The sequence below is a fragment of the Narcine bancroftii genome, chromosome 4 (assembly GCF_036971445.1).
Source record: "Narcine bancroftii isolate sNarBan1 chromosome 4, sNarBan1.hap1, whole genome shotgun sequence".
In the NCBI taxonomy this organism is placed as follows: domain Eukaryota; kingdom Metazoa; phylum Chordata; class Chondrichthyes; order Torpediniformes; family Narcinidae; genus Narcine; species Narcine bancroftii.
Genome location: NC_091472.1, coordinates 30,564,821 through 30,853,178, shown reverse-complemented (window position 1 = coordinate 30,853,178; position 288,358 = coordinate 30,564,821). Strand labels below are relative to the sequence as shown.

At 41.0% G+C, this 288,358-nt stretch overlaps 3 protein-coding genes across 8 annotated transcripts; 1 reads left to right on the top strand and 2 right to left on the bottom strand.

Moving 5' to 3' along the window:
- Positions 1–80,164: 80,164 nt before the first annotated feature.
- On the bottom strand, positions 80,165–82,116 carry LOC138760428 (ankyrin repeat domain-containing protein 9). Its single transcript, XM_069931011.1, has one exon. The coding sequence runs from the start codon at positions 81,399–81,401 to the stop codon at positions 80,493–80,495; it is 909 nt and encodes a 302-aa protein (XP_069787112.1). The 5' UTR covers positions 81,402–82,116; the 3' UTR covers positions 80,165–80,492.
- A 25,019-nt stretch (positions 82,117–107,135) lies between these two features.
- LOC138760424 (WD repeat-containing protein 64-like) lies at positions 107,136–226,254 on the bottom strand. 6 transcript variants are annotated; one of them, XM_069931005.1, is made up of 28 exons: positions 226,236–226,254; positions 216,854–216,984; positions 215,537–215,630; positions 213,097–213,203; positions 201,674–201,703; positions 200,513–200,623; positions 197,317–197,531; positions 187,720–187,860; positions 185,541–185,620; positions 181,930–182,069; positions 180,007–180,130; positions 178,192–178,340; positions 172,450–172,573; positions 168,316–168,485; positions 162,012–162,143; positions 160,703–160,830; positions 152,661–152,798; positions 142,597–142,672; positions 135,351–135,390; positions 133,939–134,063; positions 129,441–129,543; positions 129,072–129,133; positions 123,707–123,819; positions 116,462–116,644; positions 113,994–114,096; positions 112,308–112,388; positions 109,530–109,652; positions 107,136–107,566 (listed from the first exon to the last, which is right to left on the bottom strand). In XM_069931005.1, exons 2-28 carry the CDS (start codon positions 216,977–216,979, stop codon positions 107,480–107,482), a joined length of 3,105 nt encoding a protein of 1,034 aa, XP_069787106.1. In that variant the 5' UTR covers positions 216,980–216,984; positions 226,236–226,254; the 3' UTR covers positions 107,136–107,479. The 6 variants fall into 6 exon arrangements, with proteins under 6 accessions (XP_069787106.1, XP_069787103.1, XP_069787105.1 ...); XM_069931002.1 differs by lacking the exon at positions 226,236–226,254 and adding an exon at positions 223,299–223,638; XM_069931004.1 differs by lacking the exons at positions 112,308–112,388; positions 226,236–226,254 and adding an exon at positions 223,299–223,638.
- Positions 226,255–249,574: 23,320 nt separating this feature from the next.
- Positions 249,575–278,658, top strand: opn3 (opsin 3). Its single transcript, XM_069931010.1, is given in 9 exon segments — positions 249,575–250,043; positions 250,046–250,105; positions 250,107–250,257; positions 274,187–274,506; positions 276,702–276,878; positions 276,881–276,967; positions 278,043–278,180; positions 278,182–278,265; positions 278,267–278,658. Coding segments are annotated over 9 exon segments (1,182 nt in total). The 5' UTR covers positions 249,575–249,944; the 3' UTR covers positions 278,333–278,658.
- Positions 278,659–288,358: the final 9,700 nt, after the last annotated feature.

Here is a 288,358-nt window from a genome sequence, read left to right as displayed (position 1 = left end):
TGGCTTTTCGTTGGGGTATTCTGGCCACCTGAAAGCGGCTAAAGATATCCAGTTCTTCTGCCTAGGTTATTTCTCTGGCCAACCTATTTAGTTTGCATAGGTTCTTAACAGAAAGCTATACTGAGATCAAGAAGATCAAGGGCCTCATCCCATAGCTGCCTGCGGATATAGGAAGCAGAAGAACCCTCCCCTCCATTCTGCTGTATGTGAAATGCCTTTCTTGCAGTCTTTCATTCAAGCCTACCCCACTCCTTCCCTTTGAATTTTAGTCTCCATATGGTTGGCCCAGGTCTTTGAAAGAAATCATGAAAAAGGGTAGAAATTGGAGAAGGCAACGATCTTGTGAAATTTACACTTTGTGGATTGTACTCCCATCTAGTGGACTGAGCACAAGATCAACTGAACACCAGAAAGAAATGGAGAAACACAAAACCTGCAGATGCTGAAAATGAAATTGAAGGATTGGATTATGGCTTTTTACATTTGGCAGGAAGGAGATACACAACATATCTGATGACGATGAAATGCTCCACGTAATCTTACAGCACTCCATCTTTTCCATGAATAAATGAAGAAAAAATATTTGATATGTTAAAAATATTGCTCCTTTCCAAAATTATTATTATTTTGAAAAAATTTTAAATTGTTCATCAATAATTGAGAGGAAGGGTTAGTCAGTGGAGAAAATAAAGATATAGTGACCTTTGAGGGGAACGCCTACTAATGAAGGTTTAGAGGAGAAAAGTCCTTTGGTGAACTGACCAGAAAAGAGGTAAGAGAAAACATCAAACTCAGAACAAGAATTCAAGTGTGTGATCCATTCAAAAAAATGAGCGGATTTAATAGTTAATTGTCGAATCCCAGTTTTCTCGGTTACGCTCATTGACAAAAGTAAATTTAGTTTCTTTCTTGCTGTTTTGTTCCAGCTTCTTTCCCACTTGCTACAGTTTGCAAGCTTTCATATTTTTGTCACTCATCCTTTGGGCATAGTGTAATGGTTACTGCAACACTGCCGCAACACCAGCAACCCAGGTTTGAATCTGTCACTGAAAAGAGATTGTACATTCTACCAGTGACCTGCGTGGGTTTCCTCCGGATGCTCCAGTTTCCTCTCACCCTCTAAAAATGTAAAGGGATTGTAGGTTCATCATGTGTTTGGAGGGCTGGAAGGGCCCCGCTACTTCACTGTATATCTAAATTCACAAAATAGCACCCCCCCCCCCCCCACTCAGGTGTTCCTGCTCCTTTTCACACCAAAATATGTGTGAACTGGTATGTTAATTGGCTGCTGCAAATTGCCCCTTGTATGTAGGTTAGTCGGAACAATTGGATTTAAAAAATCATGGATGTGTAAACGTTTACTGGAAGGTTGGTGTAGTCTTTTTTTTTCCTGAAGAAAACTGAGGTCCTCCATCAGCCAGCTCCCCACCATGATTACCAGCCCCCCCACATCTCCATCGGGCACACAAAACTCAAAACGGTCAACCAGTTTACCTATCTCGGCTGCACCATTTCATCAGATGCAAGGATTGACAATGAGATAGACAACAGACTCGCCAAGGCAAATAGCGCCTTTGGAAGACTACACAAAAGAGTCTGGAAAAACAACCAACTGAAAAACCTCACAAAGATAAGCGTATACAGAGCCGTTGTCATACCCACACTCCTGTTCGGCTCCGAATCATGGGTCCTCTACCGGCACCACCTACGGCTCCTAGAACGCTTCCACCAGCGTTGTCTCCGCTCCATCCTCAACATCCATTGGAGCGCTTACATCCCTAACGTCGAAGTACTCGAGATGGCAGAGGTCGACAGCATCGAGTCCACGCTGCTGAAGATCCAGCTGCGCTGGATGGGTCACGTTTCCAGAATGGAGGACCATCGCCTTCCCAAGATCGTGTTATATGGCGAGCTCTCCACTGGCCACCGTGACAGAGGTGCACCAAAGAAAAGGTACAAGGACTGCCTAAAGAAATCTCTTGGTGCCTGCCACATTGACCACCGCCAGTGGGCTGATATCGCCTCAAACCGTGCATCTTGGCGCCTCACAGTTTGGCGGGCAGCAACCTCCTTTGAAGAAGACCGCAGAGCCCACCTCACTGACAAAAGGCAGAGGAGGAAAAACCCAACACCCAACCCCAACCCACCAATTTTCCCCTGCAACCGCTGCAATCGTGTCTGCCTGTCCCGCATCGGACTTGTCAGCCACAAACGAGCCTGCAGCTGACGTGGACTTTTTACCCCCTCCATAAATCTTCGTCCGCGAAGCCAAGCCAAAGGTGTAGTCTTTATGACTCCATTTCAGTGCTCATCCTCTGCTTATACTAATCCTTTGCAGCTCGAGGGTACAAATCAATACTAGACACAGTTAAAGTGAAAGTTTTGCGCAGGGAAGACACCTCAGGTGGTGAAAGTCACTAGAGACACAAGAGACTGCAGATGCTGGATAATAGAACAAAAAATATAACCCAGTGGAGAAACTCGGGAGGTCAAACAGTATCAATGGGAGAGAAAGAATTGTGGATGTTTAGCATCAGAACCCTTCATCGAGTCAGAGAGTCTTGGGGGAAGATTGTCTGTATCATGATGCCAGGGTGGGAGGGATTAGATATGGACCAGCCATAGATTGTGAACCAGGGAGGGATGAAGGATGATGGAAAGGGTGAGGGGTGGAGTTGGGATACTAGGGCAGTTCATTGGTAGGTGCCAGACAGAGGCAGATAAAAATGAAGGGGATCAGGTGGAGGAAGACAAGTCATATATAACCATATAACAATTACAATACGGAAACAGGCCATATCGGCCCTTCTAGTCTGCACTGATTTTAGTGATCTCCACTAGAATCACCTCCCTGGTCCCTGCCTTAACTCTCCAATCCCCTCACATCCATGTACTCATCCAACCTCCTCTTAAATGATAAAATTGACCCTGCTGCCACCACCTCTTCCAGAAGGTCATTCCACTCAGCCACCACTCTCTGAGTGAAGAAGCTTCCTCCTAGGTTACTTCTAAAGTTTTTTCCCCTAACCCTTAACTTATGACTCCTCGTTCCAATCTCTCCTACCCTCAAGGGGAAGAGCCTATTCACAGGATGATGCTGAAACCAATTGGAGGGTGATAAATGGAGACAAAGGCCACCCAGTACTGGAATCTGATAAGTAAAGAAGGTCTTAATAGAAATTATTAGGGAAGAAATTAAAGACAGATGGGACCAGATGGAACATGTCTCTGATAATCAAGCATTTTAAAATAGATTTAATTAATTGGCATTCATTAAATTTTGCCCTAAACAATTAGCTTTCACTTACCCTTTTAATTAAGATTGGGAATTCCATTGAAGTGGAAGGGGTTGCAATCCTTATGCTACCTGAAACTGACACGAAGCTGATGTGCTTTGCACAGGGTACATCTGGCACCCAGCTTAGGGATAATTGAAAATCTGTGGCTTTACTTGCTGAGCTTTTGTTGTGAGCAAATAGAAACTGAAGAACCTCCCCACATAGTTGGTCTCAAACGTTCAAGCACGGGGATTAGATGAACGACAAGGAGAAGTTCATCAGCAGTTCTCTCCATCGTCCGCCATCTGATGCCTGCCTTCTGTAGTGGTCTGCAGGTCTCTGCACACCTTGTGGGCAAAAGGCACATTTCCTCTTTTCTGTGAGAAGAACATCCGACCTTGCTGGTGTTAGCAATCGCTATGACGCGGAATTCGCTGCCCTGCTGAATGGTAGAAGCAGTGTCACTTGTATCTTGACCAGATGTCTTGCATTGTGGGTGAAGCTGAATATCATCAATGGCTGTGATGCTTCACTACCCGATGAGCCGAACACCTATTTTGCTCTCTTTGAAAAGGAGATTTCAATGGTACCCATGAGTATCTGTGCAGAAGCTGACAATCTTGTGATATCTGTCTCTGAAGCCAACATCAGAACATTTTTCAAGAGGATGAATCCTTGCAAGGATAAACCTGGTGTACCTGGTAGGATACTGAAAATCTGTGGAAACCAAATAGCTGGAGTGTTCACAGGCATCTTCAATCTCATAGTTCCGCAGTTGGAGGTTCCCACCAGCTTCAAAAGGGCATTATTCATTGCAGTGCCCAAAAAGAGCTGCGTGAGCTGCCTCGACGACAATTGCCAGTGTGATGAAATGGTTTGAGAAATTGGTCATGGCTAGAATTAACTCATACCTTAGTAAAGATCTGGACTCACTGCAATTTGCCTATGGTCACTATTGCAGATGCAATCTCACTGGCTCTCTGCTCAGCACTGGATCACCTAGACAACAGAAACATGTACATCAGGCTGCTTTTCATTGATTACAGCTCATCTTTCAACACCATCAATCCCTTCATTACTCGTCAGCAAGCTCCAAAACCTGGGCCTCTGCACCCCCATCTCAACTTCCTTATCAGTACAAATCGGTAACATCATGTCCTCCTCACTGATAAACACAGGTGCAGCTCAGGGATGCGTGCTTAGCCCACTACTCTACTGTCTCTACATCCATGACTGTGTGGTCAGGCACAATTCCAGTGCCATCTAAAACTTTGTTGATGACACCAGGGTCGTCGGCAGAATCACTGTCGACAATAAGTAATGGATAAGCTAGTTGAGTGGTATCACAACAACAACCTTGCACTCAACATTTTCAAAATTAAGGAACTAATTGTGAACTTCAGGAAGGGGAACACAAAGAAGTCATATATTGAGGGGTTAGCAGAGGAAAGGATAAAGAATTTCAAATTGTTGGGTGTCAACATCCCTGAAGATCTATCCTGGGGCCTCTACATCAATGCAATCATGAAGAACACTTGCCAGGGGCTGTATCTTGTAACGAGTTGAAAGAGATTTGGTATGTCACCAAAGACTCTTGCTAATTTTTACAGGTGTACCGCGGAGAGCGTTCTGACTGGCTGCGTCATTGTCTGGTATGAAGGTACCAATGCATAGGACAGGAAGGGGCTCCAATGAGTTATGAATGGCCACACCATCATGGACATCAGTCTTCATTCCGTTAAGGACATCTACAAGAGGCAGTGTCTCAAGAAGGCAGCTTCGATCATCAAGGACCCCTAACACCCAGGCCATGCCCTCTTCTCACTGCTACTATCAAGAAGGAGGTACATGAACCTGAAGATGAATGCCCAGTGGCACAGAAAGAGCTTCTGCTCCTCTGCCATCAGATTTCTGAACAGATAATGAACCCCATTGGCTCAACCTCTGTTTTTCTCTTTCTTTGGCTCTATTATATCTATTTTTTTAATAATGTAATTAGTAGGAATTTTGGCCCCTGTGATGCTACCACCAAATAATGAATTTCATGACATGTTCATGACAATAAATTCTTATTCTGTTTCTAATTCCGATTTGATGAATGGTCTCCATTAATCCATGGCTCCATAACCTATCTCTCCAGCTCGCCATATGTTGGGTTTCTGCCAGGATCCAACAGCATAAGCTTTGTCTCATTATCCAGGTGCCTGCCTACATTTTGCTCACGCGTTGACATCAGCGTCAGGGATCTCCCAGCGGCCAACCATTTAAATTCTGCACCCCACTCCCACACCGACATGCCTGTCGATCGCCTCATGCACTGCCAAGCTAGGGCCACCCATACATTGGAGGAACAACAACTCATCTGGGCATTCTCCAACTGGATGGCATTAACATCAGCTTCTCTGGTTGTTGGTTGATCTTTCTCTTCTCTCTCTCTCTCTCCCTATTCCTCTGCCTCCTTTCCTCCAGCTCTCCACCACTCTTCCCTCTCCTTTCACAGAGCCATCTCCTCTCCCACTGCCTACTGTTGTGCCCTTCATCCCTTATCCACCAATTACCACATGCCTATGGGATTGTGGTCCTCCCACTGCCCCCTCCACCACCCTCACCATTTTATTCACCTCCCTGCCTACATTTTGCTCAGAGAAGTCTGCAGACACTGTGATTGTAGTAAAAATACACAGTATATGCTGGAGAAACTAAGCCAGCCTCATAGAAGGAATAGAAGATTTGTTGAAGAAGGGCTTAGGCCCTAAATGTTGGTAATCTATCTTTACCTCCCCCATCGAATGTGTGTTTTTACTACATTTTGCTAATGCTCAGGCTCAAAATGTTGGTTATGTATTTTTATCTTTGAGGTACAATGTATGCTGTTTGACCTGTCTTCTCCTACATTATGTTTTTATATTAAACTTCCTTCACCATTTCTTCCAATATCAGTGTATTGTAGCAGCCCACGCACAGAGACACTGACCAGCCTGCAAAATGTCCAACGAATATGGCGACCGTGCAGACCTGGGGGTGGCACCGGCCATCGTCCCACAGCTGGAAGATGAAGAACTCTGGTGGGAATGTCAGCCAACCCGAGGTCGATGCTCCGATGATGCGGGCCCCTGACATCAGCACCAGGGACCCATATGAGCAGAGGTGCCAGTGCAATAAAGCAGTCTTTGCCTTTGACTCCGCATGTGTGTGTCTTCCTTCATTCTCGTCATAGCGCGTATGCTACTTTGGTTACCCCATTGGACTAAAAAGATGATGTTACTGCCAGTTAGACCTGAAGATGATGGATCAAGCGGAGCCAGCAACCATCCATGTGGACTCCCTCAGGCTCTTGACGTTCTGGGTGTTGCAACCACATGTGTGGTTTGAGCAGGTCAAGCCTAAGTTCCAGCCATGACACCTTCTACTTCTACATTCTGAGCATCCTCGATCAGGACACAGTGGCAAGGGATATAGATTTCCTACAGCAGCCTCCGGAGTAAGGCAAATACACGACCCTCAGTGAGCTACTAACCTGCACTTTCGGGCTTTTCCGGTGTGGGCGCGTTGCCTGATTGCTACTAATGGATGACTGGGAGACAGGACCCCCTGTCTGCCCAAATGAGCGAGATTCTCACATTAACTGAGGACCACAAGCCTTGCCTGGTCTTCATGCAGATCTTTTTGGAGCTGCTGCCTGAAGATATATGGCTCTTGCTCGCAGACGAGCACTTCAGCATCACTCAGAGTTTGCTGTCCGGGCGGTAATGCTCTGGAGAGTGAAGAAGGACACCAGCACCATTGTAGACCAGATCAGCAAGCTCCACAAACAGCCCCTGGTGAGATTAAGGCCAGCATAGAGGCCAGTGAATCTCCCAGGAGAGCTATGCTACTATCACCAGTGATAGGGTGCAGAGGGCCGTCAATGCCGCCCACCCTGTGGGTTTTCGGGAAATGCCCTGACCAACAGTTGTTGATGGCTGTGATGATTGGCCCATGAGATGACCTCCTCCATGCCTTGGACTCACTGTCAGGCAGGCACCTCCTGGTTGACACAGGCTCCGAGACAAGCATCCTATCCCCCGCAGACCTCGACACCCGCTGTGGCAAACAGGGCCCAGCGCTGAGGGCAGCCTTCAGTTCCTGCGTTCGAATTTTCAGGACCTGCACCATCCCCCCTCATTTCAGCAACAATCTTCACCCTTGCGGCAGTGGCACAAAGGCTCCTGGACGCTGACTTCCTTCGGGCCCACTGCTTGTTATTCAACCTCAAGCGACAGTGCTTGGTGCGTGCCAGAACCTTTCAGACTCTGCCTATAGGGGAGGTCAAGCTACCCGACCCCGACCTGAACTCTATAATACTCATGGACAATGATGGAGATGCCACAGTTCTTCATGGCCAAGCCAAAGCACAGGGTAAGGTACCACATACTGACTGAAGGCCCCCCACTCCATGCCAGAGTGTGCTGACTCCTTCCCAAGAAACTCAGCCTGGTGAAGGAGGAGTTCAAAAAGATGGAGGAGCTTGGCACTGTGCGATGCTCCGACAGTCCCTGGGCCTCTCCCCTCCACATGGTGCCCAAATCAGCAGGGGGTTGGAGAACATGCAGGGACTACCGCCATCTCAACGCGGCCACAACACCCAGCAGATATCTAGGGGTACCACCAAATCCTCGTTCACCCCCAGGACATCCCCAAGACTGTGAATTTCTCTGCATGCCCTTCAGTCTAAAGAATGTGGCACAAACTATCCAGGAGTTGATGGGCGCTGTGGGCCAGGACCTCCCATTTGCGTTCATCTATTTGGCTGCAAAGACCACGCCACCTACCTGAGACAACCGTGTACCCGGCTGAGTGAATTCAGGCTGACCATCAACCCCACTATGTGCCAGTTCAATCTGGACACCATCGACTCCCTGGGGTACAGGATTAACAGGCACCGAACCATACCCCTCCCCGAGAAGGTTGAAGCGGATGGCACTTCACTAAGTCACACATGGTGAAAGGACTGCAGGAATTCACCAGTATGATAAACTTGTACCACAGGTTCACACCAGCAGCACGCATCATGTGCCCTCTCTTTACGCTGATGACCAGCAAAGCAAAAGATGAGGAATCCTCCAGGGCATTCCAGAATGCCAAAAACATGCTGGCCAAGCCAGACCGGAGGCACCTACCACTCTAACTGTCGATGCCTCCAGCACGGTGGTCGGGGATGTGCTAGAATAACTCATTAAGGGCCAATGGCGTCCCCTGGCCTTTTTCAGCAGGCGCCTCCACCCCCTCAGAACTCAAGTGCTTTCGACTGGCAGCTGTTAGTACTGTACCTGACAGGAAGACATTTCCGTTACTTTTTGGAAGGCCGGCAATTCATAGTGTTCAGTGACCACAAGCCACTGAATTTTGCTTTCCAATAAGGTCTTGGATCTATGGTAGGTCCGACAGCAGAGACACTTGTCCTACGTGTCTGAATTTATGATGGACATTCAACATATCGTGAGGAAATGCAACATAGTGGATGACATTCTGTCACAGCCCATGATCATCAATTTCACGCCCTGTTCCAAGAGGTCAATTACATGGCCCACGCAGATCACAGCAACAAGGCCCTGAGATCTCCACTTACCAGACAGCCATCTCTGGTCCCAGAGTGGAAGACATCCCGGTTGGTAACCTGACAATGCCATGTGACGTTTCTACAGACAGCCCCCACCCCATCATCCTGGCCACATTGAGACGCCAGGTTTTCGAGGCTACCCACAACCTGGAGCACCCTGCAATCTGCACCATGGTCAAAATGGTGGCCAACAGATTTGACTGGCATGGCCTTGGTAAACAGGTCAGCCAATGGACCAAGTTTCCCGTGGGGTGAGCTACCTCTTGACCATGGTGGACCACTCCTCGAGATGTCCGGAGGCAGTCCTGCTGACTGATACCACCACAGAAACCTGCGCCAGGCCCTCATTGATACTTAGGTCTCCTGATTTGGGGTCCCAGAGCACCTCACTTTGGACAGGGGGGTGCACTTCACCTCCAGGCTCTGGGTGGAGCTGGCTAACTTTCTGGGGGTGCAGCTCCACCACACCACAGCATATCATCTGCAGGCCAACAGGTTGGTGGAGCTTCCACTGGCACCTCAAGGCAGCCTTGATGGCCCAGCTCAAGGATCCCAACCGGGTGGACGAACTTCCTTGGGTCCTGCTGGGAATCTGCACTGCACTGAAGGAGGACTTCAATACCTCAGTGGCGGAGATGGTCTACGGTACATCCTTGATCATCCGTGTGGAGTTTATGGCCACTGTTAAATGCCTGGTAGACATTGTAGTGACCCTCGAGAACCTGCGGCAGAAACTGGGCTCCTTGGTCACACATCAACCCTCACCACACATCCTGCCCAAGCATAGCGTCCTGAAGACTTGCCAGTATGTGTTCGTGAGGAGGGGCACATACAGACCACCATCACAATGACCTTATGAGGGCCCCTACAAGGTCATTGGAGACAATGGTTCCACTTTTGTCCTTGACATCGGTGGTAAAGAGGAAACCTTTACTATCAACTGCCTGAAACCGGCATATATGGACGGTAATGAGCAGAGGCAGGCCACTGAAGGCTACGGACAATTGCCCGGTCGCCAGTTCTGCGGGGGGGGGGGGTTCGTGTAGTGACCCACGCATGGAGATGTGAACTAGGTAACCTCCATACAGCAGGTACACAGCCAATCCATGGTTGGCGCTCTGATGACACGGGCCCCTGATGCCCATATAAGCAGAGCTGCCAGTGCAATAAAGCAGTCTTCAATTTTGACTCCTCATGTGCGCGTCTTCCTTCCACACTTGTCGTGGCACGTCCACTACAGTATCATACCTGAATTTACTGCATTTGGCACAGTCACTAATCTCTGTCCCTCTATGTCACTCTGTCCCTCTATGTCGCCCTGTCCTTGGCTAATTACTCCATCCATGTTTCCACATTTCCACTGGGGAATGAGATTGATCCAGTGGAACAACCTACACAAATCAAATGTTAACGCTAACGATCCAGTAATTTTCCAGCAGTAAAGTTTATCAAACAAGAGGCTGTAACCTGAAGCAAACAACTATCTGCTGGAGGATCTCAGTGGTTCAAGCAGTGGGGAAAAAAAAAGAAACAATAACGATACTTTGTCTCCCACTCAATCCCTTGAGTTCCTCCAGATTGTGTTTTGAGTTTATATATTTCTCATGTATATTAAAATTGCTGAATGAATGGACAGCAAGGAAGGCTTTCAAAGCTCACAGTCAGATCTGGGCCAGCTGGAAAAATAGGCTGAAAAATGGTGAATGGAATTTAATGCATACAAGTGTGAGGTATTGCCTTCTAAAAGGACGAACCAAGATAAGATATACACTGTAAACGGTAGCCACTGAGGAGTGGAGTAGAACAGAGGGATCTGGGAATACAGATAATATCCTGAAAATGGTGTTATAGGTAGATAGGGTTGTAAAGAGAGCTTTTGGGATATTGGCCTTCATAAAGTATTGAGAATAGGAGTTGGAATGTTAAGGTAAATTTGTGTAAGACATTGGTGAGGACAAATTTGGAGCATGACATTCAGATTTGGTAGAAAGAGTGCAAAGAAGAATTATTAAGATGTTGCCCAGACTCAACGTGGCCACAATTGCAGGGAATTCCATTTCCTGGAACATAGAAGAATGAGGGGAGATTTGATAGAAGTATACAAAATTATGAGAGTGGAGATAAAGTAAATGCAAGTTGGCTTTTTTTCCACAGAAGGTAGGTGAGATACAAACCAGATGACATGGGTTAAAGGTGAAATGGGAAAAGTTCAGGGGGAACATTTGGAGGAAATCTTCACTTAGAGAGTGGTGAAAAGGTAGAACGAACTGTCAGCTGAAGTGGTGAATGTGCGCTCAATATTCACATTTAAGAAACAGTTGGATAGGTACACTACATAGATGGGAGGGGTTTGAGAACTATGAACTGGGTGCAGGTCAGTGGGACTGGACAGAATAATAGTTTGGCATAGACAGAAGGTCTGAAGGGCCTGTTTTCTGTCCTGTAATGTTTTATGATTCTTTGGAACCAGGATATTATGCTGTGTGTGACGCATCACAGAATGAAAGGTTCATTGGGAAGCAGGGCAATCACTTCTGCTAACGCTGCTGCTGTCATGACCTTACGGTGGAGGAGCATTCTTTACCTTCCATTAGCTCACAGGCTGCTCTCTCTCTCTCACCAAAACTCAGCAAGTGAAACCATGGAATTCCAATCATCCCTTATATTGGGTCAGATCCTGTTTTATCTTGCATCTCCTGGCATTTGCCTATGCTAGATGACCGTGATCACACAAAAGCTTGGCAAAAACACCCTGCAGCCTTGCTTTGTGACTCTTGCACAACATGGAGCAAGCAGTGACTCAACTGAAAGTGACGGGTACCAAGTCCCCACGCTTCGATCAGACTGATGGCCTTCTCACAGCTGGCTCACTCATGGCTTCTATTGTTGTTCCCTCATCCCTAAGGATCAAAAATGCATCAAAACAGTTGAAAAACTTGTCTATACATTTTAAAATATAGGAACAATTAAATGGTAATAGATTTTAATTTGTATAAATTAATGAAAGCACTAGTCTAGTATTAACATTAAAATAATGGGTGTGTGTGTGTGTGTGTGTGTGTGTGTGTGTGTGTGTGTGTGTGTGTGTGTGTGTGTGTGTGTGTGTGTGTGTGTGTGTGTGTGTGTGTGTGTGTGTGTGTGTGTGTGTGTGTGTGTGTGTGTGTGTGTGCAAGTAAGCTTGTGTGTTGCATGAGTATGTTTGTATGTGAGGTGACTGTATTCATCCTCTGCGGCATCCACAAAGAAGAGTCTTCAGCCTTACCACCTAACAGCAACACTAACTAGCTTATTATTTGATATATAAACCAACCTCTCCATTCCATAATTCCAGAAGAGTACACAAAGTATTGAGTCCAATTCTGCAATGTGTTTGTTTGTTTGAAGTAACCTCCTGCGTTAATGATAACTAACCACAGAACAGTAAAGTGGCTTTCGTTATTGTTGAGCTTTGATAAACTGATGAATGTTGGCACAGCAACCCAAATGCAACGAGATGCACGATGGGAGAGAGAGATCAAGGCACAACTGTGACAGATCAGCCAAAGCAATCCTTGGGAAACATTAGCCTTGGACATTTCAATTGACAGAACAATGAGCAGTTCTGTCAGCTTTCTCAGCCTGATTAGCCAGCAATAATTTTCTTGTCACTTTGTCTTATTTAAGCTCTATCCTGTTCTCACATGAACAGACCCATACTTCCAGGTAATTAACTTGCAGTGAAGCCAAACTTTGTAAATTGTCCTGTACTCATACTCCTGCTTAATGTGAGATATTATTGGTAAAATTCTTGGACCATTCCTTTATTCAAGCAAAACAAACTTTTATCTTCAAGCAGAAGTAAAACTGAAGATCCAGAAGGGAAACCAATATCCTGGCAGACAGGTTTACTGGAACTGTTGGGGTTTAAAAAAGTTTGGCAGGGGGATGGGAACTAGAATGTGAGAGCTGAGTAAAGAGCAGATGGCGGAAAGGTTGATGTGATGTGTAGTGAGTTTGAGAGGGGCCATAAGTGTCATCATTTGGAGGGTTTGAAATGTGTTTATTTCAATGCAAGAAATATTAATAATAAGGGATATGAACTCAGAGCATAGATCAATGCTTTGAATTAAGACATTCTGGCCACTTCAGAGACTTAGCTGGCACAAGGACAGGATTGCAACACAGGTACGGGGTTTCAGATATTTTAAAAGGGATAGGATGGGAGGTACAAAAGGGAGGGATAGCATTACTAAGAAGGAATGCTATCACAGCTGCAGAAAGGGAGGACAATGTGGAGGGACTGTCTACTGTGTCAGTGTGGGTGGGAGTTGGAAAGAGGTAGGGAGTGATGACAATATTGGGAGTAGTCAAAAGATCCTAAAATAGACCTTGGGACACCAGGAAACTGATAAGAAAATTTTGGAAAAGATGTGAAATAACAGGGTTGTTGTTATGGGAGATTTCAACTTCCAAAATATTAACTGGCACCTCCTTAGAGGAAGAGGGGTAGATGGGGCAGAGTTTGTCGGGTGTGAACAAGTGGGATTCCTGACACAGATTGCGGACAAGCCCGACTTGAGGAGAGGTCATACTGGATGTAGTCCAGGGTAATGAAATGGTCAGGTGACAGACATCTTTGTGGGAGAGCATTTCGATAATAGAGACCAAAGCTCCCTAATCTTTACCATAGTTATGGGAAAGGATAGGAGTAGACAAAATGGTAAAATGTTTAATAGGAGAAAGGCTCATTTTAATGGGATAAGGCAGGACTGTGGAGCATAAATCGGGAAAAGCATAGAAACAACATGAAGGATGTTTGGGGACCACTTGGGCAGGGTTCTGGATAGGTTTGTCCCACTGAGACAGTGAAAAGATGTTAGGATAAGGGGGCCATGGTTGACAAAGGAGATGACAAAAAAAGATGCAAGGATCGACAACGAGATAGACAACAGACTCGCCAAGGCAAATAGAGCCTTTGGAAGACTACACAAAAGAGTCTGGAAAATCAACCAGCTGAAAAACCTCACAAAGATTAGCGTATACAGAGCCATTGTCATACCCACACTCCTGTTTGGCTCCGAATCATGGGTCCTCTACCGGCATCACCTACGGCTCCTAGAATGCTTCCACCAGCGTTGTCTCTGCTCCATCCTCAACATTCATTGGAGCCACTTCATCCCTAACATCGAAGTGCTCGAGATGGCAGAGGCCGACAGCATCGAATCCACGCTGCTGAAGATCCAACTGCACTGGGTAAGTCATGTCTCCAGAATGGAGGACCATCGCCTTCCCAAGATCGTGTTATATGGCGAGCTCTCCACTGGCCACCGTGACAGAAGGGCACAAAAGAAAAGGTACAAGGACTGCCTAAAGAAATCTCTTGGTGCCTGCCACATTGACCACCGCCAGTGGGCTGATATTGCCTCAAACCGTGCATCTTGGCACCTCACAGTTCGGCGGGCAGGAACCTCCTTTAAAGAAGACCGCAGAGCCCACAAAAGACAAAGGAGGAAAAACCCAACACCTAACCCCAACCAACCAATATTCCCTTGCAACTGCTGCAACCGTGTCTGCCTGTCCTGCATCGGACTTGTCAGCTACAAACGAGCCTGCAGCTGATGTGGACATTACCCTTCCATAAATCTTCGTCCGCGAAGCCAAGCCAAAGAAGAAAAGAAGAGTTAGCAATATAACCGTACAAGAATTACAGAACAAAAACAAGCCATTTTGGCCCTTCTAGTCTGCACTGAACTAAGTATTCTTCTCTAGTCCCATCTACCTACACCCTGCCCATAATCCTCCATTCCCCTCTCATCCATATACCCATCTAATTTTTCCTTAAATGACAAAATTGATACCCACAGTGGAAAAAGCCTATCTATATTTTCTCTGTCTATTCCCCTCATAATTTTAAAAACATCTATCAAATCTCCCCTCTTCTTCTATTCTCCAGGGAATAAAATCATAATCTGTTTAACCTCACCTTGTAACTTAGTTCCAGAAGTCCAATTAACATCCTAGTAAATCTTCTCTGCACTCTTTCTATCTTATTGCTGTCTTTCCTATGGTTAGGTGCCCATAACTGCACACAATACTCCAAATTTGGCCTCATCAATGTTTTATACAGCTTTAACATAACATCCCAACTCCTAAGCCCAATATTTTGATTTATGGAGGGCAGTATTCCAAAAGCTCTCTCGACAACCCTATCCACCTATGGCACCAGTTTCAGGTAATTATGCATTTGTATTCCCAGATCCCTCTGTTCTCTCACACTCCTCAATGCCCTACCTTTTACCATGCATGTCCTTTCTTGGTTTGTCCTTCAAAAAAGCGACACCTCACACTTGCTGCATTAAATTCCATCTGCCATTTTCAGCCCATTTTTCCAGCTGGTCCAGATCCCTCTACAAGCTTTGAAAGCCTTCTTCACTGTCCACAACACCTCCAATCTTAGTGTCATCTGCAAACTTGCTGGTCCAATTTACCACATTGTCATCTAGATCATTGTTACAAATGACAAACAACAATGGTCCCAACAACGATCCCTGAAGCACACCATGAGTCACAGGCCTCCAATCTGAGAAGCAATCATCCATCACTACTCTCTGGCTTCTTTCCTCCAGCCATTGTCAAATCCAGTTCACTACTTCACCATGTAATGTCTGAACCTTCCTGACTAACCTCTCATGTGGGACCTTCTCAAAGGCCTCACTAAAATCCATTCAGACAATATCCACAGCCTTTCCCTCATCAATTTTCCTGGTAATCTCAAAAAAATCGATGATTGGTTAATCACAACCTACCACACACAAAGACATGTTGATTATCCCATATCAGTGTCTGGCTATCTAAATAGCTGTATGTCCAATCTCTTAGAAGACCTTCAAATAATTTACCTACTGCTGATGTCAAGCTCACCAGCTATAATTTCACGAGTTACTTTTGGAGACTTTTTTATACAACGCAACAATGTGAGCTACCCTCCAATCTTCCAGCACTACACCCATGGCTTAGTAAATTTTAAACCCTTGTACAAAACACTATGTATTTATTTGTATTTGTTCCATCTTGTATTCATATGTGTGAGTTCTTAGAAAACACATGGATGAAGGAAAAGGTTCTTTACTTTAAAGATGTTGTAAACAGTCACCATGAATTTTCCAAGCTTCCATTACAGATCTCTCTTACAGCAGTCTCCAAATCTGTGTCAGCCAAGTATAATCAAACAGAAACTATGATCTTTAAGACATTGCTAGTTGCCTTGCAAACATGATCTACATCACCTTTGTTGACCTCACCAAAGCCTTCGACACCGTGAGCAGGAAAGGGCTTTGGCAAATACTAGAGCGCATCGGATGTCCCCCAAAGTTCCTCAACATGATTATCCAACTGCACGAAAACCAACAAGGTCGGGTCAGATACAGTAATGAGCTCTCTGAACCCTTCTCCATTAACAATGGCGTGAAGCAAGGCTGTGTTCTCTCACCAACCCTCTTTTCAATCTTCTTCAGCATGATGCTGAACCAAGCCATGAAAGACCCCAACAATGAAGACGCTGTTTACATCCGGTACCGCACGGATGGCAGTCTCTTCAATCTGAGGCGCCTGCAAGCTCACACCAAGACACAAGAGAAACTTGTCCGTGAACTACTCTTTGCAGACGATGCCACTTTAGTTGCCCATTCAGAGCCAGCTCTTCAGCGCTTGACGTCCTGCTTTGCGGAAACTGCCAAAGTGTTTGGCATGGAAGTCAGCCTGAAAAAAACTGAGGTCCTCCATCAGCCAGCTCCCCACCATGACTACCAGCCCCCCCCACATCTCCATCGGGCACACAAAACTCAAAACGGTCAACCAGTTTACCTATCTCGGCTGCACCATATCATCAGATGCAAGGATCGACAATGAGATAGACAACAGACTCGCCAAGGCAAATAGCGCCTTTGGAAGACTACACAAAAGAGTCTGGAAAAACAACCAACTGAAAAACCTCACAAAGATAAGCGTATACAGAGCCGTTGTCATACCCACACTCCTGTTCGGCTCCGAATCATGGGTCCTCTACCGGCATCACCTACGGCTCCTAGAACGCTTCCACCAGCGTTGTCTCCGCTCCATCCTCAACATCCATTGGAGCGCTTTCATCCCTAACGTCGAAGTACTCGAGATGGCAGAGGTCGACAGCATCGAGTCCACGCTGCTGAAGATCCAGCTGCGCTGGGTGGGTCACGTCTCCAGAATGGAGGACCATCGCCTTCCCAAGATCGTGTTATATGGCGAGCTCTCCACTGGCCACCGTGACAGAGGTGCACCAAAGAAAAGGTACAAGGACTGCCTAAAGAAATCTCTTGGTGCCTGTCACATTGACAACCGCCAGTGGGCTGATGTCGCCTCAAACCGTGCATCTTGGCGCCTCACAGTTTGGCAGGCAGCAACCTCCTTTGAAGAAGACCGCAGAGCCCACCTCACTGACAAAAGGCAAAGGAGGAAAAACCCAACACCCAACCCCAGCCAACCATTTTTCCCCTGCAGCCGCTGCAACCGTGTCTGCCTGTCCCGCATCGGACTTGTCAGCCACAAACGGGCCTGCAGCTGACGTGGACTTTTACCCCCTCCATAAATCTTCGTCCGCGAAGCCAAGGCAAAGAGTTGCCTTGCAAACATGATCACTATCATTACATCTCCCTTTCTTAAAACAAAAATAGTTTACTTTTAACTAACATGTTTTCTTTGTATAACTCTGCTATTTTAAGTTTAATACAAGGAACTTACATTTTCATTATTATCAACATTGTTAACATTTTTTGAACTAGTTTTGGGTGTTCACATTTATATAAACTAAAACTTGAAGAATGAATTAGATAGTACTATTTCATTCTATAAAAGGAGTCTTTAAATTTGTTCTGAGTCTCTTATAACCATATAACAGTTTATGGCATGGGAACAGGCCATCTTGGCCCTACAAGTCCACGTTAATTCACTCAAACAACTCCGCTAGCTCCCCCCACCTGTTCTCCACCCATAACCTCTTATCCATGTATATATCCAGCCTCCTCTTAAATGAAAGAATTGACTCTGCCTCAACTACTTCCTTTGGAAGATTATTCCATTCAGCCACCACTCTCTGAGTGAAGAATCATCCTCTAATGTTTCTCCTAAAAATTACCCTCAACTTGTGTCCTCTTGTTTCAACCTCACTTGCTCTCAGGGAAAAGCAAATACTTAAATCTAGTCTATTCCCTTCATAATTTTAAATACCTCTATCAAATCCCCTCTGAACCATCTACATTCCAAAGAATAAAGTCCTAATCTCTTCAATCTTTCTCTGTACTCTAGGTATTTTAAGCCAGGCAACATCCTTGTAAACCTTCTCTCCACCCTCTCCACCTTATCTATATCCTTCCTATAATTTGGAGACAAGAACTGAACACAATACTCCAAACCTGGCCTCACCAATGCCTTAAACAGTCACAGCATCACTTCCCAGCTCCTATACTCTATGCTATGATTTATGAAGGCAAGCATACCAAATGCCTTCCTAACCACCATGTCATCATGGGAATTCACCTTCAAGGAACGCTGCACCATAACTCCAAGATCTCTTTGTACTTTGCATTCCCCATTGTCCTCCCCTTTACTACATATGTCCTATTTTGATTATTTTTACCAAAATGAAGCACCTCACACTTCTCTACATTAAATTTCATCTGCCATCTTTCAGCCCAACTCTCCAAACAAACCAAATCCCTCTGTAATTCCTGAAAACATACCTCACTATCCACCTCTCCCCCTATTTTCATATTGTCTGCATATTTACTTACCCAGTTAACCACTCCATCATCCAAATTATTAATATAAATTATGAACAACAGGGGACCGAACACCAATCCTTGAGGTACTCCACTCATCACAGGCTCCCATCCTGACAGACAGTTGTCCACCATGACCCTCTGCTGTCTCTCCTCCAGCCACCTTTGAACCCATCTTACTATTTTTCTATTAATCCCTAGTGACTGAACCTTCCTTAGTAACCTTTCATGTGGAACCTTATCAAAAGCTTTGCTAAAATCCAGATAGACTGCATTAACTGCCCTACCTTCATCCACCTTTCTTGTCATTACTTTGAAAAACTCAACAAGGTTCATCAAACATGACTTCCCCTTCACAAACCCATGCTGGGTGCTCCTGATCAATCCCTACTTATCCAGATATTTATACACACCATCTCTAAGAATACCCTCTATAACTTTCCCTACCACCGAAGTCAAGCTTACAGGCCTATAATTACTTGGCCGACACCTCTTGCCTTTTTTAAACAACAGAACTACATAAGCAAACCTCCATTCCCATGGCATCACACCCTTCGCCAGTGTTCTTTTAAAAATCACTTAGAAGGACTAGCGTGCCTTGATGATCTCCTGATTGATTGTCCTTGAATCTGAGTTGTTGCCTCAGACGATGTCTTCTCAGATATACATTCAGGTTGTTCAACAGTATCCATTTTTCCATCTACTGTGGCTGGTCCCATTTGAAAATCTCAACTATTTCTTCGCTGAACAGCACCTTCATCTGTCTGAATGATGTATTATCTTGGTTGGACTTCACTAAAGACAGTTCCCTTCTGAGTCAATAAGTTTGTTTTGCCTTTTAGTCTTACTTAGTCACCAGTGTAGAATTACAGTAGGATTTTCTATTCCTCCGCCAAAGTAATACTTCTGTTTTTCTTTGAACTTCCTCACTTTCTCCCCTCTTTTGATTTTAAGAGGTTCTCCTGAATGGGTAGGTTTGATCATAAGGAGTTGTGCTGGCATCATGCGGTATACTAGCATGCTCTGGTAGAGGTCTGTTCCACTGTCTTTTTCCTTGTTCATCATTCTTTTCACTGCCTGTTCCGATTTTTCCACTAGACCATTAGTCTGTGGAAAATGAGGACATGATGTGGTGTGTAGAAAGTCCCACTCTTTGGCAAAATGTCAGAACTGAGAATTGCAAAACTGGGGTCCATTGTCTGTGAAGACCTCGCTTGCCACACCATGTCTTGAGAATATGGCTTTCATACCTGTTATTACAGCATCTGCAGTGGTGATGTTCAGTCTACACACCTCTGGATATAGGGAGTAATAGTCTGTAACTACAAGATAGTCCTTCCCTTGACATTCGAATAGGTCAGCGCCTACCTTCTGGTAAGGTCTGTATGGTGCTGTGTTTGGGTTTAGTGGTTCTACAGGATTGCTTGCTTGATATTGCTTGCATATTGTACAGTTTGACACTTCATTTGTAATATCATTGTTGATTCTTGGCCAGTACATCACATCTCATGCTCTTTTCTTACACTTTTCGATTCTGAGATGTCCTCCATGGATCCTTTTTAGCATCTCTTTTCTCAGACTCTTTAAGATAAGGATTTTACTTCCTTTGTAGATGATGCCTTCAATCTCTGATAGCTCTGTCCTACAGTTCCAGTACTTGGCAACGTCATGTGAGCAGTCCTGCTTCATGTTGGACCACCCATCCAAGATGGTTTTTCTCAGTTGTCTCAGTGTTTCATATTTGTTTGTCTCTCACTTTATGAGCTCCATTTTTGCATCTGATATAGGCAGTGTACTTGTGATCATGTCCTAAAAGGCGTTCACGTCTTCAACCATTTTGGTGTTTGCAGGCTCTCTGGTGTCAACAGCTCTAGACAACATGTCTGCTGTGTACATTAGCTTACCTGGAGTGTATGCCACATTCAATGTATAGCATTGCAACCTAATCATCATTCTTTGTATTCTAAGTTGACATTCATTTAATAGCTTATGGTCAATCTCTACACTGATTGCTTGTCCTGACACAAACTGATGAAATCTTTCACAGGTCTATGTGATGCTGGGCAGCTCCTTTTCAATTTGAGACTATCGCATCTCCACCTCTGTCATTGAGTGTGATGCATACGCAATGGGTTGACAGTCATCATATTTTTGCAGAAGAACTGCACCAAGCCCACTATGTGATGCATCTGATGATATCTTGATGGGTCTTGCTGGGTCAGAAAACCTCAGAACTGGGTCCTCTGTGAGCAGTTTCTTTAGTTCGCTCCATGACTTTTCATGGTTATGATTCCACTCCCATTCAATGTTATTTTCTGTTCATCTTCTCAATGGAGCCATCGTTTCTGAGAGGTTGGATATGAATTTACCCATATAGTTGACCATTTGTTTTTTGTATTATAGCCTTGGCATGTTCCCAATGGCAGACCTCTTTCTGGGATCTGGTCTGATGCCCTCACTGCCAATAATATCTCCTAGAAATTTTAGTTCTTTCACCCCGAGCTGGCATTTCTCTCTATTCAGCTTCAAGTTTGCTTTCCAAATTGCTTCCAGCACTTTCCTGTCTCTCATCATGCTCCATTCTCATGGTTCCCCAGACTATGATGTCATCCATTGAGGTATCAACTCCATCCAGGTGCTCATAGAGCATATGGATAGTTTTGTGATACCCTTCAGGAGCTGAGGCAATTCTGAATGGTCACCTTAGGAATCTGTATATGCCAAATGAACCATTGAACGTGCACAGACTTGAACTTGCTTCATCCAATTTCAACTGCCAAATTCCTGATGATGCATCTAACTTGCTGAAAAACTTTGCATTTGCAAACTGTGACATAATATCTTCATGCTTCAGATGCTTAAAGTGGTCTCTCTTTATTGCTCTGTTTAGATCTTGGATCCAGGCAAATTCTAAGCTTTCCATTCTTTTTATCCACAATGAAGAGTGAACTCACCCACTCCGTTGGCTCATCTATCTTCTGAATCATTTCAGGTTTTCCATCCTGTCCAACTCTGCTTTTAGTTGCCTTTGAGTGCCAATGGAACTTTTCTGCATGAATATGTTATCGGTGTCCACTCTGATCGAGTGTTCTCCTGGAAGGCAGCCTAGATCATGAAATAGTAATTGTACTCTTTCCACAGCGAGGACTCTTTTTACCAGGTTCAGTTCCTCACAGTCTGTTAAACCTATTATGGACTGTACATCCTTTGGTACCATGATAAATGCTAGCATGTGCTCTTTGTCCTTGTGTTTCACTTTGACCATGCATTCTCCTTGCACTGGTATATTGGTACCTGAATATCCTGTCACCTTCACTTTTATTCCATACATCTTTGGTCTGGGTCTAATTTTTTTTTAATCAGTCTTGGATATTACATTAATGTGTGCTCCAGTATCCAATTTAATTGAAATGTATATGTCATTCACTTTTAATATCAACATCCAGTCTCTTTTTTATTTCTTGTTTTCAGTCACAACATGTACATAGGATTCCTCTACCTCCCTTTCATCTACTGCATGAACCTTGCTTTGTTGCATTTGGTTCCTACAGTAACGAGCATAATGGTTGTTTTTGTTGCACATATTGCATGTTTTACTATATGCCGGACACTTTTCTGGTGGGTGTTGTGTACCGCATCGACGACATGGCTTTCAACTGTCCCTTTCCTTCTTGTTCACTGGCCACGCCTCTCTTTCAACTTTAATGCTCTTTTTGTTTACGTTCATTCTTACTCACTGCTTCCACTTTGCAGCTAGTTTCACTGAACAGCTCTTTTGCCTGCATTTTTACAGTTCCTTAGCCCTATCTGGCTATTATTTGGAATACCACACAAAAGTCTGTATTTTATCAGCAAGTCGATCAGTCCACAAATTTCACATGTTTTGCTTCTGTTTCTCAATTCAGTCCCATACTGATCAATACTTTCTTCTGTTTTCTGTACATGTGAAAAAAAGGTGCCCCTCAAAAGTCATGTTACATTATTTTTTCCAAATTTAATTTTGTCCCCTTCAACTGCAAATATGGTTATTATACACCTCCAGGGCTTCATCACCCATGACATAAAAGAAAACTTTTCCCATCTGCTCCAACTGCCACTAAATACCATCAAAAATGTTTTTTTCAATCTACTCCAATTTTCAGCCACTTTATCTGTCACTGGTGGGTGTAATCGTTCTATTTTTCACTTTGTTAGCTTCTCTTCCCTGATCAGTTGCTGACTTTAGATTTTTCCTTTTAAAGTATTTCCTTTTAATTTCATTCAGTCCACTTATGACACATTGTTCAAACTCCATTTTCAGGCTCATTTTTTTGGAAAAGTTTATTTAAAATGTTGAAAAATACAAATATAGAATACAAGATAAAAGACAAGCTGTCCTCTATAACCCCCCACTTCTCACCCCACCATCCCACCCCTAACTACCTTCCCCTCCCCTTAGAGCTTAAATTACATTAAAAAAATTATATAAAATACAATATCATAGTGAGTTGAATTACAATATACCAATTCCCCACACAAAACAAGAATTAAAAAAATTACTGAACATCTAAATTCATATATTCCAAATACAGAGTCCACATTTTCTCAAAATAAGAGTAATTATTTTGTAAATTATATGTAATTTTCTCTAAATCTAAACTTGATTGAATTTCATTATGCCATCTTTATATATTTAACTCCACATCATGTTTCCAAGTTACTGCTATACATTTCCTCGCTACTGCCAAACTTAATCGAATAAATGCAATTTGAGATTTATATAACCTAATAAACACAACCATGGATCCACATACAATTCTATTTCAAATAAATCTTTCAAAAATTTAATTATCTTTTCCTAAAAGGATTTAACTTTCACACAATCCCACACTGAAAGAACAAATGCACCTATCTGATCACCGCATCGAAAACACATATCTGAATCACTAAAACCATATCTCTTTAATTTTTCAGGGGTTAAATATAACTGATGTAAAAAATTATAATTAACTAAACTATAGCATACATTAACTAATTTTGTAACACTCTCCAAGCATAAATCTTACCATTCTTCCTCAGAAATAGAAGTGGATAACTCCTGCTCCCATTTATCTCTTATTCTCAATACACCTACCTTCTTCATTTTTGCCTGCAACAACAAATACATTTCTGAAACAAACCTTTTCTTTCCCTTATCCGTAAGTAACATCTCAAACTTCGATTGACTTGGCAATATTATTTCTCGACCATAAAACTTTCTTTAAAAAATCACGTACTTGATAATAAGCAAACAACGTATTCTATGATATACCAAACTTCTCTCTAAGTCTATCAAACAAAAGAAATGAACTGGCTTCAAAACAGTTTTCTACTAATACCAAACCCTTAGAATCCCAATCTTTCAAATAAGGGTTTGGCATAGAAAAATAAATTAATTGATTCTGATATAACGAGGTTTCCATGTCAATTTCTCCATCAATACTCAAGATAATTTACCTTTCCACAAAAAAAAGAACAAATCTCTTTATTTAATTCCTTTAAAAATTTCCCCGGTATAGGACAAGGAATTGATTGAAATAAATACTGAATACGAAGATATACATTCATTTTAATACAATTTTCCTGACCAATCAATGTTAAAGGTAAATCTTTTCATCTATTTAAATCAGACTTAATCTTATTTAACAATGGCAAATAATTTAAACCATATAAATTTTGATATTCCTTATCTACAATTACACCTAAATACTTAATCTTATCTGACCACTTAAATTTAGTAAGTTGCATACAATCTGAATAATCCCCTTCAGATATAAGTAATATCTCACTCTTATCCCAATTCACCTTATAACCCGACATCAATCCATAAAATTTTAATAAATCTTGTAAAGGTTCTGAAGAATTCTTAGGTTGAGACAGATATATCAGCACATGAACGCGGTAAGATGGTGTAGGGTGTAGATGTGTAGTTCATCTCTCCCCAGCTGAACAATCAATACCCAAAATTTAAAGAGAGTTCAATTTTTAAAATTATTTTATATAAGGTTTTAAGGAGTTTGGAAAGCTACAATGAGAGGTAATAAAGCTCAAACTTCAAAAAAAAAGCACTGTTTAAAAGAGCAGAAAGTGCAAAAAATACACAGAAGTCGATTTTGGAGCAGCCGAAGATCCAGAGGAAGATAATGGTGACCCCAGTGCCTAGCTTGTGTCCTGCGATGGCGCTGCTACATCCAGCTTGACGATGGAGATGGTGAGTCATGCTCCCGACGCAGATCGCGAGCTTGGGGACGCAGGACCTCATGGAGGCAAGAGCCCTGCTTATGAACGCGGTCATCAGCACATCGGACAGGTTGCTGATGTGCCAAGCCTGACTGTCAAGGCAAAGGGCCTTTGCTATGGACCCCTTGCTGAACTGGGCATACACGAGAAGTTGCTCATGCTCGCGACTCCTGATCAAGCTCAGGCTGCCGGGTCGACTCTTTCCCGGTGGCCTGATCGTGGCAGGCCTACATGGGAGGGAATGTTGACCCAGAGTAGAGGGTCCTGGGCTGAAGATCTGGTCCAGGAGCTAGAAGAAGAGGAAGAATAAGAATTAATGGTGAACCCAATGAGGAAATGGAAGCAATCTAAAGAGCAGACAAAATTCTTCAAGGTAGGCCTCAAAAATTAAAAAAAGGTCTCTAGAATTAAATCTCCTACCCTGCAGACATTCCAAACAGTGCAAGTGGAAGAAGAAACTACTTCATCTGTTTCTGAAGAGGTTATACAGTGCATGAATAATATGGCTGTTCAGGTTACTCAGTGTTTTAAAGAAAGCATGCTTCAATTTACTGAATTGAGAGTAGAGGTGGCATCAATTAAGCAGGATGTGGTTAAATGTTTGAGAGCAGTAGATGTAGTTCAGGATGAATTTAAAGATATTAAACGGGAATTTCATGACTGTGCGGATACTGTGAATCGGTATACTACTGAGTGAATGGATTATTTGGAACACGGTCTATGGATTGGAATGTTCAGAAGCATGAATTTTTGAAGGAGATTGATTCACTGGAAAATCAAAGTAGACATAACGTTAAAATAGTAGGTTTGCCCGAAGATTTTGAAGGTACTGATCCAGTGAAATTTTTTTCGGCTATGGATACCAGAGGTGTTGGGAAAGGATGCTTTTCCAGAGGGATTGGAACTGGATAGAGCGCATAGAGCAATACAAAGAAAATCTTTCCCTGACCAGCCACTGCGAGTAGTCCTTATTCGTTGTTTAAGGTACCAAGATCGGGAGGTAATTTTGCGGCTTGCTGTCCAGAAGGCTCGGCACATTCAGGGCCCTAATGATGATTCAAGGTAATAGGGTTTTCTTTTATGCAGATTTAAGTCAAGATGTGATACGACGATGGAAAGAGTTTAACCCAGTTAAGACTGTGTTATGGAGGAAGGGTTACTGGTTTGCCTTTAGATATCCCGCTGTTCTGAAGGTGTTTGATGATGAGACTTTGTCTTTCGCTAATTCTTTGCTGAATAATCCACGTAGTTCTGAGTTGCAGACACAAGCGAAATTGCAAAGCTCTCCAAAGCAGAACAGGAATGGAAATGGCAGGAAGAATGTTTGATCCGGAGGTGTTCAGGGCAACCGGTTGGAGCCATGGGTGTTGTAGATTGAATTACCAATGTTATTTAGGGGATTTTTGAGATATGTGAATGTCCGTTGGTGGGGTGGGGAGGGGGTGTGGATTACGTTGCATCTTCTGAAGTCATCTGGCACTAGTGGTTTAGACCACACTCAGTCTATGGAGGGGGGTACCACTTAGGTGATTTTTTATCTTTTCTTTTTCTTTTTTTTAAATTCCTTTTATATAAAAAAAGGGTTTAAAGGGGGGAGGTTTTTTTAAAGTTTTGTGTTAGAGAGGGAGGGGTTTTTTGGAGCTTAAATTTGGGTGTGGGTCAGTTGTGTTGGGCTTTGTTTGTTAATATACAATTGAATTTTGCAACATTTAATGTTTAATAAATTTAATAAATCATCCAATAAAGAAGAAACGTGTGTTGACTACATTAAGAAGATGAAGGTGGACATTGCTTTTTTGCAGGAGACACATTTGACAGAAAAGGAACATTTGAAATTGAAGCGAGAATGGGTTGGACATTTTCTTTTAATTCTAAACCCAGGTGAGTGGCAATTTTGATACATAAAAAGGTGCCTTTTGTTTTAGAATCTTTTTCTGAGAATGATGGAAAGGTTTTGAAAGTTAATTGTAAATTGTTTTCAGAAGCTTGGACTTTATTGAATTTGTATGCACCAAACGAAGACGATATACAATTTGTTACAGATGCTTTTTTTGCATTTGTATCAATCAAATGAGAATTTAATGATAGGAGGGGATTTTAATTGTTGTTTGGATCCACTGTTGGATAAATCTCCAAAAATTGTTAAGAAAACTAAGATGGCAAAAAGGGTAATTAAATTGATGGAAGATTTGAATTTAGTTGAAATATGGCGACGAATTCATCTGACTGAGAAAGATTATTCTTTTTATTCTACTCGTCATGAGTCTTTTTCCAGAATAGATCTTTTTTTGGTGTCAGATTTGATAGTGTGGAGTATAAGAGTAGAATTTTGTCAGACCCCCCATTCTTTGTTGTTGATCTCTTGCGAGGTTGCTGAGAAGGTGGAAACTTCTTGCTGTTGGAGATTTAACGAGATGTTGTTAAAAAGACATGAATTTATCCTGTATTTGAGAAATCAGATTAATTTTTTCTTAGAGGTGAATGAGGGGTCAGTACACAGTATATTTACATTGTGGGACACTTTGAAACCATATTTGTGAGGTCAAATTATTAGTTTAAACATAAACATAACAAAACATAACAATCACAGCAAGGAAACAGGCCATTAGGCCCTTCTAGTCCGCACCGAACCAAACACCCCTTTCTAATCCCACCTCCCTGCACAATGCCCATAACCCTCCATCTTCCTCTCATCCATATACCTGTCCAACCTTTTCTTAAATAATACAATTGACTCCGCCGCCACTATTTCTCCCGGAAGATCATTCCACACAGCTACCACTCTCTGAGTAAAGAAGTTCCCCCTCATGTTACCTCTAAACCTCTGCCCCTTAATTCTTAACTCATGTCCTCTTGTTTTAAACCTTCCTCCTCTTAACGGAAATAGTCTATCCACATCCATTCTGTCTATCCCTTTCATAATCTTAAACACTTCTATCAAATCCCCTCTCAACCTTCTACGCTCCAAAGAATAAAGACCCAATCTGTCCAATCTCTCCCCATACTCCAGATGCTTAAACCCAGGCAACATTCTGGTAAACCTTCTCTGCACTCTCTCCACTCTGTTTATATCCTTCCTATAATTAGGCGACCAGAACTGCACACAGGACTCCAAATTAGGCCGCACCAACGTCTTATACAATCTCAACATCACCTCCCAACTCCTATATTCCATGCAATGATTGATAAAGGCCAGCATACTAAAAGCCTTCTTTACCACCCTATTCACGTGAGTTTCTACCTTCAGGGAACGATGTACCGTCACTCCTAAATCTTTCTGCTCTTCTGTATTCCTCAATGCTCTCCCATTTACCACATATGTCCTATTCTGATTCTTCTTACCAAAATGAAGCACCTCACACTTATCAGCATTAAATTCCATCTGCCATTTTTCAGCCCACTTTTCTAAGCAGCCCAAATCCCTCTGCAATCCTTGAAAACCTTCTTCATTATCCACTAATCCACCTATCTTAGTATCGTCTGCATATTTACTAATCCAATTCACCACCCCATCATCTAGATCATTAATGTATATAACGAACAACAATGGGCCCAATACAGATCCTTGAGGCACACCACTGCTCACCGGCCTCCAACCTGACAGACAATTATCCACTACCACTCTCTGGCCTCTCCCTTTCAGCCAATGTTCAATCCATTTGACTATCTCAAAATTTATACCTAAAGACTGCACCTTCCTAACTAACCTTCCATGTGGTACCTTATCGAAGGCCTTACTGAAGTCCATATAGACAACATCCACTGCGCTACCCTCATCCACATTCCTAGTCACCTCTTCAAAAAATTCAATCAGATTGGTCAAACATGACCTTCCTCCCACAAATCAATGTTGAGTGCTCCTGATCAGACCCTGTCTATCCAGATGTTTATAAGTACTATCTCTAAGAATTTTCTCCATTAATTTACCTACCACAGACATCAAACTTACAGGCCGATAGTTGCCAGGCTTCCTCCTTGAACCCTTTTTAAATAACGGAACCACATGCGCAATGCGCCAATCCTGCGGCACTATCCCCATATCTAATGACATTTGAAAAATTACCGCCAGAACCTCTGCTATTTCCTCCTTCACTTCTCTCAATGTCCTGGGGAAGATCCCGTCTGGTCCCGGAGACTTATCCACCTTTATATTCTTCAAAAGCCTTAAAACTACACCTTTTGTAATCTCTATATTCCCCATATTTACCCAATTTGCTTTTTTTATCCCACATCTCCCAATATCCTTCTCCTTAGTGAATACCGAAGTAAAGAAACTGTTCAATATCTCCCCCATTTCTCTAGGTTCCACACACAGTTTTCCACTCTGATTTTCTAAGGGACCAATTTTGTCTCTAGCTTTCCTCTTACCATTAACATATTTGTAGAACTCTTTTGGATTAGTTTTCACCCTGCTTGCCATAGTTTTCTCGTACCTTCTTTTAGCTTTCCTAATTCCTCTCTTAAGATTCCTCTTACATTCAATGTATCTTTCAAACATCTCCTTAACTCCATGCTTCTTATATCTAATGTACGCCTCCCTTTTTCTTCGAACCAAGTTTCCAATATTCCTTGAAAACCACGGCTCTCTCAAACCTTTTGCCCCTCCTTTTCTAACAGGAACATAAATCTTTTGCACTCTCAAAATCTGATCTTTAAAAGACTTCCATCTCTCTACTACATCCTGCCCATAAAACAAATTGTCCCAATGCACACCCTGCAAGTCCTTTCGCATCTCCTCAAATCTAGCTTTTCCCCAATCAAAAACCTCAATCCTTGGCCCTGATTTCTCTCTTTCCATAATGACATTGAAGCTGATGGCATTATGATCACTGGACCCGAAGTGCTCGCCAACACTAACCTCCGTCACTTGACCCATCCCATTTGCCAACAGTAGATCTAACACTGCTCCTTCTCTGGTCGGCACCTCTACATATTGTTGTAAAAAACTATCTTGCACACATTTCACAAACTCTAACCCATCCATTCCTTTCACAGAATGTGTTTCCAATCTATATGTGGAAAATTAAAATCTCCCATAATTACAACCCTGTGCTTATCACAAATATCTACTATCTCCCTACAGATTTGCTCCTCTAGGTCTCGGTCCCCTCCGGGTGGTCTATAATACACCCCTACAAGTGTAACCTCTCCTTTCCTACTCCTCAGTTCCACCCAAATAGCCTCCGTGGATGTGCCCTCTAATCTATCCTTCCTAGGCAGGTAAAGTGAAGAAGCAATATAAAGCAGAGCTTTTGGAATTAGAAAAAGAAATTGCAACTTTGGAGGAAAAGTTTCAGGAAAATGCAACAGAAGAGAATAAGATGCAGTTATCTAATTTGAAACTTCGTTACAATAGAAAACAAACTTATAATTATAAGAGATTGATTTTGAGATCAAAACAGTGTTATTATGAGTTAGGAGAAAGGGCACATAAGGTATTGGCATGGCAGCTGAAGACCGAACAAGTTTCTAGAACAATTAATGCAATACAAGGAAATTCAGGTATTACTTATAAACTACAAGAGACTAATGAGGAATGTCATGCCTTTTATCGGGACTTGTATGCATCTGAAGGGACTATAGATATCGAACAAATTTATTCATTTCTGTCCAAGTTAAATTTACGTTTACTGGATGAGAATGATATAAAATTATTGGATAATCCATTTACAGATTTTGAACTTAAAGAGGCATTACAATCTATGTCAAGTTGAAAATCACCTGGGGAGGATGGGTTCACGACAGAGTTTTATAAAGTATTTCATGATTTATTGTTTCCAGTGTATATGGATGTACTTAAACAGGCTACATATACAGGTTTATTCCCTGAGTCATTTTCAAGAGCATTGATCACAGTTATACCTATAAACGACAGAGATCCATTAAAGGTTGTGTCATATAGACCTATATCTTTATTGAATGTGGATTATAAAATTGTAGCAAAAGTTTTAGCAAATAGATTGGCAAATATTCTACCAAAATTGGTACATATAGATCAGGCAGGATTAAGAATAGATATTCGTCAGATAATATTACTAAATTGATTACAATAATCAATGCATCAAGACAACAACCCAACCAGCCATTGGTACTTGCGCTAGATGCTGAAAAGGCCTTTGATCATGTTGAGTGGAAATTTTTATTTGAAGTGCTGGAGAGATTTAAATTTGGTCCACTCTTTATTGGTTGGGTTAAGGCATTATATACTAATCCTTCTGCACGGGTGGTGACAAATGGTTAGGTTTTGCAGGTATTTAATTTGTTTAGATCAATTATTGTCACCAGCCATATTTGCATTGGTTATAGAACCTTTAGCTCAGGCAATTAGACAAAATGCAAATATTAAGGGAATTATGATAGGGCAATGGGAGTATAAAATTAATTTATTTGCTGATGATGTGCCACATGTGTGAGTTCTTCGTTGGAGGAAAAGATTCTTACTTTAAAGTTGTTGTAAACAGCCCATGAGGTTTCCAAGCCTCCATTACAGACCTCACCTATGGCAGTCTCTCTGTCTTTATGAGCCTCCTGCTGACAGCCAAGTATAATCAAACAGGAACTATGATCCTGAAGTCCTTGCTAGTGGCCATGCAAACATGATCACTACCATCACAATCCCCACTTAACCCTCCCTCAGCTGCTGAATCAGTGCACCCCCATATTAAACAATACTCAGAGGCAGATCATGGGAACCATATTGGCTCTGCAGCAGATAGTGAATAAATTAATATGAAATGATAAATGTCCCCTTCACTGATTTTATCTCGGGCAGATATACGATCTTTGATAGAACTGGTTCAATGTTTCAAAGGTTCCTTTTATTGATATATAATAATACATTAAAATGTAATATTCATGAGCATGCCTGGTGTCCCTAACAATAGGAGAAAGAGTGAAAAGAGAGAGTATCTTTAGAGTCACTGAGTGTCTTTGGATTTGCCTTCAGTGCTTCTGCAGCCACTGCAGCTACACAGAGTCCAGTTCAAATCATCATCACCTCGAACTCCAGATCCAAATCTCCAATATGATCAGGAAGCCTTCAGTGCCTGAGACCCTTCAGCAACCTCTTGAATCCTGGTTCCCATGATTAAGTCTCCAGCAACTCATATGAATCTTTCGGCCGCCACTCACCAACAGTCCGCAGCCTGCGTGGGTCCTGCAGCTATGGAGCCTCTCGCTGGTCTGCTACCATGGTCACCATCCTATGGGGTCATCTCCTATGCACCTCTTTCTCAACAGGAGGTGTTCTCCCAGCTTCTGGTACCCTGAGCCGGTCCACTGCTCCCACAGCATCTGCAACTCCTTGAGGTATGCTGCCCAGTACAGGCACTGCCATTGAACACAGACCTCTGTGATTGCAGAATTGAGGTAAGACTCATCACTATGCAGCTCTTCCTGAGATTGTTGCAGTCGCGTATTTGTCCAAGAGGTAGAGTAGAGTCGATCAGTGCTGATGACATTATCTGCACATGCGTGGGGTCTCGGAGGAAGAAGGAGTTGTTTGTGAAGAAAATAATAAAATGTCAATGCCATTTTTTTATGTACTGAAAAATGGTTGAGTGTGTTATTTTCATGGTTCTCTGACAGTCACTACAAGTCCTGCCTTCACACTGCAGACTCCCTCTATTTTATTGTGTGGTATTGCAATGATACTAAACGGAATAAATTGAGTACAGATTTAACAGCAGTTGAATATGAGGCTCTGCAGATACTGGAACATGGAGCAAAATTAAATGGCTGGAGGAGCTTAATGTTTCAGGTCAAGATTCTGAGTGTTAAGGGAAGATAGCCAGTGTAGAGAAGTCGGAGGGGATGGGTGAGATCAACTCTGGTGATAATAGCTTGATGTGGGGGAATGATGGACGATGGAGCCAGGTGGGGAAGGGAGAGCAGAGGACTGATGGGACAGAGGCTTGTGTGTTATGAAACGTAATGGGGAGTATGGATGGCAGGTGATAGGTGTAATGAAATAAGACTGGGGGTGTGGGAAAAAAAGGCAGATGAAACTTGGTGGGGGAGGGTGGAGCGGTTGATTAGTGATAGGTAGAACCAGATAAAAAAGGGATCATGAGCAAATGGAATCTTGTTGGGGAGAGGGAGGGGGATAGGAAATACACTGGAGCCACAGGTAGTGAGGAGGAAATAAGGAGAGAAACTTGGATAATGGGCAAAGAATTGGCAAATGAAATATCATGTTGGAAAGTGTATGGTCATGCGCTTTGGTAGAAGGAGTAAGGAGGTAGATTATTAATTGAATGGGGAGAAAATTCAAAATACAGAGGCACAAAGTGACTTGGGAGTCCTTGTGCAGGATTCCCTAAAGATTAATATCCAGATTGAGTCGGTGGTGAAGAAGATTAATGCATTCATATTGGGAGGAATAGGATACTAAAGCAGATATGTGATGTTGAAACTGTACAAGGCACACGTGAGGCCTCACTTGGAATATGGGGTACAGTTTTTGGTTCCTTATATAAGGAAGGATGTGTTGGCATTGGAGATGGTTCATAGAAGATTCACAGAATGATTCCTGGAATGAAGGGATTAGCATAGGAAGAACATTTGACAGCTCTTGGACTGTAATTCTTGGAGTCCCAAGATGAGAGAGGACATCATAGAAGCATTTTGAACATTGAAAAGTCTGAACAGAGTAGATGGCAAAGTTATTTCCCATGGTAGGTGAGTCCAGGACAAGGGCATAACTTCAGAGATCCAGAGGAATTTCTTTAGCCTGAGAGCGATGAACCTCTGGAATTTTGCTCCCATGGGTGGCTGAGAAGGTGAGGTCATTGTGTGTATTTAAGGCAGGGATAGGTAGGTATTTGAATAGTCAGGGTATCAAAGGTTATGGGGAGAAGATAGGGCAGTGGGGCTGAATTGGAGAATGGATGAACTCATAATGAAACTAGCAGTGCACTACTTCAGCTCCCATCTTAGATTTTCAGATTCAGATTTGATTTATTGCCAGAGTACATGCATGTCATCACATACATCCCTGAGATTCATTTTCCTGTGGGCAAGGCAGATTTACCACTTATTGGTAGTGGAGAGAAAAAAAGTACTCAATGCACACAAGTAAACAAATAAAGAAATGTTAACAACTAACTGGGCAATATAGAGAGGGGTTAAAAAAAACTATCAATAAAGTGGAAAAGCAAGAGTCCTTAAATGAGCCTCTGATCGAGTTTATTGTTGAAGAGTTTGATGGTGGAGGAGTGGCAGCTGTTCCTAGTGGGGCGAGTCTTGTGGCGCCCGTACCCCTTCTCTGATGGCAGCAGCAAGAACAGAGTGTGTGCTGGGTGGCATGGATCCTTGATGATTGCCGCTGCTCTCCGACGGCAATGTTCTCGATGGCGGGGAAGGTTTTGCCTGTGATGTCCTGAGCTGTGTCCACTTCCTTTTGCAGGGCTTTATGCTTGAGGGTATCGGTGTTCCCATCCTAGATCATGATGCAGCCAGTTAGCACACTTTCCACCACACATCTGAAGACATTTGCCAGGGTTTCCAATATCATACCAAATCGCCACAAGCTCCTGAGAAATTAGAGGCTCTGACATGCTTTCTTCATGACGCCATTATTCCAGGAAAGATCCTCAGAAATTAGTGACTCTCAAGAACTTAAATTTGCTCACCCTGTCCACCTTTGATCCTCAAATGATCATTAGATCATACATACCTGGTTTTCCCTTCCTGGTCCACAATCAGCTCCTTGGTTCTGGTAACATGGAGTGCAAGGTTATTATTGGTGCACCATTCAGTGAAGTTTTCAATCTCCCTCTTGTATACTGATTTATCACCCCTTATGGTCTTATGGTGTTATAAACCAAGGGAGAAGAAACCCAGGTGGATAGGGATGTGGGTGATGGGCAATGGATCCAGCTGGAGGAGTGGGAAGGGGGACGTGAAAGTATTGTGGGTGATGAGCAATGGATCCAAGTGAAGGATGGTGATTAATATAGGTTAACCAAGTAGGGAAGGGGGAGAGGGTGAAATTATGTCACTGCAGAAGTTCCTCAGGAGAGGGTCTTTCCTTCACCTGCTTCTCATTCTAAGTTTAGAAGAGGGGATTTTCACTGATATGTGAATCATTTACGAACTTCTCTGCGCTTTACTCCCCCCCAAGTCTGCATGAACATGCATCTCCCGTTCACTGCTCATGCCAGCAGGAAGGCCAGTTTGCATGTACATGGGATATTATGATGAACTGCTATTTCAGGATTGGCCTCAGGAAATGTTTCTCAGTAAGTGATCAGTGTGAGGGACAGAAAATCAGATGGGAAAAAAAAACACATCAACCTCTTTCAGGAGGAGTAGATCCCACAGGGGCAAGAGGTTGTGGACTTGAGGATTTTCCCATCTGTTTTTTTCTTCTTCTTTTTCTGCATTGGAAGAATGTATTTGTGGTTATAAGTATAATCACATAGAAAAATTCTCTGGAGGAAAGACGATTGAAAGGAGAAGTCACGCTGGCAAGCATTTTTTCTTTGATAGCTACAAAATGTTATCTTTCAGTTTCATCACCATCCTCATTCATCACCCTTTGGCCTAGAGTGGTGAGAAGACCTGTGGTGAAAGCCTGAAGAGGCTTTTCAATTTGCAGGATTTGAACAAGTTCTGTCTCATTAATTACTCATTAGATGCCCAGAAATGTGCGCCATAATTTTTCTCTTTTATACTCTTGCTCTGAAAGATATTTTTTTATTTGAGAGGTCTTATAATGGGAGAACATGGAGTGGGCAGGAATTCTGTCTCCATGGCAGCATGGCTCTGCCACCATCGGGGTTGGCGTTGGTATCAGGTACCGATCGTGCCATGGTCGGAGACGGAGTGGCAACAGGTGCGTGGTTAGATGCGGGATCAGTGTTTGTGCCATCTACTGAGTGTAACCAGGGAGATACACCAAGAGAGCAATGGGGGAGACAATCTATTCAGGGGAGAAACACAGAGAGTGCCATGTGGGAGGCTGTCTAACTAGGGGAGACACACAGAAAGTGCAGTGGAGGAGTCCTTCTAAACAGGGGAGGGATAATGAGCATGCTGTGGGGGAGACTGAGTCTATCCAGTGGTGACCCCGAGAGTGCTATGGGGGAAAATGAGAGTATCAAGGGGGCGGATCACACCAACAGAGCTGTAAGAAAGTAGCACCAGTTACGTAGTGTATCGGAGTGGGCTGTGCAAGCTACTGCAAATTAAGAATATAATGATAATCGAAATGGGTAGCAGGCCGGCAGGATAACATTTCTGGAATGTCAATTGAATGACAGCTATCCCAAATTCCCAGCACCGGCTCGGCGTCTTGGGGAGGGCATTCACAGTCCATGCCCCCCACCCACCTGCAGCACTACAGTCATTAGGGGGCTGCAGACCACACCAAGTGATGCCATCAGATGGGGTGTCACCAAAATGAATCATGTGGTTTTTCCTCCTCGCGCTATAAGCACACACATTTGTCTGAAACACTGCAGGGAGGGGGAAGTGTGGCGGTGCAGTGGACGGAGGAGATTCATGGCAGGTATGGCACCCACTCCCCCCACCCAAATCTGCTGAATGAGTTCTCAAACGGATGTTTGTACCTCCCCCACCCCCACTGTGGTAGCCCTAATGCTCCCCGATTAGATCTCTTCTGACGCCAGCTCTGTCCCAGCAGGATGCGGATTCTACTTTTGATTTAGATTTTTGATTTGATTTGCCTGTATTGATCAATTTAAACATTACCCTTGTTAAGATTAATGGAACTTTTCTCATAGATCCAAAATCCTTAAATGTGTTGTGGCCCCCATTGAGAATGGCAGCTGTAAATGCAGGTTGGTGGTGTGCGATGTTCAGCACAGTTATGTTCTGTGATCTTTTTATATGACTTAGATGAGGAAGTGTAAGGGTGGTATAATAAGTTTTCACATGAAGTGAAGACGAGGTGTGTTGTGGATAGACAGAATGCAAAGTTTGCCAAAGTGGCAGGTGGAGTTCAATCCAGAGTAATGTGGTGTTATAGGAAGATAAGAATCTTAGAAGATTGAGCCTCAAGGTGAAGTATGAGGTTAATGGAAGAATTCTTAGTAGTGTAGAGGAACAGAGTGATTTTTAGAGTCCAAGTCTATGGATCCTTCAAAGTTGCCACACATGTTGATAGGGTGGTCAAAAAAGGTGTTTAATGTGCTGTCCTTTGTTAGTCTGACATTGTTTTCAAGAACCATGAGGTAATGTTGCAGTGATGTAAAACTCTGGTTAGAGAGTTATGTTCAGTTCTGGTTATCTCATCATTGGAAGGATGTGGAAACTTTAGAGAGAGTGCAGAGAAGACTTACCAGGATGCTGCCTGGATAGAGAATATACCTTATAAGGAAAGACTGTATGAGCTAGGGCTGTTCTTCTTCGAGCTGGTGGATGAGAGATGACTTTATGGAGGTGTAGAAGATTATGAAGAGCATAGATAGGGTGTACAGCTACCATCTGTTTCTGAGGGTTGCAATGGTCAATGCCAGAGAGCATCTGTCTAAGGTGAGTGGAAGAAGGTTTATTGGAGATGTCAGAGGCAGGTTTTGTTTACACAGAGAGTTGAATGCCTTGTTGGGTGTGGTGGTTGAGGCTCTCCAAGAGGAATATTTAAAAAGGCCATGAGATAGGCACATGGATATAAGAAAAATCAGGGTTATGAAGGAGGGAATAATTAGATTGTTTATGAAATTGGCTTGTAAAGGTTGGTGCAACAATTTAGACTGAAGGGCCTGTACTGTGCTATGTCCATGTTCAAACAATGTGTGTGTGTGTGTGTGTGTGTGTGTGTGTGTGTGTGTGTGTGTGTGTGTGTGTGTGTGTGTGTGTGTGTGTGTGTGTGTGTGTGTGTGTGTAGAAGCAGCATGTAGGAGACATAAGGCTAACTTACAGCATCAAGGTTTTAAAGAATAAGAGACCAGAGAACTCTATCCATTAAACATTGTTACAAGCCTTGATCTCTGAATGCATGCAATTCCTGCCACACTTGGCTCATTTGATGTTGCCACAAATGAGTTTTGAGCCTCTAATACTCTATCCATAAAGACACTTTACAGATTTCTTACAATAAGCCCATTTCTTGCATTTATAAGCTGTTAACTCTTGAAGAAGAAAAGGAAATGAAAGTCTGATTAAATCTAAGCTGATAGTTCAACAAAGGATAAAGAAAATCCACTAAATGTCTGGAATGGCTTTATGTAGCCGATTTAACACGGGGAATATTTAGTGTGTATGGTGAGTGGGTCACGTTGAAGAGATGGAAGCAAAGAGGGGAAGTGATTTAAAAAATAGCAAGACATAATGAGTTTATTCAGCAAAATTAACTGAGTAGAATTAATCAATTTGCTATGTTGTCTAAATCATTGTGTTGGAGGCACTGGAGATCACGAAAGCTAGAATCTGGGGCAAAAATTGTTGGAGGAACTCTGAGTCAGGCAGTATTGGGGAAGAGGTGGGAGAATACTATAAAATATTATATAGTATATAAAATATACTATAAAATATCTTTTGGGTCAAAACACAAATTCTCTACTCCCTCCCCTTGCCCTCGCCGATGCTTCGCAACTCGCCAGGTTTCCTGCAGTAAATTGCTTTTTCCGTATTGCTGTGTTACTCGAATCAGAGGATGAAAGAGTGATAAATTCAAACTTATTTTTAAATTCATTTCTGAAATGCAGTAATCACTGGCAAGGTTAACATTTGTTGCCCTTTCCTAATTCCAAACACAGTTAGCTCAGAGTTGATGCTCATATACCTGCCTTTTTGACAGTGAGGTACTGCAGGGCTCCATGCTGGGGCCACAGTTGTTTACAATACATATCAATGACTTAGATGTGGGAATAGATACCAATATCTCAAAATATGCAGATGTCACAGTTGGCTGTGTTGAGGACACTAGAAGGGTGCAGTATGATTTGGACAACTTAGGCGAGTAGGCCAAGACGTGGCAGATGCAATATAATGTGGATAAATGCGAGGTTATCCACTTTGGAGGTAAGAACAGGAAAGAATGGTATCCGGTTTGAAAAAGGGGAGATGCAGAAAGACTTGGGTGTTGCTGTGCATCAGTCATCAGTGAGGAAGGCGAATGCTATGTTGGCATTCATAGCAGGAGGATTTGAGTACAGGAATACAGAGATCCTGCTGCATCTGTACAGGGCCTTGGTGAGACCACATCTGGAGTACTGCGTGCAGTTTTGGCCTCCTTATCTGAGGAAGGACATCCTCGCCATGGAGGGGGTCCAGAGAAAATTCACTAGAATGATACCAAGGATGGAAAGACTTGGATATAAAGAAAGGTTGGATAGACTAGGCTTGTATTCTTTGGAATTTAGAAGATTGAAGGAGGATCTTATAGAAATATATAAAATCCTTAAGGGATTAGACAGACTAGGTAGGTTGTTTCCAATGCTGGGAAAAACCAGAACCAGGGGTTACAGTCTAAGGATAAGGGGAAAGTTTTTTAGGACTGAGATGAGGAAAAATTTCTTCTCTCAGACGGTGGTAGATCTGTGAAATTCTTTGCCACAGGAAATAGTTGAGGCTGGTTTCTTGTCAATATTTAAGAGTAGGTTAGATTTGGCCCTTGTGGCTAAGGGGATCAAGGGGTATGGGGAGAAGGCAGGAACCGGGTACTGACCAGCCATAATCATATTGAATGATGGTGTAGGCTTCAAGTGCCAAATGGCCGACTCCTGCACCTATTTTTCTATGTTTCTAATTCTAACAACCAGTAGATGAGGAGAAAATGTCTCTGCTAAATAGGGGCAGGTGCTGAAATAACAGCAAACTCAGAAAATCCTTTGAACTCACAGTTAAATTTAAATTTAGATAAACAATATGGTAACAGGCCATTTAACCTATAACTTCCATATGTTTTGAAGGGTCAGAGGAAACCTGAGCACCCAGAAGAAATTCATGCAGATACGGGGTGAACGTACAAACTCCTTACAGACAATATCAGATTTGAACCCAGATTATTGGCGCTGCAATAGTGTTATTCTAATTGCTACACTAATCATGCCGCCCTTCAGCCGAGAAAGCTGATCATCACAGCTGGTGCAAGGAATTTTTACATCAAGGATTACAATGCAAGTAGCCAAGAAAGTCTATTTGTATGTTTTAAGGTTCATAAACAAGCATTTAAATGTAAGATTTTACCCTCATGTGTTTGCAATTTTTGATGAAAATCACTGGCAGTCACAATTGTCTTTTAAAATATTTGCTTGTAGCCCCATTAGAAAAATCCAGTCTCTCATTTCTCCAGATACTTTAAATAATGAAGGGATCAAAGTGTCTTTATCTAACATTCAAATACACTATCCTTGCTTTCTCACATTATTACAAAGTATCTTGACTTGATGCTTTCCCTTCCAAGTGAAGCAACATTTCACTTGTGAATCTGCAGGAGTCATCTACTGCATCTGGTGCTCCCGTCGTGGTCTCCTTTAAATTGAAGAGACTGGGAGATTGCTTCGTTGAGCACCTCTGCTCTGTCTACTGCAATAGCAGGGATTTTCATGTGGCCACCTATTTCAGTTCCCTGCCCCATTCCCTTGTGGACATGGCTGTCCATGGTTTCATGTATTGCCAGACTGAGGCTAGCCACAAATTGGAGGAACAACAGCTCATATTCCATCTGGGCATCCTCCGAATGGATGGCATTAACTTTGACCCCTATGGTTTTCATTAGCCCGCCCCCATCTGTCCCTTTGTCTCCTTTCCTCTATTGTCTCTTTCTCTTCCCTTTTCCTTCTGTTTCCTTTCCTCTAACACTGCTTCCACAGAGCCCCAAATAACACTCCCTCCCGCAGATAATTCTCACTTTTCTGTCCTGCTATCCATATACAATTAACACCTTTTGATTGTTTATCTGTACTCCTCCCCCTGTCCTTCCTTTTAATTCAGGAACCTGCCTGCTTCTTACTCATGCCTTGAAGGGCTCAGGCCTGAAACATCGGTAATATACCTTTACCTGTTTTTTACGCTGTGAGACTTGTTGAGTTCCTCCAGTATTTCTGTGTTTTTACTACAATCACAGTGTTGGTAGACTTTCATGTTTGGCTTTCATTTCTTCCACTAGGGTCCAGTAGATAACTTTCCCTTTCTTTCCAAACTCACTGTTGCCATTCTTTTTTTTTAAATTTAGACATTGAGCACATTAACAGGCTCTACTTCCCCACAAGCCCATACACCCCGCCCCACCCCCCCCCACCCCGTAGTGTTTGGAAGAGTATCAGGTTCGATGGGTTCTCAGAGAGACAAGTGTTACAATCACATGGGAGACAAACAGGGGAAGACGTCAAACAATACTTAATTGCTCTACTACTAAGTAACTGTATAGACATTCACATCAGACCCAGGTTGGACTCCGATGCCAGTGGCCACACGGTATGAGACAAAACTATAACGGTGCAAGTAGGCGCGTCGGTCACAAGGGACTCTGATACCAGGGGCTGCATACCCTAACAGACTCACATATACACACTTCATAGACAGGGACTTTCAAACACACTTCTGATTCCCTGTACCAACAGTGCTGTGGCTCTCTGCAAGCACTGATCTATTGCAGTACTAAACCTTACCTGCAAGACCTCCATCAACGTCCACAGTAGCAACTTGGCATGGGGTAGTGTCCAGGGCTTGGACCATGAGACAGTGAAAATAAAATGTGATATGCATCGATGTTCTGAGGTAGACATCTGTCCGATGATGACACTGAGTCATTTCAATGAGCCAAAGTGTGCGATCGGAGTTCAAACTTGATTGGCAGGTGATGCAACTTTTAAATAGTTTTCAGACAGGGAGTTGCACGATCCTCCGCAATCCATAATGTTCCAGACAGAGAAGCCACATGTTCCTCCACAATCCACATATAGCACCCCTAAATAAACCAATTAACCCATGGATGTTTTTGGAGGGTGAGAGCATCTGGAAGAAACCCACTCAGTCATGAGGAAAATGTACAAACTACTTGTAGACAGAACTGGATTCGAACTGGGGTCACTGGCGCTGGAATAGTGTTGCCCTCACCACAATGCTAACCCTTTCACCTATTTTATTTAAGCTTCTCTGATGGGATATTCCACCTGATATACAGAATGCTAAATGTCACAAACATCCTGAAACAAACAAGCACCTCTCTGATACCTTGACAAAGGGCTCAGACTCCAATATTATGGAGGACACCTGGTGTAGCCCAGACCGTAGGATTGCTATAATCAACATTATAGAACAGCATTAAGAAGAAAGAACGTACCGGTGAGCTCAGAAATTGCAAAAGGAAGATCTCCATTGCTGATGACAGAAGAATTCTCATCCTAATGAAGACAAATCCCCAATCCAATGTCTGACAGATCAGAAATGCTCTTCCAGGTGTGGATGTGTCAACGACTGTCCGTTCTGTCCGCACAAAACTTCATGAACAAAAATACAGAGGCCAGACTGCAAGATGTTTAGTTTGGCACAGAAAGGACAGCGAGATTACAGTTTGGCAAGAAGTATTTAAAAGAACCTGCAGAATTCTGGGAAAAAAATGATCATGTCGACAGATGAGATCCAGATTAACCTGTATCAGAGTGATGGGAAGATCAAAGTGTGGAGTTGTTAAGGTCGTGTCCAAGATCTAAAGCATTCCACCTTTGCTATATACAGTTCTTTTTCTTTGGCTTGGCTTCGCGGACGAAGATTTATGGAGGGGGTAAATGTCCATGTCAGCTGCAGGCTCGTTTGTGGCTGACAAGTCCGATGCGGGACAGGCAGACACAGTTGCAGCGGTTGCAGGGGAAAATTGGTTGGTTGGGGTTGGGTGTTGGGTTTTTCCTCTTTTGTCTTTTGTCAGTGAGGTGGGCTCTGCGGTCTTCTCGGAATCTGGGCATTGCTGTATGACCAACATTTATTGCCCTTGGGAAGGTGATCGTGAAACAACTTCTTGATCTGCTGCAGTCTTTCTAGTGGAGGTGAGCAGTACTGTTGGATAGGCACTTCTAGGCCTCGGAACCAGTGATGATGAATGACTGACAGTCGATTTCCATGTCAGCTTGATAATGATAAGGAGTTTATAAATGAATTATAAATTATAAATAATGCAATGTACATGTGCACCAAAATAGTATATGACTTAGGAGGATAAAGGAATCTGAGGGTTGTATGCAATGCCATGTATGTACTCTGACAATAAATATGAGATCGGACGATGAAACCTGACCCATAGTTTACTCGTGCATCTGCTGTCCTTCTAGTTCTTAGTCATAATGATCACATGTTGTGGGGATGCTGCTGGGACAAATAATGTCAGGATATTTTGTGGATTGTGAGCTCTGCAGCCATTATAACCATTATAACTGTTTACAGCGTGGAAACAGGCCACATCGGCCCTTCATTTGAACAACTCCACTAGCTCACCCTCCCACTCTCTGCCCATAATCCTCCAACCCCCTCACCTCCATGTACACATCCAACCTTCTCTTAAATGACAGAAGGGACCTTGCCGCAACTATCTCTTTTGGAAGATCATTCCATTCTGCCACCACTCGCTGAGTGAAAAAGCATCCTCTAATATTTCTCCTAAAGTTTTGCCCCATTACCCTTAACTCATGGCCTCTTGTTCCAACCTCCCCTTCCCTCAGGGGAAAGAGTCTATTTATGTCTAGTCTATCTTTTCCTTACATAATTTTAAATACCTCTATCAAGTCCCCTCTCAGTCATCTACATTCCAATGAATAAAGTCCCAGTCTCCTTAACCTCTCCCTGTAATCCAGATGCTGTAAGCCAGGCAACATCCTTGTAAACCTTCTCTGCACCCTCTCCACCTTATCTTTATCCTTTCTATAATTAGGAGACCAGAACTGAGCAAAGTACTCCAAACCAGGCCTCACCAATGCCTTAAACAGCTCCAGCATCACCTCCCAGCTCCTATACTCTATACTATGATTTATGAAGGCCAGCATACCATATGTCTTCTTAACCACCCTGTTTACATGGGAATCCGCCTTCAGTGAACTCTGTACCATAACCCTCCAGCCCTCTCTGCTCCTCTGCATGCCTCAATGCCCTCCCCTTAACTGCAAATGTCCTATTCTGGTTATTTTTACTGAAATGCAGCACCTCGCACTTGTCTATGTTGAATTCCATCTCCCATTTTTCAGCCCACTCTTCCAAACAAACCAAATCCTTATGTAATCCAAGTAAACCTACCTCACTATCTACCATTGCCCCTATTTTTGTATCATATGCATATTTGCTTACCCAGTTAACCACACCCTCCTCTAAATCATTAATATAAATGATGAACCACAAGGGACCCAGCATCGATCCCTTAGGCACCCCGCTTGTCATTGGCTTCCAACCTGACAGACTGTTGTCCATCATGACTCTCTGCTGTCTATCTTCCAGCCACCTCTGTACCCATGTCATAATCTCTCTACTAATTCCTAGTGACTGAAACTTCCTTATTAACCTTTCACGTGGAACCTTATCAAAAGCCTTACTAAAATCTAAATAGATCACATCCACCGCTCTACCTTCATCCACCTTTTTTGTCACTTCCTCAAAAAACTCAACAAAGTTCGTCAAACATGCTGAAGGAAATGAGAGTTCAAGTTGGTTAATGAGGTAGCAATCAATCGGTTGAGTTTACGCTTCTTAAGAGTTGTTGGGACTGGGGTCAGGAGCCAAATAGCCCTGGTGAAATCCAAAATGAGGCTGGGTGAAAAAAATGACACGAGTCTGCAGATGCTGGGATTTAGAGCAAAAGAAACAATCTTCTGGAGATCTTATTGGGTCAAGCAGCATCATCAGGTCAAGATTCTGTTGAGCCTGCTGACTTCCCATTATTGAGCAGGTGAGTGATGTGAACAATGGCTTCAACCAGAGTGGACAGATTGGGCAGTCAGATTGGAATTGTCCTGAATTGTTTGTTAATGGGATGTATCTGGGCAGTATTCAATATGGTCAGAGCTGTAAATGCACTGGAACATCTTTTCCAGAGGCACAGTCTGTTCGGGAGCATTAGTCATCATCATTTCTGCTGGGATCTGCCTTTACTGGTTTCCATGACTCTGTGGGTTTTTGACATCAAATGAGTGAGTCAAATGGCGGAGATCCTAGGACGCATTGTCTCTCACGTGCTGGGCCCTTGCTACTGTTGAGGAAAGTTTTGATGTATTCTCTATCAGGAAACTGCCTAATTGTTCACCCCTTATCTACATATCCCATTCAGAGCCAGCTCTTCAGCGCTTGACATCCTGTTTTGCGGAAACTGCCAAAATGTTTGGCCTGGAAGTCAGCCTGAAGAAAACTGAGGTCCTCCATCAGCCAGCTCCCCACCATGACTACCAGCCCACCCCCCCCCCACATCTCCATCGGGCACACAAAACTCAAAACGGTCAACTAGTTTACCTATCTCGGCTGCACCATTTCATCAGATGCAAGGATCGACAACGAGATAGACAACAGACTCGCCAAGGCAAATAGCGCCTTTTGGAAGACTACACAAAAGAGTTTGGAAAAACAACCAACTGAAAAAGCTCACAAAGATTAGCATATACAGAGCCGTTGTCATACCCACACTCCTGTTCGGCTCCGAATCATGGGTCCTCTACCGGCATCACCTACGGCTCCTAGAACGCTTCCACCAGCGTTGTCTCCGCTCCATCCTCAAAATTCATTGGAGCGACTTCATCCCTAACATCGAAGTTCTCGAGATGGCAGAGGCCAACAGCATCGAATCCACGCTGATGAAGATCCAACTGCGCTGGGTAGGTCACGTCTCTAGAATGGAGGACCATTGCCTTCGCAAGATCGTGTTATATGGCGAGCTCTTCACTGACCACCATGACAGAGGTGCACCAAAGAAGAGGTACAAGGACTGCCTAAAGAAATCTCTTGGTGCCTGCCACATTGACCACCTCCAGTTGGCTGATATCGCCTCAAACCGTGCATCTTGGCGCCTCACTGTTCGGCGGGCAGCAACCTCCTTTGAAGAAGACTGCAGAGCCCACCTCACTGACAAAAGACAAAGGAGGAAAAACCCAACACCCAAGCCCAACCAACCAATTTTCTCTTGCAACCGCTGCAACCGTGTCTGCCTGTTCTGCATCGGACTTGTCAGCCACAAACGAGCCTGCAGCTGACGTGGACATTACCCCTCCATAATCTTCATCCGCGAAGCCAAGCCAAAGAATCTACAGATAGTTGGGGAAGACTTTGATCTTCAACCTGATCTGCTCCTTGAGAGAGTAATTAACATTGTTCATTGTGGTGAAAGACACAAAAGTGCAGGAGGTACTCAGTAGATCATGCTGTGTCCATAGGATACAAATATTTCTGGCCTCAGCCATTCTCCAAGGTATGTCCAGAAAGCAGACAGGTGTCTGAATAAAAGGGGGGGGGGGCTAAGAGAGGAGAGGAGAGAAGAAGAGGCAGAACGAGGAGCAAGGAGCTAACAGGCAAAAGGTTGAAGGTGAATATGGGTGGGAGGACACAAGAAAAAAAACTGAGGTGATAGCTCTCTGAATAGAAAAGGAAGGAGACAGAATGACAGAAAGAGAAAAAGAGAGGGGGGTGGGGATGTTGGATGAGGGAGCAAGTGTGAGGGAGAGGGAGTGTGAGGGAGAGGGAGTGTGAGGGAGAGGGAGTGTGAGGGAGAGGGAGGGAGGAGGGGCCTAAAGGAAAGTGGATAAGTTGAGCTATTTAGTTGGAGAGACGATCAGGCATTATTCCTTCAATTTGTGGGTGGCTTCAGTTTGGCAGTGCAATAGGCCATAGATAGATATGTTGGCAGGGGAATGGGATGCAAAATTGAAATAGTTGGCCTTGATTTTACAGTAGGCAGAGTGAAGTTGCTCAACAAAATGATCTCCCAGTCTATGGATTCAGTAGATGACCACTGCTGCTCCACAACTGAAACGTTGCTTCTCTTGGAGGGACTGTTTGGAGCCTCAAATTGTAATGAGGAAGGAGGTGTGGTTGCAAGTGTAGCACTTCTTCTGGTCACAGAGGAAGGTACCCAGGGGGCAATTATGGTGAAGGGATAAGTGGGTGATGGATTCACAGAGGGAGTGATCCTTGCAGAAAGAAGAGAGGGGAAGATGTCTGGTGATGGGATAGCTTTGTAGGCAATGGAAATTTTGGAGGATGATATGTTGGATGCAGAGGCTGGTGGGTTGGTAGATGAGGACAAGGGAATTCTGTCCTTCTTGCAACTATGGACTAAGGGAGCCAGGGCAGATGTGTGGGAAATAGAGGGGATGGTGGTAAGGGCTGAGTTGATGTTCATTGATCATTGCTCTTTTCACCTACCACTATCAGGAAGGAGGTCCAAGAGTCTCAATAGTAGGACTGCTAGGCTAGGAAGCAGCTTCTTATTAAGCAGCATGGTTAGTGTAGCAGTTGGCGCTACACCGTTACAGCACTAACATCTGGGATTTGAATCTGATGCTGTCTGTTAGGAGTTTGTACATTCTCCTCGAGTTTGCTTGGGTTTTCTCAAGATGCTCCGGTTTCCTACCACCCTTCAAAACGTACGGGGCTGTAGGCTATTTGGGTGCAATTGGGCTGCACGTGTTCATGAGCCGAAAGGGCCTGTTATTGTTCTGTATGTCTAAACAAAATGATGAATGTTATGCAACTGAGTAAATTATTCCAAAATGTTTATATGCATTTATTTTAGATTAGAATATATGTTCATGTATATTTGTGATTATTCTGTGCTGTGTATTATGTGTGCACTGTGATCTAGAGAAACACTGTTTTGTCTCATTGCCTTCACAGTCAGATGAGAATAAACTTGAGCTTGAACTTTTCATTGTGTCACATTCATGTGGTCCTGCATTGCAGTATTCTCACGCTGCCACCTCATTGACGAGGGGTGTCTGGTGCCTGATCCCAGTGCACCCTTCTGCACTCTTCACTAAACCAGGGTGAATTCTCTTGTAAAACGAGGGAGATGCTGGGCTGCAAGGTTATGGATGGTGGTGGCGCACATTCCTGCTGCTGCTGGAGATGTACGCAGTCTCCATCGGACTGACTGGATCAGTTTTGAGTCCCATTGGTTTAAGCAGGCTCCTAACGCCAGCCGTTCAGCCTGACCACTCTGTGCAGTTTGAAATTGCAGAGTTGGCAGTGTCCATGTTCAGTAGCCCACTCCTTAAAGGTTGGAGGCTCCGGGGTTGCAGCCGACTGGCACAGGACATCAGAGTGGGAGAACAACCACGCCACATCCCCAACATTGAGAAGGATAAGCCTGCGATGACAATGAATTTGCTGCCATATATGTTACATTGTACAATTTACACATAGACGTACAGCACGGTAACAGACCCTTTTGGCCCACGAGCTCATGCTGCCCAATTACATCCCCCCCCCCCCACCCCCACCCCCCAATATGTTTTTGAACAGTAGGAGGAAACCAGAGCACGAGGAGGAAACTCACACAGACACGGGGAGAATGTACAAACTTTTACAAGCAGCGTTGAATTGGAACCTGGGCTGTTGGTGCTTCTGCCAACTGAGCTGCTCCTGTTCAATGGATATTTGCACAGAAATTCTTACTTGCTACAGCTGAACGGATACTTTGTAAATAAAATAAAACAACTCCAATGGTAGACATTAAATGAAATTAAAAAGAAATAATAAATACAAAATATAGATTGTAGCGGGCCTAGCAGCCGTGTAGCGCAGTACGGTGAACCGCCGTGGGGGCGGCTCGCCAAACAGAAGGACGGCTCAGGTCGTTGCTCACTCACCTGGGCAAGAAACCACATGCATGCACCGCTGTGAGCCTAGTAGCAATACGATGGACCGTTGTGCCTTATTCTAGAGGGCACAGGGCTCCCATCATGTTTACTTTAAACATGCCAGCCCCTGCAGATTGGTGGCAGGCATGTGGTAACGTCACCCCCGGTCTCGTGGAGCCTGGACTGGGAGGGATACAAAAGGAGGAAGCAAACTTGAACAAACATTCTTTGCTGACTAAACCTGTGTATGTGTATTCATTTGGTAGCTCTACAGGGGTAGTCGTTACAATTGGTGACCCCGACTACAAGACTCAGCTGAAGCTTGAATCTACAGTTGTCTTTGACGCAATGACAACAGCAAAAGCAGCGGATGCTGCCACAGCTACAGTTAACATGGTAGGAGTTCAAAAGCCTCCTTTTTTGGACCCACCAACCTCGGGTATGGCTTAATCAGGCTGAAACCAAGTTTTGTCGTCGTGGCATGACAGCTGAGGGCACAAAGTTTTGGCACGTCGTCGGGGCGTTGGACGTTGCTACAGCTGCTAAAGTGAGTGAATTTATTGCACACGTCCCCCCCCACCCTCGACAGACAACCAATACACCAGTTTCCACCAGTTCCTCCTGGACAAACTGCAATTGACCAGGCACGAGCGTGGCATGCAGCTTTTGAATATGGAAGGGCTGGGTGACAGGAATCCAGCCGTTCTCATGAATGAGATGCTCATATTAGCAGACAGTCATTCTCATTGCTTGCTTTTTGAGACTTTATTCCTGTCAAAGCTCCCGGGTCGTGTCTCTGTACCAACAGCAAATATGGATTTCCGCCATCCCCATGATGTGGCCCAGGAGGCTGACAGACTCTACCATACATCAATGTAAGTGTCCACCCACATACAGCCCATATTCTTGGCCGATACATCTCCCATGCCCTGCGTGCCACCTGTTTCTGTGATTCAAACAAAAATGGAGGAACATACCAATGGGCGCTGAGAATGGTGTTTTTACCAGCACCGGTGGGGAAAAATGTCCGTAGATGTATGACCCCATATAGCTACAAAAAAGGTGTCGGGAAATGACAGAGCTAGTTATCAGTAGTGGCTTTGGTTGCTGGCACAAGTACTGGCCTCCTCTATCTTCAAGATGACATTTGTAAATGCAAGTTTCTCATAGACACAGGCGCTGAGCTCAACATGCTCCCGCCAGCATACTTTGAGAGGACACATAAACAACAGGAGTTTGATTTTCAAGCTGCAAATGGGATTTCTATTCCTAGCTTTGGCACGCGACGCGTCATGATTAAGATAAGGGAGGCGATGTTCCATTGGGATTGTATTTTGGCTTCTGTCACGCAGCCCATTTTTGGTGCAGATTTCTTATGATCCAATGACCTTCTAGTCGACGTTAAGTGCAGGAAGTTAAACCAATGCCACCACTTTCCAAACATACTTGTTGATAAGCAGCAAAGGGCCCGTTTCCCAGCTCAGGGTGCACACACTGTGCAAAAACACCTATGCTGCCCTACTCATTGAATGTTTTGGTGTGCTCTCTTCATTTCAATTCCTCCGCAATGGCCCATGTGTGTCCCATTTTATCGACACCTCAGGCCCACCGATTAATGCCAGGGCTCATCATCTCCTGCCAGATAAACTTCAGCATGTGAAGGCAGAGTTTATTGCCATGGAGGAATTGAGTATCATTCAGCATTACAACAGTCTTTGGGCATCACCATTACACATGGTATCCACTGGTGGATGGAGACCCTGTGGTATTTACTGCAGGCTCAATAATATAACTAGGCCTGAAAAATGCCCCATTCCTCACATACAAGATTTCGCTGCCCATCTGCTTAATTGCTGTTTTTCCCAAAGTCAGTCCCATCAAATCCAAGTCCATGCAGATGACATTCCCAAAATGGCAATTATTACTTCTTTCGGACTGTTTCAATTCCTTAGGATGCCTTTTGGATTGAAGAATTCCACTCATATATTCCAGCATTTTATGTACGCTTTGGGCAGGGATTTTAGAGTTCACTTATATCTATTTAGATAACATCCTCATCGCCAGTCCGAATGAACAAGATCATCACCTGCACTTACATTGCCTATTCCAACAGCTGGATGAATTGGAACTTACCATCAACCTTAGCAAATGCTACTTTGGCAGGTCAACCATTGATTTCCTGGGGCATAAGATCACACCAGAAGGTGTCTTTCCCTTACCCACCAAAGCGGACTCAATACGTGCCTTTCCCAAGCCTACCATGGTTAAGGGACTGAGACATTCTTGGGCATGGTGACTTTCTATCACTGCTTCATTCTGGCAGCCGCTGATGTTCTTTGATCACTATTTCAGCTCCTCACCACAAAGCACAAGGAAGTTACTTGAACCACAGCGACAGAGTTTGAGTTCACAACTGCCACAGACACTCTGGCCAATGGAGCAATGCTCACACATCCTAATCCCACTGCTGTCTTGGCACTCACCACTGATGCCTCAGATGTAGCAGAGGATGCAGTTCTTGAACTGTCTGTCAATGGGCCATTGCCAACCCCTGGCTTTCTTCGGCCACCACCTATGGCCATTGGAAATGAAATACATCACATTTGATTAAGAGCTGTTGGTGTTGTACCTAGCCAGGCCATGCGACACATCAGATATGTTTTGGGGGTCTGCCATTTCACTGCTTTCATGGATCATTTTGCCTTCGGAAAAATATCAGACCCATGGTCAGCCAGGCAGCAACGTCACTTGTCATACATTTCTGAATTCACAAAGGATGTGCGTCATGTATCAGGGGAAAACAATTTGATTGCTGACATACTATCCAGACCAATAATGCATGATATCCAGGGTGGCATTGATATCTCTGACCTGGTCAGAGTACTGCCATTACAAACCTGGATATACAACAGGTGGCACCACAACTAGGCAGGCCAACTCTGCTTTGTGATATTTCTTTGTGCTACCCCAGGCCAGTGGTTTCAGTGTCTTGAAGACGACGTCTTCTTGACGAAGTTCACAACTTGTCTCATCCCTCCATCAGATCAACCATCAAGTTCACGATAACTAAGTATGTATATCATGGATTTAAGAAAGACATTGTGCAGTGGGCCCAGATGTGTACTCCCTGCCAGACTTCATAAATTCAGTGGCATACCAAGATGCCTCTCCAACCTGTCCCGGCAGTACGCCAGCGTTTTGATCATGTGCTCATAGACCTGGTCAGACCATTGCCAGTGTCTCAGAACATGAAGTACATCTTGATGGTCATAGAATGATTCACACGCTAGCCAGAGGCCATCCCATTGCCATCCAGCGACACTGAGACATGCGCCAGAACGTTCATTGCCAATTGGATCTTGAGATTTGGAGTTCCCACACCCGTCACTTCAGACTGTAGAGCACAATTCCCCTCTGCATTATGGACTGCCCTTGTGGCACACAACTGCATCACACTGCAGCGAGCCACCCGCAGCCCAATGGTCTTGTGGAATGTTTCCATCGGCAACTTAAGACCACACTCAAAGCCTGACTCACTAGGCCCAATTGGATAGATAAGTTTCCATAGGTTCTGCTGGCTTGCACACCACCTTGAAGGAAGACGTGCCAGCATCATCTGCGGAGATGGTTTATGGTTCAGTTCTCTCAGTTGCAGGTGATGTTCCCTTCTCATTCAACTCCTGCTTCTCTGACCTGCACCTGCTTCAGCAGCTTTGACACAGCACTGCAGTAAGGAAACCCACTCCTAACAACTGCCATGGAACCCTCAAGCAGCAGGTGCCTCCAACTCTCCTCGAAACAGACTTTGTGTTTGTGTGCAGACAGGCTTTAGGAACACCATTGCAATGGCCGTATGATGGCCCTTTCTACGAGGTTAAGAGGGACAGGGGTTGTGTATTTTTTAGACATTGGGGAGCATTTGCAACTGTTTAGTGTGGATAGATTCAAACCAGCACATGTTGACCCTACTTTCCCTTTTCACTGCCCCCAGCCCAGGAGATGAGGGTGTCCGCCCAAGGTGCATGCGGCCAGTTCATCTTTTTTTAGCAACTATTCTGGGGGGGGTAGCGTAGTGGGCTGAGTGACTGTGTAGAAGGCCGAGCGGCCACATACCGTGGTGTTACGAACCATTGCCAGGCGGCTCACCAAGCAGACGCGTAGAGCCATGGGTCGGGTCGTTGCTCACTCACCTGGGCAAGAAACCGCATGCATGCAGCACTGTAAGCTGAGTAGCGGCACACTGGATCATTGCGCCTCTCTCTAGAGGGCATGAGGCTCCCATCATGTTTATTTTAAATACACCAGCCCCCGCAAATTAGTGGCAGGCACGTGGTGATGTCACTTCTGGTCTCGAGGATCCCGGACTGGGAGGGATACAAAAGGAGGAAGCAAACTCAAATTAACAATCTTTGCTGACTTTGCTATGTATGCGTATTCATTTGGTAGCTCTACCAGAGTAGTCGTTACAAGATCAAAAATATTCATAGTCACCATATTGCGTGAGTAAAATTGGAATTACTGAAGTGCAGACAGGGCTTTTTATGTTCTCGGAGTATTTTATGATTTGTGTGGTGAGGCAAGGTTCAATATTTCTGAGCCTAGAGGCACTGATCTTCAGGCTTCTATCTTGAGGCAGAACCTCATATAACATTTGGGACAAAGACACTATTTTCCTTCCCTTTATTTGCCCGTGTCCACAGTATTAAATTTGTAATCAAACAATTCACGAGCTTGAAGTGCATATTCCAGATTTTATTCAAAATTATTTGTATACATTTTGGTTTGAACATGCAGAAATTACAGCATTTTTTAAACATAATCCCCTCATTTTGGGGCACCACAAATATTTGGAACAGAGCAAGGGATTGTATATTAAAGTAGTCATGTTTAGTACTTTGTTGCCTATCCCTTGCATGTAATAACTGCTTGAAGTCTGTGACTCAAAGAAATCACCAGGTGCTGAGATCTTCTCTGGTGTATCCTGCAGTATCTTAAGCTCCTGCTTATTTCAGGGACTTGTCCCTTTAAGTTTTCTTTTCAGCATATGGACGGCATGCTCAATTGGATTTAGATCAGGTGATCGACTTGGCCATTCAAGAATTTTCCAGTTTTCTTTTTAAAATAATTTTTATTGAGTTTAACATATAAATCCAATATACAAAGTCATTTAATAATAGCAAACAACCAATCATATCATATACAAATTGCATATCAACCATATAGTGTAAATCAGAAATCTATCCATATTTGTTTATTTGACTTGTTTCTTTAAGAATATCAAATTCTATAAAGAAGGTAATTAACAGTTTATCCCTTTCTCATAATATATCCCAGTATAGTTCAGGATAGAAAATAGATAAGACAAAATTAAACAATCCCTTTATATAAACAAAGAATAGCTTCTATCTTAATTAATATGATTCATGATAAACCCTATTTAAACAATATTTAACTAAATATTGTTTAGTTAAAAGAAAGAAAAGATAAAAAGAAAACAAAAAACCCTCTGACTTATCTAACTTATTCCTTTAACCAAGGTTAACTTGTAAAATTGTAAAGAAATGGATCGAATAGTGATCTTCAGACATCAGACAGAGAGTATCCAGAGCATCCAGACTTCTAAAATCTTCCAATTATTATAGTAATCTATAGCCCCTTCCACACTTGCAAGTGGTCCCAGGAATTAACGGCCAATTGGCCTTCAAAGTGTCTAGTGCGAAAGCAAAATAAACTCAATGCTGGCATCAGGTGACGTCATCTCACACCAGGAATTGCCAGCCTCGACCCCATCTACAGATGCAATCAGGCAAGTGTGAAATGGGTAACTGCATTGTGGGGTTTGAACTGACCCAAATCTTTGCATGAGTGCAGGAGCATGAAGGAAGAAAAGATTAAAATGAAAGTTTAAATTTTGCCATGCGAAAGTTGCAGTGGGAGAGAGAGAGAGAGAGAGATGAAATAAATAGCAATAAATAGCAATTGTGGACAATTTATAAACAGCGTTGGAGAGTTGGCAGTGCTTGAGCGCACAATTTATAAAAAACATGGGAAAGTTGGTATCTTTTTCCCCACGGTCTGTATAAATTTTGCGCTATAGCGCTACCATCTTTCTCACTGTTTAAAATTGTCCGCGATTGCTATTTATTGCTAGTACTTTCCCACGATCCCTTATAAAGATTTATATAGATCAGTACAACAACAACAGGAGCTGAAAGGCTCACACTGTGCTGTATATAAAGCTTAATTATGTTATAATTAGGTAAGAATAATTTTGTTCAAATATCTGATCATAATATATCAATCAGGATTTAGGGCAGGTCCACCACTACTCGATGTGTCATGACGTCACCTAACCCCGAGGATGGCTCTTTGCAAGTGTAAAAGCATGCAGTGTCCCAGATAGGAGTGGTCAAGTGTGTAAGGCGAAGCCCCCGTCATTATCACGGGAAATTGAACGGCCAATTTTTGTGGGATGCAAGTGTAAAAAGGGCTTATGATTGGGCCCCACATCTTGTCAAAATGAAACTTCCTATCTTTAATTTTGTATCTAATTTTCTCGAAGCTTAAACAGGACATAGCGTCATGTAACCACTGGGCATGAGTAGGTGAGAAGTCATCCTATCATTTCATTAAAATTGCTCGTATAGCTATCAACAACATAAAAGCTAGAATTTTCTCTTGGGATGGTCAAAAATATATCCTCATTTCAATTAAAAAAAAACAAACAAAACAATGAGAGGGCATGGTTCTAATTTGATAAAGTCTGAAAAATGTGTTTCCAAATTTTTTATAATTCTTAACTGCTTTGGATTCAGTTGATTCGTTTATGCAAGGAGAACAACTTTTCATAAATAAAGCTCATCTTCAAAAGACTAAATGGAATGGGGGTCTATCATTTCCAAATCTTAGATTTTAATTTTGTGTGGCTAACATGCATCATCTACTTTTATTGATAAATTTTTATAAACTAGTGAACTGCCTTTCTTGGGTAGAAATTGAATTGAATTTCTTGAAAAATTCATTTATGTGGGCAATTTTAGGTTCCTCTTAACCCCTTTCCTTTTCTAAATTGGTACATAATCCATTAATGAGAAATAGGCTGAGAATATGGACACAATTTAGGAAATCTTTTAGCTGTAATGGTTTCTCCTTTGCCAGTCCCATTACAGATAACCATCTTTTTCAATCTTCTTTGTTAGACGGAGGTTTTAAAGAATGGTTTAGATTAAGTATCAAAAGTTCTTTTTTATTCAAAAGAATTTTGCTTCTTTTGAACAATTGAAAGCCAAATTTAAACTTCCTAAATGGCATTTTTTAAGCCATTTACAAGTTAGGAATTTATCCAATCTAAGCTTTCTGATTTTCCTCAAATTTCAGAAAAAATATTTCTGGTTTACTTTTTGATTTGCAGTTCTCCCAGTGTGGATTTATTTAGAATAATTTATTCGATTTAAGAGCAGCCACAATGACTGAGATTAAGAATGATTGGGAACGCAATTTGAACATATCATTTTTGGAACAAGATTGGTTTTTCACTCTTAACTTAATGAAGGAATCCTCATTTTATCCACGACATTGTTTGTTACAATTTAAGGTGGTCATAGGATACACGTCTTAAGTCAAATTATCTTGCTTTTACAAGGATGTTGATACACTATCCAATAAGTGTAAAATCTTTGAAGCCTCATTGATTCATATGTTTTTGAAGTGCCCTGATAAAGAAAATGTTTGGAATAAATTTTTCAGTTTTTAGCTTTGAAAAACCCCTTTGTTGCTTGAGCAGTTTGTCTTGCTGTCAGATGAAGCGCCATCCAATGAGTTTGGAGGCATTTGCTCAAACTTAAGCAGATAAGAGGTCTCTATACTCCAACACTTTTACTTGTTATCACTCTGATACAGATTGATCTTGGTCTCATCTGTTCACAAGACCTATTCCCAGAATTCTGCAGGCACTTTTAAACACTTATTGGCAAACTCTGATCTGGCCATCCTGTTTTTGTGCCAACCTAATGGTTTGCACCTTGCACTGTAGCCTCTGCTTTTGTGTTAATGACGTCTTCTGTGGACAATATTCATTAGGCCTTTTCATACAAAGAAAAAGCCCGACTGTAAAGGTAGAAGTTCCCTGCCCTTACATCGGGAAACTTACCGTCTTGAATGCCCCGTAGCTGGCTCCAAAGCACTGACTGCAATCCCTCTTGGGGAAGAATAACCAGTGGAGTGCTGTGATCCACCACCCTACATGAATGTACAGCTGCTACAAATAGCTGGTTAGGGACAGGCTGATGATGCTGTCAGCCTGCGACCAATCTCCCCACTCACCCTTCTCCCACCGTGATCCCTTCAAGACAGGAGCGGTGGGTGGGAGCCATCAGGCAGCAGGGGCCAGTAGGAGCTATCAGCTGGCAGGGCTAACGAGAGCCATCAGGTAGTGGGAGTTGTCAGGCAGCAGCAGCCATCAGGCACTGGGGGCTGGTGGGAACTGTCAGGCAGTGAGGCCAGCGGGACCCATCAGGCAACAGGGGCCATCAGGCAGTGGGAGCTGTCAGGCAGTGGTGGCTGGTGGAGGCCATCGGGGGCGGCTGGTGACAGCCTCACTGGGCCACCTCAGCTCGGGGCCACCTTTTTCCCCTCACCTTTGGGGCCACCCTCTGGGGCTCAAAATGCAGCAGGGCAATGGCCACCTTCCCTACCCATAATCCCCCCACACAGCTGGAACTACTCGGAGTCGGAGTTGGGGATTTGTCTTCATTATGATGAGAATTCTTCAGTCATCAACGGTGGAGATCTTCCTGGGGCCTACCAGTCCCACTTCGATTACTGAGATCACTAGTATACTCCTTCTTTTTAACGATGCTCTAAATGGTTGATTTTAGTAATCCTAAGGGTTGGCCGATGTCTCTCTCTGTTTTTTTTGTGTTGTTTTTCAGTCTTAGAATGGCTTCTTTGACTTTCATTAGCGCAGCTCTGGTCCTCACGTTGAAAAATGGCAACTACACACTCCAAAGGTGAACACGAAAAGCTTCATGTACTCCAGATGAATGCCCCCCCAAACCCCCCCCCCCCACCGCCCGCATAGCCATGGCCAAGGTGAGGAGAGCAGAAAAGGCCTGTGGGCAAGTGCAAGTATCTCGCACATGAGGGCAAATGGGGCCCTGTCCCCCAAATGATGCAAGTGCAGCAAACTTGCGTGCACTCGTGCTGTGATAGCCTGAAAGTGCAGGTTAGTAGCTCTTTGAGGGCACCACATTTTCCTTGCTCCGGAGGCTTCCGTAGGAAATCAACAACCCTTGCTGTCGTGTCCAGGACAAGTGAGCTCATTATGTAGTAGAAGGGGGAGTCGGCGTCTGCGGCAATCTGTCGAAGGTGGAACTGGGCCTCGGACTGTTCAAATCACACGTGTGGCTGCGACGCCCAGAAGGTTGACAGCTTTAGCAAGACTGTGTGGAGTGCTGCTTGGTCCGTCATATTTGGGTCCAACTACCGTTGCCCACTATTTCCTACCATGCTGGAGGTCAAGCAGGATGATGTCCACTGGTCTCTGTGTGGCCCTTGTGATCACCGCATTCACCAGCCATTTTGTGAGCCGGGTCGTGACTCGGTTTGTGGGCCGCTACAATATAATCATTACTAGCACTTAAAGAACCATAATTGTTGTATATTATTATTAGCATTAAACTCTTCTAGTAATCGCTACATCACCTTTCTTGACCTCACCAAAGCCTTCGACACCGTGAGCAGGAAAGGGCTTTGGCAAATACTAGAGCGCATCGGATGCCCCCCAAAGTTCCTCAACATGGTTATCCAACTGCACGAAAACCAACAAGGTCGGGTCAGATACAGCAATGAGCTCTCTGAACGCTTCTCCATTAAAAATGGCGTGAAGCAAGGCTGTGTTCTCGCACCAACCCTCTTTTCAATCTTCTTCAGCATGATGCTGAACCAAGCCATGAAAGACCTCAACAATGAAGACGCTGTTTACATCCGGTACCGCATGGATGGCAGTCTCTTCAATCTGAGGCGCCTGCAAGCTCACACCAAGACACAAGAGAAACTTGTCCGTGAACTATTCTTTGCAGACGATGCCACTTTAGTTGCCCATTCAGAGCCAGCTCTTCAGCGCTTGACGTCCTGTTTTGCGGAAACTGCCAAAATGTTTGGCCTGGAAGTCAGCCTGAAAAAAACTGAGGTCCTCCATCAGCCAGCTCCCCACCTTGACTACCAGCCCCCCCACATCTCCATCGGGCACACAAAACTCAAAACGGTCAACCAGTTTACCTATCTCGGCTGCACCATTTCATCAGATGCAAGGATCGACAACGAGATAGACAACAGACTCGCCAAGGCAAATAGCGCCTTTGGAAGACTACACAAAAGAGTCTGGAAAAACAACCAACTGAAAAACCTCACAAAGATAAGCGTATACAGAGCCACTGTCATACCCACACTCCTGTTCGGCTCCGAATCATGGGTCCTCTACCGGCATCACCTACGGCTCCTAGAACGCTTCCACCAGCGTTGTCTCCGCTCCATCCTCAATATTCATTGGAGCGCCTTCATCCCTAACATCGAAGTACTCGAGATGGCAGAGGCCGACAGCATCGAGTCCACGCTGCTGAAGATCCAGCTGCGCTGGGTGGGTCACGTCTCCAGAATGGAGGACCATCGCCTTCCCAAGATCGTGTTATATGGTGAGCTCGCCACTGGCCACCGTGACAGAGGTGCACCAAAGAAGAGGTACAAGGACTGCCTAAAGAAATCTCTTGGTGCCTGCCACATTGACCAACGCCAGTGGGCTGATATTGCCTCAAACAGTGCATCTTGGCGCCTCACAGTTTGGCGGGCAGCAACCTCCTTTGAAGAAGACCGCAGAGCCCACCTCACTGACAAAAGGCAAAGGAGGAAAAACCCAACACCCAACCCCAACCAACCAATTTTCCCCTGCAACCGCTGCAACCGTGTCTGCCTGTCCCGCATCGACTTGTCAGCCATAAACGAGCCTGCAGCTGACGTGGACATTTACCCCCTCCATAAATCTTCGTCTGCGAAGCCAAGCCAAAGAATCTTTTAAAGAATTTTTTGTGTATTAATTTTGCCTAATATGGGGACTGGGTGGTTTTTGCCATTTTATGCATAGAACCATAGAACATTACAGCACAGAAACAGGACATCTTTGGCTTTTCTAGTCTGGCTGAACAATTTTTTTTTGCCTAGTCCCACAGACCTTCACCCCTTTCATAGCCCTCCTTACCTCTCCCATCCATGTACCTGACTAAATTCTTCTTAAATGTTAAAATTGAGCCCACATTCACCACTTCAGCCGGAAGCTTTTTCATATCCCCACCACTCTCTGTGTGAAGAAATTCCCCCAAATGTTTCACTTTCACTCTTAACCCATGTCCTCTGGTTTGTATCTCACCTGCCCTCAGTGGAAAAAAAACCCATCTACATTTACTGTCTATCCCTTCATAATTTTAAATACATCTATCAAATCTCCCCCTTCCTCTACACTCCAGAGAATAAAGTTCCAACCTGTTTAACATTTCCCTGTAACTCAGTTCCTGAATTCCAGGCAATGTCCTAGTAAATCTTCTCTCCACTCTTTCTATCTTAGTATTATCATTTTATTTTAGACACTTACTTTTTAAGAACACTGTGTATTTCTCTTAATTGATCTGCTGCATTGTTCTGCTCATGTCTAGTTGGCTGGGTGCAGGCATTGTACTATCATTTGTTCTGAATGAGTCTGTGCGGTTAATCACAGATGTTAGAGCTAAACAGGGTTTACAATTATCTTTTCAATTTGGAGTGGCCATAGCTGTTCAGTGTGCGTCAATTCCTGTTCTTCAACTGTGCACTTGAGACAATAAAGTAAGTGAAACTGGTAGGGAATATTGATTTCTTGAAATAAAAAGCTGCATATTTTCCCATTTGTCTTCATAGGAAAGTAAATAACAATAAAACCTGATAATAAGGAGATAACGAGGATTTTGTGGTGTCCAAATGTTTTTAATAAATAATGTAAAGCTATAAATGTAGAGATGAATATGTGAAAAAATGTTAGGAGTTTCTGTGTCCATGTACTTATTCTTCTTTTTCAATAGGTTTATTAACATTGAAATTTCACCTCTAAATCTACAAAGAACAATATTAAATGTTAAAAACATTCATTACACTTAAATCATACTATTTCATCCAAGGTACCCCACATTTTCATCAAACAGATTATATTGTATTGATATTTTATTATAATAAAAGAAAATCTAAACCCACTACCAAGAAATAAGCTGTTTGGCCAAAAAAGAGAGAATTCTTATCAGATTGATAAATTACTTCCTTAGTCAACATTTCTCCCTTCATAACAAATGAAAGATTATAAACATAATTCAAAAATGGTCCCCACAGTGTTTGAAAATTTATATTCAAATCAGAAATTGAGCATCTAATCTTCTCTAAATTTAAACATGACATGATAAAAGTTGAAGTGATGTACTTTTTAATTTACAACCTTTCTATAATGGTTCAATATCTAACATTTATGATACATTGTAGGGAATAAGAGAAGCTCATTTAGATAAAATTTAAAAAAACAGACTGGGAACAGAACCTACAGCTTTTAATTTCTGAAGAAACTTGGAATGTAATTTTTAAATTGTTCTTTATGTGCCTGGCACACTCTCCTACAATCCAAAGTCAAACTATCTTGTTTTTATGTGGATGTATCTCTGCATACAACAATGGAGGTGCTTGAATAATTCATATGTTCTGGACATGTCAGTCTTAAGAAATATAAGAACAAAGTATTTCAAACTTTCTCTGCACTTTTTAAAGTTAATTTTAATCTTAATCCCTTAACTGCTTTATTTGCTAATTGTTGGAGAAAATGAAATAACTTTAATGGCATCTGAGCAGCATGTAATACCTTTTATTTCTTTTATGACTAGGCAGGCAGATGGAGGGATATTACCCCGTCTAATTATCCTCGATGGCAATTTTTACTCTTCTGCTGTGCCTGTCTAGTGAACCTGTGGTCAACATCTCATCCTTAAGTAGTGTGGACACAAAATCTCCATTCCTGGCTGCCTTGATGACTTTTTGAATGCCCTTTTAAAGCTCATTCTTAAAATAATTTCAAAGGGTTAATATGATTTAAATTAAAATATTTACTTAGCATATGTAATTGATATAAATTAATTTAAATTATTAATACAAAATAAAATAAACAACTTCCCTGCGCATCCTCTTTCTATCCAGATCAGTGGCTTCTTTCAAATGAACTGAAGCCACATTGAAAATAGCCACATTAAACATAGCCACATTTACACTGTTACAAGATCAAACCAGCAACCACAAAGAAGGCATATCACACAGGGGTAAAGATGAACTTCATTAACCAAAAAATTCACCTTTAAACTTTAATTCAAAATCCCCCCTTTTATACCAATGCCCACTCGTTACTATGCAAATCTCTATAACAGTGTAAAACTAATACAATTCCCAGCCTAAATATAACATACATAATCAAAGTCTAAGCTACACTTCCAACCAGCCCACAGAAAAACTTAGACACAAAACTTCAATCTGAACCGAAGCAAAGATCATAAACAAAATTCAGTTTGTTTGGTAAACTCAAGCCAAAAGATCTTTGAGAGAGAGAGAGAGAGAGAGAGCACAAAATTCGAAGTTGTCTTCTTGTGTTGCTTGGAGAGAGAGGAACAATGGCTTGGTCTGGATCCTTCTGGCTGCCTTTGGAATGTTCATCCCTTTTTAAAATCCCAACATTCTAAACTCTCCTTCAGACCATGGCTCATGCTCTGGGCCTTCTTTCACTCCACAGCACCACCCAGTGGTGGTTTATCATCCAACTCCAGAATTTTTTTTTAATTTTCTGCACATGCTCAGTCTGTCTCCCACTCTCTCAGCAATCCACCTTCACCTTGGCTCTCTAAGGCAAACTGTCACTTGTTAACATAAAACCACACAACACATAGGCCAATACACAACACAAAACTCTGTAGCACCTCCCCTGCTAAAATAAATTGGTCCACAAGAACAAATTTTTAACAATTAATGGAATTATTATATAAATAAAATAAAATAAACACTCAATTTTTTACAGTAAGTATGTGATTAGATTCATATCTACCCAGATTAACATCTTGACAAACAATCTGCTATTACATTATTTGTCCCCTTTATGTGTGTAATAATTAAATCATACTCTTGTAACAGTAAGCTCCAATTCAATAACCATCTGTTCTTATTTTTCATTTTAGATATAAAAACTAATGAATTATGATCAGTATATATTATTAACAGTTTTTGAGCAGTACAAATATACACATTAAAATGTTGCAATGCTAAAACAACCACTAATAACTCCTTCTCAATGGTTGAGTAATTTCATTGATGGTTGTTAAACATTTTTGAGAAGTACGAAATAGGATGTTCTATTCCATCACCATCCTTCTTCTGTTACAGTACAGCACCAACCGCTTCATCACTGGCTTCCACGGCTAAAGAGAATGGTTTTTCAAAGTTAGGGGACACAAGTAGAGGCTGATGGCATAAAATGGCCTTTAACTTCAGAAATGTTTCCTGGCATCCATCTGACCAGATAAATTTTTCATTCTTTCCAAGTAGTTTTATAAATGGGAGTGCAATTTCTGCAAAGTTTTTACAAAATTTACGTTAGTAGCCAATCATACCTAGAAATCAGGGATAAGGAATGCAATGATAGCCAATACTTTTGCTCCAACCAGTGCCACCTGTCCCTGTCCTACCACATAACCCAGATAAATTACAGTGGCATGTCCAAACTCACTCTAGTGCAAATTCACTATGAGGTGTGCTTCCACCAGTCTCTGAAATAACTGCTCTAATTCAAGCATGTGTTCTTCCCATGTATCCATACTAATTACTGAATCATCGTAATAGGCTCCTGTGTGCTCTAAACCTTGAATTACTGCATTAATCATTCTCTGAAATGTACCAGGTGCATTTTTCATCAGGAAAGGCATAACGTTATACTCATACAATCCCAATGCAGAAATCTCCCTGCCTTTCTGGGTCAAAGGAACACACCAGTATCCTTTCAAGAGATCAATCTTTGTAAGAAATTTAGCCTTTCCCCACCTTATCTATACAATCATTTATTCTGGGAATAGGGAATACATCAGTCTTTGTCACCATGTTTACCTTTCGATAATCTGTACAAAACCTAATTGAGTCATCTGGCTTAGGCACCAGAACACAGGGTGAACTCCAATTTGAACCTGATTTTCAGTTGATGTCACTTTTGAGCATATAATCCACCTCTTGATCCAACAATCTGCTCTTTTCCTGATTAGCTCAGTAAGGATGCTGCTTAATAGGCTTAGCATCATTGATCCCACATCATGACAAGCCACAGTAGTTCTTCTTGGAACATCTGGGAATTTTTACTAATTTCATAAGTAATGTCTTCATTTCTTCGCTTTCTGATTTAATCAAATGCATTAACTTGGTGTCTAAGTTTTGCAAAACTATAGATTTTTCCAGCCTGGGGCTTCTCACTTTCTGTCCTCCATGACCTTTCATGAAACTTATCTCCTCCTTACCTTCCTCTATAACTAGCACCTTGGTTGGAATCCTAGTCTCCTCCTCAGTCATTTTCTCAAAGTAAGGTTTAAGCATGTTCACGTGACTGACCTGTGTCTCTCTTTGATAATCAGGCATCTCAATGATATAGATGACCTGGTTAATTTTTGATTTCACCTTATATGGACCTGAAAACTAAGCTCTCAAAGTGTTTGACTGCATTGGAAACAAAACCAATACTTTGTCACTCGGTTTAATGTCCCTAATGTTTGCTTTTTGATCATACCGAATTTTCATTTTTCCCTGATCAGTTTTTAAATTTTTCCTTGCCATCACGCAAGCCTGATGTAATCTGTTTTTAAATTTGAAAACATAATCCAACAGATTTGATAGTATATCATTATGTATCCTCTGTTCCTTCAACAATAGTAATGGACCCCTGACTTCATGACCAAACACCAGCTCAAATGGACTAGAGACTTCTGAGTTGCCTTTCTAACAGCAAACAATAACAAATGGATTCCTTCATCCTTATCCTTATTATTTTCCATGCAATAAGCCCTCATCATATTTTTCACAGTTAAATGGAACCTTTCCAAGGCCCCTTGACTTTCAGGATGATGAGCAGTCGACACAATTTGATGGGCTCCCAATTCATACATCACCTGTTGAAATATTCCAGACATAAAATTACTCCCTTGGTCCGACTGAATTTCCCTTGGTAGACCAAACAGTGTGAAATATTTTAACATAGCCTTCACAATTGTCTTCGCTTTAATGTTTCTCAGTGGAATAGCCTCTAGAAACCTTGAAGCCGTGCACATGAGTATTAACAAATATTCATTTCCCACTTTGGTTTTTGGCAATGGGCCAACACAATCCACTATCACTTTTGAGAAGGGCTCCCTGAAAGCAAGGATGGGTTGTAAAGGTGCCACTGGTGGTCCTTGATTAGGCTTGCCCACCAGTTGACAAGTGTGACAGGTTCTACAAAAGTTCACAACATCCTTTCTTAATTTCGGCCAATAAAACTGTTTCCTTATCTTTTCTACCATCTTCTTCACTCCAAGATGACCTCCCAAAGGTGTACTATGAGCCAATTTTAATATTTAATTCCTGCAAGTTTTAGGAATTACAACTTGCCTTCTTACCGCCCAGTTTGCACTGGCAGGTGTCACTTGTGGTCTCCAATTTCTCATCAATATTCCATCTTGAACAAAATAACCTCCTGGCACAGTTTCAATTTCCTGGTTAGACAGAATCTTATCTCTTATCTCAGCAAGATCAGGGTCATGCTTTTGTCTAGCTATTAATTCTTCTCTTGACGACGGCAAAGCTGGATCCTTAGATTTGTCCTCAATGCTTGCCTCCACTACAGGATCATCACAGACTTTCTCTACCTCTACCTTTTTTCTAGATATGGCTCTAGTAATGGCACACGCAGGATAGATTTCTTTTTCATAAACCAATGGCTTACTTGTGAATTTACCGCAGGTATGACTTTACCCTCTGCTAAATCATTTCCTAACAAATGAGAAACTCCATCCACTGGCAGATTTGATCTTATCCCTATCATAACCGGGCCATTAACTGTCTGATTTCATCACTATTCTATGCAAAGGTATAGGCGTTGCTTCACCACCAACGCCTTTAATTAAATTCACATCTCCAGTATCGATCTCCTCACCAAAATTCAAAACGTTGCTTAATACAAGTGATTGGGCTACTCCAGTGTTCTGCAGGTTTTTAACTGGCACTTGATTGGATCCTTCTTTAACCGAAATGAAACCTTCAGTCATGAATGGTTTAAAAATATCCCTAACTTTCTCACTCTGAACACAGGCAGTTGGTACCACTCCTTTCTCTTTCTTCCTTTTCAGTACAGGACAATTTGTTATTATGTGCCCTGGCTTCTTACAATAGTGGCAAATAACACTCAAAAAGTTTTCCTTCACCCATTTCTCTTCCTCTCTTCCTTTAACCTCACTTCTAGATTTTCTTTCTACTCTACTTGGATTATCAGCAGTATTTCTATGAAAGGTTTTCCCTGGTGTCCACTTAGACTTGTGGGTTAAAGCATATTCCTCTGCGAATTTAGCCAATTCTTGCCAAGTTTTTTTATATTTTTTTCTGCCAAGTACACTTAGGAACACAATTTTTAATCTTTTCAATCAGAATGATTTCCCTCAATAAATCAAAGTTATTTTCTACTTTCATTGTGGCATAAAACTGATCAAAACACACAACCTTCCTATAAGCAAAATTGGGTTCCTGCTTTTCTTAAATTCCTGAACTTTTGTCTATAAGCCTCTGGGACTAGTTCATAAGATCAGAGTATAGCTTGCTTTACAAATTCATAATCAGCTGCTTGTTGTACAGGTTTCCCTTTAAGAACACTTTGTAGCAGGAGTGACCACTGGTCTGGTGGCCATTTTAAATTTACAGCTACTTTCTCAAAATGCTGAAAATACTGGTCTATTTCAGCTTCCTCAAATGGAGGAACTAACCTCACATTTCTACTGACCAGGAATCTCTCCTCCTGACCAGCATGTGGGTTTTGGGCTTTTCCCTCTTCTTGCGTTAAGTTCAGCTTTAATTTAGCTAGTTCTAGCTCATGCTTCCATTCTTTCTCTCTCTCTCCTCTATTTCTGCCTGCCTTACTGCTTCCCGTTTGGGTTTCCTTTCTGCCTCTCTTTTTTCCTCTAACTCTAGTTTTCTCAAAGCCAACTTTACTTCCTCTGAAGTTTTCTCCTTTGGAAACTGTTCTAATGCAGCTTCTTCAAATACCCCCTTTCCTACAGAGTGTTTAACAATCTTTTGAGTAATTTCCTTTTATTTTATCCCAGTTCTTTCTGTAAGAAGTTTTAACTTGCCAACTATAACCATCAGTTCTGACTTTTTAGCCATTTTTAAATTAACCACTGAAGGGTTCGCGATGAACTGGTCAATATTCATAGTTGCTGGTTTTTCTGCTGGTGATTTATACACTCACCGTTTATTTTTAATTTCAAGCTGGAGGTTGAGTCAAACTCAGACGATTGATAACTAAGCATAAGTCAATCGTCCCTACAGCTTCAAAATTGGTTTGATCCTGGATGAATCTCCCAAATTATGTTACAAGATCAAACCAGCCACCACAAATAAGGCATATCACACAGGGGTAAAGATGAACAATTACTTTATTAACAAAAAAATTCACTTTCAAACTTTAATTCAAAATCCCCCCCTCCCTTTTATAACAATGGCCACTGGTTTCTATGCAAATTTCTATAACAGTGTAAAAACTAATAAATTCCCCAGCCTAAATATAACATATGTAATTAAAGTCTAAGTTATATTTCCAACCAGCCCACAGAAAAACTTAGACACAAAACAAACACAAAACACACAAGACTCACAAAACTTCGATCTCAACCGAAGCAAAGATCATAAACAAAATTCAGTTTGTTTGGTAAATTGAAGCCAAAAGATCTTTGAGAGAGAGCACAAAATTCGAAGTTGTCTTCTTGTGTTGCTTGCAGAGAGAGGAACCATTGGCTTGATCCGGATCCTTCTGGCTGTCTTCAGAATGTTCATCCTTTTTGAAATCCCAACATTATAAACTGTCCTCCTGACCATGACTCATACTCTGGGTCTTCTTCCACTCCACAGCACCATCCAGTCATGAAGTTTTTAGATCATTTTCTGCACATGCTCAGTCCGTCTCCCACTCTCTCAGCAGTCCATCTTCACCTTGGCTCTCTAAGGCAAACTGTCACTTTTTAACATAAAACCACACAGCACATAGGCCAATACACAACACAGCCACATTAAATCTATAGAACAACAGAGTACAGTACAGGCCCTCCAGTCCATGATGTTGTGCTGACCTATATAAACCAAATCCATGATCTATCCTGCACAGTCCATAACCCCCTATTGTTTCCACATCCGTGTGCTTACATAAGAGTCTTTTAAATATCCCTATCATACCAGCCTCAACCATTGCTTTCAACAGTGCATTCCAGATAGCCACCACTCTGTGTGTAAAAAATCCTACCTCTGACACTCCGCTAAACGTTTCTCAACTCACCTTAAACAGAGGTCTTCAGGAATTGGAAAGATATTCTCTTGTATAAAACTGAAGAACCACATGTAATGTTATGGAAACAATTACTTTCAGTAATATACTTGCCTTATGGAACCATTAATCAATGATTATTTACTATATATTCATTATTCAGTTAATTCTGTTATTATACAGATAATTCAATTATTCACTTTTACCATTGAACAATTTTAATCAAAGCAAGGTCAAAAGATAAGGATGGTAAGACATGATGAACCATGTGGCAAGGATACAGGATAGGGAGGATGAGTAAATGTTAATGGTGGTGGAAAATCATATAAGATGTGGTTTGAAGCATGATTAGATTTTAAAAAAAGAGAAATAATGGTGGCAAACCAAAGACTGGTATGATTGACTGAACAAGTAAGGTCAGAATTTAACATAAAAAGAGGACACATGCTGTGTCCAGTGGGTTTTGATCAGTGACTTGCTCTCTGACTGCCTCAGCCTTTACTTGCTAATAAAGGTTTAACTTTTCTGAAGAATTCTCTGCGTTGCCTGACTCGGTTTTGGACATCAAAAAAGCCACGACAGTGTCTGTCTTCCCCTTCAACTTTGCTCTGCCTCCAGGCTTGGGACTGAGTTCAATCCAAGAATAAAAGGTTGGGTGCTCCTGCTGTTCACAGAGATTCTAGAAGCCATTAAGTCCAATCTATTATTGTCTAGGTCATTATAGAAGCTATGATGCATTTATGCATTTTCATAAATTTGAGGAAATTGATAAATATAATACAGAAATTTTATAACAGAAACACCAGGCAGAAAAGAGATTAGAAAATGTTTTATTATTATACCAGGAATGCTGCTGAGAAGTTCCCAGATGTCTATTAAGGAAAGATTTCACAGAGACGACTTCCCATTACTTGTTGCAAACAAATAATAACCTCATATCAAAACTGTGATCGGCATCTCAGCACAGACTGGCATGAGGTGCTTATCCTGACTTTCTAATAGTGTGGCCTTGACCCTCGATGTATCCTGGGTCCAACTAATTTCCTGCTCTGAGTTCTCAATCTCACTGCTCACATCTGGACCTCTTCAATATGTTATCCCGTGAGAAAGACTATATGTACCCTCAACCTTAGGTGAAAGCCCCTTCCTCACTCCCTCGCTCATCCCTTCAAGTTCAAGTTTATTATCATCTGACTTCACAAGTACAACGCAATGAAACATGCAGAGCCACAACCAGACATAACAGCCATGCAGACAAACAACATTTTCTCAGGACAAATATATATATATATATATATCTGTCAATAAATAAATATTGTTCAGAAAATATTGAAGTGTCAGATGGCTAGTGTGAACAGTTCTTTTGGTTGTTCAGCATTCTCACTGTTCCTCAGCCTGCCAGTTCTGGCTCTGATACTCCTGCAGCTCTTTCCCAAGGGGAGAACTGAAAGATGCTGTGTGCAGGGTGGGAGGGGTCCTCCACGATTTTGTGCCCTCTCTTCAGATGACAATCCTGTTTGATCATGTCAATGGGAGGGAGGGAGATCCCAGTGATCCTCTCTGCCACTCTGATGGTCCTGTGGATTGACCTCCAATCCAATTTTCTCCTGCAACTCTATCACACTGTGATGTAGAGCCCCTGTAGAAGGTTGACAAGATGATGGCTGGCAGCCTCGCATCAGTCTTCTCAGGAAGTGAAGGTGTGTGGCGACTTCCTGACAAGTGAGGAAATGTTGTGTATCCTCAATAGTTTACTTGTTAAATGGTCTCCGAGAAACGTAGGGCTCCCCTCTCATCATTACACTGGACATTTTTTTTCAAAAGGTTTGAATTTACATCTTAAATTTAAATTTTTACATTTTAAATTTAGACGTATTGCACAGGAACAGTCTCTTTCATCCACAAGTCATGCTGCCCAATTTACGCCCAATTAACCCACACCTCTGCAGTGTCATATCTACATAATATAGGCCTATGGCAAGCACTGAAATTGCAACCCCACCACCCCCCACCCCCATTAAAAAAGCGCACATAAAGTTGGCAGTTGGCAGTTTTCATGCACAATTGGGCTTGTTTTGAAAATTGGCTGCATGTTTATTGGGGATTTTCTCAGACGTCATGAATTCCTGTTCCCTATATCAGCATTGTTCCTAACAGTCGAGTTCATTGTAACTGGGTTAGAAGTGGGTCAGGCGAAAGGTTTTTAACTGTGCAAAGCAGTCTCTCTCGCTCTCTTCCTCCCTCCCACCCCATCCTCTTTTTAAAGCCTCTGCACCTGTCACGTGATTAGACTCATTTGCTTTGTTTGAGAAACCAACGTGTTGAATATGTAGTATTTTGATGTGCAGGCACTCTAGCGCCAGGCACAGGAGCGTGCGGTCTGGAGCACTGCAAACAGGGCAGTGACTGAATGTTGCCCCTCTCGCACTCAAGGCCGGGCTGAACCAGCCAAGGAGGATAACCTGTATCTGAACCTTGCTCATCCTACAGTAACTCTGCCTGGCTTCAGTGGTGAACAGAACATGCACATGGGGAGTTTGGGTGAATTCTCACTGCTGCAATTCCCTGCTTCAATGAAATCTCCAACTCTCCCTTTGTTTTGTAGGAGTCCAATGCAGGCCATGGATAACACAAGGGGTCTCCCGGTGACGATAAACAATGGCCAAGTCAGTCGTGGGTTTTTTTTCCCCCCACTCCACACACATAATCTCTCCCCTTGCACTTTGCAGAATTCAAACATAAACCTTGCTGCTACTTGAGAGCAAAATAAAGTCTTGCGTTTGTTCACAGGATCACCAGTGCCCCCTCTGAGGTCTGGTACACCTAATGGTAGAGCCAGCCCTGGGTGCAGTACTGACAGAGATCACCAGAGCACTGCTCCAGCACCTCACCAGGCCACTCTGGGCCACTTCAGGGCCACTCTGGCATCTCAGTCAATGCAGGATTAATGGGTAAAATGGCTGGATTCCTTACCCATAATCCTCATGCAGATGGAACTGCTCTGCATTTCCCTGGCGCTGGCACTGACAAAAGTGGGCCGATGAGATGCCGGCCTGGAGTGGCCCAGTGAGGTGCCAGAGCGGCCCTTCGGAGCACTCAAGTAAGCCCTGGCAGCACTGCACCCCAGGATGGAAATTTATTGTTGGGCTAGGAACTCAATTATTGGTTGGGTGAGGTAAAGACAGTGGCATCCCCTTGTAAGTGGCACCCAGGGCACATGCCATAGCTGCCATATCCTAGATATGCCTATGCACCCCTGATACATTTTGAATGGTGGGAGGAAACCGGAGCCCCTGGCGGGGGCTCACGCAGACACAGGGAGAACGTTCAATCTCTTTACAGACAGCGTGGGATTCGAACCCCTGTCACGATCACTGGCAGCTGTAAAGGCGTTGTGCTAACCGCTATGCCAAACATGTCATTCCTGAAAAAAAAATTAGGATTATGGTAGACAACTCCAAGCTGAACACAAAGATAATTTCAGATTTTCTGTATCATTTCAGAAGTTGGAGAAACATTAACTTTTATTGAATTTAGCAGGTTTTTAATCGCATAATGATACAGACACATCGCATTAGTTCAACTGACCTAAAAATGTTTTGCCGCTGATTTCCATTTGTACTCCACATCTGATGCCTCTTGGGTAAGTGATCAACAATGGCCAGCATAGATGAATTCCAGTTGCCCTGATACCACCTTTGCATGTTCGCGATGTCCTGGTGAAAACTTTCACCATGTTTACCACTGACTGCACAGAGATCAGCAGGGAAGAAGTCCAAGTGTGAATGCAGAAAATTAATTTTCAGTGATGTGCTGCATTTCATGGTTTTGTACCCTTGAGGTAGACTTAAAATTAGACAGGAAATCACAAAAATAAGTTACAACAAAAAACACGTATGTGATTGGAAAATGCCAAGGTGATTTTTATGACCAGCATCCCAAAATCCATAAAATACACCCAAATGCATTCAGCAAGCAAATTCTTCTTTGCCCAGTGTTATTTGGGGGTCCAAACTATCTTATAGTGAAGTAATACTTCACTTGTGAATCTGTAGGAGTTTAGTTACTGCTCCAAATGTGTCTTCCTCAACATCAAGAAGATTGGACGCAATTTGAATGATCACTCCATTGGGTGCCTTTGCTCTGTCCACTGCAATAGTAAGGACCTCCTCATGCATCAACCACTTCAATTCCACACCTCACTACCATACTGATATTCCTGACCATGACTTCATATTTAATGTGAAGCCACTCTTAAATTGGAGGAACTGCACCTTATATTTTGGCTGGCTCCAACTAGACAGCATCAATATCAATCTCTAATTTCTGTTACTCCCTCTCCCCCGTCACTCTGCCGCCTTTCTTCCACTTATTTTCTTCCCTTCCCTGATAAAAAAGCTGCTCTTTCTTGTCCTTCTGCCCCCTTGCCTATTACCTCTTAGCTTTTCTGTTCTTCACTCTCCCACCTGTATCCACCTATTAGACCTGCTGAGTTTCTCCAGCATTTGTGTGTGTTTTTTTTCTATTAGCCTATGTTCCCCCCCCTTCACCTCTCCCTTTTCTTCTCCCTTCCTCCCCTCAGGCATCATGGGAACTGCTGAGATGCACTGATATTTTTTGTTCTGCAAATTGAACCCGTCATGTTTGGCAATAAAGTTTGTGCCATGAGGTGAAAATACTTGAAGTTAATTGTATCTGTTATTCAGGAGTCTGGATAAAGGTTCCTGACCTGAAACATTGATTTGTAGTGGCCCGTTGTGGCGGCAATCAAACTGGAATTCTGAGTGACGAGCGCAACCAAAGGCCAGCAGCCCATGCAGTGGCATTGGTCCCAACAAGCGAACTGGGGTGGGGGGGGGGGGGTGAACAGCAACAGCAAGGACAGCTTAAAGACCCCAAAATGGCACTGTCCTTGCTGCGCAGCCAACAGTCAGGGATAGCATGCGGGGAAGAAGGGCATTGTTATGTAGGAAAATACCTGCACGTGGGAAACCACTTTTGTTTTGCATGTTGTGACATCAGCCAAGGGGGGGCCAAGGCAGGAACAGTGCATGTATAAAAGTCGGGCCTAAGACCTAATAAAACTCAGAGCTTAACCTGACTACACTACATATGTGTGTCTTCTTTTGAGTACCATGCAGCTACAATTGGTGATCCCAATGATCTAGACGGCATCTAAACCCAGTGAGGAGTGAACAGGCAGCAGTCAACATGGTTGCTCCAAGCTGTCAACCTTCTGTAGAAATCGACCACATGTGAGGATTTTTTGAACAGGCTGAGGCACAGTTCCAGATCTGACAGATCACATCAGAATCCACCCAGTACTACGACATGGTGAGTTCCCTGGACCAGGACACAGCAGGCCGGGTGGCCAACTTCATTCAGGAGCCCCCATCAGAAGGTGCGTACATCACTTTCAAGGACTTGCTGATTGAGACCTTTGGGCTCTCACAGTGTGAGAGAGGGACACTTCTGCTCCACTTGTATGGGCTAGGGACAGGCACCCGTCAGCCTTCATGAATGAGATGTTGGCCCTCTTGGGCAAACACAAGCTCTGCATCATGTTCTAGCAGGCATTCCTGGAGTAACTGCCCGAGGACATCCAACTGCTCATGGCTGACGTGGATTTCAGCTACCCCCAGAAAGTTGCAGAATGAGCGGACGTTCTCTGAACAAAGAAGATCGAGTGATCGGGGCTGTGGCGCTCATCATTAAACCCCACATCTAGACCCATGGAGAGCTGCCGAGCAAACAGCAGCACCCCAGAGGAAGTGATCCAGATGACCAGTGGTGTTTCTACAACCAGAGATGGGTGCCAGAGCCTGTCAGTGCAGGCTGCCATGCACATTTCAGGAAACCGCCAGGGCCAGCCATCGCTAATGGCCACAATGGCTGGCCACCAAGACAGATTCCTGTATGTTTGGGTCCGCCAGTCCAGACAACACTGAGGTCAGTGTCCTGTCACAACACCAGGAACAGGCAGTCGGGCCACACGCAGAGGGCTGCCAACAACTGCATGATTCGGACCTACGGTACCCACAAGGTCCAACTGCATTTGGAAGGCAGCCTCTTCTTGTGGGTGTTCACGCTGGCCGCGGTGGAACAGCCATTCCTCCGGGCAGGCTTCCTGCATGCCCACAGCGTGCTAGTGGAGCTCAAGGGGAAGAGATTTCAAGACTTCATGCCAAGACTTTTCAAACCTTCCCCCTCAAAGATGCCAGGCTCCCAACACTCCACCTGGACTCAGTACAGAGATCGGACAATGAGTAGACCAGGGTCCTGGCTGAGTTCCCTGCAATGTTCACCCCTCAATTCAGTGATGCCCTGACATGGAGTACAGCACCACATCCTGATCCAGCACCCACCGCTCCACACAAGGACAAGACGACTTCCTCCGGAGAAGCTCCAGCTGGAGAAGGAGGAATTCAGGAAGTTGGAGGAGCTTGGCATCATGTGGCAATTGGACAGCCCATGAGCTTCTCTCCTGCACATGGTACCCAAAGCAACTGGGGGCAAGAGACCATGCGGCAACTATCACCAGCTCAACGAGGCCACCACACCGTATCGGTACTCCATGCTGCACATCCAGGACTTCACGGCTAACCTGCATGGGGCAATGATCTTCTCCAATGTGGACCTCGTGCGGGGATATCATAAGATCCCGGTATACCCCGATGATATCACCAAGACTGCCATCATTATCCCGTTCAGCCTCTTCAAGTTCCTCCAAATGCCATTTGGTCTAAAGAATGCTGCACAGACCTTCCAGCAACTTATGGATGCAATGGTCTGAGACCTGGATGACATCCTGATGGTGAGCAATAACCAACAGGAACATATGGGGCACCTCCGTAACTTCTACACCCAACTGAGCAAGTTCAGCCTGATGATCAACCCAGCCAAATGCCAGTTTGGATTGGAGGCCATCAACTTCCTTGGCCACAGGATAACTAGGGAAGGAGCCACACCACTATCAAGTAAAGTGGAGGCCATCCAGAAGTTCTCCAGACCCAACATGACCAAGGGACTACAGGAGTTCATGGGGATGATCAATTTCTATCACAGGTTCATCCCTTCAGCTGCCCAGATTGCTTCAGGAATGGTGATTGGTGAAGTTTTGTAGCAGCAGATCAAAGGAAGTTGGTGACTGTTGGCTTTCTTCAGCAAACATCGGCAGCCTCCAGAACTGAAGTACAATGCTTTCGACAGAGAGCTTCTGGTGCTGTACTAGCCATCTGCCACTTCAGGTACTTCTTAGAGGGAAGGTCCTTCATGGCTTTCACAGATCACAAACCCCTGATTTTCACCTTGGTTAAGATGTCGGACCCCGATCGGTTCACCAGCAATGGCACCTGTCTTGCATCTCGGAGTACACCACAGCTGCCAGGCATGTCTCTGGCAAGGACAATCTGATGGCCAACGCACTATCCAGGCAAAGTATCCACACGCTTTCAAGGGGAGTGGACTTTGTGGCACTGGTGGAGGCACAGCAGAAAGGTGAGGAGATGCCCCAATACAGGACTGCCACATCAGGACTGCAGCTCCAGGACATCCCAGTCAGCACAGGTACCTCCACCCTTCTGTGTGACGTGGCCACTGGTCAGGTCAGACCCATCGCCCCAGAGGCTTGGAGATGACAAGTTTTCGACTCCATCAACAGACTGGCTCACCCATTCATCAGGACCATGGTCAGCGAATGGGTGAAGGCGTGCTGACAATGCCAAACAACCAAGGTACAGCAGCACACCAAGACCCCACCTCAGCACTTCAAGTCCGCAGAATGAAAGTTTGACCACATCCACATGGACAAAGAAGGACCTTTACCGGTATCCAGGGTTTCCGGTATCTGTTCATGATGGTCGACCGCTGCATCAGGTGGCCAGAAGCAGTCCCGCTGGCAGACATGTCTATAACCTCGTGTGCCAGGGCCCTCATCTTGTCCTTAGTGGCATGGTTCGGATTGTCATCCCACATCACATCTGACATAGGGGCCCAGTTCACCTCCAGTCTGTGGTCTGACCTCACCAGCCTATTGGGTGCCCAGCTGCATCACACAACAGCCAACCACCCACGGTCCAATGGGTTGGTAGAATGCTTCCACAGGCAGCTCAAAACAGTGCTTATGACCATAGATCCAAGGACCCAACTGGATTGTCGAGCTACCGTGGGCACTGTTGGGCATCTGCATGGCACCCAAGGAGGACCTCAGCACTTCTTCAGCTGATGTCATCTTCGGAGTTCCACTGGTGGTCCCAGGAGAATTTGTACCATCCCCAGGCAGACAGCAGGATGATTCTGCAGTGTTCCTCAGCAGGCTAAGGGAAGGTGTCGGCAACCTGGCCCTGATTCTACCTTCCAGGCATAGACATGCGAGGACCAACATACCCAAAGACCTGCAGGTCTGTGAGTATATTTTTATTCGCGGGAGTCCACATTGTCCACCACTTCAGAGGCCATATGAGGGTGCATTCAGGGTTATCCGCAACAAAGGTGGAGGTCAGAGGCAAGATAGAGGTCTTCACCACAGGCTGAAGCCAGCACACCTGGACCTGGCACGCCCTGTCAAGACACCAGCACCATGCAGAAGAGCCAGGCCATCAAAGGCTGCAGAGACTTTGCCTCCAGGCACTAAGGACACTAACAAGGACAATACCGCTGGTTCTGGGGGGTTTCATGTGGTGGCCCGCCACTGCAGCAATTGAGCTGGCACCCCGGGTGGTGAGCGCAATCAAAGGTCAGCAGGCCTTGCAGTGGCACTGGCTCCTACAAGCGAATTGGCAAATGAAAGGCAAGGGCAGCTTAAAGACCAGCGACCCCAAAATGGTGCTGGCCTTGCTGTGCAGCCAACAGACAGGGATAGTGTGTGGGGAAGAAGGGCACTGCTATGCAGTAAAGTACCTGCACGCGGGAAACCCACTTTTGTCATGCATGTCATGACGTCAGCCAAGGGGGGCCATGGCAGGAACAGTGCAAGTATAAAAGTTGGGCCTGAGCCCTAGTAAAACTCAGAGCTTAGCCTGACGACACTCGGAGTGTGTGTCTTCTTTCGGGTACTGCCCAGTGACAGATTGAGCATTTCTCTCCATGGTTAATGCCTGATCCATTAAGTCCCTCCAGCTATTCTGCCAACTTTTCAAAAGACTAATTGTGTGTTTGTAACTTATGAAATTCTGTGTGTAGATTTTTTCTGAGTACATCTGTTTTAGTGTTTAGGATTCTTAATAATTCAAAACAAGTTAGCCCTTATATAATGACCAGATAACGCATCTTCTGAAATTGTGCCCACAGGAATATCATGCAAATGCATCAACTGATCCACTAGTAGGTTTTCAATGACAGCTGTGATCACAGTTTAAATTTGGGTAATATTCCTTACCTGAAATCACCAAGGTGGAAATGACTTTACTCATCAACGTGTAAGATCAGAAGACAATCTTCTCTCTTTGTTTTTCTTTTATAGAGGAATGATAAATAGATTTCTGTCATCATTTCATTTCCAATCATTTCAAGTAATTGTGTAAGTTGTGCCGAGTGTGAGAATGACATGATGGTGAAAGGCCCTTGGAGAAAAAGTGAAAATGAAGACTTTTGTTTAAATAGCATTTGACTTGTTTTTGGGATGTGTTTAAGGTGCTTTACAATAAATGAGCCCTTTGGCTGTAGAATCACTATAGTAAACGCAGTAATTAATGTATACAGAGCAAAACTCTATATAGCTATGTGAAAATGACAAATTATCTGTTCCAGTGATGTTGATGAACAAACATTGATAAATAACTGTTGACAAAGACATAGGGGAAATCACACTGCTGCTCCTATTCAGGTGAGTGCTCTGGGATTTTTCACATCTACCTGAGAATGTGGTCATAACCTGCTTTTATATTGCACTTGCGAGACAGCAACCTTTCATTGATCTCTCTTTGTCCAACATAAATGTGTCAGGCTAGACTTTTCTGCCCAAATCTTTGCAGGAATTAAACACACAACTTTCTACCACAAAGACAACAGCTGACCATGGTTGATATTTTGGTAACCATGAAATGGAAGCTAAATTGGATTGAAGCAGTAAAGTTTTGTTAATAACAATAGCGGAAATAAAGGAAAATTATGATGTAACCAGAAACAAATGCTACATAATGTTACCCTTTTAGAAATGTGGCATTGGAGCTGACAGTACCCTCCACAAGTTTCAGTCAAAGTGATTAAAACATGTTGAAAGTTGTCTTAAGATTGCAGTATTCACGCTACCCATGATATCACGGAGAGAGGCCATTCGCTATTGGTCAATGATTCACTGAACAAATAAATAAAGTTTAAAAAAAATGATTCACTGAAAAAAAAACCTGACCATTAATAGAATTAGCATCATGTTATGTGATAGCAATGAAGACTATGTCAGAATAACAGTGTACGGATATCAAGAAATTATACATAGACCCCTGTGCCTTACATATATATTATTTACTGCATACTAGCTACAGAATATGCTGAACAATTTATCATGATTACACAGTCACTGACTGACTGTTTAAAGGACACGAGGAAAGAGTGCAAAGCCTGCGATTATACAATTCAGAAAGGAAGAATATTAAATATTTGCAAAGGAATGTATGGAGTGACCTTTACTATTACTGTATACTCTCAAAGCACTGCAACCTGAGCTATCTGAACACGTCTGCTCCAACCTTGAACCCAAGTTACGATGCAGATAATTGTGATTTAATCACGTCAGGTCCATTATGCATACTGATGGAGTTGACTCAGTGAATATCAGTAATTCATCCCAAATGCACAAGATGTCACCTCACTGATGAGTTCCGTGCTTCCCTCTGAACTCTAAATTACTAACACAGACCTTTGACTGGATTTTGCAGTATTTATTACCTTTTTTCATGAAAATTCATTCCGCACACATGCATGGTAGTAATAGAAAAGATTCCTACTCATGCTTCCATCGTTACTTTAATTCAACTCCAGAGATTTTCCTGCAGTTTCTTCTGTGAAGATTGCTGACTTCCCTCAGATCTTGCTCCCACTTCAGAGGTTTTCCACGTTCGTGGAGAATTCTTCTATCTCTACCTCCTGTGCAACACCCCTTCTTATATGAAGATTTACAATGTAAACATTGCCATCATTTTGTGATCAAGGAGATAAAATGATCAAAATGGTCCATATTAAAAAAAAACTCACGCTGGTTATCTCTTCCTCTAAATGCACAAGAAGATTATTACACAATCACAGGGTTTAAAAATGTATGTCTATCTCTTTAAAACAAATCAGAAATGCAATTTTCCATCTGTAGATTGAAAATGAACTAATAGACAAGATTAAAAGTTTTATAAAATAAAAACATCCCTTTATTAAATGCACCATAATTATTAAGGTTCCTTAATAATGGATGTTGCACAATTATTAAAAGTTTCTTTGTCCATAAATAGATGAACTTTGGCACATACCATTCCTTAAATATATAAATATAATTGATCACAGCTTTCAGTAAACATGCAACTCATTAATCATTTGTCAAGTATAAATACTCCTCCTAGAATTTCAATATCATTTGTTGACATTTGATTCTGAATTTTGCCTTTAAGAGTTTCCTGCTCTCTCGGGCAAACTCGTCCTCTCTCTCTACGTGTCCGAGGGGTGCAGGTGACTTCAACATTTGAAATATTGTTTAAAATACGAAAGAATACCAATCAGTGTTATTTTTAAAATGCATTAGTATATTACGCATCGCTCAGCGCCGGAATTAAACCCTGGGTATGATTACAGTATTACCTTTCGCAAAGTCTACTCAACTGGCGGCCGAGGCGATTGCAGTCACACAATACGGATTGGTAACCAGAATCCGCTGGCTCCATAGACAGCAATCAACAGCAGGCGTATTTATTTCTCTATGCACGCTATCAATAATTGAATCGTGATTTCCTTCTCATTCTAAGCTCCTGACGTTTTGGTCACTGAAGTGGCCGAGTATTGTAAGGTTTGCAAGTTTGTTCCACATTCTCTACACAGTCCAGATTTTTAAAAAGTCACGTTTGCTAAGCAAATCTATCAGTTCAGGTTGCAAAGTTTAATCTATCCGACCAGCACTTTAAAACAAGCTCTAAAAATGCAGACCATGCATGTTTTTTTTTAAATAAGACGACAATTTTGTATTTGATACAACGCATTCCTGCAACAACAACGGGTTCGTGTTCACAGAAGTCCCTTTGAGCCTAAATTGGGGGTCTGGGAGGGGCAGACAGAGCGCAGGGTCAATCTTCCCGGAGGCAGGGGTTTTAAGGACTGTGGTATGGGCAGCTCCTGGATGCTGGCTGGGAAATTGGATCGTGGGAGGCATTTCAAGATGCCTTGCATAGAAATGAGGAAGAGAGTGGCCGGTGTTTTCCCGCAGAGGTAGTTATATTTTTCTTCGCCCAGAAGCCCATTCCATTCCGCCGGGTTGTCCTTCAAGACCCTCTTCATCTTGAACTGCAGTTGCGAGGCGAAGAGCAGCAGGTGATCAATGCACCGCGTTTTGGACTCCACGTTGATCGTGGACATCTGCAGTTGCCCCAGGATCAGGTCCAGCGGGGTCAGCCCGTCGCTGTCGGCGATCTTCGGCGAGGCGCCGTTCCCCAGCAGCAGCAAGACGGTGTCTGCTCTCAGGAGCTCGCAGGCCAAGTGAAGCGGCGTTTTCCCGTCCTCGACGTGAAGGCAGCCCTTCCTGTTGATGTAGGACTTGAAACCGGGCACTTGGTGGGCGATCTTGAGGATCAGGGCCAGGATGTCATTGCGGTCGTACCTGACTGCCAGGGCGAGATGGGGCGCGGAGGACGGGCAGCAACAGAACCGCTCGCCGGGCACGTCCAGCGCCTCGTCCGCGTATCGGGACAGCAAGTATCGGGCGTAGGGAAGGTGGTTATGAACCACGGCGTACAGGAGGGCTTCCGAGGGCGAGTACGTGCGGAGGCTGCTGTTCTCTTCCCAGTAAAACGATTCCATTGTCCTCATGTCCTCCAGCATCCACACGGGCTTGCGGTCCCTGACCGCCTGGTAGAACATATATGACAGAAAGGTACATTGCCTTGGGTCGACCTGGCTGCAAGGTGGGCTGTTGCACATCCTCCAGGGAACCAGGCCGCCTGAAGGGACCCACGTCCGACCAACTCCGGATTCTCCCTTATTTGTTTTCTTGTTTTAATTGGAACCGAACGAACAGGCGGGGGTGAGACCAGGCCACCAGTGCATCTTCCTGCCAACGTCTGCGGTCGCCTCCTCGCTGCGAGCTCTGCAGGGCAGCCTCCCGGGGAGGGGGTTCAGGATTCCCTCCTCCGCTCCCTTGCAGGGCAGCCTCCCGGGGAGGGGGGTTCAGGATTCCCTCCTCCGCTCCCTTGCAGGGCAGCCTCCCGGGGAGGGGGGTTCAGGATTCCCTCCTCCGCTCCCTTGCAGGGCAGCCTCCCGGGGAGGGGGGTTCAGGAATCCCTCCTCCGCTCCCTTGCAGGGCAGCCTCCCGGGGAGGCGGGTTCAGGATTCCGTCCTCCGCTCCCTTGTGCTGTCTTCAGCGAGACGACGCATGGGAGCAGGCTGTCGTGACGGGCATCGAGCGGCCGTACTGCCGAATGCTCTCCTTTCTGCACCCGCTCACCGCCTCTGCGACCTCCCGTCACTTTCACCAGCGCAGCCCGGGGCGGCGAGGCTGGGCGAGCGGGACGAATGGGAGGGCGCGGAGCAAGAGCGAAGTGACGCCTTGAAGCAGCATCACGCAGAAAGCCAGAGGAGCAAAGGAGGGTGAAGCTAAAAGGGAGAATTATTAGTGGGAAATGGTCCGTGAAGTTAACGTAAGGAGAGAGTGATGCAACAAAAGGGTATGACACAGCTGGGCAGATGCCCGCGGGAAATGAGTTGGTGCCAGCTGGATGCACAAAGCATCTCCCTGCAGTGGAAATTCCGCATCCTTCGCACTGCCATTCAGTGCCGGAACGCCGGCGTTTACACTAAAAAAAACATCACCCCCTTCTTTCCGCCAACTGGAAGGGAAATTTCAAACCAAGCCTGAAGCTGACATTAATTTTCGCATGTCAACTGCCTCCTGCACTCTTCAGAGTCACTAAAGCTGCGTTTGATCAGTCGATAAACAGTTGCAGGTCATTAGTAATTTTAAATAATGTCATTAATAGAATCACATCAGGATCGAGGTTCACCAATGTAACTAATGTGTGCAACCACAGAGATTGGATTGCCTACAACACAGATAGATAAAATCACGAAAGAAAATGATAGACTAGACATAAACAGACTCTTTCCCCTAAGGGCAGGAGAGGTTGGAACAAGAGGCCTTGAGTTAAGGGTAGTGGGGGGGGGGGTAGTGGGGGTCGAGACTTTAAGAGAAATGTTAGAGGTGGCTTTTTCACTCAGCGAGTGGTGGTGGCGGAATGGAATGACCTTCCGAAGAAGATAGTTGCGGCAGGGTCCCTTCCTTCATTGAAGAGGAGGTTGGATGTGCACATGGAGAGGAGGGGGTTGGAGTGGTCTTGGCGGAGAGTGGGAGGTTGGAGCTTATGCAGCTGTTCTAGTGAACTGGTGCGGAATGGAAAGGCCGACGTGGCCTGTTTCCACTCCGTAAATGGTTATATGGTTATAAACATCGATGCTGTCTGACCTGTTGTGTTCGGTCTCTTTGCTCTGACCGCTAACCAGTTCATTCCCTCTGCTCCACCACTACCCAGTTCATTCTCTCTGCTCCACCCACTACCCAGTTTATATCTCTGCTGTGCCCACAACTCAGTTCATTCTTTCTGATATATCCACTACCCAGTTCATTCCCTCTGCTCCACCCATGATCCAGTTCATTCCCTCTGCTCCAGCTAGTAACCAGTTCATTCCCTCTCCTCCACACTCGACCCAGTTCATTCACACTGCTCCACCCACAAAACCAGTTCATTCCCTCTGCTCCACCCACTACCCAGTTCATTCCCTCTGCTCCATCCACTACCCAGTTCATACCCTCTGCTGTGCCCAATACCCAGTTCATTCCCTCTGCACCACCCACTACCCAGTTTATTCCCTCCAGCCACTACCCAGTTCATCCCTCTGCTCCACCCTCAACCCAGTTCATTCCCTCTTCTCCACCCACTAACCAGTTTATTCCCTCTGCTGCAACCACTACACAATTCATTCCCTCTGCTCCACCCACGACCCAGTTCATTCCCTTTGCTGTACCCACTACCTAGTTCATACCCTCTGCTGTGCCCAATAGCCAGTTCATTCCTTCTGCACCACCCATTATCCAGTTTATTCCCTCTGCTTTAGCCACTACCGAGTTCATCCCTCTGCTCCACCCTCTACTCAGTTCATTCCCTCTGCTGTACTCAAGACCCAGTTTATTCCCTCTGCTCCACCCACTACCCAGTTCATTCCCTCTGCTGTGCCCACTACCCAGTTCATTCCCTCTGCTGTGCCCACTACCCAGTTCATTCTCTCTGCTCCACCCACTACCCAGTTCATTGCTTCTGCTCCATCCACTTCCCAGTTCATTCCCTCTGCTCCACCCACTATCCAGTTCATTCCCTTTGCTCCACCAACTACCTTCCCCACCTCCTTTGTTATTGAAATTAACCTATTTCTTTTTCTGAGTTCTACTAATCTGCTTCTCTTCCCACAGATCCTCCCTCACATGTTGACTTTTCCCATCGTTATCTGTCATTCACTTTTTTTTTGATTTTGTAATGCAGATAAATTGGAACTTGGTCACTAACTTTAGCAAGTGAATCAGTGGCACCCGATTGAAAGACTACAAAGCTATTCTGGGAGTTTGTGAAATCCCAGTAGAAAATAGTTTGTTATTTTTACCCACATTCATTCAATAAAATGCTTCCTGTGGGTTATGCAGCTGCTACATCTCTAATGTTGGCATTAGTGTGAAATCCTTAAATCGTCTGTGGCCTTCAACAGCAAAAAAAGGCTGCCATGAAATGAAGGAAAGCTGAAGAAGGAGAACACATGGTCCACAGGATGTTCCATACCCAGCTACCCAGTGTTCTAGCCTGATGGCACCCATGCTGCTTCTTGTCTTAATTTTAAGTTTTGCATCATGCAGAAATCTGGAGGAAAAACAGTGATAAACCTACAGGCACCATCAACTTAGATCTTCCAGCCAGGGGGATTAAGTTTACCACATTTTCAAAATTATTATGAGACAGCCCAACTTAAATTTATTAGTTCACTGATGGATTTTGTACAGCCTCCTAGTTGGGCTAAAATTGAGATGGCAAGTATATCTGAATTTGAAATACATCAATTTTTGTTTAGGTGGAATATGAATTTGTTACAGCAATATAATGTGACTATACTAAAACATTTAATGAAGTTATGGATAAAGAAAAATAAAATGATAGGTTATAGGGGTAAATTATTGGCTTTGACTCCGTTGTATAATAATCAACTTATTTCTTTTTCAATATATAATCAGAGTTTATTGCATTGGAGATTTAGAGGTGTGGAAAATTTGGGAGATTGTTTTAAAGAGGGTAAGTTTTTATCTTTTAATCAGATGAGGGAAGATTTTGATATTGATAAGAATTCTTTATTTCTTTATTATCAAATTCGATCTTTGGTAAAACGTATGTTTGGTAGAGATATGATTTTGCCTAAAATGACTAAATTTGAGACTTTTCTTGTGAAGGTACCAGAGAAGGGTTATATTTCATTTATGTATCAAATATTACAGGATGGTATGGATAAAAATGGTTGAGATAGATCTAAGATTAAATGGGAAGCAGATATTGGTTTTATTTTTTCCGAGGATGATTGGTTAGATATCTGTTATGATAGTGTAACTAGATTGATAAATGCACGTTATGCAATGATTAATTACAATTTTTGACATCAATTATATTTGACACCTGAAAAATTAAGAAAATATGGTTTTCATGAATCAGATTTGTGTTTTAGATGTGGTGATACGTTTGGAACATTTTTTCATGCTGTTTGGTCATGTATACATATACAATCTTTTTGGAAGAAAATTCAATCGATTTTAGAATACCTGTATAAGATTAAAATAGTTTTAGATCCATCAGTATTTTTATTGGGTAGTTTGCAACCTCTGAAAGGCTTGGGATTAGATAAATTCCAGCTTGCTTTTCTATATTTAGCTTTATCCGTAGCGAAAAAATATATTGCTAGTACGTGGCATAATGAGATGAAATATTGTTTAATAATGGAAAAAATTAAGTATGTATGGCATGATAATTATAATTTTTTTATTAATAAGTGGCTGTTATACTTGGAATATTTACATTTCAATTTATATTGATTAGATTTTAATATGTATATTTAACTTATTTTAAATATTTTTTTCTTTTTTCTTTTTTTATGGCTCTCCTTAGGAGAGTTGGCTGAAGGGGGGGAATCTTTTCTTTTTTTTTATATATATATAAAAAATGTTCATGTTTAATTGCTGTATATGTCATATATTATTTGTTTTTTGAATGAATAAATAAAGTTTAAAAAAAAACTTAGATCTTCCAGCCAAAGGGGTGGCACGGTTGGCGTAACAGTTAGTGCAATGCGTTTACAGTGTCTGCAATCAGGACTGGACCAGGATTCGAATCCCACGCTGTCTGTAAGGAGATTTTACTTTCTCCCCACGTCTGTGTGGGTTTTCTCCAGGGGCTCTGGTTTCCTCCCACACTTCTAAAAGATACCGGGGTGTTTGCTAATGAGCTACAAAATTGGGTGTCCTGGACTCGTAGGGCCAATTTGGCCTGTTAGAGCTCAGTATGTCTAAACTTTTTTTAAAAATTAAAAACTGCTACAAGGCTTGCTCATTGTCACAAATTGTTCCAATTTCCAATGGTTACAGGTGTGCAGTTTAGATTTGTGAATCTTTTATATACCAGATCTTAGAACAATTACAAACTCAATGCAAAAGGAACCACAGTGATAATACAGCATTTAGAATTGACTCAGTGGAATCATAACTGCTTTAACCTGCCCAAACATGCCAACTTAGATTTCAGTCAATAATCAATAGATGAAAGACCACATTATTCTTGATGCTATCCCTCATTCTATAGAGCATAACATCAGCTGTGTTCATTTTCTTCCAATTTCATCGACTGTAGGATTCTACCTGTTAGAAGTCATGTTCAAATATTTCAGTATTTGATAACACTCCACTAAAGGGCCTTGCTCAAATAAAGGCAGCAATTTGGAAGTGGAAGTCTTGGACAAGTGAGGGAATGTCAACAACTATGTCCCTGATACTTGACAGACACGTAAATGACTCATCAATTAAAGCATCAAAGAGGAGGCTGTTATTTGACCAGTATCTCCAGGCCCTGGTAGTTATCATATTGATTTACATGGAGAATTCAACTATTCACAATATATATAAATGAACTGGATGTAATAAAGTTTGCAAATGTGATAAAGTTGTGTTGAAGCTTGAGATATGAAAAAGATGCAGAGGCTCCAGTGCGACTGGGATCATTTGAGGAACTATAGAACCATAGAACGCTACAGCAGAGAAAACAAGCCTCTCTAGTCTGTGCCGACTATCATCTCCCTAGTCCCACTGACCTGCTCGCATTCCATAACCCTCCAGGCCTTTCTCATTCGTGTACCTATCCAATGGCTTGGTTCAGCATCATGCTGAAGAAGATTGAAAAGAGGGTTGGTGCGAGAACACAGCCTTGCTTCACGCCATTGTTAATGGAGAAGGGTTCAGAGAGCTCATTGCTGTATCTGACCCGACCTTGTTGGTTTTCGTGCAGTTGGATAATCATGTTGAACTTTGGGGGACATCCGATGCGCTCTAGTATTTGCCAAAGCCCTTTCCTGCTCACGGTGTCGAAGGCTTTGGTGAGGTCAACAAAGGTGATGTAGAGTCCTTTGTTTTGTTCTCTACACTTTTCTTGGAGCTGTCTGAGGGCAAAGACCATGTCAGTGGTTCCTCTGTTAGCGCGAAAGCCGCACTGTGATTCTGGGAGAATATTCTCAGCGACACTAGGTATGTTTACATCCGGTACCGCACGGATGGCAGTCTCTTCAATCTGAGGCGCCTGCAAGCTCACACCAAGACACAAGAGAAACTTGTCCGTGAACTACTCTTTGCAGATGATGCCGCTTTAGTTGCCCATTCAGAGCCAGCTCTTCAGCGCTTGACGTCCTGCTTTGCGGAAACTGCCAAAATGTTTGGCCTGGAAGTCAGCCTGAAGAAAACTGAGGTCCTCCATCAGCCAGCTCCCCACCATGACTACCAGCCCCCCCACATCTCCATCGGGCACACAAAACTCAAAACGGTCAACCAGTTTACCTATCTCGGCTGCACCATTTCATCAGATGCAAGGATCGACAATGAGATAGACAACAGACTCGCCAAGGCAAATAGCGCCTTTGGAAGACTACACAAAAGAGTCTGGAAAAACAACCAACTGAAAAACCTCACAAAGATAAGCGTATACAGAGCCGTTGTCATACCCACACTCCTGTTCGGCTCCGAATCATGGGTCCTCTACCGGCACCACCTACGGCTCCTAGAACGCTTCCACCAGCGTTGTCTCCGCTCCATCCTCAACATCCATTGGAGCGCTCACACCCCTAACGTCGAGGTACTCGAGATGGCAGAGGTCGACAGCATCGAGTCCACGCTGCTGAAGATCCAGCTGCGCTGGATGGGTCACGTCTCCAGAATGGAGGACCATCGCCTTCCCAAGATCGTATTATATGGCGAGCTCTCCACTGGCCACCGTGACAGAGGTGCACCAAAGAAAAGGTACAAGGACTGCCTAAAGAAATCTCTTGGTGCCTGCCACATTGACCACCGCCAGTGGGCTGATAACGCCTCAAACCGTGCATCTTGGCGCCTCACAGTTTGGCGGGCAGCAGCCTCCTTTGAAGAAGACCGCAGAGCCCACCTCACTGACAAAAGGCAAAGGAGGAAAAACCCAACACCCAACCCCAACCAACCAATTTTCCCTTGCAACCGCTGCAATCGTGTCTGCCTGTCCCGCATCGGACTGGTCAGCCACAAACGAGCCTGCAGCTGACGTGGACTTTTTTACCCCCTCCATAAATCTTCGTCCGCGAAGCCAAGCCAAAGAAAAAAAAAAAAAAAAGACCTATCCAATTTATTCTTAAAACACGCGATCAAGCCCACATTGACCACATCAAATGGCAGCTCATTCCACCTTCCCATTGCTCTCTGAGTGAAGAACTTTCCCCTAATGATTTCCCCCTTCAGATTAAAACTATGACCTCTCACATTTATCTCCCCCAATCTAAATGGAAAAAAGCCTATTCGCACACACTCTGTCTAGACCTCTCATAATCTTGTAAACCTCGATCAAATTTTCCCTCATTCTTCTTCACTTCAAGGAATAAATTCCTAACCTGTTTAATTTTTCCCTGTAACTCAACTCCTTAAGACCCAGCCACATCCTAGAAAATATTCTTTGCTCCCTTTCAATCTTATTGATATCCTTCCTGTTGTTAGGCACCCAGAACTGCACTCAATATTCCAAATTTGGCCTCCCCAATGTCTTAAACAACTTCAGCATAACATCCCAACTCCTGTACTAAATACTTTGATTTATGAAGGTGAAGATACCAAAAGTTTTTTTTACAACCCTGTCCACTGTGATGCCACCTTCAGGGAATAATGTATCTGTATTCCCTGGACTCTCTGCTCCTCTGCACTCCTCAGTGCCCTACCATTTACTGTGTATCTCCTTTTTTTGAATACTTTATTTAAAATTTTAAAAATACAATACAAATAAATGAACAAGCCCCCTTCCCCCCCACATCCCCTTCCTTGCTACCCACCCTCCTCCCATCCCAAATAAACCCCAAAGAAAGGAGAAAGAAACAGGAGATTTAAACCATCAAAAACACAAAAAGGACCGCCATGAATCAAAGCAAAAACACCACACTGTGCTCAAGGGAATTCAACATTTTAAACCCATATTATCCGAATAAGAGCTCCACACTTATGTAAAAAAAGATTATTATTACGTAAATTAGATGTTATTTTTTTCCAATGGGAAACATGATTCCAGATGCTATCTTTGCACACCCAAATCAATCTCATTTTTCCAAGTTATGGCTATACATTTTCTTGCCACACCCATTGCCAATCTTAAAAATGCAACTTACTTAGTCAAAATCAACATTTTAACATTACCTAATAGAAATAATGCTGGGTCCATTGATAATTGAATCTTTAAAACTTTCTCTATAAATTCCTTAAGTCATATCCAAAAAGAGTTAATCTTATCACATAACCAAGTCGAATGTAAAAAGGAACCTACTTCTTTAGTACATCTAAAAAAAATCTGAAGAAATTAAATTATATCTCTTTAATTACTGAGGAGTTATATACAATTGATGTATGAAATTATAATGCACTAATTTATATCGAAGATTAATAATCTTAGTCATTCTATCTTTACATATGGATCTCCAATCATCTTGGTCAATTAATATTCCTAAATCATTCTCCCATTTTAATCTTGATATATGAATATCTAATATAAGCTTCTTTGTAATAATTTATACATTTCGGAAATAAACTTTTTTGTACCACCTTCCAGTAGCAAAATTTCAAATTTAGTTTGTCTTGGTAATCTTAAAGAAGGCCCAAAATTATCGAACAATAAAGCCTTATCTTGATAATAACAAAAAACATATTATTTGGAATTTCATATTTTTCTTTCATTCTTTGGAAAGAAATAAAATATCCAGCTTCATAACAATCTCAAACAGTTTTAATTCCTTTCTGATCGCATATTTTCAAAAACTGATTATTAAGAGTAGTTTATTCTGATATAAATATGTTTTAAATGAAAATTTTCCCTGTGTACCTTTTCTCATTATTTATCTTATTTCATAATTCGATTAAATGCCTCAAGACAGGTGGATTATTATTAACAACTAACAACTTATTACTCCATTTATCAATAAATTGCATCATATTCTTCTCACCAATACTGGATAATTCAATATTGGCCTATACTAACAAGCTATCCAAATCAAACATTATACTAATAAACCTCAATTGTGCTGCATTATACCTGTAATAAATTTGAAGATTTGTGAGTTGCAGACCTCCCAATTCATATTTCCAAGTTAATTTACTGTGCATCTCCTATTTTGGTTTGGCCTTCCAAAATGCATAATTTCACACTTGTGTACATTAAAATCCATGTTATTTTTTGGCCCATCTCTTAGCTGATCCAGATCCCTCTGCAAGCTTTGAAAACCTTCCTCACAGTCCACGACACCTCCTGTCTTTGTGTCATCAGCAAACTTGCTGATCCACTTCACCACATTATCATCCAGATCAATGAAATACACAACAAACAACAATGGTCCCAACACGGATCCCTGAGGCACACCACTGGACACAGGCCTCCAGTCTGAGAAGCAACCATCCACTACCACCCTCTATTTTCTACTACAAGCTAATTTTGAATCCTGTTTACAACTTCTCCTTGAATACCTAGTGTCATAACCTTCTGAACTAACATCCCATGCAGGACCTTTTCAAAGGCTTCACTAAAGTCCATGTAGAAAACATCCTTTCCTTCATCTACCTTCTTGGTAATCTCCTCAAAAAATTCTACAAGATTCGTTAAACAAGACCTACCATGCACAAAGCCATGCTGACTACCCTGAATCAGCCCATGGGTGTCCAAATACCTATATATCCTGTCTCCCAGAACTCCTTCTAACAATTTACCCACTAACAATGTCAGGCTCACTGGCCTATAATTACCTGGTTTATTTTTGGAGCCCTTTTTAGACAATGGGACAAATGCGCTACCATGCAATCCTCTGGTAGCTCACCTGTGGCTAAGGACATTTTGAATGTATCAGCCAGGACCCCAAAAATTTCTACACTTGTCTCCCTCAAGGTCTGAGGGAATATTATATCCAGCCCAATGATTTATCTACCTTTCTTCGCTGAAATGCAGCAAGCACCTCCTCCTCCTTAATCTCCATCTGCTCCATGATTTTTCTGTTTGGTTCCTTTCGTTCCTTCTACACTATGCCAGTTTCCAAAGTAAATACCGATGCAAAAAACTATGTACGATCTCCCCGATTACTAGAGGCACACATGTCAAACTCTAGGGCACACATGTCAAACTCAGGCCCATGGGCCAAATTTGGCCCGTGATATAATTATATTTGGCCCGCAAGATATATCAAATATGTATTAGAGCTGGCCCGCTGGCTGCCGCGCCAGTATAGCACATGCACATACAAATCCCAGAATGCTTTGCAAATGCATTGGCGCCGGCCCGTCAGCCCGCTAATCACCCCCACCTCCTCTGTTTACTTTCATTAGCACCTGCGACCTGTCGCCTAATGTAGAGCTCGTCGAAAGAACTAAAGACGTGTTGATCCAAACCAAGGCTTTTATTAGCAAAAGACAGGAGCTCTTCACAGGTGGACGACCAGTCCGGAATGATCCAACCTGGCTAGGGATACAACCCTTTAAGGCCCAGACAGTAGGCATGGCTAAGCTCTCAGCCAATCGCTGTAAGCACAGTCATTACACTCTAGATACTGTAACTATATACATTGGCGATAGGCCTGTACTATCACACCTAACTCACATGTAATAAACCCCTTACGAAAAATGGCCAAATGAAAGACAGAAAACAGGACCTTTCAAGACAGGTGGGAGGCAAACTCTGACCCCAGAGTTTGATGAACTTGCATCTAAGAAGAGATGCCAAGTATCTGGTTTAGACCCAGGTGCATCAGAGGAAATCACAGTGTAGCAAGCTAAACTTGGATTAATATTTTCTTTGGTTAACTTTGGACTGTTCATAGTTAAAAGATTGGATTTTCATTGAAGCAAATTGTTCTTTTTTGACTTGTTGGCTTGTGAAAAAAAAACATTTAGAAGGAGCTTAAAGGCTATAGAGAAATATTATTTATTGAATATTTTATTTCTCATTTGTTAATGCTTCTTCTGGAAAGAGTTTAACCAAAACTATTATTAAACATTTATTTTAATGAGAAAAAGTTTAACATTACATATGTTGAAAGAAGAGAAAATATGCAGATGTTATTGAAAAATTTCAATAAATATTTAGTTTGGCCCTCGACTTAATCCAAGTTTTGAAATTTGGCCCTCTGTGAATTTGAGTTTGACACCCCTGCTCTAGGGGGACCAATTTTATCCCTTACTATCCTTTTATCCTTAATATACTTGTAGAAACCCTTTGGGTTACCTTCATATTATTTGCCAGAGCCACCTCATGTCTTCTTTTTTCCTTCCTGATTTCTTTCTTGAGGACTTTCTTACATTTTTGTGCTCTTCAAGTTCCTCAGAAACTCCTTGTTGCCTATACTTGCTATACACCTCTCTCTTCTTCGTAGCCAGATCGCCAATATCCATTGAAAACCAGGATTTGCTATGCCTGGTAATTTTGCATTTAATCCTAACAGGAACATGCAAACCCTGCACTCTCACGATTTTGCCCTTGAAGGCCATCCACTTACCCAACACAACTTTGCCATAAAACAACATATCCCAATCCACTCTTCCTAGATCCTTTCTCATTTCCGCAAAATTTGCCTTCCTCCAATTTAGAATCCCAACATGAGGACCAGACTTAATCTGTTCCGTAAATAACTTGAAGCTAATGACATTATGGTCACTGGACCCAAAATGTTCACCTACACATACGTCTGTCACCTGACCCATCTTGCAGTGGGAGTAGTGAACTGCATTGTCAGTGCAATAAAATGTGCATAAATGTGAGGTGATCCACTTTGCTGGCCACGACAGAATCATGTGTTATTATGAGAGATGCAGGAAGTCCTGGATGTCCTTGGGTGTCAGTTATTGTATGCAAATATGTGCAGGGACCAGACAGTTAAAATGGTATGTGGGCTTCACGGTAGAAGTTTAAAATGTAAGTTTGTTTGTCACAGTACAAAGTGTGGTGATTTCTTCTGCAAACAGAATGGCAAGTTATCTCTAACATTCATAAAGCCATGTAGGGCAGTGAGAGTGTGGAATGAGCTGCCAATGGAAGTGGTGGATGTGGACTTGCTTTCCACATTTAAGAGAAATTTTGGTAGGTACACTGATGGGATAGGTATGGAGGTCTATGGTCTGGGCGCAGGTTGATGGGACTAGATTTCCCATGGACTAGATCAGCCGAGGACCTGTTTTCATTCTGTAGTGTTCTATGGGACAGGCAAATGGAAGCAGCTTAGGTGGAAATCTTGGTTGGCATGCATGAGTTGGGCTAAAGACCTGTTACAATGCCGTAACTTTGAATTCATTTAGTTCTCAAGGCTAAAAGGGATTGAGAGGTAGGGAAAGAAAACAGGAACATGTATTGAATGGCAGGAAAGAGTCCAAAGGCTGTCTCTTGCTCCAATTTCCTGTTTCCTTGATCACACAAAGAAAAAAATCAGCCAAGCCCTCCCACTGTCCATCCACCACATCCTCAATCTAAAACCCTGGAGAAAACATAAGTTGAACACATTTCTCTAAAGGTACTGCTGAGGAATCATGGGAGGTCCAGGGGAAATTATAGGCACTATCTCTCAAGGTTAAGTACAATGGCTTAAAAGATGCTCAAATGGATAAGAAATGTGAAGTTGTGGAAGAAAAAAATAAATGAAAGGAATTTGAAATTCAAAATGTTAAAGAGCAGATGAAAAATATTCAAGCTGAAGCAGCTGCAACAAAAGATCAACTAACTCAAAAAATTGACATTTTGGCAAATTTTAGTAGAAGAAATAATATAAAAGTTGTTGGACTTAAAGAAGGCGACGAGAAAAGTGAGAGAAAAGAATTTGGAACTGGCGGCGAAGCAAGCGAAAGAAAGGCAAACACCATTAATTTACAATGGAAATAAGATCTTCTTTTACCCTGATATAAGTTTTGATTTGTTGAAAAAAATGAAAAGAATTCAATGCTGTTAAAAGGTTACACTCTTGTCCTTAGGTTGTATTGAAAGTCTTTGTTCCAGAAAGGAAAAATAGATTTTTTACGGAACCCAACGACGCAAAAGTGTTTGCAGATTCATTGCCTGCGAAAGAGAGGCAAGAAGTGAGTGATGTTTGAGAGATAGTACAGAATGATTAGAGCTGATAATATAGAGAGGGAATGAGCAAATATTAAAAAAAGATTTTTTTGAGAGTGAGAATATTAGGGAGGGAAGTTTTAACCTGAAAGATCTATAAATAAGTGAACATTTATAAATGGTAAAGACTGTATAGATCTAAGACAGCAAGGGACAGTATAGAAATTTGAGAGAGCTAGATGGGAGCGAAGGACTAACTTCTACGGAATCATGAGTGCTGGTCTGGTTTTGACCACAACTCATATAGATCAGGGTTTTAAGGACATATCATTAATAAGGTATGCTTTGGGTGGGGGGGGGGGGGTTCTGTCTTGTTCTTGTTTTCTTTCTTTTCCTTTTCTCAAAACAGCTAAATACATCAAAAATATTATGAAATATAATATTAGTGTTTTAAAAATGAGAAAGATAGGATGGATGGTTAGTAGATTTAGTACAGTGATCCCAATGGCTGGAAAATTGAATTTTATTAGTATTAATATTAATGGGAAAAATAATTAAATAATATGAAATAATTATTAGTATATATGAAAAAGGCAAAAATAGATATTGCCTTTTTACAAGAAACACATTTGACAGAAAAAGAACATGGAAAATTAAAAAGAGATTGGGTGGGAACTGTAATAGCATCTTCATTTAATTCAAAAGCAGAAATATTGATAAATAAAAATTTACCAGTGAAAATATTAGACATAATTGTAGATGTGGCAGGAAGATATGATATGGTAAATTGTCAGATTTATTTGTTGGTATGGTCCTGTGAGAAAGTGGAATGATTTGAGTTTATTGTTAGGGCAAATTATGAAGATAAAGTTATAAAAAGATCCAAGAATATTTTACTGTGGAATATATTTGAAAAAGATATAAAACTGAAATTGGATGAATATCAAGAAATTTTTTTAAATATAGCAGTAGTGACTGCAAAGAAATGTATAGCAGTAACGTGGGAAACTTAGAGTGTGGTACAATTAGACAGATGGCATATTGAAATGCATAATTGTATACCTTTAAAAAATTACATATAGTTTAAGGAATCTAATTTAAAATTTGGGAACCATAAATGGATTTTATGAATAAAATTCCATCCACATATAACCATATAACCATATAACCACTTACAGGACAGAACAGGCCAGTTCGGCCCTACTAGTCCATGCTGTAACAAATTCCCACCCTCCTAGTCCCACTGACCAGCACCCGGTCCATACCCCTCCAGTCCTCTCCTCTCCATGTAACTATCCACTCTATCCTTAAATGTAACCAATGATCCTGCCTCAACCACGTCTTACGGCAGCTCATTCCACATCTCTACCACCCTTTGCGTAAAGAAATTTCCCCTCATGTTCCCCTTATAATTTTCCTCCTTCAATCTTAAACCATGCCCTCTAGTTTGAATCTCCCCCACTCCCCCACGTGTACTCTGTCTGTCCCTTTTAAAATCTTAAACACCTCTATCAAGTCCCCCCTCAATCTTCTACACTCCAGAGAAAAAAGCCCCAGTCTGCACAACCTTTCCCTGTAACTCAAACCTTGAAATCCTGTCAACATTCTCGTGAACCTTCTCTGCACTCTCTCTATTTTGTTTACATCTTCCACCTTACCCACACCTCTCAATTAGAAATTCTAAAAAATAATCAATGAATATTATACATGTTAATAATATAAGTTGAAGTAGGTGCTCTTTCTTCCTTGTCTTTTTTTTCTTTCTTTTGGGGGAGAAGGCGGGTTGGGGAGAAAAATACAATTTTTATATAATTTTGTATAACTTATATTTACTGTATTATTGAATTTATATTTTGTATTGATACAAATATTAAATAAAATTTTCAAAAAGAAGAAACCCAGAATCCAGTTTCAGAGTCCCATTTAGAATAGTCAATCCACCAGCCTCCGATGTAAGATTGCTTGGAACAACAAGCTGAACAACTTCATGTATAAGGCATCATTCTCTTGGCGGATTGGAACGGAGTGGAGGGTCAAAGCTATAGCATAATGTGTGGACCGGTTTGGGCAGTAGGTTAACAGGAATGAGTCCAACATTACTAGAAGGTACACTTCGATATGTTCTAACACCAGTGTTCAAAGCACTTCATGGTGATAGACTACTGGGTGGTAGTCATTTGAATTTTCAAATATTCATGCAATGTTGGTCAATTAGGTGTTCCATTAATATGAATCAAACAATTACTCTATACACTGCATCTTGTTGTAATTATCCAGTTGAAAGTTATTTACAATCATGTAATTTTGAAACATCATTTAGGACATTAATAAGCTCCAAGCAGGAGACAACTGCAGCAATCACTTAGTAATTAGGATTGCACTGTTTGATGGTGTGGAATCAATGTTTGTTTAACATGCTCAATCATGTCAACTGGGAATTCAGTTAATAATTAATACATGAAAGACATTGTCCCTCATCATGTAATGTGTGACAGCAGTTATGCCCATGAGCAGTGACTGACTTGAGCATAAATAAGAAGAATCCAGCTTATTGGCCTTTAAAATGTTGAAAAATATTGGTTGCTACCTGGTATAATAATTGCTGCCTGCAGAACAGGATTATTAAAAAAAAAATAATTGACAAGGTAAACAAGAGAGATTGCAGATGCTACAAAACTTGGTAAATGCACAAATTCCTCTTGGGGTACAGTGGGTCAGGTTGCATCCATGGGAAGCCAAAGGTTCTCAAAGTTTGGGGCCAAAACCATTCATCAGGAATTTGATGCGTGGTTAAATTGACATTCTATTGTGGTTCATCTTTATGCTCCATCAAAGGTGATTGGAGCAATGAGTTACTAATATAACACCAAAGGCAATAGATATGATGATCTGTTGGATCATTGGTAAAAATTCTGATTAGGGAAGTAGAGTAACATCATTTTTATTTAATGTTCACTTTCACGCTTGGTCGTTCCTCCTTTTGAGATCCTACAACCATAATCTCATCAATGAAGCCACCTGAAAGAGGAAGTGGGATGAAAGAGGAAGACTGGAAATATTTACAGTGGTGAAACAGAGCTTCTTTGTATTGGATGATTCAACTCAAAGCAACCAAACTGAGGCATTCAACATTTCATTCACAGAGGGCTTTGGGAAGGTGGATGGGGAAGATTTTTTATTTTGTTGGAACTGCTGGTCCCTCTATTTAAATACTAAGGGTTGTCAAGTTAATACAGAATTATTCTGATTCTGATACCTTCTCCCAGAGAGACTTCAGATTTTAGATTTACTGTCAGAGTACATACATAACAGATTTTCAGATTCGGATTTCAGATTTGTTGTCAGGGTACATACATGTCATCACTAAGATTCCTTTACCCGTGGGCACAGCAGAATTATCACTTTTTGGTAGGGCAAAAAAACTGTACCCAATGTATACAGGTAAACAAATATAAACAACTAACTGTGCAATCCAGAGAGAAATAAACAAATAAAAAAGTGCAAATGAATCCTTGAATGAAGTCACTGATTGAGTTTGTCACTGAGGAGTCTGATGGTGAAAGGGTAGCAGCTTTTCTTGATCCTGGTGGTATGAGTCTTGTAGCACCTATACCTCTTTCCTGAAGGTAGCATTGAGAACACAGCATAAGCTGGATGGTGTGGATGATTGCTGCTGCTCTCTGATAGCAACGTTCCCCGTAGACGTTCTCAAAGGGTTTGCCTTTGATGCAGGGGTTTATCCTCGGGGGTATTAGTGTCCCCATACCAGACCATGATGCAGTCAGTCAGCACACTTTCCACCACACCTCTGTAGAAATTTGCCAGAGTTTCTGATGTCATACCAAACCTCTGCAAACTCTTGAGAAAGTAGAGGCACTGACGTAGTTTCTTCATGATGCCATTAATCTGTTGGCTCAGGAAAGATCTTTCAAATTAGTGAATCCCAAGAATTAAAATTCGCTTATCCTCCCCAACGATCACTGGATCATACATGTCTGGTTTTCTCTTCCTGAAGTCAACAATCAGCTTCTTGGTGACAGTGAGTGTGAGGTTATTGTTGATTATTGCTGACACATTGCCTCTTTTATACAACCCACTGGTTCATCAGCAAATTAGTAGATGGTGTTCTTGTTATACTGAGCCACATGATACTGAGTTATAGGTATAAAGCAAGTAGAGCAGGGGGCTAAGAATGCAGCCCTGTAGTGCTCCAGTACTGATTAAGATTGTGGAGGTATAGACGTGAGGACATCCATGATCCAATTGCACAGTGGAGTGTTGAGTCCCAAGTCTTGGAGTTTGATGATCAGTTTTGAGGGGATAATGGTGTCAAATGCTGAAATGCAGTTGATAAAGTGCATCCTGATGTATACAACTTTGCTATACAGGTCTTCCAGGGCATTCTGTAGAGCCAGTGAGATGGCACCTGCTGTAGATCTGTTGTTACGATAGGTGAACTGGAATGGATCCATGTCACTGCTCAGACAGGAGCTGATATGCTTCTGCATCAGTCTTTCAAAACACCTCATTATTGTTCATGTGAGTGCTACTGGTTGATGGTCATTTAGGCAGGTTACCACACTCTTCTTGGGCTCTGGTATGATTGACGCCTGTTTGAAACAGGTGGGTACCATGCCCTGCAGGTTGAGATATTGAAGATATCTGTGAATATGTTGGGAAGTTGGTCAGCACAGATTTTTAATACTTGGCCAGGTATTCCGTCTGGACCAGATGTTTTCCTCAGATTCACTCTCCTGTAGCCACGTCACCCTCGGATACGGACAGAAAAGGATCATTAAGGGACATGGGGTTGCGCAGTGGTGGTTCTTCCTTGTTATTGTGGTCAAATCAGGCATATAGTTCATCAGGGAGTGAAGTTTTGCCACCTTCTACTGAATTCAATTGTGTTTTGCAGCAGGCAATGTCATTTAGACCCTGCCACAAATGTTGGCTATCCCTCGTGGTTTCCATTTCCGACTGGAAACTCCCGATAGTTTTCTGCAGGTCATACCTGCTCCTTCTGTTGTGATCAGGATCTCTGACTCACTGTAAATGCCTGTGATCTTGCTCTCAGTAAGTTCTGGGTGTCATTGTTCATCCAGGGCTTCAGGTTGAGGAAACCCCTGAATGATATGGTGAGGATATATTTGTCCACAGCTGTACTGATAAAATCTGTGATAAAAAAACGTTCCATTGATTATTGTTATTCGAGTGAGAAATTGGAACTTTCCTCCAGAAGAGATATCTGAAGAAGATTATTTGAAGACAAACAGGAAGTTAAAGATGCTGGAATCTTAAGCCAAAAAAAAAAGAGAAGCTGAAAGGAAACAATGTCTCAGTCCGGGACGGAAGGAACAGACCCAATATATTTTTTCTAGGAATGGATCTCTATGGCCCAGGGTAAAGAAGAGATTGGAGAATGGAGATATGGTTGAATTAGAAAAAGCCCACAAACCTCTTGTCCCCATCTTGGTCTGGATCAAAGACCTCACTCTGTCTTGGTTAAGCTCTTGCGATACCAGTACGGGGGTAGGATTTTAAGAATTGCGGCTATGAGTGCCAAGGCAAAAGGAGGTCTGTTGGAGGTAGAGGAGGAAAAATATTTTTTTACCTCAATATAAGTGCAGCATTGCTTAAACACAGATGCGAATTTGACACGTTAAGAAGAAAAGGGTACCAAATTGTTTTGCATTTTCCAGCAACTCTCGAGGTTATTTTCCCAGGTGGAGAAAGAAAATTTATGACAGACATCATAAAGTGACAGAATATGTTAATAGTTTACTGGAGATCAGAGAGAAAAGCAATAATACTTAATATGCTGAATGGACTGTAAATAATTTTATTTTTTCTTCTGGCAATGTATTCACTTATATTGTAATTGTTTTTTTCTCTAATTTTTATCATTGTATATTTATTAATGGCACATTGAGAAATACTCTGGGGGGGCTTCAGGATGATGGGGATGTGGATGTCACTGTATCACGTGTGGATGTCGGCAATCAGCATAGTCCAGTGGATGGGGGGGGTGTTATTTTCCACTATTTTAACCCTAGTAATATAATGGGGGTGGGGGGGTTGGAGGAATTTACTACTCTTTGTATCTTTAATCTTTTTTCCATTTCTTTTCTTTCTATGTTGGTTTTATACGAAGTTAGCCACCCTGCTTCCATGAGCAGGTATTGATGGATCTTCAAGAGGGTGGGCAGGGGGGTAATACATTTGGTAATGACTTTTGGGGTAATAAGTAATATGTATGTTAGATTTATTGTTAATGGTTTAAATGGCCCGGTGAAAAGAAAAAGAGTACTGGCATACATTAAAAAAATGGGGGTTCACCTGGTCTTCCTTCAGGAAATCCATTTAACAGGAAAAAAATGTCAGAATTAAAGAGGGGATGGCCAGGCCATAGCCTTTTCATTTGATTAAAAAGCAAGAGGAGAAGCAATTCTGATAGGAAAGCATGTTCCAGTTAGAGTTCAGGATGTAGTTGCGGATACTTCAGGTAGGTATATAACATTAAACTGTCAAATATATTCAGAGTCCTGGAGTCTCATGAATGTATATGCACCAAATACAGAGGATGAAAAATTTACACACAATATATTTTTGAAATTGGCAGATGCATTTTAATTGGTGGCAATTTTAATTTCTGTCTAGATCCAGTTCGAGATAAGTCAGTAAGTAAAGTAACAAAGATAAAGGCAGCCAAGGCTACTTTGATATTAATGAGAGAGATGATTTTAATGGAGAAGACATCGAAGGGAAAGAGATTAATCTTTTTATTCAAGGCAACATTATTCCTACTCTAGAATAGATTTTCTTTTGATATGATCATGGAAGTTGAATATATGGCAAGACTCTTGTCAGACCACTCACCCTTGATATTAACAAGTGCAATGCCAAACAAACCAAAGATGGTGTATAGATGGTGGTTTAATTCATTGTTATTTAAAAAATTGAGTTTTGTAATTTTATTAGAAGAGAATTGCAATATACTGTGAGACCAATTGAATATCTAAAAGCATACTTGAGAGGACAGATAATTGGTTATACATTAAAGATCAAGAAAGAGTATATGAGAAAGGTGGAGGAATTGGAACCGGAGGTTAATTTATTGGAAAAGGATCTTCAAAAATCTGTCTCTGAGGAAAAATATAGGATATCTATTAATAAAAACCTCCAGTACAATACTTTACAAGCATAGAGAATTGAAAAAAAATGACAACAAAACAAAAGTACCATGAGCTAGGGGATATAGCCCATATATCCTCTCCTGGCATTTGAAAACAGCACAGGTGTTGAGAATGATCAATGTGGTTAAAATGGAAACAGGTAGGATTTCTTATAAGCTACAGGAAGGTTTTTAAGCAATTTTATGTTAAAAATTATATAAATCAGAGTCACAAGGAGACATTAATAAAATAGAAGGTTTCCTGTCAAAATTAGAGCTCCAAAATTTAAATTTTAAGGAACACAGGGGACTTAATGCTTCCTTTATTGAAGTAGAAATAGGGGAAGTTCTAGGTTCATTACAAGTTAACAAATGCATTTCCTCCTGAATTTTATAAAGAGTTTAAGGATCTCTTGATACCCCTCTTTATGGAGGTGATAAAACATGTGGTTGAGACACATACCCTCCCAAAATCTTTTTCAATGCCAACAATTATGGTGATACCTAAAAAGGACAGCCATCCATTGAAACCATAATCTTATAGGCCTATTTCATTAGTCAATGCAGACTATAAGATAATCGCTAAAGCCTTGACAAAGAGATTGGCAATGTTTTTGCTGAAATTAACAAACATGGATTAAACAGGTTTTGTGCAAAAGAGAAGTCTGCGGACAATGTAAGCAGACTTCTCTGTATAATACAATTTGCACAATCAAGAGGTGATCTAAGTGCATCTGGATACCAAAAAGGCTCTTGAAAGACTGGAATGGGACTTTTTGTTTAAAGTGCTGGAAAAATTTGGGCTAGGGCAAACTTTTATAAATTAGATCAGGGCATTATATTAAAATCCCAAAGCTAGGGTTGTAACTAATGAAAAAAATTCCTCAGCATTCCCATGAACAAGATCTAGTATGCACTGATGTCATTATCTCTGGCTCTCTTTATTTTGTCCATAGAACCATTGGCTGAAGATCTTCACCGAGATCCAGACATTAAAAGTTTCAGGGTAAACCAGGAAGAACTTAAGATTAGACTATTTGCAGATGATGTGTTGACATATCTGATAGACCCAGCAATTTCATTGGTAGCACTGCATTCTAAACTGGAAGATTACGGGAAGATCTCAGGATATAAGATAAAATGAGGATTATAGTCAATATCAAAGAAATTATCAATTTTAGTGGATGCAAAATGGATTAAAATATCTAGGGATTAGAATAGATGATAATTTATAGAATTTATATGTATAAAAATGAATATGATGTCAATATTTTACTTTTTTCAAACTTTGCCTATATCATTGCCTCAAAAGTTTTTTTCAAGATTTAAATAAATATGTCAGAAAGTTTCTTTGGAAAGGTAAAAGGTGGCTAGACTCTCCATTGCAAAACTAACATTGGATTATGCTCTGGGAGGATTACGGCTCCCAGACTTTAAAAAAATATATTATTGGGGATCCCAGATGAAGTTTATCACCTCTGTCTCTTTGAGGAAAGGAAATAAACCTTCCTGGGCAAAAATTGAATTGCATAAGATAGGGGAGAGGATAGTGGTGGATTTTATATATAAATGGGATATTAAATTGATAAGTAAAAGATGCACCCCCTATTAAACCATGTAATTACTGTTTGACATAAAATAAATTAAGGTGGGGTTATCTCCCAAAGCAGCCCTGGCTCAAAATAGGTTAATACCATCAATAATGGATAATAAGATCCTGGATGCCTCTCAGAAAGGGATCAGGTGTATTGAGGATTGCTATGAGTAGGAGCAGATTATGTCATTTGACCAGTTAAAAATTAAATATGGTTTGCTAAATAATTATTTTCTCTGGTATCTTCAATTCTCTCTTCTCTTTGGCTTGGCTTCGCGGACAAAGATTTATGGAGGGGTAATGTCCACGTCAGCTGCAGGCTCGTTTGTGGCTGACAAGTCCGATGCGGGACAGGCAGACACGGTTGCAGTGGTTGCAAGGGAAAATTGGTTGGTTGGGGTTGGGTGTTGGGTTTTTCCTCCTTTGCCTTTTGACAGTGAGGTGGGCTCTGCGGTCTTCTTCAAAGGAGGTTGCTGCCCGCCGAACTGTGAGGTGCCAAGATGCACGGTTTGAGGCGATATCAGCCCACTGGCGGTGGTCAATGTGACAGGCACCAAGAGCTTTCTTTAGGCAGTCCTTGTACCTCTTCTTTGGTGCACCTCTGTCACGATGGCCAGTGGAGAGCTCGCCATATAACACGATATTGGGAAGGCGATGGTCCTCCATTCTGGAGACGTGACCTACCCAGTGCAGTTTGATCTTCATCAACGTGGATTCGATGCTGTCGGCCTCTGCCATCTCGAGTACTTCGATGTGGAGATGAAGTCGCTCCAATGAATGTTGAGGATGGAGCACCATCAAGAGACAACGCTGACATAAGGCTGGTGGAAGCGTTCTAGGAGCCGTAGGTGATGCCGGTAAAGGACCCATGATTCGGAGCCGAACAAGAGTGTGGATATGACAATGGCTCTGTATACGCTAATCTTTGTGAGGTTTTTCAGTTGGTTGTTTTTCCAGACTCTTTTGTGTAGTCTTCCAAAGGCGCTATTTGCCTTGGCGAGTCTGTTGTCTATCTCGTTGTCGATCCTTGCATCCGATGAAATGGTGCAGCCAAGATAGGTAAACTGGTTGACTGTTTTGAGTTTTGTGTGCCTGATGGAGATGTGGGGAGATCTTAGTTAAGGGACAAATTAAGTTCACTAAATGTCCTTACCAAAATGCAGTGTCAATGGAGACTCTAATTCAAAAGTGGAACATAAAGAAATGTATTTCTCGACATTCAGCAATGTTGAGAAAGCATGACAAATACAATAAATGTAAGATATAGACTGGTGCAACATAATTTTTTTGCATCAGCTATATCAACGGTTCTCAACCTTTTTCTTTCCACTCACATTCCCTATGCCATTGGTGCTCTGTGATTAGTAAGGGATTGCTTAATGTGGTAGGTGAGTGGGAAGGGAAGGTTGAGAATCACTGCTCTAGACTCAATTTTTATTGAAATATTTTGCTTGAGAAAAATTATAATTGGCCCAATTCCTTTGGAGTTATGAAACCATGCACATAACGTGTCAATTAGGGACGATTAAAACGGTGCTTTTCAAACATTTTCTTTCCATTCACATACCACCTTAAGAAATCCCTGACTAATCACAGATGACCTATGGTGTAGGGATACTTAAAGTGACATGTGAGTGAAAAGATAAAGGTTGAGAACCATTGAGCTATATCTTACGCTGCAAAAATTAAATAAATTTAAATCAGAAATATCAGATCAATGTTTAAGATACAGTTCAGAGATAGGAACCTTTCTACATTCAACCTGGTCTTGTCCCAAACTGAGACCCTCCTGCATATATTTAGTAAATTTCTTAGAACAAATTGCAGGAATTCAATTTCCACAAAAATCAGAATTGTTTTTACTGGGAAATATTGCGGATATAAGACCTACAATGAGACTGTCCAAATTCCAAATGGAATTCATGAAGATCGTATTAGCAGTGGCCAGGAAATATATAGCAGTTATCTGGAAGTCTGATTCCTATCAAGGAATGACATGCTGGAATGCAGAAATGCATAGTCGTGTTTCCCTTGAGAAAATCACATAATCTGAGGAAAAAAACTATGAACATATTTTTAAAAATCTGGCAAACATATTTGCAATATATAAATGCAAATTTTTAGCTATACCTCACTCACTTCCAAACCCTTTGTCCACCCTTCTCTCTCACAGATTGGGGTCTAAAGGTTAAAACTTTAGTTAATTTTGTGCCTGTCTCTATTGTTTGCAGTGTTACCATAGATGTAATATGTCATAATATCCACCCAGACTAATGACTTGCTCATTATTCAACAACATGTGAAGGAAGAACATGTGAAAATTTTCTTTGAATTTTGTCTCTTTAAATTGTTTTTCTATACCATTTTGTATCTCTTTAAAATATTTTTAATATATGTTTTATTTCTCTATCATATAGTAAATGCTTTGTTATTCATCATTATGAAAGTCTTAATGTGATGCTATGCAAAATGTTTATCTGTTTTATCAACAAAGCTATATAGAGTAACGGCCACAGAGATTAATTTATTGGATTAAAGAGAGAGATCGAAATTTGTAATATCATAGCTCACACTTTTGGAAGATGATACTTTGAAATTAGGATATATTAGAATTAGGAAAATGTCATCTATACAGTGAAACCTAAATTTATTTAGCATGTGGGGGAGGTGGTGAACTCCTGACAAAACTTTTTTCCTTTTTTTCTTCTATTCTTCTTTTCTTCTCTTCTTACTGTCTTATTTCCCTTTTCTCTTTTTCTAATGTAGCTTTCCCTTTTTTCTGTTCTTTTATTTTGGGAGGGTGGGGGAAAGGGGATGTATAATTGTAGTCAAACATGTAATATGTGATTAATTGACTAAAATGAATCTTTGATGGTTACTATATAATTTTATTTTGTTTATCATGTTTGACTTTAGAAACTATAAAATACTCAAAAAAGTGAGAGTGGTCAACTTTGTATGGAGGCAAAAGAGATGAGGGAGATGTTGGGGTGGGATGAGTCTTTTACTAAGTTGGCTGCTTCTGTGAGGCAGTTGCAGGCATAGATGGAGGTCCATGGAGAGACAAGAGGTTTGTGTAATGATCTGAGCTGCATTCACAACCCTTTGCAGTTTTGTGTGGTTTGGAGCAGAGCAGTTTTTAGGGAACATTTCATATCCACACTCCGTCTGTTCTTCTGTGGCAACCTCATGTTATGGCTCATCATTCTTTCTGTTTCTTGAGAGGCACGTGTGGTAGTTTGCTTGTAAAAGATGATACTGCTCTGTACTTAATAAGGTTACAGGAACAGTGACTTTCGTTCCTTTATGTGGCAAAGGATATTTTTCTTTCTTAGCAAATCTACATTTTGTCAGGACCACGGATAATTGTGTTGGAAAAGCAAGGCTTTCATTTACCTGGTTGTGGCGATAAAATGGTCAACAATTAAAAAAATCTGAAATAGAGCCAGAAAATGATTGGAGTGCTCAGCAAGTAGGTAGGAATTCAGTTAATGTTTCAGGTTCAAACCCCTTCATCTTTCCACAAATGCTGCCAAAGACATTGAGTTTTACCCCAACATTTTATGTTTTTTTTAAAGATGTGAATTCTGTAGCTTTTTAAAAAAAAACTTCTGAAAATGTTTCCAATTCAATTCCTAAGCGCCCAGTGTGACTTTTTCTGCCTCATTTGGGCCACTTTCCCCCAGGACAATCCAGATAATGCTACGCAATTTGCATGAAGGTGTCATACCTGGTTATAGTTGGAAAAATACAACTGCTCTATCAATTATCCACGTTTATCTGCTCAGTATGTACCCCTCAGGACATGCATACAAGCTTTGTGACAGAAGCATTTTTAAAATTGGCTCATCAACATCGGCTTCAATGGCCAATATCTAATTCTACCTTCAGTCACGTGGTTTCAACACATCATTGTGAATGAGTAAAGAATGTCTCTCACAAGAGACGATTGCTATTCCATCTTGGTTAGAAGGCAATTAAATATGTCATCATTTAGTAAAGTGATTTAGTAAATACTCCCAACTAATTTCTAATGGTGTTGTTAAGCCTTTATTTTTTTTTCCCCAAAGAGAGCATTGTTACCAGTTACACAAAACTGTTGATTCACATAACAGTATCAGGTGTTAAAATGGCAAACTTTTTCATAATTTTCTCCATTTTTTTTTCTTAATACTATCCTTGGAGGTGTTCATTTATAATTGCCATTTATGAACAGAAGTAATCTAATGCAGTTGTTAGTTCAATTGAACTAGAAGCTTCCAAATAATTGAACGATGTAGTCCTTTAGTCTGACAAAAAGTACCAGTTTTCTTTATTAAAGATCCAAAGACCACTTTGTTAGGTATGGTCGTTCCTGTAGCTACCACAGCTCTCCTGATCAAAGCATAGTGTAGGGAGGGGGGGCAGTGGTAGCATTGAAAATGTTGCAAGTCTGAATAGACTGAAGAGTAGAACCCTTAGCATCCTGCAATGCAACAAATTGGAGTTTAGATAGAAACTTTCAAATTCATGCTTCAAATGTATTTTTATAAACATTCCAAAATACATATTATTCAAGAAACCATGAGAAATGAGAGCAGGAACAAACCGTTTCACCCTAGGAATCTTTAGAAGATTTTGGCAAAATAGAAATGCTTGACCTGTTTTAGAGATTGGGATAAAAGCAAGAGGGAAAGAAAGGATCTTAACTCAGCAAAATAAGAATTGGAATCCGTGTGGGTGGGGAAGTGAGTTATTTATAGCACCACATCTCCAAGTAACAATGATAAAGTAGACTACAAACTAAGAAATTAGAGGTGAACATAATAACAGTAATTATAGGCATGTTAATCTAAAGTACATATTGACTGGGCAAATCAAATTATCTGTAATAGTTTGTGAGATAAATTCATGCTTTGTATTAGATGCATTTGTTGAAACACAATTGAGGGAACAGGTTATATCCAGTTCAATGTAATGAGAAAGAGTTGCTGGTAGTTGAGGAGGAATTTGGGGAACAGTTGTCATAACATATGATTATAGTAGATTGGGAAAATGTTTGTAACCATCAATGGCTGACAATTAACATATTTAAATATTATTTATCAGTAATATATTACAATTCATTGAAAAAAACCCAAAATATTAGTCCAGCTGTGGTTGCTACTCAACAGATTTTACATGGCTCTGGGCATTATTGGGCACCTAACCTCAACTGCCCTCAGCAGCTCAGGCACAGCAATGTTCATACTCTCGACCTCCCATGCACTTTCCCAACCAATGGGTAAACCAGATCTGATCTATCAGGAATTTTGAATATTTGCTTGTCAGACCATTGGAGTTGTGTTGTATGTATTTGGGGGTGAATGGTAGGAAGGCAGGATAATGCCGGAGGCCCACTGTCGACCATCAAATAAGTAGAACCAATCAATGTTTATTTTAAATGTATGGAAATTTGACTAATCTATTGATTTGTAACCATGCTTTCAAATGCTTGTTTATTCATTCTTAGCATTCATGGTTGTCATTTACATTATAAATTATTTTCAAAATGCTTTAATTTTGATGGATTTTTACATGCCAAAGACATTTATGAAGCATGAAATTTGTTGACAGCATTGACAAATCAGCCACAATTTGCCTTTAGTTAATGGGTGATTGGAGCATTCCAGGTACAGGGTTGTGACCTGAAGATTAGTCATTGATGAGATCCTATTGCCCAACTCCAAGATGCAGAGGTAAGCAAGATCAACCTCGTGTGTCCTGTTGAGTGAATTCAGACTGGGGGCCGGGGGGGGGGGGTGAGGGGTAGAAGTAGGCCTATGGGTGACAGGTGAGCTTCAGCACAATCTGGCCCAATATGTGTCCTGTCTGCTCTAGTGCTGGCAAGCCTATTAAATATATGACTACCTGTGTCCATGCATTAGGCCCTCAATCGAGATCTCCAAAACAGATGACCTTTTCAAATTCTGAATGCAGAACCCTCTAATGCATAACCAGCTTGCATTACTTTTTGCAATATGACTGCAGTTGAAAAGTACTCAATTGATGGCTGAGCACTGATGTACGTCTGTCCAGAGGCACTTTGTTGACTTCATTTAATTTATTTACAGCTTATGCTTCACATTTAGAATTGAGCTGAAAGCTAAATTATGTGGCATCAACACTAAAAGTGGAATTTTAAACATTATTTCTCAAGATTCTTTTTATTAGTGTTTCTCACATAGGAGAGAAAATATCCAAAACTGGATATTCTTGAACTGGCTATCAGGTTACATTTTCCACTTCAAAGATCTGGTCTCAAACATTCATACAAACAAGCTGGTTTCATGGAGGCTGGTGAAAAGTGTAAAAGATACACTTTTTAAAAATAATAAACAAAATAATTGATATGCCTTTTTATGTGTTAATGATTACTTTATTCTTGAATGTTATTCTAACGGACTTACTTTTTTAATGTTTGAAATGGTGGCTTTCTTTTCTCCTGAAAAAATATTATGGAGGGAGTCACGATCACCTTCTGCTGAAAACGATGTGTCCTTAAATGGGTTTATTTGGAATAAAGGATCAATCTGTTGGAAATAGAAGACATTCAAGAATTAAACAAATTGTAATTTATTGTCTTTACAAATTGTATGGGCTGGATTTCAATATTTGTCTTTGGAAATGGTCCATCTTTTCTACACTTGTGTTCGTCCATAAAATCAGGAGCTCTAAGTCAAAAAATAATCACTTAAAAAAAAAAAATAGCCCTGAAAAATAGAAACATTTTGCTTGATAAAAATTTGTCTTGTTTGCAAATGGGAACATTACTACTTTCATATTCCCCTCCAATCCTCTTTGGAAATACACTACCTTTCCTTGATCAAGGTTGGGCTGAAATCGTTCTCTTTATGAATCAAGACATAATGGAAGTGCTTTCAAGAGAAGGCCATAAAGGGAGGGGTTAGATTAGTCAAAGGATTTGTTTTTGTTTTCATTTCATCTTTTCTTTTTAGATTAATTAGTTAAACATGGTTTGAATATGGTTATCATAGATCATATCATCAATTAAGATAGAATTTACCCTTTGTTTATATAAAGGGATTGTTTAATTTTGTCTTATCTATTTTCTATACAGAACTCTATTGGAATATATTACGAGAAAGGGATAAACTGTTAAATGCCACATTTATAGAATTTGGTGTCTTGAAGAAGCAAGTCAAATAAACAATTATGGGTAGGGTTTTATTTTACATTATATGTTTAATATGCAAAATGTTTGTTATTATTAGATGACTTTGTATGTATGATTTATATATTAAACTCAATAAAAATATTTAAAAAAAGACAAAAAGCAGTTCAAAATAACAATTCACAACCAGTTCGCAAGCAAAATTACAGATGGACAATATATGCTTGGCTCGCCACTGCCATCCATATCCTGAACAACAAGTAAATAAAGAGTGTGTTTAAAATTTTTATATTTAGACATACAGTATGGTAACAGGCCCTTTCGGCCCACGAGCCTGTGCTATCCAATTGACCTACACCCCTGGTACATGTTTGAATGGTGGGAGGAAATGAGAGGAAACCCACTCAGACATGGAGAGAATGTTAACTTGTTAAACAGTGCCAGATTTGAACCCTGGTCACTGGTGCAGTGATAACCACTACACAAACCATGACACCCCTACATTAAACATGCTTCCCCATGTTTTTGAAAACAAGTTAAAAATTATAATAACCCAAGTGGAACTTACATCTATATATAATTGGGAAATTAGCATCCAGCAACACATAACTCAAGTAAACTTGATGACTCTGTTTTATTAACCAATAAAAGTCTAACTGATAACTTAGGTAAATGCAGCAGTTAACACAATGGTATTACATCACCAGCTCTCTTGGTTAGAATCTGGCACTATCTGTAAGGAGATTGCATGGGTTTCCGCCGGGTGCTCTGGTTTCCTTACTCATCCTAAAGATGTAGGGGGTTAGTAGTTAATTGGTCATGTGGGTGTATTTGGGCAGCGTGGGTCCATGGATGAGAAGGGGCTATTACCATGCAGTATCTCTAAATTAAAAAAAAATGTTGATTGAAGAATCACTATCCAGCTAATACCCTCTGCCAACTGATCTCCCAGCATTGGAATCTGATAGGCCATTGATGCTCTGTGTTCACAAAAGGCAGTTGCTGCATTAGATACATCCCCAATTCTCTCAAAAGAAAATTGATGTGAAAGTGGCAAAATTTGGAATCTCCATCCTTCCCCACGGGTTACATTTGGGCAACTCTTCCCCAGCTGCACAAATCAAACAAGCCATGAAAATAAGGAGACATTCACAGCATCAAAACTAACCCAACAGTTGGTCAGAAAGACATAGGCAACAGGGCAACAATACAGTGCTGCAATCAACTCAACAAGAAATAATCCTAGTGCTCAGTTCTCAAATTAATAATTTTTCCAGATACTTAAATATTTATTCATGTTCTTCCTTAAAAGCTGCACAAATGTAACAGCTAAATAATGGATCAGATCTTGGTGACCAGGTTCACTGATTGCCCACACTTGTCTAATCCAGTTTGGCTGGCCCAAAGCACCCACCGAGGACTCTTCACTCTCTGAATGTGGTAGACCAAACTCAGATGATACAGTGAGAAACCCCAAGCATAATGGACCCTTAACCAGCTGTAAAACTGATGTCTTAATGAATCATTTTTTTAAAATATCCAATCTTCTGAAACATTTAAAATCTACCCAAACTGAAGAAAATGATTCTGAAGTAAAACACTTAAAACATTTAAAATTATAAAAACAGTTAAAACCAATTATTTTTGTTTTAAAAGCTATAAACACCTAAAATATTAAAAGGCTGAAATAACCTGAAAAAAATCCCTCATGTGCTTTAGAACTGCCATCTCCATTTAAATCAATGAGGTCTTGAATCGTGCACCAGGTCTGACCCCATGCAGATGCAAGAGGCAGCTCTCCCAACACATTCCTGAGAAGATTGCAGGATTCTGTGTCCAGAATTCCCCAGTTACTGTTCTAGAGTGATGCAACATCACCTGGAAATGTTTAAAGCATTTCATTGTGGGTAAAATCAAATTTCCAAAGGTGAAGATATGGAGAAAAGTATTGGATTTATGCCAAAATATATACCACTCACATTTCATTTATTTGATTTCATTTCACAATTCATCAAGCACTTTATTTTCTCTGTAATTATTAGTATTATCTAACCTTGTAGACAGGAAGAGCACAAAACACGGCCCCCATTGCCCTTGTGCCTGATATGGAACTTTCCACTGGCTTTAATTTTAACTGTTAGGAATTAAGCAGTAAAGAATCATTCATTACAATCTCATTTGTTGCTATTTACTAAGCTTAAAAAAATGCACAGGTGGATGGAAAGTGAATGGTGAATAAAAACAATGAGGATCAAAGGAACTGAAGTGATTTTCCAGAGCTCGTGATCGCTGTTGAAGGACTAATCATAATCTGAATATTTAAAGCTTTCTAAAGCATTAAATAAATCTCAAGCACCAAATTACTTGCTAGTAAAGATTCATTTTGATTGTTAATTTTATATTTCACCATTAGCCTTAATGGCTACATCCTTCCAAAACCGTAACTGGTAGTTTAACAACTGTGGAAAGAGGATGGAAAATGAGCAGATCTTTATATATAGTCTTGAAATTCTATTTTTAATCAATCTAGATATCTGTTGTACTCCGTATTCAAAAAAAGATTTAATACGGAGTTGAGAGACACTTGTTTCCCAAAGAGAAGGAGCTGCTAGAGAAAACGTAACCTTTAGAATGATATGGGCCAAATACAGGGAAATGGGACTTGCTCAAGTCCTCATGTCTGTAGAAAGACAGTTTCCATGTGTAAAACTCCATGACTATGCCATACATCAGGGTTGTATGTGAGGTCAAGTGCACTCAGACAATAAATCTGAACTTTGTACTTTACATTTTAGTAATAAATTATTATTTTTAACAATGTAGATCTTTAAAATGGAAAAGCTTTGTATTCTGCAAGATTACTGAGTTTGTACATTGTGTGGATTACCTGTGTGGATTTCCTCCAGGTGACCATGTTTCCTATCTACAAAAAGGTTCAGGGTTTGTAGATTCATTGGATTTTGTTTTAGGGGGGGACATGGGCTTGTGGGCCAGAAGGGTCTCTTACCATGCTGTATCTCTAAAAATATAATTGTTATAAAAGAGAAATGCAAAATAGAGAGTGTCCTAGTTTAGATTCAGTCTACAATTAGTAGTTTTATCCAAATGCAGCTTTTGAGTGCATACTTAGAAATTGTAATAGCAAAAAAAAAAATCTGAAGATTTTTTAAATACAAGTATTAACAGCGTATAAAACTCACTTCTGGTCAGGTTTTATGATAGTTGAATGTTTCCCAGTGAAACCTCAGCCAACAGAAGATTGGACCAACCATTTAATGGCCCAAATCACAATTGTCATTTCCTCATTGTGTTTTGTGCACATGACATATTTATCTGATGAAATGTGTTTTATTATGGTCAGAAATTGGAACAAAAGGTCATGATTTAAAGTCTGTGCTATTAGTAAACATGGAATATGTTACAGTGGAAATGCTGGGGGGAAAAATCAGCAAGTCAGCCATCATGTAGAAAGAGAAACAGTGAACATTTCAGATCTACAAAGAAGAGTTCCTGGCCTGAAATTTGTAAGGCCTCAATCTCTGCAGATGCTGAGTTTTTACAGCATTTCTGTTTTTGACTCAGATTTCCAGCATCTGCAGGTTGTTGATTTTCAGATCAAAAGTTGTGAAATCTGTGATTTACAAGGACAGTAGTAATACATTGGATTTATTAGCAATAAATTACTCATTTTTGTTGTTTTAATACATTACTGCTAAATTTAAGAATGTTCTATTCCTACCCTTGGTATAGTTACTGCTTTAAAGAACTTCTTGTCTTCATCAAGAACTTTCCATTGTTGCTTTTGCTTCATTAAATAACCTTCCCGATCAAATGGCTTCCACCTAAAACAAAAGTTTTTTTTTAAAGTTCATTAACTATCTAGGTTGAGTTAACCTATTGTGTATGGTGACGCTCAATGGTGGTCATTATAATGGCACTCAAATACATTGTACAACAGAAAGGGAAAAGAGAGCTGGAACTTTAACTGCTTATTGTTGGACAATCAAACAGTAGTAAAACCTTGATGCATGTATAGATGCAGACTGATAAATACACTAGTTGCTATATACCTTGAAACACAGTGTAAATCAGAGTCCAGAAACAAAATTTTGCATTGTGACAGCTGATTCCAATAATAAGAAATTTAACAATATCCATTGAACAGAGGTTCAAAGGTTCCTTTTATTGTCATGTAATAAGATGATTAAGAAGCCTTCAGCACTGGAGGCCATTCAAGAGCCCTTCTCGCCCTCAGCATCCTCTTCAATCCTGGTTCCAATACCGGGTTCCCATCCCAGTCTCCAGCAGCCCTCAGCCTGTGTGGGTCCTTGAACTGCAATTCACTAGCAGCCCAGAGCGTGGGTGAGTCCTTTGACTACAAGTTGCCAAACAGACCGCAGCTCGTGTGGGTCCCAAGACACAGGCCCCAAGGTTACAGAATTTAAAGGAAAACGCTTGGCTCCTTTAACAGGGGAGAGGGATTAAATCTCCTGGGATTATACTCATTCGAATTCAGAAGAATGAAAGGAGATCTTATAGAAACATATAAGATTATGAAAGGGATAGATAAAATAGAGGCAGGAGCATTGTTTTCACTGGTAGGTGAAACTAAAGGACACAGCCTCAAGATTCAGGGGAGTAGATTTAAGACGGAGAGGGGGAAAAACCCTTTTTTCCAGAGAGCAGTGAATCTGTGGAATTCTCTACCCAGGAAGCAGTTGAGGCTACTTAGTTAACCATATTCAAGGTTCACTTAGATAAATTTTTACATAAAAAATGAATTAAGGGATATGGGGAAAAAGCAAATAGGTGGAGTTGAGTCAATGATCAGATCAGCCATGATCTTTTTGAATGGTGGAGCGGGCCGACGGGCCAGATGGCCGACTCCTGCTCCTATTTCTTACTTTCTTATATGTTCTTAAAGCCTGTACAAAGCTGTCAGTATCAGGGCTGGATGGTAGGATGCAGCAGAGGAGCGCTGTGCCTCCATTCCCCACTCTCTCGGATCCGCGTTGCCATTACAGGAGATCTGGCATTACCGTCTTTTTTTTGAGAACGAACCTCCGCTGGTAAGCCACCCATGCTCCACATTCCTCTTGCTATACTATATAGCCCAATGTTGACTTGATATCTGATGTCCTTCTGATCCCAATGCCAAAATTTGCTGCATCAGTGAGGGCCAGGAGCTGAACAAATTCTGCTCGAAACATAGTCACCCAAATGCTTTGACAGATGGCAAAGCATTCCCCTGGATTTTTTTCGAATTACATCATTGTCAAGGACATTTAAATGTTTTTAAAACATTGAAAAGCTATGAAAAATCAATTACATAAAAAATGCTGAAAATAATTTTAAAACTTCCTTAGATGCTGGAAACAAAGTCCAATCAAGATGACAAGCAAACAAGTCTTCTGTGACTCCAAAACCTGGGGAACCATGAGGTGGCAATCATAAGCTGATTACACATTTCTCCATCTGCAGCTCAGTGGATAGCCCCCTTGTACCTGGACCAGAAGCAGTAGATACAAATTCCACTCTCAAAACACTATTTGGATTAGTATTCCAATGTAAAATCAAGGGAGGTTGTGTGATCCAAGATTCTCTATTTCAGATTTAATGTTTCATCCAGCCTCTCAGGCAAACATACAAGATCCTGTCATTGCGCTTTAAAAATAGGCCTGGACATGCTCCACATTGTCAATGTCTACATTTCACATAAAACATAGAAATCTATTGCATAGTACATGCCCCTCAATCTATAATAACTTTTCATTATTCTATAAAAAATTCCATAGGATCATAGAGTTACAAATACACATAGTATGGGAACATGTTCATATTCAATCATTTTCTTGTTAATGCTAGCTGGAATGAAGTTGGTATCTTTATTGACAACTTTATCATGGCATGGTTACTATATAAAGTATCAATGTCCATCAGGGCAGGAGGTCTGCTATTTATAGTTTGGTCCAAATGTGACACAGATTCACAGCAATGAGATCTAATTATAAGTGTTATTTAATGGCTTAGGCATGATGCACATACTCACTAAAAAAAATCAACACTGGTATAGATAACTCAGAAATTGGTTCTAAATAATTATATTATACTGCTGTATTTTCAGTAAAGGTTTCATTTTTATAATGTGCATTCAACATAGGGTTTGGATATTTCAATATATTGCAAATGCTTTATTTATCATCTCACCTTTCCCAATCCAATATCATAGGGTAGTCCAATTGGTCCACTTTGTTGGATTGCTTTGACTTACCCTCCACAGGTACTTCAGTAATGTCACTGGGTAAAACAAACTCACTGGGATTCATTAGAGATAAAACACTGTGTTGTCCAAAGTATCCAATGTAATGACCATTTAATGCATACCAAACCCTAAAATACAATAAAACAATTATCCATTTAACACTTGAGTTTCCAAAACAAAAATCAGTTGTACAAATATCAAGAAACTAAGCTTCAGAAATTCGTGTGACAAGAAAAGAAATAGGATACATGTTTGTGGCTTGTTCTCCCAATATCAATTTTTTTAAAAACCCAACTACGATTTCAAAGAACAAACTCATTTGTGCAGGGAAAGGTGACATGACATCAAATGACATTGTCAGATAGAGAGATAAGGGCCTGGTTGGAAATGTAATAATGGAGGATATAGAGATGAAGAACAAATTATGGAGCAAGGAGGAAAATCCTTCAACGTCTCTACAGGTTCTTCTTTATTCAGTCCAAAACCTTTCCTCACCATTACTGGATCCTTGCTTTGAACGATGCTGGCAATCGACCCAAATACTCTACAGTATCTCTTTCTGAATCCACTGATTCACCAAACATTCGTGACTTATCAAATGGCATCCAAATAGAAAGATGTAGAGAAAAGGATGGAACCTGTCTCTTAGGGTAAAATGAGTAGGGTAAACAAAAGTAGGGATGGTTACATTTCAAGCATGATGGACAAGTGTGCTGGAACTTTCAATAACATGTAAAAATCTGCAACTACAGACCTTGTTTGGAGTATTGGGCTTTCTAACCAATGTAGGTCAATACGCTAGTTAATGTGAAACTGAGTTGTGACTCAATCATTGTTGCTAGTTGAATGCTATTGCAGCAACACAAGTTTACAGAGGCAATTTCTATTATAAACAGGAGAACAGAAATTGATTATGGGAACATGGCTATTAACACATGACAGAATTGTGATATCACAACAGAAGATCTGGGCAAACCAGCATAGGGTTCTGGTATGAGATAATCCATGGGCATGCAACAGTCAGAGAATATAGCTTGTGCTAAATTTTCATAAATGAAAGAAAATGCGCATTGCAAAGGCATTTTAGAGCCAAGTACTCAGCCGTTAGGCTATTTTTTGTTTGAATATTTTATTTAAATTTCCATACATGACTTGATATCTAAATACAGAACATATCCCTCATACATTTCAAATCAGTAATACAGTGTTATATCTCCCCCCAACCTCTCCCAGCCTCCTCCCAAATAATAATAGCCCCGGAACATCCTCCTCCCAAATAATAATAGCCCCAGAACATTAAAAAAAGTATAAAAAGGAAAGATATGAGAAAAATAAAAGAATAAATAAAGACATCAGGTTACTAAAATTAATATTAAATCAAATTTTGCCTTTACAATATTAAACATATATTAATTCTAAGGAGTTGATAAGGTTCTTGAGGTTTAGAGGATCGTTTTCGTAATGTAATACCCTCAATATGTAAACATGGGCACCAAATTTTTAAGAAAATATTGTATTTATTTCTTAAATTTTATGTAATTTTCTCAAGAGGCTTATAACTATGTATTTCAGCATGCCACCTGTATATTCCTAAATGCCAATCAGATTTCCATGTTACTGCGATATATTTTATTGTGACCCCTATTGTAATTTTCACAAATTCCTTTTGAAACCTGTTTAGTTTCAGTTTTGGCCTATCCCAAGTATATTCTTTTTTTTTTTGTTTGGCTTGGCTTCGCGGATGAAGATTTATGGATCAGATGTCTTCTATTAATCACCTTATATTAACTTTAAAGTAGTTTTTAATAGAAAAAAACTTTTCTTAATGTGCACTTTTTAAAATTAATCCCGCTGCAGCTCGTTGGTGACTGACAAGTCCAATGCGGGACAGGCAGGCACGGTTGCAGTGGTTGCAACAAAAACATTGGAACTTGAGGAAATTTACCTTTAGTAACCCATTCTAAAAAATGCTCCCAATTCCATCCAAAAAGATCTCAATTTTGAACAAGTGGAGTGTAAAAAGTACCTATCTCTTGATTACATCTAAAACATTTATCTGATAGATCTTATTTCAACCCGTTTAATTTCTGTGGGGTAAGATACAATTGATGTAGATTGAACCAATCTATATCTAACATTTATTGTGTTTGTCAACAATCTTTTCTCCCCAATACTAACATTTAAATTAATTTCCTACCTTTGTCTAATCTATGAATTCCTTGTTTTTATATTGCATTTTGCAATATTGGATACAAGGCTGAAATAAACTTCTTAATAGATTTATTGCAAATCAAACTTTGTATTTCACTCCTTTTAGGCAATAACATTGTTGGACCCAATTAATCCCGCAAATTATGCCTTTATTTGATCATTACAAAATATTGCATTATTTTGTATCTCATTTATTTTTCAATTGATCAAATTCCATTAAATTTCTCCCTTCAAAACAATCCACTACTCTCCTATAATTCCCTTACTAGACCAAGTATTGAATAGTCGGCTATTCATTATAAAAGGAATGTCTATTTTGAATCAATGGTATTTTAGGTATCTCATAATTCCTCATTCCCATTTCAACATTTATCATATTCCATAAATTAATCAAATGTTTCAATAGTGGAGTATCCCTATCTCAAATTATTAACCTCTTATCCCATTTGTATATGAAATCATCAGACATTGTTTTATCCATCTCTATCTTAATCCACGTTGGTTTCTTTCCCTTCTCAAAAGAGGAAGAGAGAAATCTCATTTGTGCTGCTTTATAATAATTTTTAAAATTTGGAAGTTGTAAATTTCCCAATTCAAATTTCCAAGTTAATTTTTCTAACCAGACTCTCGACATTTTGCCCTTTCAAAGAAACTTTCTTACATATTTATTCAATTCCTGAAAAAAAATTGTGTATAATAAATATAAGATATTGTAACCCAGGAAAAATATTGATCTTTATACAATTAACTCTTCCAAATAAAGTTATTAATATCTCCATCCATTTTCAAAAAATCCTCAATTTAAATTTATTTTTTAAATTAGTATCTATTCTTATCCTTAAATATTTTATTCCATTAACTGGCGTTTTAAATTGAGTATGCCTTTTACACTGTGTATAAGCAGCCACAGTAAGAGACATAATCTAACGCTGTGAGGAACATCACGCACCCTAACAACTCCCGCGGGATTAATTTTAAAAACTGCACATTAAGAAAAGTTTTTTCTATTAAAAACTACTTTAAAGTTAATATAAGGTGATTAATAGAAGACATCTGATCACATTATCTGTTGACTTTATTTAACAAATCCAGTTTGACCATATTAATTAACTTTGGTAAATATTTTGCCAACCTATTTGCTAATAGTTTATAATCTGCATTTAACAATAATATAGGTCTTATAAGAAGATGGCTTTAAAGGATCTCTATCATTTTTTGGAATCACTGTTATTTTTGATGTTTTAAAGGATTCCGGTAGAGTATGTGTTTTATCCACCTGATTTAATACTTCCATAAATGGAGGAATTAATAAATCCTTAAACTCTATAAAATTCAGGTCCTCTCCCAAAGTCATTACTTTGAAAAGAAATCAATGCCTCTCTCACCTCTTAACATGAAAGGAGCAGCCAACTCTCTTTGATCATATAAATTTAATTTTTGTAAATGAATTTGAGATTTAAAAATTTATCTATTTTATTGTCATCTTTTAAAGACTCCAATTGATACAACTTTAAGTAAAATTCTTTAAAATTATCATCCATTTCTTGAGGTTTATAAGAAATTAAATTTGAATCATTCTTAGTTGCAATAATCATTCTCAATGCTTGTTCTGTCATTAATTGCCATGCAAGATCTTTCACCTAATTTACAATATTTCTGTTTAGTTCTCATTATCGCTTTCTCTGTTTTGTATGTCTGTAAAGAATTATATTGAAGCTTTTTGTTCATGAGATCTTCATTTATCCTGACTTACTTGCCTCTGTAAATCAGTTTTCTAAATTTGTTCTCTTTATCTCTAATTGTTCTAATTGATTTCAAAAAAGATTCTTATCCATCTTCTGATAAATTCACAGAAATCTTTCCTTTTAAATGACAGTTAAATCTCCATCTAGAAAATGATTCTTGTCTATCATTATTATTGCCAACAACAAAGGAGAGTGGTCAGATAAAATTATTTGCCTTATACTCTGCTTGCTGTATTCTACCTTGAAGTTGTGTAGATATTAAAATAAATCAATTCTAGAGTAAGAATCATGTCTACTAGAATAAAATGAATAGTCTCTTTCTCTTGGGTGAAATCTTTTACAAGCATCTACCAAATTTAAATCTTTCATCAATAACAATGTACTGTTGACTGCTTTTGTCCTTAGTATAGGTCTTGTTAACCCATCTAAAATTGGATCTAAACAAAAATTAAAATCTTCTCTTATTTGCATATTTTCATTAGCATTTGGCAAATTCAGAAAACTTTCTTGTATAAATTTATCATTATCTACATTTGGTGTCTAATATTCTGAAAAAAAATTGACATTGTATCATGATGTATCTTCCTGCAGAGTCTGATTACATTTTGTATTTTAACCAGAAGTTTTTATCTTGCCTTTGAATTAATGAAGAAGCTGCAACATAACCTACCCAGTCCATTTTTAACTTCTAATGTTCTTTTTTGATTAAATGTGTTTCTTGTAAAAAAGCTATATTGTAGTGGCTACTGCAGTAGATGCTACTAAATAAAGGCACACAAAGTTACTCAACTCAAGATTGGTTTGTTGCAGACATATTCAGACCTTTTATTCCCTGCCTGTTAATTAGCTCATTAGTGAACAGCTGCTGGTCCACAGGACCAGCAGGTTAAAGCTATGAGCCATTGGCCTCTTTAGGCAGGGGTTTCATCTGATTCACTTGCTGCACTTTGGTGCCCAGCACTGCTAGCCCATGACGTGCCAGATAAATCTGTGAACTGATGGTGGCAGTTTGCAATATCGCACTGCGCCCGTTACAATATCTACTTTCATTTTCTTAATGTGGCAATATTATTTTCTTCTTAACCATGCTATTAGCCCAATTAATATTAAAACTTAAAACATTCAATACTTTACTCATTGATATATTATTATTCATCCATATACAAGATCTCCCATTTACCCGTCTCCTCTCAGCTCCTTGATGTTTCAATTCTCTTATGTCCTAAATCAAGGCAATTATCACTAACTAATCCAAATGTAAAAAAAAAGAAAGCAAAAGAAATAAAGAAGCAATGTTCGGTATCCAAAGGACACCCACCCCCCCCCCAAAATTAATGTTGTTACAATAATACACAACATTACCCCCCTGTACAGGTATTTACAAATACTCACATAATTCAGTAGATGTCAGTCCATTTTTCAATAGTTCCCCTGAATATTCATTTCTACTTACATTCATATCTTTTAGACAGATTAACATCATCTTAATAATCTTTTGTGTTTCAAGAAGAATTTCACACTCCTGCTTGCTGCGCTGCTCTTTGGTCAACTACTTGACGAATATTAGGTAAAACAATTGCGTACTCTTGTGCACGTCCAGGGTCTGTAAAAAAAACTTGTCCAGTCCTCCTTGGTCAAAAAACCTTAAGAGTCACAGGATGATGCAAGATGAAGTTGTAATTTTTTTTTCCCCACAGTGTTCTTCACCAGATTAAATTCTTTCCTTCTCTTCAAAATTGATGTCAGGATAAAAGAAAATGTTATTTCCATTATAATCCAATGGTCTTTTTCTTTCCTTGGCTTTCTTTACTGAAAGTTCTGGCATTTTTTTCTCTAACTTGTTAATGAACAAACTTTATTAGTATAGGCTTCAGTTTCTGACTGGTGATGGCCATGGACCCTCTCCATTTCAGTAACTCATTGGAACTATATTATCTCCTTCATCACCTTCTTTAAGACCCATAATTTTAATATTTTCTTCTACTAAAGTTCTCTAATGAATCCGCTTTTTCACACAATTGCTTATTAACAACAAGTGCATCAGCTGAATTTTCAATTTTGACCATTCTTTCTTAAACCATCTCTACATCAAATTCTTAACTCTCCCTCTCTTCCACATCAATTTTTTTTGTAATTTGTTCACTATATCGTAAATTTTCTTAGTTTACTCATCTGATTTTTTTAATGTTCATTCTCACTTGTTTCAACTCTTTAATTATAAGTATGGTTTCTGTACTTAACTTCTGATTATATGTTGACATTTTACCTTTGGTACCTTCTTTAACAGCAGCCTTTTCTACTTCCTCTCACTTCTGTTCTTCTTCCTCTTCGTCGCTGGCTTGAAGTTCTGTCAAATAGTCACCTTCTACAGGCAACAGTTCAAACAAGCTGCCTCCTTTATCGATCTGTTCATATTCACGTGGTTGTGTGCATGCACGAATTCTCACGCATGTGTGGTGACACGTCTTCCTCCCCCTCCTTATCGTCCCTCTGTTGCTGGAGCTGTGATAGTGTTGCAGTTTGTTGCTCTTAGAGCAACAAATCAGGTGGATAAAACACATACTCTACCGGAATCCTTTAAAACATCAAAAATAACAGTGATTCCAAAAAACGATAGAGAGTCATTGGAGCTTTTGCCAGTCGGGTACAAATCTTTACTACAGTAAAGAGATCCATCTGCAAGGTAGGCCTTTCTTCTTGTCCTTGCTGCTTTCTTTGTTGCATTCCCGACGGGCCAGCGACATTTTTATCATTTTTAGGTGCCATTTGTAAAATGCTCTCTGTCTGTTTAGGTACAGTTTCCAAAAATTTTATTTTGGTCTCTTCACCTTTTTTAGAACTTTTTCTCAGGTCAGCCAGATTCTTACGTCCTGGCTTAACCTCATCATATAATTCCCCTTACCCCCTCCCTCATTATGGTGTAGACATTTAGCTCAGACAACTGAGGACAATTTGCTCTCCTCAGTTTAGACTGACTTAACAGTTTAATAATGTGAATTTACATTACACATTTGGAAATAAAACTCATGCATCAGTAAAAATGACCAGTGATTGCTGTATTTTTGTAAAATCTTAAGTGGTTCACTAATGCTCATTTTAGAGCATTATACACCATGAACTTCATCTCACTTCGCTAAATCATTCAAACATCAAATACATCGTGCAAAAGGTAGCATTAATACAAATCATGGTTCATATCAAAAATATCAAAGCCTGATCTTTAATGTTACACACCTGACAGAACAATCGATAGATGCAGAAACAACAACAGATGCTTCCTCCACAAAGAAGATGCTAACTATCTGCAAAATATGAGCTCTCCAGCTAATTACACGATTTATCGGCTCCTGCAAAAAGTTCAGCAAGGATCATTTGACACAATCCCCAAATTCTTGGTAATTGGTACAGAAATTTGAAACAAAAAGAATGAAAAATGGTTAAAACCTTTGCTTTCAGTTCTAAAGTGAAATAGATTCAATATTTTAAATGCACAAAAACACTCCTAACTCATGATCAAAAATCCCACTGATTTGGCTTCTGGCTGACACACGAGTGCTGGAGAAACTCAGCATCCATAGGAAGTAAAAGGCAATTGGCATTTCAAGGTTGAGCCCTTCAGAAATTCCAAAAAACATGCAGATGCCTGAATAAAATGGTGGGGCATGGGGGGAGAATGGGCAAGTAGCCCAGGCTGACAGTATGGATACAGGTGAGAGGGTAGAAAATAAAGAAGCTAAGTGAGGGCAGAGGTCTAAGAAATATATCTCTCTAATAAAAGAAAGAAGGGATTGGTAGAAAAAAAAAGACCAGAGGAGGGAGTGAACAGAAATTAGAGAAATTGATTAGAGACTACCAAAACACAATGCAAAATGTGGTTCCTACATTTACAAGTGACCTCATTTTGGCAGTACAAGGCTATGGACAGACATGTCAGTGTGACAAATGAGTGGAATTCAAGTGGCAGGTCCTTGCTGTTGCAGCAGACAGTGCGAAGGTACTGAACAAAAAAAAAAAATCTCCCTGTCTGTGTCCAGTCTCTTTGATGTTGATGAGGTCACAACGGGAGAACCAGATCCGGTAATTGAGCCCAACAGATCCAAAAGTGGTGTTGCTTCACTTGGAAGTACTGTTTATTGCCCAGAATGAGAGGAGATACAAGTTCAAGAGCAGCACTTGTTGTGGTCACAGGGGTAGGGATCATGGAGGTGATTGGTAGGAAGGCATGAGTAGATGAGGGAGTCGAGGAAGGACCCATCCTTACAGAAAGTGAATGGGGGGGGGGGGAAGAGATGTGTTTTGTGCTTAGATTCTGATCTGATTGTGACAGAAATTGCGGAGGGTAATATGTTGGAGGCAGAGACTGATGTGGGGTGGTAGGTAAGGATGAGGAGAACCTGCACTTGTTATGTCCGGGGAAGGTGGAGGAAGGAGGCAGGGCAAATGTGTGGGAAATAGAGGAGTGCAATAGAAGGCTGAATTAATGGCAGTGAAATGAAGGCCATGTTTTTTGGAGGACATTTCAGGTGTCCTGGAGTGGAAAGCCTCATCCTGGGAGCAGATGTGGCTTACATAGCGGAATTGCAAGAAAGGAATTGAATCCCTACAGGAGAAGGGGTTGTAAGAAGTATAGGCAAAGTAATTGTGAGGGTTAGTGGATAAGAAAAATATCTGTGATTATTTGTCTTCCAAAATGGAGACAGAGAGATCTAGAAAATGGACAGAGTTGCCAGGACACAAGTTCCTACTCACTGAGTTGGCTGGAAATTTTATCATATTGTGTGATACTTTTAAAAAACAATCAATTAAAATGCATTGGGTTTAAGGAATTACATCCAATAGTCTGGGAAATCAACACGTCCAACACCAAAATCCCAAGTGTGTCAAATAATCTGAATTGTACTAATCATATTCTACGTTTACTACCCACATATAATTTTCATTGTTTTTTTTCCAATAGTTGGAGTACTTGGTTTGTAATATTAAATTGCTTTTACAATACGTTGGTTGAGTGGAATGTTTTGTGTTCTCATACATCTGTGCACCAAAAAAAATTGTCCTTGTTGAAATGTATTCTCGCATCACTTGTTTTTCAAGTTAGCATAGCTGTGGATTTTTACATTAATCCAAATTGCATTATTCATTATTTCTCTTTTCATATTGGCATATTTTATTAGATTGGAATATATTCTGCAGAAAAATGTATATCCTGGGTATTCATTTGATGGCACAGTAAATGAATATTATATGAGGCTAGAAGGAATAATTATATCTAATTAACATGGGGCTAAATTCACAAACTGGAAGTACTCAATGAATGAAGCAGCATTCATGGATGTAAAGGGATGGCTGATATTTTTACTGGCAGTTTAGTGGATGTTTCCTTAACTGGAAACATCAATCGTCCATCTCTACTGTGAAGTTCAAGCAACTTACTTGTGTTTCTTTACAAATTCTTTGTGTTTCTGTTAAATTTACTAAAGGTAAATTTAAAGGTACATGTAACATACATGAAATTCTTTAACTTTTAACTTTTGTCTACTGCAAGGCAGACAGAAAACCCCACTTTGTCCACCACCTGCAGCATCTGGTGTTCCTAGGTGGTCTCCCCTCCAAGAACTGACCAGGCCTGAGCCTGCTTAGCTTCCAGGATCAGACAATCCCAGGCATATTCAGGCTATTAGGTGCTGTAGCGAATCTTTGTCGCTTTCTCCCTTTGAATGTTCTCTGTTCACCATGGAGGGTGGAAGTTGAATTCCAGAAATTCTAAATCAGGAATTGGAAGGGAGGAAAACATTCAAGAAAGCCAGAAATCACCAAAGAAATGTTTCTGAGTAAATTCTCTTGGTCCTAATGGATTCATTCTATGGTCTTAAAATAACTGACTAGTGTGAGATTTAGGAATTGCAAGGAGGATTGGGATGGAATGTAGCAGGATATAGAATGGGCAGATATGATTGAATGGGCAAATGATAATAGCAAGTTATTCGTCAAATTCATTGTACAATGTACACATTCACCAAAAATTCTTGCTGTGATCAAACAAGTACTTCAAGGAAAAAAAAAACAATAATACACGTTAAATTAAAAGGAGATTTAAAAAAACCGAAAGAGATAGATAAATATTTGTAGTCGGTAATTTAGGACAGCCTGATTAGCATTGCAATTAGCAGAACGCTATAACAGTGTCAGTGACCGGGTTTGAATCCGGGGCAGCTGTAAGGAGTTTCTATGTTCTCCCTGTGTCTGCGCGGGTTTCCTTCGGGTGCTCCAGTTTCCTCACAGTCTTCAAAAAATACACAGGGATTTAGGTTAATTGGGGTACTTTGGGGGGCATGGGCTCATGGACCAGAAAGGCCTGTAACTTGTGCTTAAATGTCTAAATTTAATTTAAATTAAAATACAATCATATTGCTGGAATTAAAAATGGCCTCACAATAGAGCTGACAGTTATTTTTGCGATGACAGCAGTCTGATTAGGATATCAAGGGGAGATTCAAGAGCTGTATAGCTGTGAGAAAGAAACTGTTCTTGAACCTTAAATGGCTGCCCTTCAGACTTCTGCACAAAGATAACAGTGGGAGAAGGTTGTAACCAGGATGATGGATGTACTTTATGATGTTGCCACCTTCATGAGACAGTACCTCATAAAGGTTGGATTCATTGATGGATCTGGTTATGTTTGCTACCTCCTGTATCCTTCTGCATTCCTGGGTCCTCAAATTACCAAACCAACCTGAGATGCAGCCAGTCTTTCCAGTACACAGTGCACCTTTAGAAATTTATTAAGAGAATTCAACAAGATGCCAAATCTCTTTAGATTTCTTAGAAGTTAGAGGAGTTGGTGTGCCTTCTTCATGGTTACCTCAATGTGCTGGCTCAAGGAGCAGTCTTCTGAAATATGGACCCCTAGAAATGTGAAGTTACTAACGTTTCCCATCTCTGACCCATCAATGCAGATAGGACTATGGTACCTCGGCCTCCCCTTCCTAAAATCGGCAGCCGGTAACACTGATAGCAAGATTGTTGGTCAAGTATCACCGAACCAGATTCTCGATCTGCATTCGATATCTGACTCACTTTTTCCAGTTATTCGGTCGACAACAGTGATATCATCAACAAATTTATAGATTGTGATGGAGCCAAACTTGACTACGCAGTCATGAATGGACAGGGCATAGAATAGGGTGCTAATCATGCAGTCTTGGGGTGCCCCTGTGTTGCCGATCAGCAAGAAGAGGAGATGGTGATGTTGAGGATCCAAACTGAAGTCAGAGGGTCGAATTGTGAAGTGATACATTTTCGTAAGAAGAATGAAGAGGACAGTATAGAGGAAATGTTACTGTTCTAAAAGGGGTGCATGAAGCGGGAGATGAGTGGATGTGTGCACAAATCTTTGAAAGTGTTTAAAAACAGCTGATAAAGCTGATAAAGCACACAAACATTTGGCATGAGGAATAAAAATTGAAAAGCTATGCTGAACATTTGCAAAACATTGGTCTCGCCTGAAATGGAAAATGCTGTCCAATGCTGATTACCCCTCATTATATAAAGCAAACAAGGCATTAAAAAGAATGAATGACAATGTCTCCCGGACTGAGGGACTACCATGACAGGGACAGATTGGTGAGGTTGAGACTTTATCGGAAGAAAGTTGAAGTTCATTCAAAAGAAACCTACAAAATAATGCAAGGTCTGGATTCCCTTTGATGAAGAGATTGAAGACCAAGAATCAGAGGCTTACAACAAAAAGAAAATTAAGAATAATAGAAGAAAAGACTTCTTCTGCAGGATATTGTTACCTTCAACTACAATGTGAGTAGTTTTGGGTCCCATATTTAAGGAAGGATGTGCAGGCATTGGAGAGGCTTCAGAGGAGGTTTATGAGAATGATCCCAGGGATGGGAGGGTTAATGTATGAGAAGCATTTAATGACTCTGGGGCTATATTCACTGTAGTTTAGAAGGATTGGGGGGGGGGGCTGGATCCCATTGAAACAGACCAATTATTGAAAGGGCTGGATAGAGAGAATGCAGAGAAGATATTCCCAGTCATAGGAGAGTTTAGGACCAGAGGGCACAACCTCTGGAAGAAAATAAATTTGTGGAATCTGGTATTCACTGTCACAGATGGCTGTGGAGGCCAAATCATTACATAGATTTAAAGCGGTGGTTAACAGGTTCTTGGTAAGTTAGGGTGTCGGTTATTAGAAGAAGACAGGAAAATGGAGTTGAAAAAAAATACATGAGCCAATATTCAAATGGCAGAGCAGACATGATGGGCTGAATGGCCTAATTATGCTCCTATCTCTTGTGGTTCTATGGTCTAACCTGGAGTGCAGACATGATGGAGGGAAGTTGTATTGGGGCCATGGAGAAAAAAAAAATTGGATGAGTAGCCAGTGAAGAACATTTTGCAAAGGTACAGCATATGGGAAGGGATAGAAGTCGTGAGTTTCTCTGATAGCACATCCAGCATGGAAACCAAGAGTCAAATGGCCTCCTCCTGTGACCAGTGATTCTGTAATCATCATCTAATTTCATTTTCAATAATTATTAAGTTCGGAAATGCGATTTTAGTTGAGTGAAGCAGTGAAACATACCTTATTTTCTGCATATGGATCATTGAAAAATGCTTCAATATCCCATATCATTATGTATCCCCCTGTATGAGAGCATAGATTGGTTAATTTTAAACACGAGTACTTTTTGAAATTCACACCAATATGCTTAATGATTGGCAACGATCATGACAATAGTAAGTGCGTCAGTCTTCTACAGCCAACATTGTGGTTTCTTTTCCTGCTGTTGACTTACTGTGTAACTTTTGCCTTTCATCATACTGCCTGCAATTACTGATTCATCCTGGAGCATTAATATTACAATCATGATCTTATTCGATGCAACCAATTTATTGAACTGAAAAAAGAAGACACCCTTGCTTAAAAGTCTGAAAAGACGGATGAACATACTCTGATTTCCAGCTATGACATGAGGAATTCCATCAGTAACCAAAACTGTTGTAATAGGACTGCAAAGCTGAATGGTGGGCAAGATTTTATGCAACTGTACGCCCTGTAAAAGAATGAGAAAAGACAGTGGTTTGCATTGCAATATACAATGGGAATACAATATCTCTGGAGTGCTCACTGTGTTCTGCTGTATGTGCAGGTCCGGTCAAATCAAGATGCCTTACCTGGATATCCTGGTTTATTTGGAAATGTGGGGGGCCGGCGGGGGGGGGGGGGGTTGGTGGCAGGGCATAGCCAGATCTTCAATGTTATGCAGATCCACCTGAACTTTGCATTCTTTAGAGGGGAGGGATCTGCAGTGTGGATCAAGGTGAGAATATAACTGCTTTCCTGTACAAGTATGTTTGATAAGGCCACAACCCAAAATTTCAACCATCTGATTCACAATAATTAAAGAGAGTTGTTTCGATGTTCAATCGAAATATATTCACTTTAGTTTTTGTTAATAAAAAAGTGCAGTGGATAATCTAACAGGATACATAGGTGAGAACAAGATTTCCCATTTTCCAATAATAAATCTATCGATACACTGCATAGGCTCAGAAAATCAGGATGATTACATAGAGACTTTCTTGGAATGATGTCAAGGCTAAAATAAATGGAAATGTTCTAGGAAGACTACAGATGGTGCTATTGGAAAACAAATCATTTTGTACTCAATAAATCTCATAGCAAGTTAGTTTATTTCTACAAATGATAAAATGCAACCCAGCATCCTAATCACATCAATTTTACTCTCTTGGCTCAGTTTTCCATTTGATAGTAGTAGTTATTGTCTGAAACTTACAAATCACCCCTTTGAAATTGGTGCTGACCTTATTGGCAGTGTTAGAACTGTGATCAGGTTACAGACTCCATTCTGAAGCCATCATTCCCCAATAGGGTCTGAATAACATTGGGGAGATTTCTGATCTATTGAAAAGCATTGCAGCTGTACAAAATGTGGGTGAGCTACCCTTGAAATATTGTGTGCAATTCTGAACACCCCTTTAGGGGAAGGAGGTGGCAGCTTTGGAAAGGGTACAGAAGAGATTTATCAAGATGCCAGGCTCAGAGGGTAGGAGCAAATGAGGAGAGGTTGGACTCATTTGGGTTGCTTTCTCTGGAAAGCTGGAGGCTTGATGGAAGCTTAGAAAATTCTTAGGGTAGTCAGTCAGAACTTTTCTCCCAGGGGAAAAATGGCAATATGGTGGGTGAGTTGAAAGGTGTTGTGCAAGCTATGTTTTTATACAGAGGGTTTTAAGTAAAGTAAAATCCCCGTTAGATGGAATTCAAGCAACTGGCAGCCTGAAACAACCGGTAAAATAAATAGGCAAAAAAATACAAAAGTAAAAAATTGGAACCCCACTGCAACAAGCAACCCGAAAATTCACTTATCTGGCATCTACCAATCCCCATAGGTGCTGGATACCAGGGGTTTTACTGTACCAGGAATGGTCTCTTTGGGTAGTGGTGGGAGCAGATACTGTAAGCAGCGGTTTAGAGATTTCCAGATGAACACATTAATATGCAGGGAATAGAGGGGTGTGTATCATAAGTAAGGAAGTTTTAGTCTGTTCATAGCAGACACATAAGTCAAAGAATTTGTTCCTCTGCTGTACCATTTTTATTTTATTACCCCATACCCTTATACTGAAGGGTATCATTGTGCATTTTGCCTATTAGGGGAGAATGCATTTAATTTATTGATCACACTTCCTTGTTTGATGAGGTTACATGGCCTGGACATCAGCCCACCCAATTTTATACGAGGCAAAGACTCAAACAAGGGTTATAGTTGTTGTTGGCAAATGGTACAATGGAAAATCAAGCAGTTTGGAAATAGTATGATCCAGAAAGCATTGCTTTGGAGATTATAATAGTGAACTGACATTAACAAGATCTGTGCAGTTGCATCTCAATTTTGATTAGGAGGAGGTTGGTCCTCTTTCTTTCTTCTTTGGCTTGGCTTCGCGGACGAAGATTTATGGAGGGGGTAAATGTCCACGTCAGCTACAGGCTCGTTTGTGGCTGACAAGTCCGATGCTGGACAGGCAGACACGGTTGCAGCGGAAAATTGGTGGGTTGGGGTTGGGTGTTGGGTTTTTCCTCCTTTGCCTTTTGTCAGTGAGGTGGGCCTAATGCTTTAACAAGTCAGCGACACCTTTACTATAAACTTATCATTATAAAAATCTCCAAGGCTCAACCTTAAAACTCAGGAAATTACTAAATATAGAAGAGCCAACCTGATGTAATAAACATGAACAGTATCTGGAAACAGTACATAAATCACTCATTTATTTTAATCACTAGATGGTTGTGTTGTAGAATGTCCTTGCTGCCTCCAAAGGCAAGTTTACCAGTTACAGAATGGAAGGCCTGTCACCAGAAAATTTGATACAACTCAAAGTTAAAGGGAAGAAAAATAGTAAAGGTATTTCCTTTCAAGCTCAGATAGCATGAACAGAATCAGAAGCCTATCTGTAGGTCTCGGTGGAAAAGGCTCTAGGAAGGTGGCAGGGTGAAGAAAGGTTTTAAGTCTGCAGAATATGGAGGTGGAGGTGAAAGGGGGACAATTGACAGTGGAGAAGGTGGGAGTCAGCAACCTCAGTTGTGGCATAATCAGATAGGAGGGGTGGTTTGGGGTTGGGAAGTGGTGAGGCTACAATTGTTTGCCAAGATGGGAGTTGATACACAAGAAAGGTTGGAAGTGGGTTAAAAAAAAATTGGCTCTCGAGACAGAGTGGGCTCAAAGGAGACAATCCTATGTATATAAAGGGACCAATCAAAGTCCAGTACCCAGTGTTGGCTTGGAACCCATCAGGCAAAGTTTAGATGGGGGAGAGCCAGTGGATGTGGTGTACCTGGACTTCCAAAAGGCCTTCGATAAAGTCCCGCATAAATGACTGGCTTCCAAAATCAAGGCTCATGGGATTGGGGGCAAAGTATTGATGTGGATTGAAAACTGGCTGGCAGGTAGAAGACAGAGAGTTGGGATAAATGGCTCGTTTTCTGAGTGGCAGGCGGTGACCAGTGGGGTACCACAGGGATCTGTACTGGGACCCCAGCTGTTCACAATTTACATAATGATCTGGATGAGGGGATTGGATGTAATATCTCCAAATTTGCAGATGACACTAAGCTAGGAGGGGTTGTGTGCACGGAAGAGGGGGTCAGGAAGCTCCAATGTGATTTGGATAAATTGAGGGACTGGGCAGATACATGGCAAATGCACTACAATGTGGATAAATGTGAGGTTATCCACTTTGGTAATACAAACCGGAGGGCAGATTACTATTTGAATGGCAATAGATTAAGAGATGGGGAAGTGCAGAGAGACCTAGGGGTACTTGTACATCAGTCTCTGAAGGTGAGCATGCAGGTACAGCAGGCGGTTAAAAAGGCAAATGGTATGTTGGCCTTCATATCAAGAGGGTTTGAGTATAGGAACAAGGATACCTTACTGCAGCTGTACAGGGCCTTGGTGAGACCACACCTGGAGTATTGTATGCAATTTTGGTCACCTTATCTAAGGAAGGATGTTCTTGCAATGGAGGGAGTGCAGAGGAGATTCACCAGGCTGATACCTGGAATGGCAGGAATGACTTATGAGGAAAGATTGCACAAATTGGGATTGTACTCGCTGGAGTTTAGAAGATTGAGAGGGGATCTCATAGAGACCTATAAAATTCTGGCAGGACTGGACAGAATGGATGCAGATGGGATGTTTCCAATGATGGGAAAATCCAAAACCCGGGGCCATGGTTTGAGGATAATAGGCAAACCATTTAGGACCGAGATGAGGAGGAATTTCTTTACCCAGAGGGTGGTGAATCTGTGGAATTCATTGCCACAGAGGACAGTAGAGGCAGGCAGGTTCATTAAATATATTTAGGAGGGAATTAGATCTATTTCTTCAGTATAAGGGTATTAAAGGTTACAGAAAGAAGGGGGGGACGGGGTACTGAACTTTAAGATCAGCCATGATCTCGTTGAATGGCGGAGCAGACTCGAAGGGTCGAATGACCTACTCCTGCTCCTATGAGCATCTTCTATGTTTCTATGTCTCCCAGAGCAGGTTTCAAAGGCATGTGAGCAGTTTACATCTGCACAAGTGACTTACAGATCATGTAGACCACCTCCTCATAAATTAAAATACCAATACTGGCATATTCCTGACATCAGAATAAAGTATAGACTTTGCAATCTATGTGGTAAATATGGGTTGAAGAAGCAGATTTAATTATCATGCAAGTTTGATTGCAAAATACAATGATTTGGAGAAATATGATCCAATATCCTGACACATAACAGTCAGTGCTTCCAATAAACACAGTTCCATTTCAATGGTGTGTGTTTGTAAAATAAATCTTGCATCTAAGTAATGTTTGTTGCCACGCCCACCCCCAGATTTCTAATTCAATAGCTAAAATTATTCCTCAATAGGTTTCTGTCTTACCTCCATATTCCAAAATTGTATAGAACCATCCTGATGAGCAGATAGGAGAATAAGATTCGGTCGTATTGGAGGTAATATTGTCGGTAGAAGTTCATCATTTGAAGCAGGCATTGGTGAGTTGGCCTCTAAGTAAACAAGAAGCAAAAATGTTCATCAGGCAATCAATTTTGGGACACCAAATAAATATCACATGCTGGACCACACATTCACATCTGTACATGTAACAATTGCTTTTTTTTTCAATTTTTTACAACAAAAAATTAAGCCGTTTTGCTCATTTAATTTTCTGCATCTTGTATATTTTTACTTATGCAGTCATGTTTATTGTTCAGCATAGACCTTTTGCAGGGAAATTTTAAAATGTACATTTTCAATTCTCTGCAGAAGGCTAGATAACTAGTCACCAGCATGGCTTGGAGAAGTGAATTCCACTTGGATCAAAGTGGGAAACTCCTTCCACGTGGCCTTTGTGTTGTACCCCTAGCATTTTAAGTATCAGTAAGTATGAGTATTTGTTTATTTTCATTTGCAGAAGTTTAATTTACAGATGTACTGAAATTCTACTTATAGCCACATAGGTGCAGAACATACATCAACAATAGTATAAATTAAATCACCCCAATTACCTATTAAGAGAGGTCAAGAGAGGCCTCTTGGATTCATCCTTATTCCTGGTTCCTATCTATTTGCTAAATGGAACATTGGGAATGTTCATGAAGACTGGTTTTTAGGTCTGACCATGTACTCCAAAGAGTACACAACAAGCCTCAATATCAAAAAACTTACTTGCAAGAGCAAATAAACCACAGCTATTCACAATTTAGAAATCAGATCACAATTTCAAAATTTGTGGTTGACACCTGTTGGAGTTTATAGCTAATACTGAGAAAAACCAAAGCCACATAAATAAGGGGAAATAAGTGAATTTGCAAAATAAGCAAGTTAATATCGATGCAAATAATAATTCAGGGTCTGGTCGCCGGAATAAGGCAGCAAATTAGTTCAAAAACAAGAGTCTAACTAAGGTAGAGGAGACATGATCTGGACAAATATACAACATGAAAAATAGCAAAAAAAAAAGGCTAACAAGGTTATTTAAAGAAACAAACAGGGCTCTGTGGCTCAATTCTGGATATTTTGCATAGAGTACAAATAATCAAACGACATGAACCTCCCTTAGTCTCACAGCCATTCCACTGAAATTAATACAGAGCCATTCATGTGACACAGGTGGTATGAGGAGAGTCCACAACACACTTCTCACTGGATTCCATGCGAGGTTCAACGAAGGAACACAGTTGACAAAATTAGCCGCACTTCCAATTTGCAGAAGCTACACAAAAGTCACAAACCTTGGATCTTCGTGAAATTTTGAAATCATAACAGAACAATTAACTCTCCATAATGCTTACCTGTTTGACTATATTCTGAAGGAGTAACGCTCTCAGCATACTGCATGAAACAAAATAGTTTAGAAGAGAATGTTTAGATTGGACAATTGACACTAAATAACTAACTAATGTGATTGGAGACACATAGATGCTGGAATCTGCAGCTAAGCACCACATCCTAACCCTAATGAGTCAAACTGCATCAGTGGTAGGAAAAGAATGACACTTAAACCCTTCATCAAGACCTTGAGTTGATTATGTTTAGCAACTGTGTTGTTTGCCAAAGGCTGGTTGCTTAGCTAGCTTAACACCTATTGGTAAGTCAATTATCAAGGAAGAAATTTTGTTTAGAAAAGCAGAATAGTATCAAAGCAAGTGAACGTGGGTTTGTGAAAGGAAAATTATTTCCTTGAATCAGTTCTTTGAAAATGTTACAAGCATGCTTTCCTGATTTGCTGATAATACAAAAATAGACGGGAGGAATGCTTGGATGAGGATGTTTGGAATTGACGACAGGATACAGAAAGGTTCAGTAAATTGGTGAAAATTTGGTAAATGAGGTTTAATGTAGGAAAGCATGAGTTTGGAGGAATGAAAAGGCTGATGACTATCTAGGAGAGAGAATGCAAATGAATGGAATGTAAAGGGACCAAAATGTTGCTGTGCATATGTGGTGCGCTGTTAGCCAGAATCAGACACACAAGGTAAAGACTATACAACAGGCTTTAATCCACAAAGACTTCCACAGAGCCAGGCTGGCTGCAGCTGCAGCAACTCTGAGTGAGCTTCGGGAGGCCAGCGCAGGCTTATATCCCGGAGGGTGATTGACACCCGACCAGGTGGAGCTTGATCCCTTCAGGCCAACTGATTGACAGCTGGCCAGGTGTTGTCCTGTCTCCTTAATCTTCTGCAGATACAGAGGTTGCCCCCTGGAGTAGGCCAGTGGTACACACCTTCGTTTAGGGCTCTGCTTTACTGTTCAAGGCTATGACTGTGCTAGGTCCAGTAATATAGCTATTGTACTAAATGTTCAGTTTCTTTTGTATTATATATATGTGTGGAAGGACATGATTCAATGCAACTTACTGTCCCATCCATTCACTGAACTCCTAATATTCAACATTTTACACATCAATTCAATTGTATTGTGGTGAAGTTGCATATTTTAAACAATCAAATTTCCAGCCCAGAATCTGCATGGAATAAGTGAGCACCTCCAGATCTTCCTGTTGATTCGTGCTAGATGAAATGACTGCTATTGTAACCCAATCATTTTGATCAAACTTAATCACCATTTTCTCATTTTATTTTCATAGGATCTGTGAAAGTGGTCTAAAAATCTAAAGTCAAACAACCAAAGACACTTCACATAATAACAAATGAGCAAAGTGACCTTCAAGGTATTTTGAAAGGCTTGTGAATCACCAATGTACAATGAAACACTGATATTGTTACCCCCTTCAGCAGGCTGGTGATGTACCACCACATTCACCCCCTTTTTTAAAATTGTCCCGGGGGTGGGGCAGTAACAAGGAATCATACCCACTATAAACATACACATACAATATTTACAAGTTGAGATGGTCCGGAGGCCGCTGGGGTCTCTGTGACCATGTAGGATTGGCTCCTAGTCACTGGTCGGAGGGGAAGTGGGGGGGGGGGGTGCTGGCACAGGGGTCTGTGTTACAGGTGTGGTGCTGCGCGGAGGGGTGGCCGGGAGGGCCGGGGTCGACGTATGAGGGTCGTATTGGATGGGTGGGGGGGCAGGTTTGTCTCCCAGGGCTGAAGTGGGCCCCTGGTGGTCAAGGAGGTCCTGCATGCCATAGCTGCCTGGGGACGAGAATGTATGCTCGGTCAGCGTCATCCTGGGCTGGATGATGGCGTGGTGTGCTGGTGCCAGGTCCCTGGTTGAGACGGTATCCTCCCTGCCACTGCTGAATTTAATGGCCTTGTGTGTCCGTATGTGCTTACGCAGGAGCACCGGTCCCAGGGACATGAGCCATGCTGGGAGGGTCATTCCAGTCACCGAATTCCTGGGGAATGAGAAAAGACGTTCGTGAAGGGTCTCGTTGGTAGCCGTGCACAGCAGCGACCAAATGGCATGGAGCACCTCGGCCAGGGCATCCTGCCAGTACTCAACGGCCCACCTTTTTGACCTGAGAGCCAGGAGGACTGCCTTCCAGACCACCATGTTATCATGTTCCACTTGTCCATTGCCTCTCAGGTTATAGCTCGTCGTGTGACTGGTCGCGATGCCCCTCGCTGTCAGGTATTGGCGCAGCTCGTCACTCATGAAACTAGAACCCTGGTCGCTGTGGATGAAGGCGGGTTACTCAAACATGGTGAAGATTTGCCCCAGGGCCCTGATGACGGTGGCCGTGAGATGTCCAGGCAAGGGATAGCGAAAGGGAAGCGTGAGTACTCGTCCACTACTGTAAGGAAGTAGACGTTTCGGTTCGTGGAAGGCAGGGGCCCTTTGAAGTCCATGCTGAGATGCTCGAAAGGCCGAGTAGCCTTTACGACATGGGCCTGGGGCGGGCAGAAGAAACGGGGTTTACACTCCGCGCAAACCCGATAGGCCTCGGTCATGTCCCTGATGTCTCTGATGGTGTACGGCAGGTTCAGGACTTAATGAAGTGGTACAACCACTTGCCACCCAGATGGCAGAGGGACTCTTGCAATGCCTGCAGCCTGTCGTCGTGCATAGATGCACAGGTGCAAAAGAGGGCATCAGGGGAGTTGTTAAACTTCACAGGGCGGTACTGGATGTCGTAGCTGTAGGTTGCCAGCTCGACTCTCCAGTGCAGGATCTTGTCGTTCTTGATCTTGTTCTTGTGGGTAGTGTTAAACATGAACGCCATGGCCCGCTGGTCCATGAGGAATGTGAATATCCTGCCGGCCAAGTAGTGGCACCAGTGGTGGACTGCTTCCACAATCACCTGGGCCTCCTTTTCAATGGCGGAATGCCCTAGCTTGGAGCCATGGAGGGTCATGGAGAATAAAGCGATGCAGCGCTCCTCTTTGGTTGAGGCATCACTCTCCATCTGGAAGGAGGAGTACTCATCCACGGCCTGCATCGTGGTGTCCGCAATGTCTTGCCTGATGTGGATGAAGGCTGCCTGTGCCTCGGGTGGGAGGGGAAAAGTTGTAGCTTGGGCCAGTGGGCGGACCTTGTCTGAGGAGCGAGGAATCCACTTGAGTGATAAGAGATAAGGCCAAGGCACCTGTGGATGGCCTTTAGTGTTGGGGGGGGGGGGGGGGAAAGGTAACTCCATTAATGGGAACATCCTTTCTGGATCTGGGCCGACTGGGGGCCACGATGTACCCCAGGATGACAAGGCAGGTGGTGCTAAACACACACTTCTCCTTGTTGTAAGTGAAGTTCAGCTCCCCAGCCGTCTGGAGGAATTTCTCCAGGTTAGCATCATGGTACTGCTGGTCATGGCCACAGATAGTGACATTATCCAGATATGGAAACGTCGCCTTCAACTTGTGCCGGTCTACCATGCGATCCATCTCCTGCTGGAAAATGGAGACCCATTCGAAACATAGGAACATCCATCGAGCCTGCTCTGCCATTCAATATGATCATGGGTGATCTAATTTATGGACTAACTCCTCCTATCTGCCTTCTCCCCATATCCCCTAATTCCTCTATCATGTAAAAATTTATCTAACCGAATTTTAAATATGTTTAATGAGGCAGCCTCAACCACTTCCCTGGATAGAGAATTCCAAACAATCACTACTCTCTGGGAAAAACTATTTTTCCTCATCTCTGTCCTAAATCTACTCCCCCGAATCTTGAGACTGTGTCCTCTCGTTTTAGTTTCCCCGGCCAGTTCAAAAAACCTTCCTACATCTATCCTATCCATACCCTTCATAATCCTATATGTTTCTATAAGATCTCCTCTCATTCTTCTGAACTCGAGCTAATACAATCCTAGACGATTTAATCTTTCATCATAAGTCAACCCCTTCATCCCAGGGATCATCCTAGTAAACCTCCTCTGGACCGTCTCCAAAGTCAGTGTATCCTTCCTCAAATATGGAGACCAGAACTGGACGCAGTACTCCAGGTGCGGTCTCACCAGTACCTTATACAGTTGCAACATTACCTCCCTACTCCTGAATTCAATTCCTCTAGCGATGAAGGCCAACATTCCATTTGCCTTCTTAATAACCTGCTGCACCTGCAACCTAACTTTTTGTGATTCATGCACAAGCACTCCCAAGTCCCTCTGCACAACAGCATGCTGTAGTTTCTCACCCTTTAAATAATATTCAGCTCTTTTATTTTTCTTGCCAAAGTGGATAACCTCACACTTACTAACATTGTATTCCATCTGCCAGACTTTTGCCCACTCATCCAGCTTAACTATATCCCTCTGCAGACTCTCCACATCCTCATTACAATTTGCTCTTCCACTCAATTTGGTGTCATCCGCAAACTTGGCTACACCACATTTTGTCCCCTCCTCCAAGTCATCAATGTAAATGATGAACAGTTGTGGGCCTAACACTGACCCCTGCGGCACCCTGCGAGACCCCAAAGGGAACTCGGTGGAACTTGTACAGGCACCCATCCACCTCAAAGGCGGTGTAGGACTTGTCCTTTGGGTGGATGGGGATTTGGTGATATGCTGACTTCAGGTCAATCGTGGAGAAAACCCAGTAGCGGACTATCTTGTTGACCATGTTGGCGATCCTCGGCAGGGGGTAGGTGTCCAGCTGGATGTACCGGTTAATGGCCTGGCTGTAATCCACGACCATCCTTGGCTTACTTCCCCCTTTGACCAAGGGCTCTCCAAGGGCTGTTACTGGGCTCAATGACACCTTCCACTAGGAGTCGCTGCACCTTCACCTTGATAAAGTCTCTGTCTGTGGCACAATAGTGCCTACTTCTGGCGGCAATTGGCTTGCAGCCTAGCACAAGATGTGGGAAGAGCACAAGTGGAGTGATGCGCAGTGTGGAGAGGCTGCAGGTTGGCCGGGGCTGGTAGGTTGGTGTGCTGTGTAATGTGAGTGGAGGTTGGGGCCTCCCGAAGGCAAGGGTGACACTCTGCAAGTGGAACTGGAAATCTAGGCCCAGGAGAACTGGGGCGCAGAGTTTTGGCATGACCAGGAGCCTGAATCCTGTGTACGTCTCCCCTCCCACAGTAATATCGGCCAAGCAGTGCCCGAGGGTACCAACAGTCTTATCCTTGGCGGCGATGGCGATCGAGCAGGTGGTGGGGTGGACATTTAATCTCAGGGAGTGGGCCATGTTCGGGTGAATGAAGCTCTCGGTGTTGCCACTGTCAAACAGGCACTTTGTTACCTGCCCCTTGACTTGTACGTCCATCATAGAGTGTCCAAGGTCATGAGGGATGTCCCTGGTCAGCGTGGTAGTGGCCAGGACCATCTCAGATTCGGAGTCATCGCTCTTTGTTTGTGTGCAGTGATTTATGGCATCCAGAGGCATGGGGAACATCAGTAGGGCTGCCTGGTCATCGCCCATGTTGACCACATCAACTTAGGTTGTGGGGTGTGGCATGCAGCGGCCGTTGGCACCTGGAGGCATGGGGAGCATCGGTAGGGTGGCCTGGTCACTGCCCGTGTTGACCATGCCATTCTCAACATCGTTGGGGGCCCTCCATGTCAGCCGCTGCCTGGCCCAAGATGGCAGTGGCAGGTGGGGGCCCTCTGCATGGCTGGTCTCCTTCCCCAGCCGTGTTCATTGCATCGGGGGAAGTGACATCATCACAGACAGAGGTAGTGATGTCATTACATCAGCCGGATGTGATGTCATGCCATAAGCTGGAGGTGACATCACTGTAGTTATCGGCGAGCAGCACTGGCAAGGGCAGGGGCTGGTCCAGGTGCTCGGGGCACATGCTGTGTCAGTCGCTGGCTGGGCAGGTTGTTGCACTGTCGAAGTCATGGAAGGTGGAAGTCGTAGCGGGGACAATGGCGCCGCCCGGCATGTGTACATGGATGGGTCCGCGGGGGAGGGGTGTCATAAAGGGCCATTGAGCTGCCGGCTGGTTTTGAGAGGCACACTTTAGCGAAGTGGGCTTTCTTGCCACATCAGGAACAATACTGGTTCCTAGCCAGGTAATTTTGGCGCGATCGTCGGTCTGACCCACACCAGGCCCCACAGTACTTACAGGGGCTGGTGTTTTCTTCCCCAGCTCGGTCTGGGGCTGTAGCTGCAGTGTGAGAGGGCCCTGAGGGAGCCTAGGGGAACCTGAAATCGAAGGCTTCGATGTACAGGGCTGCCGCTTCCAGGGTTTGGACCACCTCCACTGTCACGGTTAGGGCGTAGATATTGTCTTCCAGCAGCTTCTGTCGGATGGCCCTCGAGTGTAGCTATTGGACGAAGGCGTCCTGGATCAGCGTCTCGAACTCCTCTGCACCTACCCCAGGTTCAGCCAGACACGGTCAGCCCAACTCTCGGAGGTGTCCCAGGTAAGACTCAGCCGTCTCCCTGGGCTCTGGAGTTGAGGAGGTACCTTGCACAGACTGCATTCATGGGTGGTTTGTACAAGTTCTCGAGAGTGTCCATTGCGCTCTTGTACATGAAGCAGCCTTTGGTGGCCTGCAAGTTGTGGGGACCCAGCTTTGACCGGAGTAGGACCAACCTCTTCTGATCTGAGTCCAGGATGCTGCCTTTGTATGCCTCGATGATTGCCTCGACCGCGTGCTGCCAGATCTCAAAGTGTATCTGGGCTTCCGGGTGGCATGGGTCAACTTTAAGGCTCCCTGCGCTCAGGAGTTTTCCCATGAAAGCCGTGGGAAAATTTTGTTGATTAAATTGTGGTGCGCTGTTAGCCAGAATCAGACACACACAAGGTAAAGTCTGTACAACAGGCTTTAATCCACAAAGACTTCCACAGAGCCAGGCTGGCTGTAGCTGCAGTAACTCTGAGTGAGCTTCAGGAGGCTGGCGCAGGCTTATATACCAGAGGGTGATTGACACCCGACTGGGTGGGGCTTGATCCCTTCAGGCTGACTGATTGACAGCCGGCCAGGTGTTGTCCAGTCCCCTTACTCTCCTGCAGGTACAGAGGTTGCCCCCTGCAGTAGGCTGGTGGTATACCACCACAGCATGAAACAAAATTGTTAGCAAGCAGGTAGAGCAATGATTAGGAAGGCAAATGATTCATTGGCCTTTATTGCAAGGAAGTTGGAATTTAGAAAATTTAGTAAAATTTCAAAGAACATTGAGAAAGGAAATAATAATCTATGCACAATTACAAAAGCACCATCTTAAATAAAAACCTACCCTAAACATCAAGCTGATTTTTGAAGTGTCATTCAAAGTGATGCTTGAAATCTGTGACTGACTGTCAGTAGTTATCCTGTAGAAAAAAAAAGTAATGGCATGAGGTAAGATAGTCAGCCATGAGAATCCTCTTCAAATTCAACTCTTCATTTTGTTCCCATTGCAAACACAAACATATAATTTCAAAACTTAATTTTGAGATAGTCAAATGGATTCAACAATGGATGAAAGGGAGATATGTATTGGGACCATTGCTGTTTGTCATATACATTAATGAGCTGGATGATGGGCGGTAAATTGGATTAGTAAATATGCAGATGATACTAAAATAGGTGGAATTGTGGTTAATGAAGAAGGTTTTCAAAGATTGCAGAGGAATTTGGACTGCTTAAAGGAGTGGGCTGAAAGGTGGCAGATGGAGTTTAATGCTGAGAAGTGTGTGAAATGCTTCAGTTTGGAAGGAATAATCAAAGCAGGACATATGCAGGGAAGGGGAGGGCATTGAAAAATGCAGTGGAGCAGAAAGATTTAGGAATAACGGTGCATTGTTCCCTGAAGGTAGAATCTCATGTGGATTGGGTAGAGAAGGAGGCTTATAGTATGCCGGCCTTTATAAATCAATGCATAGAAATAGGAGTTGGGAAGTGATGTACAAGGCATTGGTGAGGACAGATTTAGTGCACTGTGTGCATTTCTGATCACCAAATGATAGGAATCATATCAACAAAGAATCTCTTCAGAGTGCCCAGAAGATTTTAAAAAATGTTACCTGGGTTTCACATCTAGATTGCAAAGAAAGATTGAGCAAGTTAGGTCTTTATTCTTTGGAGCATAAAAGGTTGAGGGGATTTGATAGAGGTACTTAAGATTATGAGGGGGGTAGATAGAGTTGGTGTGGATAGGCTTTTTCCATTGAGAGTAGGAGAGTTTGAAACAAAAGGTCATGAGTTAAGAGTTAAGGGGCAAAAGCTTCGAAGTAACATGAAGGGGAACTTCTTTACTCAAGAGTGTGGTGGCTGTGTGGAATGAGTTTTCGGGAGAAGTAGTGGCAGCAGGATTAATTTTGTCATTTAAGGAAAAATTGGATAGGTATATGGATGGGAGGGGAATGGAGGGTTATGGGCAGGGTGCAGGTAGGTGGGACGAGAGAAGAGTACTTATGTTCGGTGCAGACAAGAAGGGCCAAAATGTGCTGTAATTGTTATATGGTTAAATGTTTATATGGATCAAAATGAAGAATATGATACAATAGCAAGATGTCATAATTTTCAGAATTTGAGATGAAACCTCCTTAGGGTAAACAATACAGCTAAGTAGGTCAGTAGAATTTATGGTGAGAAAAGGTTAAAGTTCCATTTTAATTCACCCTCGTGGTGTTGACCTTGATTCCACAATTATGCCTGATTGTAGTTTGACACATATTTTGTTTACAATAGACAATAGACAATAGGAGCTGTAGTAGGCCCTTCGGCCCGTCGAGCCAGCACCGCCATTTTACAGATTATGGCTGATCACTACCATCAGTACCCCTTTCCAGCCTTATCCCCATAACCTTTAACTCCTTTGCCCACTAGAGTCTTATCTAACTCTCTTTTGAACATAATCAGTGAATCTGCCTCTACCACCCTCTGTGGCAGAGCATTCCACAGATTCACACTTCTCAATGATTGGATGTTCTTTTTTTAAACTTTATTTAAAGGTTTTATCACAGGAATAAAAAGAAAAATTACATTTAAAGTAAATATATAAAATAAAATAATATAATTACAATACAACATTAATAACCTAACTTAATTCAATCTTACCCCCCCCTACATATACAAGAACTAAAAATCTATATATATATATATAAAACCCACCCTTCCCCTCCCCTAAAATAAAGAGTGAAGAATTAGTAAGATTAATAATATTATATATTAAAGAAAACAGACACAAAAAGAAAAGAAAAATATAACAAATAAAAATAATAAAAAAAGATTTATGAGACCTAAAATATCACATCTAAGAACATACTTAAATCAAACTTAATTGCATATACTTAACAAATGGAGTCCACTTCAACTTATAAAAAGACATCTTATCTTGGATTGAAAAAGATATCCTTTCCATAATTAAACAAGACTTCATCTCTAAATACCACAATGATTGGATGTTTTGATTTAAAAATCGTTGATAACGTTTAGAAAATAATTTTCCAACTTTTTTCTAAATTATGGCACTCCGAGAACATATGAATCAATGAAGCTTCTAAAATTTTACACTGATCACTTATAGTGGATCAACATCAGAGTACAAGTGAGATCATTTAACTTAGGACATGTATATTCTATGCACCACCTTAAATTGTCTCAAACAATGCCATGCACAAAATGAGGAGCTATTAATCAAAAAATAAGAGTAGTGTCCCAATCTTCATCTGAAAATGATGTATTCAAATCATTTTTCTGAAGATCAAATTAGAACCATGCCCTTTAATTGCTTTATTTGGTTTTTATCAAAAAGAGGGTATATCCTTCAGCCCAAAAGAGGATCTTTGCTTTTACCTCACTGATAACTAGATGAGCAATTCTATTGAAATTGGATGATAATTCTTCACCTACACATATCCAATGGTTACAAGATATGACTTATTTAACTTTGGGAAAAAAATAATATTAAAAAATAAGGTTTGAATTTGAAACGATGTGTGGCCCATTCATGGATTAGTATCATAAATTGAAGATTTAAGATGTTCGGATGCTCCAAGACTCCCTATCTGGTATCTGAAGCTTGTTATTCAATCCATATTTTCATATTTTATGCAAGTTAACCTTGTCTAGAGGGAGAGGTTAGATTAGTAGGTTTTTTTTAAAAAAAAACTTCTTTCTCGTTAGTAAAGATTGTTAGATAAACGGGTTTAAATGTGCGTTATTATAGATCATGTCACAGAATAAAATAAAAATATATTTTTATATGATTGAATTTTAATTGTATCATCTATTTTGGTAAGATCAGTTGTAAAAGTAAAAGCCGTAAAAATGATTTTGAGTTTAATGAAAGATCTGGATTGGATAGATATTTCGTGGAGATTAAATCTGAAGGAAAGGGACTTTTGTTTTTATTCACATAGACATAATTCTTATTCAAGAATAGATTTATTTTTAATATCAGCATAATTTCAAGAAAGAATTATGTTTATAGAGTATAAGGCTCATATTTCATCTGATCGCTCTCCACTTTTGATGACTTGTTTGGACCCTAAGAAAGAAAAATCACTTTATAGATGGAGATTTAATTCTGCATTGTTGCAGAATCGATTTTTGTGATTTTATAAGGAAACACATTCAATATTTTTTTAGAAATAAATTCTAATTCAGTGGACAATTAGTTTATTTTCTGGGATGTTTTGAAGACAATATTTAGAAGGTCAGATAATAAGTTATACAGCAAAAATTAAAGAAAGATTATATGAAAGAGGATGATCAATTGGAAAAGGAAATAGAATGTTTGGAGAAGGATTTACAAAGTTAGATTTTCGATGAGAAAAGGAAGTATCTGATAATAAAAAAATCTCCAATATGATACGATTCAGACTTGTAGAATAGAAAAATTAATTGAGAAAACTAAACAAAGGCATTATGAATGAAAAGAAAGGACTCGTATCATTTTAGCTTGGCAGTTGAAAAATGTACAAACTTCCATAACAATTAACACTAAGAAAAAGAGCTCTAAGAAGATTACTTATAAATGTCAAGAAATTAATGGTTCATTTAAAAAAGATTTTTATTTTAATTTGTATAGATCTCAGTCCACTTGTGAGGTGACTAAAATTGAGATTATTTTGTCTCAAATAAATTTATCTAGTTTGAATTATTGGGATCAAAGTGATCTGGATGCTCCCTTTACAGCAAGAGAAATTAGTGAGGTATCATGTTCATTGCAGAGTGGTAACATATCGGGGAAGGATGGTTTTCCACTGGAATTTTTAAAGAAATTTAAGGACCTTTTAATGGAGGTGTTGAAGCACGCAACAGAATTCCATTCTCTACCAGAATCTTTTTCAAAAGCAATTATTCGTTAGACTAAAAAGATAGAAATCCATTAAAACCTGCATCTTATAGACCTATATCATTATTGAATGCAGATTATAAAATTATTGCAAAAATTTTAGTGAATAGATTTACCAAATTTAATTCATATGGATCAAACAGGGTTTGTTAAAAAGCATCGATCTGCTGATAATGTTGCTAGACTGATTAGTTTAATTCATTTAGCTCAGAAAAGAGGTGACTTAACTGTGGCAGTAGCATGGATGCAGAGAAGGCTTTTGATTGGTTATAATGGAAATTTTTTTGTATAAAGTATTGGCAAAGTTTGGTTTTGGACCAATATTTATTAATTAGGTTAAAACTTTACATAAAAATCTGCCTGTAAGGTGATGAAAAAAATGGCCAAATTTCTACTCCTTTTTAAATAACTACATCAACTAGACAAGGTTGTCCTTTATCACCAGCTTTGTTTATTTTGGCAATAGAACCATTAGCACAATTAATAAAACAAACTTTTAAGATTAAAAGTATAAAGGTTAATCAGGAAGATTATAAAATAAATGTGTTTGCTGCTTATGTTTTGGTTTATTTGACAGACCCTATGAATTCAATTACATATAAGATTGGAAGAATATGGTGAAGTATCTGGGTATAAGATTAATTGAGTAAAAAAGGCCACTCAATTTAGATGGCCAGATACTAGAATTAAATATTTAGGTAATCAAATATTTAGCTATTGAGTTTATAATGATATAAAAAATAAATAAATTGAATTATTTACCACTACTTATTAAAATTAGAGAAGATTTAAATAGGTGGAATAGCTTGCCTATAATTTTAGTAGGTATAGTTAATTGTATTAGGAGGGATATTTTCCCTAGAGTTCAATCTTTTTTCCAGTCAATTCCTATTTCAGTTCTGCAATTCTTTTTAAAGTCTTGAATATGGGTATTAGAAAGTTTTGGTAGGAAATGAAAATGCTGATGTTTTATTTGGAAAAATTGACTTGGAAGTTTGAATTAGGAGGCAGTTCATTTGAGATTTATTAATGCATTGTAGATAGGATTCATGCTTGGGCCAAAATAGAACTTAGTAAAATAGGAGAAATTAATATACAGGATTTTATTTATGTGGAATTCAAAATTATTGGTGGGAAGTAGAGATATACCGTTTTGGAATATCGGAGTGAATTATGGAATAAAATTGATTATGAAATAGGCATGAAAGGTTTAATTTCATGAAAATTGCCTTTATGTCAAAATAGACATTCCATTTTCTATGGATAATCAATTTCTGACGACTTGGATGTGAATGGGTGTTGAGAGAATAGAAGATTGTTTGGAAGCTGGAAGATATATTACTTTTGAATGATGAAGAATAAATTTAATGTGCCAAATAATACTTTTTTTCTGTTATTATCAAGTTAAAGCTTTTCTGACTGATAATACATTACCTACTCAGAGTGAATTGGAATTATTGGATTCATAATACTAGTAAATAAATTTATCTCTGTAATGTATAATTTACTTCAAAAGAAGTAGGGGTACATGAGATTAAGATGGGAAATGGATTTGAATAGGCAAATAGATGAAAAAGATTGGATGCAACTATGTAGAGATAATATGATAAAGATTATTAATGTTAGATATAGTTTGGTTCAATATAATTTTTTTGCATCAATTATACTTAACTCCTCAAAAAAAAATTAAAAATTGAACCCAATACTATCAGATTTATGTTTTAGATGTGGTCAAGAAGTTGGATCATTTCTCCATTCTACTTGGAAGTGTCCCACAGTTAAACACTTCTGGTTTGAAATTAGAAACTTTTCAAAACAAATAACAGGGGTAATGTTTCCGCAGGATCCAATGCTATTTTTGTTGGGTAATAATATGACTATAAAATCAAAATTAAAATTAACTATGTATCTCATTGAATTTGTACGAATTGCTTTAGCAGTTTTTAGGACATGCATAGCTATTACTTGGAAATCATATACAGATTTAGGGATGGAGAGAGGACATGCAGAACTTCATAGCTGTATTCCACTTAGAAAATTACTTATAATTTATGAAATATATATCAGATATTTTGGAAAATATGGACCCGGTAGGCTGGGAGGAAGTAGGTATAACCAGCACTAACAGCTCCCGTCTTCTTGACAGCTAGACACAACAGCTTCCTATCTACAGCCATGAGGCATAGTGACTAAGCAGCACCCATAGCTCTACTGAGAAGCTCTGGCCTACTCAACATTGCTATGTCATGAGGTCATTAGCACTTCAGATGTCATGATGCCACGATAACACTGTAATAAACACTCTTCTCTTCACAGGCTGACAACTTCAAGTGCGGTCTCGTTATTTCAACACGATGGTGTACAAGCACAAACATCTTCTGCCACATTGGTGACCCCGATGGGTCTACCCGGTAGTTAAACCCTCCAATGGACATGCTCAATGGCAACATGCCAATGACCCAGCCATAAATAACGGACACACACAATGGCCAAGCTCAAATTAATTTACTATAGCAATGCACCAATGAGCCAGCAATAAATAACGGATACACTTGACAGAAACTCTGCAAGTCCAAGCTCAAATCACTTGCAACAACAAGCAGCTTGCTTGCAGTAAACCTCCAATGAGCCAGGAACAAATGATGGACTACCTGACCCAGCTGAACCTACATTTGCACTGCTCCATTTGACCATAGCTACAAATGACTACAAATCGATCAGTGTCACATCACAGGAGGCCAGTTACTCTTCCCTTCACAGTCAACCAAACGAACAGCAAGGAGCATCGCAGAAGGTAACTGGACATTTGAAAGACTGTTTTACAACCTACTCACTCACTTCAGTGACTCGGAGTAGGCCAAGCTATTGTTTTGTGTGCCTTGTGAAATGCTCAACAAGTCTGGCCAACAAGTTGCAATGTCAGGAGAATGATTATCAGCAACATTTTAAACTGTCTGCAGACATCAAAAGGCTGCGTGTTTTTGCTTGACACAGCATAGCAATAGCACCTCAGTTTCTCCAGGATGTTACCGCATCCCGCACTCCATTACACTGAAGTGGTCGTTTATCAACAAGTTGCCTGCAGCCGGCAGCACAGACATTTGAAACTTGACTGTTCAAACTTTGAGAGGTTTGCATCTCAGCAGCTGTGTCCGGAGGGAACATTCCCCATGTTTCACCAGCCTCCCTCAAAGACCACTCGACCCAGCAACAAGCAGCAACCCCTCCTTGAGAGAAGAACCCTGTGATGCAGGGACAACGACTTATTCCCTCGAGGCAAAAATCACGCGACCCAGGGGATAACCAGCCACCTCCTGATGGAAGATTCTATGACCCAGGTATTAACCTACGAATTAAAGCATAACAAAACACCGCCTGTTGATGATGTCACTGAGACCTTTTCCTACCGACAAGGCAGATTGTAACAGTCACTCAGTACACCATTGCCTATCGTTGATGCTGCTGTGTTATTTTCTTGCTGACCAGGCAGATAGTACAAGTTTTTTAGTCCCAGTGCAGCACCATTCAGTACAACATTGCCTGTACTTGATGCTACTGAGACTATTTCCTGCCAACCAGGCAGACAGTACAGGTTTCTCAGTCCCAGAGCAGCACTACTCAGTATAACACAGTTTACTGGCCCGGCCACCAGCCAGCAAACTTTAAGCAGCAATGGACAGTCACTCAGCACAGCGCCACATGTCAACTCCTGTATGACACTACAGATATTAAGCAGCAATGGACAGTCGCTCTGCAGAGCGCCACCTACCAGCTCCTGTGTGTCATTGCAGACTTTAGCGGCTCCTTAATTTTCTATAGTTAACTCTTTCCCACCAGACTTTAAGATTAGCATTATAGACTCTCACAATTGCCAACAATCTGCTTAGAGTATGGACTTTCAGTTTTGGTGATGCATCTCAAATGTTTGACGCTGTTCTGGATTTCTCACGTGCCTTAACGTTGATTATCTGTAATCTACTCTGACGTTTTGCAACTGTCTCTGATTACCTTTTGCATACGTTAAGTGTCTCACGTGATTTCTACTGTATTTATTTGTGAGGTCGATAATTGTTCATGGCTTTCAACTTGATTGGGCCCTGTTAGGATGTGCGGTACATATCACTTCCTCCCCCAGCAGCCTTCATACACGATGCTCTGGCACGGCCCCACGAATGGCAAGTCGGTTTTGCTTTCCCTGCTCAGTTTTACGGCAGAATGTCTGCACTAATTCGGAACCGCTGAGCCAGTTGGTCACTTACTGCTGATTCTGGAGGGGGTGGGGGCGAGCTGTGTAGAAGTACGCTTGGAGGGAGTGGGCAGAACCACCGCTAACAGCTCCTGTCTTGTGACAGCTAGACACGACAGCCTCCTATCTACTGGCAACTAGCCACTACAGTGACGAGACATAGTGACTCAGCAGCACCCTGAGAACCCTGGCCTACTCAATGTTGATATGTCATGAGGTCATTAGCACTTCAGATGTCATGATGCCAGGTCACATGTTGTGTGTCTATATCAAGCCTGATAACACTGTAATAAATGCTTCTCTCTTCAATGGCTGACAACTTCAGGTGAGGTCTCGTTATTTCAACATGAGGGCATAGAGCACAAAAATCATCTGCCACAAGCCCATATTTGCAAAATATGGGTATGAAAGTTTAACAGACTCTCTGAAGACCCCATGTCTTGGTAACTTCCAGCATCATTACATGGTTAAAAACTTTATGTTAAACAGTTTATTCTTTTGACATTCTCCAGGTTTTCTTCCTTCTATTTCTGTTCCTTCTTTTTCTTTGTTTTTCGGGGTTTTTTCGGGAGGGAGGGAGGTGTGGGAGAGGGCGGAGAATTTGTATGCCACATGAATAATTTTTGAAGCTTTTTATTGAAAGAATTGCATTTATGGTTGTGGTTTAAAAATTGTTAAACAAAAAATATTCCAAAAAGTACTAATTTCATTGTATTATGAAGAATGGATTAACTGTTAACTCAATATAATTATAGAATTAGATGTTTTGAAGGAGACTAGTAAACAATTATGGGTATATTTCTGATTTACAATTTATCTGCGTCATGCATATGATATGACCTGTTTTATGCTAATAACTACAAGACTACATACATCAGCATGAAACTCAATAAAAACATTTTTTTTTAAATAAGCATACGTACAAAATATTGGATCAAGGTCTGATAAATTGAAATTATGCTGTCTCATATATCATGGTAAAATAAATAAAACAGAGCAGTTACAACTTCCATATTTTTGCACTATTGTTTTCTATGCTCATAGATAATTCAACTAAATGCATATTAAAACTATCATTCGGTTTTACACTACTTTTGGTAACTTGTGAAACCTTTAGCATCAATGGGAGTAGTCGTCCAATAATCCCCTATCTCAAATGGTTCAGTATCTGACACACAGAGTGTTATTTCCCATGTTCATTTTACACTCATCAGGGTTACTTCCCCATGCACCCTTCAAATGTCCAACATTCTTGTTTGCTCACATCTTTTCAAACCCACATCCCTGTTCCTGTATTTCCTATAAACACCCAGGGCACCATGCATTTACTTCCTGAAAACATACCAGCTCCTTTTAACCTGCACGCTTTCCTTTTTTTTTGTGATCCCTTTAAACTTAATAAGATTCAGTTTCTTACTACTGTTCAACATCTTTTATAAAATTACATTTAAAACATGCTGGGGAATTAATAGGAGCAATATCCTGTGGAAAATCTGTCAGTCGAGCACTACCAAAATCTTGAGGGTGTTGAATTATTAGAGTTTTATTGTATAATAATTTTACAGGCAGAATATAATTCCATTCTTATAGTGCATTCTTTTGTAAAATCATATGGTGAGACGAGTCAATTAAATGGCAAAATCAATCTATGTTAAAAAGTCCAATTTATCAGATATACTGGAAATGCCTTTCAGCTTTCTTTAGATCTTTATATTTATGCTATAAGCAGAGAAGAATTCAAAAAGAAATCTCAGATAATTGAATCATTTACCCAAGAGTTTCTGGTTCATTAATTTTTACTCTGAGAGCAATAAATTTGACAACTTGAACCTTGGCTGATTCCACACCCTGTATTAAATCATTCTTGTCACTTCTATCTGAGGTATCCAAAAGCCGATCTTCATTAAATCTGGAATCCAAAACAGACAACTGTTAGTCTGCGTAAGTACGGCTAGCTGATAACCTCTGCTACTAGTTTTAAGTGTCAAATAACCTGAAACTATGGGAATAACCTTTTCATTTTTTTGGCATACTAATAGATACCATAGTCAAGCTGGTGTGGTTCAATCAGACTCAAATAAGTCAAAGCAATGGCCCTTTAAATTTTAAACAGAGTTAAAACAAATAGCACCAGGGTATTTGAATAAAAATTGACATCAAGAGTACAAGGGGAAAGCTTTCTTCCAGTTGAAACACAAGTTCAAGTTAAATATCATCTGAGTGTACATTTACAGTATAACCAGATGAAACAGCGTTACTCTGGATCACAGTGCACCCACATAATATACAACACAGAATAATCATATATGGTATATACATAAAAATATCATATAAAATATATGTGCACAAATATTCCAGAATAATTCATTGTTTCATTTATATAAGACCCAATGGCTCAATTTTAACATTTAAGAAAAATTTGGACAGGTACATGATTGTGTGGTGGTTGGGAGTTGGTGATCGTCCTGACCACTAGAGGGAATCAGAGACAGACTGTCTGACCTTGGGTTAGATGCTCAAAATGGATGTGTCCCATGAGGCTGTGAGTTGATAATAAATTATAATCAAGACAAAAGAACCCTATTTTCTTTATCACAATAGAAGAAACATCACAGATGGGAGGGGCATGGGGGATATGGACTGGATATAGGTCAATGGGACCAGGCAAAATCATATTTCTGCACAGGCAAGAAGGGCTAAGGGCATGTTTCTATTCTGTGGTGAGAATGCAGAACAACCAAAGGAACTGCTCACATTCACAAAATAACATGTATTTATTTATTTATATGAACACTTGTCCAGCATGTGTATTGTTTGTTTACATGTGTGTTATGTCTGGTTGTGTGTCTGCATGTTTTGTACCGAGGAACAGAGAACAGTATTTCACTAAGTTGTACTTGTGCAATCAGATCTCAATAAACTTGACTTGTCATGTTCCGTGATTCTAATTATCTATGGTTACGGGATATTATTCTTCAATCTCATAGTGGTGGGAAGAAGCTATTTCCCATTCTGACAGTCCTCATGCACTTGTACCTCCTTCCTAGTGAAAGTTGATTGATGATACTCTGTGATAGATGGAAAGAGTCCACAATAATTATTTGAATCCTACTTAAGCAACTCTCCCAGTGAATATCAATAGTGATCTTCTCGGCTGTTTTGTTAATCCTCTGTATTGACTTCTAGTTAACATAACATAACAATTACAGCACGGAAACAGGCCATTAGGCCCTTCTAGTCCGCACCGAACCAAACACCCCTTTCTAGTCCCACCTCCCTGCACAATGCCCATAACCCTCCATCTTCTTCTCATCCATATACCTGTCCAACCTTTTCTTAAATAATACAATTGACTCCGCCGCCACTATTTCTCCCGGAAGATCATTCCACACAGCTACCACTCTCTGAGTAAAGAAGTTCCCCCTCATGTTACCTCTAAACCTCTGCCCCTTAATTCTTAACTCATGTCCTCTTGTTTTAAACTTTCCTCCTCTTAACAGAAATAGTCTATCCACATCCATTCTGTCTATCCCTTTCATAATCTTAAATACTTCTATCAAATCCCCTCTCAACCTTCTACGCTCCAAAGAATAAAGACTCAATCTGTCCAATCTCTCCCCATACTCCAGATGCTTAAACCCAGGCAACATTCTGGTAAACCTTCTCTGCACTCTCTCCACTCTGTTTATATCCTTCCTATAGAACACAGAACTCCAAATTAGGCCGCACCAACGTCTTATACAATCTCAACATCACCTCCCAACTCCTATATTCCATGCAATGATTGATAAAGGCCAGCATACTAAAAGCCTTCTTCACCACCCTATTCACGTGAGTTTCTACCTTCAGGGAACGATGTACCGTTACTCCTAAATCTTTCTAGTCTTCTGTATTCCTCAATGCTCTCCCATTTACCACATATGTCCTACTCTGATTCTTCTTACCAAAATGAAGCACCTCACACTTATCAGCATTAAATTCCATCTGCCATTTTTCAGCCCACTTTTCTAAGCAGCCCAAATCCCTCTGCAATCCTTGAAAACCTTCTTCATTATCCACTATTCCACCTATCTTAGTATCGTCTGCATATTTACTAATCCAATTCACCACCCCATCATCTAGATCATTAATGTATATAACGAACAACAATGGGCCCAATACAGATCCTTGAGGCACACCACTGTCACCGGCCTCCAACCTGACAGACAATTATCCACTACCACTCTCTGGCCTCTCCCTTTCAGCCAATGTTCAATCCATTTGACTATCTTAAAATTTATACCTAAAGACTGCACCTTCCTAACTAACCTTCCATGTGGTACCTTATCGAAGGCCTTACTGAAGTCCATATAGACAACATCCACTGCGCTATCCTCATCCACATTCCTAGTCACCTCTTCAAAAAATTCAATCAGATTGGTCAAACATGACCTTCCTCCCACAAATCCATGTTGAGTGCTCCTGATCAGACCCTGTCTATCCAGATGTTTACAAGTACTATCTCTAAGAATTTTCTCCATTAATTTACCTACCACAGACGTCAAACTTACAGGCCGATAGTTGCCAGGCTTCCTCCTTGAACCCTTTTTAAATAACGGAACCACATGCGCAATGCGCCAATCCTCCGGCACTATCCCCATATCTAATGACATTTGAAAAATTACCGCCAGAGCCTCTGCTATTTCCTCCTTCACTTCTCTCAATGTCCTGGGGAAGATCCCGTCTGGTCCCGGAGACTTATCCACCTTTATATTCTTCAAAAGCCTTAAAACTACACCTTTTGTAATCTCTATATTCCCCATATTTACCCAATTTGCTTTTTTTATCCCACATCTCCCAATATCCTTCTCCTTAGTGAATACCGATCTGAAGCTTTGCAGCTACTAAACCGCACAATGATGCAACCAGACAGAACACGCTCCTGTAAAATGTTTTTAAGATCAGAGGCCAGCAACCTTGTCCTCCTCAATCTCCTTGGGAAGTGTAGATGCTGTTGAATCTTCCTGATAATGAGTTGGTGTGAGTCCAGGATAGGTCATGTGTTATACGCTCTCTCCATTGACGTGTAATTGAGAGTGGTTGACCTTTGTCCTCCTGAAATCCACAATCATCTCCTTTGTTTTGTTCACATTGAGATGCAGGTTGTTTTCCTCACAACATTTGACAAGCTTTCCAACCTCCTCTATGTAAGCCAACTCATGAGACCAAAGACCGTTGTAGTATATGCAAACTTGATAATTTTGTTTGAACTATCTGGCAGTGCTGTTATGACAATTATCTCTTCAGCCTGTGATGTTTATGCTGACCTTAATGCCAATTTAAATCTCCCCATTCCATTCCCTGCTAATGTCTTCTAGTAGCAGTGGATGTTTTTCTTTGTACCTGCACAACACAGATTCCTGTTAAGCAGAAGTGTGGGCCAACCTGGGTAATGACCACTTAATATTTTTTCAGACCTTCTTGGCAAATGAGGTGGGTGATTGTCTCACCAACACTCCAGGGCAGTGAGCAGTGGGATTGAGGACCTGAGCAAGAAATGAGAAGCTGGAAAAACTCAGCAGGTCAAGAAGAAAAATGGACAGTCAGGGCTTCGGGTTGGAATCCTTTCCAGATGAATGATCTAATAATCAAGCCCCCTCTTCGCCTGCCAAGTGAGGTCTAAGTGTTTGTTCTATGGCATGAAATAGCAAAAAAAAACTGTGTGGCAGCACCTGCAGAGGCAGTTGATTGCATTTTTACTTTGGAATTTAAAATGAGCTGCACCCTTGTCAAGCGAAGATGCTCACAATTTCATCTGCAAACTAGAGTCGATATGGCACAGAGAAAGCTCTAACATTTCTTGTCGAACTACTTATTCTACCTAGTCCCATCGACCTGCCCTTCATATCCCTCCATCCATGTACCTATCTAATCTTCTGTTAATAGTTGAAATTGAACCCACATCCACAACCGCCACTGGCAGCTTGGTCTGCACTTTCATTGAGTGAGCAAGTTCCCCCTTATGTTTCACCTTTATCCCATGTCTTCTAGTTCTTGTCTCACCCAACTTCAATGGAAAAAGCCTGCTTGCATTTAATGAATCGATACCCCTCATAATTTTGAATACCTTCTTTAAATCTCTCTATATTCTCTGATACTCCAGGAAATAGAGTCCTAATCTATTCACCCCTTCCCTATAACTCATCTTTTCAAGTCCCGGCAACATCCTTGTAAATTCAAAGCCTGCTTGCATTTATTGAATCGATACCCCTCATAAATTTGAATACTTTCTTTAAATCTCTCTATATTCTCTGATACTCCAGGAAATAGAGTCCTAATCTATTCACCCCTTCCCTATAACTCATCTTTTCAAGTCCCGGCAACATCCTTGTAAATTCAAAGCCTGCTTGCATTTATTGAATCGATACCCCTCATAATTTTGAATACTTTCTTTAAATCTCTCTATATTCTCTGATACTCCAGGAAATAGAGTCCTAATCTATTCACCCCTTCCCTATAACTCATCTTTTCAAGTCCCGGCAACATCCTTGTAAATTCAAAGCCTGCTTGCATTTATTGAATCAATACCCCTCGTAAATTTGAATACTTTCTTTAAATCTCTCTATATTCTCTGATACTCCAGGAAATAGAGTCCTAATCTATTCACCCCTTCCCTATAACTCAACTTTTCAAGTCCCGGCAACATCCTTGTAAATTTTCTATGCACTCTTTCAATCTTATTAATCCTTCCTGGAGGTTGGAGTCCAAAACCGCACACAATATTGCAAATTTGACCACGAATCTCTTGACATCCCAACTCCTTTCATCATGAAGGCCAATGTACAAAAAAAGCTCTCTTTACCATCCTATCTACCTGTGACTCCACTTTCAAGGAATTATGTATCCATATTCCCAGATCCTTCTGTTCTGCGGCATTCCGCACTTCCTTACCATTTACTATGTTGATACTAGCTGGTTGCATCACTGCGTAGTGTGGGAGATACTCTGCTGAAGATAAGAAAAAGCTGTGGTGGGTGCTGAATGCAGCTTAGAACATCAGAGAAAACTCCCTCCCCTCTATCAACTGCATCCGTATCTTCCATTGTCAAGGAAAGGCAGCCAACGTATTGATGGACCCATCCCAAGCTCTTTTCTCCCTTGGCCATGGGAAGGCTCAAGAATGTAAAAGAATGTACCAACATGTTTAAAGATAATTTCTTTAAACTTCAGACTCCTGAATAAATCCATCCTCACAAGCTGCTCTTTCTACGATTTATCTTTACAAGGTAACACTGGACTTTCTCCTACTTTGTACATACGTCAGAGTTGACTTGCTAGACTGCTTGAAAAAAAACCCTTCTCAATGTGACAATATTATCAATATATAGCGATACCAACTAGAGAGAGTGCAAGTCTGGATCACCTGTTAGGGAACGAGATAGGACAGGTGACAGAAGTATGTGTCGGGGAACATTTTGGGTCCAGTGAAATTAATGCCATTAGTTTCAAGATAATTAGGGTAAGGATAGTCTGGGCCTCGGGTTGATATTCTAAATTGGAGAAAGGCCTATTTTGAGGAAATGAGAAAAGATCTAGAATGCATGGATTGGGATAAATTGTTTTTGAGCAATGATGTGAGAGGTAAGTGGAGGACCTTCAAAGGTGAAATTTTCTGAGTACAGAGTTTGTATGGTCCTGTCAGGATCAAAGGCAAGGTTAGTAGACATTGGGAACCTTGGTTTTTGAGGGATACTAGGCATCTGGTTCGGAAGAAGAGAGAGGTGTATAGCAGGTATAGGCAACATGGAGGGAATGAAGTACTTGAGGAGTATAAAAAAATACAAGAGAAACCTCAATCAGGAAGACTAAAAGAAGATATGAGGTTGTTTTAGCAGGCATTGTGAAGGAAAATTCTAAGGCTTTCTACAGGGTTATTGAGAGCAAAATGATCGTAAGGAACAAAATTGGTCAGCTTTGTATGGAGACAAGAAATGGGAAAGGTCAATTTTTTTTCATCAGTTTTCAGTCAGGAAAAGGGCACAGAGTCATAGGAAGTAAGGAAAACAAGCAGTGAAAGCATAGAACTTATACAGATTAAAGGGGAGGATGTGATTTCTGTCTTAAAGCAAATAATGGGTGGATAAATCTGCAGGGCCTGAGGCAGGATAGTGCAGAAATTGCAGGGGCTCTGGCAGAAATATTTAAAGTATACTTAGCAATGGGTCTAGTGCCAGAGGATTGGAGGTTAGCTCACTTTGTTCTGTTGTTTAAAAAAGGCTCCAAAAGTAAGCCTGGAAATTACAGAGCCTGACATCATTTACAATAAGTAAATTATTGGAAGGTGTTCTAAGAGATCAGACTTACAATTATTTGGATAGTCATGGACTGATATGGGATAGTCAACATGGCTTTGTGCATGGTGTGTCATGTTTAACCAATCTCATAGAATTTTCAAGTTGGTTACCAGTAAAGTTGATGATGGAAAGGCTGTGGATGTTGTCTACATGGACTTTAGTAAGGCCTTTGACAAGGTCCCGCATGGGAGTTTAGTCAATAAGGTTCAGCTGCTAGGTATTCATGGTTAAGTAGTGGACTGGATTCGTCAATGGCTGGATGGGAAAAGTCAGAGGGTAATGGTAGAGGCCTGTGACTAGTGGTTTGCCATAGGGATCGGTGCTGGGACCATTGTTGTTTTTCATCTATATCAATGATCTGGATGATAATGTGGTAAATTGGATGAGCAAGTTTGCAGATGACTTAAAGATTGGAGGCATTGTGGACATTGAAAAATGTTTTCAAAGCTTGCAGAGGGATCTGGACCAGGTGGAAAAATGGGCTGAAAAGTAGCAGATGGAATTTAAGGCAGACAAGTGTGAGGTGTTGCATTTTGAAAGAACAAACCAAGAAAGGATGAACACATCGAATATTAGGGCACTGAGGAATGCGATAGAACAGAGAGATCTGGGAATACAGATACATAATTCCCTGAAAGTGGTGCTAAGGTGGATAGGGTTGTAAAGACAGCTTTTGGCATATTGGGCTTCATAAATCAAAGTACTAAGTACAAGAATTGAAATGTTATGTTAAAAAGTTGTGTAAGACATTGATGAGGCCAAATTTGAAGTATTGTGTGCAGTTTCGGTCACCTAACTACAGGAAAAATATCAATAAGATAGAAAGAGTGCAGAGAAGATTTAATAGAATATTAATATTACTCAGACTTCAGGTTAAATAGGTTAGGACTTTATTGCCTAGAGTGTGGAAGAATGAGGGGAGATTTGATACAGATATTTAAAATTATGAGGGGGCTAGACAGAGAAATTGTAGACAGGATTTTTCTACTAAGGATGGGTGAGATAGAAACCAGAGGATATGTGTTAAGAGTGAAAGGGGAAAATTTTAGGGAGAACATGAGGGAAACTTCTTGACACAGAGAGTGGTGGGGTGTGGAATGAGCTTCCAGCTGCAGTGGTGAATGCTGGTTCAATTTTAACATTTAAGAGGAATTTGGACAGGTACATGGATGGGAAAAGTATGGAGGGCTATGGACTGGGTGCAAGTCAGTGGGACTAGGCACAGACTAGAAGGACCAAAGAGGCCTGTTTCTGTTCTGTAATGTTCTATGGTTCTATGGTACTCGAATTTAACTTACTATATATTGAGCATGCAGTCTAAAATATTTATGAATGTCTTAGTCGTGCCTTTTCTTTAATCAATACAAAAGTCTACCTCAATAAAACATCACAAAAAAGACCTGAATTTTCTTCAGGGGTACCTCTTAAGAATTTGGCATTGTTTAATACTTAGCAACATAAGAAATATTTATTTGCTTACATTTGCAGGATGTGTGTATTATCAAAATTCCATAATATGATCAAGTTGGACCATCCAATTACTAATAACGTTTCAGTAATGCAGTCCATTATATCAATGCCACTCAATTCTATGTCATCAAGATTGCCCTAAAATAATGCAAAGCACATAATTATAATTTGAAAAACTGATAGCTAGCTCTATTCTGCAGCTTTATCTAACGTGCAGTAACCAGCAACGAATATGCTTCCAGGAACTACATAATAGCAGTGTGGGTGGAAAATAAATTACTTTGCTGGACATTTTTTAAAATTTAAACATCCATCACAGCAACAGGCCAAATTACACGCAATTAACCTACAGCTCGGGTAGGTGGAAGGATGCCAGAGTACCCAGTGGAAACCCATGCAGACACGGGAAAAATGTATAAATTCCTTACGGACAGCACCGGATTCGACCTGGGTTGCTGGCACTATAATAACATTGCACTAACTTTTACGCTAACCGTACCACTCTATAAACACCTTGAAGACTGCACTGGATTCAATCCTAGGTCACTGGTACTGCAATAGCATTGGGCTAACCACTTTGCTGACTCTACTGCCATACAAACTCCTTACAGACAGTGCCTGATTCGAACCTGGGTCGCTGGCACTGTGATAGCTTTGGGCTAACCGCTACGTTAACCATGACCTGGAATTTTACACTGCTAAGGAAACAGATCAAAATATACTGGTGGCCAAACTGGTCTGTAGTTTTAGAGTTTTCCTGCGCCTATTCTAAAGTGACCATTAATAGCTTTACAAATCATCAGAAAGGAATGGTAGGAGCCCTTTTGATTAAACTCGATAGCATTTGCTTTCATCATATATTGAGTTTCTCTGGATCTTGATAAAACAAACCATTGTAGAGTTACTAGGGCGTGTGTGGCCTCCTCAGTGCCCAGCCTGAGATAAAAGGTCGAACTAGCCACTAAAAATGCTTCTAGACTACTCTCATTTCCCTAATGCCGATTTTCACTCTTGCCAGAACCACCACACTGAATCCTGGGCCAAACTTGTGCCCACAACAAAGCAGCTTCAAGCTAATAAAAGAGATTCTCTTGTCCTTCAGTTTCAAGGTGGCAAATCAGATTTGTACCACAGATCAAGGACACACTTCTTTCTACCAGATGGCATGATTTGCATGCTTTTAAAGCCATGTCCACAAGTCAAATTATTAAAAACAGTCTTGGAACATGTTATGATTCTCAGTTCCCATTGAATATTGCTTGAAGGTATCATATATGTGTTTTTAGAATAAACTTTAAATTTTCAATAAATTGGTTTACCTGCTTCACAAGATCAGACTGTCCACTGGTACTTTGAAATCGTTTCATAGGGAATAAACTACTGTTGTAGATTGCATCAGGTACATTTGGAAATGTTCCTAGAACTGAGAGAGAAGATTCATCTGGTCCATCCTTTGGGGGAAAAAAAAAGATCAGAAATTAAATAAATTTAACTTCAGGGCTTTTTTTTAGTATCATTTTGAAGTGAGCAGTGAAGCACAAAAGTCTGCAGACATTGTGAATGAAGTAAAAAGATAGAAATGCTGGAGGAGGTCAGCAGGTCCCGCAGCATCCATAGGAGGTAAAGATACAGAACCAACGTTTTGGGCCTCAGGAACTCAGCAGGTATACTGAAGAAGGGCTCAGGCCCAAAACATTGGTTCTATATCTTTACCTCCTATGGACGCTGCAGGACCTGCTGAGATCCTCCAGCATTTCTGTCTTTTTAATAACATGAGCAGATACACTAATACAAATTAAATCCTTATAGTTAGAAGGAAAATACAAGTTGCATTTACATTCAATGAATTCAGAGATATTGAGATACTGGAATAAACTACATATATCATAAATTACTTGCAAACAATGTATAAAAAGAAAACGATTGCTAAATTAAGATATGCTGATTGCAAAAGACCTTAATGATAAAATGTAATTCTGCAAAAGCTGTCCTCAACAATTTTTAAACATTAACTTTACATAATGTTTGTTGTAAGTAAAATTTTGAGTATGAATTTCAGAAAGGAAATCTGTCTAGCTACAATATCATATCAGAAACATAAGCATGAAATTTTAAATTTGGATGCCCAGCATGAAGCACAAAATGTATTCCCTTTGTCTGAATATTGTTCAAAAATGTCAAAAGTATGAAATAGAAACACAAAATCACAAAATGAAATTGAAATCTTAGCTTTCACTGTGTGACTTGTACTATTTATTCACAGAGTGGATGACAGAGAGTTGGGTTTTACCCACATGAGAGTTCCAAGTGAATAGCTTATTATTTATCTGGAGCGCCTGGTGTGCAGAGCTCACTAAAAATATTCCATCTAGTTTTCTTTCAGCATGTAAAAACAAAACACCTGCAGGCCTCTCAAAAACATCGAGGGCTTAACAGAGCTTAGACAGGCAATGAGCCTTGTGCAATGTGGCTCAGATGTTGCCTTACTACTCTCATGATCCTGCACCCAAACACTCATAATTTCTACCATCCCCAAAAGCCAATGGAAGCTTATTATCCCTGTTATTCTACCCATTCTGGGGTTCTTTATACATGGCACTACACTACATGCTGTGACACATGAGAGTTAATCAACCATGATTAAATTTCAAAACAATGCTTGATACAATATTTACTAAGTTTATGAATGAAAGGACAAGGATCAATAAACATGATTCCTGACTAGTTCTATCTTCACTCACAAGTTTTAAAGAGAAGCCTGATAAATAGACTGAGGTACCCAATTATGGAAATGCAATAGCAACATTGCTGCAATCAATACAAGAGCGAATGAAAAGGCTGAGGCTTTCCAGGAAGATCATTCATTAAGTCGGTCGAATACTAGCTGGTGATTTAATGCACGTCCAGGCAACAAAGAACAGTGTTGTTAAGGATAAATTGTCCCTGTGGAACTACTCAAGATCAGGAAATGTGTCTATGCTTAACAACACAACAATTAGTACCAGCAGTGACCATTTGGCCTTGAGCTTCTGTGCCATTCATAAAAATCATGGCTGATCTTTCCATTCAACCTTATTTTCTTACACGATTCCTGTATCCTGTTCAATTTAATATTCAGGAATGTACTGATTTTTTCTTTTGCGTGATCTCAATGTATAGGTGAAAAGAAAAGACTCTCAAAATTCATAAAATTATCTTCTGATCTCACAAGAAAAAAAAAAATCATAATAAAATTCCTCTTAGTCAACCTAGAATGACACGGCATGAATATAGGCCATTGCCCCGGTATATAACTCAAACAATTGCATCAGGAAAGAAGCATTAATCGTGAGGTCAATGTTCTAGTTTTCTTTTTTGGTCAGCAAAGATCTGAAGAAAAATTAAAAGTACACAGGAGACGCAGATGCTGAACCCAATTTGCTGGAGGGCCTTAGTGGGTTGATCAGCTTGCTGCCTGCATACTGGCTTGGCTCTCTGCGTTCCAAGTTTTGACATAGAATTCTGGCCCAAAATATCGACCACTCTATTTCTCCCACTGATGCTGCTCGACCTGCTCAGTTCCTCCAGCAGATCGTGTTCAGCTGTAAACTGAAGGGAAGTTCATATATTTTTCCTTTCTAATTATAGCATCTATTCAGCAGTTAAGTGTGCCTCTCATAATGAACTTGTCCAGGTTCCAGTAATATGCTACCTCAGTGTTAGAATCTGATGGAAATCCAGAGAATGAGAAGAAGACAATGCACTCATCCCAGATGAAAACCTGAGCTTTGATATTCCTCAGATGTTTGCTGTCCACTGCATCAGAACATTAATGCCTTATTGCACACACCTCCTGAATAAATGGAAAATTAAGATCAAATTGAACTGCAAATGTAGCCTCACACTCCTGTCTGTGAAACCATAGGCATATCTAGGGTATGGCACATGCCCTGGGTGCTACTTGAAGGGCGGCACCACTGTCCTCTCCCGCTCAATATCAAACTCTTGAGTCCCAAGCCCAACAAACCAGGGGTGCAGCACTTTGAGAGCTCATCGGAATGGAGCTCAGGCACCTCATCGGGCTACTCCAGGACTGGTCCTGCACCTCATGAGCCCACTCAGGGAGATGGTGTGGCGGCTCAATGCAGGATCAATGGCTATCTGCGCTATCCGTAATCCCCCACACAGCTGGAACCACTCTACCAGTGCCAGGGAAACAGGAATGCCTGTCATGTGGCGCCGCTGCCACCCCCCCCCCCACCCGGATCAGCGAGACCGAGGTGGTTGGGTGTCGGGAGTTAGATGTTGTAAGCAACAGATGGGCCGAGGTAGGAATCTAGTCCCATTTGTCACCACCACTCCCCCCACCCCACTCCCGGCTGCCTTGGCCTCTCTGATCCTATCATACAGTGCTACTGCCTCTCCATCTCTCCCCTTCTCCTCTGTCTCTCCCCATTCACCTCTCCCTCATTCTCTCTGCCACTCAAGTCAGGAAAGTGCCCCGGCTGTTGGGAGCACATTGCTTTATGTCAAACTTATTTCCTCGGGCCTTGCGAACCCTGCGCTTTGGAATTGTCACAGGACAAAGAGAATCCCCCAACCCCTCTAGAACCGTGCCACCCTCAGGGACAAATATCCTCCACACCACCCAGAAACACCAGCAAAATCAATGTTTCAGAAATTCAGGAAATGTTTCCCCAGACTTTTTGGAAAGTTTCTCCCTCGCTCTCAGATTTCATCCTGGTGGATCTGTTGGGGCAGTTGGAGGGGTATGGAGGGTTTGGGGATGGGGGAGGGGGTCTATCTATGTGCCCAGAGAGTTGGGGTTGAAAAAGTTCCAGGAGTGGATCTTACAGCAAAGGGCAAACAACTAGGAGAAGGTCAATCGTTACACGGTGGTTCGTCTGTTTCGGGACATAGCGTGCACTCTTCCTCCCCCTTCCTGCTCTCCCACCCACCCCCCCATCTCCATCCTCATTACCACTCCCCCTCTCTCTTCACCTTTTCTTTTCCCCCCTCCTTCCCGACACTCTCACCTACTCTCTCCCTCAGGTGCTGGGCAACTGGTGTCTGGCATTAAATGCACGAGGGGTGCATGGTCCACACTCCCTCCTGGAATTAAACCCCATCCCGGATAGAGGATCCCTTTTAAATCAGCAGGGTTGAGGTTCTGTCATCGTTTCATCATGGAGTAATGCCCCAAAAACATACACATCCTTAAAAGTAGCCAAAACCTACAACTCACAAGCATTCGGAATTTCCCTTGGCCTTTCTCCAAAATTAGCTCAATTGTGTGTGGTAACTTTAGCTGTACTTTTTTTTAACAATGGGGAGGGGGGGGGTGTCATTTCAGCGTTTGCCATAGGTGCTATTTTACCTAGATACGCCACTATGTGGAACACATATAAACTGCTTCAGTCTGTGCTCCTTCAACAAGTAGCAAAACCTTCTCAAGTCACAATGCACCTCTTCAGTGATATGGGAAGGTTTAATGGAGTCAAGCTGTTGGTCGCACCAGTGACCCCCATTATTTTTAAGTCTATTCAGTGCTGACTGCAAGCAGGAATCATTTGGAGGCAGCATGAAACTGGTGCGCTGCCTGCACTGGAAACAACAGATTGTGCATCGCAATCTCTGGGACATACTTAAATGTTGCCTCCAAAACCTGATAACCAAAGCTGAACAGAAATGTCAAATCCTATTTGTGACAAAAAGAGCCACAGGAGAGAGATCTTCTAGTTTTGCTACTTGTTGAAGGAGCACAGACTGAAGCAGTTTGTATGTGTTCCACATAGTGGCGTATCTAGATAAAATAGCACCTATGGCAAACGCTGAAACGACACCCCCCCCCCCTCCCCATTGTTAAAAAAAAGTACAGCTAAAGTTACCACACACAATTGAGCTAATTTTGGAGAAAGGCCAAGGGAAATTCCGAATGCTTGTGAGTTGCAGGTTTTGGCTACTTTTAAGGGTGTGTATGTTTTTGGGGCATTACTCCATGATGAAACTATGACAGAACCTCAACCCTGCTGATTTAAAAGGGATCCTCTATCCGGGATGAGGTTTAATTCCAGGAGGGAGTGTGGACCATGCACCCCTCGTGCATTTAATGCCAGACACCAGTTGCCCAGCACCTGAGGGAGAGAGTAGGCAAGAGTGTGGGGAAGGAGGGGGGAAAAGAAAAGGTGAAGAGAGAGGGGGAGTGGTAATGAGAGTGGAGATGGGGGGGTGGGTGGGAGAGCAGGAAGGGGGAGGAAGAGTGCACGCTATGTCCCGGAACAGACGAACCACCAAGTAACAATCGACCAATCAATGTTGGGTGTTGACAGAATTCACAATCCCCTTCTCTGTCAACCCCAGCAACTAGTGAAACTTGGATGCTATCCCAGAGCCCAATCACCACGTAGAGCAGCCAAATATCACTGGCTAAAGATTCAAAATTTAGAGTTGAAATTCCCTCTTGAAAGTGGCTGTTACACCTTCTGCCAGCATTCTTTCTGCCTGAAAAGTATTCTTGCATTGACCATATTTGTTGCCAACTATTTTAAAGATATAATCTTTGCGTACTGACCCTTGTAAATGTGAAAAGCTTCCCCTACTTTCCATCAAAACCCCTCATCATTTTGAGTATCTCAATGACATTTCACCTTTTCACTCTTGTATATAGAATGATTCTAGTTTCCTATATCTTACCAGGATCCAGGAAGCTCGATGACACTGGACAACAAAGATTTTGCTTCCTGAACACTTTTGGGTGCCTTACATGGATTCTGGGCTACTGAACGCAAATATCACCCGATAATTTTCCTTTTCCTATCACGTTCTGATTGTTAAATATAACCCATTTTTGTGGTTTCCTGTCATATTTTAAGTCTACTTCAAGCAGACCAAACCATGAAGAGCAACATGTCATTAAAATTCATGGCACCTGGACTTCATCCCTGCTGATCTTGGGGCCAGCCAATGACGAACATGCTGAGTCTCCAGTTAAGGCAAATTGCTCTATGTGTTGTGAACACATGAATATGCTGAAAGGGTTCACAAGGACATTGTGACCATGGAAAAGGGACAAAAAATTAAAACAGAAGCTTGGCAGGTCAAATAGTGTTCTTTATATAGCAAATATAAAATTACATAACAGACATTTCGGGCTTGAGCCCTTCATCAAGATTTCGGCAGGTGTCCAAATAAAAGGCTAAGGGGAGAGGTGTGGTTGCCAAGGCAGGAGGTAATAGGTGGAGAAGGGAGGGAGAGCACAGCAGCAAGCAAGGGGAAGGAACCGACTATTGTTGGGCACTGACAGGAGAGGCATCAGAGGCTCAGTACAAATGAAAATCAGCGGCAAGACATTTTTAGGTCATTTGAACTAACACCATGTTTCAGCGTCATTATGTGACTAAAGATGCTGAATTCAATAAAAGTTAATTTAGCATTTCTCCAACTTCCTATGTGATGCAGCAAATCTGAAATTATCTTTGTGTCCAGCTTGAACTTGTCTATATAACCCCCTTTTTTTTCTAGAAGCAAACCTTTTGAAAGAAAAATGCGATGTCCCATGAAATTAATGCAGAAATTATGCCACAATGTAGGTGTAATCTCATATCTTCATATCATGTAAATTATTGAGTAGTAAATCATACATACCTGAATCACTTTCATCATGTTGTTCGAACCCACAGCAAGTACTAACCGTGGCTCATCACAGCTTAAAAAGAACAGCTGTGAAATACGTTTATCTTCGCCATTAATTTCTGTAACTGGAGGTAAACTTCTAATTTTCTCTCCGCCATATAACTCCCAAATTATTAACGAGCCTGTGTTTAAAGAAAATTTTAAAAATATTTTTGATGAACTGGAAAATGAATAGCCAGAACAATTGGAGTCAGACACTTCACTTTGTTAGCTCTGCACAAATCCTAAAGATGTTTCTCCATGGTGATACTTTCCCAGTTGTTTGTAAAGAACAAAGTAGCCCCATGACTGAGGGAAAGTGATCTAATACATTTCAGCGTAATCCAGCAGGGTGATAATGTTCAAGGATGGCAGAATCAAACACCATATTCCAAATGTGGATGGGATGACCCAGAGAGGAAAATTGACATCTCCCAAAGAGGAGAATCGACTCAGTCATCAAATGGCCACAATAAATAATTAGTTAAGTCTCCAGTTAAGGGAAATTGCTCAATGTGCGGTGAACACATAAACTTCAGCAAGTGTGTGAGAAGAGAAAGAAACTAAAGAAAGCATATCGTGGGAGGAGGTTTGATCATGGAAAAGGGGAAAGGGAATGCCTGAAGACTTAGATCAAATCAGATCAGATTCTACTTATTGTCATCGAATAAAACAGAAACACAATATTACACCACATTGCCTTTAGTCCTCCAGGCGGCAGACAAGGATTTGCCATTCGCATTGCCCGGCATCTGTTACAGTCAGAGAAAGAGAAGCAAAAGAGAGTCTCTCTCCCCAGAGACACAGATTATCTGTGGATTCTCTTCCAGCACTCCCGCAGCCTCTGAAGCCACACAGTCTCCAGTCCAGTTCAAACCATCAGCATACCGAGCTCAGATCCAAACCTCTGACATGATGATGAGGAAGTCTTCAGCACCCAGGGCCCTCAGGAACTCTTCTTCCTTTCAGCTCCCTGACGAATCTGGTTCCGATACCTGGTTTTTATGGACCAGTCCCTTCATATCAGCCAGTAGCCAGCTGTGAGTCCTTCGACCTCAAGTCTCCAACAGCTTACTGTCTGTGTGTGTCCTTCAGTCACAGTCCGCCACCATGGTCACCGTCCTTCGGACATCGCCTCTGCCGCACCTTCTCAACAGGGGGTATTTTCTCTGTTAAATAAAACGCCGTAATCTTCGTTATGCAGCTCTGGCGTAGCCACCTTTTTTTTTGCAAGGAAACTTAATTTAATCCTGTTGATGCAGAAATCTAGCCCTCAGTGCTCCTTGAGTTTATTTCTGGAATGAGGATTAAGAAGTAAAAAAATATTGCCTTTGTGCTGCATTTTAACTTACAGCAAGGTAAGCATTTTTAAAAAAAATGGTATCTCCATTTGTGGAAAATCCTACAGATACCAATGAGATAAATGATCAGATCTTTTTTATATTTATAAATGCAGGTTGAGAATGCCATATTCAAACTCAAAAATTAAATTGTAGAGCACCTTTGGGATCCTCCCACAAACTTGGCCGGGACTTGATTAAAACCTCATCAGCAAGAAGGACCATCTGACAGAGTGACATGTATTCACTCTGTGGGAGCATCAGTCAGGAGGAATATGGGAGAATCATGAAAATAATTGAAAGCGAGAAAAGAAACAGAGCATCACCTTTCATTTGAAAGCCTATGGGATGCTGGGCTTCATTAATAAAGGGATTGAATTCAGGAGTAGAGAGGTCAGGTTAGAACTCTATAAATCTCCGGTAAGACCACACTTGGAGTGCTGTGTTCAGTTCTGGTCACCTCATTATAGGAAGGATATGGAAGCTCTGGAGAGAGTGCAGAGGAGAATTACCAGGATGTTGGGAAATAAGTCCTACAAGGCAAGTTTAGCAGAGCTGGGACTTTTCATTTGAGAGCATAGAAGTATGAGAGGAGGTCTACAAGCTTATGAGAGGCAGAGATAGGGTGGACAGCCAGCACCTGTTTCCTGGGGCAGGATCAGCAAACATGAGGACACATGTAAAAAGTGAAGGGAAGGAAGTTTAGGGGAGACATCAGGGGTATGTTTTTTTTTTACACAGAGAGTTGTGGGTGCTTGGAATGCCTTGCCAGGGATGGTGCTGGAGGCTGAAACATTGGTGAAATTTAAAAGACTCTTAGACAGACACATGGGTGAAAGGAAAATAGAAGGTTATGGGGTAGGAAAGATCTAGTACGTTTTTTTAGGTAGGAATATATGGGTTGGCACAACTTTGAGGGCTGAAGGGCCTGTACTGTGCTGTATTGTTCTGTTCTATTTCCAGGACAATCCTAGAACCATTAGGAAATGTTTAAGATCATTCCTCTTGTTAGTCAGCTAGATAGGATGATGAAGGCAATTGATTTTGCCTAAATATGTGCACCTATTGACTTGACCAATCAGAGTCCTGCCAAGGAGAATGACAAGATGGGAGAAATTAAAGATTTTGCTGTGGAATATAGATAAAAGTGTTTCTGCTATTAAATGCCCTGCCAAAAATTGGATCTCATTTATTACTAGTGCATTAAGCCATTGTTGCATTTAGCTGTTGTTAAATCAGATTCCCCTTCAAAAAAAACAGTAAAACCGGTCAAAAGCAAGTTGAAACAATGCCAGGATGATCTGCACACGTACACACATAAATAAACATACTACTTCTCTATTCATATTTGCCACCTATCCTACCAGGAGATGAAATAATAACTTCAGAAGTGGTGAGCCCAAATAACAAACTACAAAATATGGCTTAGATCTGCTGTCGTTCTCTGTCATAGATATTAGACATAGACATACATACAGCACGGTAACAGGCCATTCCAGCCCACAAGTCCATGCCACCCAATTAACATCCAATTAACCTACAACTCGGTACATTTCAAACGGTGAGAGGAAACTTGAGCCCTCGGGGAAAACTCATGCAGACACGGGGAGAACAAACTCCTTCCAGACAGTGTGTGATTCGAACCCTGGTCCCAATCACTGGTGCTATAAAGGGTTGAACTGACTGATCTGTCAACTGTGCCACTCTGAAATTATCTAGTAGACAGGAGGTTGAAATTCACCATCACTTCAACCTCCACAGAGCAAGCAGCTGAGTCTAGAATATAACTAAATGTCATCCATTGGATGTTGGGACTCTGTGATAACTTCCTTGGTTTAAAAAAAATGTCTGAGAATGCATTGGTCATCAATCCAGCCCAAGATGGATTTAGTCATCTGGAGGCAATGCAGGATAGACTTGTTTGCTGGCAGTGCCTTTGGCTCTCAACCATTTGCTCCTGACACCAAAACTATCTTCTCATGTTAATTGTGAGACGAACAATAAAGGAGTCTTTCAACAGCATTAACACTGAGGCCTATATTAAATGAACTCAGCAACTGAATACATTTAAAAACAGTCAGTATTGGCACTTCATAGACTTAAGAGGTGTCTAAATAGGATACAGTCAGTCTGGATTGGATCATTCGGGTTTCTGTGGCTCAGTACAGTGTTTATTTTAATAACATAAGAAACAAGAATGTAGCATGATATACGCTTCCAATTCATAATAAGATGTGAGGCTTTGAGTTTCAATTTTCATCAATCTGACCAAAAGTATGCACTACACCAATAACAATATTAAAGCATGCCAATGGAAGTATCTGGTCTAATTTTGTAATTTTATCTGGAAACACTGTTCCCTCTGAGCTGTGTATATGCGCAAATGCGTTTTGCAGAGCACACAAAGGGAATTAATGCACGCAAAAGAGGTCAGTTACCTTAAATCATATACTGACTGAAAACACTTGTATATTAAAACATGCCAATACAGTTTTATTAGGTTGTGCCAAAATTATCTCAAGTTTACATTTGCACAAGCATTCAGTGCGCACATACTTTTGTCACAGGGAAAAAAAAATTGCACAACATAAGATTTTTGTGCACACTAACTACTAAAAAAATTAGAGGGAACCTTGCCTGGAAATAGTTCAAATGAAATAAAATCCATGATGAAATCTATTTTTGATGGTGTAGTGTGTAAAAAGTACTACACAATCAAATTTTTATGATCCCACACATATTCAAAATTAGTCTAAATGTGATTCACCATCAGTTGCTCCCGTGACAAGGTATATTCCACGTTCATCTACCACTGCAGCTGTCACCTGGACCGACTGTCCATGAGGATGTGCAATTTGATAGATCTTTTTCCCATTTTCCAGTTTCCAGACCTGTAAAATGCCCAAAATTGTGTTCTGATTGTTGCAGGAAAACAAAAGATTAACTTAACAAAATCCCAAACATTGAAAATTGCGGCTGCCAACATTAATGTGCATGCAAATATTTCACTTTGTTGTTCTATATTTAAAGAAACAATACAGGGCGGAAATAAAATTTGTGTATCGAACCTCAGCTGACCTCTCCTCCCTGGTTTGTTTTCTTTGTTGAAATTTATTTTGAAAGGTAGGTTATAACATTCTTTGGTTGTTGCTCCATGGCTGGTGATACTGATTTGGTTTTGTTTCGTCTCGCCCACAGTCATGATTAGAAAAAAGTTTATTTTGGGAAACTTTGGCAACATTCAGTGGAAAGCGAGCAGCTGCCCTTTGCTTTCCAGTGGAGTTTTGGTGGATGCTAAAGGGAAATAAAGTTTTAACAAGTGAAGGTTATTAATACAGCTTCGGACCATTCTCAATGGTAAATAAAGATATGGTGAATAAACTTCGGCTTCTCAGCGATGAAGATGAACTCAGGTTCCTGTAATGATGCAGTTCCAATGTTGTCTTACCTTTGTTGCACACAGACTACAGGTACAGTAAAACCCCTGGTATCTAAAACCTATGGAGATTGGTAGATGTCGTGTAAGTGAATTTTCCAGTTCCTTGAGACTGTGTGTTGCATGCTTGGCGAACTAGCAATGAGGCTTGCCAATTTCAAACTTCCTATTTTTTTTCCTCGATTTATTTTTGCCGGTTGCTTGAATTCTGGATGACAGGTATTTTACTGTATTAGGAGCCATATGGGCCCTCAAACCTGTTCTGCTATTTAATGTCCAAGACTGCAACCTTGACTGTATATTCAAGTCTACCCAGTATAACCTTTCACGGCTTTGCTTTCCTAGTCTCCCTATAACTCTAATTCAAAAATATTCAGACTCTACTTCCATTACTTGCTGAGGAACAGATTTCTAAAGACTCTCCATCTTATTAAAGAAAAACAATCTTACTTCATCTCTTCCTTAAATGAGCCCTTATGAACAATAATCCCCCCTTCTTCTAGATTTTTTTTCCTAAATTCACCCTGCTAAAACCCCTCAGAATTTTTGCTATTTCAGTTGAGACCCTTGTGTGAAGATACTTGTCTGTCTTTGGTTATATAGTGCCCCATAGCATTCCTAACCTGTGTGCTCTCAAATGGAAATGTTGCACTTAAATGCATTCCCCAGGGAGGAGTCACCCTCTTCTCCTCACCCCATTGTATCTCATGATTGCCTAGTCAGCCTTGAGGTGCAAATCAGAACTTTCCATACCACTCGTGAAATTCTCGCATTTGAGATCATTGATGTGACCATCAGAATGCAGACTTCTTCCCTTCCTAAACTGATAGCTCCACAGATATATTTAATACATATTTCAAATGGTTGTCATGAGGGAAAGGCCACAGATAAGATGGATATGCCATCTGAAGACTTTAAGTCTGCAAAATGGTGGAGGGTGAAATAAAAGGAAAGCTAGAAAGAGAATCATATGAGCCCAATGTCATCGTCAATATTCTCTGATCCAGTATAGCTCATTTGTCTTGTGGTGGTCGAGCTCATGATTGCCACCACACTCTATTCAAAGCAAGTCAGCTTTGACTTGCAACCCTCTTCTGTGTAAAAGAAAAGGGTTTTTCAGTGCATTACAGTCCACCAGCGTTGTCTCCGCTCCATCCTCAACATCCATTGGAGCGCTTTCATCCCTAACGTCGAAGTACTCGAGATGGCAGAGGTCGACAGCATCGAGTCCACGCTGCTGAAGATCCAGCTGCGCTGGATGGGTCACGTCTCCAGAATGGAGGACCATCGCCTTCCCAAGATCGTGTTATATGGCGAGCTCTCCACTGGCCACCGTGACAGAGGTGCACCAAAGAAAAGGTACAAGGACTGCCTAAAGAAATCTCTTGGTGCCTGCCACATTGACCACCGCCAGTGGGCTGATATCGCCTCAAACCGTGCATCTTGGCGCCTCACCGTTCGGCGGGCAGCAACCTCCTTTGAAGAAGACCGCAGAGCCCACCTCACTGACAAAAGGCAAAGGAGGAAACACCCAACCCCAACCCACCAATTTTCCCCTGCAACCGCTGCAACCGTGTCTGCCTGTCCCGCATCGGACTTGTCAGCCACAAACGAGCCTGCAGCTGACGTGGACTTTTACCCCCTCCATAAATCTTCGTCCGCGAAGCCAAGCCAAAGAGACAAACAGTCCTTGTTGAACAACTGAGTTAATGAAAGTCCGAGATAGAATGTTTGCATGCTGAAGTCATGGCCAAGTGGTTGTAGAGTGAAAGAAAAATCGACATGTTAGTAGATGAAATTTGCTCATGTTGCAACTGAACATTTTTGGCACTGGCCAGTTATTTTTCTGATCACCATCTCCGATGTTTACTGCCCCTTTTCACCTCCTGGTGGATTGCAGGGTTCTTCAGCAGTCCTTACTTGGAATGAGCTTGAATGTTGAACATATACAACGAAAGCACAGTACAAGCCCTTCCAATATATTCCTTTAAAAAAGTACAAACCCTCCCTACCCCGTAACACTCTGCCTTTATTCCATAAATGTGCCTGTCTCAGAGTCTCTTAAATTCCCTTTAATGTTTCATTACCAGCACCACCCCCAGCAATGTATTCCAGGCACCCACAACTCTCTGTATAAAAATAAATTATCTCTGATGTCTCCTCTAAACTTTCTTCCCTTCACTTTGTACATATGTCCTCTGGTGTTTGGTATTGCTGCCCTGGGAAACAAGCACTGGCTATCCACCCTATCTATGCCTTTCATAATCTTGCAGATCTTTATTGTTTCCTCTCATCCTTCTATGCTCCAAAGAAAAAAGTCCCAGCTCAATTAATCTTGCCTCATAAAACTTGCTTTCCAATCCAGGTAACACCCTGGTAAATCTCCCCTGCACCCTCTCCAAAGCTTCCACATCCTTCCTATAATGACACGACCAGAACTGAACACAATACTCCAAGTGTAATCTCAGCAAAGATTTGTAGAGATGCAACATGACCTCTCTACTCCTGAACTTAATTCCCCTATTAATGAAGCCCAGCATTCCGTAGGCACTCTTAACGAGCCTATCAAGGTGGCGACCTTGAGCAATGTATGGATTTGGGCCCCAAGATCCCTCTGTTCATCTACACTCTTAAGTAACCGACCATTAACTCTGTGCTCGGCCTTCTGTTTTGTCTTAGAACCATAGAACCATAGAAAACGACAGCACAGAAGCAGGCCCTTCGAGTCTATGCTGGACTATTATTCTCTCTTGTCTCACTGACCTGCAGCCCAACCATAGCCCTCCATACACCTCCCATCCATGTGTCTCTCCAAATTATTTTTAAATGTTAAAACTGAGCCTGCCTTCACCACTATTGTCCTTCCAAAATCAGCACGTCACACTTAAACAGATTGAACTCCATCTGCCACATTTATGCCCAACCCCACCTCCTGTCTATATCCTCTTATAACCTTCAACAATCTTCAGCTCCATCCACAACTCCTCCAACCTTCGTATCATCCGAAACTTACCGACCCCTCCTTCCGTCTCTTCATCAAGGTCACTTATTAAAATCTCAAAGAGCAGGGGTTCCAGAACAGATCCTTGCAGTAGTTCATTTGTCACTGACCTCCAAGCAGAATACTTTCCTTCCACTACTACTCTCTGCTTTCTATCTGTAAGCCAATTTTTTAATCCACACAGTCAATGTTCCACAGATCCCATGCCTCATGACTTTTTGTATGAGTCTCTCTCATGGTGGGCCGGTGGGGGGAGGGCGGGGGTGGGGGGGGGCTTGTCAAATGCCTTACTAAAATCCATGTAAATCACATCTACTGCCCTACCCTCATCAATTTCTTCTGTTACCTCCTCACGAAACTCAATAAGACTCATGAGGCATGACGTTCCAGTCACAAGGCCACGCTGACTACCCTTGTGTAGACTGGACTTCTCTAAATCCTCATAGATCCTATCCTAAAGAATCCTCTCCAGTAGTTTGCACACCACTGGTGTAAGACTCACCAGTCTATAATTCTCAGGATTCTCCCTATTACTTTTTTTAAAAGGGAGGGGGGAAAGTAGCATTACTGGTCAGGGATAGTATCACAGCTATAGAAAGGAAAAATGCTGCAGAGGGGGTGTGTCTATTGAAATGGTGTGGGTGGAAATCAGAAATGGGAAGGGAGCAATCACTGTACTAGGAGTAGTCTAAAGGCCCCCAAGTATCCTTTGGGACAGAGAGGAGCAGATAAGCAGGTAGGTTTTGGAATGGTGCAGAAAATACAGCGTTGTAATTATGGGTAATTTCTACTTCTCTAATATTGACCTGCATTTCCTGACTGCAAGAGGGATAGATGCAGCTGAATTTGTCAGGTGTGTCCAACAAGGAATTCTGACTTAGTATGTAGACCAGCTGACAAGAGGAGAGGGCATACTGCATCTAATTCTAGGCAATGAACATGGTCAGGTGGTGGACCTGTCAGTGGGGGAGCATTTTGGTGAGAGGGACCACAACTCCCTGAGCTTTAGTGCAGCTATGGATAAGGATAAAAGCAGACAAAAATGGGAAAATGTTTAATTGGGGAAGGGATAATTACGATGGGATGAGGCAGGAACTATCGATTGAAAACAGATGTTCAAGGGTGAAAGTACAGAACTAATATGGAGGAAGTTTAGGGACCATTTGTGTTGGGTTCAGGATAGGTTTGTCCCACTAAGACAGGGAAAAGATGGTAGGAAAAGGGAACTGTGGTTGATGAAAAAGGTGAAGAATCTAGTCAAGAAGAAGAAAGAAGCATGTGTTAGATAAGAAGTAGGACATAAGAAGAATATGGTAGCCAGGAAGGAATTTAGGAAAGGACGTAGGAGAGCTCAAAGGGGACATAGGATTAAGGAGAACCCCAAGGTGTCCTATGTGTATGTGAGCAGAAGGAAGTCAAGAATGAAGGTGGGGCTTTTAAAGGGTAAAAGAGGCAACATGGGCCTGGAGATGGGGTAGCCCGGAAAGGCCCCAAGTGAACACCCTGACTCAGCACTCACCAGAGAAAAGGAGCCTGACCAGGGTGACATCAGAACTGAGCAGGCCCGTATGCTGTACACTGTGGAGTCCAAGGAAGAGGAAATGTTAGACCCTCTCAAAAACATCAAGATCAGATGGAACACACCCCAGGCTTTCATGGGGAATGAGGAAAGAGACAGCCAGAGAGCAGCCATGATCCCAGAGTCCCCACTGGCCACTGAGGCCCATGTCTGTGCAAAGCAGTGCCATCCATTCCAGGCTGCATGATAGATTCCAGCATTGGTTGAATGCAATGCTCTCCTTCCTTCCAAGAGACTTGGCCAAGAATTATCCTCACCTGGATCCTGGAGTTCATCTCCATTTATCATGCACAAATGAGGAAAACATTATATTTGACTCATCTCAATGCTGGTGCCCTTATGCACAAACAAGCAATGCAAGAAAATGATCACATCCTCGTGCTCTACCATATTAACATGACTGATGACTAATATGCACGGATGCATACTTCATTATGAAACTGAGTATTAAATCTTTAATGGTCTACATACTATTTCTCAGTTAATTATTTACCTTAATTATAGATTTACTGCAAATAGAGACAACTTTTCCACTAGTTTTGTTGAAGACCAGAACATTGATGGATTGCTCATGGGATAGGGGAACCTTGAGATTGTCCTGCACGGCAGATGTAAGGGGTACAAGGTCGATTGAAGTGGAGCCTACATTAAAAAATAAATCACACAATGAATATGAATTTCTCTCTCACTATCAGAAGGATTATTTCTATTTTCAAAGATCCCTTCTATTCTGCAGGTATTAGGTTGATTTTAATGGAATCAGATCTCACAGAACTTTCCTCCATTACGTAATCTAATGCAAGCATGTCGAGGTTGTTTATTCCAACACATTTTTGAAATGACATGGCAGGATCACAGGTGAAGGGACAGTCAAAGAATACAGCAAAAGGCAGGAGAGAGGCTGAAAGGGATTTAACATACTGCAGATCCTTAGGAGTATAGAGACTGTAGAATACCAACTGTTGCAGAAAATGAAAAATTATCCAACAAGTCTAAAACAAAACTTGCAAAAGAAAACAACTTAAAATAATTTTATTTTGCCAATAGCTTTTAAGTAACTGTCCTCAAGTGCTTGATGAAAATCGGGACATTGTACAAAATAAATTGTAGATTTTGCATGGACCAAGAAGCATCCTTGTTAGCTTCCTACAATCTAGCAACTTCAGTCCTTTGAAAGATACAAACTTCAAAAGGCATTTACTGTTGCAAGCTTCACAGAAGTTGCGTGCACATTGGAGATTCAATAGACTTTCAAATTACAAATTACATGCACGTTAACAAGTTGATGACTAAAGAAGGTGCAACCAATGCAGTAGGAATCCTGATATGTGCAAGCAAGGCTAACACGCACATGCACACAAGCACACACGCACACACACACACGCACACAAGCACACACGCACGCACATGCACCCCAACTTTAAGAAGGCAAGGGGCAGACACTATTTCACCACCATCTTCATTTGCTTCATTACTCACAATCAGGGCAGCTGATGGTTGAAAAATCACTTCCATTCTGCCAACTGCAACCTTGCCAAGAATTGTGCAATTTGTGCATTTCTTTACCATTTCACCAACTCATAAATTACAATTCTACATCTTTATGTTGCAGTACTGTGAACTTCTGCTTCAAACAGGTCCCAAGTATAAATCATTGTTCTACTATTCCTTTACAGGATTTGTTACATTATACATTTCTACTGCACATATAAAGAGAGATAAGAAGTGTCCAAGATGGATTTTGCAGTCCTTTCCCTTCATTGAACACTGGAACAATCATCTCTGAATGAATAATGAGCATACATATCAAAAGGGTGGACTCACATATGGACTAGATCAGATTTCTTTCCTGTAAACTAAAAACAGGATGTGCTAGAAATACTCCTTAGTCAGGCTTCATCTGCAGCTAGAGAAACAACAGAGTTCACATTTAAGATTGAAGACTCCTCATCAGAATGTTGTTTCTCTCCCCATGGATGAAGCTTGGTGCTCTGAGTATTTCCAGCATTTTCTATTTGTATTTTAGATATCAGGCATTTGTAGCATTTTTGATTTTCTTTAATGGATTTTAATGCACCAGTTGCTTGATCATAACAATCCAATAGCCAAAATCAATATAATATCAGATTTTGTGTTCAATTACAATGTATTTGGGAGAATTTAAATGTCCATCTGAAGTGGTAGTGGGATTGATTTTTCTGGATCATTAAATCCAGCCTTCTTCACCATCATTCCAGGACGTCACCACTCTGCTATTACACTTCTAATTGAAAAGCTGCGATTGATTTTTCACAGCTTGCTCACCTACCAACAATTAATCTCTTATTTTTATTGTCAAACACCATTGTGTTGAAGTGGCGATCTACTTTATGTTCACCCAAGATGAAAATCTGCAGGATTGCAATTGTCTGAATATCCCAGACTCTGAACATCTTTCAAGAGAGAAAAAAAAATAAGACGAAAATCAACATCAGTCATATTTCTAATTTCTTTGTGGTTAGACTCCTTTCTCCAATACACAAGTGCAAACTAAAATAAATAGCACCTGGGAAAATAAATAGGCCCTGGGAAAATAATTCTAATCTATGAAAACTAACTTCAAATGTCATTAGAAGAGCAAGAAAGACCACAATCGAGGCAATATTAGCCTGATGCCTTGCTAATCGATAACTGTTCAAACTGAGTTTAAAACCTGTGAGGATTGGAGTATTATTGTTGCTTGATTTTGTTTTTTTTCCCTTCAGAACAAGGTCTTCAGCTTCTTCATCTAAAAACAAATGCAACCATAGATTATTGTTAAATACAAAAATGTTGAAAATGACCATCTTTCACCTCTCCACCAAGGACACTGCTATAATTGGAGAATACAGAACTCTAGGAGATTGTGTTCACAATTCTAAAGCTACATGGAGATACATCCTTGCAAATATTGAGGTTTCCCATTTGAAGTTCTGACTTAAAATTCTAACACTGAATTTCATGACTTGTCATGACAATAAGATGCTGATTCAGATTCTGAAATTAAACTTACAAATTCAAACCACGGTATGTAACTCTTCAATAAATTAAACTGCTTTTCTATTTGGTCAGTGGTGTATTTTCACTGCACTGTTGGAAGGAACATTTTGACAAGAAAACATATTGGAAGAATCCCACAAAAAAGACTGATTTCATGAGATATGAAGTGGTTCAAGCCATAAACCATCCAGTGTTAGCAATTCGAACCTACATTATGTGGTGATATGTAATTACACCACTAGGTCACCAGAGGTCATCCTGGTGACCTTGTCTATAAAGGAGTCCAGAGCTACATTCTAGTCTTCTTGGTTTGTCTTGTAGAGAGACAAGACCTCTTAGTGTACATATTAGTTTATTAAAGCTGTCTTATACTTGCACTGCTGGTTTGGTTATTGTCAGTACACATTATTTGAGGCGGGGGGGCGGGGTGAAACAAGAAAACTTGCAGACACCGTGATTGTAGTGTATATACAAAAGTGCTGGAAAAACTCAGCAGTGTCCATAGGAGGCAAAGATATGACCAATGTTTCAGGCCTCAGCCTTTCATCAAGTTACGAGCAAACAGCAGGCAGGCGCCTGAATAGAATGGTTTGGAGTGGGGGAGAATGAGGGGGGGGGGAGGGAATGGGGCAGGAGAGGAGCACAGGCCAACAGCCAAGAGACCATGAGCGGACATGAATAGGAGAGAATTGATTGGGGGAGGGGGTAGCTCTGTAAATGCAGGGCTGGAGGAAAAGGAGAGAATCTTTTGTGCGATCCGTGCAACAATAAAAACCACTCAATGTGACATTCTGCCTGTTAGCTGCAGAGGTGGGGGGAAGTTCACAACTATGTGTTATTAATATACAAGCCTATACAGTCCAATGGTATAATAAAAATGGGAACCTGTTTGAATTAATACTAGATGGATAACACTGACCAGATGCCAAAGATTCTAATTCAGTTCATCTGAGGTAATGAGAGATTAATGTCTCATTCAAAGGATAACATATTTTGCAATACAATATTTCATCAACTGGATGTGTTTAGGTGGGGTTTGAACTCACTGGTTTGTGATTTAGAGACAAGTTGAAATGACACAATGAGTAAGGAATGTACTCCTTCAGCGGATTGACAAGTAATTCCTCTATTTATGTACTGACTTGGATAATGGAACAGCACACCACTCACAACATCTAAACAAAAACGCAAACATCATTAAATAGTCACTCACCCCTTCGGTTGAAAGACTAATAATATGTTGATCTGCTTCATTAATTACCACCTCAGTAATGATACAGTTGTGGCCAACTAACAATGCCTTTGCTTTGGAGAACATGTTAGGATTCCAAAGTCGAACAATTTTATCTTCTCCTGGACGTAAAGTGAAGTAAGAAATCCTTATTTATCTGAATAACACATATTTGAATTTAAAACCTTCCTGCCTTTATCCCAGGGGGAATTATGACATGGAATATTTATAATCCTACTGCTTGTCACTAAGTTGCAACCTGCAGGTCTGGGATTGTCCCAATTTCATAGCAGGGCTTTGAGAGCACAAACCTCAATTAACTTTTTAAATGAATACAATTTGCTGTTCCTTTCTTCAGTATGTCTCTCATGTCATTGAGCAAACACTTTCCAAGTTTCCAAAACCTGGTCCCATTGAAGACTCAACAATCCATAGCTCTGCTCACCCAGTCCCCTCCCACCCACAGGGACCATACCTCAGCCTACAGGGACCCATTTTTTAATTTCAATTTTCATGTAGATTTTAAAACCCTTCATTCTCTTCAAAGCAAATATCTTATTCTGGAATATTTTGTATGTGTGAGAATATCTTTTGAGTGCATTGTGAGCTCTCCATTGAACTTGCACTCATGTGAAGCAAGGTGAGGATTGTGTGGACAAAAAAAAACAGACCAACTTTGCTTCAGTAGTAAATGTCTAAGCAAATGATTAAAATTGAACATTCAAAGCCTGACTCTTTCCCAATTGTTCCACATAAGATATACCACTCTTTTCTTTTGGAGTGATGTTGATGTCCTTGAAACTCAAACATAGTGATCCAGTTTACAAGTCTGGAGAGCAGCTATCATGGCAGTCGGAGGACAACATAAGAAGCTGAGAGACAGATCTGGAGACTGGGGCTCCCAGCCTTGCAATGCTACTCTGCTATTCATAAGAACACAAGTAAAATCAAGAGTCACATGGGAGACTGCAGATGCTGGAATCTGAAGCAACACACAATCTACTGGAGGATCAGTGGGAGAAAAAGAAAACAACTGTCAACATTTTGGGAAGGAACCATGGATCTTTTCTCCCGCTGTTGCTCTTCAACCCATTTGAATTCCTCCAGCAGATTGTGTTGAAGTAGAATCAGGAACAGATCAAGTGGACCCTTCAGACTGCTCTGCCATTCAATTCGATCTTGGCTGATCGTTTTTCTGCACTAATCCCATATTCCTGAATATTCAAAAATGTTTTGATATCTGCCTTGAAAAGCTGAGGTTGCACACCTCTCCTGGGCCAAGAATTCTTAAGATTCACTGTGCAATCAAGCAACAGCAATGTCACACGACAGAGAAGAGGTGGAAAATCTTGTGAAATGGTGCGATGGTAACAACCTGAGTCTCAAAGTACAAAGGAGATGATTGTGGACTTCTGGAGGACCAGAAACAACCACCCTCCACTATGCATCAACAATTCTGTAGTAGAGAGAGTGGAGAGCATCAAGTTCCTTGGAGTTTACTTAACTAGTAACCTATCTTGGCACTCAAAATCTCCTCACTTGTCAGAAAGACTGAAACGGCCAAGACTACCAGCCAGCGTCCTGTCAGCCTTGTATAGGAACTCTATCGAGAGTGTCCTGGCCGGTTGCATCACATTAAGGTATGATTGCTGCAGAGAAATGGATCGGAAGTCAATCCACAGGACCATAAGAGTAGCAGAGAGGAACACTGGTCTCCCCCTCCTCCCCCCATCAACGTAATCTACTGAGACCATTGTCTGAAGAGGGAACGCAAAATTATTGAGGACCCCTTCCACCTGCCACACATCATCTTTCAGCTGCTCCCATCAGGAAAGAGATACAGGAGTACAGTATCAAGGCCAGCTCCACCAGGCTGAGGAACATCTTCTTCCCACGAGCAGTGACAATGCTGGAACGAGCAAAGGAACTGCTCACACTAACCATCCGAGACTCTCATTTGTGAAAAACTAAATTTATTTGTTTATTTTTAACAGATATAATACTTGTCCTGCATATTATCTGTATGTGTGTGATGTCTGGTTGGGTTTCAGCATGTTTTTCCACCGAGGACCTGAAAACATTGTTTCGTTGGGTTATTCTTGTACAATCAGATGACGATAAATTTGATTTGACTTGAAGAAACTTCTGCTCACATCAGTGTCCAACCCTACATTGAAGCCATGATCCCTGCTTCTGGACATCAAGGCCAAGGAAACAACAGGTCTACATTTACCCCATCAATTCCCACAAGATGTGCATATATTTATTATTTTAAACACAAGTAAATGCTTAGTCTGCTTAATCTCTCTTCCTCCCCAGAATTAATCTGTTAAACCTTTACTGTTCTGCCTCCATTGATAGCAAAACCCAAGCACTGCACATGACACTCCAGAATGCAGATTCACCAAGGCTCTAGACTTCTGGACCAAGATGTTTATTCTTTACTGCATTTTAATGTTCAGTGATCAGTATACAAAGACACCGGAAGCCTTTGAACTTCAACACCTTACAATAGGTCATAGCTGACCCCGAATGTCAAGTTCAAATCAGGAAATATTCCCACAGTGTGCAAAGCCTTGTTATCCACGACCCGCTCCAGGTCTCTGGGATTCAGTTATAACTTTCTGCATTAATAAGTTTCTCCTCTGCTCGGTTTTAAGCAGCTAACACCTTATTTCAAATCCATAACTCCTACTTCTGTGTTTCCCAGCCAGAAGAAACAGCATCTCAGCATCCACCTTTGTCAGTCAGTCTCATTCCAGTCAAGATCACATCTCATTCTTTCATACTTCTGCAGCATAAAACAACAAGGATCAATCTCGTGAATACATACTGGAACAACTCCAAGTCAATATAAATTCTATTGATGCAGAGACCAAAACTGTTCTCCAGGTAGTCTCACAGTCCTCAATGTTGAATTCCAGCTTCCTGGAAAGGTCAACATATTTTTTAATTCTTTGCTGTACCTCCATGTTAGCACAGCACTTGTGTGAAGTGGGCGTGCAATATAAATTGATGCTGTCACTCAAAATCTGATAGCAGACCTCTGAGTATGTATTGCAAAATGTTGAAGAGCTGGCCTTATAAACATTGTACCTTTAACCAGGCATAGAATGCAAAAAAGCAGAAACTAGAGCCCTTTACTGATGATACTATCAATTTTGGTTTAATGCCAGCAACATGACCTCAATCTTCCATTCACCAACAGTGCTTAATTTGCTTCTGTATCAGTGCACAGGCATTAATATTTCATTAAAAAAACAGAGCATAACAAAGGGTAATAAAATTCTTATCCCTATACAGGCAGAACAAGAAAAATATTTCTCTTTTCAATTGCATGAGCTGTATCATTCCTGTACTCTAATTGGTTACAGCCAACATGGTAATAATAATTGAGCTTGCAAGTTTACATTTGAGCACAAAAGGAGCAATTTACATGACTGGCAATTCAAGAGAAACAAGTTTGCAAATTTAGACTTCAATTTTTGTCACATATTTCAGGGAAAAAAACTGATAATATGATTAATCATCAACATACTTCTGAAACAGGACAAAATTCTGCAATGTTCAAAATATTCCAAAGTGACACTTACCACCAGTTACAAAGGTATTTGCTTTCACACAATAATCAAAAGCATTAACTCCGCGTGGAACTGACAAGGTTCTAATGGGCCTACATTTGGAGAGAAATAACACAATGGAACGTTTCACATGGAACTTTCAAAGCAATAATAAACCACAGCAGAATTTTCCCCACGCCCCTCCCCCCAAACCCTCATCTTAGGACTCTCCTTCCACGACTCCTTTTTTGTCTTGCCTCCTTTCCCTCTGTTCTGGCATCGGACTCTATCATGCTTCCCCTGGTTCACAATCCCACATGGCTCCTTGTCCTACCCCTCCTACCTTGTCCTTTTTGCAGTGGCTTCTCTTCTCTGCTTTCCCATTCTTGATGAAGGGCTCCAGCCTGAAACATCAATCATTCTTTTTCTCTGACCAGTAATGCTTGACCTGCTCATTTCCTCCAGGAGATTAGTGTTTAGAAAATGATTTTTGTGATTAGAGCAAGGTAACACCCTTTGGCCCATGTTGCCCATAATGTCTCACCAATTTGCCGACATTCATTCCAGTTCCCTCTAAACTTTTCCTTTCCACATACCTGTTCTAATATCTTTGAAGGTTGCAATTGTTCCCTGCTTCTACTGCTCCCTCTGGCAGCTTGTTAAACATACTCACCACCCTCTGAAAAAGAGTCTCCCTCAAGTACCTTTGAAATCTTTCCACCCTCACCTTTATCTTTGCCATCTATTTCAAGATTCCCTTACTCATGGAAAAATGTTATGTCTATTTACCTTATCCATGTCTCTTATGAGTTTATAAGCCTCTATATCAATGGTTCTCCATCTTTTTCTTTCCACTCATATACCACTTTAAGTATTCCCTAAGACTACACAAAAGAGTCTGGAAAAACAACCGACTGAAAAGCCTCACAAAGATTAGCGTATACAGAGCTGTTGTCATACCCACACTCCTGTTCGGCTCCGAATCATGGGTCCTCTACCAGCATCACCTACGGCTCCTAGAACGATTCCACCAGCGTTGTCTCCACTCCATCCTCAACATTCATTGGAGCGACTTCATCCCTAACATCGAAGTATTCGAGATGGCAGAGGCCGACATCATCGAATCCATGCTGCTGAAGATCCAACTGCGCTGGGTAGGTCACATCTCCAGAATGGAGGACCATCGCCTTCCCAAGATCATGTTATATGGCGAGCTCTCCACTGGCCACCATAATAGAGGTGCACCAAAGAAGAGGTACAAGGACTGCCTAAAGAAATCTCTTGGTGCCTGCCACATTGACCACCACCAGTGGGCTGATATCGCCTCAAACCATGCATCTTGGCACCTCACAGTTCGGCAGGCAGCAACCTCCTTTGAAGAAGACTGCAGAGCCCACCTCACTGACAAAAGACAAAGGCGGAAAAACCCAACATCCAACCCCAACCAACCAATTTTCCCCTGCAACCGCTGCAACCGTGTCTGTCTGTCCCGCATCGGACTTGTCAGCCACAAACGAGCCTGCAGCTGACATGGACATTAACCCCTCCATAAATCTTCGTCTGCGAAGCCAAGCCAAAGAAAGAATGCTATAGGTGCTCAGTGATTAGTAAAGGATTGCTTGAGATGGTATGTAGGTGGAAAGAAAATGTTTGAAAACCACTGTTGTAATCGTACCTCATTGACTGGTTATGTGCACAGTTTCATAACTCCAAAGGAAATGGGCCAATGACAATTTTTCTCAAGCAAAATATTTCAGTAACAATTGGGTCTAGAGCAATGATTCTCAACCTTCCCTTCCCACTCACATACCACCTTAAGCAATCCCTTACTAATCACAGAGCACCGATCCCATAGGGATGACTTAAAGTGGTACTTGAGTGGACAAAAAAGTTGAGAACCACTGCTCTGTATGTTTCCCCCTGTATAGTGGCAGGTGGTCGGGCAGTGGGGGGTGGGGGGGTGTTGAAAAGTCCCAGCCTCCCCTTATGAATTGAACAACTCAGTAATACTCTTAAGGCTCTTCTGCACCTTGCTAGTTTAATGATATATTTCCAATAATGTGGTGTATAATTATGTACAGTTATGTGATTTCCCCAAGTACAGGACCAAGAGAAATAAAGGAGGGGGGGGGGGAAGAGAAACAAATGAGAAACAGGGAAGATGAATACTATAGAACAAATCTATGGCTTTGTTAACGTAAGTGTAACTTACTGACAATCTCCAAGCTTACGTATGTCGTCCAGGGCCACTGAGTGCACGCTGTCTGAAGAACTGCTCACAAAGGAGTTTAAATGTGAAAAATACTTCACTCTTAACACCCATTCGCTGTGCAGTTTACGTCGTAAAATAGGGCTGAAAAAATGAACGATGGGAAAAGATATTTGAGTCTTATCAAAGATGGTACACCACAATTAGCAAGGATTAAAATTAAAAGTCTGGGTTCATGGAGTGTCTTGGCTGACACCATAACACACATGTGCAGAGTTTCGGTTGAAACAATAATAGATGATTCAGAAGACATAACACATCTCAAAAGAAAACAGAAATTGCTGGATGTTCTCCAAAGGTCAAGCACCATTAGTGGAGAGAAACGAAGGTGGCATTTCAGGTCAAGGACCCATTCAAAATTCTTCCAAATGGTCTCAGATCTGATACATCTGCATGCTGAATGACACGCTGGGTCCTTCCAGCATTTTTTAGTTTTATTTCACATTTCCACCATCTGCACTTCATCTGATTTGCATTTGTAACATATCTCAAGGTATTTTTTTCTTTGCAGGAGAGGAAGAGAGTTTTCCTTGTTTATTATTTACCCTTTAAACAATAGCATCAAAATAGATGTTTGAGCCTTGCTGTGCACAAGTGATTGATGCATTTGACAGCATCAGAGTTTCCATTCCCACTGTAGCGAACTCTATTGTACAATGTATGTATCCATATAACCACATACAGCACAGAACAGGCCAGTTCGGCCCTACTAGTCCATGCTGGAACAAATCCCCGCCCTCCTAGTCCCACTGACCAGCACCCGGTCCATACCCCTCCAATCCTCTCCCCTCCATGTAATTATCAAGTCTTTCCTTAAATGTAAATAACGTCCTTGCTTCAACCACCTTTGCCAGAAGCTTATTCCACATCCCAACCACCCTTTGCGTGAAGAAATTTCCCCTTATAATTTTCCCCCTGCAATCTCAAACCATGGCCTCTGGTTTGAATCTCCCCCACTCTTAACTGAAAAAGCCTATCCACGTTGACTCTTTCTGTCCCTTTTAAAATCTTGATCACCTCCATCAAATCCCCCTTCAATCTTCTACACTCCAAAGAAAAAAGCCCCAGGCTGCTCAACCTTTCTCTGTAACTCAAACCCTGACATCCTGTCAACATTCCCGTGAACCTTCTCTGGACTCTCTCTGTTTTGTTTATATCCTTCCTATAATTCGGTGACCAAAACTGCACACAGTATTCCAAACTTGGCCTCACCAATGCTTTGTACAATTTCATCATAACATCCCAACTTTTGAATTCAATTCTCCGACTTATGAAGGCCAACATTCCAAATGCCTTCTTCACCACTCTATCTACTTGAGTATCAACTTTGAGGGTACTATTTACCATAACTCCTAAATCCCTTTGTTGCTCTGCATTCCTCATTTGTCTACCATTCAATGTATATGACCTATTTAGATTTGCCTTTCCAAAATGCAACACTTCACACTTATCCGTATTAAATTCCATCAGCCAATTCTCAGTCCACTCCTCTAGCTTTCCTATATCTCTTTTTAAGCTACGGTAATCTTCCTCACTATCCACAATACCACTAATCTTTGTATCATCTGCAAACTTAGCCAATTTACCACCCCTTCTTCCAGATCGTTAATATATATAACAAACAATAGTGGACCCAGGACCGATCCCTGAGGAACTCCACTAGTCACCGGCCTCCAATTTGACAAACAATTTTCTACCAGTACTCTCATCCACTGTGGTAATAAAAAGTGCTATTTAGATAAATATTTATTTTTCTTAATTATTAGTTTTGCCAACTCTGAAGCAAACCTGAACAAGAAGCTTTCAGATATGTTTAGGAATGATGTGCAGTGATATCAAGGAAACAAACTTTTGGTTCCTGTCATAATCCAACCAAAAGAATAAATCAGATGTGTTTTAATTTTCTTTTAAATTTAGGCATACAGCACAGTAACAAGCTCTTTTGGCCCACAAGCCGATGCCACCCAATTACACCCAACTGACCTAAACCCCCCCTCCCCCCCGGTATGATTTATTTTTAACATCATTTATTTCCATATGCAGTCATATCATGTGAGCATACAAACAAAACACAGATCACATAACAGATGTATACAATGCATCAATCTATCTTATTGGAGTTCCATTCATAGGAGCATCACAGATTTGTGACACCCAATTAACCTTATTCTAGCCAATTTGTAGTCATCTTTATAGTTAACCATGCCCTTACTTATATGCCCATTTTGAAACTTTCGAGCTTAAATAGGAGAGGGTCAGAGTAAATCTTACTGAATTTATCACTGTGGCATCACCATCTCATTCTGTATACATTGCCCCAACCACATATCGAGTGCACCAGTTAAACTCTTCCCCACCACTGCGATTACGGGGAAATTATATCTTTAATCAACCCCGTTAACTGTAGCATCAGCAGTGACCACTTGGTGTTGAAACGATCATCCCTTAGTTTGAGTTTACCTGTTATACTTTCCATCAAATATACATTTTTAACTCTTTCCCTCCATTGTTGGACAGTTGGTGGTTTACTTTTTTTCCATAACACTGTTATAATCTTCTTTGCGAACAACAGCAACATCCCAAGTAACCATATCTGGTTTTTGGTACCTATATCCTCTGGAGTCACTCCCAACATAAAATATACTGGCTCCATAGGCAGGAGTACCCCCTGTGATTTTCTTAATTTCCACCTGAAAATCTTTCCAACATTGATATAGTTTGGGACAGTCCCAAAAAATATGGGTATGATTTTCAATCTTCCTGCATTCTCTCCAACATAATTCTGAGGTGTTTCTGTATCTCACCCACTCCCGTGGATTCTAAAATGCTCTCATTTTAATTTTCCATCAAACTTCCTCCAAGTAGGGCTACTTGTTAACTCATGGCCATCAAGGTATGTCTTTTCCCATGCTTCATCTGTAATACAAATATTCATTCCTAATTCCCATTTCTGTTTTATTTCCATAGTGTTTCCTATAATCTTGAATCCATCTGTATGTGAGCAATCAAGTTATTCTTTATCTCTCCTTCCATAGTCAGCATGAAAATCATTTCAAGTGTGGATGTTTTTTGCATGTAAGTCTGTAAGTAGTGCCGCACTTGAAGAAATCTAAAAAAAATCCATCCCTGACCAACCAAATTCTTCTTGCAGATGTTCCCACAATTTCAAAGTTTCCCCACAAAAAAAGGCGATCCACAATAGTTGGCCTTTTATTCGCCCATTTTCCAAAGTTGTTATCTACCTTTCCAGGTAAGAATTCTGGGATAGCTACTATTTTTAATGCTCTGGGTATAGAGTTAAAAAGATTGAGTTGTTTTCCAATAGCCAACCAAGTTTTCATTGTGAATTTAATCCATTCATTTTCTATTTTTAATTTCTTCCAATTAGCTTGGCGTCCAGAGAAATACTGGGGCTTGAATTTTGTTCTGTACTCACCCAACCCATTTCCATATCATTTAATATCTATGTTATCAGGGTCCTTAGCTGTGCTGCCCAGTAGTAATATTTAATGTTGGGCAAATTAAGGCCCCCTTTATGTTTTGACAATAACAAAGTCTTAAGTCTAACGCTAGGTTTTTTTTTATTTTTACCATATAAATCTTGATATCAATTTAAGAGCTTTAAATGCTATCAGAGGAAGTTCTACCGGTAAAGACAGACATTCAGACAGTTTCAATTCTACCAATTAATGATAAGGGGAGAATCTCCCATCTGAGCAAATCTGCCTTTATTTCCTTCAGTAACTTTCCATAATTGGCTTCACTCAGTTTTAAGATGGAGGGAGTGAAAATAACACTTAGGTATCTGAAGCCCTCTCTAGACCAATAAAACATGACCTGGTTATCTAATTGTGATGGCCATTGTAACCGACAGCATCATTGCTTCCAATTTTGAGTCATTAATTCTATAAGTAGATATTACTTTATAGGTACAATTCTTTTTTTTGAATGGTGGGAGGAAACCAGAGCCCCCAGGGGGCAGACACAGGAAGACTGCACAAGCTCATTACAGGCAGCGTGGGATTCAAATCCCAGTCCCAATCTCTGCGTTGTAGCAGCATTGCACTAACCACTATATTAACCATGCCGTACATTTCTTTGATTTCCAAATTTGAATGAAATTCTTTGAATGGGCAATCAGATCTTTTTCCTAAATCCATGCCCCATAAACAATTAACTGATGTCAGCCCTTTCTCACCTCTAACCCAGAATGAGATTCTGTCTGCAAACTCCATTTCATATTTAGCAGTGTGCTTCACCTGCTCTTTGCTGTGGATCTGTGGTCTACTTACCAAAATAGGCTGTCTGCAGCATAAAACCTGCTGATTATGTACCAGTGTCTTCTGAATATGGGACTGGCTCACTGCAGATCTCCAATGTTAATGTGCATTTTAAAGATTTAGGGGTCACAGTGAATATGCTCCTCCTTTATAAACAAGCTTTGGTTAACCCCGTAATTTTTTCCAAAGATCCAAAATTTTCTTCAATCTAAAAAACCTCAACGTTTTTTTAAAGACCTTAACTTAATTGATAGAACATTTTTATGGAAAGGGAAAGTGGCTAGAGTATCCTTGGAAAAATTAACTTGGAAATTTGAACATCCACATTTTCAAAATTATTGTAAAGCTGCCCAACTGAATTTTATTAGTGCAATGTTTGATGTAAATAAATCTCCAACTTGGGCAAATATAGAGCTATCTAAAATTGATGAACAATGTATGCAAGAATTTATCTACAAATGGAATTCAAAATTGTTAGTTGGTGAAGATCCATCGATATTGAAGCATATTAATTGAATTATGGAATAAAATAAATTATGAGATAGGTGGAAAAGGTAAGGTTTCATCTAAAATGCCTTTATATCAGTAAATGCTTTTTCCCTTTACTGCTAAAAATCTGTTTTTGAAGATTTGGAATCAATTGGGGATTACAAATGTTGAAGATGTATATCCTTTAATCGAAGATTATTATTCCTAATAATATTTTTTCTTGCTATTATCAAGTAAAAGCTTTTTTAAACTGAAAAGTTAGGTTATAGTTTAAAATTACCTAGACAATCTGCTTTAGAGTTATTACTTACTAAAGGAGATATAAATAAATTTATTTTTGAGATGTATAAATTATTACAAAGTAAAATATCTAAATCCAATATTCATAAGTCAATATGGGAACCATACATGAAATGGATAACCATGTTGAGGAACATGGTTATCCAACTGCACGAAAACCAACAAGGTCGGGTCAGATACAGCAATGAGCTCTCTGAACCCTTCTCCATTAACAATGGCGTGAAGCAAGGCTGCGTTCTCACACCAACCCTCTTTTCAATCTTCTTCAGCATGATGCTGAAACAAGCCATGAAAGACATCAACAATGAAGATGCAGTTTACATCCGGTACCGCACGGATGGCAGTCTCTTCAATCTGAGGCGCCTGCAAGCTCACACCAAGACACAAGAGCAACTTGTTCGTGAACTACTCTTTGCAGACGATGCCGCTTTAGTTGCCCATTCAGAGCCAGCTCTTCAGCGCTTGACGTCCTGTTTTGCGGAAACTGCCAAAATGTTTGGCCTGGAAGAAAACTGAGGTCCTTCATCAGCCAGCTCCCCACCATGACTACCAGCCCCCCCCACATCTCCATCGGGCACACAAAACTCAAAACGGTCAACCAGTTTACCTATCTCGGCTGCACCATTTCATCGGATGCAAGGATCGACAACGAGATAGACAACAGACTCGCTAAGGCAAATAGCGCCTTTGGAAGACTATACAAAAGAATCTGGAAAAACAACCAACTGAAAAACCTCACAAAGATTAGCGTATACAGAGCCGTTGTCATACCCACACTTCTGTTCGACTCCGAATCATGGGTCCTCTACCGGCATCACCTACGGCTCCTAGAACACTTCCACCAGCGTTGTCTCCGCTCCATCCTCAACATTCATTGGAGCGACTTCATCCCTAACGTCGAAGTACTCAAGATGGCAGAGGCCGACATCATCGAATCCATGCTGCTGAAGATCCAACTGCGCTGGGTAGGTCACATCTCCAGAATGGAGGACCATCGCCTTCCCAAGATCGTGTTATATGGCGAGCTCTCCACTGGCCACTGAGACAGAGGTGCACCAAAGAAGAGGTACAAGGACTGCCTAAAGAAATCTCTTGGTGCCTGCCACATTGACCACCGCCAGTGGGCTGATATCGCCTCAAACCATGCATCTTGGCACCTCACAGTTCGGCAGGCAGCAACCTCCTTTGAAGAAGACCGCAGAGCCCACCTCACTGACAAAAGGCAAAGGAGGAAAAACCCAACACCAACCCCAACCAGCCAATTTTCCCCTGCAACTGCTGCAACCATGTCTGCCTGTCCCGCATCGGACTTGTCAGCCACAAACAAGCCTGCAGCTGACGTGGACATTACCCCTCCATAAATCTTCGTCCGCAAAGCCAAGCCAAAGAAAAGAAACATGAAATACAATAGAGAAATCCTACCATGACCCTCCACCACCTAAAATGACAGAAGGAGAAGACAACAAAATGAACTGACTCAGTATATAAAAGGAAAAGATAAAAAATTCTTGTTTATTTTATTAAGTGACGACATTGTTCAACGGATTTAATGTATCTTATAGATTGAACTTTGAATAAATGGGAAGGGGGGAGAGGGAGGGAGGGAAGGGAGGGGGAAAAAGGGGAGAAAATGACCTATATATTCAAGAGAAAAATGTCTGTATGTATTTTGGTCAATATGGTTTATTGTGTAAAAAATAAAAAAAAATTTAAAAAAAAGAATGAAATGGGAAAGTGATTTGAATAGGAAGATAGATGAAAATGATTGGAGGAATTTTTGTAAAGATAATATGACTAAGGTTATAAATGTAAGGTATAGATGAGTACAGTATAATTTTCTACATCAATTACACCTAACCCCTCAAAAATTAAAGAGATTTAATTTAATGTCTTCAGATTTATGTTTTAGATGTGGTATAGAGATAGGTACCTTTTTTTCATTCATTCAATTGGATCTGTCCTAAAGATAAGATCTTTTGGATACAAGTTAAATTATTTTTGGAAAAAGTATTAAATGCTAAATTTCCATTTGATCCAAAGTTTTTATTATCCATATAATTTTTTCTGTGTGCAAATTTTATTACAATTGGTGTCATTGTGGGTTTTAAAATTTTAAAATAATGTATTAAAAAAAACCCTGTAATTTTGTGATAAACAGTGACTAGAATTCAGCCATCATCTAGTCTGACAAAATTCACTCCACTCTCAGTATTTTAAATTTAAAATTTATGTCCTTCCATTTGATTCCTTTCATGCCCTTGCTCCTGTTTATCTTTGTGTTTTGTCCCAGTTATTTAATATTCTCTTTTACATTCTCTCACGTGCACTGTAGATTTGTGTGCATCTCACTATTGATAGCTATGTAATCAACAAGAGTCTATACTTTGGAATTTCTGTTGGACCCTCTTTCACTCATTTCTTTATGCTTTCTAACTTGATTCACTGAAAAATCCATCCCTTTGAAGAATTCTTTCATTAATCATTGCAAGATCATCTTAGATTTTGAACAGAACCAGGTCCTCCAGCCCAACACATCCTGGTCAACCAAATTACCCCTCTGAGCTTGTCCCATTTGTACACATATCTTTCCTTGAGATTTTTTTTGCACTACCGATAAGATAAAATTCATGTGACATCATGTAGGTAATTTGACAAAAAGTCTGAACTTTGAATCCATTTCCCTGTGTTTGGCTCTTTTTCCTCTGAGCTCTACATATCTGTGTATCTGAGGACCTGTCCAAATATCCTTTAAATGTTATTATTGTATTCACCACTACCACTTCCTGTGGAAGTTTTTAAATTTTTTTTATTTAATTTAAAACCACTTAACAACCATATCACAATTTCAACCTTATCCAAATACATATAGTTTTTTTTAATAAAGTAAAAAATACAAAAATTTTCCTCGAAATCCCCTCCACCCCTCCCAATCCCCAACAAACTAAAATAAGAGAGAAAAAGGAAACCACAACAGGAGCATTTCACTTTCCAATCTCTTAAATTTATCTACATGTTCATACAGGCCCATAAGAAAAAATGAATGTTCGAGATTCTTTGATATTTTAATACCAAGAGTTTTTAAATGTGGTCTCCATATTTCACAAAAAACTATTTATCTCTTAAATTGTAAGGCATTTTCTCAAGTGGAATACAACTCCGAACTTCTGAATGCCATCTGTCTATTCCCAAATCAATATCTGACTTCCAAATTATAGCAGTACATATTGCCAAAACAATTTGAACAACTTTACTTAATACATATTTGATTTTAATTTAGGTTTGATTCCTCTAACATCTCCCAGCAAAAATAACATTGGATCCTGTGGGAATCTAACTCCAGTTATTCGTTCTAATAAATTACCCAAATCAAGCCAAAAAGGTTTCATTGTGGAATACTGTCAAGTCAAATGCAAAAAAGTACCAACTTCTTGTCCACATCTAAAAGATAAACCTGAATAAATATAATTCATATTATGTAATGTACTTCCTGTGGAAGCTTGTTCCATATGCCCACCACCTCTGTGTGAAAAAAAGTTGTCCTTCAAACTCATCCCCTTTATGTGAAAAAAATTAACCCTCTATACCCACCCCCTCTGTGTGAAAATAATTACCCCCTCAGCTCCTTTTAAATCTTTCTCCCTCACCTTAAACCCATGCCCTCTAGTTTTAGACTCTGCTACCCTGGGGAGCAGACTGTAACTATTCATCTTATCTATGCTCTAATCTTTTCTGATAACATAGCATTGAGTAGGATATACAAATATAGAAATAACCAGGATTCTCTTTATTCGCTTTATATCAATTTAACACTGACAAATTGTCTTCCTTTTCTAAATTAATCCCATTAACATAGGATTCTACACTTCATTACTCATGTATAAATTTAGCTTCCACTTCAAAGGTTGGTCACCTTAACCACTTCATGTCCCATCGAGATTCCAGTCAAGAAAGTTTCTCTGAAATTCCGTTATGGATTTATTAACAAGCACCCATCTCAGTGACCCTGCTTTTAACACAAAGCTTTGATAACTTTATCAAGTCAGGCAAACCAGCAGATTCAGTCACCATTTCCTCAAATAGACCACGTTGGCCACCTTTGTTTCATAAATCTATGTTTGTTTTCAACTGGCAGAGATGTGAGGATTTTTATGCAAATGAAGGGATAATGTTTGCTGAACGCAGTGTCCAGTATAAAAACTGATAAACTACTGTGCTGAACATGATGTCCAAATCAAACTAAAAATCTGTCACTTGCATTTGATAGATATCCATCCCTTCTTCTCTTTCACATCCACTACTGCAGCTGAGAAATATGCAAGAAAAGCAAAGAGCTGGCAATGGGGAGAAAAATCTTTAAGCTTGTTCATAGTTCAAGTGATCTTTATTGCAAACATTTGACAAACATTAGTCTGAAGTAAACCCACTACTTTTTAAAGTAAACAAAGCATTTTAAACATTCATGACAACCTACCGACGGAGGAGGTGTGGATCTAAGACCTGGGATTGCAAGGCATTGGAGTCCTTGGATTTCTGCAGATTGAGATCTTCATTTCCCACAACTAAAAGGTTCACAAATCCAGCATCATCACCAATCAAAATGTTATCTTCACCTGTACTCTCAGAGAGAGTCACCGAACAGATGCAAAGCATTATGTTTTGCATGGGTTTAAGGGTAAAGAAATTAGTCTGTGGAAAAATATGACAATAGCTGTTAAAGTCATTTGGATTGTTTTACATATAATGCAAAATGATGATATGTATCTGTTATGATGCACACAATAGAAATAACAGGCTGCAGAACAGTGCAGGGCAGGAAGAGGCGCTTCAACCCATGTGTCTCTGTTGAACATGATGTCCGAATAACTTGTGAGGAAAGATTGCGCAATTTGGGATTGTACTCGCTGGAGTTTAGGAGATTGAGAGGGGATCTCATAGAGACCTATAAAATTCTGGCAGGACTGGACAGAATGGATGCGGAAGGGGTGTTTCCAATGGTGGGGGAGTCCAGAACCCGGGGCCATGGTTCGAGGATAATAGGCAAACCATTTAGGACTGAGATGAGGAGGAATTTCTTTACCCAGAGGGTGGTGAATCTGTGGAATTCATTGCCACAGAGAGCAGTAGAGGCAGGTTCATTGAATATATTTAAGAGGGAATTAGATCTATTTCTTCAGTATAAGGGAATTAGGGGTTACAGAGAGAAGGCGGGGATGGGGTACTGAACTTTAAGATCAGCCATGATCTCATTGAATGGCGGAGAGCCGAATGACCTACTCCTGCTCCTATCTTCTATGTTTCTATGTTTCTAAGCTAAAAAAATCTGTCACTTGCACTTGGTAGATATCCAGTCCTCTTTCCCTTTCATGTCCATGTGTTTGTTGAGAAGTCTTTTAAACACTACGGCTGTATTGTATCTGTTTCCACCGCTACTTCTGGCACAGTCACCTCTGTGTAAAATATTTGTCCCTCACACCTCCCTTAAAGTTCTTCCCCTTTAATGCACGTCTTCTAGCATGTGACACTTTTGCCCGGGGGGGGGAAAGATTCTAGCAGTTCATCAAATTTAATGCCTCTCATGATCTTATACATCTCAATCAAGTGTCCCCTCACCCTTCTATGGTCTAAAGAAAGCAATCTGCTTGTCTAATCTCTTTCCATAACTCATCGCTCAAATTCCACTAGACGACCTCTGTACTCTTTCCAAAGCCTCCTCCACACCCTTCTTGTAATGAGGCGATCATGCAGTATTCCAAATGTGACTTAACCTAAATTTTACATAGCTGCCAAATGCTAATTTATTTTTTATAACCAAAGGCCTGCCCAATAATGTCATTGGGCATTCTTTATCACACTATGCATTCTTTATCATATGCATTCTTTATCACACTATCTACTTGCAACACCAACAACAACCTTGCACTCAATGTCACCAAAACTAAGGAGCTGATGGTTGACTTCAGGAAAGGAAAGCCAGAGGTAGACAATTCAGTGATCGTTGGTGGAGAGGGTGAGCACATTTAAGTTCTTGAGAGTCACTGTCTCGGAGGATCTTTCCTGGACCCAACATACCAATGGCATCATGAAAAAACCACGTCAACACTTTTACTTCCTCAGGAGTTTGTGAAGGTTTGGTATGACATCAGAAACCCTGGAAAATTTCTACAGATATGTGGTGGAAAGTGTACTGACTGGCTGCATCACAGTCTGATATGGGAACATCAATACCCCTGAGCATAATGCTCTCAAAACGGTAGTGGACACAGCCCAAGACATCACAGGCAAAACCTTCCCCATTAATGAGTATATCTGCAGGGAACACTGCCATTGGAGAGCAGCAGCAATCATCAAAGACCCACACCATCCAGCACAGGTTCTGTTCTCACTGCTGCCATCAGGAAAGAGGTATAGGTGCCTTAAGACTCGCACCACCAGGTTCAGGAACAGCTCTTATCCCTCCAACATCAAACTCCTCAATGACAAACTCAATCAGAGAATCATTTAAGGACTCTTACTTGAGCACTTTTATTCTCTCTGCATTGCACAGTTTATTTTTACATTCATTATGTTTACAGTCCTTCGTTTACATGTTTAGACTGTGTACATTTTTTTTTGCACTACCAATTAGTGGTAATTCTGCCATTCCCATAGGAAAAAGGAATCTCAGGGTTGTATGTAATGTGATGCATGTACTCTGACAATAAATCTGAAATTTGAATGTGTTACGGACCTTGACTCCCAGGTCCCTCTGCATGCCACTAGTTTTTAAGGGTCCCACATTATTTGTACACACTCTGCTTCCAAGTGATCTCCCGAAGTTCAACACTCCTCAGTTTTTTGGATTAAACCACATCTGCCATTTCGCTGCCTATATCTGTAACTGAGTTGGATCCTGTTGTATTATTTGACAACTCTCTACACTGTTCACAACTTCACCAATCTTTCTGTCGTCTACAGAATTACAAACCCACCCACCAACTTTTTTTTCAAGCAGTTACTTACATCCATCATAAACAAAAGGGAGTCAAAGAACTATCCCTGTGGAACACCATTTGTCACCGGCCTTCTGCCAGAATAATAACCTTCCATCACTACACTCTACCTTCTATGAGCCAGCTAATTTTGTATCCAAGCTGTCAACGTTCCTAGAATCAGTTCACCCTGTTCTCATTTTTTCCAGGTGCTAGCTGAAGGTTAAAATGAACAGGTGACTTATTCATATGCTTAGTTAGACATACTATTCTATAAATAATGATAATACGTAATAAAAGAAGAACATTTTGGAAATCCTCAGCAGATCAGATAATGTCCAAGGAGAAGGAAACAGGTGACATTTTAGGTTGATGACCTATAATTAGAACAGATTTGGATTTGCAGCATCTGTAGCATTTTGCTTTTAGAATATCGAGAATTTTCCTGTTCACTTTATCTTTAAATGTTCAGGACAAGTCTCTATGTTGCAATTTGCAAAACAGATAAGCATTTTAAAAGAAACATCTAAAAAAGGGAAATTTATCAGGAAGGTGCAGCCAATAAATAGAACTAATTACTCTAATTGCAATTCGCACAGGTATGGGCCTATCCGGCTAAATTATATCTTTGTTTATTTAAGAATTAAGATGCACAAAGAGCTTTCATTTTTTAGACAGTCAGAGGGAAAAATTATTTACCTGATTTTTAGTCTTTGGTTTATGATCCCAGATAATAATACTCGTTTCAGTGACTGTTACAATTCGCTTTAACTGGCTAAGATAATCACAGCCAGATACCTGAGAAATATCCTAGATGAAAGTAATTAATACGTCAATAAATACATTTGCAAAAAAACTATAGTGATAGCGATTTTGAAGGATTTTAAATGTTTTTTCCCCCCCAAAAGAAAAATTGTGGTAGTTGTTTTTTTTTTGGTTTTTCAGTGGTCAACTTACATATAAAATCGGTTTTCAAGGGTCGACTTTTACGCCAAATTAGTGCCCAGTGGTTTTTTTTTAGTTGAATTTAAGGTCTCAAAAGTATAAATGATTTATAAGTCAACCCATTTTTTGAGAGATTTTTGAGGATTTCAAAACTCGACATACAACCAAAATATATGGTTGGTAAAAATATGATAAATCTTACAAAATTGAAGACACAAAAATGTAAGTGATCACCATCAAATTGCTCAGGTTCCTTGTCTAAGCTTCTCTGTGAAGGCAGGCTTCATTGATGTGGTTCAGTTTGATAGACAATGTTGTCTGGTGATGTTGTAGCCAATGCAAATAATTTATTTTCAAATAAATTGAACAGGACAGCTGTCACAGTAAACAGACGGCTTGCTAAACGTTTGCTCAGCTGTAACTACAGTACATGACAGCCAGTCAGCAATCGCCATCATTTCATTGCACAACTGATGCCAGCAAATGGAACACACACATGCTTAGTTACATGTAAAAATTGAGCGGTTGCCAAAGGAGACATGCTGTTTGGTAATCTTGCAATATCTGCCAAGGGACTTTTGAATCATGAATTCATCTCACTGCAATAAATATCTGTAAACATCATGCTCATTTTCAGATGCAAATGCCCACCAAGTTATAATTAATGCTTAACCAACTTTCCAATATTATAGTGTGTGGATTTCCATTTTGCAAACATGCATTGAAAATTTCAGTGGATTTTACTGTCAGGACCAGTAGAGAAGATCTCTAGTGTCCAGTGTCAGCATTCAATTTATTAGGAGTCTTGATTTTTCCTTTGCTTTAAACTTAGTCTAAATTCAGAATTGATCAGAATATTCCATACTGCACTCATGGCTGTTAATTTTCATATCATTGGAGGAATAGGATACTCACGCCAATGCTGGTATATGTCTGAAGCTTCATCTGTAAAATCAAAATGATTACCAGAAGGTAAAAAAGACAAATTTCTCATTAAAATACTGGTTGCCCACAAGCAATTGCAGAGACCAACGTCTTACTCTATTAGTAACATATGAAATTATGTAGGTATTCCATAAAAAAAACACTCAATTGAACATCTGTAGAATTTTCTGCCCATTGATGCAGTAGAGGCTGCCTCATTGAATGTCTTCAAGACAGATTTTTGAAGAATAGGGGAATTATGGGTGATGGGGAATGGAGCTGAGTTCATGTCCAGATCAGACTTGATATGATTGAATTGTGTAACACCCTTGATGGGCCAAGTGGCCAACTCCTGCTCCTGTTTCTTATGTTCCTAAGTAAATACTGCCAAAACAAAGTAAGTGACAATCAGAGAATAGGGAAATGCTGTCAAAGGCAAGATGCAGAATTAATAATTTAAACCTTAATATTTATGAAGTTTGGGGATTCACATTTTGCTGTGCAGTTACCTAAAGCACTTTAGTTAAAATGCTGTTGACAGAGTGCATCCAAAGCTATCTTTGGCAACATTAGTAGAGTGCATCCTGAACTAATTTGGCACTCATCACAGTGTATGTGTGCTGTCCAATTTAAATTTTTTTATGCCATATTGTCAATGTTACATTTATTCCGCCATTATTTTGCCTGCATATTAACAGTCTTCAATAATATAGGTTCTGTACCTCTTCCTACAAAATTATAGACTTGTCATGAAATAGGGCTACTTTGCACTAAGCTTCTGCATTCAGGTCACTTATTTAAATTACATCTCTGATTACCACATGGAATACCATTCTCTATTTTAGCTCTTTTGATGCAAATCCTCTTGTGACTACCCATTGTATTCTGCCCTTCAAATATTTCTTATCCATTCGCTGGATACTCCTAATCCCCACACCTTTAAAATGTTATTAAAATATTTCAAGAAGGCTTTTTTAATTAGGTTGCATTTTAAGTCAAGGAGAAATTGCCTAATTATTCAATTTTTCAACTTCATTTTATTTCAGCACCTCACATACCATTTAGGAGCAGGTGTAATTCAACTGTCCCCTGAAGCTTCGCTGCCATTTAATTTTAAGCTTGATCTTATTGTGAATTCAGCTTCACATTCCAATCAACGCAGGGCAAAGCCTTCATCCTTTGACCATCGACAAATGCTTTAAGTCGGTTTTCATCACCATTAAAGGGAGAGAACTTGAAAGACTCACAATCCTCAGAGGAAAAAAAAGTTTCACCCCTTCAATCGTGAGTGAGTGGCCCCTAATTTTTAAACAGGAACCCCTAGATTCCTTCACTTCAGGAAACATCTTCTCCACATCCACCCTTTCAAGTCTTCTCAAGATTATATGTTTCAAGCAATCGTTGGTTTTACACAGGGAAATTCAAGCAGGCACCGTTAGGTCCTTCTACCCCATATAATTTGCCCTGTAATGTTCCTTCAGTGGCACTTTGGAGAAATTTGGACGATATTGCCTCAGAAGTTCCTGCCTTTGTGACGAGCAAGGATTTTAGGAATGCCAAGTGCTGTGGCAGATTTGAGGCCTGATTGGGGGGTGGGGGGGGGTTAAACTAAATTGTGCAGAGGATACGGAGAGTCTGCAGAAAGATATAGATAGGTTAAGTGAGTAGCTAAGGGTCTGGCAGATTTTGGTAAATGTGATCCAATTTGGAAGAAAAAAATGAAAAATTAAGAATATTATTTAAATGGCAAGCAATTGTAGCACACTGCCATGCAGAAGGACCTGGGAGTGCTCGTGTATGAATTGGAAAAGGTTGGCTTGCAGGTGCACCAGGCTATCAAGAAGACAAATGGAGGTTAGCTAAGCAGCTAAATCAAGAGCAAGAAACTAAGAATCAAGCAAAGAAATACAGGTACTGACCAGAATTCAATTCAACTTTAATGGTGAAGTTCATCTCAGCCACGGAGCGTCAGCAAAATGGCAAGATGGCAGCTGTTTAAAACCATTAAAAGCACTTAAAATCACCTTTCAACTGGTTACATACCTAGAGCATGAGCAGAACATGAGGAATTAAACCAAGAAATATAATTACTGACCAAAATCCACCATTGGTAGTGGAATCAATCTCAGCAAAGGGACCTTGGCAAGAAGGCCACTGCAAACACCTCGAGGTCTGCAGAGAGATCCATCCCTGGCACGGGGCCAGCTCAGGAGCAATCACTGAAGGAGGAGGATTTACATATCCTCTTTCAGGAGATTCAAGGAGGTAATGAAGCCCTCTCTAATAAATTAGTTGCCACAATGGAGGAGATTAACCAGTCTATCACAGGGCTGAAAGTCATGTCCAATCAGTTGACCACCTAAGTAGTTGCCGCGGAGGAGTGTGTCGGGCAGTAGAAGACCAAATAACAGAGATGGACTCCTCCCTTGAGATGCTAAGGAAAATAACTTTCTGCTCGGAAAAGTGTACCAGCTAAAAACATTACAGCAGTTAAAATAATGTCCATATCATTAACCTGAAGGAAGGTTCTGTGGGAAAGGATCCTGTAAAATTTTTTAAAGGCTGAATCCCAGGCATTCTGGGACAAGAACACTTTAGTGAACCAAAAGTGATTGAAAGGGCCCATTGAGACTTTGTGCCTGGCACATTTGCAGGCCAGAGACCAAGATACATCCTGATAGAACAGTTGAGGTAACAGAACCAGGATAGAATCCTACACTCTGCGTGTGGGGTGAGCAAGAGAGGACAAGTACCCCATTATTTAGGAGTGCAGGCCAGTGTTATTTTTTCCTGACCTGAGTGCAAGTCTAATGAAGCGGAGGAGGGAGTTCGACCAGGTAAAGAAAAGGCTTCAGTCTAAGAATATCCCAGTTACCTTGCTTCAACTGGCAACTCTGAGGGTTGTACTCCCGAATGAAAGGAGAAGATCCTTCAAGGCACCCAGGAAAGCGATGACACTCTTGCATAATTGGCCAGTTGGAAAATGAAATAGCCAGCAAGAGCAGGTGTCGGAAAATTGGATAGGCAGTCATGGTCCTCACAAACTGGTGAGGATATGTGCTTGAACTTGTACCTTGAATATTTGCCTTCACCTGTAATCACTTTTCCCACCTTATAATAGATAAGCGAGATCTGATCTAAGCCATTTGAGACTGACTAATTTTTTTTTAATGATGACTGGTTTTCACAGTAACTGTTTCTGAGTTGAGGATTTTAACAAAAGAACTAAATGTATTAAAACTTGAATAATCTTATATAATATTTTTATATTGGAGCCCAGAGCCGGGCAAAATGTTTAAGAGTTAATTAGATATGCTGCACTTCGTGAGTGCAGAATATAAATCCCAAATTAATGAGGGAGGTAATGTTGAATGTTCAGTGGTTGGCATTAGGATTGGGGAGGGAGGGCTTTTATATTTATATTTATTGTTAGTTTTATTTTTTAATTCATCAAGCATTTCAGTGCCTTATTCAATTTGTCACAGGAGTCACATTTTTACTTGCATGGAGATTTTACAGGAGGTCATAACATTTCCAGATATATATAGCGATTATTAATAATGAATAAGGTAATGAAATTTGTTAACTTTAACGTGAATGGGATGAATGGTACAGTTAAAGGGAAATGAGTCTTGGCACACTTGAAAAAAATGAAAACTGATATTGCCTTTATACAGGAGACCCACCTTACGACACAGGAACATAAAAAAATTAAGGAGAGAGTGGGTTAGACATGGAATATAATTTTCTTTTAATTGCAAAGCTGGGGGCAGCCATCTTGACAAACAAAAACATGCCAGTAACTTATGGAGAAACTACCATTTACCCATCAGGCTGATATGTATTAGTTAATTGTCAGCTTTACTCAGAGTCCTGGACATTTTTAAACTTATATGCACCACCTGATGATGAACCCTTTATTCAAGATATCTTCCGTAAGGTATCGGGGGAATATTATTTGGATCTTGTCCTGGACAAATCGACGCAAACAGTATCCAAAATAAAAGCAGCCAAAACCACTTTGGGATTTATGAATGATCTGAATCTGACAAACGTCTGAAGGCAAACACATCCTTGAACTAGGGATTACTCCTTTTATTCCACACCTCTCGACTCCCATACAAGGATTGAACTCTTTTTGCTATCACCGCAGTGAATTCATAGAACATTAGTATCTGAATACCTATCTAGAACCCTGGAAGATCACTCACTTCCTACTCTTTCAATTCTGATGCCAGAAAAATTAACTAACTCAAACAGGTAGCATTTGAATCCTACCCTTCTCCAAAATCGAGAATTTTGAAAAGTCATTAGAGACCAGATTAAAGCTGTTCTGTAGGATAAATAGTTCCTTTGCTCCCAATAGTTTTATTCCATGGGACATATTAAAAGCCCCATAGGGGACAGATACTTTCATATAAAAGAAACATATAAAGAGCTTGTAAACAAAAAACTCAAGTACAACACTGCACATTTATAAAAGTGGGGGGAAAAAAAACATCTTTAGAACTAAACAAATACATTATGAACTGGGAGAAAAAGCCCATAAAGTCTTATCCTGGCAAATGAGGGCAGAGGAGACTTCGAGAGCAATAAATGCAATCCAGACAGAAATGAGCTCAGTTTCACATCATCCATCACTGATACATTTAAACAGTTTTATACAAACCCAGAAGTCCTAAGATTGATGAATTTTTATCCTCTGCTAAACTACTCAAACTGGACCAAGAAGATCAAGTAAATTTGGACCTTCTCTTTACCTCAAAAGAAATTGAAAAAGCATTGGGCTCACAACAACTCGAAAAATTACCTTGGAGGACAGTTTCCCACCAGAATTTTACAGAAAATTTAACAATCTACTTATATCCCTCATCATGGATGTAATTAACTTAGCATCTAAAAACCCAAACTCTCCCTGAAACATTTTCTGCGGCCATAAGCATTCTTAGAGATAGTATATTAAGTATATGGAGGGACAGGGTCTGATCAGGGACACTCAACACGGATTTGTGTGTGGAAGGTCGTGTTTGACCAATCTTGTTGAATTTTCTGAAGAGGTGACTAGGAATGTTGATGAGGGCAGAGCAGTGGATGTTGTTTATATGGACTTCAGTAAGGCCTTCAATAAGGTTCGTATGCGAGGTTAGTTAGGAAGGCTAAATACTTGGGTATTAATTTGGAGATAGTCAAATGGATTCAACAGTGGCTGGAAGGAAGGTCCCAGAGAGTAGTAGTAGATAATTGTTTGTCAGGATGGAGGCTGGTGACAAGCGGTGTACCTCAGGGTTCAGTATTGGGACCGTTGCTGTTTGTTATGTATATTAATGATCTGGAGGATAGGGCAGTAAATTGGATTATTAAATATTGAGATGATACTAAAATTGTGGATGATGAAGAGGGTTTTCAAAGGTTGCAGAGGGATTTAAACTGCTTAGAGGAGTGGGCAGAAATATGGCAGATGGAGTTTAATGCTGATAAGTGTGAGGTGCTTCATTTTAGAAATAATAATTAAAGAAAGACATATGTGGTAAATGGGAGGGCATTGAAGAATGCAGTGGAGCAGAAAGATCTAGGAATAATGGTGCATTGTTCCCTGAAGGTAGGAGCGCATGTGGATAGGGTGGTGAAGAAGGCCTTTAGTATACTTGCCTATATAAATCAGTGAATAGAATATAGGAGTTGGGAAGTAATGATGAAACTGTACAAGGCATTGGTGAGGCCAGATTTAGAGTACTGTGTGCAGTTCTGGTCACCAACTTATAGGAAGAATATGAACAAGATAGAGAGAGTGCAGAGAAGATTTACAAAAATGTTGCCTGGGTTTCAGCATCTGAAATACAATGAGAGATTGAGCAAATTAGGTCTTTATTCCATGGAACTTAAAAGGCTGAGAGGAGATGTTTAAGATAATGAGAGGGATAGATAGAGTTGAAGTGGAAAGGCTTTTCCCATTGAGAGTAGGAGAGATGGATACAAGAGGTCATGGGTTGAGAGTTGACAGGCAAAGGTTTAGGAGTAACATGAGGGGGAACTTCTTTACTCAGAGAGTGGTTACTGTGTGGAGTGGGCTTCGGGAAAGGTGGTGGAGGCAGGGTCAATTTTGTCATTTAAGAAAGAGTTGGATAAGTATATGGATGGGAGGGGGATGGAGGGATAAGGGCAGAGTGTTGGTAAGTGGGATTAGAGGAGGGTGCTTGGATCAGTGTGGACTAGAAGGGCCAAATTGGCCTGTTTCCATGCTGGAATTGTTATGTGGTTATAATTACTGTTATTCGTAAAAAGAACAGAGACCCATTGAAATGCTTCTCATTTTGACCCATTTCATTACTAAATTCAGATTACAAATTGATTTCTAAGGCCCTGGTTAACAGGCTTGGGTAATACTTGCTTAAACTAACAAATACAGACTAGACTGGCTTTATTTTGAAATGTCAGTCAGCGAACAATCTATGTAGACTCTTAGATATTATTCACTTGCAAAGTTTAAGGCTGAACCAATTGTCGCTATGGCTCTGGATGCTGAGAAAACCTTTGACAGGCTAGAATGGCCATATTTATTTTGAGTCTTGGCCAAGCTCAGATTTGGGCAACTGTTCATTAATTGGGTTAAAACTCTTACAAAACCCAAAGCTAGGGTTGTCACTAATGTATAGATCTTGGCAGATTGAGCTGACAGGATAGCACCTTATCTCCGGGACTTTTTGTTTTGGCTATTGATCCCTTGACAGAGGCAATTAGGCAACACCCGCAGACAAAAGGTTTTATGGTGGGTCAGACAAGCCACAAAATTAATCTTATTGCAGACAATGAAATCCTATATTTAACAGATCTGATCAATTCCATTACTAAATTACAGATTCTATTAAAAGCTTATTGCAAAGCTTCAGGATACAAGGTGAACTGGGGATAAAGTGAAATCATCCCCCTAACAAACTTTGATCACACTGAGTATCAGCCAACAAGTCCATTCAAATGACCATTGAGTGGCATCAGATACCTTGGAATAATAGTGGATGATAATCTCCAGAATTTATGCAAGCTCATCTACCTCCTGCAACTTAGTAATCTGACCTCCACTGCTTTGTGCGGCAGTGAGTTCCACAGATCCATGACCCTCTGACTAAAGAAGTTCTTCCTCCTCTCTGTTTTGATTGGATAACTTCTAATTTTAAGACTATCACCCATCAAGGGAAACATCTTATCCGTATTCACTCTATCAAAACCTTTCAATATTTAAAACATCTCTATGAGATCACCCTCACTCTCCTATACTCCCAATAGTACAACCCAAGAGCTGCCAAACGCTCCTTATACTCCAGCCCCTGCATTCCAAGAATCCTAGTAAATCTCCTTTGCACCCTTTCCAACCATATCCTATCATTTCTAAGATAGGGGGCCCAAAACTGTACAAAGTACTCTAGATAGGGTCTCACCAATACCCCGTAGAACCTCATTAACACCTCTCTACTCTTAAACACTATACCTCTTGAAATTAATGCTAGCATAGTATTTGCCTTCTTCACTACCAATCCTATCTGGGTATTAACTTTCAGATTACTCTGCACAAGGACACCCAGATCTCTTTGCACTTCCGAGGATTGAATTTTCTCCCCATCCAGACAGTACTTATTTCCACTGCCAAAATGTAGAACCAAACACTTTCAACATTGTACTTCAATCTGTCTGTATCCCTCTGAAGTTTTACGGTTTCTTCAACAGTTCCTGCTCCACCACCTACCTTGGTATAATCTGCAAATTTGGCCACAAAACTATTTAGTCCACAATCCAAACCATTAATATAAATTTTAAATAGCAGGGGCCCTTGCGGAACACCATTTGTTACAGGCAGCAATTCTGAATGGGATCCCTTAATTTCAACCCTTTTCTTTCTGCCTATCAGTCAATTTTCTATCCAATCTAATAGCATTCCTGTAATTCCATGGGCCTTCATTTTACTTATCAGGCTAACATGTGGCACCTTATTGAAATCCTTTTGAAAATCCAAATATATAACATCTACAGCCTCCCCTTTGTCTATCCTACCTGAAATTTCTTCAAAAAATTCTAATAGGTTGGTCAAATATGATCTACCCTTTAAAAAACCATGCTGACTAGGACCAATCCTGTCATGCATTTCCAGGTATTTCATAACTTCATCCTTGAGTATTGACTCTAATATCTTCCCCCACCACTGATGTCAGACTTATAGGTCTACAGTTCCCTTTTTTTCTGCTTCCCACCTTTCTTGTAAAGAAGAACCACATTTGCAAATTTCCATCCGTCCAGAACCACCCAGAGACAATTGATTTCTGGAAGATTTCCACCAATGGATTTGCAATCTCCAAAGCCACCTCTTTCAAAACCCATCGGTGTACCTCATCTGATTTATCTGTCTTTAATCATTCAATTTACCTAGCACAATTTCTCTAGTAACCTTAACCGCATCCAACTCTACTCCATGGTAGGATGGGATAGCGGCATCTTGCATTGCCAGTATTTCATATGTACCTGTGGATTTTCTGTGCAAATCCCACTTTGCCTCCCTATTTGCATCAGAGACTTCATCCCCTGCAGATCTTAATGCCATTATGTCACCCGACCTGAAGGCAGCATCACAAGTTTTCTGAGGAATGCACAAACCTTCGCATCTCGGCATGGTTTCTGTATTGCTCTGCCTGTACAGCATTTGATCACCATAACATCCTCAATTAATTTGCCCATGCAGCTAGTCATTGAGCTTGTATACTCACTGATGTGGATGTGGAAGGATCCACCTTCCTGGATTCAGTGCTCCCATTGTGGTCTTCTCTGTATCAGAGAGACTGGACTTGGAATGGGAGATCGCTTTGCTAAACACTTTCACTCTATCCGCATCAATGACACAGATTTCTCAGAGGCCAACCATTTCAATTTTGTGTTCCACTCCCACACTGACATGTCTGTCCATGGTCTCATGTACTGTCAAACCAAGACCACCTATAAATTGAAAGAGCAACACCTAATTTTCTGTCTCTGTACTCTCCAGCTGGACGGCATTAACTTCAACCGCTATTTTATGATAGCCTACTCCTCATTGTTCCTCTCTTATCCATCTATTCCTTCCTCCAGCTCTCCACACCATTCCCTTTCCATTCACAGAGCCATTCCCCCCTCCCCTTGTTTGCTGTTGTGCCCTCCCTTCTTTATCCACCTTCAGCCTGTGGGCCTATGTTCCTCCTCCCTCTGCCCCTTCCCCTCACCATTTTATTTGGGCACATGCCAACATTTTTTCATACCTTGATGAAGGGCTCAAGCCCAAAACATTGGCTATGTATCTTTATATTTGCTATATAAAATATACTATTTGATTTGCTGAGTTTCTCCAGCATGGGGCCTCGCATACAGTATTTCTTTTTGAAGTCCTGACCATCAGATAACTGGAATGGTCATTTTGAGGAACAATTAACTCTGGTGGGGATGTCATTTTCCTGTCAGCATGTGTGTATTAATGATGACAAGGTATGCAATGTTCATTTCTTCATTATCTGTAATTGGTGCATTAATCAATAACTGCACATAGATTGAAGTCATCCTAATGAGGTCATTCATGCTTTTATCAGTTGCCTTTGTGCAACTGATCCATTCTATATGTTGAACCATACCACTGGGGTACAAGACTAAAGATCAATTTGCTCTAATTACAACACACTAATCTATTCTTTGCATGACCATTTATTTTTTATAATCCTTTATCTCTTCATAACATCTTAATTGTACTTAAATTGTTGTTAGTGTGTTTTCCACACCAGGGAAGCTGTAGCAAGTAAAACTTTTATTGCATCTGTACATTATACTTATGTATATGACAATAAACTCTTTTTCATTAGTCACTGCAAATATTATCGCCCAGATCTCTGCCTACATTATCATCATGAGCTTCACAGTGGCCTGTGTCCCTGAAAACAAGGGAATGGATGTGTGGCTATGATCATATGGTGCAGGGGAAAATACCTTCCCTTCTCTCCAATGACAGTTTCCTGTCGTGATTGACGCACCTCTTGAAATTCCAAAGTCTTTTTTTAAAACTCTCAGGTAGGATGGGATACTCTCCACTTGCTCATCTGAGTGCAAGCCCAGCAACAAAGTCTGCAGATACTGTGATTGTAGTAAAAACAAACAGAAATGCTGGAGGAGCTCAGCCAATCTTGCAGCGCCATTGGCGGGTAGATGTATTACTGATGCTTCAGCCCTGAGCCCTTCTTCAAGGTATGAGAAAAAAGTAGGCAAGTGTCTGAATTAAAGACTCAGGAGAGAAAGGGGGCAGAATGGCAGGGTGAGGAGTTCAGAACATCAGACAAAAGATGTTGGTTAATTGGATACGAGTACCATCCAGGAAAACATATCCGGCTTGAATGACACCTCATCACCCACTGCTCAAAACATCTATTCAAGCCACCACTGGTAAGCAATGGCATAGACTATCTACAAAATCCACTGCACTTACTGATTGTGACGAAGAGAGAGTGCATTGTAAGGCTGTGCTCTGTGTTTAATGACCTAGTGGCAATGATGGAGCAGCTGCAAACAGCAACACTTTAGATTGTGTAGGTCATGTTTTATCACCTCATAATTGGGAGAAAAGCCACTTCAACATATTAAAAAAAATCTAAATGTCACCATTGTCGTAATATTTTGTGCATTTCAAATTTAAATATAAATTTAATTTTATACAGCGCAGTAATGGGCCCTTTCAGGCCATGAGCCTGTGCCATCCAATTATACCCAATTGACCAACAACCCCAGGACATTTTTGAATGGTGGGAACAAACCAAAGCACCCAGAATACACCCATGCAGACATTGGGAGAACATACAAACTCCTTACAGACAGCGCCAGATTCGAACCCCAGTCGCTGTAGCAGTGTGGCGCTAACTGCTACGCTAACTGTGCCACCCAATTCTGTGAGTGTCCTCAGGGATAAACTTAGCACACGTTTCGGTTATCAAAAATGGGGGAACTCCAATTTCTCTGCCACTGCGCCTTTTGTTTCCACTAACATTACATTGGAGGATGACTAACTTTTTACCCGTTAAGGGCTTCTGAGAAAATGATTTGATAAAATTTACAGTTCGGCGGCTCAGTTAACACAGTGGTAAGCGCAGCGCTTTTACAGCATTGGTGACATGGAGTTCGAATCTGGCGCTGTCTTTAAGGGGTTTGTATGTTCTCCCAATGGAGTTGGCACGGGTTTCTTTGGTTTCCCCCACCCTCCAAAGCATATGGAATTGTAGGTTACTATGGGTGTAATTGGACAGCACGAGTTCAAACAGCTGGAATTGGCATCAATTGTGCTGTAAATAATTGTTTTATAATTAAAAATATCTTCAGTTACTGGATTTTTTTTACATAAAGATCAAAGTAGCTCTCAGACTTACTTGACTGTTATAAAGTAAGATTATTCCTTTTTGTGTCGCTGCTACAACTTGATCAAGCTGTGGCACATTAATTATGCTTTGAATATGATCACGTCGCCTTCTTTCTCCTGTTAACACAAAATCAATAAAGATGCTGTACTTTTCATAAGAATGTACAACTTTCCCGTTTTATCTACGACTGTCATATGCATCATGTCACCGTCTGTCAGCATCTTTGATAAAGTTCCAGCTTTGCACACTGTGATAATGCAAGATACTATATAATATAATGCAGCCCAAATTATTACCTGCTGCAGAAATTCGTTAAACCTGAGAAAAGTGGATTAGAGGTGGTGGGAGGAGGGGGGGGGGGGGGGATGGGGTGGGGGAGGGGATGCAGGCAGATGTTTTTCTTTTGACAGTGATAAACCAAGGCAAGCTGTCTGCAGGACAACTCTCAGCTCGCATTCATTGAAAATCCTGGCTCCATCACCATCCCAGGACACCTCGACTGTTACATATGAAGGATCATTTGCATGAAGGCATACAGGCCTCTCAATTCCAAGGGGATATCCAGACAGTGATTAACTGTTCTGTCACAGCACAAACCATCATAAATTCTGAAATTATATGACTTGCAATCCTTAGAGGCTGGAATATCATGGTGGATTGACTATCTCAAATCCAAAACCAAAATTCCCCGTGCATCAAAAACCTTTGGCATCTAAGTGTTAAACATGCAAAGAGAGGGAGCATCCTCTCTTATCAGGAGTAAAGAATTCCAAAGTTATTTAACTGAGCAGAAAGAAACTTTGTTCACTCCTACATAAACTCGACATATCTGAAATCAAAAATGATCCTTTCACTGGCTTCACCATTCACAAGGCAGAAAAAGATAAAACATGTTGAACTCTGGCACTCATGCTGATACAGAGAATGCAACTGAGAAACCATCACTTCTACAGAATAACCAAGTATACAGAATGATTAAACTTTGTAAAATAGGAAGCTGTGATGCAAATTTGGGCGGCACAGTTAGTGTAGCAGTTGGAACAATGCTGTAATAGTGCCAGCGACCTAGGTTCAAATCCAGCGCTGTCGGTAAGGAGTTTGCACGTTCTCTCAATGTCTGCGTGGGTTTTCTCCAGGTGTTCCGGTTTCCTCCCATCCTTCAACCATACAGGGGTTGTAAGTCAATTGGCTTTAATTGGGCGGCCTGTATTTGTGGGCCAGAATTTAATTTAAAATCTCTATTTATTCATCCATCCTCAATTGGTCAGCAGTGTTCACTGATTGGCCACTTTATTCTTGTTCAGAACTCAACCACATTAGGTCTGATGCTGGTCAAGAAGATCACAGACCAATATTTGTCCTGCATTGATCTGATGTGAAATGACTATGTATTCCTCTTTGAAATGAATCCCATTCAATTCCCATGTGTGGTATAGGGTGCTGCTCCAATTCCATTTCTGGGCAAGGGTAAGCTTCAGGATGCTGAAAGAGGGATATTCAAAGATGGTAATGCCATTGAATGTCTGGGGATGACAGCTCGATTCTCCCTCACCATTGTCTAGCACTTGGATTACACAGATTTTATTGGCCACCTTTCAGCCCTGGCTGAATATTGTGTAGGTCTTGTTGTATTGGGGTTCCAGACTCATTTATTATCTGTGGAGTCCATGTATGATGCAGATCATTGGAATAAGGATGTTTGCTGATGTTTACACATTGTTTCATGCAGTCTTTGTCTATGAGAATGAGTTTTCCTCAAGGAAATAAGGATTTACAAATTATTGATGATTCCTGCAATTTGCACAGCTATAGGGTTCATCCCTCTTCTAAGAACTGATGTCCATTGAATTAAATGTATATCCAGGAATCAATCTCATGGAAATTTGATAGCGAATTTGACAGAGCATTTCACAAGGATTGGCATTAGAAGGAGTCTGCCGATGCTGGCACCTGCCAATCAGTCTGCCATGCTGCACCCCTCTCGAGTTCACCAATGCCCTGCTAACCCCTGTCCATCTTATCACCACCTCCCTCTGCCCTCTGTCTTGATGAGGGGTTCGGCCCTGAAACTTTTTCTCCCATTAGTGTTGCTCAACCTGCTCAGCTCCTCCAGCGATTTGCGGCACAAGGATTGTCAGCCCTCCCCCCCCCCCCTCCCCATCCCCATACATGCTCCACATGCTTCATGGACATGTGCAAATCAGAGGCTTGAAAATACCCAACTAAACTAAATGAGGTTATTAAACTGCTTAAAACCCAAATCCGGAAGTGAGAGTACAATGTAAAAGTAAAGCAATTATATATTACTAAATTCCACAAATGAATTCTATCATTTGGACCACAAGATGCATGATTACATAGATTACATAGCAAACTCCAAGTGATCATATGTGCTAAATAACTAACTACTAAATCATAATTTACAAGTCTGTAGAAATTATTTACATACCTTCTCTCTGTTCAATACATTGTCTCTTGGACAGAAGGAATATTGGTGATTCTTTCATTAAATTCTGCCCGTCTGATGGAAAATACCCAAAAAGCTGCGGGGAAAAAAAAACTATATGGTTATTAAAATCATTATATTCAATCTTCATTTGCTATTAAAGTTAATTCCTGATGAAAAAAGACTTTTTGTCAAGAAAACAGCCATTCCTCTCAATTGCAATTCAGTTCAATCTTAAATAAAAATCTAAACCTGCTTTCCCTTGCCCATTGATGGATGGGTTGCAAGCTATAATCATAGAATCATTTGTAGAAAGGTTGGTGTTAAATTACATAGCATTAGAAAATAGGTGATGAAATAACAAAGAACTTAACCCACACCAATTCACCGGGTACAGACAGTGCACAAAATTCATTCCCATTTGCTGATCTCCATGACTTGATGGGTAATTCAGATGCCTTTGTGCCAGGGGTTGCTTTGAACAGGATAGCTATTGATTTGAACACAAACATCCTGATTTTTAATTCAGAAGATATATGGCACTGAAATTACTGAATAATGGTCCCTTTAATTGCAAAATTATTCCTGATGCGAAAAATGAAGGCGCTCTGGAAATCAAATGAATCTGAACAAAATATTCAAAAAGAGATACCATTTAGGTACGTTAGTATGTAAATATATCCCAACACATTCAGAGCAAAGTAAAAATGTAATAATCCAGACTGTAGATAAAACAAAACTTTAAACTCACAAACATGAATGATCAATGAGCTCAAAATAAAATTAGATCTAACTTGAAATCTTTATTGGATTGATATATTTCAAGCTCAAAACAGTCATAGATGATCATGTTCAATTTGAATAATAGCTGCAATAAATTAAAATTCAACAGAATCGCAAAAATCAAATGAAAACATTTAAAAAGTATTACAAAAACAGTTTAATATTAACTGAGCTTCAACCCTGCTGACATGAGTCAATGTTGAACATGCTCCTCAAGTCAGTGTCTTTTTCTATCCTTTAATTTGTGCATTTCTTCAATACCTAATGTTCGTAACTTCTCCAAGCACCTTAAATGAGATGTGTATATGGGACGTATAATAAAAGTCATTAAAACAACCCCTCAAGCTCTGGTTTATACCAACTTTGCATGTTTGAATATTAGTATCTGCCCCTTTAATTTGGTAGTATTTCATCTGGTCAGCAGAACCTAACAGTGAAACTCAATGTAATGATGCCAAGACAATGAATCAAAACATACACTTACACAATATACAAAGTAAAAATGTTTTTCTTTATAAAATAGTCATGACAACTTACTTCAGTCCAGTCAACTAATGCATCCAGATGGTTATTGATCTTCTTATAAACAGTCCTTATGCATTCAGTTTTCAGTTCATAATTGAAGAGATTTTGAACTGAATCATAAAACTGATCATATGTCATTGGATCTGGTGAGGAAATAAACACATTGCAAGATATATGCAGACATTTATACGTTTTAAATACAAATATCAATCCTAAAAGGGTTTCCTCCCATTCTTCAAAAAGGGTTAATTGGGTGTAATTGGGTGGGACAGACTCGTGGGGCAGAAGGGCCAGTTCCCATCCAGTATGTCTAAACACACAAAAACATAAAAAAATACATTGGATGTAGACAATATCAGGAATATTCAGCAGGTCAGCAGCAAGTTTGGGATGAAAAGAGTTCAGATGGAATATCTTTCATTAGAAAGGGGGAGATTAGAAGCATAACAAATTTTACAATGTAGCAAAATGAATGTTGGCAGGAAAGCCTCAAGAATGGTGATGCTGAGGATATAATTCTGGATAAGTAGCAAAAAAAAACTGCTGGAACAACTGGGTGCATCAAGCTGCATCTATGGAGGGAAAGGGATATATGACTTCTCCAGTCGAGACCCTACATCAGGACTGAAAGTGTAGACCAGAGATGGCTAATAGAAAGGAGTAAAAGGGAGGAATGAGACAGAGGTAAGTAGTTGATAGGAGGAACCAGGGGAGCAGAGAGATGATAATCAGATGGATCCTGATGGGGAAGAGACAGGGGTTGAGATGAAAGACAGCTGTTGTGGATTTCGGATAGAAACAAAGGGTGAGGTGGAGACAAAGGTTGGAAGGCAATAGGTGAAGCCAAGGAGACACCAGATGCTGGGATCAGACAAGTAATGAAAGTGATTTAGAAACTGTTGGGTTCCATTGCATTTGATGGAATCCTCTCTTGTACTTCCTGTTTCCCAAGCCTCTGATCTCACCCTCCCTCTAAAGAATACAGAGTTCCCCTAGTGCCAAGTAAAATACAAAAGTCTGCAGATACCATGGTTGAAGTAAAAAAACCACCATGCAGGAGAAACTCAGCAGATCAAACAGCGTAATTTATGTAGCAAAGATAAAGCTGTACAACCAATGTTTCGGGCTTAAGCCCTTCAACAAGGTATCCCTTCACGAGGCTTGCCCGGACACACTGTAAACCCATGACTTGTTAAGTGTCAGATACTGTCAACACTGCTCTCCAGCTGATGTTAAAATCAGACCCCAATTATGCTGGGATTTTCGGGCACAACCCAGAGGAAAAGATTTCTTCAATTCTACATCAATCGGAATTGCACATATTATGACCTCTCGTTTTAGTAAAATGGGATTATCACTGTAAGGGATAGCATAAACAGGAGGAACTGAATGGTCACAGTTAACATTTAACATTCCACACAAGCACCATCACAACACAAGTCACAGCCCTCAACAATTCGATACACTGGAAGAACTGAGGGAAGGTTTGTCACAGTCTTTTCCACATTTGCAACGACATTGTGATAGCAGCTCTTTGAAGCAGCTCTTGTGGCCAGCGATTTTTGTGGAATTCAGAGCAAAGCATGCTCTGTGAATGAGTGGGCCTCTTCAGTAGATTGATCTGTGCCAGGAGGGTCTTTTGGGAAGCAAAGTGCTTCATTTTGATTGTGACTAACAGTGAAGGTCACTTAGAGAGACCGACCAGTGCCAGGGGCTTGGAAGTTCACGGAGGCCACCCAGATTGAGTCTGGCCTACAAAAGGACCAGGAGTGTTATGAGCACAGCTCGTGTGGATGGACATTTCTTCAAAAGCAACACAAAGAGAATTCATGAGTCTGTAGCTGCCACAACTCCAGTCTTCCCATCAGTTCATAATTAATTCTGGACATCAAATTTCAAAGGCCTGCGCTTCAACACTGAATTTAAAAGCCTTTGAAGTAACTTTCTAGATTTTGGCCTGGACTGTAATGGCTTGGGTATATCACACACACTCACTCACACACACACACACACACACACACACACACACACACACACACACACACACACACACACACACACACACACACACACACACACACACACACACACACACACACACACACACACACACACACACACACACACACACACTCCTACCCGTTCATGGTTGTGGATAGACTTAGTGTTAAGGATAGTTTGAAAGTTAAGACTTTATAGTTTAAGAGTGAGAAATAAAATTATTGTTTTAATATTAAACACTGTCAGGCTCATTACACGCAGTTCAGAACATTCAAAATCCATGTCTCCTTTTATTTCAATGATTGGGATAATGTGGAATTGATTTTAAATTATTTACTTTGTAAAAGTTTGTAAATTATATTCTTATTTCAAACAAAATTTTAGCCGCAATATTTTTCAAAATAAGGCTGAATATCAGAGCTCAAAACAATGGACAAAATGAAAGCTGCAAAGACCTCGGAGGAGAAGGAGCACGAAGTTTAGTCTTGTCTCCTGTTATGATCGGGGTGTTCAGAACTCACGATGAGCCATTGATACTTAACCCATTCACCAGTGAGTTCTATCTGTGCATGGGTGCTTGCTGTATACAGAGGGTCAGTAAGATCAGACTTCCAATAGGCATCAGTAATGCTTTTACACACAATTTGACCACAAGATCAAAAAAGAAACACCAATGGGATCCCCAAAATCCCCTGATGATTCTCTCCTACCCATATCTGAGAATGACTTGTGGGCTGCCTTCAGGAGAGTGAATCTGAGGGAATCATCCAGTCCGGACGGATTACCCAGTCATGCTGACCAACGTACTCATGGATACCTTCAACATCTCACTCTGGTAGGGTGTGGGACCTACCTGCTTCGAACAGGCATCAATCATACTTGTGCCCAAGAGGAATGTGGTAACCTGCCTAAGTGTCACTCTCATCAAAAAATAATGAAATGTTTTGAAAGATTGATGTAGAACCATATCAACTCTTGCCTGAGCAGTGATGTGGATCCATTCCAGTTCGCCTATCATAGCAACAGCTCTACAGTGGATGCCATCAAACTGGCATCAAAGATGCCAGTCCGGGAATATCTGGACAGCAAAGATACATATATATATCAGGATGCTGTCTTGGGTAAACTTGTACCTCTCACTTTGTTCGTTTTAGATTGGTCACAGTGTTCAAGCTACTGAAAGAAAAGACACACACTGAGAGCAGTTCAGTTTATACAAGTCTTTATTACTAAATCTAAAGCTGAATTCACACTACAACATGCAAGCCCTTCCCAATTATACTTATCAATGCCTGGACTGGTCCCAACTGCCAAAGCGAGGCGACGACTGCACACTTGCAGTAGGTTGTCTGGGCACCGGTAGCAGCATCTCCACCTCCCCGGACCGGGACGTCGGTTTGGAATCTTGAAGTTCTTCTTGCTGAGAGATCTTGCCACCTCTTGTAGAGTCTCAAACTTCAGCAGTGGGACCATGGCTTATATTACCCAAAGGTTGTTTACTTCGGATCTTATCTCTTTGAACAAAATGATTTAATTATCTTCAAGGTCTCCTGACAGTCTGCAACCAACAAAAGAAAATTGCACCTCTGGGCCTCATGGTGGAAGTTGGATAATGTCTACTGGTTCAACTGCATCCTGGGCCCCATGGTGGAATTTAGGTGTATCTACTAAATATGCATCCTGGGCCTCATGGTGTAAATTAGATTATGTCTGCTGATTCTAAATAACAAACAGGTTCTCAGCCTTGCAGCTGCAGAAGTAAAAAACACAGTTTAAATCTTCCATTACACATGCTCTTCAGAGACTGGAGTTCAGCATTTAACACCATCATCCCATCAAAACTGATCAGCAAATTCCAAGAGTTGCGACTCAACACCCCACTGTGTAATGGACCCTTGATTTCCTCATCTACAGATGACAATCAGTGAGGATTGGTAAGAACATCTCCTCCACAATCTCCATCACTACCGGAGCCCCATAGGGCAGCGTTCTTAGCCCCCTACTCAAATGGCTTTTAACCTATGACCGTGTGGCTCAGTACAACAACAACAACAACAACAACAACACCACCATCTACAAATTGCTGATGATGCCATGATAGTGGAGGATATATAAATAGAGAGGATGAGTCAACTACAGGAGGGAGATTGGAAACATGGCTGAATGATGCACCAACAATAACCTCGCATTGAATGTCAACAAAACCAAGGAGCTGATGGTTGACTTCAGGAAGGGAAAACCAGATATCGTTGGGGGATCAGAGGTGGAGAGGGTGAGCAAATTTAAGTTCTCGGGAGTCACTAGCTTGGAGGATCTTTCCTGGATCCAAAACACAAATGGCATCGTGAGGAAAGCACGTCAGCGCCTCTACTTCCTCAGGCGTTTGCACAGGTTTGGTATGACATCGGAAACCCTGGCAAATTTCCACAGATGTGTGCTGATCGGCTGCATCGCAGTCTGGTATGGGAACACTGATATCCCCAAGCATAAATCCCTGAAAAAGGTAGTGGACGCAGCCAGGACATCAAAGGCAATCCCCTTCCCACCATTTACTGGGAATGCTGCTGCCGGAGAGCAGCAGCAATCATCAAGGATCCACACCACCCGCCACACCCACTTTCCATCAGGAAAGAGGTAAACAGGAAAAAGGTCTAGGGGCCAAAAGACTCACACCACCATGTTCAGGAACAGCTGCTCCCCCTCCACCATCAGACTCCTCAACAACAAACTCAATCAGGGACTCATTTAAGGACTCTTACTTTTGAAATATATTGTTTGATATTTTTTTTCTCTTCTCTGATTTGCACAGTCAGTCGTTTACATGTGTTTATTTGTTTGCATGTGTACATTGGGTACAGCTTTTTTTGCACTGCCAATAAGTGATAATTCTGCGAGGTCACAGGAGAATCTCACGATTTGGTGATGTCATGTATGTACTCTGACAATAAATCTGAAATCTATGCGCGAGCAGGAATGCAATTGCGGATAACCAAAGTTAATCCCACACTATTAAACAATCAAAGTCGAAGTCAATGACCATAAATCCAGGCCCCACAACTGAACTCTGGTAAATTATTGGAGAGAATGATTTGTTTTTGGCGTGGGATGATTTTTAGGAATTCAAAAGATCTCAATGATCCAACCCGAAATTTTTACCTTTCTCTTTGTCCCACTGATGCTGTTCAGCCCACTGACTTGCTTCAGCAGATTGGTTTTTTTTCTCTCATTCAGATCACACTTTCAAACCATATTTCTTTTCTTCACAGTCTTACCCTGATTCCCTTCTCCAAGTGTTCACCGGCCTGTTACCCCATCCATTTTTGATATGACATGATTTCATTTTTAGACGACAGAGCAGTGCAACACAGGAATGGGCCCTTTGGTTCACACGCTCGTGCTAAACGTGATGTGCAAATCAACCAAAGAGATACAGGTATTTACCAAGTCCTTTCAGATAATTAAGCACACCATTAAAAAACATCCAAGAGGAGTTCAATCCAGGACAATAGATCTGAATTAAGGAGGTGGGATGGAGGTTAAAAAAATTATATATGCATACAAGGACCCAACTTCAGAATTAAAGGATATCCACTTAGAACAGGGATGCATAGGAATTTCTTCAGCCAGAGGTGGTAAATATGTGGAAGTTGTTGCCACAGATGGCTGTGGAGATCAGTTCATTGGGTGTATTTAAGGCAGAGATTGATAGGTTCGTGATTAGTCAAGGCATCAAACATTATGGGGAGAAGACCGGACAGTGGGGCTGAGTGGGAAAATGGATCAGCTCATGATTGAATGGCAGGGCAGACACGATAGGCTGAAAAGCCTATTTCTGTTCCTATGTTTTTTGGTCTTATGGTCTTAATTCTCTGTAGTGTGCATAAGCACCCATCCCTAAGCCAGATGCAGGGCAGTAGGCTGTGTGTAATGTTTGAAATTCCATGTTAGAAGCCATACAACCAGAGGAGGACAGGGAGATGTCATGATCCATCCTGGTTACAATACATAAAAATACTGGAGAAACTCAGCAGGTCCCATCAGCATCTATAGAAAGTAATGAGTGACCAATGTTTCAGGTCTCATCCATTTGTCAAGGTGTGAGCAAAAGGCAGGCAGGCGTCTGAATAAAAAGGTGGGAGGAGGAGAAGAGGAAGGAGCAGCACTGGCCAACAGGTATGGGTCATGGGTGGATAGAAGTGGGAGTGGAGAAGAGAAAAGAAGCTTTGGTTTCTAAGTGCTACACCTTGCAAACAACTCAGCCCCCTTCCTATTGCCGAATGTCTCAACTCGGCATGAGTGACGTTGATCTAAGAAAGTAGCAATCAAACCCCAAAAGGTTGACTTCAAAGATGGTTCTGCCAGAAATAAAGTAAATTAAATAAGTAATGAGAAGGGATCTGCTAACTGGCACCAATCCGATGAGAAGGCCGACATTGCACTGTGCAGGGACGCTCACCAAAATCTGCCATCTTTTTAATGTTTTCACTGTCTTTCATATTCTGCACCATCAACACCATCATTTTGTGGAAGCAGTCCAGGCGTTCCTTGAATGTGGGCAACACGAATGGGTCTTCCAGCTCCTGGCTTGCAAAGCTCCATGTTGACATTGTGCCTCAGTGCTTCCACTTGCCCCTCGTCTTGGTTTGACAACAACTTTATGAAATAGTCATGTGTATCAGTAATTACCCTGCCCGCCACACTGACTGAGAAATGGAGTAGAGAAAGCCAGTGACCTGCAAGTGGCTGTGACACACCTGGGCAGATGGTACGGCTACTCACGCCGTTTCCCCAGAAACCTGACATCAATGGACCCAATCACAAGGCAACCTGGCCCATCCATTATTACATCAACACCACCCATGATGTCAATATGTGAGGAACAGAAGGGCAAGGCTAACTTAGTGGCTGCTCATCAAAATAGTTTATCCAGGATCATAAAAAATGTCTATGGGCATTGAAGACTTTGTAAACGTGGGGTTGGCAGTGCAATGTAGACAATAGAAAACACATAATCCTTCAGAGCAGAGGATAATGATCTGATAATCTATTTAGGTGCAACATGAACATAGGACAGCAAATTGATATGGCTCATATTCTCATGATTCAATTATGTAATCCACAATCCAACCCTACCTCAGAGAACCATGTCTGATGTTCCCTTGCCAGCAAAAAAAATAATAACCACAAAGGAAATAAGAGTGATATTCTGCCATGAGTAAATCATTCTCCAAGATACATGTTTACATCAAATTTCAAATAATTAAAATGAATAAAATTATTTTAGGATGATATTTAGAGATTTGGAATTAAGCCATTTGGATCTAATATTATAAATGATTTTGGTATGAAAAAACAAAACTATTATACAAGATTTTCTTAACTCAAATATCTATCATAATGGGTGAACATATCATCCCCAACTCAGTAATGACTTCAGATCATAGAATTAATACAATAGTGCGTCCAAGAAATTACATTTAGCTGGACTTCAACTAATGGTGGATAAAGGAAAGGTCTGACTTTAAAAAAAATTCAATACTCCACTCTCTCCGCATTAATTCCAATCTCACTATCAAACTGTAGGCAAGGGTGACACTGTGTGGTCTGGTGCACCGACCTCTCTCTGGCCAAAGCCAGATTACAACTCACAGACAACGCCTCTTACTTACCCCCTTCAACAGAACCCCACAAAACTCATCCACCATCTCATGCACTATCCCTGACCATTACTTCCAGGCATCTCCCTTCCATGGCCTCCAAACTGTTTGTTTCCCAACCTGACATTACCCACTTCTACCTCCTATTCAAGATCCACAAACCCAACTGTTGCAGTAGACCCATAGTTTCCACATGCTCCTGCTCCATTGAATTGGTATCCACTTATCTCAACTCTATTTTGTCCTCATAGATCCAGTCCCTCCTTACCTACAGCCATGATACTACAGCCATGATGAATACTTCTTCATCACTTCAACAAATTCCCGTTTGCTGAACTCAACCGCTTCACTTTCACCATGGACATCCAATCACTATACACCAACATCCTCCACACCATAGGCCTCAAAGCCCTTATTATTTTTCCTCAACAACAGGCCCAACCAGTCCCCTTCCTCCCCTTACCCTTATCCAGCTAGCATAATGTGTCCTCACTCTCAATAACTTCTCCTTTGACTCAGCAGAAACTAAAGTAGGGAAGGCTTCCAGTGGCTGTTGCTTTAGATGCAGAAAAAGCCGTTGACAGGGTAGAATGGAATTATTTATTCAAAGTATTACAGTGGTTCAACCTACCAGAAAAATATATTAATTGGATTAAAGTATTATATAATGGACCATTGTGAATGGTCCAATCTAAATCAGGTATTAAATAAAATCACAAAAAAAACATAACAAAAAATCCAAAGATCTATCTTCTAAGTAATATAAGAAGTAAAGAGTTAGGCCTCAAACTGGATGAAGCACAAAAAGATTTATTATGATAGCCTTGGCTCTAGCAAAAAAATGTATAATGTCAACTTGCAAATCAGAAGAGAGCCTGAGAGTACAGCAATGGTATATGTATAAGTATTAAATTAAGTAGGTCAACTAGGCAGTGATGTCCACTATCTCCCTCACTGTTCGCTTTAGCAGTAGAACCATTGGCAGAACTGATAAGAACAGAAAATAAAATAAAAGGGATAAAAATAAAGGAGAAGGAGTATAAAATCAGTTTATTTGCAGATGACATCATAGTATACTTAACAGAACCAAAAATATCAATAAAAGAACTACATAAGGAATTGAAGGAATATGGAGAAATATCGGGGTACAAAATCAATGCAAATAAAAGTGAAGCGATGCCAATGAGTAATGCTGATTATACAGAATTTAAAAAAGAATCACCATTTAAATGGCAAACACAAGCAATCTGATACCTAGGTATTAGATTAGATAATAATTTAAGCCACCTACACAAATTAAATTATCAGCCATTAATGAAGAAATTACAGGAAGACTTAGAACATTGGAAAGAATTAGCACTAATGTTGATAGGAAGGGTAAATTGCATTAAAATGAATGTCTTCCCAAGGATACAATACTTATTTCAATCGTTACTAGTTCCCTTAACAGAGAAATTCTTCCATGAACTAAAGAGAATAATAAGGAAATTCTTATGGAAAGGGGGAAACCGAAGATAGCGTTAGATAAATTAACAGAGAGGTACAAACAAGGTGGTTTGCAGTTACCAACCTTTAAAAATTATAAGAGAGCAGCACAATTAAGGTATTTATCAGATTTTTATCACACAAGGGAAAAACCAGATTGGACTAAGATAGAGCTAGATAAAATAAGGGAGAAGGTACCGGAAATATACTTTATAAGTGGGATGAAAAGCTGGTGCAATATAAACACTCACCAGTACTGCATCATTTACTCAATATATGGAAGAAGATTCACCTAGAAAAGAAAAAAACAAATTACCAACTACCAAAATTATTATTGACGTAAAATCAACTAATCCCTTTTCCAATAGATAACCTTTCCTTTAGAGAATGGGAGAGAAAAGGAATTAAAAGAATAGAATTTTTTGGGGGGGGAAATAATTTATTAACATTTGAACAAATGAAGTACAAATATGGAATAACTCATGGTACAATGTTTGCAAACCATCAACTGAAAGCCTACTTAAAGGATAAATTGGGAGGCAGACTGAGATTACCAGAAGGAAGTAGCTTTGAATATGTGATTACAGAAACAATTATTAAAAAAAAGATTTATAACGAACATCTACATCAAGCTGCAAGAAAAGGAAAATGATGAAAGAAGCTATAAACCCAAACAAAAGTAGGAAAAAGATTTAAACATAAAGATAAAAAATGAAATATGGGAAAAGTTATGCTCTGGAATTATGAAGAATATAATAAACACAAGATTATGCATGATAGAGTATAAATGGTTACACAGGGTATATATCATGCCCCAAAAGTTTAAAAAATGGGATCCAACAGTATCAGATAGATGTTTTTGCTGTAAGAAGGAAATGGGAACAACAGGGAACAATTTTGGCCTGTGAGAAAGCGAAAAAGTTTTGGGAAGATCTAAATCAGGTATTAAATAAAATCACAAAAAAAATACCAAAAAATCCAGAGATCTTTCTTTTAAGTAATATAAGAAGTAAAGAATTAGGCCTCAAACTGGATGAAGCGCAAAAAAGATTTATTATGATAGCCTTGGCTGTATTAAAATAATGTATAATGTCAACTTGGAAATCAGAAGAGAGCCTGAGAATACAGCAATGGTACATAGAAATGAATAAGTGTATTCCATTGGAAAAAATAACATATAATTTAAAAAATAAAGTTACATTTTTTTAACAAATTTGGGAACCGTACATGGAACATAATAGAGAGGGCTTGCCTCAGACCTCCATCCCCTAAAATGACTTGATCCAGTGTGTAAAAGTAGATGACACAATTTTCTTGTTTATTTTCATTGTGTGATGACATTGTTTAATGGTTTTATTGTATTGTATATGTTGAACGTTTAATGGGGTTGGAAGGAGGTGGGAAGGGGGGAGGGAAGGTAGGGGGAAAAAGAGGAGAAAATGGCACTGTGTATATTTAAGAGGGAAATGTATGTATTTTGATTGATATGGTTCACAGTGTGAAAAATTTAAAAAAATTAAAAATTAAATTTAAAAAAAGTACAGAAAGCTTCCAGCCACCATTATGTTAAGCTTCTATAAGAGCTCTATTGAGAAAGCAGGTCTGCTGCATAACATTGTGACACAGTTGCTGCAGAGAAATGGATTAGAGATCAATACACAGGATAATAAGAGTGGCAGAGAGGATATCTGGAGTTTCCCTTCCTCCCCGCCCCCCCCCCCCTCCATTGTCTGAACAGAGTGTGCAAAAGCATTGAGGACCCCTTCCACCCTGCACATAGCATCTTTCAGCTGCTCCCTTCAGGGAAGAGATGCAGGAGGATCAGAGCCAGCACCACCAGGCTGAGGAACAGCTTCTTCACATGGGCAGTGAAAATGCTGAACGACCAAAGGAACTGCTCACACTAACCATCCAAGACTCTCATTTGTGGAAAACGTTAATTATTTAATTGTATAGATAAACTACTTGTCCTGCATATATATTGTTTTCCTGCATAGTTTATGTGTTATGTCTGGTTGTGTGTCTGAGTGTTTTGCACAGAGGACTGGAGAACTCTGCTTCATCGGGTTATACTTGTAAAATCAGATGACAATAAACTTGATTTGACTTGACTTGATCCCACTTTCTCCAAGTCAAAGGGGTAGCCATGGGTACCAACCCCAACTATACCTTTTTTGTTGGCTACATGGTGCAATCTATGTTACAAGCCCACACAGGCAACTCTTCCTCCGCTACATCAGTGATTACTTTCTTGCTGCCTCACGCAGCCAATATGAGCCCATATTGGCAACTTCTGCCCCGGCAACAAATCCACAGACACTCTGAAGGAACTCTCTTTGGCTTCTCTTTCTTACTTACTGTAAGGAGCACCAGACAACACAAATGGTGACTAGTTGTCTGCCATTTCAGTCTAATTTACATGCAATTAACTTACAGCCCTGTTTCATTTTGAATGGTGGAGGAAACCGGAGCCCCTGAGAAAAACACACACACAGACACAGGGAGAACGTACAAACTCCTTAAAGACTGCGCAGTATTTGAACCCCGGTCCCGATTGTTGGTGCTGTAAAGGTGATGCGCCAACCATGCCTCCTGCTGAAGTGGCCTGTTACTGGGCTGCATGTCTAAATTTTTAAATAATTATCGTGTTCCCCGAGCCTGATTGAGTTGCTTAAGGATATAACAAATAACATTGATGAAAGTAGAGCAGTGGATATAGTGAAGATAGATTTCATTAAGCCTTTTGATAAACGTTCCCATGCAAGGCGCATTCAGAAAGTAAGGAGGCATAGAATTCTTTGTAGATACAGATTTGCTTTGCTCATAGAAGGCAGAGGGTGGTTGTAGATGTTTGGTATTCTGCATGGTTGTCAGTTACCACTGGTGTTTCACAGGACTCCATTCTAGGACCCCTCCTCTTTGTGATTTTTTTTGTATAAAAAAACTTGGATAAGGAAGAGGAAGGCTGGATTCGTTAGTTTGCGAATGACTCAAAATATTCTGGAGGGTTACTGGGGGTTACAAAGGTGACGTGATAAAGATGATGAGAGGCAGTGATCATGTGAATGGCCAGAGGCTTTTTCCAAAGGCTGAAGTAGCTTCCATAAGGGGCCATAGTTTTAAGGTGCTTGGGAGTAAGCACGGGGGGAAATTCAAGAGGATGGTCTTTCAACAGTGGTGGGTGCATGGAATGTGCTGCTGGCCACAGTGGTGGAGGCAAATACAATAGGATCCTTGAAGAGTCTAAAATATAGGTATGTGAAACTGAGAAAAATGGAGGGTTATGCATCCGGGAAATTCTAGGCAGTTGGAATAGGTTTAAAGGATGGGATGGTTGGCATAAAGTAGGCATGGATGGCGTAGCAGTTAGCGCAATGCCTTTACATTGCCAGTGAGCGGGACTTGGGTTCAAATCCCGTGCTGTCTGTAAGGAGTTTGTATGTTCTCCCCACGTCTGAGTGGGCTTTCTCCAGGGGGTCCAGTTTCTTCCCACCTTTCAAAATATACCTGGGGAGCAGGTTAAAGGGGTGTAAATTGAACAGCACAAACTCATGGGTGGAAATGGCCTGTCACTATGCTGTCTGTCTAAATAAAATAAATTAGTTTGGCAAAATACTGTGGACCAAAGGGCCTGTAGTGCGCTGTAGATTTCTAACATTCTACAGAGCTACTTTAATGGTCTGATTTTCATATCAGTGTCAATCCGACTACATTTTGTGGTAATACATCTTCACAGTCAGAATTGAGAACCGAAATAGGATTGGGAGATCGTATAGTTCAAAGGGAGTTGTATGTAGGAAGATTGGAAAGGAAATGAATGAAATCAAAATTCCTGCTCAGGATTGGAATGGAATGAAACTGGAAATTAAGTCCATAGATAATGTGAAACAATTGAGAGTGAAAAATAGAGATGGATCATAAAGGTCAAAACCATTAAAAAAAAATCAATAGATGTAATTTCAGCAACGAAAATTTGGAGAAATAAAAGGCTCCATCCTTGCCTCCTCTTGCTTTACTAGCTGTTCCTTGTTGGTGCCTGCATGCCAATTAGTCTTCATATCGGAGTAACCCACAATCTCTCATCTACAATCACTTCCATTTTCACGTGCAACTAAAGATTTGTACAACCTTTTGTATAACCTTTCGTATAAACCCCCATCTTCTTCGTTGAATCCAGCTACCTTCTATGTTGTTAACTTGCCTCATAAAAGTCTCTGTGTATCTACCCTGTAGTGTAGACAAGCTAACCAGTGAAGGGGGTAGAAAGACGGTGATATTGTAGCCATGTGCTACTCGAAAGAAAGACACACATGAGTGCAGTCAGGTTAAGCTGTGTTTTATTGGGGGCTCAGGCCCAACTTTCCTACCTCTCGCATTTCCACCATATCCCCCTTCTCACTGGCACAACGACACACATAACAAGAGCGGGTTTGCCGTGCACGGGTACAACGTAGCATGACAATCCTTTCTTCCCTACGCGCTGTCCCTGTCTGTTGGCTGTGCAGTGGGCCAGGACCATTTTGCGGTCACTGGCCCTTAAGCTGCCCTTGCCATTCATCCGCCAGTTCGCTAGCTGGGGCCAGTGCCGCTGCAGAGTCTGCTGGCTTTTAGGTGCACTCACCGCCCAGAGTCCTGGTTTGCTCGCTGCAGCAGCAGGCCACCAAATGACCTCCCACCCCCAAAACTGGCGGTAATGTTCTTGGTGCCCGGAAACAAAGTCTTTGGGGGCTTCGGTGGCCTGCCTCTCCGGCGTGGTGCTGGTGTCTCGACCAGGTGCACCGGGTCCAGGTGAACTGGCTTTAGTCTGTCCATGGTGAAAACCTCCATCTTGCCCCTGACCTCCAGCTCAAAAATGACTCCATTGTTATGGATGACACAGAACGGACCCTCATATGACTTCTGCAGTGGTGGACGGTGCAGACCCCTGTGAATGAAAGCATACACACGGTCCTGTAAGTCCTTGGGTATGTTGGTCCTCATGTGTCCATGCTTGAAAGGTGGAATCGGCGCCAGGTGGCTGACTCTTTCACTCAGTTTGTGGAAGACAGCTGCTGCGTTATCCTGCTGACTGCCTGGGGATGGTACGAATTCTCCCAGGACCACCAGTGGAGCTCAGCCGAAGAGGTGTTGAGGCCCTCCTTCAGTGCCGTGCGGATGCACAACAGTGCCCGTGGTAGGTCATCCACCCAGTTAAGTCCTTGAAATCTGGTCATGAGGTGCCTGTTTCTGTGCCCTGTGACTCCATGACCTATCTAGGGAAGAATGGCATTCTGTGGTAAATATGGTTTGGAGGACAAAAGGATTGCAGGTGGATCTCAAATTTAATGATAATGACATGCATGATCTCCAATGGAAAACAAAGATTGGTCATGGATAAAGGAAGCAGGGGGAAAGAGACTATGGTAACTTTACTCCTGAGAACAATCACGAAACAGAAAATGATTTAAATAAAGGCGGATGCCAGAGTTGGTAAGAGATGGTAATCAGTTGACCAGGAATGGGGAGTTGAACTAGAAGATTTACTGGGGAAAAACATATGAAAACTGGCGAAATGCCATGGTTGACTGTCTTAAATGATAAAAGAGCTGGGGGGGGGGGGTGGTTGAAGAGAGGAAGAAGTTGCAGATGGTCTTTCCATCAATCTAGACAATGGGAAGTAGGGAGGTTGCGTGAGATCACAAGTTTTAAAGGGTGACATGAACATGGAATAAGGGTTTAAATGACTGTGTGGAAAATCTAACCAGTGAAGGGTCCACGCTAGAATGTAGATACACTGAGTCTTTTACCCATGGTGGAGGTATAAAATTCTAGACATCATAACTTTAAAATGTGTGATGCAGAGGGGGAGTTATTAGTGTCAAGTCGATGGAATATTTGCAATAGCAATGCTTAATTGCTATTTAGACAGGAGAACCAGATGATGGAGGAGTAAAAATCATGGGCAGGCAGATGGGATTAATGTAAATCAGCTTCATGGGTATATGGAACAAGCTCCCAAAGGAAGTAGTAGAGGTGGGGACAACTGTAATGTTTAGAAGATGTTTAGACAGATACAGGGATAGGAAAGGCTCAAAGAGTATTGGCCAAATGCAGGCAAATGGAACAAATTGAGCAGAAGGCCCTGTTCCTATGCTGTGGAGCTCTGACTCTGGTTCTGTTCTCTGATTGCATATTTGCCCTACTATCAGAGCAACTGTTGTGTCCAGTGTATTGGGAATTAAAGCTGCTCAGAAAACATTCACAGGCTTGTTTCCAAAGTCAGACTTGATAAACAGGATCAATAGTTATTGTCCCACCTCTCACCAGTTATTTTCTAGTTAATCTATACTTACAATGTAATGCAAATAAACTTAACAGTGCAATACAAAGTGCAACTAGGTCAAATCCTATTAGGTACCTGCACACATATGTGTGCGAGTTGTTTTATGTGTGTGTATATTTTTCTTTTCTTTGGCTTGGCTTCGCGGACGAAGATTTATGGAGGGGTAATGTCCACATCTGCTGCAGGCTCATTGGTGGCTGACAAGTCCGATAGGCAGGCACGGTTGCAGCGGTTGCAGGGGAAAATTGGTGGGTTGGGTTTGGGTGTTGGGTTTTTCCTCCTTTGTCTTTTGTCAGTGAGGTGGGCTCTGTGGTCTTCTTCAAAGGAGGTTGCTGCCCGCCGAACTGTGAGGTGCCAAGGTGCACGGTTGGAGGCGAGATCAGCCCACTGGCGGTGGTCAATGTGGCAGGCACCAAGAGATTTCTTTAGGCAGTCCTTGTACTTCTTCTTTGGTGCACCTCTGTCTTGGTGGCCAGTGGAGAGCTCAGCATATAACGTAATCTTGGGAAGGCGATGGTCCTCCATTCTGGAGACGTGACCCACCCAGCACAGTTCGGTCTTCAGCAGCATGGATTCGATGCTTGCGGACTCTGCCAGCTCGAGTACTTCGATGTTGGTGATGAAGTCATTCCAATGAATGTTGAGGATGGAACGGAGACAGCGCAGATGGAAGTGTTCTAGGAGCCGTAGGTGATGCCGGTAGAGGACCCAAGATTCGGAGCCGAACAGGAGCGTGGGTATGACAACGGCTCTGTACACACTGATCTTTGTCTGTTTCTTCAGGTGGTTGTTTTTCCAGACTCTTTTGTGTAGTCTTCCAAAGGCGCTATTTGCCTTGGCGAGTCTGTTGTCTATCTCGTTGTCGATCCTTGCATCAGATGAAATGGTGCAGCCGAGATATATATATCAACAGGTTAAAAAGAATCACTCTGTCAACATTGTTTATTTTACTTCTGTCATCAGAAGTTATTCACTTCTGATTTCATGCAGACAAAAGATTTAATATTCAAGGCAACACTTTGTTTATCATTGCTGTTTATTCTCTGTGGTAGAGTAAGAATGATGCCAGACTTCAATAACAAAAGAATTAACCACATTTTGTTGCTCAGGTTTTCTTGTGTGTCACAATTGATTCCAACATTTGCATGCCATTTAAAGGAAAATGCATAATTTTTCTTCTTTGGCTTGGCTTCGCGGACGAAGATTTATGGAGGGGTAATGTCCACGTCAGCTGCAGGCTCGTTTGTGGCTGACAAGTCCGATGCGGGATAGGCAGACACGGTTGCAGCGGTTGCAAGGGAAAATTGGTGGGTTGGGGTTGGGTGTTGGGTTTTTCTTCCTTTGTCTTTTGTCAGTGAGGTGGGCTCTGCGGTCTTCTTCAAAGGAGGTTGCTGCCCGCCGAACTGTGAGGCGCCAAGATGCACGGTTCGAGGCGAGATCAGCCCACTGGCGGTGGTCAATGTGGCAGGCACCAAGAGATTTCTTTAGGCAGTCCTTGTACCTCTTCTTTGGTGCACCTCTGTCACGGTGGCCAGTGGAGAGCTCGCCATATAACACGATCTTGGGAAGGCGATGGTCCTCCATTCTGGAGACGTGACCTAATTCACATCAATTGTTGCCTTGCTGTTAAAAACAGCAGCTAACACAAACAGGGTGAGTAACTGCATCATTCCATTTTGCATTCTTTCAATGGCTCTAGATGAAACTTAAGAAGAGTATAGCATAGGAACAGGAACTTTGCACAAAACATGATGCACAAGTTAAACTAAAATTCTGCAGCTTTCATGATACTTATCCTTGCATAGTATTACCAGTTGAAAGTGAGCATTTTTTTGCATTGCAAGAGTCTACACTGTGCTTTTCTATTCATTAAAGGGAATGCAGGCATTTCTAGCAAGTTCAGCAATTATTTCCATTCTCTAGTAGTTCTTGAATAAATTGACTTGCACAGCACAATCAATAATTATGGGTCCAGTCCCATATTTTGTACTATGTCCATTATCTCCCACCCACTCTCTCCACAATATGCACTCCGGGCATGATTTTTAGTAGCCGAATGACCCATTAAGCCTCACATCTTGCAACAATGGGTGGTAACTGGTCTTTCTTTGGCTTGGCTTCGCGGACGAAGATTTATAGAGGGGGTAAATGTCCACGTCAGCTGCAGGCTCGTTTGTGGCTGACAAGTCCGATGCAGGACAGGCAGACACGGTTGCAGCGGTTGCAGGGGAAAATTGGTTGGTTGGGGTTGGGTGTTGGGTTTTTCCTCCTTTGTCTTTTGTCAGTGAGGTGGGCTCTGCGGTCTTCTTCAAAGGAGGTTGCTGCCCACCGAACTGTGAGGCGCCAAGATGCACGGTTTGAGGCATTTTTCTGCCCATTGGCGGTGGTTAATGTGGCAGGCACCAAGAGATTTCTTTAGGCAGTCCTTGTACCTCTTCTTTGGTGCACCTCTGTCACGGTGGCCAGTGGAGAGCTCGCCATATAACACGATCTTGGGAAGGCGATGGTCCTCCATTCTGGAGACGTGACCCACCCAATGCAGCTGGATCTTCAGCAGCGTGGACTCGATGCTGTCGGCCTCTGCCATCTCGAGTACTTCGATGTTAGGGATGAAAGCGCTCCAATGAATGTTGAGGATGGAGCGGAGACAACTCTGGTTGAAGCATTCTAGGAGCCGTAGGTAACTGGTAAACCCAGAGGAAACTGACACTAGGCACTTTCAGGTAGACCAAACACTCGTTTGTAAAGGTGGCAGTTCTTCACCCTTATGGCTAAAGTCGTACCTTCCTGAATGCACCATGGCCGGCTCCAAGGCGCTGATTCCAACCCTTCTTGGGGAAGAATAATTGGTGGAGCACTGTGGTCTGCCGCCTGACTTGAATGTACAGCCACTACAAGCGGCTGGTTAGGGGCAAGCTCATGATGCATTCAGCCCATAACCCATCTCCCCACTCACCCCTCTCCCTCCAAGGGGCCATGAGAGCGCTCGGGGCAGCAGGGACCATTGGGGCAGTGGGACCATTGGGGCAGCAAGGGCTGGTGGGACAGTGAGAGCCCTCAGGGCAGTGGGGTCTGTTGAAGCAGGTGGACCATTCTCTGTGGCTCAAAACACGGCAGAGCAATGGCTGTCTTCCCTACCCATAATCCCCCACACAGGTGGAACTGTTCTGGGAACCACAGAGTGGTTCCAGCTGCCTGGGGATCATGGGTAGGGAAGAAGGCCATTGATCTGCCACATATTTATGACGGGTGGCACTACGGCACCCGTCGTCCCATCTCCATTAGCTCCAAGGGCACTACGAGGCACTTCTCAACATTGGAGCAGCCTTTTAGGGCTGCTGTCTGAAAGGTAAGTTCTTAGTTTTCCATCCACTCCTATAGCCGGCCTCAAGGCGGAGGCCTGACATGAAATGGCCTACAGTCACAGGGAGAATGTGAAAATTTCACATAGGTAGTATTGAAGCTCAGGATTGAATCAAGGCAAAAAAAAACAAACACAGTTGGCAAACACAACAAAGCAGGGCAGGGCAACACATTTTTCTAGAGTCCTGTCAGTGTTCAAAAGGACCTTGATTTGTGCCCATCTGTAGCAATTCAAAGATACTTCCATCATTCATTTAATATTTGGATTTCCTTACTGACTAATAATGAACTCACAGAATACACCTTTTGTGCAAAATTATGTTTTTGGATTTTTATGGTATTGGATATTATAACTCAGACCTGACAATTTATGTTAACTGTGGCCTCTGCTGTGTTTATTGTCTCTGCTCATTATTCTATCTTACTGAAATGTGTGACCTCACATTCCTCCACGTTGCACTTGCCTGCCATGCACAAACCCATTCCAATAATCTGTCTATATGTTACTGCAATCTATCACCAACCTCCTTACAATTTATTAGAATGTCAAGACTTCCTTTTTTAATTGCAGAAATATTTGCTACTTTCCAGTCCTCTGGCATTAGCCTCATATCCAAAGATGACTGGGAGGTTAAGTCTTCACAAAAGAGCTGGGTGAATCAACCATATCTTCATGCTATCATTTACTTTTTCTTCACTGACATGATTCATTGTATTTATTCCTTCTTCTGACTACTATATCCATAAATTCTGCAATGCCCTCCCTTCCCCATAATGGTTGGCGCGAATCATGTTGCTGAATTCTTTGGTATAACTTGATTCTCCAGGTTCTAAGCTACCATCTGTAAGATGAAGAAGCATTTACAAATACATTAGTTTCTTTTTCTTTCTTTCTTTGGCTTGGCTTCGCGGACGAAGATTTATGGAGGGGTAATGTCCATGTCAGCTGCAGGCTCATTTGTGGCTGACAAGTCCGATGCGGGACAGGCAGGGACGGTTGCAGCGGTTGCAAGGGAAAATTGATTGGTTGGGGTTGAGTGTTGGGTTTTTCCTCCTTTGTCTTTTGTCAGTGAGGAGGGCTCTGCGGTCTTCTTCAAAGGAGGTTGCTGCCCGCCGAACTGTGAGGCGCCAAGATGCACGGTTGGAGGCGATATCAGCCCACTGGCGGTGGTCAATGTGGCAGGCACCAAGAGATTTCTTTAGGCAGTCCTTGTACCTCTTCTTTGGTGCACCTCTGTCTCAGTGGCCAGTGGAGAGCTCGTCATATAACACGATCTTGGGAAGGCGATGGTCCTCCATTCTGGAGACGTGACCTACCCAGCGCAGTTGGATCTTCAGCAGCGTGGATTCGATGCTGTCGGCCTCTGCCATCTCGAGTACTTCGATGTTGGTGATGAAGTCGCGCCAATGAATGTTGAGGATGGAGTGGAAACAACGCTGGTGGAAGCGTTCTAGGAGCCGCAGGTGATGCCGGTAGAGGACCCAAGATTCGGAGCCGAACAGGAGCGTGGGTATGACAACGGCTCTGTACACACTGATCTTTGTCTGTTTCTTCAGGTGGTTGTTTTTCCAGACTCTTTTGTGTAGTCTTCCAAAGGCGCTATTTGCCTTGGCGAGTCTGTTGTCTATCTCGTTGTCGATCCTTGCATCAGATGAAATGGTGCAGCCGAGATATATATATCAACAGGTTAAAAAGAATCACTCTGTCAACATTGTTTATTTTACTTCTGTCATCAGAAGTTATTCACTTCTGATTTCATGCAGACAAAAGATTTAATATTCAAGGCAACACTTTGTTTATCATTGCTGTTTATTCTCTGTGGTAGAGTAAGAATGATGCCAGACTTCAATAACAAAAGAATTAACCACATTTTGTTGCTCAGGTTTTCTTGTGTGTCACAATTGATTCCAACATTTGCATGCCATTTAAAGGAAAATGCATAATTTTTCTTCTTTGGCTTGGCTTCGCGGACGAAGATTTATGGAGGGGTAATGTCCACGTCAGCTGCAGGCTCGTTTGTGGCTGACAAGTCCGATGCGGGATAGGCAGACACGGTTGCAGCGGTTGCAAGGGAAAATTGGTGGGTTGGGGTTGGGTGTTGGGTTTTTCTTCCTTTGTCTTTTGTCAGTGAGGTGGGCTCTGCGGTCTTCTTCAAAGGAGGTTGCTGCCCGCCGAACTGTGAGGCGCCAAGATGCACGGTTCGAGGCGAGATCAGCCCACTGGCGGTGGTCAATGTGGCAGGCACCAAGAGATTTCTTTAGGCAGTCCTTGTACCTCTTCTTTGGTGCACCTCTGTCACGGTGGCCAGTGGAGAGCTCGCCATATAACACGATCTTGGGAAGGCGATGGTCCTCCATTCTGGAGACGTGACCTAATTCACATCAATTGTTGCCTTGCTGTTAAAAACAGCAGCTAACACAAACAGGGTGAGTAACTGCATCATTCCATTTTGCATTCTTTCAATGGCTCTAGATGAAACTTAAGAAGAGTATAGCATAGGAACAGGAACTTTGCACAAAACATGATGCACAAGTTAAACTAAAATTCTGCAGCTTTCATGATACTTATCCTTGCATAGTATTACCAGTTGAAAGTGAGCATTTTTTTGCATTGCAAGAGTCTACACTGTGCTTTTCTATTCATTAAAGGGAATGCAGGCATTTCTAGCAAGTTCAGCAATTATTTCCATTCTCTAGTAGTTCTTGAATAAATTGACTTGCACAGCACAATCAATAATTATGGGTCCAGTCCCATATTTTGTACTATGTCCATTATCTCCCACCCACTCTCTCCACAATATGCACTCCGGGCATGATTTTTAGTAGCCGAATGACCCATTAAGCCTCACATCTTGCAACAATGGGTGGTAACTGGTCTTTCTTTGGCTTGGCTTCGCGGACGAAGATTTATAGAGGGGGTAAATGTCCACGTCAGCTGCAGGCTCGTTTGTGGCTGACAAGTCCGATGCAGGACAGGCAGACACGGTTGCAGCGGTTGCAGGGGAAAATTGGTTGGTTGGGGTTGGGTGTTGGGTTTTTCCTCCTTTGTCTTTTGTCAGTGAGGTGGGCTCTGCGGTCTTCTTCAAAGGAGGTTGCTGCCCACCGAACTGTGAGGCGCCAAGATGCACGGTTTGAGGCATTTTTCTGCCCATTGGCGGTGGTTAATGTGGCAGGCACCAAGAGATTTCTTTAGGCAGTCCTTGTACCTCTTCTTTGGTGCACCTCTGTCACGGTGGCCAGTGGAGAGCTCGCCATATAACACGATCTTGGGAAGGCGATGGTCCTCCATTCTGGAGACGTGACCCACCCAATGCAGCTGGATCTTCAGCAGCGTGGACTCGATGCTGTCGGCCTCTGCCATCTCGAGTACTTCGATGTTAGGGATGAAAGCGCTCCAATGAATGTTGAGGATGGAGCGGAGACAACTCTGGTTGAAGCATTCTAGGAGCCGTAGGTAACTGGTAAACCCAGAGGAAACTGACACTAGGCACTTTCAGGTAGACCAAACACTCGTTTGTAAAGGTGGCAGTTCTTCACCCTTATGGCTAAAGTCGTACCTTCCTGAATGCACCATGGCCGGCTCCAAGGCGCTGATTCCAACCCTTCTTGGGGAAGAATAATTGGTGGAGCACTGTGGTCTGCCGCCTGACTTGAATGTACAGCCACTACAAGCGGCTGGTTAGGGGCAAGCTCATGATGCATTCAGCCCATAACCCATCTCCCCACTCACCCCTCTCCCTCCAAGGGGCCATGAGAGCGCTCGGGGCAGCAGGGACCATTGGGGCAGTGGGACCATTGGGGCAGCAAGGGCTGGTGGGACAGTGAGAGCCCTCAGGGCAGTGGGGTCTGTTGAAGCAGGTGGACCATTCTCTGTGGCTCAAAACACGGCAGAGCAATGGCTGTCTTCCCTACCCATAATCCCCCACACAGGTGGAACTGTTCTGGGAACCACAGAGTGGTTCCAGCTGCCTGGGGATCATGGGTAGGGAAGAAGGCCATTGATCTGCCACATATTTATGACGGGTGGCACTACGGCACCCGTCGTCCCATCTCCATTAGCTCCAAGGGCACTACGAGGCACTTCTCAACATTGGAGCAGCCTTTTAGGGCTGCTGTCTGAAAGGTAAGTTCTTAGTTTTCCATCCACTCCTATAGCCGGCCTCAAGGCGGAGGCCTGACATGAAATGGCCTACAGTCACAGGGAGAATGTGAAAATTTCACATAGGTAGTATTGAAGCTCAGGATTGAATCAAGGCAAAAAAAAACAAACACAGTTGGCAAACACAACAAAGCAGGGCAGGGCAACACATTTTTCTAGAGTCCTGTCAGTGTTCAAAAGGACCTTGATTTGTGCCCATCTGTAGCAATTCAAAGATACTTCCATCATTCATTTAATATTTGGATTTCCTTACTGACTAATAATGAACTCACAGAATACACCTTTTGTGCAAAATTATGTTTTTGGATTTTTATGGTATTGGATATTATAACTCAGACCTGACAATTTATGTTAACTGTGGCCTCTGCTGTGTTTATTGTCTCTGCTCATTATTCTATCTTACTGAAATGTGTGACCTCACATTCCTCCACGTTGCACTTGCCTGCCATGCACAAACCCATTCCAATAATCTGTCTATATGTTACTGCAATCTATCACCAACCTCCTTACAATTTATTAGAATGTCAAGACTTCCTTTTTTAATTGCAGAAATATTTGCTACTTTCCAGTCCTCTGGCATTAGCCTCATATCCAAAGATGACTGGGAGGTTAAGTCTTCACAAAAGAGCTGGGTGAATCAACCATATCTTCATGCTATCATTTACTTTTTCTTCACTGACATGATTCATTGTATTTATTCCTTCTTCTGACTACTATATCCATAAATTCTGCAATGCCCTCCCTTCCCCATAATGGTTGGCGCGAATCATGTTGCTGAATTCTTTGGTATAACTTGATTCTCCAGGTTCTAAGCTACCATCTGTAAGATGAAGAAGCATTTACAAATACATTAGTTTCTTTTTCTTTCTTTCTTTGGCTTGGCTTCGCGGACGAAGATTTATGGAGGGGTAATGTCCATGTCAGCTGCAGGCTCATTTGTGGCTGACAAGTCCGATGCGGGACAGGCAGGGACGGTTGCAGCGGTTGCAAGGGAAAATTGATTGGTTGGGGTTGAGTGTTGGGTTTTTCCTCCTTTGTCTTTTGTCAGTGAGGAGGGCTCTGCGGTCTTCTTCAAAGGAGGTTGCTGCCCGCCGAACTGTGAGGCGCCAAGATGCACGGTTGGAGGCGATATCAGCCCACTGGCGGTGGTCAATGTGGCAGGCACCAAGAGATTTCTTTAGGCAGTCCTTGTACCTCTTCTTTGGTGCACCTCTGTCTCAGTGGCCAGTGGAGAGCTCGTCATATAACACGATCTTGGGAAGGCGATGGTCCTCCATTCTGGAGACGTGACCTACCCAGCGCAGTTGGATCTTCAGCAGCGTGGATTCGATGCTGTCGGCCTCTGCCATCTCGAGTACTTCGATGTTGGTGATGAAGTCGCGCCAATGAATGTTGAGGATGGAGTGGAAACAACGCTGGTGGAAGCGTTCTAGGAGCCGCAGGTGATGCCGGTAGAGGACCCATGATTCGGAGCCGAACAAGAGTGTGGGTATGACAACGGCTCTGTATACGCTAATCTTTGTGAGGTTTTTCAGTTGGTTGTTTTTCCAGACTCTTTTGGGTAGTCTTCCAAAGGCGCTATTTGCCTTGGCGAGTCTGTTGTCTATCTCGTTGTCGATCCTTGCATCCGATGAAATGGTGCAGCCGAGATAGGTAAACTGGTTGACCGCTTTGAGTTTTGTGTGCCTGATGGAGATGTGGGGGGGGCTGGTAGTCATGGTGGGGAGCTGGCTGATGGAGGACCTCAGTTTTCTTCAGGCTGACTTCCAGGCCAAACATTTTGGCAATTTCCACAAAACAGGCCGTCAAGCGCTGAAGAGCTTAGTACAAACTGCATATATCGCATTGCTCCTGATGTGCATTATCATTCTAAGTCTGTGAAGAGTACCAAGCCATTAATGATGCTTCCTCAGTGAATGAGCAAAAGCATGAATTTGGAATTATGAGCTGATGCATATCCCTTTCTCAATTTTTCAATTTGTTATCCATCGTCTACATTTTTTCACAGGCAAGCGTTCTTTGTTCTCAGTTTGTTGGGGTTTCACCAACATCACCAAAAGCACATAAATTTTGTACATTATTGTATTGTGTTTCTATAAGGTCTACGGATGGATTTGCACAATTAGATCATTCTACAAATCTCTTGTAATGCTGTGTATTATCAGCTAAGTCCTACTTGTACACTCTCAGAATCAATCATTAGAGAGGAGGTTTTATGCTGTCAAGTTTGACTGAAGAAAATTACCCAATCGTTTCTACATCCCTGCTCCTCCTCACAGCCCTGCGTCATTTACAGTACATATCCAAATCTAATTTCTGAGTTACTCTTTATGGTTGAGCACTCCAGATAATAACCTGCTGCATGCTTTTTCAACTCCGTGTATTTTCTTTTGAATTATTATTTTTAATCTATGATTGCCAGTGGAAACAGTTCCTCATTATTGCTCCATCAAAATCTATTATAATTTTAAACAGTTCCTTCACACCTCTGGCCCAAAGTCAATCTGTTCTTCCACGTCACACCTTGGAATCTCCTTCCACAAATCCATCTGTGCAGGACTGAAAATGAATTTCCAACTTCACATCTTGCCATGAAAACTGGGAAAAGTAAATAGCATGCATAATGAAGAAAGCATCTGAGATACAATTCCTCATTATCTCTAACAATGAGGAACATGTGATTCTGTTACAACTCATCATTCCAAAAAGTTGGTGGACTGTCCGTACATTGAGCAAAGGTGAGTTACTTGTCATGTCTAATTACAAACAGGCACTACTCCATTTTGATTTTCTTTCTATCTTTTCAAACGATGATGATCCAAAAAAAAAATCAGGAAGAGAAAATAGGTGCTTAACTGCTGATGTGCTGACCAAAACAATCACGCTTGTGGATCAATCAATAAACAGCTCGCATAAACAGAAATGGGGACCCTCCAATGGTTTCTTTAGGAAAGGAAGCCACGCAGAATAAAGTTAGAATGATGATAAAGCTAGCAACAGCCTCGACAAAAATTTGTACCAAACCAGAAGAGATGCAAGTTGGATAACAAAATATAAAAAAGTAAAACATCTGAACATAACAAGCATAGCTGAGGAAATGTTGATCGTGCCAAGCAATATTTGAAATAAAATGGGCAAGAGATCATTTCTCAAAAAGCTGACAGTAGTTATCATAAGAGAAAGGAGCAGTAAGGAGGCCATTCAGCTTCTTCCCCATACTAAGATAATCTCAGAATTGGATACTTTCACTAATTTTTTTCTACCTTGATTTGCTTTATATATATATAAAAAATCAATTTGTATTGTGAACATACACAAATGACTAATCATACACAGCTTTCTTGGGTGAAGAATTCCAAAGATTTGCTATCTTTTTTCATGTAGAAATTTCCTCTCATCTCAGTCCGTAATGGCCACCCCTTTATTTTGAAACTTTGACTCCCAAATCTAAGCACCTCAGCCAGAGGATTTATCAACTTTTCAACTCCAGCGGTTCTTTCCACTCACATAACTCTTTAAGTAATCCCTTTGCCATAGTGCTCTGTGATGGGTAAGGGACTATTTAAGGTGGTATGTGAGTGGGAAGGGAAACATTGCTCTAGACCCAATTGTTACTGAAATCTTTTCCTTGAGAAAAATTGTCATTGGCCCATTTCCTTTGGAGTTATGAAAACATGTACATAATGAGTCAATTAGGTATGATTAAAACAGTGGTTTTCAACCTTTTTCTTTGCACCCACATACCACCTTAAGCAATCCCTTACTAATCACAGAGCACCTATGGCATAGGGAATACTTAAAGTGATGTGTGAGTGGAAAGAAAAAGGTTGAGAACCACTGTCAGGTCCTTTATGAATTTTGGACATTTCAATTATATCATAATTTTTCTTCTAAATTCTGGAAGAAATATCTCAGACTGTTTCAATCTTTCTCATATGATAAACAAATCTTCTAGGAATCAGTCTCATAAACATTCACTGCACTCCTTCCTGAGTTAAGGAGGCCAAATCTATACACAATATTCTTGATGCGGTTTCACTTGGGTCTTTATAATTGGAATAAAATGTTTCTAATCTCCAACTGAAATCATCTTATATTAAGAGTCAACATCCCATTTGTCTTTCTAATTGCTTGCTTCACCTGCATGCTAATTCTCAGTAATTTGTGTGCAAGGACACCCTGACTCTTTAAACATCAACTTTCAATGTCACACCTTTTAAAAATGCTCTGCCTTTGCAATCAAGGAACTGATTTTCCACATTATAGATCAAGGGATAAAATTCTAACACCAATAGTTTTCAAATAAGAGTTCCAAACTTTAGTAAAGTAATATCTCAAATAATTTTCTTTCTTTGGCTTGGCTTTGCGGATGAAGATTTATGGAGGGGGTAAAAAGTCCACGTCTGCTGCAGGCTCATTTGTGGCTGACAAGTCCGATGCGGGACAGGCAGGTATGGTTGCAGCGGTTGCAAGGGAAAATTGGTGGGTTGGGGTTGGTTGTTGGGTTTTTCCTCCTTTGTCTTTTTCAGTGAGGTGGGCTCTGCGGTCTTCTTCAAAGGAGGTTGCTGCCCGCCGAAATGTGAGGCGCCAAGATGCACGGTTGGAGGCGAGATCAGCCCACTGGTGGTGGTCAATGTGGCAGGCACCAAGAGATTTCTTTAAGCAGTCCTTGTACCTCTTCTTTGGTGCACCTCTGTCTTGGTGGCCAGTGGAGAGCTCGCCATAGAACACGATCTTGGGAAGGCGATGGTCGTTGAGGGAGCTGGAGCAAATAATAATTAAACAATAATACACATAGCATATAAAATTCAAAAAAATATACAGATCTTCTTTCTTCATAAGGCCAGTGGTTACCAGCACATAGCTTTGTAGAAGAATAATCTTTACCACCACTCTAGATCAATAAAGGCTGTAACATGTATAGTATGCAAACAACAAAATAAAGTCAGTTTGTACTTATCAAAGTTCCTTTGTCTCCAGAATCTTTGAGTTAAAATGTCGATCAGTAAACCTCAAATCTTCTTCAGACAAAATAGACACAGCTTTCCCTTTGAGTTTAATGAGGAACTTCTTCAGCATGTCGTTTGGCTTCTTCCTTTCTTCAACATTCTGCTTCTCATAGGAAGAATTTGAACTCTTAATACAAAATATTGAGAATTTATTTGAACCTCTCGATTTCAATAAATGAGTCCCTTTAACCTTCCCTGCAACCGATTTTCTCATCTTTTTCTTTCTTTTCCACAGTTTGATATAAATAAGACAAGATTCAAATGTCATTATTTCTTCATCTTGTTTGTCATATTGGTGAAATGCAATTTTTCTTTCTTTCTTCACTATGAGTAACTGATCCTTCGTTACATTCTTGTTCATTTTCGTTAGTCAACTGTTTTGCATTATTAACCAATGAATTGCTTTCTTTCAAAAAAATGAATCCCTCCAACCTTTTACATTTTGATGAGGCTGAATCTCTTTCCTCAATAATTATATTCATTTCTTCAGCTGTTATTCTTTTCTTTTGCTTTCTGACCTTGCAAACTTACAATTAAATCTTTATACTGTGGCAGCCCTTCGCAAATCCCTTACGGGGCCTCACAAAATGAAGGACGAACGCGACAATCCAGCAAGCTGCACGAACCCCACAGCGCTGCCCTCCAATTGGCCACAACCAAAAGAGCTTAACTGGCCTATTAGGGAAAGCGGATCACAAACAGACCAATCAGTGCTGAGAGGGTTTTGACCATGCCCCTCATCTAGAGAATAAAAGTAGGGTTGTGAGCCCAATAAGATGAGTGTGTTAACTACATACAACTGGGGTTTTTGTCTTTTTTTTCTGGGAACAGCGTGTTCTTTCTGAGCTAACCTGCATGCAGCTATAACTTCTCCTGTGCTATAGGCTCCGCAGCTAGCTACAATACCTGTCAACCTCCCTCTGGATCTTTCCTTTAGTCACTTTTGAAACTAAAAAAAATCATTGTATTTATTCTCATCCCTTTGAAATCCAGTTTTGATTTCAAGTACAAAGTTAAAATCTTTCTGTTCACTGCTTTCATAATTATTTAATATTTCCAATCCCTTTTTCAACATTTTGTTCTCCGAATGCAATTCCAATAATTTGTCAGTAATATGTCCCTTTATTCCATCAGTGCAATTTTCTGTGTTCGTCAGTTTTGCAGCATGTCGTGAGATCTCTTCATTAACTTTATCTGCTGTAATCTCTGAGCTAAAAAAAACTACTTTCAAATTTGTTCTCAGTCTTTTGTTTCAGTCCTGCCTATGATTCAATTACACGGGAATAATCTCCAGCGGTATTTGCAACATCTTCTAATACTTTATTTTCATTCATTCCTAATGAAAATAATTCCTTCATTATTGGATAAGATGCCTTTGATTGATCTGTTTTCTTTAGAAATGATTTTTTTTATTTACAGTCTTTCGCTGTTCACACACTCATCAAATTTCACAACCAAAATCATGTTGACGCTTGTCTTTAACTGTTCCTGAGCAATATAACTGTCCATCTAAGCCTAGTTTTAGCAGCATAAGGTCCATCTCCCCTACTTCAAACTACATCTATTGGTTCTAAAACCTTTGGTACATCACAACCAATCAGCATTTCTACCTCAGGATTAACTTCAGCTAGATAAACCTTCCACAGACAAGGTATGGTTATGATGTGGACTCTTTCCTTCTTGTCTTCTGAGTGTATAAATTTGGAAGATCATAAAATTTTTCATCCAGCAACCTCTAAGCCTGAAACAATGCTGGTTTCAACGACCCTTTTTTCTCCCATGCTTTGTAGTATTGAAGTGGGTCTCCATCAAAAATTTGCATCGCCTTCTTGGGCAAAGAAGATAAAGGCTGTAGCTGATTCAATGATGCAGCAATTTCATTGTTTCTTCTCAAGGATGATAGTTCATTGCTCTGTTCTTCGCCTCTTGTAGCAGGAAATGTATCTGAAAACCTCAAATGTATAGATTCAACCTGGCTTTTGATGCTTAATTCGAATGCCAAGGAAGCTGCAGCATTTGACTGAACCCAAGTTGCTGTTCTGTTCTGGTATGCATGGCATGGCTACACCATGCTCTGGAAGGATTTGTTCTTGTTTATACATACTAAGATTTCTGTCTTAATAATTGGTTTATTTTCCTGTGGCTCTTTCTTAAAATATGATTTCATACCATCATACATTTTAGGTCATCTACTTCTATCACCAGATACTTCTGAACCTTCTAGTACATTTGACAAGGAATCAATAGCAACTCTTTCTTTTTCTCAATTCCATTTACTCCTTTTGCCTTCTTAGCTGCTTCCTTATCTCCTCCTCTTCTTTTCGTCACTGTTCCCACTCTCTTCATAGCTGCTCAACCTGTGCTTTCTCTATTTCTTCTAAGATATAATCGTGTTCGGCATCAATAATGGCCTTTTCAGCTCTTAATTTTAAATGTGTTGATGTTGTACAAGAAACACTGGAGCCTGAATGAGAACAACTTAATTTGCTTCTCTTGTATTCAACATTTGATGGACTGTCACCTGCTTCTATTTCTTCCTGCTGGTCAAATGTTAACTTAACACTTGATTCTTTCTCCAGCTCAAATTGTACAAATGTTGCATCTTCATCACCATTTGGTGAAACATCTTCAGCATTTTCTTCATATTCAGTCGTTGTTTTCTGCAATGATTTTGCAATGACTTCTTTCCCATCAACCTTGGTTTCTTCTCTTACCAGCTTCAGTCTTTCAATGAGAACTCCTTTATTTCCACTTGTATCTAATTTCCAATGGCTCGGTTCTTCTCTAAAATCTACAACCTTCATGTCTTTAATAAGTTGGTCCTTATTAGCAAAATCAGCAGTTGTCTCGGCCATCTTTACTCGCCTTGTTCCACCACCCTTCGAGTACCAACAACACCAGCCTAATCAACAGTCCCCAGTGGACTATTGGCAGCAAAATCTAAACTGTGTTCAAACTTTCCACAAGTACACAGGAGTCCACAGACTTAAGCCTACTGCCTCTAATGGCTGTGACATGCTGCTTTTAACAAATGAGTTTCCACCAGAGCCGATACTCATAGCGGATGGATGTGGATTAGAAACTGCCCCCAACTCGAGGCATTTCCAAGATGGCTGGCTCATAACTTTCAATAGCAATGCAAAGCACAGAGAGTTTCTTCTATCTTCTAACCTTCAACATTCTGTTCAAACAATAAACTTTAGTTGACTAAATATAGTAACCGATCCAATAGTCACCTGAAGATTAAGTTTGAGAACCACTGGTCTAAGTCTTACTGAACCCTTCGTGTTTCCTCTACACTACCTGATCCTTCACCTACCTTTGTATCATCTGCAAACTTGACCACAAGCCATTCATTCTATTATTCAAAATCATTAATACACAACAGAAAAGGAAGTGGCCCCAGCACCGACACCTGTGAAATACAACTAGCAACCATCAGCCAATCAGAATATGATCCTGCCTTCCAACCCTCTCCTTCCTGCCAATCAGTCAATGCTCTATCAATGCTAGTTGTTTCCTGTTATACCATAGGTTCTTGTTAAGTAGCCTTATGTGCAGAACCTTGTTAAATGCCTTCTGAAAATCCAAAAACAACAGCACTGCATCTCCTTTATCCAGCTTGCATGTCACTTCCTCAAAGAATCTCAATAGGTTTATCAAGCAAGATTTTCCTTTAAGGAAGCATGCTGGCTTTGGCCTATCCTGTCATGTGGCTAGAAGTATTCCATAACTTCATCCTTTACAATTGAATCCAACATCTTCCCAACTTCTGATGTCAGGAGATCAGCCTATAATTTCCTTTCTGCTACCTCCCTCCCTTCTTGAGTAGTGGGGTAACTTTTACAATTTTCCTGTCTTCCAGGACCATGCTAGAATCAATTGATTCCTGAAAGATCATTACCAATACCTCCACAATCTCCTCTGCTACCTCTTTCAGCACCCGAGGGTGCTATCCATCCATTCTGGGAGTTTTATTCACTCTTCATTCATTCAGCTTTCCCAGCACCTTCTTCGTTGAATTAGTAAACTTTCCTTGCCTGATACCCTTTGACATCTGGCACACTGCTTGTGTCTTCCACAGTGGAGACATGCAAAATATTCATTTAGTTCCTCTGCCATCTCCCTGTCTCCCATTATTATTTCTCCAACATCTCTTCTAATGGTCCTATATCTAGCAGTTTCTTTTGGGGCTGCATAATCTCTTTTCTGTTCACCTGACTCCCCTATGACTATTGTTCCACCTGACTTCACTCTTTCTTTCTTAGGTTCAGAGCTGACTATAGTCGTATTGGTCTAGCAGCTGTTGCCTGATTCTCCCAGCAGTATCCAACTCGTTGCTGAGAGGAATGGCCACATGGGACTCCTGCACTACCTTCCTGTCCCCTTTCTCTCTCCTTCCCAGCTACCTTCCCCCTCAGTGCGATTGCATCCCTGTAACTCCTGTCTATCACCCCCTGAGCCAGTGCGATTATTTCCAAATCCAGCCATCATATCCTAAAACAAAAATCCATCATCCGAAAGACTAGAGCAGTCGAAGCAAACAGCTTACCACCACCACCACCACCAATGAGAAATTGTCCATAAATGCTGGTCTCACTGGCAATGCCTAGAATTTATTTGTTTAATAATCGTGTTGAAGATTCATGTATTTGGGGGTTTTTTTGGGCCAAAAATAGACTGTATTCACAATAAATTATTAACAAAAAAGACAGCCGTTCAAAGTCTCTTCCCACATCCTTGGTCCACACATCCCCATCACTGTACGCTCTCTGCAGCGAAGTTCCCAGCCGGCTGATAATTAGGAGCCCATTGAAGGTAACGAGACATCGTCATACCGATTGATTGAGGGAAGGGACTGGGTGCATTTCCCACCGCAGTTCGCGCTGATCGAACGTGCATTTCCAGTCTAAAGCAACGCCCAGCTCTGGTTTCACACTCATCGGTCACAGCTCCACTCCCTTTCGCCTGGTGTCTCTGAACGAGGGATGGCACAACATTACCAGCTCCAATTCACATAAACTGATTTGACCTGCCGGTTTGGCGTGGTCCGCAGTCGGATTGCAGGTCACACCGCTCCCTTCCTGGAGGCCCGCGGCAGGTTGCGATGAATTCGGTTAACCGGACTGACCCAGGGCAGGAGACGCTCTTCCGTCCCGGCACGTACCAAGTTTTGGCAGCGATCGTCGGCGTGAGAGGCGCGGTGGGGGCATCTGGAACAGCCTCCTGATGTTGCTGCTTTATTGCAAATGCGGGAGGTTCAGGAGCCCCCATGAATCTGCTCCTGGTGAACGTCAACGCGAGCGACTTGCTGTTTTCGGTCTTCGGGGTTTTCTTTCCCTTCGTCTCCTGTGTCAAAGGACGGTGGGTTTGGGACCACGGTGCCTGCGTTTGGGACGGCTTCAGCAACAGTCTGTTCGGTAAGCAGGCCCCCTCGATCGCTCACGATGATCCCAAATCGTTTGGGTCTTGTTTATTTCGGAAATATTACAGAGACGGGGCGGATGAAAAAGTTCTGAAACAGTCCCTGATGCGGCACCAAGTGTGGAGAGAGGAGGGGGGGGGGGAGGGGGGTCGCTGTCCTGCCATGACTCGTCAAGCCAGCATGTATCACTTTTATTTCACGAGGGCATTTCCCAGCGATCGGGACTCCTCGAAATTTAAACCCGTGCGACATCCTTCGGGAGTGTCTTTAATTCCCTTACAGGAGCCCTGGGTGGGTGTTGTTCCACGCAGCGTGGCGTGAAGACCGAGACTAATTATGTGGAGTGATTCGAAGGAGGGGAACGGGGTGTGGAAAATTTGGAAGAAGGTTGCCAACTGGAGTAATGATGGAAGATGACGGTTCTTTTTGAAAAAAAAAACACACACGAAAGGGAGGAGGAGTAGACTATTTTGTTCTTTAAGTCTGTCCTGCCTTTCAAAACTATTATGGCTAATCTGTGTTAGTCTTAACTCCTCTTCTAGTTTCATAATAACCTTCTTTGATCTCTGAAATATTTATCTCAAGGGTATTATCTCACGCAATAATACATGAAAGTGTAATATCCATGATATACACTTTGCCTGCCTTAAGGGAGACGAAGAGATTATTAGCATTGCCAGTTCCCCTAACAACAAGAGAAAGAGAAGCCCTTGCTTTGATAAGGATTTGTCTCCAGTGCTCCTTCAGCCTCTACAGCTCCATAGACATCTGTTCAAACTGAGGTGTTGGTCCAAATCTCCGATACCATCAGGAAGCCTCAGCACCCTTTCAAATCCAGGTTCCAATACCTGTTTCCCATGAGTGAGTCTCCAGCAGCCCACAGCCTATGAGGGTCTTCGACTGCAAGTTAACGACCGCTCACAGCCCTTCAGCTGTTCTGCTAAGCCCATCACTAGTCTACTGGGCCCAGTAACATCCTGGGTGAATCTCTTCTGCGTCCTTTCCCACTTAAAGACATCTGATGTAGCTCTTAAACTGCTCAATCTCCAATAATATTTTATGTGATTAAGGAAAATACAATAATCTTGTTATCTTCTTCCTTTCCTGCTGTAGCAGGAAATGATGGTTTCCCAGGCTTCTTCTCCATGGGAGGTGTTCTCCTCATTTCTGGTGTCCCATATCAGCACGCTGCTCTCCCGGATTCTCCAAACCCTTCATGGTATGCTTCCCAGCTCAGGTGCCACCATCTTGGACACAGACCTCCATGGTTGCAGGATGTTTTTTTTAACTTTATTTAAAATTTAATGACATGAATAAAATAAAAATTACATTTAAAGAAATAATAAAAAATAAGATAATAAAAATTAGAATACTGCATCATTAAACTACACAAATTAACCCTCCCAATAATTATAACACAACATTAATCATCTAATTTAAAATTAGTCCAACCCTCCCCCCAAAATAAAGAGTGAAGAATTAATTAATGTTGTAAATAAAATAGAAAAAACCCCACTTACAAAACAAGGATAAAACTTAATAACAAAAAAATTACTAACAACAAAAAAAATATCAATACTAAAATAATACCCTTAAACATATATTTAAATCAAACATAATACATGTATTTAACAAATGAAATCCACTTTAAAACTAAGTTCAAATATTAAAATCATATATCAACCACATATCTGTTATACAAAAAAATCATAATTAATAATACATAAATACAGAATTTCCATTAATACCAAGTTTCCTTTATAATTCATCGAGAGAACAAAAACATCCCTTAGAAAAACAATCAGATAAACTTTTTATTCCCTTCCCCTCCCCTTATATAAAAAAAAGAAAAAAAAGTTCAAATTCTTATAAAATTCTCCATATTCTTCATTTATAACATCTTCAAAATTCTCTATCGAAATTAACTTAATTTTATTACACTCTTCTCCCTCAATGTATTTGTACTTAATTTTCTTCTTTTTCTTCTTATCACCTTTCCCCTCATCTTTCTCTTCATCTAATTCAACATCCTCAATTTTTGACTTATTATCTTCTGTGACATCATCCTCTTAAAAAAGAAAGAAAAAAGAGAAAGAAACCCCCCCCAAAAAAAAGAGAAAAAAAAGGAGAGAAAAAACCTCCTAATTCCCTCTCAATTACAATCAGAAAACAAAACGAGTTTAAAAAAAAGATTATTTATTAAAAAATAATTTAAAAAAAGATGGCGTAGGGATGGCATAGGGAACAGACGTGCCTTCCAGACCTCTCCTGACTCTGATTTATTGTTTTGTCTTTAAGTGCCCGTTAAAGTTCTTTTAAAAGTTTATAAATAATAAGAGGTGTTGGATTAGTGCCTAATGGTTTATATGCAAAAAAAAACGTAAAAGAAAACATCAACAGGCTGTTAAAAAACTACATTTTCTGAAATTGTCTGAGCCTACTTGTTTACAAGAAGCCAGGACTCAGCGTAGAATGGATCCAGAGGAAGACGTACAGAGTTCGGCATTGAAACTCTGTTTTAAGCCAGTGAGGCTCTTTGAAGGTCGCATTCAACAGCTTTCAGACCAAAGAGCTGGACGGGTGCCAGTATTTCACACAACGGCCACTGTGAGTGCTGTTACTCAGACTTTGACAGTTGAATCAGCTGGGGTGCCACCAGCTGGAGAGTTAAAGAGCTGTCATTCGACTGCTACAGTGGTGGCGCTGCAAAATGCATCTTCAATTACAACGGTTTTTCCAGACATCGATTCAGTGAAGATGATTAAAGAGATTTGGCTTAAAGATAACCCTGATCTTCAGTCTCCTGGCATTGCTGGGGGGACTTTGAGAGGGATTTTTTATACAAAGTCAAAGTGCTAGAAAAGATACTAAATTAAGGGAAGGGACAGAAGATCCCGTGGTCTCTAAGGAACAGCAAGACCCCATTATGCCTGAATCTACTTCTGTTGAAATGTCTGTTAAGGATCTTGAAGATAAGATATATTCTATATCGAGTCACTTAGCTAATTTTGTGAACCTGTTTATTTCCAAGATTAATGCGATGGTGGAAGTCATTAATGGAGCTTTAAGCTTGAAACCATTGAAAGATTTGAAATGTGTGATGTACAGGATCAACTGCAAGATGAAAATAGAATAATTGAAACATTGCAGATCCAAAATAAAAATTTAGCAAAAAAGGTTGATTATTTGGAGAATCAATCTAGACGGAACAACGTGAAAATTTTTGGTTTGCCAGAAGGCATAGAAGGACCAGATCCAAGAAAATTTTTTACTGAATGGATTCCACGAGTGTTAGGACAGGATAAATTCCCTGAAGGTTTAATACTGGAATGTGCTCATAGAGTTTTAAGAAGAAAATCTTTTTCAGGACAGAATCCAAGATCTGTTTTGATCCGTTGTTTAAACTATTGTGACAGAGAGACAATTTTACGTACGGCTATTAGAAATGCCCAGCAAAATAGATCTCCTTTGATGGTTCAGAATAATCCTGTTTTCTTCTATCAAGATTTGAGTCAAGAAATTATATTTCAACAACCCGAATTTAATTTTGTGAAAGAACGGTTGTGGAAAAAAAGACATAAGGCAACATTCAGGTATTCTGCGGTACTGAAGATTTTTTAGGATGGAAATTAGCCAAAGTTCTTTGACAATCCTAAAGAGGTTATGGACTTTGCTCAGTCTCTACCAATCATGCAGTTTCAGGAACGATGCAGTCCTTCAAGGTCTCCAAAGAGAGTAGAAATGTAAGGTGGGATCCAGATTTTTAAAAGAAATGGAAGCAATGGTGACCGAAGTGGTAACGTTGATTTAAAAAAATAAATCTTTTATCTTTTTTTTGAGAAGAGTTTAAATAGTTTAAATAATGATGATATTTTAATGAAATGGGAGTTGGGAGAGGGAACTGGGTGGGCACTAGTTTCCAGAAGCCATCAGCTACCTGTGAGTTATCTCACACTCAATATTTTGGGGGAGTTACCGCTTTGGGCGGTTTAAACAGGAGGAGGTAGTTGTAACCTCCAACCTGGTTTTTTTTCTTTTTAATTTTTGGGTTAAGAAGTGAAGGTTGCAGGATGTTTAAGAAAAACACCATCGGACCTTTTAAGAAGCCATTTAAAACTTGTACAGAGCCGTTAGCATTAGGGCCGGGCAATAAGTCTTGGCAGAGCAGTGTTGTGTCTCCACTCTCCCTGGTTCACACCAAGTGGTGGTGCTCCTGTTACAACGTCTCCATCAGCCCTGCCAATTTTTAATCTACATCTTTAAATACTTAGTTTCTACCATTCTTTGGCACAGAATTTTGCAACTCTCTGAGAAAAGCGATTTCTACATCAATTTTAAATGACTGCCTCCTTATGTTCGCCCACATTAGCCTAGTAAATCTCATTTGGACTGCATCTTTTTCTTAGTAGGTGGATGAAACTGCACAGTATTCGAGGTATGGCCTCACTAACATCTAACAGAATGCAGAAGAACTCCCTATCCATGTCCAACTTTGCTTTTGCTGCCTTAACAACTTATTGAACCTACACACTAACATTTTCAAATTCATACACTGGAGCACCTAATCCTTCCGAACAGATTGGGAGCAGTACAGATCAAGAGAGTTGAAGAAGGTTACAGATCACGGGGGAGATGTAAGGTTATGAAGTTATTTGGAAGATTGATCAGAGTTTCAATAGGAATCAAATGTTGGGTGATTGGGAGTTCTGGTTGGTGAGAGAGTTGCTAAAGCTGTTGAGTTATTATTAGAGAGAGGCCTGCTGATCACAGTTGATTCGAATACTCAATGTTTGAGATAACAAGGCCATACCTGAGGCTGTTGGCGAAGATGACTTGTGGATCGAGGTTGGTGATATTATGGAGGTAACAATTGCTGGTTAGGAGATGCAGTTTGTTATGGAGATAAAAGAATGGGATTTGTTTGTATTTCAGAGGAAATTTGTACTTATTTAGTAGTGGATAACAACTGACAGCTCAGAGAGAGTGGAGGAGTTTGAGGTCATGATGCAGTAGAGATTGATGTCATCTGCATTCATTGGATTTTTTTTGTGGGCATTGCCAAGCAGGACCATATCGAGGTAAAATAGGCAAAAACAGATTCTTGAGGTAACAGTCAGGGAATAAGAAGAGCACAATTGAACTGAGCCAGTCACAGTTTATTCTAATGCAATTAAATTATTATAAGGTCAATCTGAAAATGAATGGTATCGTGCATTGGGTGCTAAAGCAGGAAAGGAAGAAGATAACATAATCATTGTCTTTGCCTTAATCACATAAAATATTATTGGAGATTGAGCAGATTAAGAGCTACATCAGATGTCTTTAAATGGGAGAGGATGCAGAAGAGATTCACCCAGGATGTTACTGGGCCCAGAGCCCTTGATTTGTATTAAAAAAAGGTTGGATCTTCATGCCCTGAAGGGTAGAAGGCTGAGGGGTGACCTTCTGGAAGTTTATAAAATTAAGAGGCATGGCTAAAATGATTGGTCAGTCTTTTTTTTTCCTCCAAGGTAAGTGATTCTAGAAAGAGAGCATAGGTTTAAGGCGAAAGAAGAGGGATTTTACATGGATATGAATGGCTTTTTTTTTCCACTTGGTGTCCTATGATATGGAAGCAGGTACAGGTGCAACATTCAAACATTATTTCAATATATCGATAGTAAGGGTTTAAATGGGACTAGCCTAGAATAAAACTCAGTTGGAAAGGTGGGCTGAAGGGTTGTTCTGTGCTATCTGGTTCTATCCCCACTGTAGTAAGGAAGAATCCTGACATTCTAAGAATGATTGGTATGGATTATGGAGGTGATCCAGGTTTAAGAGGATGAAAAAGGCTGATGGGAAAGCGTTTACAAGGCAAAAAGTTCAATAGCATATGCAGACAATAACTTGATTTGAAGGAGAAAGAACAATTAACAAGGCAAGCAGTAAAGTGATGAGGATAGGGAAACAGCTGATCAGATGTATGTATGGGACTAAAGAAAAAGGGGAATTAATGCAAAAGTTTCATCCCTGGATGACATGAGTGAGGAAAGAATTTTGTGTAGGCCAAGTTTGGAGCTTGGGGATAGAAAGTTAAGAATAGTTCTGTGGCTGGAGAAGGATGGCTGTTACAAAGGTTATGGAAATATTCTTTTTTTTTGAACTACAATATTCAGGTCCTTGTTGTTGAGGTTAAACTGTAAGTTGCATGGTCCAAATGATAAAGGGTAGAACCTTGGATCATACAGACGTGAATCCCCAAAGAATTGAACTCCCGGGAGGTGTATGGACAAAGAAAACAAGATTGGGAAGAACTTGGTAGTGTACTTTGAAACAAAAATGACACTCCAGCTCAGATCTAGAGTGTGGTTGCAACTGTAAGGCCATGCAAAGAGTTAAGAATGGGGCAGTGTCTGACCAAATGTAAGTTAAAGGATTCCAGCAGCAGATATAATGGGACGAAATGATTGTCTTATTTCTTGTGCTCTGGCAACTTCAACCAAATTACCTTGATCTGTGTCTTTCAGTTTGATTGTTCAATATCAAATCAAGGTGCTGATTTTTTAAAAATTTACAATTTATTCATTTTCTTGATGAGCATGTAGATAAATAACACAATGTGCAAGCGGGAAGTAGATGATGAACATGTGCTGAAGTCATGAATAAAATCTCTTTAAGACGGATCAGAGGCACACTTTCCATTCATTATGGCTGTTTTACATGGGCCACTTAAGTTGCAAAATAATATCTGATGCTTCTTTTTTGATGTGGAGGTTTTCTGGGGGAAGAATTTTGCCAAATACCAGCACTTGCGCCCAGCCCAACAAAACAAATTCATCTTGTTGCAACAATTAGAATGCAACACAAATTGAAGAAGTGATGGTTCCAGTTCACTCCTCTTGATCCAGTTCACTCCTCTTGACCACAGCTGGGGATAAATCCATAATTGGAAGGATGACCCACTAATGATCTGTAAGGAATCATTAATTCAGGTTAGTTGTTGGCTGTCCTGTCATTACCCTTGCACTCGGTGTTAATGCATCAAATCAAGATGGATTAAGATCATTGCTTGTTTGCCCAAAGCAGCTTCACGTCTTTTGGAGATGGATGTCAAGTTAATGAGGATGGTAATCCCACCAGCACATTTGGGTTGCTTCATGGGACTGCAAGTGGAGTCTTAGCTCAATCAAAATTTAGGTTTTTCCCCACTATCTTGAAATTATCCAAGTGTCATAAAATCTTTGATATCCGCTTCTGGCATGTTCCCCATGACTGAAGCACGAGTCACGGCTGCCAAAGCTGGAGCGATTCAACTCTGGAATAATCAGGCACAGAATTGAGGAGGTGGGGGGGGGGGGGGAAAGGGCCAGATTCCAAATAACCGAGGGTTTAGAATCAGGCAACTGCAAGGGCATAAGGTGGGGGGGTAGGGGGGGATGGTTTGAAAACAAATACAACAAATTTTAAATGCTGCCTTCATATTATTTGTGGCTTCCCACGTGAAGCTCCTGTTTCAGAGTGAACTGCTGGCATGTAGCACCTCAGTTAACCATGTAGAGTAGTGGTAATAATGGACTGGAAGATGAGAGAAAACAATTAAGCTTTTGCATCAATTCCCCCATTTTCTTTAGTCCCATACACACAAAACCTCTGATCACCATTTTCCTTTCCTCCTTTCTTTACTAGTTCTCTCTCTCGTCTTCAAATCAGTTATTCTTCATTGTTATAACTTTAGAATGCCCCACTCTTGCAGTTGCCGAATTCTAAGCCCTCCTTAATTCTAGGCCTGATTATTCCTGAATTCAATCACTCGAATTTTGGCACTCATGACTTGTGCTTCTATCGTAGGGAATATGCAAAAAGATGACATCAAAGATTTTTATGCCACTTGGATAAATTCAAGGTTGTGGGGAAAAATCTACATTTTGTGAAAGTGAAGTTGTTTAGTCAATTGGATTTCTTGATTCATTTGGATTTTGTGATTCAAGTAATGACCCGTGGATGAAGAAAAACCAGAGGATGTACAATATGTCTTAGATAAAGTGCTGCATTAGATGTTATTATGGAAAATGAGCACTCGCGTTGGATGTAATTTTTCCCATGAGTAGAAGATTGGCTGCTTATCTGGAAGCAGAATAAACAGTTTTGCTTAACAGATTTGTGAATTAATGACTCGAATCAGGGCATGAGAAGTTCTGCTGCCAGATTTGTTGATGAGACGTGATGGGTAAAATGTAAATTGAATGGAGGACATGGAAGCTGCAAAGGGATAAGAGTTAACTAAATGGCAAACATCTTGCAAATGGAGTACAATGTGGAAAAATGAGAAATTGCTCATCATGGTAGGAACAAACAAAATGCACAAGTGATGCTTCTGAATAGTTAGAAGGTCAAAGCAATCAAAATTAGTCAATAGAGATGGTTGCTTTGGCTAGGACCACCCTTGCAATGTACTGCTGAATGCAGGTGTTCAAGTATTGGAGCCGCAAGTATTTATCCTGGGGAAAGCATAGAACTGCCCCATAGTTTTGACAGAGAAGGGCAGTGGTGACATTTATTGTTATCGATTTTGTAATGAGAATTGCTTTTGAGGCTCTTTGCCACTTTGTGTAATGTCTCTCCATTTAAGCCTACATTTGGGAATGATTTGACTTCCTCTTGTGCTCCAGCTTGTTAAAGTAGATGTGCTGATTGTTGCATTCCATATGCATTTGTTTCCTCACTGAGTTGAGCTTGAGAAGATGCTGGTGAACCATCACTTTGAACTGCTTGCAGGGAAGAACAGATGATCCTTTCTCATGGAAGGCATGTAACATGAAGGGCAATATTTGCATCATGGTGTTACCATGTACCTGTTGCCCTTGGTTGGAGAAATTATTGATTTATGAGTAGATGCTAACTGTAAACAGTGTATTTTCTAAAGGATGTACACAGCACCATTGCATACTGACAGCAGAGTGAGTGAATGTTTTGGCCATTTGAATGTGCGCTGTTTTACATCTGGCATTAGGTTTCGTAACAGGATTGATGTTATTGGTGTTGATGGACCTGTATGCATCCAAAGCAAATGGGAAAATATTCTATCACATTACAGGCTTGAGGAAATGTCTTTGGGTGTCAGGATGCGACAGGATCCCCACCCTCTGATTTTTTGTTTGTATAGCTGGTTTTAGATTCAACTGAGTAGCTTACTGGGCCAAACCTGAATGTGTGGAGCTGATGGGGTTGGCAGAGTTTCTCCATTAAGGATGCAAGAAAATCTGAGATTTTCAACGCTTTTCTACTTTGTAGGCCCAGGCTTCTGGATAACTAGTCCACTAATTTAACTCTGTACTAGCACTGGTGTGTGCAGCTTTAATCTGTGGCATTTATTTTCTTCCCAAAAATAATTGATTATTAATGGTAAAAACACAATGCTGGAGAAACTCAGGTCAAACAGAGTACTTTGTATAGCAAAGATACCTTACCCACGATTTAGGCTTGAGCCCTTCATCAATGTATGAGCAAAATGTAGGCAGGTGCCCAAATCTTTGCTCAATAAATTAATCATTTTAGTAGCCTGAATACACCTGGGATTGTTTGATCTCGGAAGATAAGCAGGCACAGGACTGGTCAGTACTTGGAGGGAATACTAGGTGCTGTAGGCTTCTGTGAGGAGTGCTGGACAAAGTGGTGATTCTCAGTCTGCCTTATGGTAGGCAAAAGTTGAAGAATTTCATGTACATTACATTCCAAATGGAGTATTAGGTGACAATAATGGAACATTTACCTTTACCTTTTGGACCTGCTGAGTTTCTCCAACATAGTGTTTCTACTTAGATCACTGCATCTTCAGACTTCCGTGTTTTACTCCTGATTACTTAGTGACAAATGAACATTTGTCATCAAAACTCAATATTTCACTTCTTGTTGACTCTATCGATCTCAAGAATGAAGTTGCAAATTTTAAGTCTTTAGATTTTAAGAATTTGAGTTGAAATTTCTTCAGTGTATCATGAACAAAATGGAAAATTGTGTGCTTTTGGCTTCCGCTTCTTCAAGCTCCCTGACAACAACTTCAAATGGAACTTGAGTAAATCAACTGAGCTCAATTTTTATCTATTTCTGCTGCCAATGTGATTGTTGCTACGGTAAGAATCCTAAAATCTTGGCCAGAGAATGCCAGGAACAGGTGCCAGGATTAAATGTGTACAGACAGGTGGGAGAGGGGAGATGGGTGTCTTCGGTGTCCGATAACCAACGCCATTGTCTCTGCAGACCTATGCCTGCAGTGCCTGAAGCAAGAGTTATATGATAGGTGGAGATAGAGAAAGGATTGACCCAGGTAGGTGCAGAGAGAAGTGCTTGGAGTACAAAAGAGCATGCACAATGCTGGTGAGGTCTCTTGCCTCATCAGTTCAGTAACCTGTTTTAATGACTATTGACCAGTAGCACTTCATCAGTGATGATAGTGTTTTGAAGGGCTGGTGATGAAGCAAATCAGGTCCTCTCTGAGCAATGACATGGATTCATTCCAGTTCGCCTATTGTAGAAACAGGTCTGTGATGGGTGCCATTTCACTGGCTCTACACAAAGCCCTGGAACACCTCGACAGCAAAGATGCATATATCAGAATGCTACAGTTTGGCATTTAACACCATCATCCCCTCAAAACTGATCAGCAGACTCAAAGACCTGGGAGTTAATAAGCCACTTTGTAATTGGATCATGGATTTCCTCAACTCCAATGCTCCAGTATGCAATCAGTGAAGATTGATAGGAACTTCTCCTCTGCAATCTCCATCAGTACAGGAACACCATAGGGCTGTATTACAGCCTCCTGCTCTACTCACTTTGCACTTACAACTGTGTAACTTGGTACTACAATAACACCATCTACAATTTGCCGATAATATCACGGTAGTGGGTTGTATAAAGGAAGGGGATGAGTCAGTAAACAGGATGGAGATTGAAATCATGGCTAAATGGTGCACTATTGCACTCAACGTCACCAAAACTAAGGAGCTGATTGTTGACTTCAGGAAAGGAAAGTATACAATCCAGTGATCATTGGGGGATCAGAGGTGGAGAGGGTGAGCAAATTTAGTTTCTTGTAGGATCTTTCCTGGACCTAACACGCCAATGGCATCGTGAAGAAAGCACGTCAGCACCTTGACTTCCTCAGCTGTTTGCAGAGGTTTGATATGACACCAGAAACACTGAAATTTATACAGAGGGGTGTGGAAAATGTGCTGACTGGCTACATCATGGTCTAGTATGGGAAAACCAATACTCTTGAGTGTAAAGCCCTCCAAAAGGTAATGGACACAGCCCAAGGACATTACAGGCAAAACCCTCCCCACTATTGAATACATCTACAGGGAACGCTGCCGTCAGAGAGCAGCAACAATCATCAAAGATCCTCACCACCCAGCACATACTCTGTTCTTGCTGCTGCCATCAGGAAAGACATAAAGGTGCCACAAGACTCGTACCACCAGGATCTAGAACAGCTGCTACCCTTCCACCATCAGACTCCTCAACAAGAAACTCAATCAGTGACTCATTTAAGGACTCTTACTTATGCACCTTATAGATCTTCTTTTGTTCTCTATGTATTGCACAGTTTGTTTACATTTGTTATCTGTTTACAGTTCTTTTATTTTACATGTATACACTGTGTACAGTTTATTTTTGCACTACTAATTGGTGGTAATTCTGCCATGCCTACAGGAAAAAGGAATCTCAAGGTTGCATGTGATATCATGTATATCTTCTGACAATAAATTTGAAATCTCTCTCTCTTGGATGTGGGCTCGTCACAGGTTGGGTCGTGAGTAATGCTGTGGATTGATTTCAACAGTGCTCTCCAGTTGAACAGCCTTCTGAAATAAGTACCACTTGTGGTGCTTGAAAATAAAGTGCATCGTTTGCAGCATTGCATGTCCAAGGATTATTTCCATTGGATCCATGAACAGTCCTGTTTAACTTTGGCACAACACGTGATTATTTCAACTTCTATCAGAGCCAGATCCTTGCTTTTATTACAATAAGACCATGAGGGTATAAGACATTGGAGCAGAAATAAAAAAATCATCCCATCGAGTCTTCCCACCATTCATAATTGAGCTGATCCATTTTCCCACTCAGCCCCACTGCCCAGCCTTCTCTGCATAAGTGTCGATGCCCTGGCTAATCCAGAACCTATCAATCTCTGCCTTAAGTACACCCTATGAATTGGCCTCCATAACACCCGTGGTAACAAATTCCACAGATTCACCACTCTTTGGCAAAAGAAATTCCTCCATATATCTGTTCTAAATGGACACCCTTCAATTCTGACAATGTGCCACTTGTCCTAGACTCTCCTACCATGGGGAATCAACCTATCTACATCTACTCTGTCGATGCTTTTCAACATTCAAAATGTTTCAATGAGTTCCTCCCTTATTCTCCTAAATTCCAAAAACAAGCCAAGATGCCTCACATTCCTTATTTGATTACACTTTCATTCCTGGAATTATCCTTGTGAATTTCCCCTGAACTATCCCTAACATCAGAACATCCTTTTTAAATTAGGAGTCCAAAGCTGCTCACATCACTTCAAGTGAGAACTCATCAATACCCTTTCTTTGGCTTGGCTTCGCGGATGAAGATTTATGGAGGGGTAATGTCCATGTCAGCTGCAGGCTCATTTGTGGCTGACAAGTCCGATGCGGTACAGGCAGACACGGTTGCAAGGGAAAATTGGTTGGTTGGGGTTGGGTGTTGGGTTTTTCCTCCTTTGTCTTTTGTCAGTGAGGTGGGCTCTGCGGTCTTCTTCAAAGGAGGTTGCTGCCCGCCGAACTGTGACGCGCCAAGATGCACGGTTTGAGGCGATATCAGCCCACTGGTGGTGGTCAATGTGGCAGGCACCAAGAGATTTTTTTAGACAGTCCTTGTACCTCTTCTTTGGTGCACCTCTGTCACGGTGGCCAGTGGAGATCTTGGGAAGGCGATGGTCCTCCATTCTGGAGACGTGACCTACCAAGCGCAGTTGGATCTTCAGCAGTCGATGCTGTCAGCCTCTGCCATCTCGAGTACTTCGATGTTAGGGACGAAGTCGCTCCAATGAATGTTGAAGATGGAGCGGAGACAACGCTGGTGGAAGCGTTCTAGGAGCCGTAGGTGATGCCGGTAGAGAAATACCCTGTAAAGCCTCAACATCACATCCCTGCTTTTGTGTTATATTCACCTTGAAATGAATGCCAGGATTGCATTTGCCTTCTTCACCTTCTCAACATAGGAATCCCAGGTCCTTTTTTATTGGGTATTTTCAATTTTCTCTCAATTTAGAAAATAGTCTGTCCATTTAATTCTTCTATGAAATAGCATGATTCTACACTTTCTGGCATTGTACAGAACAACGTTGATCATCCGAAATGGCCGCGACCGGGCCTATTTTGGATCGAGGTTTTAATAGGAGAATCAGTCATTTCTTTAAAAACAGCCCAGTAGTAACAAGGTTAGACTTTTTAAGCATTAAAATAAAATGTTTAATTCTCACCAAAAAAATGCTGGCCACTGACACTTCCCCTCTGGGGCCCTGCTCGTGGCGGGAGCCTAACGTCCCCAGTCAATTTGGCTCTGAAAAAGTTTTGGATAAATGAGGATCTTTGATTTGTTTTGGATATCCTCATTTATCTGATTTTAAAAAAAATTCAGATAACTGAGGATTTTGGAGAATCCGATTTCAGATAATTGGAATTGTACTTTATTTCATTTGCCACTTTTCTGCCCATTGTCCTAATCTGTCTAAGTCCTTCTGCAGCCTCCCTGTTTTCCCATCACTACCTTCACGTCATCTGCAAACTTGGCCACAAAGCCATTCATTCCATAATCTAAATAATTGATATACTGTATAATTTAAAACTGTCTCCTGTGGGAAACCACTGGCAAATGGCACTAATCAGAATATGATCCCTGTATTCTGACTGTCAGCTTCCTGCCAATCAGCCAATGCTCTATCTATGCTAATATATTTCCTGTTATACCATGGGCTCTTATCTTGCTGAGTAGCCTCACATGTGGCCCCTTGTAAAAGGCCTACTGAAAATCCAAATACACATCTACTGTCTCTCTTTATCCACCGTGCATTCCAACTCATCCCAATGGCTGCAATTTTGCCCTATCTGCCCATCCTTCCACACAAACTCCCTCCCAACTGTTCCTACTTGTGCGCTAAATGCCTCTTCTCTTTGGTTCCTACCCCTCTGCGAATCTTACTTCAAACCCCCAACAGCATTAGCAAACTTCTCTACCTGGATATTGGTTCTCCTCGAGTTCAGGTGCAACCTATTCCCCTTGTAGAGGTCAGCCCTTCACCAGAAGAGGTTCCAATAACCCAAAACTTTATGCCCTGCCCCCCGCACCATCTCCTCAGTCAATTATTTGACTCTGGACTCTCAGACTTCTAATATCTCCACGCTACATTTGTAAAGTTCCAAAGTCTTGTTTGGACCTGGCCAAGGGCTTGTTTTTGTCCTTTGGCAGAATTCTGTGCTTGTGTGAACATTTTATTTTTTAGCTAAAAAATCTTCTTCCCCGCTCCTGAGCTTGGAAATTTACAGTTTTCCTCTGTAGCCTCAGTGACTCCAAAACCAATGTACTGCCCAGATCTTGAATTGTGTACTTTATCAACTGTGCTACAGAGTGACAGAGTGATTTTCCTGTTTATGTTGATGAACTTGGTACAACTCTGGAATGAGCTCAAGTAAATTGCTCTATTCCCCACATGGTCTTCAGTAAAAGCACCAGCTTAGTTCCTGTATAGAGAAGGACAATATTTTGCAAGGGTAGTGACATGGATTCAGTGAATGGGTGTCTCCTCAAAACTACATGCCAGGCTTCTTCATTGCTTACTGATCGCATACTTTACTCAACATTATGTTATAGCTGTGTTCCATCTTCACCATTCCTGAACATTTGACATACTAAACTGCCAACCTTGTAAATATAAGCATATTCAATTCTTTTAGCTTGCAATAAGTTAACTACAGTTTAAAAATAAAACAGTATCCAGCACCTATGGGGATTGGAAGATGTTGAATAAGTGAATTTTCCAGTTGCTTGAACTTGCGTGTTGATTTTAAACTTTCATATTTTTTTACCAATTATTTTTCATGATTTTTTTTGTTGGTTGCTTGAGGCTGCCAATTGCTTGAATTCTGGATAATGGGGATTTTACTGTATTAGTTTGAAATGTATTGGATAGTATTTGTATGACTGCAAAACAAGAAAAATACTGTCTAGTTGTTTTGGATGTTTAATCTGGACAAGGATTCTTTGACATTGCTGGTCAAATCAAATCCACCCTGTTGTTATGCAGGGCAGAATTTGGTAGAAAGTATTACCCCTTTTAAACAGAGATCCCTCAAAATTGGTATGTCAATGACCTGTGTTTAAAGCCAGGTCAGATCGGAGCTTTCACACTGAATCAAGAAAAGTCAGTTCAGTGTAACCTCTTACATGGGGATCTGGCATCCTAGTGGAAAAGGAGTTGGGACCTGCAACATTACAGCATCCCAGGAAGGCTGGTAAGCCTTTTACATAGGAGCCGATGTGAAATGTATCAGCTTTGATACTATATACCTTGGAGGGACAGAATCGGGTTGAAAATGACACCACCCCACCCTCCCCCCCACCATCCCGGTTTTGTCACATTCACACAGGTAAGTGAAGCAGTTAAAAGGCTGTTAATTACCATCTTTCAAGGGCAGTGTAAAACGGCCTTATGATTGAATTGATGTAGTAATAGCTGTCAGTCGATTCACTGGAGACTTATTTCTACAAGGCAAGATGTTTCTTGGAGCTTAAATTATTTTACTGTTTATAAATAAATAATATAAATGCCAAGTGTATGTCAATATTATGCCCAAGACTGTGGTGAAATAGTTGCCCAGTAGAACTATCTGGGGTTGTTGTGTTTGGGGGTGTTTGTAAAAGTGAACAAAACTATTCACTCTATGAATGTAGTGTGTCTGTTGCATTCAACCTTGGCATCTCATATTTCTATCAATTTATTTATTTAATTAATTAATTTTTCACACTATGAACCATACTGACCAAAATACACACAAAAATTTCTCTCTTGAATATACGCAGTGTCATTTTCTCTCCTTTTCCCCCCTCCCTTCCCTCCATCCTTCACCCCCCCCCTTCTCACCCACTCAACGTTCAACATATATGATACATTAAACCCATTAAACAATGTCATCACACAATGAAAATAAACAAGAAATTTGTCTCTTCTACTTTTACATACTGGGTCAGTTCATTTCGTCTTCTTCTCCTTCTGTCATTTTAGGTGGTGGAGGTCCGCGGTAGGACTTCTCTGTTGTGTTCCATGTACAGTTCCCAAATTTGTTCGAATACTGTGATGTTATTTCTTAAATTATATGTTATTTTTTCCAATGGAATACATTTATTCATTTCTATGTACCATTGATGTATTCTCAGACTATCTTCTAATTTCCAGGTTGACATAATACATTTTTTTTGCTACAGCTAAGGCTATCATAATAAATCTTTTTTGTGCTCCATCCAAATCGAGTCCAAGTTCTTTACTTCTTATATTACTTGGAAGAAAGATCTCTGGATTTTTTGGTATGTTGCTTTTTGTGATTTTATTTAATACCTGGTTTAGATGTTCCCAAAACTTTTCCACTTTCTCACATGCCCAAATTGCATGTACTGTTGTTCCTGTTTCCTTTTTACAGCGAAAACATCTGTCTGATACTGTTGAGTCCCATTTATTTAACTTTTGGGGTGTGATGTATAGCCTGTGTAACCAATTATATTGTATCATGCGTAACCTCGTGTTTATTGTATTTCTCATAGTTCCAGAGTATGGCTTTTCCCATGTTTCATTCTTTATCTTTATGTTTAGATCTTGTTCCCATTTTTGTTTGGGTTTACAGCTTGTTTCCTCGTTCTCTTTCTCTTGCAGTTTGATGTACATGTTTGTATAAATCTTTTAACTATCATTTTGTCTGTAATCACATATTCAAAATTGCTTCCTTCTGGTAACCTCAGCCTGCTTCCCAATTTGTCCTTCAAGTAGGTTTTCAGTTGGTGGTATGCAAACATTGTACCATAAGTTATACCATATTTGTCCTTAATTTGTTCAAAAGATAATAATTTATTTCCCTAAAAACAATTTTCTATTCTTTTGATCCCTTTTCTCTCCCATTCTCGAAAGGAAAGGTTATCTATTGTGAAAGGGATTAGTTGATTTTGCGTCAATATTAATTTTGGTAGTTGATAATTTGTTTTATTCTTTTCTACGTGAATCTTCTTCCAAATGTTGAGCAGATGGTGCAGTACTGGTGAATTCCTATGGTGCATCAGCTTTTCATCCCACTTATATAGTATATGTTCGGGTACCTTCTCCCCTATTTTATCTAGTGGGATCTCATGTTTAATGCAGTTTTTTTTATGAACACCTGGAAGGATTTGGAGCCACACAATATTGAAGGTTACTGTTGCTTCATCTGCTGCAGACATGAAGAACGTGCCTGATTAAATTCTTGGGTGGACCTAATTGCACTGGGTTTGTGGTGGAACACCATGTTCCAGCTGGGCTCAATCTCTATTTCCCTTTACTATGTTGCTTCATGACATTGGTTAAATAACCAGATAAATTAAAAGTTATCCCTGGACTGAAGTTAGTTTATTGTCATATTGGCCTCCTTGAGGGGAAAGGGATCAGTTCTCATGGTATCTTTTTTTAAAAAAAACCTCTAGGTTTCCTGAAGTTGGAGAGGAGGCACTAAATTCATTAACTCCTGTATTTCCTTGTCTGAAGTGCAAGGGGGAGATGTTGCACCATGTTTGCATTGAGTGTAAACTTGTAATTGCAGATGGAACACGTGTGGTTTGTTTTTTCCCCCTCTGTGCAATTATCCAGGCAATGTCTGAAACTCTTGAGTTCAAAGTGTTGCACAAATACAGTGCAGCAAAACAGCTGCAGCACATTTTATGCAGAGAACAGACCTTTTACAGCTGTGTAAATGTTTGTCTGGTATAAAATTAATATTTGGATTACTGATGCAAACACAACATACTGCAGATGCTAGAAGTCCTGAAAGAAAGCAGATACTCAGCAGGTTGGACTGTCTAAATAAAGGACTCAGTGTTGGATGTCACAGAGTGTTCAGCAGAACTGGAAAGATTTGGAGCAATGCACAAAAGAAACTCAACAAGTCATGGAGCATCAATAGGACGTAAAGGATAGCCAACGTTTTGGGCATCAGCCGTTGGTCAAGGTTCACCTTGATGAAGGGCTCAGGCCTGAAATGCCATTTACAGATGCTGAGCGTCCTGCTGAGTTTCTCCAGCACCTTTGTTTATTGCATCACAATCACAGTGTCCACTCACTTTCTTGTTGAACTGGAAAGATACTGAGGTGTGCCTGGTTACATCATGGTTAGTTGCCAGGGTGCTGATCTTGTTGCATTTGCAGTGAGGGCAAATTAAGATTTGTCAACTGCTCAATAGACTTCATATCAAGTTTGCCAAATCATCTCAGGCCTGTGCTGTTTTTGACAGCAGATTTTGATGCTGAATCTGCAGTTAAATATAGAAAGTCAGCCCTCCAAGCTTTCTTCTCTATTCAACATAATCATGGCTGGATCCTGACTCAGTTACCCATTCCCATACCTCTGGGTGTATGTTATGATTAAAATCTATCAAATATATTCAGCGATTTTGGTTTCCAGTGCCTAAAGTACAGAGAATGCCAAAAGTTTTCCAACTAAAAGATGTTTTTCCTTCTTGCTTTCCCCAAATCCTGAAATTGTAACACTCATTTCTAGAATCCTCAGATAGGAGAAATATCCTCCCCACATCAAGACAAATGTACCACAGAAATTCATCAGGTCACACAGCATCCATAAGAAGTAAAGGGTATATCTGATGAAGGCTCCATGCCTTTATCTCATATGGATGCAACGTGACCTGCTGAGTTTCTCCAGCAATTCTGAGTATTGCACTTGACCCCAGCACCTGCAGATTTTCTTGATTAACTCCTCATATTTAAATAGTCGAGTCTTGTTTGTTGCATCTCTTCACCCCATCTTTTGTTTCTGGTCCTTCCTGTGACCAATACTTCTTCCTTTCCACCATCCTCTATTTACTGATAATTGTTTGATCTCTTTAGCTTCAGTTGGGAGAACCTGCATTTTCTTGCTCAAAAGTCTATTACCTTCTGTCATTTATATAATGATATTTTCTTCTCTACAGCACCTTTGCAGCACCTCCATCAACAGGACCGCACCAATTGAAGCCAGCCTGCCTCCTTTGGAAGAACAACTGAGGACTGACCACAAATTGAAACCCTTGCCAGTGTCCGTTCAAACCAGTGCTTTCTTATTCTCCTCACCCTTCCCCTGATTTCAATGGCCCTGATTATTTCAGGCTCATTGAAAGGCCTCAATCTCAAATGCTACTTCTATTCTGACAGGTGTGGCCTAAATTGCAGAATGTTTCTTTCACCTATTATTGGTATCTCAGATGATCTTGCTCTGTACACCTCCTAAAGATGTAGAGAAGGTACAAATATTTTTTAAATGACTCGAATATTTTTCCGCAAATCAACAAATATTTAAAAAAAATAAAATATCAAAACCCGTCATTTGGAAGGGAACATCTGGGCTTAACTTGGGCACTGTCTTATTAGAGAGGGGAACTGAAAGATGACTGAGATTTTAATGAAATTAGAAATGATAAACAAGAAGTGATAGCAGGGATTGTGTTAGTGTTTCTTTTTCTTTCTGTTCTCAACTGATCTAGAGGTTCCTAAGTTCTGGTTCTAGTACCACCAAAATACTTAACTTTGTAGATGCTGTTGTATTTCAGGACACTTTTTTTCTTCAGATCCAGAGGCAGATAACTTTAAGGACTGTATATCAGAAAAGGACAGCCTGTGAATGAAATCCATTGCAGTTAACACCCTTTAAATTGTCTATTGCACGCATGATTCTTGAGGGGGATGCTGTGAAACTCGCTGCTCATTTTTCTGTTTTGAAGTCAACAGTGGATGACACTATCCAGACAAATGGAAGCATGTTTTAATTTGACAGGATTTTTCTTGTGCTTTATTATAGAAGTGTGGGCATCAAGGAAAGCAGAGTACTATGCCCTCTTGTACTGGACTATTATTTTAATTTTTATAAACTTGTTACTTAAAATGTATTCAATCAAAATGCAATCATTTGCTTGCAATTCCTCTTCTCTGTATAAGACCGCATGGAAATAAAAAGCAGGAGTAGGCCACCCAGCCCCAGGAGACTGCTCTGCCATTCGACATGATCTCTCGAGGTTGTCGTGCAGGTTGATAGGATAGTTGAGAAGGCCTATGGTATGCTGGGCTTCATTAGTCAGGGGTAAGAAGACACAGAAATTCTGGAAGAACTCATCCAGTCTTGCAACAACCAGCAACCTTGAAGAAGGGCTCAGACCCAAAATGTCAGTAATATAGCTTTACCTCCTGTTGACACTGCAAGACTAGCTGAGTTCCTCCAGCATTTCTGTGTGCTTTACTACAATCACTAGCATCTTGTTTCACTTCATTAATCGGGGGATTGAGCTGAGCATTTGCAAGGCAGCTTTATAAATTTCTGGTGAGACCACGCCAGTTAATTTCAGGTTGCCTCATTTTCAGGAGGAATGTGGCGAGAGAGCAGAGTTTTTCAGGATGGATTGAAGAATGCGTCTTACGAGGCAAGGTTAGCAGAGCTAGGGCTTTTCTCTTTGAAGTGGAGAAGGGTGAGAGGTGACTTAATAGAGCTCTACAAGATTCTGAGAGGCATAGGTAAGGTAGACAGCCAGCACCTTTTTTCCCGGGGCAGGAGTAGCAAACACCACAGGACATCTGTCTATACAAGGTGAAAGGAGGAAAGTTCAGGGGAGATATCAGGGGTAATATTTTTACCCAGAATTGTGAGTGCCAGGAATGCATTGCCAGGGTGGTGGTGGTGGCTGAAACAATTAGGGCATTTAAGAGACTCTTAGACAAGTGCATGGATGAACGAAAAACAGAGTGTTATGAGATAGAGGGAGCTTAGTTTTTATGGGGGTAGATTTTGTTATGAATCAGACAGCAGCGATTAAAAATTAGCCCTGATGGTGTTGTATTTAAAAGTAACATTTTTAACTATTATTAACAATGATATATAACACATCTAAATTTAACTAAATTATTCTGTACTTATCTAACCTGATCCCAAACTCTGCACAAATATATTGGTGCGTGTGGAATACCCCAAGCCACTACAACTTAAGGCCAATTCTCAAAAGGTAGTTCCAAGCTCAAAGTTTAGAAATGCAGTTATGTTAACATGTAGGCTTGAAATTGATGCGACACACAGGCTTCAGATGAATGAGACACACAAGCCTTGGGTGGATGCAACACAGGCTTCAGATGAATGAGACACACAAGCCTTGGATGGATGCAACACAGGCTTCAGATGAATGAGACACACAAGCCTTGGGTGGATGCAACACAGGCTTTCAGATGGAAAAGATACACAGGCCTTAGATGAAATTAGCAGTTCATGAAGTGGGTGAAAGAGACCAGGAGGTGACAGAAGGTTAATTAATTCTCGAAACCCTTGTTGAGGTGCTTCAAAGAAATGTCCTTTTCAGACAAGTGTTAACTAAAGCTCTCATCTTCTTTGTTGTAGGGGACACAAAGTAAATGATACTCACAAATATTCCAGAATCCTTTTTGTGGATCATACAAACTCAAGCAATTCTCACTCTGGTCATCAATCAAGTGCAGTATTTCTTCTGCAACTGGAACCCTTATCATGGGTCAGTCGAAGTTGTCTTCTCATCCCTCTACACCAGGGGTCAGCAAACTTTTTAAACCATCGACCTCTTCACGGAATCCTTGATCTCTTATTGACCCCCAAGCATGTAAAATAAATAAATAAATATTACCAATGATCAATTTATCCATAGCCTAGACATTTATTGACCCCTTGGATAGTCCTATCGACCCCCAGGGGTCAATATAGACCAGTTTGCCTAACCCTGCTCTATTACTAACAGGAGGAAATTGGACACTTTGTCTATAACCATACAACGTGGCAGTGGGTTTCTCAATCACACAAAGGAGGCTGAAGAGCTCCTTACTCTTGTGCTGCCTCCTTAAAATGGCCTCATGAACAAACTATGCTCTGTCTTTTCAATAAGCTGGGCACGTGGTCTCTGCTTCAGGGCTTTTTCCCTTCTCTGTGCAAATGTATTAACTTTCGTAGCATGCTATCTTCAAAGCCTGCTGCTGGTTCACGGTAACTTTCCAAAACCCTCAGGCTTCTGTTAAATCTGTTCTCTTAAAGGGACAGTCCCACACAAATAAAATGAACCGAAAAATGGGAGAAGGTCGCAGTATATATATGTCAGCACCACATCATGGGCTGAAGGGCCTATACTGCAGTGTCCTGTGTTCAATATTCTATAATCATGGGTTTATTTATGCAATATTTCTGTGCCAGATTGCAATCACCTTCAATTCTGCAATCTTTCAAAATATTATTTATGGTAACTCTTCTTTAAACACTTCCAATGAGCTAGCCTCCTAAACCTCTGCTTAAGTGGACAGTACTTTATCTGGAATATCTTTCCCCTTATTGAAAAATTCTCCATGAATAAAAGTATCTGAACATTTACCCTCATTCTTCTAAAATTCAGACAGTAGAAGCCCAACCTGATTAGCCACAAACGAGCCTGCAGCTGACGTGGACATTACCCCTCCATAAATCTTCGTCCGCAAAGCCAAGCCAAAGAAAGACAGGTCTATCTTCTCATCCCAGGAATTAACCAGTTGAAACTCGAATGCTTTTATTTCCATTCCTAGGTAAGGTATAAAATTCTGCACAATACTCCAGGTGGCCTTTTCAACATCTAGCACAATTGTGAGAAAAGTTTCCTATTTCTCAACTTCCACCCATTGCCTCAAAGACCAATATGTAGTTTGTTGTCTTAATTGTCATTCCTACCTGTTAACTTCAGTGATTTGTGTCTAAGAACACTTGTCCATGTATCTTGTTCATTTGTGGTCTTTTATTGAACTGCCTCAGAAACCAATTGTGTATGTGGTAATGAAAGTAGTTGCAGACTAGGTCCGGCTGCAGGAAGATTTCCAGAACCTGCTACTCAAATGAACATTGTCACTGAGTAAGTGGGGGGGGGGGGGGGTGGGGGAGGACGATGAGAGAACAGCAATTTTCAGTGGCTGCGATGATCTTCTAAAATGGAAGGTCATTTTGTGTAACTATGAACTCCAAGAGCAAACACAACATAATGTGTTTTGCAACTTTTGAAAGTTTGGTTATTCATGTAAACAAGGTCAAAACTTGTTTGCCCCTAAGAAGGGCATGGGTACTGCTGCATTGAACTATCTTTTAACTTGTAATGCTCCTTTTAATAAACTGCTATTCCCACGTTTAATGACGTTTTGAAGAACACACTCAATTTCCATGAGGATTAAATTAGTTCACAGAAGGATGCCAGCAGTTTCCACATAGCAGACCTTTATCAAGTAATTAAAACTCATATTTAAGGTAGTTAAGGTAAATAAATATTTAAGGTGGTCGATATGTGGAGGACATGTATCTATGACACAACTTGATCTTTTTATCATAATCTAACTTGTCTTGAATGACTTTGCTTCCAAGATGCCATTTCCAGGGTTGGAGATTTGCAAATTTCGATCATTATTCTCTGCAGAAGACAGCCTTGTGTTCTGGATACGGAGGGGTCAAGATATAATTGACAATTTCTCTCTTTACTGTTTTTTTTTTAAACAATAAAAGCTCAAGACCTGCAGTATAAATCACTTATGGAAATTGAGGGAATACCAAGAAATTCATTTAGTGTGAAAAGTATAATTTAATGTATCCACATCTCCATTAACTTCACAGGAATTTCATCAGTTATGTCATTGACTGTCTTGGCATATGAGCGCTACCTCCAGATGGTGAAGATGACAACAGTTGACTTTTCCTGGGCTTGGCGAGCTATCACTTATATATGAATTTACTCATTGGCTTGGAGTGGTGCACCATTAATTGGATGGAACAAGTACACTCTGGAGGTGCACAGACTGGTCTGCTCAGTGAACTGGAAATCAGGAAGTCCCAGTGACACCTCATTTATCCTCTTTTTGTTCCTGTGCTGCTTGCTTGTCCCTGTAGGTGTCATAGCTTACTGCTATGGGAATATTTTTTATACTATCAGAATGGTAAGTGAAACGTACATCCAAATACTAAGCTATATGTGAAAGGGCATTGAAGTGAACTCTGCAAAATGTCTGAGCACACTTTCAACCAGATGTAATGGCCTGCTGTCTAGGAGAATATCCATCTTGTTGCCATATCTCAGTGAGTCTCCATCGAGGATCCAGTCCCTGATTCTGGTGTGAGGGTAAAGATGCCATTTTTTTTATTCTCTGAGAAATGGCGCACACCTAGTTGAAGTGTACATGCATCAGGTTTGGTATTTTGGGACTTGTTAAAACTCTGACGCCGAGAAAATTGAGTGTAATGAGGCCTAGAATCTTGGCCATTTTTTATGATTTTTACAAATAAGAGGTTAGAGTTTTTCCTATGCACTCCAAATGGATGGAAGCAGTAAATTTTTACTTGCAGACTCACAAGTATAATAGTATAAATGCAACACAGAATTAATTTAAAAAATGGGAACATAAAAGGATAAATATTCAGTTGCAAAAACAGTGTTTCAATAGTGGACCTAGAGTAGTAAGTTGTCATTCTCTACTAACATGATTTCTGCTCTCCATCATTGAACTTGTTTTGAACTCTAGGACCTTAATCAGCAAGATGCCCAATATTTCTCAACTATGAATGTCATTACTTGGATTGATTCTGAATTGCTTTCTAACTTGAAACATTAACATTTTGCGTTTCTAAAATGCCTGCACGTTTCTCTCATTAACTAAACTCTCAAACATACCCTCCTTTCCTCTCTCTCAAGCTTGTGTGTGGTTAACTAAAGTCTCTGTCATTTCTATGATTTTTATGGTTTGCCTTTGGTTAATATTTATTAAATACAGTTTGGAATTTCATAACATAAAGATCCAAAAAGTGTGGGCTGGGAGTCAGAGGTTAAGGAATGAACTCAACGCAATAGTTTGTCCTGACGTTCGAATTGGGATGGGGATTGGCAGCAAAGCTGGTCCAAGAATATAGGGTTGGCGACTTAATTGTAAAGGCTGGCAATTTCACTTTAACAAGTTTTGGTTCTTTAATCTTGTCAACCTGGCTTTTGGATAAACCAGACAACAACTGAGCAGGAGGAGCCGCCACCTATCATCTCCAGACCTGTTCTCCACGTGCCATTTGAAATTGCGGCTGCTAAACAGTCTGGCTTCCCGCAGGCAACTATCTCACAGCAAGATGGGGAATAAAACCTTGATTTCCCACCTGTACACTTAGAAATCTGTAGTCTTCAACATGTTTGGCAATTCCTCCACTGATCCTTCTTAGGATTTTCACCCTGCTTATTGACGAAGAACTGACTCATGGCAATGTGTGATATTGGTGACATGTTGCCACAGATACTTTCCAAATTTAAAGCTATTAACAAGTCTTTTAAAGTGCCAGTATCGCAATGCTATTACAGCACCAGTGACCAGGGTTTAAATTCAGGACTGGGGAGAAGAAGTTTGTATGTTCTCCCTGTGTCCAATGGATTTACTTCCAGTGCTCTGGTTTCCTCACATGTTCCAGATACTTACAGGTTTGGTAGATTAATTGGCCACCTGTGTTTGGGTGCCACAGACTCATGGTTCAGAAGGCCTGTTACCGAAATTCACTATTATATTGTATAATAAAGCTTGATTTTTTTTTTGCAACAATGAATGTACCAAGCATTTTTTTTCTGCAGCATTATAGCTCAGGTCTTCCTTGAGACCACAACACAATGTTCCCTGTGGAGGTTTCTGGAAAACCGTTAACAGGAATTGTCTTATTTCCACCCATTGCACCATTAACTGAACTGCCTTGCCATCTATAAGTATACTTGCCTCTCACTTGAGATATTACTATAAACAGGAAATGATTTGTTTTGATACATTTAAAAATATTTAATATATTTTGGGTTTAAAAAAAAGTAACAGTGATCTGCTTGAACAACTTTTTTTTAAAATCTCCTCCTATCCATGTAATAAATACAAAACTGGTTAATTCTTGTGAAATCTCTGCATGAACATAATGCTGCAGGAATTGGACTCTACCTTTTAAAATTAAGGTAATATACTGGGAATGTAGAGCATGTGATGAAGTGCCTGGGGAATTGATTCGTGCCGGAGAGCTGAACCTTCCTGGTAAATGGGATGCAAACCCAAGGAAAGCAGACCTGTCTGTTTATCCATTTTAAAAGTATAACCTTGTCTGACAGTTGACTTTCTTTGTGCAGCTACAAAGCATTGAAGACTTTCAGACGGCACGATTTGCAAAGACCTTAACAAATGAGATGAATGTATCAAAGATGTGTTTCTTCGTGATTTCTGTTGCCTTTTGTTGTTGGCTGCCATATGCTGTGATATCCTTCATGGTGGTTTACGGTTGTACAGATGTTATTCTTCTTTGGCTTGGCTTCGCGGACGAAGATTTATATTTTCGCTTCTTGCCAAATCAAGTGCATTATCTAATCCCATAATCTACATCTTCATGAGCAGAAAGGTTATGTAGTAACTTCTCTCATAATAGAAAGTTAATGCCGATATTGTTTTTTTCACTCCTTCAATTGAGCCAGGTTGTTTAAGACTGAATAATTCCTCAGTTTCCAGGGTTGTGGAGGTTCCACTTATTGGTTGATTTGGCCTGTTTTTAAGTGGAGGGCAGAAATGGGCAATTAGTCTTCTCGTACCTCTCGCATCCTCAATATTTTCATGAAGGAATTGACCCCCTTCCTGGTTTATGTCTGAAAACTGGGTTCCATTTAGCTGACCTAGGATGTGTAAGCAAGAACTTCAAATGTGCAGCATTATAGCTCAGGTCTTCCTTGAGACCACAACACAATGTTCCCTGTGGAGGTTTCTGGAAAACCGTTAACAGGAATTGTCTTATTTCCACCCATTGCACCATTAACTGAACTGCCTTGCCATCTATAAGTATACTTGCCTCTCACTTGAGATATTACTATAAACAGGAAATGATTTGTTTTGTTAAAGGTTGGTATTTAACTGTGGACTTCTTCAGGCCAGTGCAGAAGGTCATTAAAAGTAAATTGTTTATGCAGAAGATGATTCAGTTCCATATCCATGCCTGCTCCCAAGAGAGCAATCCCACCAGTCCCACCTTCCCCCACTTCTAATTTCCCTACATCTTGTAGTTTTATTCCTTTACATGCTGATCAACTCCTTTTTGGACTCTTTTATCACCTACACGCACTAAAATAATTCAAAGTAGCCAATTAACCTGCACTTACCTATTTAGGATGTAGGAGGCAAACCTATTTGGTCGTAGGTGGACCTAAGGTCATGGTTAAACCTGGTTCCTGGGAACTGAGGAAGAAGCATAAAAGGCAGTGCTACCTTGTAGCTCTGGAATTATGTATGGATCAGACCAGAAAAGTAAACCTGGTTTTATGACCTAGTCATTTCATTTGAAATGTATCTAATTAATTCGTAATTTGGTGAACTTTTCTCCAAGTCTTTGTATTTCTGGACCACATTATCACCACCATGTTACTGCATTAGACAATTAATAAATGGAAAGTGAAGTAAAATTGGCATCTCTGTGATCCTCTCAACAGTTTCGATGGTATCTAATGTAACTCCTTTGCTCTCGTCTTGTGAGGATCAAGTGGGCAATTAAAGATCGCACTGTTAGAATCCGAAGTGACAAGCCAATCAAATCCATGGTCATTTCTGAAAAGGTTGTGAACAGTCCAAAAAAAGAGAGTGACTTTTAGTTCATCTTCAATAATCTTCATCATAGCAAATGATGAAACTCAGGATATTGGTAGCACACAATGCTGTTTTTTTTTTTGCTTCAAGCCAAAATGTTGTCCAGGTGAGGCCTTTGAGATCAGAAGAAGCCTAGAGGGAAAATGAATGTTATCACAATATGGGAGAGTTATTTGTGCCACTGCCTCTTGTTGACTGACATAGTATATCACTTTGGTTACTGCTGTACATTGGCCTGGGGGGGGGGGAAAGCAATGTTAAATTTTTCTTTAAATTTTAACAATGTTTTACTGTCTTGTACAATATCAGAAATTAAATATCAAGTGAGCACTCCATATACAATATTCTGAAGGAAATGTAAGGAAAAATGAAAAAATTTAGTTTACCAATTGAAAAAAAATTTGTCGCATTTGAGCAAATAAATGTCACCTCACTTGACTATCAGCTATCTTATAATTTTGAAGTACACAACCATTTCTTATTTAGCTAATAAGTTTCTCAGATTAACTCTGGTTCTCAATCATTTCTCATCAAAGAACCCTGTTCTATAATTGACAAGGCCCTCCATCATATTCTTCTTATTTCTTGAACTTCCATTCTCTCAATTTCTTCTCTATCCTTAAGCCATTGTGAAGGTTCTCCTTACATTTACCCATTTCTGCAAACAACTAAAGTAATTCTGGTTTGAACATACAATGCTGAGTTTCTGTTACTTTAGTTCCCCACCCCCCACACCTCTCCCCTTCCATTCTATTCCTTATAAACTATCGACTCCCTCTTAGAACAAGTGGTTGCAGAGTCTTTGAGCATGGAGCATGTTGGTTTGTTCACACAAACTAGAATGAATGTATGTACCTAATCAATTCAGTTGAATCCATCTTATACGTGTGGGGAAATGTCAAAGCTGTGAGAGATCGAGGTAATCAGAATGGCAAGGCACTCTAATATCTCAACTTCCTTGATCTCTTGCATCAAACAAGATGCTATGAGTCATAAAGACAACAGAGGGAGGCATCGCGTGAAATTGTGCAAAATTTAACCAGATGTTGCAGTCTGTAAGCTACCTCTCAAAGTAATAGGATTTGTGTACGGAAGCAAGGATGCGATGCCACAATTGTACCTAGCCTGGGTGTGCCTGTACTTGAAGATTGTGTGCAATATTGATGTATTAATTTCAGGAAGGAAAGAGTTCATTGAAGGTTCACCAGACTGATTCTTGGAATGGAATGATTGGCATGCGAGGAGATTAGGTCTGTTAAATGTATTCACAGGGGTTTTGAACATTTAGAGGGTTATTTATACAAACATCCAAAATCTTAACAGGACAAGATAGATTGGATTGAGAAGGGGTTATGGACAGCAAAGATGCATACATTTGATTTGATTCTCTTTATCAATGACAGTTTGGCATTTAACACCATCGTCTCCTCAAAATTGATCAGCAAACTCCAAGACCTGGGACTCAACACCCCATTGTATGACTGGATCCTGGATCTCCTTGCCAGCAGAGCACTATCAGTGAGGATTGGTAAGAACAACTCCTCCATAATCTCTATCAGTACTGGAGCACCACAGGGTTCGGTTCTCTGCCTCCACTTGACTTGCTGTACACCTATGGCTGTGTGGTTTGGTCTGACAACAGCAGCATCAACTGTATAAATTTGCTGGTGATACCATGGTAGAGGGTTTTATAAAAAAAGGGGCGATGAGCCAGCATACAGGAGGGAGAATAAAAACTTGACTAAATGGTGCACCAACAACAACCTCACACTCAATGTCACCAAAACGAAGGAGATGATTGTTAACTTCCGAAGGGGAAACCAGAGGTATACAATCCAGAGATCGTTGGGGGATCAGAGGTGGAAAGAGGAGAAAATTTAAGTACTTGGGAGTCACTATCTCGGAGGAGCTTTCCTGGATGCAACTCAGTAATAGCATCCTGAAGAAAGTATGTCAGCACCTCTACTTCCTCAGGAGCTGGCGGAGGTTTGGTATAATATCAGAAACTCCGGTAAATTTCTAGATGTGTAGTGGAAAAAAAGTGCTGATTGGCTGCATCACCATCTGGTATAGGGACACCAATGCCCCTGAATGGAAAACCCTATAATAGGTAGTGGACATGGCCCAGGATGTTAAAGGTAAAAACCCTCCCCACCATTGAGAATATCTACAGGGAACACTGCTGTCAGAGAGCAGCAACAATCAAGGATCCACATCACACAGTGCATGCTCTGTTCAGGCTTCGCCCAATCTTGCACCATCAAGTTCAATATCAGCTTCTTCTCCACCTCAGACTCCTCAGTTAAGAATTTTTACTCTTTAATGGGTTTTTTTTTCCTCTGGATTTAAGTCAATTTGTTTATGTTTCCATGTGTGCATTGAGTCCAGTTTATTTGCACTACCAGTAAGTGGTAATTTTGCATTGCTGGCTGGAAAAAGAATCTCATGTCATGAGATGTCATGAATGGACTCTGACAATAAAAAACATCTGAAATCTATGGTGCAATTAAGAGTGTGTTGAACAATGCAGTACAAGAAATGTGGGCCCATCTAACTAATCCCATCTACCTGCACATGGTCAATATTTCTGACAGCTCATGTCTGTCTAAATGCCTCTTGAGCCTTGCTATTGTGTCCGCTGCTCCACCTCCCCACCACACATTTAGGAATCGGATGAGAAATGACTTCTCTTGGAGTGGTGAATCTATGGAATTCTCCAACAAAGAAAGCAATTAAAGCCCAATCAAATGAAGAGTTGAATATTTTTCTAAGGACTAGAGGGATATGAGGAGAATATGAGGATATTAAATTTGAATGGTCAGCCTGTTGAACTTGATCAGCCATTATTCTATTGAATGGTATAATAGGTTCAGAGGGGTAAATAACCTCCTCCTATTTTGCTTTTCTAATCCACACTCAGTGAATCTTTATCATAATTACCTTGGTGTTCAGAAGGTAAAATATAAAGTGTATCAGCTCATATTCAAGAGAAAATTGGAAAGTATCCATAAACTGGGTATTAATGGGAATATCAAAATTTGTTCTCAGAAATGTGAGACTTGCATCTCTCTCACAATACTTCACTCTCATCAGATCCCTTAAAGATTCTGGGAAAAAAAAAGATTGGTTTGATCTGATCCCCTCTGTGGGGAAAATGTGAATTATTTTTCAAATTTACAGGAATTTCACTTTCCAAGAAAAGATCTTGTTTATTCATAAACTCAAAGGATAGTTTGACAGATATGACATGGTGCTGATCACAGCAGATCATTTTGCAATGTTCTCATAGCTGATAATTGGAAATGATCTTATTTAATAATGACATAGAGCCCTGTGTTTTATTTTGAATTTTTTTTTGATTTTCAAAAAACTCGTGTAAATCCAGTAAACAAAATATTACAATCTTTCCATGTACAGGTACACAATCCTTTATCCAGAACCCTTGGGGGACAGTATATTCCAAATTTCAGATTTTTCCAGATTTTGGAAAGCACACCCGAATTGTGCTGCCGTATCCACCCCCACCCCCTTCCAGTCGCCTGGTCATCTCCTCAACTGCCAGTCCCTCAGCTGCCTCCTCCAACTGCCAGTCTCTTGGCCATCTCCCCCAACCATGGTCTCTCGACCACCCGGCAGTTTCCCCCAACACCCGGTCCTTTGGCCACCTCCCCCAACCACTGGTACCCACTTGCCGGATTTTGGAGCTTTCCAGATTTTAGATGTCCGGATAAAGGATTGTGTACCTGTAATATGATTTACAGAGTCGTTATTTCCCCCTCCTTACACTCTCCCCTCCCTATCCCTTAAATTGTACAAATACCAAAATATAAAAATACACCTAAATACTGACAAAGACAACAATCCTCCTTGAGGCTAGAGAACCTCAGATCTTAAATAACAACAGGTAAGGGCCACATTTCCCATTAGATGCTCTTAATCCTTTACCTGCTGGGATAGTTTCTTTTCCCTTATTTGTGGGGGGGGGGTGTGGTGGTGGTGAATTATATTTGTGCACCTCTGTGCCTCAGATACGGTTTCCACACTTCAACGAATGTGTCACATTTCTTCTGTAAACTGTAGATGATTTTATCCAGGGAAATGCAACAATATATGTCCATATTCCATCATGTGATATTTAGCTGGGAGTCAGACTTCCACATATCCACTATACACTTCCTGGCTACTGACAGGGTGACCTTCACAAACTGAATGTGGTGTTTGGACAATCTTAACTGTACTTCCCCATTGTCCCCTAAAAGGTTCAACTCCAGATCCTGTGAAAAATCCACCTTTGTAATTTTTTCCAGTGTCCACCAGAAGGATCTCACCCTTGTAAATAGCCAGGTGGAGTGGACAAAGGTTTCAATCTCCACACTGCACCTAAAGCACATTTCTGAAATTTATAGAGCCCTATGTTGGTGGGCAAGGAGTTGCTGAAGTCCAAATCATTCCTGCTTGAGCAGTCCAGTCTTCTGCAATACACCAACCTCAGGAATATTGGAGAGTCCTGTGTGGATATTTATGAGCAGATGAATTGTAGGTCCAACAACAGTAGTGCAGTAACCAGAAGTACACAAATTATAGGACAAGTGGTGATCACCAAGTTTGGTCTAACACCTGCCACTGAAAACTGATGTGGCAGAAGGACCTGGTGAATTTGTGCACTCCAGACCAAACAAGATCATGAAAGAGTTCATCTCAAAAAGGCCAAGAGAACAGCTTGTCTTGGAGAAGAATATCTAAAGATAGCAGAGACAATGCCACTAATCCTGCATGCCAAGAAAATTGCAGTTGGACCTTGGGGAACCATAACCAGTTAGCATCCGATCAAGAAGAACAATCCACTGACACTATTTTAGACTAAACTGACTTTTTTTAATAATTAAGAGGAATTCAAACTACATGGGTAATGTTGGTTGTTAATAATCATTGCTGTTTTAAAGTTTGCAAATTGTATCAGTCGACTACCTGCTTTTGGGCTTTGCAAAACCTGCCTGGGTCTGAGAAAGAAGCAAGTGTAAGAAAATGACTTCCTACTGTTTTAAGCTTGAAAATACAATTGCTGTTAAGTTTGAATTACTGAGCATTTTTCCAAATTCTTAAATACTTGAGCTTGATGGCTATAGAAATGTTGTAGATCGTAAAGGCTCGTGGGATAGAAATGGGAGCATATGACAATTGAGGGACTGTGGGGTCAAGTATGAGAATGGAAATTCAAAATAAGAATGTAGTGATGTGGTTGTCAGGCCTGTAAATCATGGTTGAAAGAAAGAGAGGATGCAGAAACTGTCATTATTTAGAAAAAAAATTGGAACCAAGGAACAAGAACATTGGAACTGAATCAGATGGGAACACAGTACAGCATAGGAACCGAGCATTCTGCCCATTTATCTGTGCTGAATGTGATTCCCAACGTATACCAAAATACTCCTGTTTCCACATGATGCTTGCCCCTCTTTCCCTGCATCTGCGCATTCCTGCAAGAAGCCTCAAATCCGACTATTGCAACCTGCTCCCACTATTCCTGACAGAACATTTCAGACACCGACTTCTCTTTAAACATTTCCCTCTCTCACCTTGAATTCAAGTCTTCTGATGTTTGACATGTTTTATCCCAGGGAAGGGAACCAGAGAATGCTGAATCCAAATGAGCCATGGATCCCATGCACCTGTACCTCTGGACCAGGAGGATGTCATTTGATTACAGTGGAGTATCTAGGTAAAACAGCGCCTATGACAAGCACTGACATCGAGGCCGCCCTGTTAAAGTTGACAATTGCACTGGCGCTCACTGCTACATCAACCTGTGCCACCCCACATATCCTTGTAAAATTCACACCTTCTCTTGTAATTTATTTGAAGTGACCCAGTGGATTAACTCCCACCCAGGCTCTTTGGGTGAGCTTTAGTAAGGGAAAGGCTACCCCTTTCTCGCTACCCCCACCCCACGCCACTAATAGAACTCTCCAATGCGAACCCCGCCACGCCACGTTGAGCTTTATTATTCCCAGTCGCCAACCGCGCTTCCCTACGTTTCCCTGGCGCTGCCAGAGCGGTTCCCGCTGCGTGGGGGATTATGGTGAATAAAGAGGACATTTGCTCAGTTTACCCGTGCCCAGGGATATGTGAAGATTTCAATTCAAACATTAAAAATCGCGGACAGAATCCTTTGAATTCTAAAATGCAATTTTTTAAAATCTTTTCAATTCTATGTTCTTGTCTCCACTTTGATTAGAAATGCATTTTAACAACCTGTTCACTCAAAGGTATCTCAAAAAGAAGGCTTTATACTGCAATAAGTATGATGTAAGCTTCAGGTTAAATCCAGATCGCCCTGTTCGTGCACAATCAGCGACAAAATGGTCCTTTTCATTTTCAGTGGGTCTAATCTTAAACAAAAACCCTTTTACACCTTTGAATGTGAATTAAGCCACGTTTGTTCCCACGTTCCTTCAGACGTGTCTTATCGCGGGGAAAAAAAGAAATATTAAAGTGAGAGTGGGGCGCTCGGAGCCAACTTGCTAAAATCCCACACGAAATTGAAGCTGATCGGTCCTTGCACATCATCCGATCTCTGACCGCCAAGGAAATCTCTCCCTACCTTCCAAACCGTGGTGCTCAGTGACTTTCTAAGGAGCTCACTGGAGGTCAGAATCGGTGGAGCATCAGGTGGCGGCGCTGTCCATCCCGGCGGTGGTGCTGAAGTTGGCCCGGCCGCGGCGATGTTGCCGCTTCTCCTGGCGCTGACGCGCTCCTCGACGAACCACATTGCCAGCGTTTGGGAGAGGGGGCAGGGGTGCCGGAGACGAGTTCTCGGATACCTGCACGAAGAGCTCCCGCCGTCCCGAGCGCCGCAGGGTATACATTCATGCAAACATAAAGTTTGATGGGAGTTTGGTAATGATTTGTGATCTAACATTAGCATGTGATTGTTGATCTATTCCTGGCTAGAACTTAGTTTTACAATAGGCGCTTTTAAACTGCCCCACCTGGGTCGCCCTCCTGGGACCCAGGTGCGTTCAATGGATGGAAGGTGCTCCCAGCACCTTTGAACCAGCAGGGAGAGATCACCCCATTAAATCGCCAACCCGGGATTTAAGGGGGATCCCATCCCCGCGATGACGCACACTAACTGGATGAAATGAAGTTAAAAGGTTTTAACCTTACTCTTCCTGGGCAGCACGTTCAAACCACGTAACAATATCCCCTTTCCTGGCCTGCCCTGCTGAGTTCCTCCTCGACGTTTGAACTTGGCGTCCACATACTGCCCGGTGCCCCAAGGCTCGCAATAATAAAAATTATTATTATTGGGTTGGTCATTCTCGATTTCAAGCCGCCGGTGGAGTAAGTTTAATTGGGTTCCCTGACGACCTCCGAGGTAGGGCAGGGACCCGGTTGATTTCGGTGCCCGCTGACTGGGTGGGATCCTTTCAAGCTGAGTGGGGCAAATTGCCCTGTTAACTCCATTTTACAAGGCAGCTTGAAAGCGCCTAATGAGTCGAGTTGATAAGCTTCGGAGGTCTCTCAATCAGTTCGATTTCAATCAGAAATCAAAATGTGACCATGTCACTGAAGGAACATCAGACCCATACCTCGAAGTTCTTTTGTCGGATGGAGATTCTTTGTGAGCTCAGGATTTCGATAATGAGGAGAGTGGCACCAAAGGCGCGTGTTTAAATACACACCCATGCACTAAATTGTAAAGATGCTTCTGACCCAAAAACTGGCAGCGAGGTTAATTTCCACCGGAGAGTCAAGTTGAGCAGGAAAATTAAAAAAGTCGGCAATTGAGGTGTCGGGAGAGCAGTGACTTATCAAAGTCCTGCTGGTTGTCTCCGAGTGGGCTTTGCCCAATACTGGGCTTCAGGGAGGAAGATGAACGAGAATAAGGCGAGGCTTGTATTAAAAAAAAATCATTACTAGCCCAGATTTTTCCTTGTTTGCCCTGGCGGGTGAAGTTGCCAGCATCCTTGATGACTGTGTATGCAGGAAGTATATCCAGCTGCAGCTCTTGGTAGACCATATAATGGCACTGGAGCTGCGATGACACTTTGGAGCAGAGTGGCTCTCAAACTTTTTTTTTTCCCTAGGCCCCACTTTAACTTTTCAAAGAAAGTACGCCCCCATCATTAAAAGAAAAAAAGTTATATATTCAAAAGAAGTTTTAATGAAATCATTTACTGCAAGTGTATTTCAATGTAATTAAGGTCGGGAATACACTGGAACACATATTTTCATATTCAACTACTACTTCAGTATGTCAACCATCTCAAACAGACATTCAACAATTGACACTTCAGAGAGAACCTTGCCCCTGATGGTGACTGCAGAGATTTTTAAAAATTCCAAGAACTAATTTTGTTTGCTTTAACCTTAAATCTCCACATTTTATAATTTCCATTTCGATTCCCTGAGCTTGTAGCAAATTACTAACAGCACTGAAGCCACATTCTACTAAATAAGACAATGGAAAATATATCACGAGTTCCCTTGCTAAAGTAGTCGAGTTTGGGTATTTCTTTTCAATCTCCTTTTACTTTAACAGGTTCATCATGTTGCAACTCTTGGTATTGTATTGGAACTTCAGATAAGTCCACCAGCAATGGCTGAGTTAACCAAGAGGGAAAATCCATTGCCTTTAAATCACAAAATATATCAGTGAAGTTGGTAACCAACATTTTCTTATGGTCAATAATGACATTTGTAGCATTATCAGTAACCTCACACTTATTCAACCAATAGAACTGACTGAAATTTCTTGCAGAAATATACCTTTGGCATAAATCTAGTAGTGTCATAAATCTAAATATCTTTGTTTTTGCATCCATGAGTGTCATATTTGCAACTTGGAGTTGCTTGTTCAATGTACTTAGTTTTGCAAAAATGTCCATCAAGTAACTCAAAAGAGCTTCTTTTCAGTTTTGTCCTTCAAAAACTTGCTGAGGAGATCAAGCAGTTCCATAAACCTTTTAAAGCAGTTTCCCTTTGACAACCACCTTACTTCAGTGTGAAGCAATAATCTCACATGTTCTGCATTTTTATCAACACAAAATTGCTTAAAAACAGATGTTCACATTTGGCATTCGCTTTCATGACACTGATACACTTGATCACAGTATCTCGTGTAGAACAGAGGAAACTTTCTTGGTAACTAGGTTTTCTTGGTGGATAACACAATGCACACCTAACAGGTTTGGATTTTCATCCTTCATTAATTTTAAACATTCTGTTTTCTTACCCTTCACAGCAGGTTCACCATCTGCAGCACAAGATACAATGTTTCCTTTTGATATTTCATTTTCATCCAAATAATTTTTGAGCTTGCTGTAGATACCAACTGCAGTAATGGTTATTTCGAATGATTCACAAAACAACATCTCTTCTTGAAACTCGTTCTGATCAATATATCTCACATCCAGTTGTATTGAGAACTTTCATGATTTCAACTTCTCAATAAGCTGTCTTTCAACATCTTGACCCATGGCATCTATTCTGTTGTAGACAGTACTATTACTCAATGGCATTACTCGGGCATCTTTGTCGTCCTTTTGCAGAACTGTTTTGAGAAACAATGATATTGTGGGTTTAATCAGTTCCTCCCCAATCATATGATTCTTCCCATGTTTTGAGAAATTTCATAACAAGTTTCAAGGGTACGATTCAGGGCTGTAGTTTGTGCAGTGAATAATGAAAATATTTTTTTTTTATTTTTTAAATTTTTTACACTATGAACCATATTAACCAAAACACACACAAACATTTCCCTCTTGAATATACAGAGTCTCATTTTCTTCCCTTTTCCCACCCTCCCTTCCCTCTCTCCTTCCCACCCCCCTCCCTAGCCTCTAAACATTCAACATATACAATACAATAAACCCATTAAACAATGTCATCACACAATGAAAATAAACATGAAAATTGTGTCATCTACTTTTACACACTGGGTCAGTTCATTTCATCTTCTTCTCATTCTGTCATTTTAGGGGGTGGAGGTCCATGGTAGACCCTTTCTGTTGTGTTCCATGTATGGTTCCCAAATTTGTTCGAATACTGTGACGTTATTTTTTAAAATTATATGTAATTTTTTCCATTGGAATACATTTATTCATTTCTATGTACCATTGCTGTACTCTCAGGTTCTCTTCTGATTTCCAGGTTGACA

Excerpts from the sequence above, each read along its gene's own strand:
- LOC138760424 (XM_069931002.1), bottom strand. The coding sequence starts at position 223,449 with ATGTCAACATGGAGCTTTGCAAGCCAGGAGCTGGAAGACCCATTCGTG. Across the intron at positions 213,204-215,536 it reads ATGTATTGAACAGAGAGAAG|GAGAAAGAAGGCGACGTGAT; the intron begins GTATGTAAATAA and ends TTGTGTTAACAG. Across the intron at positions 200,624-201,673 it reads AGACATATACCAGCATTGGC|GATATTTCTCAGGTATCTGG; the intron begins GTGAGTATCCTA and ends ACTTTCATCTAG.
- LOC138760428 (XM_069931011.1), bottom strand. The coding sequence starts at position 81,401 with ATGTGCAACAGCCCACCTTGCAGCCAGGTCGACCCAAGGCAATGTACC.